The 241,815-nt window shown below is 41.7% G+C and overlaps 12 protein-coding genes, 1 non-coding gene and 4 pseudogenes across 19 annotated transcripts; 2 read left to right on the top strand and 15 right to left on the bottom strand.

Moving 5' to 3' along the window:
- Nucleotides 1–204: 204 nt before the first annotated feature.
- fastkd2 (FASTK mitochondrial RNA regulator 2) lies at nt 205–16,300 on the bottom strand. Of its 2 annotated transcripts, none has more exons than XM_088330460.1 (12): nt 16,203–16,300; nt 12,015–12,720; nt 10,854–10,957; nt 10,652–10,760; nt 7,991–8,114; nt 7,776–7,915; nt 5,365–5,537; nt 5,081–5,244; nt 4,767–5,003; nt 2,925–2,979; nt 655–769; nt 205–557 (listed from the first exon to the last, which is right to left on the bottom strand). In XM_088330460.1, the coding sequence occupies exons 2-12, from the start codon at nt 12,633–12,635 to the stop codon at nt 465–467; spliced, it is 1,935 nt and encodes a 644-aa protein (XP_088186586.1). In that variant the 5' UTR covers nt 12,636–12,720; nt 16,203–16,300; the 3' UTR covers nt 205–464. The 2 variants fall into 2 exon arrangements, with proteins under 2 accessions (XP_088186586.1, XP_088186587.1); XM_088330461.1 differs by lacking the exon at nt 16,203–16,300 and adding an exon at nt 15,994–16,192.
- Nucleotides 16,301–16,474: 174 nt separating this feature from the next.
- mdh1b (malate dehydrogenase 1B, NAD (soluble)) lies at nt 16,475–43,482 on the top strand. Of its 2 annotated transcripts, XM_088330425.1 has the most exons (10): nt 16,475–16,620; nt 20,176–20,288; nt 22,364–22,498; nt 24,960–25,102; nt 25,225–25,393; nt 27,537–27,876; nt 29,870–30,011; nt 34,994–35,169; nt 38,801–38,936; nt 42,486–43,482. In XM_088330425.1, the coding sequence occupies exons 1-10, from the start codon at nt 16,599–16,601 to the stop codon at nt 43,471–43,473; spliced, it is 2,364 nt and encodes a 787-aa protein (XP_088186551.1). In that variant the 5' UTR covers nt 16,475–16,598; the 3' UTR covers nt 43,474–43,482. The 2 variants fall into 2 exon arrangements, with proteins under 2 accessions (XP_088186551.1, XP_088186552.1); XM_088330426.1 differs by lacking the exon at nt 22,364–22,498.
- A 5,814-nt stretch (nt 43,483–49,296) lies between these two features.
- retreg2 (reticulophagy regulator family member 2) lies at nt 49,297–64,720 on the bottom strand. Its single transcript, XM_088330422.1, has 9 exons — nt 64,375–64,720; nt 61,410–61,513; nt 59,961–59,991; nt 59,726–59,855; nt 58,416–58,500; nt 55,740–55,877; nt 55,548–55,636; nt 55,025–55,160; nt 49,297–51,287 (listed from the first exon to the last, which is right to left on the bottom strand). The coding sequence occupies exons 1-9, from the start codon at nt 64,611–64,613 to the stop codon at nt 50,587–50,589; spliced, it is 1,653 nt and encodes a 550-aa protein (XP_088186548.1). The 5' UTR covers nt 64,614–64,720; the 3' UTR covers nt 49,297–50,586.
- Nucleotides 64,721–68,779: 4,059 nt separating this feature from the next.
- cnppd1 (cyclin Pas1/PHO80 domain containing 1) lies at nt 68,780–82,935 on the bottom strand. The gene is made up of 8 exons (XM_088330421.1): nt 82,744–82,935; nt 78,146–78,248; nt 74,829–74,910; nt 74,595–74,715; nt 72,891–73,019; nt 72,756–72,817; nt 72,557–72,674; nt 68,780–71,411 (listed from the first exon to the last, which is right to left on the bottom strand). The coding sequence occupies exons 1-8, from the start codon at nt 82,804–82,806 to the stop codon at nt 70,860–70,862; spliced, it is 1,230 nt and encodes a 409-aa protein (XP_088186547.1). The 5' UTR covers nt 82,807–82,935; the 3' UTR covers nt 68,780–70,859.
- A 4,010-nt stretch (nt 82,936–86,945) lies between these two features.
- On the bottom strand, nt 86,946–125,819 carry abcb6a (ATP binding cassette subfamily B member 6 (LAN blood group) a). Its single transcript, XM_088330420.1, has 19 exons — nt 125,595–125,819; nt 122,187–122,707; nt 117,913–118,053; nt 116,732–116,921; nt 116,556–116,648; nt 112,145–112,337; nt 107,282–107,403; nt 107,021–107,196; nt 99,581–99,706; nt 98,668–98,744; nt 98,518–98,581; nt 98,351–98,436; nt 98,229–98,286; nt 98,059–98,163; nt 95,851–96,025; nt 93,354–93,466; nt 93,189–93,283; nt 93,058–93,126; nt 86,946–88,997 (listed from the first exon to the last, which is right to left on the bottom strand). The coding sequence occupies exons 2-19, from the start codon at nt 122,697–122,699 to the stop codon at nt 88,844–88,846; spliced, it is 2,550 nt and encodes an 849-aa protein (XP_088186546.1). The 5' UTR covers nt 122,700–122,707; nt 125,595–125,819; the 3' UTR covers nt 86,946–88,843.
- A 6,638-nt stretch (nt 125,820–132,457) lies between these two features.
- Nucleotides 132,458–132,623, top strand: LOC148368445 (U2 spliceosomal RNA; annotated as a pseudogene).
- A 340-nt stretch (nt 132,624–132,963) lies between these two features.
- Nucleotides 132,964–133,097, bottom strand: LOC148368444 (U2 spliceosomal RNA; annotated as a pseudogene).
- Nucleotides 133,098–133,680: 583 nt separating this feature from the next.
- Nucleotides 133,681–143,941, bottom strand: LOC148368443 (uncharacterized). The gene is made up of 2 exons (XM_088330419.1): nt 143,661–143,941; nt 133,681–136,475 (listed from the first exon to the last, which is right to left on the bottom strand). Exons 1-2 carry the CDS (start codon nt 143,767–143,769, stop codon nt 135,331–135,333), a joined length of 1,254 nt encoding a protein of 417 aa, XP_088186545.1. The 5' UTR covers nt 143,770–143,941; the 3' UTR covers nt 133,681–135,330.
- Nucleotides 143,942–150,134: 6,193 nt separating this feature from the next.
- On the bottom strand, nt 150,135–159,776 carry LOC148368442 (uncharacterized). Its single transcript, XM_088329703.1, has 3 exons — nt 159,636–159,776; nt 158,391–158,508; nt 150,135–152,754 (listed from the first exon to the last, which is right to left on the bottom strand). Exons 1-3 carry the CDS (start codon nt 159,774–159,776, stop codon nt 151,007–151,009), a joined length of 2,007 nt encoding a protein of 668 aa, XP_088185829.1. The 3' UTR covers nt 150,135–151,006.
- Nucleotides 159,096–163,277, bottom strand: LOC148368441 (uncharacterized). The gene has a single exon (XM_088330418.1). The coding sequence runs from the start codon at nt 163,042–163,044 to the stop codon at nt 161,362–161,364; it is 1,683 nt and encodes a 560-aa protein (XP_088186544.1). The 5' UTR covers nt 163,045–163,277; the 3' UTR covers nt 159,096–161,361.
- Nucleotides 163,278–169,987: 6,710 nt separating this feature from the next.
- Nucleotides 169,988–179,832, bottom strand: LOC148368440 (uncharacterized; annotated as a pseudogene).
- Nucleotides 179,833–180,204: 372 nt separating this feature from the next.
- Nucleotides 180,205–184,385, bottom strand: LOC148368439 (uncharacterized). The gene has a single exon (XM_088330417.1). It carries the CDS (start codon nt 184,150–184,152, stop codon nt 182,470–182,472), a length of 1,683 nt encoding a protein of 560 aa, XP_088186543.1. The 5' UTR covers nt 184,153–184,385; the 3' UTR covers nt 180,205–182,469.
- Nucleotides 184,386–191,095: 6,710 nt separating this feature from the next.
- On the bottom strand, nt 191,096–200,693 carry LOC148368438 (uncharacterized; annotated as a pseudogene).
- Nucleotides 200,694–203,827: 3,134 nt separating this feature from the next.
- Nucleotides 203,828–203,933, bottom strand: LOC148368437 (U6 spliceosomal RNA). The gene has a single exon (XR_015850174.1). It is a non-coding gene; the product is annotated as a U6 spliceosomal RNA (small nuclear RNA).
- A 1,515-nt stretch (nt 203,934–205,448) lies between these two features.
- LOC148368436 (uncharacterized) lies at nt 205,449–215,054 on the bottom strand. The gene is made up of 2 exons (XM_088329702.1): nt 214,946–215,054; nt 205,449–207,876 (listed from the first exon to the last, which is right to left on the bottom strand). Exons 1-2 carry the CDS (start codon nt 215,052–215,054, stop codon nt 205,787–205,789), a joined length of 2,199 nt encoding a protein of 732 aa, XP_088185828.1. The 3' UTR covers nt 205,449–205,786.
- Nucleotides 215,055–217,424: 2,370 nt separating this feature from the next.
- LOC148368435 (uncharacterized) lies at nt 217,425–220,220 on the bottom strand. Its single transcript, XM_088330446.1, has one exon. It carries the CDS (start codon nt 220,132–220,134, stop codon nt 218,503–218,505), a length of 1,632 nt encoding a protein of 543 aa, XP_088186572.1. The 5' UTR covers nt 220,135–220,220; the 3' UTR covers nt 217,425–218,502.
- A 10,005-nt stretch (nt 220,221–230,225) lies between these two features.
- LOC148368434 (uncharacterized) lies at nt 230,226–241,544 on the bottom strand. 5 transcript variants are annotated; one of them, XM_088330442.1, is made up of 4 exons: nt 238,618–238,840; nt 234,139–234,315; nt 231,596–231,698; nt 230,226–230,368 (listed from the first exon to the last, which is right to left on the bottom strand). In XM_088330442.1, exons 1-3 carry the CDS (start codon nt 238,733–238,735, stop codon nt 231,604–231,606), a joined length of 390 nt encoding a protein of 129 aa, XP_088186568.1. In that variant the 5' UTR covers nt 238,736–238,840; the 3' UTR covers nt 230,226–230,368; nt 231,596–231,603. The 5 variants fall into 5 exon arrangements, 4 of the variants coding, with proteins under 4 accessions (XP_088186568.1, XP_088186566.1, XP_088186567.1 ...); XR_015849932.1 differs by having other exon boundaries at nt 231,596–234,315; XM_088330440.1 differs by lacking the exon at nt 230,226–230,368 and adding an exon at nt 241,351–241,544 and having other exon boundaries at nt 231,427–234,315; nt 238,618–238,710.
- Nucleotides 241,545–241,815: the final 271 nt, after the last annotated feature.

Here is a 241,815-nt window from a genome sequence, read left to right as displayed (position 1 = left end):
AAAAGTAGCTCTCAGCTTCAAAGTGGTTGGCCACCCCTGCTGTAAATTGTAGTTGAGACTGTGCTCCATATACACACTGGACTGAACCAATTCAGTGTCCTTCAGGCTTTGCGCGTGCTAAAGTCGCTTTCACATTTCACAATGCAGACAATAATTGCACCTGTCCAATTTTATTTCCGAGCCATAGTTCCCGACCTCGACTAGTTCAATAGGATGAGTTTTATTGTTGCAAATATACACAAATTCTGAATAATGCCTGTAAAATCCCGGTCATAGGCGCGTGTTTACAACATCATTTTTGTTTTAAATATTGGTAGGTGGAATTATTTCCCATGCTTGCTCAACAGACTTCAGTTGTGCAATCATCCGGGGTTTTCATCGTCATATTCAGTGAGCGTCCCAACCTAAAATCCACAGGTCATCTGGTTCGTGGCATCAAAACTTCAGCTTTTGAGTTGATGGCATTAGTCATCAGACACTGATTGACTTGTGGGAAAGATCCGCGCAGTGAGAAGTTTCGCTGCCTTTCGTTTGGACATCAATTCCTGCTTTGTTATCTAAAGGAATGAAGAATGATGGTGAAGGAACATCTCATCGAGAACTTTATTGAGCCTGAATGTGACTACTGACTCAGAAATAGGGAAAGAATCTTACCAAAATCGGATGATACCCCAAAATCTTGAGGTGGCGAAGCTTGACAGCCAGTGGACCCCGGGGTTGAGATGTCGTGTAGCAGAAGGCAGAAGGAGCCGGAGAGAGAACTGCCATTCTAGAAGAGAACGCTAAGGTTACACTAGTTGGCTTACTGGAGTTACTTTTAAAGAAGGCTAGTCATGTTTATTTTGGAGAGGACGTCGTTTTGGCGTCACCCCAAAATATAGGCAGAGTCGAAATATGGCAGAGAGGGAACGCTCTTTGTTCAGCTACATTCATCCACATTCAAGCCACGTTGGGCGCCACTTATTTCGGAGAGGACATCGTTGGGCGTTGCCCCAAAACTCATACAGCAGTCGGGTGACTAATGACTTAATAAGCCCTTTAAAAACAGTAAGATCATTCTGAACATCTAGAATTGTAGCAGCCGATAAAAAATGTAGCAGGAACACGTCAGGTACTTGTTGGGTGGTAAGAACCTAACCCAGGGGTGTCATGATTACTGATATGCATCACCTGTGCCCGCTCCTTTGGCACCAACTGCCTCGGACTCTGATTGGCTATCTGTCCCTATTTAAACCCACTCCTGTGCCCTGTTGTCAGTCCGTTTGCGAACGTCAGTTACCACTAGGCAAGCCTTTTTCGACCCTGACTCCCACCTGTTTTTTGCTCCCGTCTGTTCCCAGCTTCGACCAGTTTTTGATCCTGACCACGTCTACTCTCCCGTCCCGGCTTTCGACCCGTTTTTGATCCTGACCACGTCTACTCTCCCGTCCTGGCTTTCGACCTCTTTCTCTAAAAGGCTGTCGTAAATTCTTACAGATGTCACTGCGGAGTTTTGGATTTATGTTGTGGAAAAGAACAGTTCGCTGTTCTACTCATTGCTGCCAAAGAATAGGCAAAAATTTGTCTTTTAGTCCAGAATTTACTACACTTGAAATTATGTACGTTCAAAACTTTTGGGATAAAGCAGCATCTGAAATAACGCCTGTCCGTACATCTTTTACATCGGGCGTTCAACTTATAAAACGTCTCCGCCCGGGTGGCCGACAACTTTTTCAAAGAAAAAAAAACCCTGAAAGATTTATTTTCGAATCAAACGTTTGCTTTATTCCGATTTCGAAATGTTCGTTCGGTTTGGAAATTTCGGTTCGTTAGGCAATTTGCATTCTCCGCAGCCAATCAGAAGCCTGCATTGAATACCTTTGTGCTTTCAGACTTTCCCGAGCGTTACAAGGTTGTGCATTTGCGTATCATTTTCCAAAGTAGACAAACAGGGAAAAAAGAAAAATGGAGAAGTGGTTAGGAATCAAGCCAAAACCTCAGCTCCAGAAGATTCAAAAGAAGCTAACAAAATTGATGACGCTACAAAACGTAAAGGTACAATAAAAGCATTGCGGAAAGAGGAGTTTGCGTGGCTTGTAGCAGACGACAAAACGCAAACATTGCATGAATGAAGATGAGTCAATACAGGTACATACTGATGGCAGATGGAAAACAGCCATGTCATATACATGCAATGAATGTTCAAAGTAGATTTATAATAAACTTCATTTTAAAGTGTTGTTCAGTTATATATTCTGAAGTATCAATCCTTAAAACTTCGCAACAATGATTATTTTTTACGATGAGTCGTCTCATTTATACCAGCTCAGTAGCCTAGATGGTAAAGCGCCCGCTTTGAGACTGGGAGGTCGGTGGTTCGCGCCCCGGCCGAGTCATTCCTAAGACTTAAAAAGTGGTCGGCGGCGCCCTCTGTTGGCTGCGGCTGCATCGGCTCGCTACAACGGGTCAGGTGCAATCGACATTTATTTACAGTGTTAATGTTACTGTGTACCTGACTTGTTAACCTGACTGCCCATTTTGCACATCTGGTTAGCTACTCTTCTTGCACTATCGGCACTATGGTAAAATACTATACGTAGCCAATTACAATACGACTTTATTTATATCTGTACATTCAAGGAAACTGTGGGGGTCAGATGCATCGACATTTCGTTCTGTATACACGTGTACTAGAATGACAATAAAGTAGATCTGAATCTGAATCTGAATCTGAATCATTGTGTTTCAAGTTGTGAAAAACGGGGCAGGCAACTTTTCAGAGTTGTCACGAGTTTCAGACACTGGATCAAGTCGGACAAAGAACAGAACAACGCCATGAAAACCAATGAGCCAGTGAAGAATGAACCTATACAATAAAAATAAAGCCATAACACACAAAAAAAACCAAATAATCAGGGTAATTATACATATTGGTTTAGTCTTACCTTTGCGTTCCGTTACTGGATGCATGGTTCGCCACACGTTTTGTAATCACAGCATCTACAATCAAGAGAAAAATAGTCATGTGATTTTGATTTCATCATTTTCTAAACGTGTCCCAAAAAATGTACGTCTTAGCAGCTGAAATCTCAATTATTTATTCTATTTCCGAGACTACAGCAGGGGTCTCCAACCCTTTTCAAGCCGAGAGCGACTTTTTGTTACCTTTTGGCGCAAAAGGCAAGTCGTTTGATATGAATTTTGAAATAATGACTCAGCCAAATGGCTTGCTAAATAGCTAAAAAGGTAGCTTCACGGTTAGCTGAAAAGGTAAGTCGGTAAAATATGAAAAGGGAGCTACATAGCTAGCTTTAAGAGTAAAAAGCCAACTTAATAGCTAAAAAGGAAGCTAGAGAGCTAACTAGAAATGAGGCCAAAATCTAGCTTGAGAACTAGCAAAAGAGGTAAAATTCTAGCTTGATAGCATGCGAAAAAATGTAAAAAGCTAGCTAGATAGCTTACTGAATAGCTAAAAGGTGGGAAGATAGCTAGCTACAAGTTTAAAAAAAAAAGTAGATAACTAGCTAAAAGACTTCATATTATTTGCTTGATAAAACCCATACATTGGAATTTAGTGTCTTATATTTCCTGTAAAATAAATTAAAATACAAATAAATAAAATTGTTTAATACATGAATAGATTTTAATTCCCTTTTTATTGATTAAAAATAATTATCAATACTTGGATATGTTTTTGTCCATGAAACCCAGAAGCTGGAATTTATTGATTTGAAAGAAATTGAATTTAATGAATAAAATAGATATTATATAAATAATAAAGTCACTATCTTGCTGCTAATACATACCTTTGACATGTTCCTATTTATGATCTACGATCTTTTTTTTGTCAATGGATTGCTCTAAACTGACATGAATTCTGCCATTCTGCTTCAACAATTCTCGTGCAGCTTGGCTACGTCGCACTTGTTTACAAACACGGAAAGGGCTCCATCGGTCTTTGTTTGTAATTGAGTTCATTACGGAAGACAAAAAAGAGAGTACTTTATCCATAAAAATCAGGAAAATACGCCAAATGTGGACTAATTTGAATGATATTGATTGCTCGAAAGAATACTACATTTAAACTTTCAATCTTAGAGAATGCAGCTTATTTTAATTTCTATTTCTTATGTGTTTTTCAGAGGATCCGTATCTAAATTGGTTATAATGGATTGTAAAAAGTTTTTTTTTTTGCATTTTATCGTTTATTTATAACAGTAGTTTTTTTTTTATTTTATTGTTCTGCATCAGGGATATTGTTGTTTCAACTTCAAATCTGTTCAATGTGTAAAAAGCTAAAATTCTTTTTTATTGTAGAATCTTTTAATTTATATTTCATATTATTTTAAAAGATCCCCTGCAAAACATATGAAAGTACTAGTTACTATATATGGTGCATAATGTTGTATTATTATTGATAATATATCATCAAAAAAGAACAAATCTGAGGAGCTGTTCGGGAGCCAAAGCGAGCAGAGCCAAAATAGCCGGTTTTCTAAATAGAGCTGTCCTCTTGGGTGCAACCAGTAGGGGGAGAAAGCACTTAACACAACAACGCCATAATGAATGAGCGCAGGCATATCGGCGATATTTTCGCGCACTTTTCAAAACATTTTCTTCATTTATTGCGTGGTCTATAGAGTCAGACTGCCAAGAAACAGCAATAGCAACAATTTCAAGCATTTTCAAGCACTCCGCGCAAAGAAATTCAAGCATTTTCAGAGATTTCATTCACTCTTACGAACCCTGTATATATAATAAAAGAACATTGATGCATTTTCAATCACCTATGAAGTGGAAGTTCTCCACCACCACCATTTCCCGTAGTTTAACATCTGCCCGGTCGGAGAACAACCTTTGGAGGATCTGTGAGAGAAGCGGATCGACTGGCGGCCAGGAAGATGTCGCTTCCCCCAGCAAAGTTGCGGGGACACTCAGCCTCTTATGAAGGACAGGCTGGTCAATACTGAGACACAGGTGCACTGTCTGAAACATCAACTCCTGTCTCTGGAGATAATTTGATGCTGTACAGGAAATTCAGATGAATGATGATTAGTCTTTTATTAAACACCACGGTTGTCATGACAACTGTTGCCCAGACCTCTGTTCGTCAGAGCCTCCAATGTTGTACCCTGGAGGAGTTTTTCAAAAGGCTCTGATGGAAAGTAGCCAAGAAGACAAAGATAATAACACACTTTTAACAGTTGATAGCTCTTCATCTCGGGCAGGTAAAAGTCCATCGTCTTGCTGAGACTTTGGAGAAACCTGCAGTGACACAAGGGCGGACATTCTAACATGAGTGTTGACATTCCAGACTTGTAATCCCGTTCTGTCAGGTAAACCTGGAGTACTGACTAATAATTGAGAAGGCTAAGAAGAACATACTGCTTTTGGTCATGCTGCAAACAATAGTTGAGGGATGAGTACACCTTCAGGACACAGAGAAGGTCTTTCAACGTCAGAGTGTTTGAGTTTGCAATGACTCTTTTGGCAAATAATTCCAACAAACCAGGAGGATTGAAGGCAAAACTCTCAAACACGGACAGAAAGATGACGATCTGGCGAGACAGAAATAAGGGAAAACTTAGATGTTTTTAAAAAAAAACACAAGAACAGACATCACCAGTGTTCCCTCTAAGCTGCGTGCGTGCGCAATTGCGCACTGCTCTCACATTCTCTGCGCACAAGAAAATCGAGCCGGTGCACAAAAATCAGGGCTCAAAATTACTAATTAAGAAGCGACTTGAGTCAAAGTTACAGTGCATGAAGGTCAAAATACACGGGTTCCCCTGACGTTGTGTCCTAAATGCGGTATTTTGAAGTCGAACGAAGTTGAGTAAAGTTAGTAGAGTATGCCGAGAACCGGCTTCTTCGGCTCGGCTCACTAAAAGGAACCGGCTCTTTCGGGTCCTAAACGGCTCCTCGGGTTGTTTTTGCTTCTTTAATCCCAACATGACCAAATATTAAGTAAAATTATGCACAAATTGACTTAAAAGAAGGGGGGAATAGAACAAAACAAAAAAAATACCAAAATGAAAAAGTCGTGAAAAGCTGAGAAAAAAAAGTAACAAAAGGAAGAGGAAAAAAAGAAGGAAACATTTAGAAAAAAGCCAGAGAAAAAAAAAAAAGAAAGAAATGTAGGAAAAAAGTAAATAGAGAACAAAAAGGAAGAAGTAACAGCTTGGAAAAAATAAACACAATGAGATTTTTTTCAAAGGAATTAAAAAAAAAGTAGAAAAAAAACACCGAAAAAAAGAAGAAAAAGTTTGTGTTGCATTCAAATAATTTCCAATTATCAAGTGAATCTTGTTGCCAACATTGTACTTCCACTAAAAAAATGTGATTAAATACAGTCGTGTATCGTGCAACCGACTAAATAAGCCCCCAAAAATGTTAATATTATGCGACAAAACATATCAGTAAATAAAAAGAAATGCATATCTTGTGAAAGAATTGTAAGAACAAACGACGTTTGTAGGCCGTACAACCTTTGCAATCGTACATGAGTCAATTCATCCAAAAGAGAAAAATAATTTTGCATTGCCGGAAACTCAGCAAAATGTAACTTGATGTCAAGTTTTGGACATGTTTGATAATTAATTATCTTGCCACACTTGGGATTATGGTGGCTCACTGTTGTTTCAAGCGTTGCTCACCGACTTTGTGTGAACGCTCAGACCTGTGGAAAATTAGAGGGAACATTGGACATCACCACTGTTGTGAAATAATGAATCCAACCCTACAAATGAGTATGTTTATCTCAAGAGTATCAATTGAAGCATAAAGAATCATAGTAAGCTATTCTCAACTGACTTACTAACAAGTCCACCTACCGTAAATTCCGGACTACAGAGCGCACCTTATCAAAACCTGGATGCTTAAATTTAAGGACGTCAATTTTGTCATTACGCAAGCCCCACCAGATCCGAAGCGTCGGGCTTCAACAGCCATAAAAATGAACTATTTAACGTCCGTTTTTTACATTTTAAGCCCAGCGCACATCTGGCGCCAACCGTGTATGGAATAGGTGTCCAAACTTCTGAAAGTGTTGTGGAATGTGGATAATAACTAATGATAAGTATGTAGGCATCTGGTGAAGGTCGTGGTATGACGTTTTTGCAAGAGGTCACGAGCTGATATGATGAGGGAGCTGGGGCGACGACCTTCACGAGATAGCTTAACTTTATTTGAGAACACTATAAAATCCAATGTTGAACGTCTGGAACATCGAATGCAATAAAACGCGTTCCCTTTCTGCCATATCTACTCTCTGCGTATATTTTGGGGCAACGCCCAACGACGATCGCTCCAAAATAAACTGTGGGCCAGATTTGGTAAGCTGAAAATGTGTAAGCTAAAATAGCATTCTTTGAACAGTTGAATAAGGTTTGCAGTGTTTGGCGATCAGCGTCGACGACCTCATAGCTCGCCTTTGTAACATTTTCATTTGACTCTTGTGAAAATGCGCTGCTGTGCCTTTAAAGCAGCTTTCAGTTGCTTTCCCTTTTCACAGCGTTCGTTTCCATTTAGCCTTTTGTAGTCAGTATGCTTTGTCTGGCAGTGCCTCATGATAATTTATTCTCTAAAAAGAGGCACAGTCTCTTGGCAAATTAGGCAGACACAAGTTGTTTTGGATTTACGTTAAAGAAAAAAGTAGCGGCCTGTAGTCCAGAATTCACAGTATATATTGAAAAAATATAAATGATTTTGGTATGAAATTCCACCTATTCTTGTTTTCTTAATCTCATACCTAAATAATACAAACTTGTCACAAAGCCATTTAGAAGGGGCCTTACCTCCTTTTGGGACCAAATGTCAAGTGTGGAGACAATGTGCTCAGCAAGGCTACTGAGCAGATTAGCATCTCTGTAGTTCAGTTTTTGACAAGACAGCAGTACTTTTACGAGTAAAGTAAACGGCATTCCATGAAGATTTTCTGCACGGATGAAAAGACATTTTTATTCCATATATCTTAGGGTGAGATGCAGTTGCAGTAACATTTTTTTGATACCTGTAATCCTCTGTATGCAGATATCCAGCAGTGGTTTGGAAACGAATCCCGCCATGGCCATAGTGTGGATCATATGTTGCGTGTTGGGAAAAGTGAACTGGTCGGTCATGGATAAAGCCTTTTGCTGAAAGTTTCAATGATTTGTATTAATGCGTTTATTCGAGGAATCAACTCCTTGCCCTGAGGAATTGTCGTGCCGGCGTGATGAGGGGGTCCTATCGTGGCAGCAGAGCCGGAGCTAAGGAGAAAGCTAAGCGGCTAACGGCGATATAAGCCTTCGGTACCGTCCATAATCACGGGAAATGTGAACTCTCTACCCAATAAGACCGACAAACTGGCTGTGCTGGTGAAAAATATGAAAGCATACAGGGAGTGCAGTTTCCTGTGTTTTACGAGAACGTGGCTCACGTCTAGCATACTGGACGCTAACGTGGAGCTACCCGGCTTCAGCGCTGTTAGGGCAGACAGAGACACAAAAGCCTGCGGGAAGCGGAGAGGAGGTGGACTCGCTATCTACGTGAACACGAGGTGGTGTAACCCTGGGCACAAAGATTTCCATCTGCTGCAGGGACGTCAAACTTTTGGCCTAGCGTGTGACGTCATCCACTACGCTGTTGCTAAACTACAAATACAGCACGTCAGGTCATGTTTATTTGTGACACCCTTAATCACAAAGAGTCTCAAAGGGCTGCACAGATCAAAGAATTTTGTAAACTATTATTACAGACTATTTAGACACCATCCCCTGATATTATCAACATGAAATATAGGTTATTCATATGCTATAGAATAGAAGTTTGTTTTAAGCTTAGATTTAAACATTTCCACCGAGGTTGCAGATCGAATCGCAGGGAGAAGAGGACCGGGGCCCGAATGGAGAACGCTCTCGAACCTGCGGATCTCTTCTTGGCTCTTGGGATCACGAGTAGACCAGCATTTTCAGAGCAAAGGCTCCGGACCGGAACATTGGGCAAAATTAAATCTTAAAGATATGAGGGAGCAAGTCCATGCATGATTTTGTATAACACTAACAGAACCTTTAAATCACATCTTAAGCTAGCAGGGAGCCAGTGAAGGTTCGCTAAAATCGGGGTCATGTGATCAAGCTTTCTTGTCTTAGTTAAAAGCCTCGCTGCAGCATTTTGTACCAGCTTCAGACTCTTGATTTTGGATTTTGGGAGACCCGGAGAGTAGTGCATTAGTCATCGAGACGGGAGGTAAGAAACGCGTGAATTACAATCCACGCATCCGACTGAGACCGCATAAAGCGAATTTTAGCAATGTTGTGCAGGTGGAAAAAAGCTGTTCTTAAATATGACCCCTACACTTTTGACTGAGTCACTCTGGGTGATATTACATTTGTCAATGTTCAGAGCAGTTTTTGAGAACGCGGGGAGGAAAGTTACTGCATTTAGGTGGACCAATAAAGAACATTTCGGTCTTTTCAGAGTTAAGGCGCAAGAAGTTGAGTGACATCCATTCTTTGATCTCAGTGAGGCATGCCTTCAAATTTCCACAGTTTAGTGTGGAAGATTCCTCCATCGGGAGATATAGTTGAGTGTCATCTGCGTAGCAATGAAAACTGATATTATACTAGCGAATAATATCCCCTCATGGAAGCATTTAAATGCTGAAAAGAAGGGGGCCAAGTACTGAACCTTGCGGAACACCACAGGTGGCTGGACAGAAAAAGTTGCCCTCTTTCGAAATTTCCAGTACTTTTTTTCAGCTGTACCACTTTCACGTTTAAGATTAACCAGAGTGTGATATATCTGTTTAAGTTTAATTGAGGGACACCGTGTAATATTGGATCACTAGATGGAGCTGTATTGTGTAGTGCAACCGAATAAGTGTTGCTAAGCGACCAAAATGCACAATTTTGCTTTCCTTTTTTTTTTGCCCAACCTTTCTCAGGGTTTTTGTTTTTTGGGGTACCCTTAGTATCAAGTTTTGGGACAACCATGACAGCTTCCTCTAGGTGGGACCCTTGTTATTCAACATAGATATAAAATTTGTTGCGCAACTGGTATTTAAAATGTGCATGTTTGTATGATACTGTAGTTCAGGTATCCATCCATCCATTATCTGCACCGCTTATCCTCAGTAGGGTCACGGGGGTGCTGGAGCCCATCCCAGCCATCCTTGGGCATTGGGCAGGGGACACCCTGAACTGGTTGCCAGCCAGTCGCAGGGCACACAGGGACAGACAACTCGCTCGCTCATTCACACCTAGGGACAATTTGGAACGGCCAATTAACCTGAAACACATGCTTTTGGAATGTGGGAGACCGGAGTGCCCGGAGGAAACCCACGCAAGCACGGGGAGAACATGCAAACTCCGCACAGGAGGTTTTATCTCATGACCTCAGAACTGTGCCGCACACGCGCTAACCACTGCTCCACCGTGCTGCCTGTAGTTCAGGTATATTTTCTTCAAATACCCAAGTTTTTATAGGTTGCGCTAAATAGTATACCATGTCCCTTCAAACAAAAGAACTCTGGCCTTTGCCCCCCTGAACCGCCACCAAAAATGCCAAATAAAAAATAGAAATTATCGTTTTTTTAAAAAAGGAACAAAACGATGTTTGTTTTACAAGACCGAAAGACAAAATATCTATCTAAATTCAACTTTCAATCTCAAGATCGCATAGGGAAACATACCTCAAGTTTCCGTTGGAAATCAGGTGGGATATCTGGACCCAAGAGACACATCAAATTCTGGAGTGTCAAGACGTTCTTTATCCTGGAAAGATTCGACTCCAATCCGAGCCTGAAGAAGCGAAGGAAAACATTTGAAAATGTCCGACAAAAACTTGAAATTCAGACGTCGAACCGCACACGCGCACTGCTTCGAAAAACTGACCTTAAACCCTGTTTCAGAGCATCAACATTAGGGTCACTCTCCATGTTTACCAGACAAGAGGCCAAAACGGACATACACTTCTCATCAAAGTCATTCACTTTTTCCTGTCCAAGAGCAACAAAAACACGATTAAGGAACAAAATAAGGCGTACCGTATTTTCCGCACTATAAGGCGCACCAGGTTATAGGGCGCACCCCGAAAAAATAGTTTTTGGTCCTATATTTGACATACATAAGACGCTCCGGATTATAAGGCGCTACAATGGGAACGTGGACAAAACTGTCAGATAGTTCAGTCCAACTGATTACCCACTTAACATTCCCAAAGCTTGCAAAGAAGCAAATACGTGTCGTAGACACGTGCGGATGCGGTGTCCGTACGATGTCACTCAAATGCATCGTTCCAAATATCATTCGGAAGGTTAAAGTCTTGGGATTCAAGAAATGCCAACCATTCCTTAGTTTCCATTTTCTTTTCACTCGCAACTTTACTGTGCATATGACACTTGGAATTGAGTTAAATTAAAAAATAGACACTCCATTCCATCCATTATCTGCACCGCTTATCACAGAAACATCGAGTTCAGTCTGAAACAAGATACAGGGAAAATATATAGCCGGAGTAGCTCACCGAAGTCGTTGTGTTCAATAATAATGTGCAACCATGGTCCTCTTATATCCGTGAGTGTAGTAAATCCAGGAGAGTAAAATATTTACAAATACAGAATAGTAAAAAATGCTTTCTATATGCCGTCAACCCAACGTGTGATTTGCATTCATCTTTTTCGGCCAATTGCAGGCTTTGTTTTGCCGCTTTAGCCTATCCCAGCCTGTAAATGATAAAAAGGATCCGCCCCCTTTACCTCCGAATAACTTTAGCCAATAGTGATCGATTCAATGATGATTGACACATTGGTTAGCCAATGAAACGCCGGTAAATAAATCCCAGCATACACCGCGGACTACTTGGCGTTCGGGGGAAAATCGAGTCGGCGGCTGCTGCATTAGTTGCAAGACTTTGCGACTTAATATTGATCCATATATAAGGCGCACTGTATTATAAGGCGCATGGTCAGCTTTTGAAAAAAATAAAGGCTTTTAAGTGCGCCTTATAGTGCGGAAAATACGGTAATAACAGACATTTGAATGAGGTTCATCTACCTGGCAGGCACGGAGATAGATCTGGATCACACGGCTCTTTTGAGGAACCCCAAGATTCACCAAAGCCAGCAGTGAATAAGCAATACTTTCATCTGGTATGTTCCCAACATTGATCATCGCAGTTTGCATTAACTCTTCAAACGCAGGATGCTGGAACATCAATTCCAGCTCACACCACTGCTTCCCTCTAGACATCTTCTTGACGCTGGTCCACATGTGTGTTAGGCAGTTGCTAATTTGCCGACCTCTGGGCAAAAGCTTCTGGCACAGGTCGAGCACATCTGAGGGAGAGCCACAATGTTGAAGGAGCTCATTGAAAGGAGACTTGCTCTGTCTGGACTCTGAGGGGATCTCATCTGGATTTAAAGACCCTGTCGTCGAGGTGTTGACAATCTTCTCCGGTCCCAAACTGGCATCCTGCCTGTAGAACCTCTCAGAAGGTTTTAAACTTGAAAACCAACGGGGATGGATCTGCTTTGTGCTAAGAATGGCGGTCAACTGGTGTTTGGTGGGAAATGAGCTCCTGCCTGAAACTGCGGCTATGGAACTGCAATAGTTCAGTGTATGGATGCAAGAGTGTAGAGAACGCCCCGCCGCCCGGCATGTTGTCCAAAGTGACATTCTCAACCAATGCCAGCGGGACTAATCGGGTAGACTGGGCGATATCCCGAAGAGCCAGTTCATGTCAGGGTCGAGTTTGGGCTGGCTGGAAGAAAAAACATTTTTTTAACATGTATTTATCACTTGCACTATCTGATCTTACTCGTGCATTCATTCTATAGTCAATCAAGATTTCGAAGTAAAAATGGATGGTGCTGCAATAGACACTGTACCAGAAATTAAGTTTTTAGTGTTCATAATAGACAATAAAGCTGGAAAACACACATCAGACACATACAAACTAAAGTATCTCATTTCAATAATGAATAAAGCCAAATTCATTTTAACCTATAATGCATTGTGTTTACTATATTGCTCTCTAGTACTGCCATACTTAACATATTGTGCAGAAGTCTGGGGCAATCATTACAAAAGTTCACTCTAGCCCCTTTTTAACCAGCTCAGTAGCCTAGATGGTAAGGCGCCCGCTTTGAGACTGGGAGGTCGGTGGTTCGCGCCCCGGCCGAGTCATTCCTAAGACTTAAAAAGTGGTCGGCGGCGCCCTCTGTTGGCTGCGGCTGCATCGGCTCGCTACAACGGGTCAGGTGCAATCGACATTTCGTTCTGTGTACATTGTTACACAGAATGACAATACAAGGAAATTATTATTATTATTATTATTATTTTTATCCTCCAAAAACATGCCATTAGAACCATACACAGGGTAGGATATCAGGATCATACTCATATTTTATTCCTGCAGTCCAAATTATTAAAATTGGATGATTTAGTCAAATGTTTCACTTCACAACGGCTATTTAAGGTCAACAAAAACATGGTGCCAGAAAACATCCCAAAATTATTCATTCGGAAAGAGGGAAATTATATCTTGAGGGGCTGTAATAAATTTAAAATCTCAAAGGTGAGAACCACCAGGAAAAGTATGTGTGTGTCTGTGTGTGGAGTCAACCTTTGGAACAATTTACAAGACGAGATCAAACAATGTCCAACGATTCACCTATTCAAATTTAAACAGAAAAAAACATTACTGGTGGAATAGAGATGAAGAAAATGGGGTATGAGTGATATTAGAGATTGGAAATACTGCGTTTAAAACTATGGTTAACTTTGTTGTTATTGTTTCTATTATTATAACTATTATTATTAATATTAGTGCTATTGTTGTTATTATCATTGGTGTCACAATTATATTTAGTGAGTAGTAGCATTATAATGTTAATAGATGGGTACTATGATGATTAGTGTATAAAATATGTGACTATTGTTATTATTATAATTATTGATATCTGACCGATGTAATAGATAGATAGATACTTTGTTCATCCCCGAAGGGAAATTCACATTTCCAGCAGCATCCCTGAGCTGAGAACAATCGAGAACAATCGAAAATAACACGGGAGCTGCTGGAGTGGCTGCCATTCGTGACGGCGCCGGAAGAAAAGATTCAATTTGAATCATGTACAAACAAACAAACAAACAAAATAGTAGATATCTGCGTATTCATTCAGTTTTGATCATCGAATTATTAATTTATTTTCTGCATTTGTTGATGGTAATTGCGAATAACAGGCTTGTCTTTTTCCATTTTTCTACTTACTGTACTTTTCTTTAACATCTTAGTACAACATAATTCGTGATATCAATCATCAAAACAAATGAGCCGTTTGAAAGCAAGCTCTCTTTGATGAATTGAACAAGGAAAAAAGCCGTTTGTCTAATAAAAAGACTGACCTTCGCTCGACAAGAATTACCAACAACAATGACGTAATCTCGAAGCGACGAGATCTCATTAGTGAAGATCGGCGTGCAGGAAAATAAAAAAACTCGTACAGCAAATTCAAAATAACGACAAAGCTTGTAATGCGTTAAATCTTTGTTAAAGAGTAAACTAAATGATAATGAAAATTTAAAGGAAAAAAAAAGTTGCGTCCCCAGCATTAATGATGCGTCTTGGACAGGTAAGCGGGAAAATGAAAACACTGAGTGTATAATACAAGATAATTATACAGAATAGTTTAAAAATAAAGGATATTTGAGTAAACAACTAATCATTTTTCGTTGAAAATGCGAATAGCAAAGGGTAATAACTTTAAGACGTGTAGTTTTGCTCCTAATAAAGCAAGGACGATTGAAGCAATGAAGATGACTAAAAACGGTCCATAATTTTAGTGTCAATCTTCTCGTTCGTAAATGGACAAATTCAGAGGCGTAATACGTAAAAAGATTATTTCCTTAGTTGTTCTATGTGTGTATCCTTGAGATTGTGTTGTTTTTAGACACAAAAGAGGATCTATCTATAGAATGTCATTAATAGGGAAGATGAAAGGGTAGGGAAAATGAGCGGCCGCTTCATACTACCCCTTTTCAAACATGGTATGTTAACATTATTTTGTTGTTGAGTCATTGTTTTTGTCCTGTTCTTATATAAAGTTTTAATTCATTCATTTTCATTCACAGTCAGCTATTTGGCCATATTCAACGCATCCCAACATCGTAGCACATGAGGGGACTTTTACCATATGGAGAAATCTCCCCTACCTAATTTTAAGTTGATTAGGCCCACCACGACACCCTTCTTTTCTGTAGCGGTAAAATAAACACACAAAAGCGCGAATGATATAAGTCAGGTACGATGGAGGGCCAAAAAATACAGAAAAGAAAAAGAACGGCAATAAAAGACGTCGCAGCCATATGCGCAAAATTCAGACATGATGCATATTTTGCATAAATTGTTTGGTTTCCTGCGCAGCACAGTGGTTAGCGCATGTGCAGCACAGTTCTGAGGTCATGAGATCGAACTTCCTGTGTGGAGTTTGCATGTTCTCCCTGTGCTTGCGAGGGTTTCCTCCCGGGCACTCCGGTTTCTTCCCACATTCCAAAAACATGAATTTCAGGTTAATTTTCTTGTCCAAATTGTCTCTAGAGTGAGTTGTCTGTCCCTGTGTGCCCTGCGACTGGCTGGCAACCGGTTGAGGGTGTCCCCTTCCCACTGCCCCAAGATAGCTGGGATGGGCTCCAGCACCCCCGCGACCCTACTGAGGATAAGCGGTGCAAATAATGGATGGATGGATGGATTAACCGCCATGTGGCATTATTCAAAATGGATGGGGATGTTGCTAGTATGAAGTATAAAGCGTCACAGCTTTAGATGACCCCTAACGCCCTCCGTTAAGCAGGTTGCTGTTGCCGCTGTCGGTGTGTGTGTGAATGGGTAAGTGTGAAGCACAGGGAGAACATGCAAACTCCACACAGGGAGACTGCGGTAGCCGGACTTGAACCCTGAACCTCCGCACCGTGGGGATGCGCACTAATCACCCAATATGGTATATGAATTCGGATGTAACTTATGACCACTTACATATTTTGCCTTTATTCCGTGTTCCGGAGAAGCGGTTAATATAAAAACGATGGCAAGGTCAACAACAAATGAATCTCTAAATTACGTCATGTTGTTTTGTAAACGACAATTATTTATTAGATGACTATAACTAGGAGTTTTGTTTCTAGTTAAAAGGATAAAACACTGTACAGTAAACGTTTAATGATTGTATTTTAATAGTAACTTACGTTCTCGTGTGCGGAACAAACAGAGGTGCAGTCGTTAAATAATGCCCCTGGAAACACGATGTCTTGGTGAGGGAAACTATAAAACCGCATAAGTAAAAAAAAAAACGATTTGATCATCAAAACGTCATTTAATTATATTATTATAAGCGCTTGTACTTATTTTATATTTTCAAAAGACGATCTCACCCACGTGCCGTAAATGTATTTTTCTCCGACTACAATATGTTGTTTCTACCGAACTCATAAGGTGTTGAACACTTGTTACCTAGCAACTGGCAGCAAATTCGAAAACAAATCAAAGACACAAAAAACTCTTAGGTTATTTAGATAGAAGACGGATTTTGTTGGTTTTCTGCGTTGCACCGCAATCTCGACGTGGAAGAGTCTCCTCACACAATGGCAAAGTTTGTACTCGCTGGTACGTTTTGTAGTGGTCTGGTTTTTAAACCCTACTCAAAAAGTGGAAACTCACAATATAGCCTGACCCAATTTACGTAGGAATGTCATATGTTGTAATATTATTTGCCACTGTGAATCCATAATATATAACATTTGTATTTAACTGCATTGCAGAAAATAAAGAACATTCTAATTTTCTGCGACACTCATGTATAATGTGAAGGAGTCCCTTTACCAAAAAGTGGCTAGTTTAAAAAGGAAGTCCACTGTTATCAAATATTTTTACAGGAATTATTAAGATCTAAAAAAAAAATGATAGAAGAGACCAAGTATGGCTATTATAGTAAAAGGTTAGAAGTAAAACAAGTCAAACTATATTAAAATGATCATTAAAGGCCATATTAAAAAAGTGGGTCTCGAAGTTATACACTATTTTATACACTGTTTTATCTTACGTAAAGTCAAATATACTTGTTCTAAAATCTGACTTCAGTGTTTGAGGGCAAACTATGATAGAAGGTTTGTCATGAACCGCACTTTGCCTTGGAATGTTTTTTGTTTTCAGTCTGTGCAGATAACAATGATTTAATCACCTCGCCTGGGGGCAAGGGCGATGACCTATCACCCTTCTCCCACAACTTAAAATTGCATCAACACGGCGCGGACCAATCAGCCGGAGGCTTGATCATGGGGTGTGGACAGTCCATCCCATGTGACATAAAAGGGGCAACCTGGAAGCCCCTCTTGTCTCCTGCACACAATTGTAATTGGCACAGACAGAGACCTGATTTCTTCAACTACGTGATTCGGATAAATAAATTGATATGTGGAATATATGCGGCACTCGGCTCAATAATTTCCCTGACTTTAGAACATGCTCCAACTGTAAGGAATTAGACAAGACACATGAAGTGTCTTGGGATTCAGATTGCAGTTAAGTAAATGTTAAAACCTTACAGTCTTTAACATTCTTTTAAATATATCAAGGTTCCCCGGCAGACCGTTTCCTAGACCAAAGTAGCCATAGGTTTTGGTCCTCATCCAAGGTACAGTTAACAAGCTGCTGGGACCACAAGGGTGTCATGAATACTGATGTGACTCAGCTGTACCCGCTCCTTTGCGCCAACTGCCGAAGGTTCTGATTGGCTCCCGATCAGTATTTGAACCCAGTCCTGTCTGTCCCCTTTTGTGAGTCTGTCAGCGAACCTCAATGAACACTAGGCAAGCCTTTTTCATCCCTGACTCCCACCTGTCCTGTTTTTTGCTCCCGTCTGTCACCGGCTTTGACCCATTTTTGATCCTGACCACATCTGCTTTCCCGTCCCGTGACCTCTTTTTGTCCCCGACTATGTCTTCTCTCCTATTCTGGCTTACGACTCGCTTTCGACCCCGACCACGTTTTCGCTATCCTGTCCCGGCTTTTTCGACCCTGACTCACGCCTGTCCCGTTTTTTGCTCCTGTTTGTCTCCCCCTACGACCTGTTTTGATCTCGACCACGTCTGCTCTCCCGTCCCGAATTACGATCTGTTTTGGATCCGGACCACGTCTACTCTCCCGTCCCGGCTTACGACTCGTTTCCGACCCGACCACGTTTTTGCCCTCCTGTCCCGGCTTTAGACCTCTTTTTGTCCCTGACCACATCTTGCCCTCCCAGTCCCGGCTGCCGACCAGTTTTTCGTCTTTGACACCGTCATCGCTCGCCACGGAAGGCTGACTTGCGTGTTCGGAGCACAATCCGAGTACCAGAGCGACTTGCTTCCCGCGTCCAGCGAACACTGGATCGTGGGCGCAGCCCTTTCCCTTTCTTCCCATTTCTTCAAGATGGCGGCGCCCCCGTGCGCAGCGGCTTCACGTGTCTCTCCAGGAAATCTTTTTACTTTTAGTGTTCTTTTATCTCTCATCTTTTCCTTGATAAATACTTGCTCGGCAACTATCACCTTAAGTCTTATGATGACTTTTGCACCAAATGCAAAATTGCACAACCCTTACGATACCGCCTGTATGTAACATCCTACATGCCGACATTTCTTGTGTAAATATCATGTGAATTATAAATATAGCCTTATCCTCCTTGTTTTATAACCTTATCTTCTCTGTTCCTTTATCTTCTTGGCTTTTTACCTCACTGTGAATGTGTGAAACTGGAGTGTCATGCCCAATTTCGTTGTCACAATATGTTAACCCATTTTGTAACAATGACAATAAAGGTATATTCTATTCTATTCTATTGTATTCTATAAAACTTGTGAGAAACGTAACGCAAGTGGGTCCTGTCTCCGTCCTGGTCTCTGACAGAGGGTTGATTTAATAAAAGGAAATCAGACCTAGAAACCAAGAAAACTAGGAAAGGCACCCTAGAATCTATCATGAAACGCACAGGGAAGCGATTGTAAAACCGGTGTAATGTGATCCCGCCCTCCAGCCCCCGTGCTGCTAAATTTTGTAGTAGCTACAAGCTGGCAATATCATTTTGGGGAAGACCAGAGAGTAGAGCATTACAATAATTCAAATATACCGTATTTTCCGCACTATAAGGCGCACCTAAAAGCCTTTATTTTTTCAAAAGCTGACCATGCGCCTTATAATACAGTGCGCCATATTTATGGATCAATATTAAGTCGCAAAGTCTTGCAACTAATGCAGCAGCCGCCGACTCGATTTTCCCCCAAACGCAAAGTAGTCCGCGGTGTATGCTGGGATTTATTTACCGGCGTTTTATTTCCTAACTAATGTGTCAATCATCATTGAATCGGTCACTATTGGCTAAAGTTATTTGGAGGTAAAGGGGGCGGATCCTTTTTATCATTTACAGGCTGGCATAGGCTAAAGGGGCAAAACAAAGCCTGCAATTGGCCGAAAACGATGAATGTGAATAGCAAGTTGGGTTGACGGCATAGAGAAAACAGTATTTTACTATTCTGTACTGTATTTGTAAATATTTTACTCTCCTGGATTTACTACACTCACGGATATAAGAGGACCATGGTTGCACATTATTATTGAACACAACGACTTCGGTGAGCTACGCCGGCTATATATTTTCCCTGTATCTTGTTTAAGACTGAACTCGATGTTTCTGTGATAAGCGGTGCAGATAATGGATGGAATGGAGTGTCTATTTTTAAATTAAACTCAATTCCAAGTGTTTGTCATATGCACAGTAAAGTTGCGAGCGAAAAAGAAAATAGAAACTAAGGAATGGTTGGCATTTCTTGAATCCCAAGACTTTAACCTTGCGAATGATATTTGGAACGATGCATTTGAGTGACATCGTACGGACACCGCATCCGCACGTGTCTACGACACGTATTTGCTTCTTTGCAAGCTTTGGGAATATTAAGGGGGTAATAAGTTGGACTGAACTCTCTGACTGTTTTGTGGACGTTCCCATTGTAGCGCCTTATAATCCGGTGCGCCTTATGTATGTCAAATATAGGACCAAAAACTATTTTTTCCGGGTGCGCCCTATTACCCGGTGCGCCTTATAGTGCGGAAAATACGGTACTTCAAGTAGACTGAAACGAGTGTCATCCAATGTCCACATTGTTAAACTTGCTTTTGTAATTTCCACAGGTAAAACAGATTGTCCATATTACGCCAAAGCAGAACTTTTGGCGGACAGACTGCAGCGTTCTTTGCCACATTTCCGCATTCACAAAATCTCAATCCTCCCGGATGAATGGCAGGTATGTGTATTTCTTTTCTTTTCTTCCTAGTTCCTTTCATATGTTGTACGTTCATAGTGTAGTAGACACTCAAAACGAGGAGAGAAGACATCAATGGATTTTGAACCTGCAAGGAGAACCAGAGAGGACTGTACAAAAAAAAACCTATTAGAGCCAAATTCCAACCTGTTCTAAAGCTCTTCCCTGAGACCCTTTTTCAAAGAACAGCAACATTATTGGCCGATAGTGAGTATGATGTTCACAGAGCATTATAGTCAAAATGACTATTATGACACCATCCCCTGATCTAAAACCTACATGAGGGCAAGGATAAATCAAAAACCTTGTCATGTTTCTTTGCGACGCCCTTAATCACAAGGAGTCTCAAAGGGCTGCACAGACCACAGATAATTGCGAACCACAGACTATTATGACACCATCCCCTGATCTAAAACCTACATGAGGGCAAGGAAAAACTCAAAAACCTCAACATGAGGAAAATGAAACCTTGAGAAGGGACCGCACATGACGTCATCCCCCTTCCAGGATGACCAGGCCAAAATGGAGTATTGTAGATTTAAACATTTCCACAGCATTGGGGCCCGGATGGAGAACGCTCTCGAACCTGTGGATTTCTTCTTGGCTCTAGGGATCACAAGTAGACCAGCGTTTTCAGAGCGAAGGCTCCGGACCGGAACATAGGGGGAAATTAAATCTGAAAAATATGAGGGAGCAAGTCCATGCATGATTTGGTATAATACAAAGAGAACCTTAAAATCACATCTTAAGTTAACAGGGAGCCAATGCAGGTTAGCTAAAATCGGGGTCATGTGCTCAAACTTTCTTGTCTTAGTTAAAAGCATTTTGTACCAGCTGAAGGCTCTTGATTTTGGACTTCGGGAAACCGGAGAGTAGTGCATTACAGTAATCGAAACAGGAAGTAACAAATGAATTATATGAATTATAATGTCCGCATATGACTGAGACAGCATAGGAGGAATTTTAGCAATGTTGCGAAGATGGAAGAAAGCTGTTCTAGTAATATTCTTCACGTGTATTTGAAAGGACAGATCGGGGTCAAATATGACACCTAAATTCCCTCTGGGTGATATTACCGTAAATTCCGGACTATATAGCGCACCTGATTATAAGCCGCACCCCCCACATTTTAAGAAGAGAACCGATTTTGTACTTACACAAACCGCACCTGTATATAAGCCGCATGCACCCACATTAAAACATGTAACACAAATACAAAATTAACCCAAACCCGACTTTGTATCCCGCATTTGTAACTAAATATAAAGTACACAGTCCAAAAACCACAGCCGGCAAATTAAACAGAAAATGATACCGGTACTTAACGTTTGATGCAGACCTGCAGAGTCCGGGTCCCGTTGAAAATAATCCAAGGGAAAAAAATGTATATTTCCAAAGGTAAAAGTGGGAAAAATAGATATCCACTATTGTCCGCTGCGTCCACAAACACGTCGCACCTTTACTCCACTTCCAATCAGCCCCCGTGGAAAACATATCAGAATAAGTCTCTAAAATAAATACATTACAAAAATATACAGTTGCAAATACATATTATACATGGTTACACATATTTACAAAGAAAGACGGTACACCGAGAGAGTTTTCAAAGCTTTAATAATAATATTATAACTTTCATCCTAAACCGTGCCTGTGAATGGTAGCAAAACGCTACTAGCAACACGCTCGCGACACAGTAAACGGGTCTGTTAAAAAAACATACCGTACTTGTAGAAATCACGGTTTACCGTCCTCATCTTCCTCATAAAGATGTCTTCAAAGTCGTCTTCCCCAGTAGGGGAAAGAGACTTCGTCAAATAGACGTCGTCCCACGCTCCCTTATTCAAAAACACGCTAACAACACGCTAGCAAAGTAAAATTTACGTGCAGTAACTCTGTTTCCTTCTTTATCGGACCGCTCGATTGCTTTTAGCTTTAAAGCTGCATCATGTGCCTTTCTTTTTGCAATTTGCATGATGAGGGTATGTTGTTGCAGTCTTCCTCTGCGCATTTATTCCACCGGTCTAAATTAACGTCATTGACATTTTGTCCTACTCCAGGAGTGGCTTCAAGACACATGCAAGAAAAATAACTGGAACCATGAAGAATCCCCCCTGGTGTGGAGAGAACTGGTCCACCAAGGAGGCAAAGGGGTATACTTAGGGGGTTTCGAGGATTTCTTAGAGCACTGTCAGGTTGGCCTCCTATTCTTCACTAAGGATCGACCGATATGGGGTTTTCGGGGCCGGAATCGATTATTAGTATTAAGAGGAGGCCGATAACCGGTATTTGGAGACGATATTCATTTGCTTTAAAAGTTTAATATCGCTCTGAGGAATTTCCTGATTGGTTACACGTCCTACTTAAGCTCAGTCTTTTCACTCGCCTGTTGTCAGTCCGTCAGCGAACCTCTTTTTCTACAAGGCGAACATTTTGACTCCGACTCCCGTCGGTCCCGCTTTTTGAACCCGTTTTCCACCCGTCCGTTCCTGATTTCCCCGTTTGTCTCCGGCTACGACCCGTCTTTTGACCCCGACCTCGTTTTGCTCTCCTGTCCCGGCTATCGACCTACAACACCAAGATCTCCCGCTCTGAAAGATCCACTTCTGTATTTGGAACACGTTCCGATTCTGTGATCGGTTTACTTCCCGCGTCCAGCGAGCACCGGATCGCGGCGCTGCCTTTCCTCTTTATCTCAATAAACTTGTGGTGAACGTTACGCATCTGGGTCCTAATTTCGTTCTGGTCGTGACAAACAGTGCAGGAAATAAAATTAAACTTAGCAGTGTTGGGAATTAAATATTAAAATGTATCGTTTACTAAATTGTTCGAATTAGTTATCTAAAAAAGTATCTATCTATCTATCTATCTATCTGACTCCATTAACCAAAACACAACCTAACTAAGTGAACTCCATCGAATACGGCCGAATTAGTCGAATGAGTGTCGCTCGAGTCTCTGTCAAGCCTCCTCTGAAGTCCTCTAGCTTTCTCCTCTCAGCCCACGTCTCCCCGCAAGATGGCGTCTCGACTCCTCCCATGGGCGTGCCAAGGAAGCCCCCCCTGGGCATCGCGATGTCTGGAAAACTCAAAACTATTGAACATAGCCTGCTCGGTGAAAATCTTCATTGCACTCAATAAATGTAACTTGTATTCAATCGTATAAAATCTTTTATAGTCAAATGTATAAAAAATTTCAGCAGTAACTCGTATAAAGGTACATAAAAAATACTCCCTGATTATTATTTTTTTTTACAATTAATAAATGAAAATGTCTATTCAGCCAACATGACTTCAATTAACTGAAGTGTTTCGAAATTATAACAATGCTCGCTATTTGATAAGTGTGGGCACTCCTGTTTTAGAGCCGTACTGGCGAATCATTGTTATGATAAGAGCTAATATATCAGTCATATCATGAACTTGCTTCCTCTTTTTACGCTAGCTCTTAGAAATTCATATAAAACTTTATTAATTCTCTGAAACGTTTTACAGTAAAAAAATGTGAATTCCAACACAACTAACATGACTAATCTTTTAAACCGAAAGCTAACAGTGCAGGAAATGAAATTAGGCTTAGCAGCCACTCGTATAAAGGTACATAAAAAAATTACACGGCTTCCCATATTTTTTTTTTTTTTACAAAATAATAAATATAAATGTCAATACAACCAACATGACTTAAAAACAAAAAGTGCATCAAAATTTCAACAGGGCTCGAGAATCGAAACGTGTGAGCACTCCTGTTTAAGAGCCAGATTGACAAACTCATGTTACGGTAACAGCTAATCACTTGGACTTTAGTGTGCTTTTATGCTCGCTCTCAATCACAAACGCACACGCCTGATTGACGAACTAATGCTATGATATTATATCCGTCTCCAACTCAATGTGCTTCCCTAAAACAAGTGAACTACACTTTTTACGCTATTTCCTAATTACGTGCGCACTTTTCTACCAGGGACTTTTAAAAATCTCAATATCATCAGCGCTGTTGATTTACAGGCGTGTCGGGATTTAGGAGTTCGCAGAGCTTTCCTCCGCTCTAATGTTATCCTTCCTGCTTCAGTGGCTCCGCCCCCAGTCGCTTATCCAATCAGAAGGCGCAGGGTGGGTAGCGTGTAAGACGGGTGTCAAACTCATTTTACCTCGGGGGCCACATGATAGAACAAACATTCTTTCGGGGGCCGTACTAGTATATTAGAGAGAAAGGAAAAGAGAGAAAGAAATAAGTCAAAGTAAAGGAGAGAAAAAGAGAGAGGGCGGGACAATGAAAGAGAGAAAGGGAGAAAGAGAGAGAGAGAGAAGAGAGAGGGAGAGAGAACATGAGAAACAAAGATAAAGACAAATAGTGAGAGAGGGGGAAAGAAAGAGGGAGAAAGAATGATATCCAAAGATAAACAGAAAGAGAGAAAGAGGGAAGGAGAGAAAAGAGAAGGGGAGCCGCATGTTTGACACCCCTGGTGTAAGACAAAAGACAGGAGGGGAGAGAAGAAAGGCTGGGCTGCATCTGAGCCTGAATAATCAAATAAATAAAAATACTGATATGGTTATCCGTCAAATTCCCAAATATTGGTTCCGATTATCGGTCGACCCCTACTCATTACCTATTTACCAAGCACGTTTTTAACAGTTACGCCCTATACCCCAACACCAGAACTTTTACAACATCACATCCGACATGTCTGAAGAACTGATGAAGCTTATCGCAGAAGAAAACCTGGAGACCAAGATCGATCTCATGATGGAGGAGAAGCATCGAGCCAGTCTGATCCAACCCTTGCACATATGGATCAGCAGGTGAAACGGACGAGAAAACAAAGTAGAAAACCGTGTTGGACACTAAAGTCCAAGTGATTAGCTGTTACCGTAACACGAGTTTGTGTAAATCAAGCGAATTGGTGTTTTTTTTGTACTTGCAGCGCTCTAAATCCAACATGCAACATGTTGATCCCCAGTCTGCTCTCCGCTGAGGTGTTGCCCCAGGCCTCTGCCATCAGCCTCCATCTCCTGGATCTAGAAGGGAATGAGGAGGAACTGGAATCGCTGAAGATGGAGACTCAAGATCTGGCTATGCCTCTACTTCATCAGGTAGATGGTTCGTTTTTCTTTCCTATCGGGTCGTTTCAGTCGTCTGCGCCATTTAAACATTATCACATATTTTTCAAACTATCATTAGAAGGAAAATTGACCCCTTGTAGCTTGTGAAGGATTTTATACAGTTGACTATAAAGGATTTTATATGATTGAATACAAGTTACATTTATTGAATTTAATGCAGGATATTCGCTGACGGGGCTGGAGTTCAATGACAGGTCACGCTGTTCCAAATGCAGAATATTTTGACTAGGGAATTTTGACAACAGGACTCTGACGGAGGACGGCAGGCGATGTTTTGAGAACAAGGCCCTGATGATGTAGAAACGCTCGGTGTTGTTTTGAGTTTTCCAGACATCGCGGCGCTCTTCTCCGAGATGGTGGAGCCCAGGGGGATTCGTTGGCGCCCCCATGGGAGGAGCCGGCACACCATCTTGCGGGAAGACGTGGGCTGAAAGGAGAAGCGAAAGGACTTGAGAAAAAGGGCTTCCCAGAGACTCCAAGGACACTAATTCGGCCGTTTTCGATGGAGTACACTCAGTTAAATTGTTAATGAAATTTAATCTGCCCCCGTGTGAAAATGTCAGCTCTCTTGTTCATTTTTTCCATCAAGAAAGGAGCGCGCATTGTTGGGTGAATGTAGGTTGTGTTTGGTTAATGGAGTCAGATAACTAATTCGAACAATTTGGTAAACGGTACATTTTGATAGTTAATTCCTAACAATTCGAAGGTTAAGTCTTCCAGTGTTATGCTCTAGTGCAGGGGTCAGGAACCTATTAGAGCCAAAAAGCCATAATTGTCAGGACCAGAACGTAAAGCGGACCCACTTGCGTAACGTTTACCTCGCGCTCATACTCGGCTTGTGATCCGAACACAGAAGTGGATCTTCCGTAGGGGCTGAAAACTGCTCGGTATCTGGGACTGGGGGAACAAGACGTGGTCGGGGACAAAAAGAGGTCTAAAGCCGGGACAGGAGAGCAAAAACGTGGTTGGGATCAAAAACGGATCGTAATTTGGGACGGGAGAGCAGACGTGGTAGAGATCAAAACAGGTCGTAGCGGGAGACAAACGGGAGCAAAAAACGGGACAGGGGGTGAGTCAGGGTCGAAAAAGGGCGTGTAAAAACAGAGATTCGCAGACGGACCGACAAAAGGGTGAGAGTGGGTTTAGATAGTGGCAGGGAGCCAATCGGTGTCCGAGGTAGTTGGCGCCGAATAAGCGGGCACAGGTGATTGGCATCAGTAATATAAACAATAATAGCAAAAAAGTTTTGTTTTTGATTATTTCCGAGAGCCATAGCATATATTTTAAGACACATTATAGCAAAACTGCCAAACCCACTCTCCAGAAAAAAGTACATTTTCAGTGCATTTTGTTTCACTGTGTGACCTTAGAAGATTTGACAAAAATTATGAAATAATAATAACTGAGCCTGTCGTATAAACAAATATACACCTTCAAACTTGTCCCCCTCCCACAATTACTTAAGATCGTCGAGGTTCATTTTGACCTTCATTCTTCCATAATGATTTCAAAACCAGGTGCAAGCAGAGTTCTTTTGTAAAAATGTCACAAAATACTGCAAACGGAAAGTTTACAGTTTTATTTCCCTTCAGCGCAGTGGGGGCATGTGAGAGAGAGAGAAGCTTGTGCTATGCGTGCAAAGATCATTTAATGTCTGCAGCAATAATATTATTTCACTTTTAGCTAATAAACATTTTTTAATCAGGGGCTGGGAACATTTTTGACCTAAAAAAAAACACAATCCCATTCCATACGCCCATTCCCACTGCTCACCCAATGAAATTGCTCTGTGTGCTTGGTTGGCATTTTTGGGTGTTTACAGTTGGTTCTGTGAGTTTTTATCCTAAAGTGTCTCGACAGTGAACATAGATTACCCATCGAGCTACTATTTAAATATACCAATATACCGATGGCTCGCGAATTCTAATTTAGGGAGGGACTGTGTATTTTTTCTTTTTTTACTACAAAAAAAAACTCGTTCAAGAAATGTGTTTCATTGAGTTCTATCGCAGCGAAAACCAACTCCGATTTGTAAAACACTAAATACAAACTACTCTTCACTCTATAGTAACGCCAGCATTAAAACCAGCCATCTTCATTCATGTAACGTCAGGTGACCATTCACACAGATCTCAAGGAAGCGTTCCACAAAGCCGAGATCGTCCTCCTGCTGGACGGCAACTGGTCGGAAGATGCAGAAGACCCGCAGCAGCAGCAGCAGCAGAAGATACGAGAACTTGAGGAACTGTACACGGAATACGGGCGCTTGATGGAAACCAGGGCCGACGGGGACGTGAAGGTCATCGTATCGGGCGGCCGGCTGGTCAACCTCAGATGTTCCGTTCTCCTGAAAGCTTGCTCCATCGACAGCCGTCGTTTCGTCGCCGTCGCCACTCAACTGGAAAATGAAGCTAAGGCTGCCATCGCCGACAGGCTCAAAGTCAGAACTTCAGGTAAATGCGCCAGACCCGGGACCTTGCAAAAGGATTGGCCCCTCTTGAGAACTTTTCGACATACTGTATTGCCATATTCCAGGTTTCAAACTTCTAGTGTTCAAAATTCCAAATATTTTCAAAGAATCATCAACATCCATCCATCCATTATCTGCACCACTTATCCTCAGTAGGGTCGCGGGGGTGCTGGAGCCCATCCCAGCTATCTTCAGGCAGTGGGCAGGGGACACCCTGAACTGGTTGCCAGCCAGTCGCAGGGCACACAGGGACAGACAATCATCAACATGCAAGAGAAAATTGTGAAAAGTAATAGTTTATCTGCGATTGGCTTGCAACCAGTTCAGAGTGTCCCCTGCCCACTGCCTGGAGATGGCTGGGATGGGCTCCAGCCCCCCCGCGACCCTAATAAGGATAAGTGGTACAGCTAATGAGATGAGAGATGAGAAATAGTTTATATTGTGCAGCTGAGTGGTTTACAAGTTCAGCTGCCGGCCTCCATGTGCAGAGTTTGCATGTTCTCCCTGGGCCTTAGAGGTAGGATCCAGCTTAGAAAAAATCCAACCCGACCTGGCCAGCAGGTATTAAGGCCCGACAATGTAACTGGATTTAAGGGACCCCCAAAACATTTGTGGACTATTGCTTATATGAGGAGATCATTTCTTCCTCATGTCATGAGGCTCTTTAACTCCACCCGGGGGAGTGAAAGCCCACTCTATATCAACATGTTATATTGGGTATTTCTGTATTCTATTTTCTTTTATTTTATTATTTTGTTTTTCAACACAAGGATACTGCTGGAAGTGTGAATTTCCCTACGGGGATGAATAAAGTATCTATCTATCTACAGTTTCTACACTATCTATACATCTCTCTCTCTATATATATATATATATAGAGGCGGCAGTCGCTCAGGAGGTAGAGCGATTGTTTTAGGATTAAGGGATCCCAGTTTGAATCCCGGTTTGTCCGTGTTACATGCCGAAGTGTCCTTGGGTAAGACACTGAACCCCTAATACCCCCAATAAGCAGGTTAGCGTCTTACATGGCTGCAATACAAGGCCGCTATTGGGAAATGTGAAGCACACTGTAAAGCGCTTTGGGAAGTCATTGACTTGAAAAGCGCTATATAAATGCAGATCATTTCATTTCATCTCTCTTTCAGATAGATAGATAGATAGATAGATACATAGAGTCCAGCTCCAGGAAGGGAAGGAGCAGTACAGGAGGAAGTTGGAGAAAAAGCTGCAGAACAACAGCATGAAGGAGGTGTGGGAAGGGATGAAAACCATTACTGGCTGCAGCACCAAGCAGGGTGTTGCTGTGGACGTAGATGTGGGGAGGGTCAACCAGTTGAACAACTTTTTCAACAGGTTTGACCACCCCAACTCATCCTCACCCTATCTCTATCTCTATCTATCCCTGCAAACACTTGGCCGCTCTACAGATTAGCATGGTGCGGTGTATTATCTTCCAGAAGTACCAACCGTAGCCCGGTGAGTCAGTCCACTATTATGTCACAGATCTCCTAGGCATAGCCACTTCTGCGGGTTCGTAGATTTAAGTCAAGTCAAGTTTATTTGTAGAGCCCTTAATCACAAGGAGTCTCAACGGGCTGCACGGACCAAAGACTATTGCAAAATACAGACTATGACACCATTCCCTGATCTAAAACCTACACGAGGGCAAGGGAAAACTCCAAAACCTCAGGTCAAGTCCTGTTTATTTGTGACACCCTTAATCACAAGTAGTCTAGAAGGGCTGCACAGACTACAGACTATTATGACACCATCCCCTGATCTAGAACGTACATGAAGGCAAGGAAAAACTCAAATATATTTGCAACACCTACTTTTTAGTTTTTTTTGTCGCGCATACAGCATAAAATGTTGACATAAGTTGGTTCCAGTTCCCTATTGTGTCATACATGTTTCCGAATCTCAGGAAATCTGACATTTAGTGTGCCGACACTCCGAGCATCCCATTTCTGTTTCAGAGGTGACGGACGTCATCGTGTGGGGAGACGTCGGAGACGCTTTCTACGTAGATCTACAGAAGGCGCACGTTTTTAATTATGACGGACCCATCAAAGGCCCACCCTTCTTCTCACAGCCGGTGCTTGAGATTATCTACGACAGGTCAGTTAGCAAACTCACAGAACGCAGAAATTCATTTATTGCTCAAGACCAATGTTCCCTGTCATTTTCCTTACGGGTCTGAGCATTCACACAAATTCGGTGAGCAACGCTTGAAACAACCGTGAGCAACGGCAATCCCAAGTGTGGCAACTAAATCATTCTCAAACATGTCCAAAACTTGACATCAAGTTACATTTTGCTGAGTTTCCGGCAATGCAAAATTTGAATTGACTCATGTACTATTGCCTACCAACATCATTTGTTTTTACAATTCTTTTACAAGATATCCATTTCTTTTTATTTCCTGACATATTTTGTCGCATAATATTAACATTTTTGGGGGCTTATTTAGTCGGTTGTAAGATACAGAACTCTACTTCATCACATTTTTGAGTGGAAGTACAATGTTAGCAACAAGATCCACTTGATATAATTGGAAATTATTTGAATGCAACACAAACTTTTTCTTATTTTTTCGGTGTTTTTTTTAAAAAATTCCTTTAAAAAAAATCTCATTGTGTTTATTTTTTCCGAGCTGTTACTTTTTTCTTTTTGTTCTCTATTTACTTTTTTCCTACATTTCTTTCTTTCATTTTTTTCTAGTTTTTTTCTAAATTTTTCCTTCTTTTTTCTCTTCCTTTTGTTTCTTTTTTTCTCAGCTTTTCACTACTTTTTCATTTTGGTATTTTTTTCTTTTTTGTTCTATTCCACCCTTCTTTTAAGTCATTTTGTGCATAGTTTTACATAATATTTGGTCATGTTGAGATTAAAGAAGCAAAAACTACCCGAAGAGCCGTTTAGGACCCAAAAGAGCCGGTTCCTTTTAGTGAGCCGAGCCGAAGAAGCCGGGTCTCGACAAACTCTACTAACTTTACTCAACTTCGTTCTCCTTCGACTCGACTTCAAAATACCGCATTTAGAACACAGCATTAGGGGAACCCGTGTATTTTTACCTTCATGCACTGTAACTTTGACTTAATTCGCTTCTTAATTAGCAATTTTGAGCCCTCATTTTCGTGTGCTAGCTAGATTTACTTGTGCGCTAAGAATGTGCGAGCAGTGCGCAATTGCGCACGCGCGCAGCTTAGAGGGAACACTGTCCAAGACGCGACGGAACTGGAGGAAATGTTGTCGTTTACACAAACGAAACTTATCGTTTTATGCGAAGGTTTGCTGTGTTGGCCACGTCCTTTCTGTATTTAGATCTTTGAAGCACCTGAAATACAATTTGGATGATTGCATAGTAAATCACTTACATCCCTACATAGTATTTTTTGATCAGCTTCATCGGGTTTGATTTTAGTTTTTGCTTTTTGGAGCAAAATGAATATTTTTAGAACATTACAGTGGAACCTCGGTTCTCGACCATAATCCGATCCAGAACCCTGTTCGAAAACCGATTCGTTCGATCACCGAAATCATTTTTCCCATTCAAAATAATGTAAATCGTTTTAATCCGTTCCAACACCCTGAATGTTTACCTTAAATGTTTAACAGAAACAAGAAGCTAACCCAGGCTAATCGTACGTCCGCGTTATCACAGACCTCCTTCATATTTTGCTATTATTTCTTTCTTAAATGCAATAGTTGTACGCACTACTTTTCTTTTTTCACCTGTAGCAACTTTGCCGCTTGCACTGACTTTCTTCGGAGGCATAATAAGGGGCTAAAACACCTGTACGCCGCTCAGCATTGCACCCTAGCATACGCACTCACGCATTCTCGGCGATTGAACTGCGATTTTTTTGACCAAACAGCGAAGCAAGAATTTCTCGAAATTTTTGGTCGGACTCCGATTTGTTCGAACTGAGAGGCGTTCGAAAACCCAGGTTCCACTGTACTTACCTGTGTGACTTTTAACATTCTTACTTAACCTACATACGTTTTTAAAATTATTATTATTTAAGAGGAAAGTAAAAATCGGATTATGGTAGTGCAATTACGTTTTCTTATTCTTTCTTTTTTGATCTTGATAAATCAATTACAAGCAGGTCTCAAACTTGAGTGTTGCTGGAGCTGACCTGAAATTGCTGATCCGAACAACTAATGATTAGTAAAGGGTAGGGTTACTTTAACTGGATTACTTTCAATGACTTTTGGATGACTCCAATACCAAATATGCTAATAAAAGACCAAAGAAACTAAATATGAATAAAATGATGAATCACAGCACGTGGTAAGCTTTCTCTCCTGGCTTTGATCTCTTTGATCTCCGGCAAAACTAACATAAAATGCGACAGAAACAAAATGAAAATAAATCCAAACAGCATGCCAACATCATTTTTGCCGTTCCGTGTATTCCGTTACTCCCAAGCCTGCACAAAATGTTGTCATTTTATTCATATTTAGTTTCTTTTGTCTTTTATTAGCATATTTGGTATTGGAGTCATCCAAGAGTAATTGAAAGTAATCCAGTTAAAGTAACCCTACCCAACCCTGTACATGCGTTACAGTGTAGAGCAAATAAGCCCAGCACAAAAATGACTTCCACATTCTTTGTTTCAAATAACTCAGAACTTTGGAATGGATGGAAAGACAGTGTCCTCTATTGGAGAGTTCCCGGACGTACCAATTCACCATGTACCATAATGAAATCTGATAATATGAAGTATTGAATGTAATTAAAACATCCAAGCAATGTATTGATAAAATAATGTTCTCACCGTACATAATTATGTCGATTGGAGGAATATTCTCAAGTACAGAACATTACACAAATTTCTCACTTCTTTGGCTTTCTGACAAGTTTACCAGTTTCGAACACCGTCACCTGATACTGAGAGTATCAGATATAAGATCACGCCCATAGAGGCACTATCTGGTCCAGCGTCACTGGTCTATATAAAAATTGGCTGAGCGATAGCTGCTCTCTTTTTTTCCTGCCTGCCTAATAGCCTTGTTCGTCTCGCACGACGGCTGCGCCAAGGAGTTCAGCACGTTGCCCATACGTTGCGACCATCCGGAGCGCGACACCAAATCTCTCCGCAACGCAAGTAGGTTGACGGCTATAGATTTAACCCCATGTTTGGTGGTCCTTGGGAATAAGCGTTTTTTCTGTACAAGGGAATCTTCCCAAATCCACTATCATTATAGCGGAAACTTTGTGCTAGTAACTTCAAGACTTTCAGTGGTCAAAAACTCCGGTGAATTTCACCACTTCCCCTTTTTTGTTATTGATTTTCTGTCTTAGTAAATTGTGTGTGCTAATTCAATCGGCCTGGTTCATTGATTCCATTTTCTTGGGATTGGTAATTCATATCAGAACTCAAAGAAATAATGTAAATTTGTTTTTTTTCCAGAGAAAACAATTTTTATAGTGGAGCAAAAGCAACACCTAGAGGCAAATTTGTTAACTGACAGCAGTAAAGAATATTTGTTTCAATCCTAACAATTTTCAACATTAAAGCTAGAAAAATCCCTGCATCAGGATAAACAGAAAAAGGAATTGGTATCCTTTACAGTTACAGAAAAAAAGACGTAATCAAATTACAGGTATATTTTGTAAAAATAAGGATTACTTTGCACTATTAACATTTTATTCAAAAGGATTTTTATGTTGCACACTACAGGAGACAATATTGAAGTGCAGTGCGTTGGTTTTACCTCTTTTTATTCTTTTCCCCGTTCGCATTAGCTTTCTTAACTCTCACTCTCTCGCTTTTCCACCCTGTTTCTCTCCCACTATCTGTCTGTCTCTCTCTCTCTCGTTCTCCCTTTTTCTCTATCTCGCTCTCACTTTACTCTCTCTCTCATTCTCCCTTTTTCTCTGTCTCGCTCTCTCTCTTGTTCTCCCTTTTTCTCTATCTCACTCTCACTTTACTCTCTCTCTCTCTCTCTCTCACTTTACGCTCTCTCTCTCTCTCTCGTTCTCCCTTTTTCTCTATCTCGCTCTCACTTTACTCTCTCTCTCTCATTCTCCCTTTTTCTCTATCTCGCTCTCTCTCTTGTTCTCCCTTTTTCTCTATCTCACTCTCACTTTACTCTCTCTCTCTCTCACTTTACACTCTCTCTCTCTCTCGTTCTCCCTTTTTCTCTATCTCGCTCTCACTTTACTCTCTCTCTCTCATTCTCCCTTTTTCTCTATCTCGCTCTCTCTCTTGTTCTCCCTTTTTCTCTATCTCACTCTCACTTTACTCTCTCTCTCTCTCTCTCACTTTACACTCTCTCTCTCTCTCGTTCTCCCTTTTTCTCTATCTCGCTCTCACTTTACTCTCTCTCTCTCATTCTCCCTTTTTCTCTATCTCGCTCTCTCTTGTTCTCCCTTTTTCTCTATCTCACTCTCACTTTACTCTCTCTCTCTCTCTCACTTTACGCTCTCTCTCTCTCTCGTTCTCCCTTTTTCTCTATCTCGCTCTCACTTTACTCTCTCTCTCATTCTCCCTTTTTCTCTATCTCACTTTCTCTCTTGTTCTCCCTTTTTCTCTATCTCACTCTCACTTTACTCTCTCTCTCTCTCACTTTACGCTCTCTCTCTCTCGTTCTCCCTTTTTCTCTATCTCGCTCTCACTTTACTCTCTCTCTCTCTCTCGTTCTCCTTTTTTCCTCTATCTCGCTCTCTCTCTCATTCTCCCTTTTTCTCTATCTCGCTCTCTCTCTCGTTCTCCCTTTTTCTCTCTCGCTCTCACTTTACTCCCTCTCTCACTTTTCTCTCTCTCTCTCTCTCTCTCTCTCTCTAAGATGTTGGAGACGCTTTCTACGTAGATCTACAGAAGGCGCACGTTTTTAATTATGACGAACCCATCAAAGGCCAACCCCTGCCCCCCTCCCCTGGTAACGGCCCTGGATCCAAGTCATTTGAATCACCTTACCGGTGCACACCTCAAGGACCAGGGTTTCCTCCCCCTGCGCGACACAGTCAATATTTCCAAACTGTATTCATTACAAACTCACCCAAAACGTGTCTACACATCTCAAAAACAGCCTCGGGATTCGAACCCGCGTTCTCCGTTCCAAAGTCCACTAATAAGCGCTTTTGTGTTTAGGGAATGGCTTGAAAAGGACTTCCAAGATACTGTGCGTGGTCAGCAGGGAGCGGTCATCTCAAAGACCGGTCGGGGAACACACATGTCAACTGCCAACGGAATCCTCACTCTCTTAAAAGCATGGAATGGGACCTCCACTCCCAGCCAGATGTTCTCTGTGGGGGTCTTATGCACAGGTGACACATTAAATAGAGGGGAATGGAGATAGATAGATGTCTAGATAGATGCCTAGATAGATAGAAAGATGTCTAGATAAATAGATATATGTCTAGATAGATAGATGTCTAGATAGATAGATGTCTAGATAGATAAATGTCTGGATAGATAGGTAAATGTCTAGATAGATAGGTAAATGTCTAGATAGATAGGTAGATGTCTAGATAGATAGGTAGATGTCTAGATAGTTAGATGTCTAGATAGATAGATGTCTAGATAGATGTCTAGTTAGATAGATGTCTAGATAGATGTCTAGTTAGATAGATAGATGTCTAGTTAGATAAATAGATGTCTAGATAGATGTCTAGATAGAATGATAGATGTCTAGATAGATAGTTGTCTAGTTAGATAGATGTCTAGATAGATAAATGTCTAGATAGATAAATGTCTAGATAGATAGATGTCTAGATAGATAGGTAAATGTCTAGATAGATAGGTAAATGTCTAGATAGATAGGTAAATGTCTAGATAGATAGGTAGATGTCTAGATAGATAGATGTCTAGATAGATGTCTAGTTAGATAGATGTCTAGATAGATAGATAGATGTCTAGATAGCTGTCTAGATAGAATGATAGATGTCTAGATAAATAGATGTCTAGATAGATAGTTGTCTAGTTAGATAGATGTCTAGATAGATAAATGTCTAGATAGATGTCTAGATAGATAGATGTCTAGATAGAAAGGTAGATGTCTAGATAGATAGGTAAATGTCTAGATAGATAGGTAAATGTCTAGATAGATAGGTAAATGTCTAGATAGATAGGTAGATGTCTAGATAGGTAGATGTCTAGATAGATAGATGTCTAGATAGATGCCTAGTTAGATAGATGTCTAGATAGATAGATAGATGTCTAGTTAGATAAATAGATGTCTAGATAGATGTCTAGATAGAATGATAGATGTCTAGATAAATAGTTGTCTAGTTAGATAGATGTCTAGATAGATAAATGTCTAGATAGATAGATGTCTAGATAGATGTCTAGATAGATAGGTAAATGTCTAGGTAGATAGGTAAATCTCTAGATAGATAGGTAGATGTCTAGATAGATAGATGTCTAGATAGATGTCTAGTTAGATAGATGTCTAGATAGATAGATAGATGTCTAGATAGCTGTCTAGATAGAATGATAGATGTCTAGATAAATAGATGTCTAGATAGATAGTTGTCTAGTTAGATAGATGTCTAGATAGATAAATGTCTAGATAGATAGATGTCTAGATAGATGTCTAGATAGATAGATGTCTAGATAGAAAGGTAGATGTCTAGATAGAAAGGTAGATGTCTAGATAGGTAAACGTCTAGATAGATAGATGTCTAGATAGATAGTTGTCTAGTTAGATAGATGTCTAGATAGATAAATGTCTAGATAGATAGATGTCTAGATAGAAAGGTAGATGTCTAGATAGAAAGGTAGATGTCTAGATAGATAGGTAAATGTCTAGATAGATAGGTAAATGTCTAGGTAGATAGGTAGATGTCTAGATAAATAGGTAGATGTCTAGATAGATAGAAGTCTAGATAGATGTCTAGATAGATGTCTAGTTAGATGTCTAGTTAGATAAATAGATGTCTAGATAGATGTCTAGATAGAATGATAGATGTCTAGATAAATAGATGTCTAGATAGATAGATTCTAGATAGATAGATGTCTGGATAGATGTCTAGATGTTTGTATAGATAGATGTCTAAATAGATAGATGTCTGGATAGATGTCTAGATGTTTGTATAGATAGATGTCTTGATGTCTGTATAGGTAGATGTCTGGATAGAGATCTCTGTATCCATCTATCTCTCTACTTTATTCATCCCCATAGGGAAATTCACACTTTCAACAGTATCCTTGCGTTGAAAATGAAATAATAATAAAATAAATAGAATACAGAAATACCCGATATAACGTGTTGATATAGAGTATTTGAATAGTGCTACATAAAATACACACCTTCATAAAAATAGGGTAATATGCATATGTGGGGTTGGGGTTTCATGTTCATACATGCAGTGTTTGCGTTGCGTCGTCTGCTACAAGCCACGTGAACTCTTCTTTCCACCATGCTTTTCATGAACTTTTACGTTTTGTAGCGCCATCAATTTTGTTAGCTTCTTTTGAATCTTTCTTCTGGGGCTGAGGTTTTGGCTTGATTCCTAACCACTTCTCAATTTTTTTGCGTTGTCTGTGCATCTACTTTGGAAAATGATATGCTAATGCACGATCTCATAACGCTCGGAAAAGTCAGGAAGCCGGAAGTTATTCGATGCAGGCTTCTGATTGGCTGCCGAGTATGCAAATTGCCAAACGAACCAAAATTCCAAAATTTCCAAACCGAACAAAGATTTCGAAATCTGAATAAAGCAAACGTTTGATTTGAAAAATAATAATAATATTAAAAACGAAATATTTTTTTTTCTTAAAAAAGCTGTCGGCCACCCGGGCATAGACGTTGCGTAAGTTGTACGCCTGACGTAAAAGATGACGCCCTTGGCGTCCGGGCAGGCGTTATTTCAGACACTGCCTTATGCCTGGAAAATTCCAGCTTTGTTAAGTTTCCTTTTTCGTTTAGCTAATCCACGCCCCTTTTCCTATAAGACATTTTTTGATGCTTGTTTTATTCTATCCTAATCACAGGCCCACGGTATACTCTGTTTGATTTCTATTTTGTAACTTTGTGATGAAAGTCCTCAACTGAACTGCTCTCTACAGCTTTTTCTTTTCTTTGTCCAGATGCTCTGTCCGAATTCTGTAAGTTGACATTGGCGCCAACTGCCTCGGACTCTGATTGGCTCCCGGTCCCTATTCAAACCAACTCCTATCCGTCCCCTGTTGTCGGTCCGTCTGCGAACCTCAGTGCATAATAGGCAAGCCTTTTTCGACCTTGACTCCCACCTGTCCCGTTTTGGCTCCCATCTGTCTTCGGTTACGACCCGTTTTTTTTATCTCGACCACGTCTGCTCTCCTGTTCCGGCTTACGACCCGTTTCTGACCCCGACCACGTTATTGCTCTCCTGTCCCGGCTATCAACCCGTTTTTCCGCCCTTGACACCGCCATCGCTCACTACGGAAGATCTACTTCCGTGTTCAGATCACAATCACAGTACAAGAGCGACTTGCTTTCCACGCCTAGCGAACGCCGGATCGTGGGCGCAGCCCTTCTTCTTTCCTTTGATAAAACGTAACGCAATTGGGTCCTGTTTCTGTTCTGGTCCTGACAGACATGGATCGTCTGCACCAGCGGTTCTCAAACAGTGGGGCAGGCCCCCTTGGGGACGCGTGGCTCCGTTAAAAGGGGCGCATGATCTAAAACGATCTGCATTTAAATAGCGCTTTTCAAGTCACTGACTTCCCAAAGCGCTTTATAGTGTGCTTCACATTTCCCAATAGCGGCCGTGCAGCCATGTAAGGCGCTAACCTGCTTATTGGGGGCATTAGGGGTTCAGTGTCTTACCCAAGGACACTTCGACATGTAACACGGACGAGCCAGGATTCGAACTGGGATCTCTTGATCCAAAGACGAGCGCTCTACCTCCTGAGCTACTGCCGCCCCATGTTTTGATGTCTTCTCGCTCTGTTGTTAATATACATTTCCTATAGGGCCTTACGACCTCCCCGGTGATGTGGTCCTTTCGGTACCTGTGACCTTCAAAGAGGGCCAGTGGTCCGTTATGTCCAATATGACTGTTGGAGAAGAATTAAAGCAGAAGCTTCAACACTTTGCAAGTGAACTCAGGCAAGTTACCTCGCCACAATAGATTTTTGTGTTTCTTTAACCCCTTAACGTTCCTGTAAAATTGGCCTGAAATCCCAATCCAAAACGCAGGGTTGGGTAGGGTTACTTTAACTTGAATACTTTCAATTACTTTTGGATTACTCCAATACCAAATATGCTAAGAAAAGACAAAAACTAAATATGAATAAAATGATGACTCACAACACGTGGTAAGCTTTCTCTCCTGGCTTTGATCTCCGGCAAAACGAACCTAAAATGCGACAGAAATAAAATTAAAATAAATCCAAACAGCTTGCCAACAACATTTTTGCCGTTCCATGTATTCCGTTACTCCCCAAGTCATTTTATTCATATTTACCGTAAAATCCGGACTATAGAGCGCACCTGATTATAAGCCGCACTCACCACCTTTTATGTGATTTGCCACACCTCTGTTTAATCCAGATCAGACGGTAAGTTCCACGATTGTAACAAAATAAATAGTATACAATCTTAGAAACCCAGTCGGCTCATGAAATGGAAAATTATAACCGTAATTAACGTATGATGCAGACTTGTAAAGTCCGGGTCCCGTTGAAAGTAATCCAAGGAAACAAAATGTATGTTTCCAAAGTTAAGGGTGGGAAAAATATATATCCACTATTGTCCGCTGCGACAATAGACAGATCTACCGGTAACTCAGCTTTACCCCACTTCCCATCAGCCAGCGTTTGCTCCGCCCCTTTTTTTTGATTCGCTCGTAGAACACATAACAGAATAAATCTCTAAAATGAATACATTACAAAAATATACAGTTGCAAATACATATTATACATGGTTACACATATTTACGAAGAAAGACGGTACACCGAGAGAGTTTTAAAAGATTTAATAATAATAATATAACTTTCATCCCAAACCGTTCCTTTGAAAGGTACCAACACACTAGTAGGATCACGCTCGCAATACATCAAACGTGTCTGTCAAAAGAAAGCATCCCTTTATTGTGAAATTCACGGTAGGTCGTCCTCAACTTCCTCCTCATAATTATCACCATCAAGGGCGCCTCCCTCATTATCGGAACGTACCTTTCCTTTACAGACAATGTATGCATAAACTTAGAGGTTGCAGTCTTTCTTGGCGCACATATTCTACTGGTCTTAATCTTACCTTTAATACTCTAGCGCCGCTGGTGGCCGTTAGAAAAATTACATAAATTGGCCGCTTCACTGAATAAGCCGCAGGGCTGAACATTTGGGAAAAAAGTAGCGGCTTATAGTCCGGAATTTACGCTAGTTTCTTTTGTCTTTTATTAGCATTTTTGGTATTGGAGTAATCCAAAAGTAATTGAAAGTAATCCAGTTAAAGTAACCCTACCCAACCCTGCAAAGACGTACGCACAGTGAATTGAAGGCTGTTCTTGAACCGTTTGGAGAATTTAAATGGTTTTTGGTCTCTTTAGAAAGGTCGCCTGAATTTTTCATAGCAATCAGATGCTTGAGGATGCTACTAACAAGTGCTACTAGCATTGAGTGTCTCATCTCATCAGCTGCACCGCTTATCCTCAGTAGGGTCGCGGGGGTGCTGGAGCCCATCCCAGCAATCACCGGGCAGTGGGCAGGGGACACCCTGAACTGGTTGCCAGCCAATCGCAGGGCACACGGGGACAGACAACTCACTCGCTCATTCACACCTAGGGACAATTTGGACCGGCCAATTCACCTGAAATGCATGTCTTTGGAATGTGGGAGGAAACCGGAGTGCCCGGAGGGAACCCACGCAAGCACGGGGAGAACATACAAACTCCGCAGTTAGGCCGGGATCTGGATTTGAACCCACGCAGGAGGTTCCCACAACCTCAGAACTGTGCCGCACACGTGCTAACCATTAAACATTGTATTTTACACCTTTTTTCAAAGGCAGTTTACAGCACTAAAACCTTCGCAACTCTGTATTTTACTTAGGCCAATTTTTTAGATATATTGAAAGAGGTGTAAATGTTTGACTTGACAATGATGGTGCACACCTGCGCGTAATTATGGTGAGTAAAAATGAATCAGAGTGGTGTTACACACGTTTCTTTTTTAAAAGTTCAAATCCAGCTACCGGAATTCCTGTGCGGAGTTTGTATGTTCTCCCCGTGCTTGCGTGGGTTTCCTCCGGGCACTCCGGTTTCCTCCCACATTCCAAAGACATGCATTTCAGGTGGATTGGCCGGTCCAAATTGTCCCTAGGTGTGAATGCGCGAGCGAGTTGTCTGTCCCTGTGTGCCCTGCGATTGGCTGGCAACCAGTTCAGGGTGTCCCCTGCCCATTGCCCCATGATTGCTGGGATGGGCTCCAGCACCCCCGCGACCCTACTGAGGATAAGCGGTGCAGCTAATGAGATGAAATGAGATGAGACTACACGGTAAATATCTGCGTATTATTTTTTGGGCAAACCAATGTGTCAATAATCATTTGAATGAGTTCTTACTGGCTAAATATATTCCGTGCTAAAGAAGGCAATTGCTGTTTTACAATACAGGCCCTTATAGGGTAATGCCGACTGAGGACTCTGACAAGAAGCCCGTTATTGGCCAAAAGTGGAATCAATTAAAAGGTCGGAGGCTAACAGATATATAGGAAATAATTTTATGAGTCTGTATATTTGTAAACGGAAATTATGTGGCGAAACAGACAAGGAATGTCGAATGATGCAGAAATGCTTTTAGGTGGATTTTTATTTTTATTTTTTTTAATCTGTCATCATTATCGTGTGTAAATATTTTACACGGTTGAATTCAATGGATTGTCCTTGATGTAACCAGACCATATTTGCCTGGAATCGTATCATAAGCTGACTCCCAGGAGACGTTGTAGGTGAGCTATGCCAGTTTATCGTTTTCGGGTATCTTGTTTTAGACTGATGGTGATGTTTCTGTGATGAGTCCATTTTGAAATGGCCACACGATAGAACAAACATTCTGTCGGGGGCCGGACTAGTAGATTAAAGAGTAAGAGATAAAGAAATAGGAGAAAGAGGGAGGGAAAAGGAGAGAGGGCGGGACAAAGAAAGAAAAAGAGAAAGGGAGAGAGCATAAGAAACAAAAGATTAAAAGTCGTGTGAGAGGGGGAAAAGAAAGGGAGAGGGGAAAAAATCCAAAGAGAATTAGAAAGAAAGGAGAGAAAAGAGAAAAGAAAGCGCGAAGGGTATGAAGAGAGAAAGAGAAAAGAGAGAAAAGGAAAAAAGGAAGTTAGAGCAAAAGAGGTTCAAAGACAGAGAGAGAGAAAGAGACAAAGAGCAACAAGGAAGAGAAAAGAGTGAAAGAGACAGAGACAGAGTGAGAGAAAAGGGGTGGAAAGGAAAGAGAGAGAGAGAGAGAAATAAATATGAGTACAGTGTCTTTGTGTGAGGCACGTGGATTTGGCAACATCAAGTTGACATATTTCAACCTGCAGCTTGTTTTTCTCTTGCGCTTCTCTGAGTGTTGTCTCGCGGGCCGGATTCAATCCCTTAGCGGGCCTGATCTGGCCCGCGGGCCGCCTCTTTGACACCTGTGCCTTAATGAGTGATGGATTCCCTTCACAGGAGAAAGATAGCCAACGAGATCATCTCGCACCCAAATGACACAGCAGAAGCATCGAATGAAAAGGCCTCGTCTGATGAGAGCATCACTGTTTCGAATGAGAACACCGAAGCATCAAATGAGAAAGACGGAGCCTTAAATGACAATGTCACCGTTTTAATTGAGAAGGCCGAAGCAGCAAATGAGAATGTCGCAGTTACAAACGAGAAGGCCGAAGCCCCAAATGAGAATGGCGCAGATTTGAAGGGGAATATTGAAGCATCGAATGAGAACGTCATAGATTCATATGAGAATGCTGAAGCATTGAATGAGAAAGTCACAGGTTTGAATGAGAAGGCCGAAGCACCAAATGACAATGTTGCAGATTTGAAGAACATTGAAGCACCAAGTGATAACATCGAAGATACGAATGAGAATGCTGAAGCATCAAATGAGAATGTCGATGATTTGAATGAACACACAGAAGTTTCAAATGAGAAAGATGAAGATTTCAGTGAAAACGACAAAGCTTCAAATGAAAGCGTCAAAGATTTGACTGAGAATGCCGAAGCTCCAAATGAAAATTTGGAAGATTTGAATGAGAACGCCGATGCTTCAAATGAAAATCTCGAAGATTTGAATGCCAAAGGCGAAGCTTCAAATGAAAATCTGGAAGATTTGAATGAGAATGCCGAAGCTTCGAATGAAAATTTGGAAGATTTGAATGAGAATGCCGAAGCTTCAGATGAAAACCTCGAAGATTTGAATGCCAACGGCGAAGCTCCAAATGAAAATCTCGAAGATTTGAATGCCAACGGCGAAGCTCCAAATGAAAATCTCGAAGATTTGAATGACAACGGCGAAGCTTCAAATGAAAATTTCGAAGATTCGAATGAGAATGCCGACGCTCCAAATGAAAATTTCGAAGATTTAAACGAAACTGCCCAAGAGCTAAATGAGATTGAAGACTTAACCCAGACCACAGAGAATGAGAACACAGCAGATCAGTAAAATGCCCCATGAAATATGAAGATTTTCTACTTTCTGACGCCATCGTCTGGCTGAAACCATCATTGCGGCTTCTGTCAAGTTGCTCGTGTTGCAAGTGCATTTCTTTAACGCGCTTGAATAAACTTCTTCAAATTTTTGTGGCTTTTGGACTGTATTTAACTTTCCTTTCCCTACTTTCACCATTTCCATGCTACATTAACAGAAAACTGCGAGCACGAGCATGAAATCTGTCCATCTCCTGCCCACCTCCCCTGCTTCCTTATGTGTTGCGATCAATGTTCCCTCTAATTTTCCACGGGTCTGAGCGTTCACACAAAGTCGGTGAGCACCGCTTGAAACAACAGTGAGCAACCATAATCCCAAGTGTGGCAAGATAATTCATTATCAAACATGTCCTTTTTCTTCTTTTTTCTGTGTTTTTCCTTTAAAAAAAGTCTCATTGTGTATTTTTTCCCAGCTGTTACTTTTTTCTTTTTGTTCTCTATTTACTTTTTTCCTACGTTTCTTTCTTTTCTTTTTTTCTGGCTTTTTTCTAAATTTTTCCTTCTTTTTTTCTCTTCCTTTTGTTTCTTTTTTTCTCAGCTTTTCACTACTTTTTCATTTTGTTATTTTTTTTCTTTTTTGTTCTGTTCTCCCCTTCTTTTAAGTCATTTTGTGATTATTTTTACATAATATTTGGTCATGTTGGGATGAAAGAAGCAAAAACAACCAGAAGAGCCGTTTAGGATCCGAAAGAGCTGGTTCCTTTTAGTGAGCCGAGCCGAAGAAGCCGGTTCTCGACAAACTCTACTGACTTTACTTTTTGACTTCGTTCGACATTTACTTCAAAATACAGTGGAACCTCGGTTCTCGACCATAATCCGTTCCAGAACCCTGTTCGAAAACCGATTTGGTGGATCACTGAAAATCGTTTTTCCCATTAAAAGTAATGTAAAATCGTTTTAATGCGTTCCAACACCCTGAATGTTTACCAAGAACGTAAACATGAAGCTAACCCAGGCTAATCGTACGTTCGCGTTAGCGTAATCTTCCGTACGAAAGATTACGCTAACATGAACGTGTAAAGATTTAAAAAAAAGGATTATGAATAGGATTTCTTACCTTTGTGGTGGACGGTGGCGAGAGAAAAATCCTCAAAAGTTTTTCAACCTCTTCCAAAACTTGCGGCAGTTGCTTGCTTATAGCGCTAACTTCCTTAGCCGCATCACTCGATTTCACAGCCTCCTTATTCTTTACTATCGTACCGATAGTAGATTTAGCCATGCTTCATTCACTAGCAAGATCGGAAATTCGTACACCTCTTTCATATTTATCTATTATGTCTTTCTTAAAGGCAATAGTTGTACGAACAACTTGTCTTTTTTTCACCTGTCCTGCTTGCACCGACCTTCTTCGGAGGCATAATTAGGGGCTAAAACACCCGTACGCCGCTCAGCATCGCACCCTAGCGTACGGGCGTTTGAACTCCGATTTTTTGACCTAACAACGAAGCAAGAATTTCTCTAAATTTTTGGTCGAACACCGATTTGTCCGAACTGAGAGGCGTTCGAAAACCGAGGTTCCACTGTACCGCATTTAGGACACAACGTCAGGGGAACCCGTGTATTTTTACCTTCATGCACTGTAACTTTGACTCAAGTCGCTTGTTAATTAGTAATTTTGAGCCCTGATTTTTGTGCACTGGCTAGATTTTCTTGTGCGCTGAGAGCACGTGCGCAGCTTAGAGGGAACACTGGTTGCGAGTCTGATGGATGTAAGATAAAAGCAGATAGGCGCAGTGGGGGAAAAAAAAAAATCAATTTGAACTCAGTTGGGCATTAAAAACACATACTTAAAACGGCGTTCATACCCCTTTTATGGCCTAATTCAAGCACTTTTTAAAGCAACATTTGACCACTAGATGGCACCGTACTGTCCGACGCGAACAAAAACCAGTGCCAAGAGCACAGCGCAAGGCGCTTACCTGCTTATCGGGGGCACAAGGGATTTAGTGTCTTGCCCAAGGGCACTTCGACATATAACACGACGGAGCCGGGAATCGAACCTGCGACCTCTTGATCCCAAGACGAGCGCTCTACCTCCTGAGCGCATTTACAGCATTTCACCTGAAATTCAAGCACTTTTTAAACCTTGAAAAAGCAACCATGAAATTCAAGCATTTTCAAAGATTTCAAGCACCCGTACGAACCTTGTTATTGGAGAAAATGTTCTAGAAAAATACCCACAATCGGAATATAGTAAATCTTAAACAGTTTATGTCAGGGTCAGAACGGAAACAGGACCCACTTGCGTGACGTTTACCACAAGTTATCAGAGAAAATGTTCTAGAAAAATACCAACAATCGGAATATAGTAAATCTTAAAAAACAGTTTATGTCAGGACCAGAACGGAAACAGGACCCACTTGCGTGACGTTTACCACAAGTTATCAGAGAAAATGTTCTAGAAAAATACCCACAATCGGAATATAGTAAATCTTAAAAAACAGTTTAAGTCAGGACCGGAACGGAAACAGAACCCACTTGCGTGACGTTTACCACAAGTTTTATTGAAAGAGAGAGGATCCGATGTTCGCTGGGCGCGGGAAGCAAGTCGCTCTCATACTCGAACGACATACCTTTGAAATGACAGGAAAAAAAACAGAAGGATTGATCCATTTGAGTGAAAGGCTTTTTCGTTTTTATTCTCTCACTTTCGGATGTGGAGTTGAATACAGTTCATGACTTTGCCTGGCCAAATCTGTTTGTCGAGATGTAGAAGACCCAAAAAAACACAGATTTTAACTTTACAATCGGCCTTTTTTTCTTAGTTTTAGAAACAAATTTGAAAGCTTACTACAACCTAACACAAATGAGACCGTTAACCTCGGAATATATTAACGTTTTTTTTTTACAATTGTATTAAAAACAAGGATGTACGAAATACGTATCCCTCTCACCCGAAAGCAAGAAACGGACATTTACCAGAAAGATCCCACCATTTTGTCCCCGCCCACACACAATTTACATGCAGAATATTCTGTCAATTTCCTTTTTCTCTCCATTATTTCTACAATAAACACAGGGAGTCTTGGTCAACCGAGAGCTAGTACAAATACAGTTTACCGAGACACGTCGGGGTCGTTGGAACACCGATTCTTACGCACTGCCCCTTGAGATTTCGGAGCAGTTAAACCCAAAGCCAGACAATGGAACACGGTTAGTAGATGTGTTAGTCGAGGTTAGTTGTTAATATGAATTACCGTATTTTCCGCATTATAAGGCGCACCTAAAAGCCTTTATTTTTTTCAAAAGATGACCATGCGCCTTATAATACAGTGCGCCTTATCTATGGATCAATATTAAGTCGCAAAGTCTTGCAACTAAAGCAAGCAGCCGCCGACTAGATTTTTCCTCCGAAGGTGAAGTCGTCCGCGGTGTATGCTGGGATTTATATACCGGCGTTTCATTTCCTAACCAATGTGTCAATCATTATTTGAATCAGTCACTATTGGCTTAAGTTATTCAGAGGTAAAGGGGGCGGATCCTTTTTAATCATTTACAGGCTCGCATTGGCTAAAGGGGCGAAACAAAGCCTGCAATTGGCCGAAAAAGATGAATGTGAATCACACGTTGGGTTGCACTACGGCATAGAGAAAACATGTTTTACTATTCTGTATTTGTAAATATTTTACTCACGGTTGTAAGAAGACCATGGTTACGTATCATTAATGAACGTGATGGCTGCAAGAGAACTTAGGTGAGCTATGCGGCTTTATATTTTCCCGGTATCTTGTTTTTGAACGATCTTGATGTTTCTGTGATGAGTTTATTTATAAACTAAATTCAATTTAAAGTGTTTATTGTCATATGCACAGTAAAAAAAAACGTTTCCCTGCACAATAAAATTCTTACTTTGCTGTCCACACAGTTGCCAGCAAAAAATAAAATGGAAACTAAGAAATGTTTGTTTGGTGACATCGTATGGACACCGCATCCGCACGTGTCTATGACACGTATTTGCTTTTTTGCAAGCTTTCGGAATGTTAAGGGGGTAATAAATTTGACTGAACTATCTGACTGTTTTGTCGACGTTCCCATTGTAGCGCCTTATAATCCGGTGCGCCTTATGTATGGAAAATATAGGACCAAAAACTTTTTTTGAGGGTGCGCCCTATAACCCGGTGCGCCTTATAGTGCGGAAAATACGGTACTCGGGAAACTCAATCTTAACGTGTGGCAGTGAAATGTGATATAAAATTAAACTTCACGCGCAAATATTGGTCAAGACGAAGCGCACCAACCACCGATGAGTTCACTTTATTTGTTTGTGCGGAATCAGATGCAGGGTTGGAACATCTTTTTCAAGGCCAAATTCAAGCACTTTTAAGGACTTTCAATGCAGTGTGAATCCTTTTGTAGCTCCACAAATATACATGGATTTTTTTTTAGTCTTGTGTGTAGTTATTAAGATAAAGTATAGTATTATTAGATATATATATATATATATATATATATTTGTGGATCTGAACAATACGCGAGTAAATATGATAAAACACATCTCCCCCTATAGGTTTTGGGTAGAATGACAGTAATATGTAACTTCATTTTTCAGTTAGAAGTATTTCCCATTATAATTTACCACTAGGCAGGGTTGGGTAGGGTTACTTTAACTTGATTACTTTCAATGACTTTTGGATTACTCCAATACCAAATATGCTAATAAAAGACAAAAGAAACTCAATATGAATCAAATGATGACTCACAAAACGTGGTAAGCTTTCTCTCCTGGCTTTGATCTCTTGGCAAAACTAACATAAAATACGACAGAAACAAAATGAAAAGAAATCCAAACAGCTTGCCAACATCATTTTTGCCGTTCCATGTATTCCGTTACTCCCCAAGCCTGCACAAAATTGAGTCATTTTATTCATATTTAGTTTCTTTTGTCTTTTATTAGCATATTTGGTATTGGAGTAATCCAAAAGTAATTGAAAGTAATCAGGGTAAAGTAACCCTACCCAACCCTGCCACTAGGAAACGCTACCTTTGTTTTTTGCATGGTCCGTTATAAATTGATACGTAATGCTTTCCTAGTGCTATTTAGGTGTAGCATGCACCTGTCGTATAGAACCTTTCATAGCCTACGTCAGTCGAAGCTGGATGCAAAAAAAATACTTGCGCTGGTGAGAAGCCAGAGGAAAGGAAAGCTGATGTACCGACTAGCTTGTCGTCTTGGAGGAAAAAAAAGTTAAGTGATGGAGTTTTTACAAGATCCCAGCAGACAGTTGTGGATAAACCCATTAAAGCGAAGAGATTGGACCGAGGCACTCATCAAAAAAGCTCAGGTCTGTAGCATACATTTCAGATCAGGTAAGAGAAATTAAACGTTTATGGTTGTTGCTATCGAGTCTTTATTACTTTCGACATCGGCAAAATATTTTATTTTCTTAGCTTCGGCTAACTGTTAGCATGTAACCTAAATGCCATCGAGAGATGATATACATGAAAAATTAAATGCAACTAATTAATTACTCGGACTGCGTTGGCCTATTTTATTTTCTACGATGGGCATTCGGGCTACATGCTAACGGTTAGCTGAGCTAAGAAAATAAGCTATTTGCCGATATAACGAGTGATATGGACCCGATAGCAACGATCATAAACGTTTAATTTTTCTTACCTGATATGAATTGTGCGCTAAAAACCCAAGCATGTTTGATGAGTGCCTCGGTCCAATCTTTTCACTTAAATGCGTTTACCTTAAATCTCTTCTTTTTCTTTAAGAATGTAAGCTTTGATCGATAAAACTTTTTTTTACAATCGCCAACATTTTTTCTCCGGTTCTAGCACACAAAAACACAACATGAGGACAACTAGTACCATCGACAGCTTTCTTTTCCTTTGACTTCTGACCAGCGCAAGTATTCTTTTGCCTTCAGGCTAAAGCCCGCCAACGGGATACGTCACAATTCCATACAAACCAATGCCAACTGCTTTTAATCACAAGGGAAAAATAACAATAATAATTCAATTCATTTGGTCCCCTTTTGGAAATGTCAGTGCTGTTGCAGCAGAGCGTGTGCCAAATGACTAATTTATTCCCAGGCGGTCTCCTATCCAAGTACAAACGGGGCCTGACCTGATTTATCTTCCCGAAATAGAGTTCTCTCAGGGTGAGAAGAACCAGAGAGCAATGTCTGCGTCATTTATAAGCAAACATGGCACCATTCTCTGGCATTTCACCCAAAATTCAAACACTTTTCAATCCTTGAAAAACATTACAATTCAAGGATTTCAAGCAACTGTACGAACCCTGACGATCTTTTCAACGACCCAACAGTGTTTGTTATCATTTCCAGGTAACAAGTAAAAGCGCAACAGTTGACTGAGCATATATTTTCTTGAGTTTGGTGCAATGCTACCAAGATAATGAAATATGTGCGCGTTAAAATTTCATTCTTAGCTAATAAACCATCTTTGATAACAGGGGTTGGGAACATTTTTAAGTTAAAAAAAAGCCGTAATTCCGTTCCAAAAGCCAATTTCTACTGCTCACCAAATCAAATTGCTCTGGGTGCTTTGCTAGAGTTTTTGGGTGTTTGTAGTTTGTTCGGAGGATTTTTTATAGATTGATTAGTGAGTTAAAGCCCCAAAAAGTTCTGAATATGTGACACCTTGATTCTAAACTGTAGTAGGGACTTTACCCTAAATAAACTGGACCGAACCAATCCTACTACTAGCGTTACGTCGACTATTCACGCACCAGTCTCAACATTTCTAGAATTTTTGTCTCAGAGCCATAAAGACTCATGAAAAGAGCCTTACCTGCCCGTTTTAAATGAAATAATTGAGTGCACAAATTCACCGCATTGCAATCCTAATCTCTGTAACAACATTCGGACAAGCTACCACTAGCATCAGGTTTGCTCAGGATAAAGAATTTGCCTTAAAAGCAAATGTCAACGCTCAAAGAGGCGAGATTAGATTTGCTGAGAGCTCAAATTGCTGTCAGGCCACGAGAGCATCTGATGGGCTTTCATAAACCTTTTGGTGGTGGTGGTGTATCATGCCATTGGAACGGGCAAATTAATAACAAAACACATGGAATTGTGGGGAAGGACCAAAGGGAAAGCTAAGACTTATTTTGTTGCCGAGGATCTCCCGAAGTTCCACCCCCCAGCAGTTTTTCTGGGCTGAGGTCCAACTCCTCATCCGCTTGGTCTAGTTCACTTTGGTCCAGAAGCTCAAAATCTTCTTCCTCGGTATAAACGAGCGTATCGTCGCGCGCGTCACCTCCGACGTGGCTCTCGGTTGACGTCGGGTCCTCGTAGGGCCCTGGCGCGGATTCAGAGGCGGATCGGGTGAAGGACTCTGCGATACCTGGGGGGGATTCGTGAGGGAGGAACTCCGCCAGGACGGGCTCCTCGCTGGCTTCGCTGGAGCGTAAAAGCGCAGACAAAGTGTTTTGTACCACGGTAGAGATGGCCGTGCTCACGATCTCATGACTTAAAGCCTCGAGTGACCGCTGAGCACCTGGGGTGACGGGACTCCCTTCCTCTCCTTCCTGACCCGAAGACGCGCCCGTCTGGCCTTCAGAAGGTCTCCCGTGGCCGTTGAAGTGTGTGTTGACAAAGTGTAGCGGAGATGCGAGGTGTTGGATGAGGAGGCTCGCGGGGCTCAAAGGTTCGGCCCCCGCCTGGGATCTGTCGCCTTGCGAAGGAAACCGGAGGAGGTTTTGCTCCAGAGATGGAAACTCTTCAACAGACGGGAACTCTGGTAGATCTCGCAGATAGGGTTCCTCTGGGTCACTGTGTAAGTGCTGCTGATCCAGGTCTGAACAGAGATGATGAACACCATGTAATGAATTTTTAAAGATATTAGTAACGTCAAACAGCTAACCCGTTGTATTTTTTACACTATAAGGTGCAACCCCCCACCCCATAAAAAGTATTTTGTCCTCTATTTTTCATACATAAGGCGGACTGGACTACAAGGAGCTTGAAATTGAGACTACAGTAAGAGCTACCACATATAGCCTGTACTTCCCAAATTCATTCAACACATCGACTGAGCAATTGGGGAAAAAACACTGGACCGTGTGTACAGTAAGATCAAACATCTAGTTGGATCCGCCCATCTCTGTCTGTCCCTCACCCCCTCATACCGCCTTTGCTTTGAAATGTGTCTTTGGTTTCAGTCTGTGCATATAACAATGACTTATCACCTCGCCTGGGGTGTTAGAATGTGTATGTCGTGCCCCATTCTGTCCGGAGGGCAATGACCTATCACCCTTCTCCCATTCTTTAAAGGACTGGGAAATCTGCATCGGCAACAGCATGGACCAATCGGCAGCAGCTTGGTCATGGGGCGTGAACATTTCATCGCCATGTGTTATAAAAGTGGGCAACCCTGGAGCCCCCATCGCTCTTTCTCCACACGATAGTAATTGGCAAGGAAGAAAGATCCATTCTTTGATTAGGCTAAATAAATTCATATGTGCACTATCTTCGTCGCCTGGTTAATCACATTTCTCCGGCTTCTGAATATGCTCCTACTGTAAGTGTTTAGATAAGACACATGAAGTTTCTTCAGAGTCAAGATTTCAGTGTAATCAATGTTGAAACCTGACAAGCCGTACACTTGAACCATATAAAAATGCAATGATGAAATAATCGCTATGTATCGCCGGTTAAAAATCGGTGTGGTGGGGGCGCATACACTTTACCACTAGCGGTACGGGTGGCACACAAAAACACATTAGAGCTTACTTTGTTATTACACTAATTTTACTCAAGGTGCCAGAAACACTGATTTGCATAGTACATTCTGATAGGTTGAGAAGTTTCTCCACCTGTGCATCAATAACCTCTCAGTTTAATAGATAGATACTTTATTCATCCCCGAAGGGAAATTCACATTTCCAGCAGCATCCCTTCGCTCAGAACAATACAATAATAAAACAAAAAGAATACAATATACAAATACCCAGTGTGACGTAATATGTATGTATAATCCATCCATCCAATATCTGGACCGCTTATCTTCAGTAGGATCGCGGGAGTGCTGGAGCCAATTCCAGCTATCTTCGGGCAGTGAGCAGGGGACACCCTGAACTGGTTGCCACCTAGGGACAATTTGGACCGGCCAATTAAGCTGACACGCATGTTTTTGGAATGTGGGAGGAAACCGGAGTGCCCAGAGGAAACCCACGCAAGCACAGGGAGAACATGCAAACTCCACACAGGAGGGTTCAATCTCATGACCTAAGAACTGTGCCGCACACGCGCTAACCACTGCTCCGCTGTGCTGCTGTATGTATAGTATTTTGTTGAAATACCTTTTGCTTCCATCTTTTGCAAGGTTAGTGTAATAATGAGATATGCTCTAATGCCTTTTTGTATGTCATCTGTACCTCTGGGGTCTAGTGAAAGTGTTGGCACCTCACCACCACATTGCGGGTCCGAATCCCGTTGCATACGACGTGTTGCGATTTTGGCCAGCAATGATTATCAGTTTATCCAATCGTTGCTTGAATACACAAGTCGACGTTAAAACCTCGTGTAGTAACATACACCTATGAATACTGTATGTGTTTCAGATTCAGAATATTTTCAAGACCAACGAAACTGCAATTGGAGCGTCTATTCATCCAATAGTTATAGGAAAAAAACAAAATAGACGGAATAAATAGCCATAAATAATCCAAAACCCATATATAACCTTATCAGTGTCTGAAAGTCATGAGAAAAAGTTAGCGGACGCTAGGGCAGACAATTCTGAAAAGTTAGCCTGCCCAGCCATAGGGTTGCCTTCCCCATTTTTCACAACTTGAAACACAGTAAGATGACTCATCGCAAAACAAAAATAAAATATTGTTGCAAAGTATTAATATATTAAAAACCCACAGAACAAATATATATTATAATATATAAAACAGAACAACACTTTAAAATGTAGTTTATTATAAATCTACTTATAACATTCATTGCATGGATATGGCATCATCGCTGTTTTCTATCTGCCATGAGTACCTGTATTGACTCATCTTCATTCATGCAATGTTTGCGTTCTGTCGTCTGCTACAAGCCACGTGAACTCCTCTTTCCATAATGCTTTTAATGTACGTTTACGTTTTGTAGCGTCATCAATTTTGTTCGCTTCTTTTGAATCTTCTGGGGCTGAGGATTTGGCTTGATTCCTAACCACTTCTCCATTTTTCTTGTGTTCTCTGTGCGTCTACTTTGGAAATTGATATGCTAATGCACGACCTCATAACGCTCGGGAAAGTCCGGAAGCAGGAAGTTATTCGATGCAGGGTTCTGATTGGCTGCCAAGTATGCAAATTGCAAACCGAACGGAAATTCCGAAATTTCCAAACCGAATAAAGATTTTAAAATCGGAATAAAGCAAACGTTTGATTTGGAAAAATAAATAAATAAATAAAAACGAAAGATTTTTTTCTTTCTTTATTGAAAAAGTTGTCGGCCACCCGGGCGGAGACGTTGTGTAAGTTGTACGCCCGACGTAAAAGATGGCACTAACCTAATGTCAACATTAAAAGTGCATGGTCTCTATGTTAAAGTGCAATTGTGTCAATCATTTCCCCCATATTCTGTGGTATATAAGGCGCACCGGGTTATAGGGTGCACTTTCAAATTTCTGGCCAATTTGGAGTTTTTCTGTACGACGGAAATACAACATTTCGGGTTTCCTCTCACACTGACGAAACGAGATGTTTTCTTTTAAAAATTTTGGCGGCCTGGGCATTGAAACGAACTCAGGCCTCGGGTTTAGGGCTATTTCTATACAGCTAGAATTCAGGGCGCAGTACCGTGTCGCAGTGGTTAGCGCGTGTGCGCAGGGTTGGGTAGGGTTACTTTAAGTGGACTACTTTCAATTACTTTTGGATTACTCCAATACCAAATATGCTAATAAAAGACAAAAGAAACTAAATATGAATAAAATGACTCAATTTTGTGCAGGCTTGGGTAGTAACGGAACACAACGGCAAAAATGATGTTGGCAAGCTGTTTGGATTAATTTTCATTTTGTTTCTGTCGCATTTTATGTTAGTTTTGCCGGAGATCAAAGAGATCAAAGCCAGGAGAGAAAGCTTACCACGTGTTGTGAGTCATCATTATATTCATATTTAGTTTCTTTTGTCTTTTATAAGCATATTTGGTATTGGAGTAATCCAAAAGTCATTGAAAGTAATCCAGTTAAAGTAAGCCTACCCAACCCTGCGTGTGTGGCACAGTTCTGAGGTCATGAGATCGAACCTCCTGTGTGGAGTTTGCATGTTATCCCCGTGCTGGCGTGGGTTTCCTCCCACATTCCCAAAAACATACATGTCAGGTTAATTGGCTGGTCCAAATTGTCCCTAGGTGTGACTGAGCGAGCGAATTGTCTGTCCCTGTGTGCCCTGCGACCGGTTAAGGTGTCCCCTGCCCACTGCCTGAAGAGAGCTGGGATGGGTTCCAGCACCCCCGCGACCCTTCTGAGGATAAGCATGCAGATAATGGATGGATGGATAGAATTCAGGACATGACGTTGACAAGGGCAATATTTACCTTCAGAGACATCAGTCAGTTGTGGGGTTGTGGCTCTGGAAACCGAGAAGCCGCCGCTCTCCAATATAGAAGCTTCCTCGTCGGACAACTCAGAGTCTGTGATGGCCATTGCGAGGGCTGTGGTTTTAACATCCACCTGAAAAAGAAACACGGAGTCTCATCACACAACTCAATGATCGTCTCGAGATAAGTTTGCCCCTGGGGGCTTTTATATAGACGCCACTTTGCGGGTTTTCAATGTGTGGACACAGATCTGATCAGAGCCACTCCTGCCATCTAATGGTGATTTATCATACTGAAATATTTCCCAGAGGCCTGATACTTACGGATGAGCTGCACCAAACACTTTTTTTTTTTTAAATAAAACAAAATAGATTTTTACATTTTGGCACTGAGGGACAATGCTTCTGGAAACATATTCATATATCATGGCACTGAATGATTTAACAGCGCACTAAAACATGAACAAACCAGTGTGGAGGGATCATAGACATGATTTTGTACAGTTTATGGAAGGCCTTACCGTTGGTGCAAAAAAGGAGAGCTCTTCCTCACTTTCACTCTCCGTTTCAGCTCTCGGCTCATCCCCTTCCTCCAGCTCCTTCTTCACTTCTGGGTAGACAAACACACACTTTCTAGACTTCAATCTTGGGACAACAAAAAGTCACAAAAAAGGGCTGTGCTGAAGCTTCTCTCAGCCTATGAAGATGCTCACTCCTCTTGTCATGCTTGTGACGCTCTGTCTCTCCTTTCATGCTGTAGTCCAGTTTCATCAGGATGGGCTCCAGACCGGTGTACATCCTTTGGATGAGTTCGTGGTACACCACCAACGGCCAGAGAATGACGCTAAGACCTGAAAGAATTCAGAGCAAGGCACGTGAGCGTATTGGGCCAACTAACTCATTCAGCGTTACAAAATTTCTCTCAAAGTGGGAAATTTTGTCCTGTAGCTATATATATCAGTGTCTGAAACTGATGAGAAAAAGTTAGCGGACACCAGGGCAGACAACTCTGAAAAATTGCCCAACAATAAAGTTTTTCAGAAACACAATAAGACAACTCATCGCAAAAAAACACCCATTGTTGCAAAGTATTAAGGATTGCTAATAAGAATATAACAGAACAACACTTTAAGTTTGTTATAAAGCTACTTCTAACATTCATTGCACGTATATGACATCGCTATTTTCTATCTGCCATCTGTATCTACCTGTATTGACTCATCTTCATTCATGCAATGTTTACTACAAGCCACGTGAACTCATCTTCCAACGATGTTTTCAATGTGCGTTTACGTTTTGTAGCGCCACAACTTTTGTTATCTTCTTTTGAATCTTTCTTCTTGGGCTGAGGTTTTGGCTTGATTCCTAACCACTTATCCATTTTTCTTGTGTTCTCTGTGGACCTACTTTGGAAAATGATATGCAAACGCACGACCTTACAAGGCTCGGGAAAGTCCGGGAGCACAAAGTTATTCGACGCAGGCTTCTGATTGGCTGCAGAGTAAGCAAATTACCAAACTAACCGAAATTGAAATTCAGAAATATCCGAAACAAAGATTTTGAAATTGGAATAAAGCAAACGTTTGATTTGAAAAAAAAAAATAAAATAAAATAAAAAAATATATATATATATATATATATATATATATATATTTCGTTCGTTTTTTTGTTGTTTTATTTTGTTTTTTTGGAAAAAGGTGTCAACCTCCGGGCGGAGACGTTTTCTAAGTTGTACATCCATGTTGTTTATGTTAATGTTTAAATCTAAGCTTAAAACTCACTTCTACTCTATAGCATACGAATAACCTAAACTTCTTATATGTAATAACTTGTGAAGCCCTTTGAGACTATTTGTGATTAAGGGCTATACAAATAAAAATAACTTGACTTGACATCCGACGTAAAAGATGCACGCCCAGGGTGTCCGGGCAGACGTTATTTCAGACACTGTATATATATCATTGAACCCATTGAACCCTCATCTTCCATTGTAAAAAATAAGTTTCTAGCTTCTACCATTGTTTAGTAGACACCTGTAGAACATTGCTTAGTTTCTTGAAAATACTCGATTCCAAGAAAACTTCTGAGAAAAAACGTCTTTTGGCGAAAGGATGTATTTCGAGCAGAACTTTTATTTTGGTGCTTTTTCTTTTGCATTTGCGAGACCGCCGAAATCTAAAGATTGCATTCTAAAAACACAAGGGCTTTCAAAATTAAAGTCAAGTCACATTTATTTATATAGCCCTTAATCACAAAAAAATCTCAAAGGACTACACAGGGTTACAATTACAAAATTACACAATTACCCGATCTTAAACCAGCAAAAAATAACATTTTATTGCAAAAACACTAAACTGATGCATGAATAATGCCTGAACTTTCCGTCACCATGGCGATCACGATCCATCTGACTAGATGTTGCGAATGGGACTTTGTGATCTTTTTTTTTTTAAATGATAAGCTCTTTTTACCAAAAAACATATCAAGGTGTTAGAATGGCCAAGTCAAAGTCCAGACCTCAATCCAATTGAGAATCTGTGGAAAGAACTGAAAACTGCTGTTCACAAACGCTTCCGTCCAACCTCACTGAGCCCGAGCTGTTTTGCAAGGAAGAATGGGCCAAAATATCAGTTTCTCTATGTCTTTTGCCTTTTACTATTCATCTATATCTTTGATATTCTCACCGCTAAGTGGGGCCGCCAACACCCTTTCATTCGCAGGAAAAAGGAAGCAGCACAAGCAAGTGGGGGCTTCTTCAATGTGTGAACAAAGCTCTGATCAAAGCCACTCCAGCAGTTTAATTTGTGACCTAACAAACTAAAATAATCCATAATTGCTAGATAGATTAGCTAGATTAAGATGGATTAAGATAGATAGATACTTTATTCATCCAGTAGGGAAATTCACACTTCCAGCAGTATCCTTGTGTTGAAAAATAAAATCACAAAATAAAAGATATAGAATACAATAATACCCAATATGACCTGTTGCTATAGAGTATTTAAATAGTGCGACGGAAAATACACAATGTAATAAAAATAGGGTAATATGCAGATGTGGGGGTGGGGTTTAATGTGGGCTTTTACTCTCCCGGGTGGAGTTAAAGAGCCTCATGGCATGATGAATCCAAAGTTTAGTTGTCAAATGGGACGAAAACACCGAAAATTGACGCAAACAATAAATCACAAAAAGAGCGAAGCAGCACCAAACCCTGTATAATATTCTTTTTTAATAAACCAAGGATAACATTTTTTTCCATTTTGTTACTCGATGTTTCTGAAAACGTATTTAGATGTTTCGGCATTGAATGAGTTCATCAAACTATCAGCAATGTCACAGAAAGATTAAAGGACTAAAACAAATGCTGAAGGTGACAAAGCAGGACTCACCTATGATATAGGAGATCATAATTCCTGGAACGTAATGTCCGACAAGTGCAAGTACAAAACAGCCGCTGCACATCATAGCACAGAACTAAGGAAGTAAAAAACACATTGAGCAATGACAGTAACAGCTTTTTCAAGATGGAAAATAGTAAATCAGAAGTGGAACAGTTCTGGAGGTGCACATGCAACCAATGTTCCCTCGAATTTTCCTTACGGGTCTGAGCGTTCACACAAAGTCGGTGAGCAGCGCTTGAAACAACAGTGAGCAACCATAATCCCAAGTGTGGCAACTAAGTCATTATCAAACATGTCCAAAACTTGACATCATGTTACATTTTGCTGAGTTTCCGGGAATGCAAAATTATTTTTCTCTTTTGAATGAATTGACTCATGTATTATTGCAAAAGTTGGACGGCCTACAAACGTCGTTTGTTTTTACAATTCTTTCACAAGATTTCCATTTCTTTTTTTCCTGATATATTTTGTCGCAAAATACTAACATTTTGGGGTTTTATTGAGTCGGTTGTAAAATACAGAACTGTACTTAATCACATCTTTTAGTGGAAGTACAATGTTGGCAAAAAGATTCACTTGATATAATTGGAAATTATTTGAATGCAACACAAACTTTTTCTTCTTTTTTTCCGTGTTTTTTTCTACCTTTTTTTTAATCCTTAAAAAAAAATCTCATTGTGTTTATTTTTTCCGAGTTGTTACTTTTTTCTTTTTGTTTTCTATTTACTTTTGTCCTACATTTCTTTCTGTTCTTTTTTTCTGGCTTTTTTCTAAAATTCTCATTCTTTTTTCTCTTCCTTTTGTTTCCTTTTTTCTCAGCTTTTCACTACTTTTTCATTTTGGTATTTTTTCTTTTTTGTTCTATTCCCCCATTCCTTTAAGTCATTTTGTGCATCATTTTACATAATATTTGGTCATGTTGGGATTTAAGAAGCAAAAACAACCTGAAGAGCCGTTTTGGACCCGAAAGAGCCGGTTCATTTTAGTGAGCCGAGCCGAAGAAGCCGGTTCTCGACAAACTCTACTAACTTTACTCCACTTCGTTCTACTTCAAAATACCGCATTTAGGACACAACGTCAGGGGAACCCGTGTATTTTGACCTTCATGCACTGTAACTTTGACTTAAGTCGCTTCTTAATTAGTAATTTTGAGCCCTGATTTTTGTGCGCTGGCTAGATTTTCTTGTGTGCTGAGAATGTGAGAGCAGTGCGCAATTGCGCACGCGCGCAGCTTAGAGGGAACACTGCATGCAACCATCATTTTGACTTCGTAAAACCGATACTCAAAACGGTTTTACCTTGCCGTGATGGAGTTGTTTGTACTGGAGCGTTTCGTTCAGGAACAGACAGCATGTCAGGTAACTTTCTGCCAAATGGTGACTGAGCTCGGGAACACTGAGCAGACGCTGCTTGGTGCTCATTGATTCGCTGCAGATAAACAATAACATTGAAGGGAGACATTTGTGTTCAAGAAATATACAGGCACAAGTCATCCGTGGCACAGAAATCATCTCCGCTCCACAATAGGCTTACCTTTGAATGGGCATGACCTCAACACGAGGAACTACAATAGGCAGAAAAAAATATAGGTTTAGTTTTATACATATTTCAATTGGAAACACGTTGTACAGAGACCCCCTAGCTACTTTGCGCTTCAGTTATTGCCGATTCACTCCAATCAATGGCGTGCCTAGGGCTAGCATAGATCCAACAGCGATCGTTTTCAGACGATCGGAACTCGAGGCGGAAGACAGCTTGGGCTGCCGATTTAGGTCGGCCATCTTTCTATCACAGTCAAGTCAAGTCCTGTTTATTCGTGACGCCCTTAATCAAAGGGCTGCACAGACCACAGACTATTATGACACCATCACCTGATCTAAAACCGACATGAGGGCAAGGAAAAACTCAAAAACCTCAACATGAGGAAAATAAAGAAACCTTGATAAAGGACAGTCTCAAAGGGCCGCACAGACCACAGGTTATTGCAAACCACAGAATATTATGACACCATCCCCTGATCTAAAAGCGACATGAGGGCAAGGAAAAACCTCAACATTAGGAAAATAAAGAAACCTTGATAAAGAACAGTCTCAAAGGGCTGCACAGACCACAGACTATTATGACACCATCCCCTGATCTACAACCTACATGAGGGCAAGGAAAAACCTCAACATTAGGAAAGTAAAGAAACCTTGATAAAGAACAGCCTCAAAGGGCTGCACAGACCGCAGATTATTGTAAACTACTGACTATTATGACACCATCCCCTGATCTAAAACTGACATGAGGGCAAGGAAAAACTCAAAAACCTCAAGTCAAGTCATGTTTATTTGTATAGCCCTTAATCACAAGGAGTCTCAAAGGGCTTCACAGACCACAGATTATTGCAAACCACAGACTATTATGACACCATCCCCTGATCTAAAACCTATATGAGGGCTAGGAAAAACTCAAAAACGTCAACACTAGGAAAATAAAGAAACCTTGAGAAGGGACCGCACATGAGGTCATCCCCTTTCCAGGATGACCATGCTGCAATGGATGTTGCAATAACAAATATTTATCTTGTCAACGTAAATATATAGGTCATTCGTAAGCTAGAAAATACAAGTGTGTTTTAAGCTTAGATTTAAACAGTTCCACTGAGGTTGCAGATCGAATCTCAAGGGGAAGAGAATTCCACAGGACCGGGGAGAATGCTCTCGAACCTGAGGATTTCTTCTTGGCTCTTGGGCCATGCCCATGTGATTCATACGCTCGGACAGTGTTTTGTATCAAAACCCTGAATACAGTGGCCCAAACCCTTTACCATACCAGTGATGCTTTGCCTTCGCATAGTTTACAGTCGTCGTTTCTCAGTTGAGATTCGTAAATTAGCAAATTTTTGTTTTATCTTTGAGACTGATGTCCTCAACTGGAGAAGCAACAGTGCATACAATGGACAGTTTTGACCATGAAATAGGTTTCCTTGATTTTTCTTACCAGTAACGGTGAGAACCTTGGGCTTCCATCTCTCCAGCAGCATCAGCCCCAGAAGAGACACACTCAACAGGAAAAGCGGACGAAGGGAAGTGGAAGACAAAAGCCTGCGTGAAGTAAACGATGAACACAATTGGCGTTTGATTCAAAACAGAGCGGTTCTTCCAAGAGATAACCACCCTATCCTGTCCCATTACACAGTGCTCCTACTGTCAGGCACATTTAATAAATATTAAAGGACAACATTTGGAACTTTTTTACTCGCGGACACCACCTCCTGGCTTGTGTCATTATTGCAGCCTCTGTCAGCTCGTTCATGATCAGGGTTCCTCAGAATTTTTCCATTCGAATGGACGACTTTTTAAGACCTTTTCAAGACCACACCAAGAAAAATTCTGGCATACAGATGCACCAAGGAGTGACAAACCCCAGTTACGGCTCCTGATCAAATAATAATTATATTTGGCTTACCAGTAATGTTGACCATAGTTTCAAATAAATTTGTACAAAAAAAAAATCACAATTTCACTAAATGATGACAGTAGCCTTTTGGCCACGTCGCCCTTGGCTTTCAGTGATAACTTTAGTCCACTCTATTTTCGGCATGGTGACTGTAACTAAGAAAAGGAAAGTTGACTGCGAGGGCTGCCGCTTCCAGGACAATTGGAAATTCAATTGCTTATTTATCAAAATCCCAAACAACAGTTTGTTGTTGATAGGAAGGAGTGGAGAGGTGTTGTGAAAGGGTAGTGGGATTGTGGACGTGTTCTAAAGGATGGGCAGGGCACCCGTATGATGCGGCAGGGGTAAACCAGTGAAAGCTGTCGGGCCCTGCTGTTGAAAAGAAGAGTGTGTTGTGTCACCCTGACCTAAATGATGTGGCCGCTTTCTCGTGTCCCCTTTCATCTGGAGGGACGAAAGTATGACCAACTTAGGTGCCGAGGGGCCTAACTTGTTTAGGTTGGCCATGGTCCAAAAATGTTTGTGTGTGTTTTGTTTTTTTTGCTATTTTTTCCCTTTTATTTTCCTTGTTTTTGTATGTTTGTCTTGCTGTCGGTCACCCCTCTTGAGGGATATGACCAAGGTAGATAGATAGACAAACAACCGTCTCTGCCTGATTTGCCAAGATACTGTGGCTGTTTTCAAAGAAAATATTATCAAGAGGCACTGCCAGACCAAACATGCCGACTACCAAAACCTAACTGTGTAAAGGTGAAGCAACTGGAAGCTTTTCTCACGGCACAGTTGTGCTTTTTCACGAGACCCCGAGAGTCAAATGAAATGCTACTATGGCGAGTTATGAGGCCGCAGCGCTGATTGCCAAGCCCTGCAAATTTTTCTCAGAGGTAAAGACTGTTCAAAGAATGCTAGGCTGAATAGGCGGCCCTCACACATGTTCAGCTGACCAAATTTGGCCCCTAAAGCCCGTGCCTGCTCCAGGTCCTCTTAGGCCCTGTGCAACAGGCGAGCGGGCGCAAATTTAGGTGACTGTGTGGGGGCGAACAGAAACCGTTTAGGTTTGCGTTTACTCAACTTCACTCAGTTCTCTTCTTACTTTCACCATTTTCATGCTACACACAAATGAAAACAAAAAACTGCAGGGACGAACATGACGTCACTCTCCAGCACTCCCTCAACCCTTACTACTTAATGTGTTCCGACCCAAACAGCTTTGCTAAAAGATCAAAGTTCATAGGAGTGGTGGAGGTCTTTGAGCTCAGTTTAGCATTGTTAACACATGTTTAATAGGGCTGCTACAATTAGTCGATAAAAATTGATATTAGGAATAGTCTACAATAATTTTAATTGTCGCCAGATATGTTTTTCATAACAAAATGAGGACATCTTACAAGACTATAATCTCTGCTGAGAGTCGCTCATGTGCAATAGTGGTTCTGGCCAAAGCGCACATAACGCTGCAGGAAGGGAATGGTAAATGGTGTGCATTTATACAGCGCTTTTCAGGTCAATGAAGACCTCCCAAAGTGCTTTTACAATGTGCTTCACAATTGCCCATTCACACACACACTCACACATCAATAGCGGCCATGCAGCCATGCAAGGCGCCTACCTGCTTATTGGGGGCATTAGGGATTCAGTGTCTTGCCCAAGGACACTTTGACATATGACAGCCAGGAATCGAACCAAAGGCACATTATATTATATTTCTTCTTGACTACTGTTTCAGGTTGTGAGAGTTTATTTATTTTACACTGCAGTGTTACCCACACTTTATATTGTGTTCATTGTAAAAATACTTGAAGTACAGTGGCATATGTCTACTTGAGTAATTGTCTGGCTAGAGATTGTGATTTATTCCATAGAGTGAAACTCACGTTATACCGTTTAAAAGCAATACTTGAAGTACAGTAGCATGTGTCTACTTGACCTCATGTTGTGAGAGTTCGGTTACATTTATTAAACTCAATTTATATTGTTTACTGTTTATTTTTGTTGCAATTCAAGTGCAGGATGAATCGGTTGCTATGATTCTAGGATGAAAATGGTGAAAGTAAGAGATGGACAGCTTCAAATTCAGTCCAAACAACAACCCAAACCCCCAAAAAGATAAAAAAGGAAGCGTATTCGAGGACGCACATACTCGCACGCGCAACCAAATGAGCTCGACAGCGGCTGCAATGATGATTTCAGCCAGGAGATGGCGTCAGCAAGTAGAACATTTTGAAGTGGGACTCCTTTGACAGCGAAAACAAAACTGAGTTAGCTATTACGGTAATTGTTTGGCCGAATCAATCAACCCACTCGGTGTCAATGCAGTTTGAGAAATATGGCGGCTGTGTCGATACCTTATAAACACCGTGCTAGCTAGCATTCGGCTAAACATGGGATTAGCCATGCTATCCCGACATGCATATTCCTAATTTATATCGTGTAGTTTCACATTTCTTCAATATTTACAAGCTTCTATTTAACACAGCGAGTCGCTTCGTTTTGGGAAAAGTCTCACCAGAATAACGTGTTTAGCGTAAGCGCCACCGTGACGCTATAGAGCGGCCTCTCCCACACCAAGAGCCGCTGAAGCCACAGCAGAGCGGGTTCGTACGGACACAGCCAGCCTTGAAGGCGCTCACGCAGTCGCTCGAGCTCTGGGTTCCCCTCCGAAGCCCCGGCGGGGAAAAAGGCCTCCAGGCCTACCGAAGAGGAGGTGACGGAGGGGCGTCTTGGTGACTCCTCGCCACTCGCCATGTTTCTTTGCGCCACTTTGTTGTGTTGTTTTGGAGATCACGGGGCGTCAAGTTAGATTGCAGAGACCAGCAATACTCCGGAGATAAATAACATCCGGTTGGGTTTTCAAAATAAAAGAAAGTTGTGTTGGCCCCGGTCACTATTATCATTCATTCATTATCTGCACAGCTTATCCTCAGTAGGGTCGCGGGGCCGGTAACTATTAGTTAATAAATGCTGAGCTCTACTAAATAATTCGGTGATTATTAGTACTAAAAAACGAGGGGGAAAAAAAGAATCACCTTTTCCTAAAAAATTTTTAGTTCGGTGGATCCGTTTTGGATTTTAACCCCCGTGTTGTTTGACCTCTTTTTTTAATACGGACTATCACACCAATGTTAATTTTTATTTAAAAAAAATCAGTCAACACATTGACAACCAGCTCCGTTTAATATTTTTATTGAAGTTGTAAAAGTATTTTTTGTTGTTTTTCCCAGTACTACGCTTTATTACAAGGATAGAGTAGATTTAATCCACATAGTTTACTGTAAGATGGAGGGACTAAAAGGGGATGGGTAGTTTGAGGTGTCTTTAAAAATGTTCAAATTAAATACTTTCTCTATTAAGTATGTGTTAACAGTACCCAAGAGCCTCTCTCTGTGTCTCTCTCTTTCTCTGTCTCTGTCTCTTTCTCTGTCTCTCTCTCTGTCTGTCTCTCTCTCTGTGTATTTCTTTCTGTCTCTCCCTCGCTCTCTCTTTCTGTTCACTCTCGCTCTCTCTCTGTGTGTCTGTCTCTCTCTCTGTGTCTCTCCCTCTCTCTCTATGTGTCTTTCTCTCTGTCTCTCCCTCTGTTCACTCACTCTGTCTCTCTCCCTCTGTATCTCTATCTCTGTGTCTCTCTCTATCTCTGTCTCTCGCTCCATGTCTCTCTCTCTCCCTCTCTCTCTGTGTCTTACTCTCTCTCTCCCTCTCTGTTCACTCTCTCTCTCTGTCTCTCTCCCTCTGTATCTCTATCTCTGTGTCTCTCTCTATCTCTGTCTCTCGCTCCATGTCTCTCTCTCTCTCTCTCTCTCTCCCTCTCTGTGTCTTTCTCTCTGTCTCTCCCCCTCTCTCTGTTCACTCTCTCTCTCTGTCTCTCTCGCTGTCTCTCTCCCTCTGTATCTGTGTCTCTCTCTATATATATCTCTGTCTCTCGCTCTGTCTCTCTCTCTCTCTGGCTCGCCCCCTGTCTCTCTCCCTCTCTCTGTCCCTGTCTGTTGATTTGTCTCTCTCTCTCTCTCTCTCTCTCTCCTTTTTCACCAAAATGTGAAACTATTTCTCGCGACCATTTTGGTTTTTTTCTCTCGCTTTTTGTTGTTGCCGAATGAAACTGTGGAAAAAATATATATACTATTGCACGAAACTGTAAAAACATGTATACCTTGTGAATTATATTTAAAACATTTATTTATTGCACTACTGTTACAATGAAGAGCATTATTATTATTATTATTTAGGACAGTCTTTCTAATTACTACATTGTAATTATTTTTTTCGCCCATTCATTCTGATAGTGTTTTATCATTTTTGTCTTAAGTCTTTATATTCAATGTTTTACCCTGGAGCGCCACGTCTAATCTCATACCATATTTCACTACGTTGATACCAACAATAAAGATAATGGAATCAAGCCTCGTGATAATAAGGTTACAATAGCGATGATATCTTTGGTTTTAGGTAGTTTTAATGTAGTTAGAAAAACAAAAACAAATCGGTTATTTCTCTCTTGATATCAGTCGTCTTGTTGCTATGGCTACAGTTGTCCACTAGATGCCACCGTCACTCTTGAAGCTTTTGAATCCTTTTTATTTAGCGTCCCCTAGTGGTAAAACGCCTCATTGTATTAGGAAAAACAAGAATGATTTTAAACAAAAATACATGGACTATCGTATAATCATGCATTTTTTAAAATACTTGTAGGTAGAGAAATGTGTGTTTTTTATTGAACATAGTATAAGGCTCACTTAGAGGGAGCTGACATGACCATCTGCCATCTTGCTGCTACAGGTACCCTCAAAAACGTCGTGAAAGGCTGTGTAAAAATAGAGAAGTGGAACGGTGTGGTTTGGTTCACTTTGAATTATTATATTCTTGTTTGAGCTTTTCGGTTGCACAATACAGCGACATCTTGTGGTCAAATATTACTCATTGTTCCATTAAGAATGCCATATCCATTGTAACCTGATCCCTTTGATTGTATTTTTATTTTATATTATACATGAATTCTTTCATCATGAGCTCAGGAGGTAGAGCGCTCGTCTTGGGATCAAGAGGTCACAGGTTCGATTCCCGGCTCCCCTGTGTTGTATATGGAAGTGTCCTTGGGCAAGACACTGAATTCCTAATGCCCCCAATAAGCAGGTCGGCGCCTTGCATGGCTGCATGGCCAATAATTGGTGTGTGAGTGTGTGTGATTGGGTGAGTGTGAAGCACATTGTAAAGCGCTTTGGGAGATCTTCATTGACTTGAAAAGCGCTATATAAATGCAGACCATTTATTTTTCATTTGTTTGTTAATGCAACATCCATTTCTGTCTGGTCACCTCATGAGCAGTCCCCTCTCAAGGTTTCTTCATTTTCCTCATGTTGAGGTTTTTGAGTTTTTCCTTCCCCTCATGTAGGTTTTAGATCAGGTGATGGTGTCATAATAGTCTGTTGTTTGCATTAGTCTGTGGTCTGTGCAGCCCTTTGATACGCTTGTGATTAAGGCCAAACAGATAAATATAACTTGACTTAAGGTTTTTGAGTTTTTCCTTGCCCTCGTGTAGGTTTTAAATCAGGGGATGGTGTCATAATAGTCTGAAGTTTGCAATCATGATCATCATAATGATATGGGGCTGCGTGTCAGGCAATGGCACTGGAAGATGGCTGTGGTCAAATCTGCAGTTGACATTGTCGACAGCTTTCTTCTTCTTTCAATTGAAAATTGTTTGGGGGATGATGAACTCATTTTCCAAGAATACAATGTATCATGCCATAGAGCAAAAAGTGTGAAAGCATTCCTTGGAGAAAGACACATCCAGTCAATGCTATGCCCTGCAAATAGCCCAGATCTCAACCCAATTGAAAACCTGTGGTGGAAATTGAAGAGAATTGTCCAAAGCAAAGCTCCGACCTGCAAATATGATCTGGCAACTGCAATAAAAGAGATTGATGAAAAATAGTCACTCATTAAGTCGATGACTCGGAGACTGCAAGCAGTCATAAAAGCCAAAGGTGGTGCAACTCAATACTAGTGATATGTTTTTACTTTTATTATTTTTCTGTTTTTCATGATTCCATACTTTTTCCCCTGCGCTTGGTCTAGGAAAGTAGCATTTACTGACCACTGCTAACTTTTTTTTCTTCATTGCTATTTAGTTTTTCTGAATACCTAGGAGTTGCACTTTGGAATGACCTTAAGGTTGTTTCATGTTTGTTCTACAGAATGAAATGTCTGAGTGAGGGCTTGTCCAAGACTAGAGATTCCATACTTTTGTGCTAGGGGTTTTATAAAAGACATAATAAAAAAATCTGGCCAAGTTTCTGACTTTTGACAAATTGGTTTACAAATTCTGATGGAAAATAGAATTGCTGGGATTCAAAATGTATTTAAAGTCATGTTTTTGATGGAAAAGGTATGTACTATGTACTTTAGAGGTGAGTTCTGGAAAAAAAAGAATCCAGCCAGAGCACGACCAATTAACTCGATTTAAGGGACCGAGTCTGAAGCAAACCCAAAATTTCACATTTTCTTTGTGAGGACTCGGGATGAGAAAGATTTGCCTACTCTGCCACCCCACTTTCCTGTGTTTGACAGTGCCAACAAGCATAATTACTGATCTGATCCTCTAAGAAAAATAGATCATTTAACTAATTAAAAAAAAAGTCAGCGAGAGAGAAGCATAGCCCAACGTAATGATTGATTTCATAGGACCGACCTGAATTTCAGACCGAAGATCTTGCCTCGAACGTAGATATTAATCATTTTGTGGTACAAGTATTGATTATTACACTATTTTGGGCACTAATCCGGAATAAGTGGAATCCCATTTCCCCAATTTATGAGACACGTGATATACACTTGATAGAACATTTAGATGCTTTGAATGAGTTCAGATCTCTGCAAGTATCACTCATTCTTCCGTGAGCAGAGTGACAATAACAAACTTTAAAGAGACATTCTTTATTAGATAACTTGCTTTACAATATTTGCATTTTGTGGGCATTTACAAAACCAAAGTCATTGCGCTTTCAAATATAGTCTATAAAAATATCAAAATAAAATGCTCAATTATACATTTTTAGGAACTACATTAACAAGAGTCAGAACTGCAATGATAGAAAACTGCATGCCAAAACCAAACTGCCCAAAGATCACAATTGCAGTAACACGTGAGTGTGGAGTGAAAGGTAATGTTGTAACAAAAAATGGCGGTGACTGGGCAACTTCCAGGGCACATCAGCAGATACTTTGCAGCTTGTGTGCTACCATGCCGTACCAGCCACCGCATGCCAGAAGGTTGACTGATTATCAGGCGGGCCGACTATTGACCGGCCGATTATATAGGCTCAGGTGCAGTTAAGCCTCTCCCTACCCTTCTGTCTCGGAGACTACCCTCACCGCGCCCTCTGATAGGCTGTGCCACTGAAGGTAGAAAAGCGCTAGAGTGGATCAAGACCTCTGATAATATTGAGTTTTTCAAAAGTATGTGGTAGAAAAGTGCGCACGTAATTAGGAAATAGCGCAAGAAGTGTAGTTAACATGTTTAAGGGAAGCACGTTGAGTTGGAGACGGATATATTAGCTCTTATCATAACAATAGTTTTGTATGTGTTTGTGATTGAGGGCGAGCATAAAAGGTACACTGAAGTCCGAGTGATTAGCTGTTACCGTAACATGAGTTAGTCAATCTGGCTCTTAAACAGGAGTGTCCGCACATTTTGATTAGCGAGCCCTGTTGAAATTTTGATGCACTTTTTGTTTATTAAAAAATAATAATATGGGAAGCCGTGTAATTTGTTTAATGTACCTTTATATGAGTGGCTGCTAAGCCTAATTTATTTTCCTGCACTGTTAGTGTTTGGTTTAAAAGAGTCATGTTAGTTGTGTTGAAAATTCTCATTTTTGTTACTGTAAAAGGTTTCAAAGAATAGTTTTATATACATTTCTGTTGAACACTCTTTGTTCCTTTTCAAATTTTCTCAGGCCAATCTTTAAGCGTTTAAAGAGAATGAATATCAGCTTGATTTATCAGCTATTGGCCTTCTCTTAACACTAATCATATCATTAGTGGCCCTTTAAAACTCTTTTCAGTCATACCTTACCGCATGACTTAACGAAAATGGCAAACCCCCGGTGGGAGGAATTTCTCATTTTACCCTGTTGCAATAAAACAGCTTCCAAAAGTGTAGAAATATGAACCCGTTTCCATTATAATGTTGTAACATTGTATACGAACAGGAATCTGACCTTGAAACAAAGTTTCTTAAATCTTGGAATATCATCAATACGTCATTAGAGCGGAATCCTATTTTTCACCAAGCAGCATTGTTTAAATGCAATATACTTAAACCCTTTCCAACTGAGAATGGATTATTCAGAACACACAGTATCATGGCCTCACACCTTCGGACTCCCCGAAAAAAGATTACATACCACCTTAACAATCCTAAACAAAACATATATCTTACCAACTTTCTCAAAATAAATGATTCCCATGGTTGGGTAGGGTTACTTTAGCTGGACTACTTTCAATTACTTTTGGATTACTCCAATACCAAATATACTAATAAAAGACAAAAGAAACTAAATATGAATAAAATGATGACTCACAACATGTGGTAAGCCTTCTCTCCTGGCTTTGATCCCTTTGATCTCCGGCAAAACTAACATAAAATGCGACAGAAACAAAATGAAAATAAATCCAAACAGCTTGCCGACATCATTTTTGCCGTTCCATGTATTCCGTTACTCACCAAGCCTGCACAAAATAGTCATTTTATTCATATTTAGTTTCTTTTGTCTTTTATTAGCATATTTAGTATTGGAGTAATCCAAAAGTAATTGAAAGTAATCCAGTTAAAGTAACCCTACCCAACCCTGATGATTCCTGCAACTTTTTAAATAGTCAAAGATTCCTTTTGGAGCATCAGTGTGTTTTGGATCTAGAAAACAAACACGGGGTGGTGTTAAAAAGCAGTGCCAGGTTCTTACCCGATTATGAGACCGTCAAAAATGGAGTTAGCCGCTAGCCAGTCATGAGCAAAGCTTGCGTCTTATCGATGGGTAACATAGACTTAGGGTGGCAAGATCCCAGCTGGCCATACGGAAGGACGTTGAAGTGAGAAATGGGACTTTCTGCGAGGTTTCCAAACAAAATGGAGGCCAACCATGACGCGTGACCACCGAATGTCGTCGAAGTGTTTCCCAGCATGCATTCGGATAGCAAGTAACTGCTTTGACGGCGCGGACTAAAGGCAAGGGAGGAGCCCGAGGTTTCAGGGGACTGTGGTTCCAACTTTATAGGGCCCATAGAGGTGAGCAGTGGGCCCCACAGACACAAGGATGATAGTCCAAGGACATCTGTGGGTCTGATGAGACACTGGTTGGTTAAAGTGGCACAAGGTAGCCGTTGGAGCTGAGTGGTGGCGTTGGGGTTTGAAATTGCCGGGGCAACTTCTCCCGCGGGTGCGAATGGCCTCGGGCCCCTCGCATAGAGACTGAGCTGTTGGAGCGTTGTGCTGGTTGCAATGAGACCGGCCACACTAGTCAGATATAGAAATCCGATCATACAGGAGACCTGGGAGGGCAAAACAAAACATTAGGGAAAGATTCGAGCTGGATTTAAAAGTAGTTCAGATTCAAACACAATAATCGTATGCTACGGAGTATAAATCACACCAGCCCCCAAAAAATGCATAATTAAAACATATGTCCGACCAGGGTACAAGACCCATCTTAATTGATAAAACCCAACACCAAAAACATACATGTCATCTTAAAAGGTACTTTAAAACAATATGATATCGCTGTTTTCCATCTGCCATCAGTATGTACCTGTATTTACTCTTCTTCATTCATGCAACGTTTGCGTTGCGTCGTCTGCTACAAGCCACGAAGCTTTTAATGTACGTTTACGTTTTGTAGCGTCATACATTTTGTTAGCTTCTTTTGAATCTTCTGGGGCTGAGGTTTTGGCTCGATTCCTAACCACTTATCCATTTTTCTTGTGTTCTCTGTGCGTCTACTTTGGAAAATGATATGCAAATGCACAACCTTATAAGGCTCAGGAAAGTCCGGAAGCATGAAGTGATTCGATGCAGGCTTCCGATTGGCTTTCGAGTATGCAAGTTGCCAAACGAATAGAAATTTCCAAACCGAACGAACATTTCGAAATCAGAATAAAGCTAAGGTTTGAAACAAGCTACCATTTCATCCCGTCTAAAAAAACAAAAACAAAAAAACAAAAACACCGAAAGTTTTTTTTCCTTGAAATACATGTCGCCCACCCGGGCGGAGACGTTTTATGTGTACGCCCGAAGTAAAAGATGCAGGCCTCGGGCATCCGGTATTTCAGACACTGCTCTGTCACTTTTACTGGTAAACATTTCATCTCCTCAAATATGTGAAACTTGATATAATAATGTGTTAATAATTTCACATAAGTCTTACTGTTCTCTGTGCTTCGCACACTTAATTTGGCAACAGGGCGGTAAATTAACAAACATGTTTGATAGGTTTTCCTCCCAAAAGTGTCCCCGCACCCCTGACACCAAGAGCAAAATGCCGATCGCCAGGGGCGTTGCACGCGGTAGGCGCCAAATGTCCAGACTGCTTGAGCAGTATTACTTAATACAACAACACGCCATGTTTCTCTGCGGCATGTCAGTCGGGCCAAAATCAGGATTTTTACGTGTTTGGGCGTTAATAAGACTCATTGCTCACCTTGATAAAGTGCTGGTAGACAGCCCCAAGTCTTTGGCTCCAAGCCGATTGCTCGAGCAGAACACAGAGGTCGGTGTAGGTAAACCACCCTCGGGTTATGCCCTGACGTTTAGCAACACTGAGAACACAAAATCAATTGCTTTATAAGGCACACCTCATTTGCCAATGGAGCGCTTGATTGTGGAGAAAGCACACTGACCTGCTCTCCAATTGGCTCAGTGCATCTAAGAAATCCTTTGACCCCGTGAACAGACTCCAGTCCTGCGAGAATTGAATTGAAAAAAAGATTGGAACAAACAAGGAGCAAGTACAGACGACATGCGCTACAACTTACAATAGCATCCAGGAAGTTCATTTCCAGCTTATTGACAGTTTCAACGTCGAGTTTTCCAGCTGCTCCCCATTCATCATTAAATACCTCCTCTTCCTCTCCTTCGTCGTACAAGTACTTGCTGGCAACCATCTAAAAATGAGTGAGAGTAAATGCAGCGAGACTTTTGAATAGGACAAGAACGTTTGACCATATCACTCCAATTTTAACTAACATGCACAGGGCCCCCTGTGTGTTTAAGATGAAATGAAATGATCTGTATTTATATAGCGCTTTTCAAGTCAATGACTTCCCAAAGCGCTTTACAATGTGCTTCACATTTCCCAATAGCAGCCTTGCAGCCATGTAAGGCGCTAACCTGCTTATTGGAGGTATTAGGGGTTCAGTGTCTTACCCAAGGACACTTCGACATGTAACACGGACGAGCCGGGATTCGAACTGGGATCCTGTTTATTTGTCACGCCCTTAATCACAAAGAGTCTCAAAGGGCAGCACAGATCAAAGACTATTGCAAACTACAGAGTATTATGAAACCATCCCCTGATCTAAAACCCACATGAGGGCAAGGAAAAACTCCAAAACCTCAAGTCATGTTTATTTGTGACACCCTTAATCACAAAGAGTCTCAAAGGGTTTCACAGACCACAGACTATTGCAAACTACAGACTATTAGATGAGACTTTAAGGTTCTGTTACTAACAGAAAAAAAGTTTGCATGGACTATCTGTTATCTCTGAATTGATTTCCCTCTATGTTCCTGCTAGGAGCCTTGGAAAATGTCAAGTCATGTTTATTTGTGACGCCCTTAATCACAAAGAGTCTCAAAGGGCTGCACAGACCACAGATTATTGCAAACTACTGACTATTATGACACCATCCCCTGATCTAAAACCTACACGAGGACAAATAAAAACTCAAAAACCTCAACATGAGGAAAGTGAAGAAACCTTGAGGAGGTAATCCCCCTTCCAGGATGACCAGGCTGCAATGGGTGTTGCAATAACAAATAATACACAGATATTGCCAACAGGAAATATACTTGGGACTCCAAGGGCCAAGAAGAAATCTGTAGGCTCAAAAGTGCTCTCAAATCAGGCCCCGGTGCTGTCGTAGGTTTTGCCCCCTGAAATAAGATCTGCTAACTCAGTGGAAGTGTTTAAATCTAGACACAAGACAAACTTGTTGGCATCGTTTATGATTGATGCCGACCTCATACTTTCGTTTCCCTGTTCTTTCCGGCAGCCTTGCTAGTGACAAAATCGGGGAGGAAAAACCGGGACCAAACCTAGAGCATTTCCTCGTCTGCATTGACCAGTTGCCTGAGATGGTAAGCTGCATTGGACTTCTTAAAAGATTTTACATTTTTATTGTTGATGTTGACTACATATTGTGTATTATTACGCAATTACACATGCACCCTGGCCATCCTGAAAGGGAATACTACCACTGTGTGGCCTCTTCTCGAGGTTTCTCTTTTTCCTCATGCTGAGGCTTTTGAGTTTTCCCTTGCCTGCATACTGGTTTCAGATTAGGAGGTGGTGTAATTGTTGACTCTTCAGTCCTATTAAACATTGAGTGATTAAGGGCTATACAAATAAATGCGACTTGACTTGAATTATTTTTCTATTACCAGGGGACAGGAATGTGCCTTGTATTTATTTTTGCAATCGAATGTGGTCACAATGACCTTTGAATTCTAATACGTACCATGGAGATCAGGAAGAGGTCAGAAGAGGAGATTTTCTGTAAGTATTCAGGGTTTCTATTTCGGAGCCGTTCAACGTAAACAAGTGCCAGCATCATGACACACGGTGAGATACAAGCTTCCCTGGGAAAAAAAAGGATTTATATGAATAACAGAAAATGTATATTAACATAAATATTTATTGAATTTGATATTTGTAAAAAATGCTTTGAAATGATGGAATATAAATTTCACACCTGGAGACTTGAACTGCATATTTCTTGTGGAGCTTCCTTATTGGACTCGGCGCTGATTTTTGGAAGATTTCGACGGCGATATCTATTGGAAGTGAAAATGTGTGAAATTCTTTAAGCCCAACAAAAGTATTGTGTTTATCCACTTGTTTTGCACAAGTTATTGGTATTTCATGGGGAATTAAAAATAAATGGTAAACGTCAAGTGTTCTGCATTTATATAGCGCTTTTCAAGTCAATGAGCTTCCAAAGCGCTTTACAATGTACTTCACACTTACCCATTCACACACACTCACACACCAATAGGGAGTCAGCCATGCAGGGCGCATACCTGCTTATTGGGGATTCAGTGTCTTGCCCAAGAACACTTCGACATATAACATGGAGGAGCCGGGAATCGAATTTTAAGATCTTTTTTTGTATTTTGCAGTACATTGTCGTTCAAAATCCACCATTTGATCAGTTTATTGTTATGTTTTGAGAATAATTGACTTGGCCTAGTAAATCAGAATTCTTTAAAGAGGTTTGGCATCCTCACTTGAAACAAGTAAAATAGTTTGTTGGAAATTTAGAAAGTGAACAATTGGTGTTTTATTAACGATATTGGGTTCTTACTGCCCTCTTAATGTGAACTAAAACTGGGCATTTCTTGTCTGCCATGTGAAAGAGAAAATTCTATTTTTGATTGATATATATTCTATGTGGTTTAAATTTAAGCACTCTTCTGTAGGATTACAAGCAACTACCTAACCTTGGTTTCCTCCAATTATTTTTCAAGGTAAATCAACAATAAATACACACTTTTACATATTAATTTGATGTCCTTTGAGCTTTTAAAGATCCTCAATCGAATGCTTATCATTTTTGCAAACTACCATTTTTTTTTACCATGGAGTTGCTTATTAATTATTGTATCAAAAAAAATCTACAAAAAAGATTGTGTGAGGTGACTAAAACCTGCGGCGTGATTGGGATCAAGTGCCCACCATTCTTGCTTGGCGTCCACTCTGGATGGAATTTCTTTCACAAGGGAATGAGAGCACCGTCAAAATTACAGCTCTATCAAACTTCTATGCGTGAGCATTTGTGTGTTTGATTTTACAAAAAAAAAAGGAATATCTACAGAGCCCATATTTTAAATTGGATACAATATGTGTCACATTGGCAGCACGGCGATGTGGTTAGCACGTGTGCGGCACAGATCTGAGGTCATGAGATCAAACCTCCTGTGTGGAGTTTGCATGTTCTCCCCGTGCTTGCGTGGGTTTCCTCCGGGCACCCCGGTTTCCTCCCACATTTAAAAAAACATGCATGTCAGGTTAATTGGCCGGTCCAAATTGGCCCTAGGTGAAAATGAGTAAGTGAGTTGTCTGTCTTTGTGTTCCCTGCAAATGGCTGGCAACCAGTTCAGGATGTCCCCTGCCCACTGCCCGAAGATAGCTGGGATAGGGTCCAGCACCCCCCGCGTCCCTACTGAGGATAAGCGGTGCAGATAATGGATGGATGGATGTGTCTAAATCAGATTAATAGTTATTTAGTATGTTATGATGACATTTATGTAAAATGGAAAGAGTTTACCATAAATCATCTAACTTAATTGGTGATCTTGAAATTCACGCAATATATTTCTTTATCCAAATGACAAGAGGTTAAATAAAATGGGTGGATACATCCTTATTTGTATCACTTTCAATTTGAAGCTAAAACATTCCACAAAATAAAAGTATGTCGCCGAACTATGTCTGTTTAACCCATCCCGCAAGAAAAATCGAACATGTGATCTTGAGTTTTATCCGCAAATAGTGTTCAAATCTTGAGTTTTGTCTTAGCTTTGTTTCAGAAAACAAATTTAATGATTCCCACATTTTGCCAAAGATATTACATAATCGTCGCTGAAATGTCCTGATTCGTAGCAACACCGCCTGAGGGAAATTGGAGCATTTTTCCGGCATGAAAAAGGGCCCAGGACTTAGAAGGGTGTGGAGGGAATTTCATATACATTTTGAGTATAACTTGCACCCCTAATTTCCGATTGTTTGGATTTTCTTAGCTCAAACTAAGCATTAAAAGTGAGAAACATTGTCAAATATATGTGGCCATGATTCAAATCATTTATTGAAATCTATGAACACAATATAAACATACATCCATCCATTATCTGCACCGCTCATCCTCAGTAGGGTTGCGGGGGCGCTGGAGTCCATCCCAGCTGTCTTCGGGCAGTGGGCAGGAGAAACCTTGAACCGGTTGCCAGTCAGTCGCAGGGCACACAGGGACAGACAATTCACTCGCTCATTCACACCTAGGGACAATTTGGACCGGCCAATTCACCTGAAATGCATGTTTTTGGAATGTGGGAGGAAACCGGAGTGCCCGGAGGAAACCCACGCAAGCACGGGGAGAACATGCAAACTCCACGCAGGAGGTTCATCCTCAGAACTGTGCCACACACGCGCTAACCACTGCGCCGCCGTGCTGCCCACATTATAAACATAAAATTTACAATTTATTTATTTAATGTCATTCGAAGTTTGATTTATCTTTAGAAAATAAAAAATTGTCTCCCTTTGCGTGTTTTTCTTGTGTTTCTTTCTTTCATTAGTCTCTGGGCACATGAAAAAAAGTCGTGTAAGAAAAAATCTCACACGTGAATGAATTCAGTAGCCCTACTCGCACCAACGACATTGATTTTAATTCAAACGCACCAACTCAAATGCCCGTTTCACTCTGGAAATTCTTCCTACGCCAGCTTTCCCAGCTCAAAACATCATCTCCTTGGATTGATGAAATCCACTTTTGATTTAAAAACGGTGATCAGGTATGCGTGACTCCCGTGGCAAGTGAATGCCAACATCTGCGCTACAGTATTACTGTAACTTAAATCTAGTCAAGTCAAGTCAAGTCAAATTTATTTATATAGCCCTTAATCACAAAAATGTCTCAAAGGACTGCACAGGATTACAGTTACAAAATTACACAATTACCTGATCTTAAACTAGCAAACCAGCATGCGGGCAAGGAAAAACTCAAAAACCTCAGTGTGAGGAGAAAAGAGAAACCTTGAGAAAGGACCTCACATGTGGTAATCCCCCTTCCAGGATTGAAAAAAAAAAAAAAAAAAAAAAAAAAAATCTAGTCTGCAATGCAGGTGACCATTATTAGATCCTCATTCCAACCAGTTCTTTACTACAGGTCCTTATTTCTTATGTTTCTTTTCAATCTTTACCATTCTGTCCAATAAAGACCTAAAATTCTATCCAGAAATATTTTAATAAAGACTAAGCAAGAAAAACAATTGGATTTATAAGAAAGTCATTTACCTGTGACAGGGGAGGAAAGTACTTCAAGTGACACGTCATTATCTAATCCGTAATATAATCGCTTTCTCACTCGTTCAGACAATCTTTGATGTCCAGGAAGAAACTGCAAAACAAAACACAGAAGGCTGATTAGTAGTACATAATATCAATATGTCCCTGACATATAAAAGGTAATAAGTTTCATATTTTAGCAGGGAGAAAAGTACTCTCATATCATATGCCATCTTTTCCACAATACCGGTTTAGCGCCACACCTTTTGAGACCCATAGGCTGGCGATAGGGCCAGACAGCATATTTTGTTTTCCCAGGACGCAACACACAAAAAAAAAACAGTACGTGGGCGGGTTTATTTTACCGTTTGTGATTAAGGGCTATACAAATAAACATGACTAGACTCTCATCAAATTAGTGTAAACATGAGCCATGTCTGACACATTTTGGTTGCCAAATATGTAGGCTGGCTTGTATACCGAAAACATGGAGATTCATTTATTTACTCCATTTCGATGGGACCGTGATAAGAGAGTAAAATGCACTACTCTCCGGTCTCCCGAAGTCCAAAATCAATAGCCTTCTGCTGGTACAAAATCCTGCAGTAATTCTTTTAACAAAGTCACGAAAGTTTTATCACATTACCCCAATTTTAGCTAAACTTCACTGGCTCCTTGTTAGCTTAAGATGTGATTTTAAGGTTCTGATGGTAGTATACAACATCATGCATGAACGTCCTCATATCTTTCAGATTTAGTTTCCCCCTATGTCCCGGTCTGGATCTTTCGCTCTGAAAATGCTGGTCTCCTAGTGATCCCAAGAGCAAAGAAGAGATCTGCAGGTTCGAGAGCGTTCTCCATTCGGGCCCCGGTGCTGTGGAATGCTCTTTCCCCTGAGATTCGATCTGCAACCTCAGTGGAAATGTTTAAATCTAAACTTAGAACACACTTCTATTGTGTAGCATATGAATAACCTACATTTTATGTTGACAATGTCCGTGTATTATTTGCCCTTGTGTAGGTTTTAGATCAGGGGATGGTGTAATAATAGTCTGTAGTTTGCAATAATCTGTGGTCTGTGTAGCTCTTTGAGACTCCTTGTGATTAAGCGCGTCACAAATAAACATGACTTTCCTTGTCATAGAAAGTTGTATTGAAGTGAGCACTTCTGCATGTAGGAAAGGAGCTGTAAACGTTACTTCTTTTTGCCACTGACTCCTTCAAGCTGCTGATGGATTTCGTCCTTTCACAGAAAGTTTAAAATGGCCAAAGAATTTTTATTTGACCAAGGAATTACTGACTGCAGATTAATATACGATCGCAGTTTTTTTTGCTGGATATGCGATCATCCAGACATCAAGCGCTCGGTACTACGACCACTCGGGAGTGTTTATTAGCCACGGACTGCTATGTCAACAAGACCCAGCGGCCTACAAAGCAGCGAAGCAGAGTGGCAAGAGAGTGGCGTGACCGGACGAGGAAGCGAGGTTGTCGGGCCGGGCTAACCGCTAGGCTAAAGGCTAAACCCTTCAAAACGCCTCTCCCATCCATTTTCCTCTCCAACGTTCGCTCTCTGGACAATAAACTGGACCATTTAACAACTGGAAGTGGCATCGAACCGCGAGATGACGAACTGCTGCGCTAAAACTCTGACGAAGACATGGTTAATCTTATCTATCCGGGCTGACGCTCAAGGAAACTGTGCGGGTCAGATGTATCGACATTTCGATCTGTATACATGTGTACACGAATGACAATAAAGTAAATCTGAAGCTGAATCTGAATGATAGCTGAGTCTGCCGCTGCGCCTAAATCGACAAATACAAACTCAATCTCCCGCTTCTTGCAACTAAACTAAACCAATGAAATGGCAGGGAGTTTGTTGAGATGAATACAACATTCACTTTGGCGGCGAACCACACACCCTTGCTGTGGTAAAACCTCTTCACAGGTGGTTTGATGTAAGAGGTCCTTAAGAGCCTTTGGACCCATAAAAGGGATTGGAAAATACATACTGTTCACCGGTCTAAGGATGGGCATCGGAATATGGAACCGGTACTGTGGTAAACGAGCCATAACCTTCCTTGACAGATGACTTATCGTCAATTACATAACCATTGTCATCTACACATGAAGAATGTGCGATAGTAGGAGTTAGTCGTCCAAGATGCCTGACCTGCGCATGCGACAGTGACTTCCATCATCCTTTTAAAGATTCTTGGTCGGCAATTATAACGTGGTTCTTTAAGCTCTGTTCTCGTCTGCCCGCGTCCCTGCGTCCTAGACGCATCATTTTTGCTGGGGACACATTGGGTCAAATCAACGTGCGTCCCCGGGACGCAACCTTTTTGACACCAAATTGTCAATATTACCCGATTACTTTTTTTTTTTTACAAAGATTTGCCGCACTCCAAACTTTTTGTCAGGCAGATCCGCCATCCTCCATTGTTGTTTTGGTCTCGCGCCGATCTCGGCAAACGAGATCTCGTTGCTTCGAGATGACGACATTGTTGTGGCGGTTGTCGAGTGAAAGAGAAGTATGCCTCCGAAAAAAACAGTTGGTACTAGGTGCAAATCAACAAAAAATTGGTAATTTCTTCAGTGTCGGTAATAAGCCGAAACATAACACAGAAAGTGGTAACAACGGCAATAATTCCCGCACGAAAAAACGGCTGAGAAATTCTTCAGAAGACCGCGAAGGCAAGGAAAACACGTCTTTTGAAGCGAACGTTTTGACGAAAGAAAATAAACAAAAGAATACTAGCAAGAAAAGGACTTTTCTGCCCAAATGGACTAAATTATATTCCTGGTTACGCTATGAGGAGGATGATAATGGATTGGACCTTGAGAAGGCATTACAACTATGGCGGGACAGCAAACCACGAAGAATATATGAAGTGAAAATTTTGAAGTGATAACTGCTTTGTATTACCAATTAAAACTGCATGAATATATAAATATTTCAGCAATATCATTTTGTATAGTGTACAATTTTGTGAACTGAAAAATCTGAAGTGATAACTGCTTTGTATTACCAATTAACTGTGATGATTAAAACTGAATGAAAATATAGATATTTAAGCAAAAATATTTTGTATAATGTACAATATTTTTGTGAACTGAAAAGTCTGAAGTGATAACTGCTTTGTATTACCAATAAACTGTGATGATTAAAACTGAATGAATATATAGATTTACATTATAAATTTGTTACCGATTTACAATTTCAACCGCGATAACACTAAATTTTGGGGACCCATAGATCTCTGTTGGGACCCACAGATTTTTGAGCATGCGAGTCCCTGGGACCCATCACTTTACAGAGGTAAAATGAACACTGTTTAAGTCAAGTTTATTTGTGACACCCTTAATCACAAGGAGTCTCAAAAGGCTGCACAGACTACAGACTATTATGACAGCATCCCCTGATCTAAAACCTACACGAGGGCAAGGAAAAACTCAAAACCTCAACATGAGAAAAATGAAGAAACCTTGAGAAGGGACCACACATTTATTGATTAAAAATGCCTTTGTAAATTGTTTTTCCCCTAAGTATTTCTGGCCCATTTTAGATATATTGACAGGCTGTTACTTCATGAACTTTATTTACAAAAGAAATTGAACGGCATTTGCGATTTTATCTAATGTAATAACTTGACTTTCTTTGGTACTAATGCAACTCTTTTTAAGGGAGAATTAAGTGTTACTGATCTTTTTTAAATTTGTATAGTCGTACATGTAAATTTGAAAACCCCAGTTTTCATTAATTTTAGGAATAGGGCGATAACGTAATTTCCATATTTACTTTTATGAAAGCTTATGGTCTCTTATCGACGTTTTTATCCATTGCTTATCCCCACAAGTCCTAGCAATCTTGTGCATAATTAATTTTTCTTCTTTAAATCATAATTCCATGTTTCTTTATAACTTGCTGCCCTTCTCGATTTGTATGTGGATACTTGTTCATAAACAGGGTTGGGTAGGGTTACTTTAACTGGATTACTTTCAATTACTTTTGGAGTACTTCAATACCAAATGTGCTAATAAAAGACAAAATAAACTATGAATAAAATCACTCATTTTTGTGCAGGCTTGGGGAGTAACGGAATACATGGAACGGGAAAAATGATGTTGGCAAGCTGTTAGGATTGATTTTCATTTTGTTTCTGTCGCATTTTATGTTCGTTTTGCCGGAGATCAAAGCCAGGAGAGAAAGCTTACCACGTGTTGTGAGTCATCATTTGATTCATATTTAGTTTATTTTTCTTGTATTAGCATATTTGGTATTGGAGTAATCCAAAAGTAATTGAAAGTAATCCAGTTAAAGTAACCCTACCCAACCCTGTTCATAAAGCATAGATTAAAACCCGCGAAACTTCTACAGTCAAATTGGTTGGCCTTAAGAGTTCCTTCATGAAACTTTAAACAAGACATTTTTAGCTAACGCTAAACACTTCTGGGGTTGAAATAACCTATTTACTCATAAAAAATGAGAGCAATATTAAACAAAAAGGAAACAAACTAATACAGTAGCGTACACCGAGCTAGCAAGTTAGCACCTCGAGTCGAGTTAGCTTCGGTAGTTTAGGGGAATTGTGACAACCCACCGTGAACTCGCGGAAGTCCGAAAATTGGATGGAAGAATCGTTAAATAAAAAGCCGAAATCCATTGCTGCGTTTAGTAAAGACTGAACATTTATCCAGGTTATCGCGGAGAAGCCGAAGATTTGGCCTTGCGAGCACCGCAAGAAACAAACACCCAGTGACGTCACAGATACCTCCCTCTGTCACTGACCAAAGATGGCGCGTGACACTGAGCATCCAGCAGATGGCATTCACTGACGTCACGTACTCGGCACTAACCCGGATGCGCGTTATATAACTTTTATTTTTACTATAAAGTAATCCCTCGGTTGTCGCAGTTAATGGGGGCCAAAGCCACACGCGAAAAGTGAAAATCCGCGAAGTAGCGACACCCCTTCAAAAATGCTTAAAAAAATATATAATTTTTTATTTGTTTTATTATTTTATTTTATTATTATTATTTTTTAGACCAGCGAAGCTCTGAACCCGCGAGCGTGGAACCACGAAGTAGCGACGCCCCGTCAAGTCAAGTCATTTTTATTTGTATAGCCTTATCAGTAGGTGGCAGTAGATTGCACACTAGATAGTTAGATGGATACCTTATTCATTCACACTTTTTAAAAAAAAAAACATTTTATTTTGTTATTATTTTTTAGACCCGCGAAGCTCTGTACCCGCGAACATGGAACCGCGAAGTAGCGAGGTCCCAATGTACTTTATTTTCGTTTTTCCCTGGTTTTCTACAGCAGTGTTTTTCAACCCTTTTTGAACCAAGGTACACTTTTATTTATAAAAAAATTCCGAGGAACACCGTCCGTCGAAAATGTTTGAAAATGAAGGGATGTCAAATATTTCACCGTACTACCACATCATTCTATTTATTTTATGTTTTTATTTTTTACAGTGCAATCTTAAACTGGTTTGCTAAACAAATTAAGTTATCAAATGTACTGTGCTACCTCATGAGCAGATAATTACTGTATAAAAAATATATAAAAATCTACTGCCACCTACTGATATGGATGACTATTACAGGACAGTCTGATGATAGCAAAAATACTGACTAATGGCCTGATTTTTTGGAAAGATAAAATTGGGATAATGCCAGCGGCACACTAGATATATAGAGATAGATAGTTAGATAGATACCTTATTCATTTACACTTCCAGCAGTATCCTTGTGTTGAAAAATAAAATAATAAAATAAAAGAAATAGAATACAAAAATACCCAATATAACGTGTTGATATAGAGTATTTAAATAGCGCTACATAAAATACACACTGTAATAAAAATAGGGTAATATGCAAATGTAGGGGTGGGGTTTAATGTGGGCTTTTACTCCCGCGGGTAGAGTTAAAGAGCCTCATGGCACGAGGAAGAAATGATCTCCTCAGTCTGTCTGTGGAACAAGACTGTGACAGCAGTCTGTCACTGAAGCTGCTCTTCTGTCATGTCAAATATTTCACTGTACTACCTCATAGTAGGTAATTAGTATATAAAAAGAAGAAAAAAAAATACATAAAATAAAAAAAAGTGATCACTGGCCATAACTCACACCCCGGGCCAGACGTTTGACATGCCTGCCATATGGCAACTAGAAATCGTGCCGTTTCTACCAATGGAATACTGATGGCAAAATGAAGCCCCATAAAGCAGTGAAGCTCTGAAGAAAAATGCTCCATGCACACGTTGGGGCTTCAAGATACTTTATTTCCTCGACGACACTATCATGTGGACAGGGTTGGGTAGGGTTACTTTAACTTGATTACTTTCAATTACTTTTGGATTACTCCAATACCAAATATGCTAATAAAAGACAAAATAAACTAAATATGAATCAAATGATGACTCACAACACGTGGTAAGCTTTCTCTCCTGGCTTTGATCTCTTTGATGTCCGGTAAAACTAAAATAAAATGCCACAGAAACAAAATGAAAATAAATCCAAACAGCTTGCCAACATCATTTTTGCCGTTCCATGTAATCCATTACTCCCCAAGCCTGCACAAAATTTTGTCATTTTATTCATATTGAGTTTCTTTTGTCTTTTATTAGCATATTTGGTATTGGAGTCATCCAAAAGTAATTGAAAGTAATCCAATTAAAGTAACCCTACCCAACCCTGGTCAAAAATATAGAAGACTGCACACATTGCAATCAATCATAAGACAAGTAATCTATAAGATACATTTAATTAGTAATGTACCGTAGTTTTTTTTTTTTTTAACAGAAACATCTGTTGATTGCATTTTAGCTACACGCAGTTAGCTGACGCTAAGAAAACAAGATATTTTGCCGATATAAGAAATATGAACTTGCTAGCAACAACCATTAACTTTTAATTTCTCTTACCTGATATGAAATGTGCGCTGGAGACCCGAGCATTTTTGGTGAGTACCTCGGTCCAATCTTCTCCCTTTAATTCATTTAACCATAACTCTCTTCTATTTTTTTTATGTAAAGTGTCTGCTGGAACGCTGTAAATATTCACGTTAATTTTCGACTCTGGCACACTGACAGACAACATGACATTTTAGCACCAAACTAACAAAAACCAAAAGCTGTTTTTTGTCAGTGTTTTGTCCAGCACGAAGACCTATTTCTCAAGGCAAAAGCTCGCCAGACACAATGATTAAAAATCAACAAAGACGAATCAGGTTAGTTTTGTGAGTTAGCAGTATTCGTGCATCGATCACCTATGTATTAAATATGCAGAATTAATCCAAAACTGAAAGAACTAGCCATTTATTAGACCCCCCCCCCCCCAAAACCATGTTGAGAACAGGAAAAAAAATAAGCCTTATAAGGAAGCACATACTGTATATATGTAACGGGTGTATCAATAACTTTTGTTTTATTGAAATTCCTGCTGAAATATGTGTATAGTTTTTGGTAAGTGTCCTGCAATGATGAGTCCAACAGTGCCACCTGCTGGTATGGGGTGGGGTTTGGTTTTGGCTTTGGACATGTGACCGGAAAGCGGGGTTTGTTGGCAGTCTACAGAGAGAGCTGCTAACGGTAAGACACATCTTTTGGTGCTCCACAAAAGTTAATTTTAAACATTATAACCCCAGCTGACAAATCTCTCAACATGCACAGTAATGTGATTGATGTTGTCAAGCTGTTTGGATTTATTTTCGTTTTGTTTCTGTTGTGCTAAAATGTTAATTCCCCTTGTATAGATCAAAGCCAGCAGAAAAGCTAATGTTGTGACTCATTTCATCAGCAGGTAAATTGTATCCGTTTTTATACTCATTATTGTTCTTATTTCTATTTTCTCATATATATTAAAAAGGATGATGTTGGTTAAAATTCAGACTAAAGAAAATATGTTGAATTCATTGTAAACGTTAAAAATCCACTATACAATCTCTTGTTAAAAGTATCTTCTTGAAATGGATGTAAAAATGTATTGTGATATTCTAAAATATAGTTTATGTAAATTGAAAAGAAAGGTCTTTGATATGCTTTTGGGCAGTCCACAGAGAGCTGCTAACGAGATCAAAGAGATCAAAGCCAGCAGAAAAGCTAATGTTGTGACTCATTTCATCTGCAGTTACTAATAAAAACCTCATCATCCAGTCCAGTGTGAATGTGGATCTTTGGTGGGACAGGTACACCGCGGTTACATATATGTATGTAAATAATATGCGAGTGGAGGTCCGTGCATTTAGTCACTTCAAAGTTGTCCAACCTTTCACTATTGAATCAACACTATATAATTTTCCTGTGTAGCTTGATCTCTTCAAGTTTAATATTAGCTTAAGATGTGATTTTAAGGTTCTGATGGTAGTATACAAAATCATGCATGGACTTGCTCACTCATATCTTTCAGATTGAATTTCCCCCTATGTTCCGGTCCGGAGCCTTCGCTCTGAAAATACTGGTCTACTCGTGATCCCAAGAGCCAAGAAGAAATCCGCAGGTTCGAGAGCTCTTCCCCCCTAGATTCGATCTGCAACCTCAGTGGAAATGTTTAAATCTAAGCTTAAAACACACTTCTATTCTATAGCATATGAATAACCTATATTTTATGTTGACAATATATGTGTATTATTTGCCCTCATGTAGGTTTTAGATCAGGTGATGGTGTCATAATAGTCTGTAGTTTGCAATAGTCTGATCCGTGCAGTCCTTTGAGACTCTTTGTGATTAAGGGTGTCACAAATAAACATGACTTGACTTCATGAAAACATTGTGATCGATTAATTGTGAAGCAGCTGGACTGGAAAAGTGTCATGTTTATTTTAGACCAAAAAAACAACATGCATGACACATATTACAAAGCTTTAAACTCAGTAGAACATTGTATGGCTTGTTGATCACCCCCATAAAAATAGTTTCACTTCAGCAAATATACAGGGCCACTATTCACATATTTCTCCACGTATTCACCGATAAGGAGATAGTCAAACTCACACTCACTATCTAAGCAACTAAAACAGCGATAGTGGTTTATCATTGTTATTAGGCTGGGCCCACACTTACCGCCTTATCCCATGCATTGTGGGGGTCCCTGTGTGCTTTGATAAAACCTGGATTACCGGTACTTTTGGATTACTCCAATACCAAATATGCCAATAAAAGACAAAAGAAACTACCGTATTTTCCGCACTATAAGGCGCACCTAAAAGCCTTTATTTTTTTCAAAAGCTGACCATGCGCCTTATAATACAATGCGCCTTATTTATGGACCAACATTAAGTTTTCCAACTAACTTGCAGCCGCCGACTCGATTTTCCCCCGAACGCCAAGTAGTACGCGGTGGATGGTGGGATTTATTTACCGGCGTTTCATTGGCTAACCAATGTGTCAATCATCAGTTGAATCGATCACTATTGGCTAAAGTTATTCGGAGGTCAAGAGGCGGATCCTTCTTATCATTTACAGACTGCCATTGGCTCAAACGGCAAACAAAGCCTGCAATTGGCCGAAAAAGATGTGTCAATCATCAGTTGAATCGATCACTATTGGCTAAAGTTATTCGGAGGTCAAGAGGCGGATCCTTTTTATAATGTACAGGCTGCCATTGGCTTAAACAGCGAAACAAAGCCTGCAATTGGCCGAAAAAGATGAATGCGTATAGCATGTGGCCGATGGCATAGAGAAAGCATTTTTTTCTATTCTGTATTTGTAAATATTGTATTCCCCTGGATTTACTACCCTCACGGATATAAGAGGACATTGCCTGCACATTATTATGAACACAATGACTTCGGTGAGCTATTCCCGGTTTATATTGTCTTGTTTCAGACTGAACTCGATGTTTCTGTGATAAGCGGTGCAGATAATGGATGGAATGGAGTTTTTAAATTAAACTCAATTCCAAGTGTTTATTGTCATATGCACAGTAAAGTTGCGAGCGAAAAAGAAAATAGATACGAAGGAATGGTTATCATTTCTTGAATCCCAAGACTTTAACCTTCCGAATGATGGAACGATGCATTTGAGTGACATCGTCCGGACACCGCATCCGCACGTGTTCTCGACACGTATTTGCGTCTTTGCAAGCTTTGGGAATGTTAAGGGGGTAATAAGTTGGACTGAACTATCTGACTGTTTTGTCCACGTTCCCATTGTAGCGCCTTATAATCCGGTGCGTCTTATATATGTCAAAAATAGGACCAAAAACTATTTTTTCGGGGTGCGCCCTATAACCCGGTGCGCCTTATAGTGCGGAAAATACGGTAAATATGAATAAAATGACTCAATTTTGTGCAGGCTTGGGGAGTAGCGGAATACATGGAACGGCAAAAATAATGTTGGCAAGCTGTTTGGATTTATTTTCTTTGGTTTCTGTCGCATTTTATGTTCGTTTTGCCGGAGATCAAAGAGATCAAATCCAGGAGAGAAAGCTTACCATGTGTTGTGCGTCATAATTTTATTCATATCTAGTTTCTTTTGTCTTTTATTAGCATATTTGGTATTGGAGTCATCCAAAAGTCATTGAAAGTAATCCAGTTAAAGTAACCCTACCCAACCCTGATCATCAACATACCTGGTTGGATCGCATTCAGGAATGCAAACACACCATTTAAAAAAATATAAAAAATAAATAAACATGATAAATTCGAACAAGTTCAAATATCCAAACCCAAGACCGTCACACCACGAGTAAAACTCAATGGTGGCTTTCGGGAACGGGCGGTGGCTGCAGTTTTTCAGAACTGCCGTCTTTGGCTTCGGTGTCCGATGAGGAGTCGGCGTCCTGGGCCTGCTGTTGATTTGTCCACATGTCGGCGTACAGGCCTTGCTTTTGGAGCAGCTCTTCGTGCCTTCAACAGAAAAGTGGAAACTTGACTACCCTATTTTCAGGCGCACATAAAAGACTCAGATTTTCTTTAAATTGTGCGCCGCACCCTGTAAGTCATGTAAAGCGGTGGACGTTGACCAGCTCCTGGCCTTAGGGTTGGGTACCTGCTCCCGAGACTGGGAGGTCTCAGGTTCAAGCCTTGGCTTAGTCATAGACCAGGGTCCGAAACAACGTCTAGCCGGACGCCCGGGGCGTGCAACCAGGGTAGGGTTACTTTAACTTGATTACTTTCAATGACTTTTGGATTACTCCAATACCAAATATGCCAATAAAAGACAAAAGAAACTAAATATGAATCAAATGATGACTCACAACACGTGGTAAGCTTTCTCTCCTGGCTTTGATCTCCGGCAAAACTAACATAAAATGCCACAGAAACATAATGAAAATAAATCCAAACAGCTTGCCGACATCATTTTTGCCGGTCCATGTGTTTCGTTACTCCCCAAGCCTGCACAAATTTTCGTCATTTTATTCATATTTAGTTTCTTTTGTCTTTTATTAGCATATTTGGTATTGGAGTCCTCCAAAAGTCATTGAAAGTAATCCAGTTAAAGTAACCCTACCCAACCCTGCGTACAACTTACACACCGCTCTGCCCGGGTGGCCGACAACTTTTTCAAGAAAAAAAAAATCTTTCGTTTAAATTTTGTATATTTTTCAAATCAACAATTGCTTTATTCCGATTTTGAAATCTTCGTTCGGTTTGGAAATTTCAGAATTTCGGTTCGTTAGGCAATTTGCCAATCAGAAGCCTGCATCGAATAACTTCCTGCTTCCGGACTTTCCCGAGCGTTATAAAGTCGTGCCTTCTTATATCATTTTCCAAAGTAGACGCACAGAAAACACAAGAAAAATGGAAAAGTGGTTAGGAATCCAGGCAAAACCTCAGCCCCAGAAGAAAGATTCAAAAGAAGCTAACAAAATTGATGACGCTACAAATCGTAAACGTACATTAAAAGCATCGCGGAAAGAGGAGTTCACGTGGCTTGTAGCAGACGCGCAACGCAAACATTGCATGAATGACGATGAGGAAATACACGTACATACTGATGGCAGATGGAAAACAGCGATGTCATATCCATGCAATGAATGTTGTAAGTAGATTTGTAATAAACCAATTTAAAGTGTTGTTCTGATAATAAATCCTTAATACTTTGCAACGCTTTTTTTTGCAATGAGTCGTCTTATTGTGTGTCAAGTTGTGAAAAATGGGCAGGCAACTTTTCAGAGTTGCCTGCCCTGCTGTCTGGTAACTTTTCGTCTTGAGTTTCGGACTTACAACATTTTTGGGTCCAATTCAAAGTTTTTGTGAGATTTATATAGAAGTGAAATTATGGTCCAAGTGTGCCTTTTATACTATATTACAATACTTTTATACATTTATATTTACCCAATAATTGTGCAGTTGCGTTTTGGAGTTGTTTTCCGGCGCGAGGGCCTCCAGGGTCGGGAGCGTGGGTTTCCCAGGCCCAAAAAACGTTGTTTCTACAGAGCTAGAAGCTCCCTATCCGTTATCAAACAGGTGCACTGAACGTATTTTGGCAAAACCGTACAACCCAAGGACAGGAGCATAACTTTCCCAAAGTGGATTGAACTCTGTCTCCACAACTTGGAGGTCACTGGTAATTTTCCGAAGACTCTTATCTAATTCCCTATTGCCCCCAATAAGCAGGTAGGCGCCTTGCATGGCTGCATGGCCACTATTGGTGTGTGAGTGAATGGGTAAGTGTGAAGCACATTGTAAAGCGCTTTGGGCGGTCTTGATTGACTTGAAAAGCGCTATATAAATGCAGACCATTTACCATTTATCTATGTGCAAACAATAAACTGCTGTGATGTATCATTTACTATGGGCTCACGCCATCTAGCGACCAACATTATACCCTGCAATTGAATATGTAATTCCTGCCTAAACCAATCAGAATGCACTTGTGTGCCCGTGTTTTACTCTATCCACCAATCAGAAATCTATGAAACAGTATCAAAAGGAGGCTCACGCTTCAGTCTGTGGGAATTATTTCAACGCAATTCAAGAACGCAATTTTGCCTTGTCTCAATGTGCTTGCCTTGCTTTAATAAACGAGTTTGATTGTAAGTCAAAAGTTTCTTATTTCATCCGGACACCGTTTTGAACCTGACAGTTCAAATTTCCGATTAAATGCGATTTGTATACGATCTCCTTTGACCTCTATGCCTCTCCAGTAAGAACGCCCAGAAGAGCACACGTGATGCCACACGCAATGCGTCCAATGTTTGTGGAAGTACTCATGGATGCTAACGCAGTATCATATCTAGCAATTTGAAAGTTATTATTATCGTCTTGGTGCTTTCGTTTCATGAAACAGTGATATTTTTCCATCCGGACCAGGACTATGGTGGCGCAGAAATTTCCAGCGGATTACACTGAAAACAATGGATTGTTGACGTTTGGGGCAATATGTCTACCCGAACTGTTTGACTTTTTGCATTTTTGAGGAGCCGCACGGCACGGAAAGTGACTACGAGAATGAACCTTTTAATAGATTTGGCGAAGCTGTTCTGGTCAAAAACAGAGGATGAGGACTTGGACAGTTTTGTTTGATATACTGTAGATAGTCTAAAAAAATATGCGTAGCAAACTCTGTTTTGCACAAGCTCTCTTTTATATGAAGTTTTATCCATGTGTTTTACTTTGTAATCTATACTTAAACCGCAACCACACTTAATTTAGTTTCTGTTGTATTTTTAAAGATAGACACTTGTTTGCTTGTCTGTATTGTTGCAATGCGGCCGGAACAGAGGTCGGTGTAGTGATAAATACAGAAAAAGAACCATTCATGGTGAAATTACATCTGAGCCCTTTAGTGTTACCCTTGGTGTTCCGCAGGGTTCAGTACTTGCCCCCCTTCTTTTTAGCATTGACATGCTTCCATGAGGTGATATTATTCGCAAGTACAATATCAGTTTCCATTGCCACGCAGATGACACTCAACTATATCTCCCTTTGGAGGAATCTGCCACACTAAACCGTGCAAATTTGGAGGCCTGCCTCACCGAGATAAGAGAATGGATTTCACTCAACTTCTTGCGCCTTAACTCTAAAAAGACCGAAATGTTAGTTATTGGTCATCTAAATGCCGTGACTTGTTCTCAAAAACTGCTCTGAACATTGACAAAAGTAATATCACCCAGAGTGACTCAGTCAAAAATTTAGGTGTCATATTTGAAGCCTATCTGTCATTCTAAACACATGACAAGAATATGACCAGAACAGCTTGTTTCCATCTACGTAACATTGCTAAATTACGCCCCATGCTGTCCCAGTCGGATGCAGATTATAATTCATGCATCTCAATTACTGTAATGCCCTACTCTCTGGTCCTCCCCTAAGTCCAAAATCAAGATCCTTCAGCTGGTACAAAATGCTGCAAGCGAGGCTTTTAACTAAGAAAGTTTGATCACATGACCCCGATTTTAGCTAACCTGCACTAGCTCCCTGTTAGCTTAAGATGTGATTTTAAGGTTCTGTTGGTAGTATACAAAATCATGCATGGACTTACTCCCTCATATCTTTCAGATATAATTTCGCCCTATGTTCTGGTCCGGAGCCCTCACTCTGAAAATGCTGGTCTACGAATGATCCCAAGAACCAAGAAGAGATCCGCAGGTTCGAGAGCGTTCTCCATCCGGGCCCCAGTGCTCTGGAATGCTCTTCCCCCTGAGATTTGATCTGCAACCTCAGTGGAAATGTTTCAATCTAAACCTAAAACACACTTCTACTCTATAGCATATGAATAACCTAAATTTTATGTTGATAACATGTGTATTATTTGCCCGCATGTAGGTTTTAGATCAGGAGATAGTGTCCTAATAGTCTGTGCTTTTCAATAATCTGTGGTCTGTGCAGCCCTTAGAGACTGTTTGTGATTAAGGGCGTTACAAATAAACATGACTTGACTTGACAAAGACTGCAACTTTTAACACGGTGCACCCAACGCTTGTGAAAAATTGAGATCCTATCATCAGAAAACAGCACTTACCGTCCTTGCTCAGCGATACGGCCCTCACTGACGACAAGAATCTGATCCGCGCCGATGATTGTAGACAACCTATGAACACAGCTTATCAGCCACAGTGAAAGCAAACTGAAGGGCCGTAAAGCGATCTCTACCTGTGAGCTACAACAATTGTTGTACGACCAGCACAGACTTTGGCAAGAGAGGCTTGGATGTTGCGTTCTGTTTGGGTATCGAGCGCCGATGTGGCCTGAAAAGATACCATAGCGCGTCTGATCATATTGTAAATACTTACTGCCATACTACGACCGAGTCTTTACCTCATCCAGAAGGATAATTTGTGGTGCCTTGAGGATGGTCCTGGCGATTGCCACTCGCTGCTTCTCTCCTCCGCTCAGCTTTAACCCTCTTTCCCCCACTTGCGTAGCATAACCTAACGATGAAAAATGGTTTACCACAAATGTACGGGATTCATTTTGGTCAACGCAAAAAAACACAGAACAGGGTTCGTACACCTTTTTCATGGCCAAATTTGGACTAATTTTAATGATATCGATTGCTCCGAAGCAGAGTGCATTCAATCTTTCGATTTTAGAAACTGCTGATCTTTTGCTTTTTGTTTTACTTACAGTGGAACCTCGGTTCGCGACCATAATCCGTTCCAGAACCCTGTTCGAAAACCGATTTGTTCGATCACCGAAATCATTTTTACCATTAAAAATAATGTAAATCGTTTTAATCCGATCCAACACCCTGAATGTTTACCTTGAATGTTTCACGTAAACATAAAGCTAACAACGGGATAATCGTACGTCCACGTTATCGTAATCTTCCGTACAAAAGATTACGCTAACATGAACGCGTAAAAATAAAAAAATCAGGTCGTTTAAAAGTCATTTAGCACCCGGGTCTCCACAACAAGTGGTGAGCGGTTCATTGGAAAGGGGGCTCCGTTCCAACACCCTGAATGTTGGGCTCCGTTCCAACACCCTGAATGTTTACCTTGAATGTTTAACGTAAACACAAAGCTAACCCAGGCTAATCGTACGTTTGCGTTATCGTAATCTTCCGTACGAAAGATTACGCGAACATGTACGTGTAAAAATAAAAAAAAAGGATAAAGAAAAGAATTATGAATAGGATTTCTTACCTTTGAAGTGGTCAGCAGAAAGCGCTCGCACACCTCCTTCATATTTTGCTATTATTTCTTTCTTAAATGCAATAGTTGTACGCACTACTTTTCTTTTTTCACCTGTAGCAACTTTGCTGCTTGCACTGACTTTCTTCGGAGGCATAATTAGGGGCTAAAGCAAAACGAAGCACGTCCGCACGCGATAACAGTTGGTCAAGAAAAGAGCGATCTACACCCGTACGCCGCTCAGCATCGCACCCTAGCGTACCGGCGTTCGAACCCTGATTATTTGACTGAACAGCGAAGCAAGAATTTCTCGAAATTTTTGGTCGGACTCCGATTTGTTCGAACTGAGAGGCGTTCGAAAAGCGAGGTTCCACTGTATTTCAATGTATTTTTATTTATTTTAATTTATTTGTAATTTGATGCGGCAGGGGTAAACCAGTTAAAGCTGTCGGGCCCTGCTGTTGAACAAAAGAGTATGTTGTGCCACCCTGACACGAGTGACATGGCCGCTTTCTTGTGTCCCGTTTCATCTGGAGGGACGAAAGCATGACTGACTTGGGTGCCGAGGTGCTTAACTTATTTGGGTGTTTGGTCATTTGGGTTGGCCATGGTCCAAAATGTTTGTGTGTGTTTTTTTGCTATCTTTTCCCTTTTTTATTTTCTTTGTTTTTGTATGTGTTTGTCTTGCAGTCGGTCACCCCTTTTGAGGGATATGACCAAGGTAGATAGATAGATAGAGATGTTTTTCCAGAGGATCCATGTCTAAATTGGTTGAAATAGAATTTTTTGCTTTTCATTATTTATTTATAGCAGTGAAGAGTTAATAGTTCATTTTTATTTCATTGTTTGGCATTTTAGGGATAATGTGTTGTTGTTCGACTTTAGACCTGTTCAGTGTATGAAAAGCTGAAGTTGTTTTGTATTTTACAATTTTTTGTTGTAGGTCTGGGAATATTTTAATTTATATTTCATGTGTTTTTCATGAATCCCCTGCAAAACATATAAAATGATTGAATAATTTGGTACATTGTTTTATTATGGGCAGCACGGCGGCGCAGTGGTTCGCGCGTGGGCGGCACAGTTCTGAGGTCATGAGATCGAACCTCCTATGTGGAGTTTGCTTGTTCTCCCCGTGCTTGCGTGGGTATACTCCGGGCACTCCAGTTTCCTCCCACATTCCAAAAACATGCATGTCAGGTTAATTACCCGGTCCGAATTGTCCCTGCGACTGGCTGGCAACCAGTTCAGTGTGTCCCCTGCCCACTGCCCAAGATAGCTGGGATGGGCTCCAGCACCCCCGCGACCCTACTGCGGATAAGCGGTGCAGAAAATGGATGGATGTTACGTTGTTAAAGACAACCCTGTCTTAAGTTATGCCCGTAGAGTACGTGTAATGTTAGTATTCAGTGTTCTTTTAAAAAAAAAAATTATGTAAATTTCCTTTCACGATGACATGTATGTTTTAGGTGGTGGATTTTAATAAAATTGTAATAAATTTCCCCCCAAACCGCGACTTTTACACAGAGTGCAACTTCCTTATTTTTTTTCCTTTTTAATAATGCATTTTTTAGCTGGTGCGACCTTTACTCCAGAGAGACTTATAGTCCGGAAAACATGGTTCTATTTTCTCACATTTTGTATATTTCAGAATTTGGGAATACCTTTAATGAACACATTACCTTCCGGGAATGCTGCGATTCGATCATGGATGTCACTAGCAATGGCAGCCTCCTCTACCTCCTGGTCGCTTGCAGAGACGCGTCCGTAGCGGATATTCTCCAGGATGTTGTCGTTGAACAGAACCGTGTCCTGGGGGACTACTCCAATGTTCGCTCGCAGAGATTTCTGCTTGACCTGAGCACAAGTGAAACATGATGTCATTTTTTTCTTCTTCCAATAATAGTTTGCAACAGTCTTTGATCCGTGCAGCCCTTTGAGACTCTTTGTAATTAAGAGCTATACAGATAAACATGACTTGACTTCTCCTAGCTTAGGATCCAAGTACAACAACATGATTAAGGTGAGGGGGCGGGATTTGAAAACGTATAGCTGCAATAAGGACTTTAAGCCAGGAGATGGCGGCAGATTTGCACGCATTTCTTAGACATGCTCAAATGAACTCTTCCTTTTTTCTCTTTTTAGGGGGTTTGTTCCATCCCAGACAGATAAAAGATAAAAGCAGATAGGTGCAATAGAAAATGAAGCATAAGGTCTCTTCTCTTTGGACTCAGTTGTGCATTGTTAACACATGTTTAATATAGAAAATATGTAAATTTCATTTTCAATGCACGTCACCATTCAACAGTGCTGTAAATAACGCCGTTCCGTAACAGCTTTATTTTGTTCAGTAATGGGGTAATCATAGAGAGAGAGAGATAGAGGGATAGAGATAGATAGATACTTTATTCATGCCCGTAGGGAAGTTCACACTTCCAGCAGTATCCTTGTGTTAAAAAATAAATAAAATAAAGATATAGAATACAAAAATACCCAATATAACGTTTTGCTATAGAGTATTTAAATAGTGCTATGGAAAATACACACTGTAATAAAAATAGGGTAATATGCAAATGTGGGGTTGGGGTTTAATGTGGGCTTTTACTCCCCCGGGTGGAGTTAAAGAGCCTCATGGCATGAGGAAGAAATGATCTCTTCAGTCTGTCCCTGGAACAAATTAATGAGTTTTCCCGCTATTACAATGCCGTTAAAGTTAATGGCGGCCCAAGCGGTGCAATAGGTATGTTTGTGTGCGTGTATACGCAAGTTTTTGTGCGCGTGTGTCCATACAATTTTACCAACAGTAACCAGGTAATATAACTATTTTTTTTTTTTCACGGTTACAAAGTAGTTGACGTAACTGACGAGCAAAAGCGGTGAGTTGCATACGTTTTGGTGCATGTTTGCATCATTTTTGTGCGTGGTTATGCATATTTATGTACATGCAGATTGTTATTTTATAATATTGTTTACGGTTTATTTTTGTTGCACTTCAAGTGTAGGATGAAACTGTTGCTGGTAAGGTGTAATAAATATTACAAGGTTCTATTTCACATCTACTGTTGTGGATTAACTGTAAGTCAGAAGCCTTCGAGCTGACAATAGACATCTGGCAGGATGTTACGAGACAATGTTGATACAAGAAATCACAAGTTGTTGAGGAAGCGAGCCGAGGCCGGAAAAAAACACATTTCGATTCCGAGAAAAAACCCTTTCGATTCAGAGAAAAACATCACGTGATGTTTTTGAACACAGTATAAAAGCCAGCGGCTCTCGGACGAATTTTGAACATGGCTTGAACGTTGCTGAACGAATGCAATAAAGTATGTTCCCTTTCCGCCATATTTCTGTCTCTGTGTATATTTTGGAGCGACGCCCAACGACGTCCTCTCAAACTACTAGTTTTTTTCGACTCATACTGCTCGGAAAATAATTTTTATTTAAAGAAGCGAAATAGTTACTTTCTCCGGTAACTATTGACTTTTACTATTGAGTATTTTAGTTACTAATTCAGTTACTTTTTAGAAGAAGTATTGAGTAACTAGAACTGATTACTTTTTTAAAGTAACATGCCCAAGACTGCCTTTGAATCATTGCAGCTCAGGAGTTAGAGCGCTCGTCTTGGGATCAAAAGATCGCAGGTTCGATTCCCGGCTCCTCCGTGTTATATGTCGAAGTGTCCTTGGGCAAGACACTGAATTCTAATGCCCCCAATAAGCAGGTCGGCGCCTTGCATGGCCGCTATTGGTGTGTGAGTGTGTGTGTGAATGGGTAAGTGTGAAGCACATTGTAAAGCACTTTGGGAGGTCTTCATTGACTTGAAAAGCGCTCTATAAATAAATGCAGAGCATTTACCATTTGCAGAATGAAACACTATTCGACATCCTTACTTTGGATATGTCCTGACCATCGATGCGAATGCAGCCCCCCTGAATATCATAGAAGCGGAAGAGGAGACGGATGATGGTGCTCTTCCCAGATCCCGACGGTCCAACCTGTAGAAGCTTTTGTAAACAAATCACCTTTCATTTTTCAGAGTTTCACACAGGTTTAGACCTACCAGGGCTACAGTCTGTCCAGGTAGAACTGTAAACGAGACATCCTTGAGAACCTCCTTGCTGTAAAATGAGAACCAACAGTTAAGAACATTTCCCCCATTCATTATCTTCCAATGACACCCACCTATTTGTGTAACTGAACCAAACATGGTCAAACTCCACTTTTCCTAGCTTGTAGTGAAAGTTCACAGCATTTAGAGCATCCGTCACCTGCGGATAATGAAAAGAAATGTTTTAACAAAGCGTAAAGTCAATGACAGATTCAGGAGCACCAGAGAGAATCAAATGTACCTCCTCGTCCTCCTCAAATAGCTTGATCATGCTCTCCATGTCGATGAATGAATTTTGGATCATTCTGAAAATATAACCAAGTTTTTACTCCAAATAGCAGCTAATTATTACATAACCAATCAAGTAACGTAAAGATTTGCTGGTTCCTACCTGTAATAAGTACCAAACCAGTTTAGAGGGGTATAGAGTTGGATTATGTAAGTTCCAAACAGAACAAAATCACCAACCTGGGATAACACATGCAACAATTCAAATTTAACATTTACTTGATCTAGAAAATGATATACAGTGGAACCTCGGTTTTCGAACGCCTCTCAGTTCGAACAAATCGGTTCTCGACCAAAAATTGAGAAATTCTTGCTTCGCTTTTCGTTCAAAAAAAACGGAGTTCGAACGCCAGTACGCTAGGGTGCGACGCTGAGCGGCGTACGAGTGTAGATTGCCCCCACCCCTTGTGAAGAACTGTTGTCACGGCAACGCGCACTCCTTTTCCGTTTTCGTTTTTCAAAAGCGGTGAAGGGAGTGTTTTAACCCCTAATTATGCCTCGGAAGAAGGTTAGTGCAAGCAGCAAAGTTGCTACAGGTGAAAAAAGAGGAGTAGTGCGTACAACTATTGCATTTAAGAAAGAAATAATAGCAAAATATGAAGAAGGTGTGCGAGTTTCCCTTCTTTCAGGAATACAGCATGGCTTCTGCCGACCGGTAAGAAATCCTATTCATAATTCTTTTCTTTATCCTTTAACCGCTCACCACTTGTTGTGGAGACCCGGGTGCTGAATGACGTGTAAACGACCCGATTTTTTAATTTTTACACGTTCATGTTAGCGTAATCTTTCGTACGGAAGATTACGCTAACGCGAACGTACGATTAGCCTGGGTTAGCTTTACGTTAAATATTCAAGATAAACATTCAGGGTGTTGGAACGGATTAAAACAATTTTACATGACTTTTAATGGGAAAAAACGGCTTCGGTGATCGTAAAAATCGGTTTTCGTACTAAGAAATGGAACGGATTTTGGTCGAGAACCGAGGTTCCACTGTATTTCTTGTAAATGGCATCACCTTGAACTTTCCTTCTGTCACAAAATAGGCGCAGAGCAGGGAGCCAGCTAGCAGACCTGCTCCAATGATCAGGTTCTGGGTCTGGTTCAGAAGGGCCAGGGAAGCCTGTGTCTTCCACTCTGAGGACTGGAGTGGGAAGATACCACACCTATTAGACACCCTAAATACAATATTTACTTTAACTACAAAGCAAACGGGCAAATGATGGATTAGTGGTGTACTGAAATATATAAAATACATTTTTTTACATTTTCCATGCAATTACATGTTAAGTCAATTATAGCCTCTAATATGACAGGCTAGTGAAATAGCAAGAGTGCAAGATAACAACTAGCGACAGAATGGAGACAAACTTAAAGTGGTTGTTGAGCTTCTGTCCCCTAGTACATTATCCCTAAAAGGTACCCTTGAGGAAATTGTGTTTTCAAATTGTTTTACAGGGTTCAATAATGACAGTCATTTAGAAAAGTTGTAACATTAAAACGTGTGCATATTTAAATAATTACCGTATTTTCCGCACTATAAGGCGCACCTAAAAGCCTTTATTTTTTTTTAAAAGCTGACCATGCGCCTTATAAAACAGTGTGCCTTATTTATGGATCAATATTAAATCGCAAAGTCTTCCAACTAACTTGCAGCCGCCGACTAGATTTTCCCCCGAACGCCAAGTAGTACGCGGTGTATGCTGGGATTTATTTACCGCCGTTTCATTGGCTAACCAATGTGTCAATCATCATTTGAATCGATCACTATTGGCTAAAGTTATTCGGAGGTCAAGGGGCGGATCCTTTTTATCATTTACAGGCTGGCATTGGCTTAAACGGCAAAACAAAGGCTGCAATTGGCCAAAAAAGATGTGTCAATCATCATTTGAATCGATCACTATTGGCTAAAGTTATTCGGAGGTCAAGAGGTGGATCCTTTTTATCATTTACAGGCTGGCATTGGCTTAAACGGCAAAACAAAGCCTGCAATTGGCCGAAAAAGATGAATGCGTATAGCACGTGGCTGACGGCACACAGAAAGCATTTTTTTCTATTTTGTATTCGTAAATATTTTATTCTCCTGGATTTACTGCACTCACGGATATAAGAGGACATTGGCTGCACATTATTATGAACACAACGACTTCGGTAGCTACTCCGGGTTTTATATTGTCCCTGTATCTTGTTTCAGACTGAACTCGATGTTTCTGTGATAAGCGGTGCAGATAATGGATGGAATGGAGTGTCTATTTTTAAATTCAACTCAATTCCAAGTGTTTATTGTCATATGCACAGTAAAGTTGCGAGCGAAAAAGAAAATAGAAACTAAGGCATGTGTGGCATTTCTTGAATCCCAAGACTTTAACCTTCCGAATGATGGAACGATGCATTTGAGTGACATCGTACGGACACCGCATCCGCACGTGTTCTCGACACGTATTTGCGTCTTTGCAAGCTTTGGGAATGTTAAGGGGGTAATAAGTTTGACTGAACTATCCGACTGTTTTGTCCACGTTCCCATTGTAGCGCCTTATAATCCGGTGCGTTCCTATGTATGTCAAAAATAGGACCAAAAACGATTTTTTCGGGGTGCGCCCTATAACCCGGTGCGCCTTATAGTGCGGAAAATACGGTAATTAAAATTACACTTAGATAGGAAAATGCACATGAGCATCCTGTTTAATCCTCTTAGCACTGGTGGGATAATTTACATGAGGTAATGTAGAGCAAATAAGCCCAGCACAAAAATGACTTCCCCATTCATTGTTTCAAGTAACTCAGAACTTTGAAATGGATGGAACGACTGCGTCCCCCCCAGTCGTACTAATTCACCATGTACCATAATGAAATCTGATATCATGAAGTTTTGAATGTAATTAAAACATTCGAGGCTATGTATTGATAAAATAATGTTCTAACCATATGCAAATATGTCGATTGAAAGGACATTCTCAAGTACAGAACATTACGCAAATTTCTCATTTTCTTGGCTTTCTAACAAGTTAAGCAATTTCAAACACCGTCACCCGATACGGAGAGTATCAGATATCTGATCAGATTTCTTCTGCCTGGCAAGTTCGTCTCACACGACAGCCGCGCCTGATCAGACCCGCGGGCCGCCTGTTTGACACCCCTGACCTAAAGACTCAATTTTTTTTTTTTTAACATACTCAGAAAATTATGACAGGTCATTCAATGGGCCAGCCCACGCACCATAAATTTGACATGAGTATACAATATCTAGATCAGGGATCACCAACCTTTTCGAAACGGACAGCTACTTTTTTGTTTCTCATTGGCACGAAGGGCTACCAGTTTGATATGCATTTCTAAAATGACATGTTATTATTATGTTGTTACTATGATTGTGCCCCGACGGATCACCACCTTATCGTGGTGGGGCACTTTGTGCGTCTCAATGACCCCTAGAGCTATGTCGGCGGGAGTCTCGTACTCCTGGCAGGGTTACCCAAGCCGAACAGGTCGAAGGGTAGAGTCCAGACTAAGAGTGATCCCAAAAGCTGGTGGCGGCACGCTTTGAGGCGGTTTCCCACAGACCTGGATTCCGGCAGCCGCCTGCAGTTGTGGGAAGATGCCGGTCGTCTAGGGTCTCCCTTGCCACTGGATCCATCTTCTCTACAATCAAGATAGTGGCGTTGGGGAAAGCGCACCCCTTACGCCACTTTAAAAACCATCATTGCGCAGGTATCTTCTTTTACCTGAGTCCCCGACCACAAAAGTCTGGCGGCGATGGAGTAACCAGTGACGGGAGCAGGTTTGAATGAGCTGGAAGCTCTTAGCTGGACCTCTGCACGTCAGCGGCACAGGGCAAGGGTCGTTAGCAGCTGGGATTGAGTGGCAGCTGTTTCCGGCAGACCCCTGTGCGTCTGAGCAGCACTATTTAGTGGCCGCACTGCTCACCCCAATTGGGGAAAGGCCTAGAAAAGGTGGCCTAAAGATTGCCCACTCAGCACAGTACCCGGACAGGAAACCGCGCCTGTCGGGACATTCCACTATGCGGTCGAAAAACAATAGCATTTAGAATTGCAGCATGGAACATAAGGACACTCCTGGATACCAGTCTGGACAGACCACAGCGCAGAACAGCACTCATTGCCAACGAGCTGAAGCGATATAATGTGGATGTGGCAGCGCTCAGCGAGACCAGACTCCTTGAGGAAGGCTCACTCAATGAAGAGGGGGAGGGTTATACATTCTTTTGGAAGGGATACCCCATGGGCGGACACCATCTTCACGGAGTTGGTTTTGCAATTAAGAACACTCTACTGCTGAAGCTCACAGAGTCACCAGTGGGTGTCAGTGAAAGACTAATGACTCTTCGCATCCCACTTGCAAAATGCAGACATGTCACATTAGTTAGTGCCTATGCACCAACACTGCCATCGAATGATGAAGAGAAGGATCGCTTCTACCAGGCACTCGATGACATACTCAGTCACATCCCGAGGAATGACAAAATCATGCTGCTTGGTGATTTCAATGCAAGAGTCGGAAAGAACTTGCAAAACTGGGATGGTGTGATTGGTGCCCATGGCATTGGAAAAGTTAATTCCAATGGCATGAGACTTCTTAGTCTGTGCGCGGAACATAACCTTACCATCACAAACACCATCTTCCAACAAAAGAATAAATATAAGGCATCCTGGATGCATCCCAGGTCCAAACACTGGCATCTGATTGACTACGCGATCGTGAGGAGGGCTGACCTGAAGGACGTGCTCATTACAAGAGCTATGCGTGGGGCAGACTGTTGGACCGACCACCGCATGATTCTGACAAAGGTCAGAATGCATGTCCGGCCCCTAGCACGTCATGGTGGTTCAAAGAGGAAGACACTCAACTGTGCCAAACTCTCCAGTAGCGACACCCTTGACAACTTCCGTTGCTCTCTAGCTGAGAGGCTGGCAAACATTGAGCAGCTGGTCATGTCAGAGGCTGGGATGGATGAGAAGTGGACCTATATATCTACCACCCTCTTTGACACTGCAGCCCAAACCGTTGGTTTTAAAACTAAAAAACACCAGGACTGGTTTGACCAGAATGCCGGAGAGATCTCAACCCTCCTGGACAGAATGCACAAGGCACACAGAGCCACCCTGAACAACCCACAATCTCAATTCCATAAAAAGCTATGGCAAGCCCTTCGTTCCGAGGCCCAGAGAACTCTCAGAAAACTGCAAAATGAGTGGTGGATCTCAAAAGCCAATGAAATCCAGTCTCACGCTGATAGAAGCGATATGCACAGTTTCTATGATGCAGTAAAAACCATCTATGGCCCCAGACACTGCTCACTGGCACCTGTTAGATCTGCTGATGGAACATCTCTAATCAAGGATCAGGCTATGATAGTGGAGCGGTGGGCTGAGCATTTCAACACCCTGCTCAACCAGCCCACCCCAGTGGACCCAACTGTCCTTTCAGAGCTCCCTGAACATCCTACATTGCCAGACCTCGACCTCCCGCCAACTTTCAATGAAATCCTGCATGCAGTCAAAACCCTGAAAAACAATAAATCCCCTGGACCTGACAACATCCCAGCTGAACTTCTCAAGGTAGGAGGCTACCTCTGTACACGGACACTGTTTCAATATATTTCAGAGGTGTGGAGACGAGAGTGTGTCCCGCAACTGTGGAAAGATGCGAACATTGTGACCAACTTTAAGAATAAAGGAGATAAATCCATCTGCTCCAACAGTAGGGGTATCTCTTTGTTGGCCACTGCTGGAAAGGTCCTTGCCAAGGTCATGCTCCGCAGACTCATCTCCAAAATATCGGAACGCGTCATCCCAGAGTCACAGTGTGGTTTTCGAAAGGACAGGGGAACAGTCGACATGATCTTTGTGACACGTCAGCTCCAAGAGAAATGCCGGGAGCAGCACAAGGACTTGTTCATCGCCTTTGTCGATCTTTCAAAGGCATTTGACACAGTGAACAGGGACCTACTGTGGCAAGTCCTGAAGAGATTTGGGTGTCCACCCAAGTTTCTCACCATTCTTGCACAGTTCCATTCAGGGATGACGGCCAGAGTGGTAGTTGGAAGACACAGCTCAGAGCCCTTTGGCGTCGAAACTGGAGTGAGGCAAGGCTGTGTGCTGGCTCCAGTTCTCTTCAACATCTTCCTCGTCTGTGTTACAACACTGCTACGTAGAAGGATGGAGGAGCAGGCTGGAGTTACCATCAACTTCAGGGCTGATGGTAACCTGTTTAACATCAGGAGGCTACAGGCAACTACCAAACTGACTTCAGAGACCATCATTGAGCTACAGTATGCTGATGACTGTGCCCTGGTTGCCCATACACCGGAGGCTCTGCAAAACATTCTCTCGGCAGCTGTAACTGCATACACCAGAATGGGACTGACGATCAACACCCAGAAGACAGAGGTACTCTGTCAGTCCAGTGCTGACCTCTTACCAAACCCAATAACCCTCACAGCAGCAGGGCAACACCTGCTCATGGTGCCCACCTTTAAATATCTGGGGAGCATAGTGTCTAACACCTGCTCATTGGATGATGAGATCCAGAGCCGCCTCAAGCAAGCATCAGCATCTTTCGGTCGACTAAGGATAAGGGTCTTTCAAAACAACAACCTTAGACTCCACACCAAAATGCTGGTCTACAGAGCTGTATGTATCACGACATTACTGTATGGATGTGAGGCATGGACTATCTACAGCCGCCATCTGAAGAGCCTCGAGACCTTCCATGTAAGATGTCTTCAGAAGATCCTTGGCATCACATGGAGGGACAGAGTGCCGCACACAGAGGTGTTGGAGAGGGCAGGCAGCTGCAGCGTGGAATCCATTATGGCCCAACGCCAACTTAGGTGGCTGGGGCATGTTGTTCGAATGCCCAGCCACAGACTGCCACGCCGTATCCTCTATGGTCAGTTACATCTAGGCCAACGCAGTGCTGGTGGGCAGAAGAAGCGGTTCAAAGACCAAATGAAGAACATCCTGAAGAGATGTCGGATAAACCCCTCCTCACTGGAGGAACTTGCTTCCTGCCGAGACCTCTGGCGCTCCCACTGCTCACATGGAGTGGATTACATGGAGGAACAGCGCATGCAACACCGTGCAGCAAAGCGTGCAAAGAGACATGCTCGCCAGGCCACCCCTGCTCCCCCCAGCACCCCCTTCACATGCTCTGTCTGTAACCGCATCTGTGGATCCAGGATCGGACTCTTCAAACATCAGCAGACTCACAATTAAAAGAAGATGGTCATCATCGTATCGATGGACAACCCCAAGCAAGCAAGCAAGTACTATGATTTCATCAGGTTAGATTTATGAGACGTTGAGTTAAAACAGGCTCAGTCAACCACTGAAACACCAGAGCAGTTAGACATCAAATTTCCTTGAAAATCACAACGGCCCATCACTTGAGCTATTTTTAGAACCCTTCCGCAGGCTGTGGGCACAACGTTGGCAGTGTTCATTTTAGCTGTGAAAAGTGATGGCAGGGACTCGCATGCTCAAAAATCTATGGGTCCCAACAGAGATCTATGGGTCCCCAAAATTTAGTGTTATCGGCGACAAATATATAATATAAATCTATATATATATTCATTTAGTTTTAATCATCACAGTTTATTGGTAATACAAATCACTTATCACTTCAAGATTTTTCAGTTCACAACAATATAGTACATTATACAAAATATTATTGCTGAAATAATTATATTATTTATATTTTTATTCAGTTTTAATCATCACAGTTAATTGGTAATACAAAGCAGTTATCACTTCAGATTTTTCAGTTCATATATTCTTTGTGGTTTGCTGTCCCGCCATAGTTGTAATGCCTTCTCAAGGTCCAATCCATTATCATCCTCGTCATAGCGTCACCAGGAATATAATTTAGTCCATTTTGGCAGAAAAGTCCTTTTCTTGCTCGGAGTATTCTTTTGTTTATTTTCTTTCGTCAAATCGTTCGCTTCAAAACACATGTTTTCCTTGCCTTCGCGTTCTTCTGAACAATCTCTCCGCCGTTTTTTCGTGCTGGAATTATTGCCGTTGTTACCTCTTTCTGGGTTATGTTTCGACTTATTACCGACACTGAAGAAATGACCAACTTTTTGTTGATTTACACCTAATACCAACCGTTTTTTCGGAGGCATACTTCTCTTTCACTCGACAACCGTCACAATAATGACGTCATCTCGAAAGCAACGAGATCTCGTTTGCGCGAGACCAAAACAACAATGGCGGATCTGCCTGACAAAAAGTTTGGAGTGCGGTAAATCTTTGTTTTAAAAAAAAAAAAGTAATCGGGTAATAATGACTATTTGGTGTCAAAAACGTTGCGTCCCAGGGACACAGGGACGCGGGCAAACGAGAACACTGCGTTGGAGACCCCTGATCTAGATAATAGAACAGTATTGAATGAGAGTGTGCAAAACAGACACCAATAGCATATTTGGCACGTCACACACCTGGTATTTCAAGATGGCGTCTTCAAAGCGTCCGACTTCATAATTCTCTGCATTGTAATACTTCACAGTTTCAAAGTTAAGCAGGGAGTCCACCGCTTTAGATTTTGCAGCATTGTCCTGCTGATTCATGTCCCGTCTGTATTTGGTCCTCCACTCTGTGATAATGATGGTCAAAGCTAGGAGACAAAAAAATATTTTTCATTGGCGTTATAGCTGTGACAAAAAATGGGGATTCCCACACGGAAATTGTGTATTACTTACTGAGGTAGAGGGTCATGCACACAAAGATAATGAATCCGAACCATGCGTTGAAATTAGTGATGAAGAAAATAATGGCTATCACGATGTCGGCGATTGTTGGCAGGATGCTGAACACAATATAGCTGTGGGAAAAAGACAAGTTTTTGTAAATATATTTTCATTGCATTTGCACAAGACTCAAAAACCCAATCAGTGGTCACAATGATGATGTCATTTAATAGAATTATGTATAACACGTACATACAAAATGTTTTTACCCTTGACAAATGTGTCATTATTTTTTAAACAAAAACATGATTGATCCAAATAAATAATAATTCAGCAAACCACACAAGGAAAAAAGAAGTATAAATGCCCCCTTGAAGCTCCTGGGTTTTAAGCAATTTACTTGTCCAAAACCATGTTTAAATTAATCATTTAAGTAACATCTTTAGGAGATTTAAATAACAAAATAATTTGCCCGCACAACTGATTATTTTTGAAAATACTGCAAGGTCGGTTCAAATGCAGTTCAGACCCTGCAGCTTGTGCAACGATGCATCCAATTTATCTAAAGGCCGCCAGGGTGCGCCAGAGCAACAAAGGTAAGAGTGAGACAGTCGGATTTTTAATTTGTTTGCTACGCAAGTGAAAAAGTGAAAGTGAAAAAGTCGGAATTCCGACTATAGTCGGAAAAAAAAAGATCACATCCCTGATAGTGTCACGGTTGCCATGGCGCCCAATTGGCCCCGCCCGTGTGGCGCCAGCTGCGGCTCGTTGACAGATTGGCTTTCAGTCTATTTAAGCTCAGTGCCCTCACTCTTCCTTTGTCAGTACGTCAACGAAACTCACCCCAAAAGACGTGGGTTTTGACTCGGTCCCGTTTCCTGTTGGTATTTCTGTCCGGTATGGTTCCCGTTTATTTTGTCCTATTTAATATCGGTTTCCAGTTTCGTTCCCGTCTAGTTTGTCCTGTTTATTTTTGTTATCCTGTTTTGATATCTATCCTGTCCGGTATCGACCCCATCTGTCCGATATCTGCTCGTGCAATTGGTATCGATCTCGTCGGCCTCTGGCTTCCTATCATTTCACGCCAGACTGCTGCCTAACGTGCATGACTCCCCATTTCCCGTAAAATAAAACGTCGTGTGAGAAACGTCACACTTTTGGGTCCTGATCCGGTTCTTGACATATATATCAGTTTGTTTGTCTGTTTTTGTGTGTGTCCACGTAAGAAAAGGGGGAAGGAGTTTAGATATGACCACCATCTTTCACAGGCGGTTAGGTAAGTTACCCTAGATCACAGGTGTCAAACAGGCGGCCGGCTAAGGGATTGAATCCGGCCCGCGAGACAACACTCAGAGAAGCACAAGAGAAAAATAAGCTGAGGTTGAAATATGTCCACTTGATGTTGCCAAAGCCAGGTGCCTCTCACAAAGACACTGTATTTGTATTCTCTCTCTCTCTCTCTCTCTCTCTCTCTCTCTCACTTATTTTGCTCTAACTTCTTTTTTGCCTTTGTCTCCCTTTCTCTCTTCCTACCCTTCGCGCTTTCTTTTCTCCCCTTCTGTATTTCTATTTTTCTTTGGATTTCTTTCATACTCTCCCTTTCTTTCCCCCTCTCTCACGACTTCTCTTGTTTCTCACGCTCTCTCCCTTTTTTTCTTTCTTTGTCCCACCCTCTCTCCTTTTTCCTCCCTCTTTCTCTCATTTCTTTATCTCTCTTTTTCTTTCTCATTAATCTACTAGTCCGGCCCCCGACAGAATGTTTGTTTTATTGTGTGGCCCCCCAGAGTTAAAATGAGTTTGACCCCTCTGCCCTAGATGTAAAAAATGTCCCCAAAAAGCTGACCCAGCATATTCGGTTTTGTTGGCTCAGCATTTATCCCGCAAAGATATTTCCCTCTCCCAGGCCAAGACGACATCGAATATCAACACCATTTCAGGATTTTGGTCTTCATCTAGACTCTTATATTGCGTTCCAGAAAAGTGGAAGATGGAGGTCTAGGTTGCAAAGCCAGGGTACAAATCTTTCTCCGACTTTGCAACAAGGACTTTTTCTGGTCGGGGGTTGGACAACTACGACTTCCCACTTAACTTGGAATGCTTTGAGTTTGTTATCTGGTACCATCCAAATAAGATAAAGCAGACTTCCCAATTTTCTGGAATGCAGCATTAACCTTTGGGTTTTCCATGCTCACAAATGACCCGGCCAAAAAGGGGAAATGCCACCCAGAAATGGTTTCGCGCCTCAACAGGGGTGCACAACCCTTTTACCGCTAATTAAAGTTTGTGAAACAATAACAGCACTTTTAGGTCAGAGACTGAACAGTGCAGTGCCATATGCTGTCTGTCGGATTAATTTGGGATATTAATCTCTGGCTGATATGAGAGTCAAGGAAGATGCAGATTTGATATCAACAGGAGGCCCCCAGTTACCGCGGGGAGAAAAACGGACCCACTCCTCTGAATGACTCCTCTTTCTCACCGTGGCCCGGTGACGCGATTCTTTTTATTAGAAGAAGTCAAGCAGTTGTAAAAACATACCATGATGAGTTTCCTGTACCCTTCAAAATAAAGACTGAAAGTATGCGTGTTTTAAAACAGAATTATTTAAAAGAGTAGAAAAATAGAGAACAGAGAATAAACAACAGTATGAAAGCAAGTATATTCCATCAGAGCCATTTGTAACGTGAGTAACTGAGAAAATTACAAATAACTCAATGTAATATACCTTACACTGTCCCAGTCAGATGCGGAGATTATAATTCACGCGTTTCTTACTTCCCGTGTCGATTACTGTAACGCACTACTCTCCGGATTCCCGAAGTCCAAAATCAAGAGCCTTCAGCTGGTACAAAATGCTGCAGTGAGGCTTTTAACTGAGACAAAAAAGTTTGATCACGTGACCCCGATTTTAGCGAAGCTGCATTGGCTCCCTATTAACTTAAGATATGATTTTAAGGTTCAGTTGGTAGTATGCATGGACTTGTTCCCTCATGTCTTTCAGATTTAATTTCCCCCTATGTTCCGGTTCGGAGCCTTCGCTCTGAAAACGCTGGTCTATTAGTGATCCCAAGAGCCAAGAAGAAATCGGCAGGTTCGAGAGCGTTCTCCATTCGGGACCCTGTGCTGTGGAATGCTCTCCCACCTGAGATTCGATCTGCAACCTCAGTGGAAATGTTTAAATCCAAGCTTAAAACACACTTCTATTCTATAGCATATGAATAACCTATATTTTATGTTGACAATATCTGTGTAGGCAGCACGGCGGCGCAGTGGTTAGCGCTTGTGCGGCACAGTTCATGTCATGGGAACCTCCTGCGTGGGTTCAAATCCAGCTCCAGACTTCCTGTGCAGAGTTTGTATGTTCTCCCCGTGCTTGCGTGGGTTTCCTCCGGGCACTCCGGTTTCCTCCCACATTCCCAAAACATGCATTTCAGGTGAATTGGCTGGTCCAAATTGTCCCTAGGTGTGAATGAGCGAATGAGTTGTCTGTCCCTGTGTGCCCTGCGATTGGCTGGCAACCAGTCGAGGGTGTCCCCTGCCCACTGCCCGGAGATGGCTGGGATGGGCTCCAGCCCCCCCGCGACCCTAATGAGGATAAGCGATACGGCTAATGAGATGAGATGAGAATATCTGTGTATCATTTGCCCTCATGTAGGTTTTAGATGATGGGATGGTGTCATAACAGTGTATGGTTTGCAATAGTCTTTGATCTGTGCAGCCCTTTGAGACTCTTTGTAATTAAGGGCTATACAACATGACTTTACTTGCCGTGTAAGTTGCATAGCACCAAAGCAGGATCTAAAAGGAATGACTTTTGTATATTATTATTGCTATTATTATCCTTTAAATATGTTTGAAGCATTTTTTTAATATAAAGAATAATGCATGAATGCATTTATGCCCAATGCATTCATGCCCCATGCTACTCCTATTTATACATTGCATTTACTTATTCAAATCTTTTATGATTAAAAATGTTTAAAATTAATCACACCGCACTGTATCATATTTATTTTTGCTCTTATTATTGAAAGATAACCATACTCACCAACATTACCGCTTTACGCGCATTTCTCCCCTAAAAACGGCTCACAATTTTATTTTTACCGCTTTTTCAAATTCAAACTACAAAAAATGATCGACTTGAGAATAGTAAGATTGTCAACAGCTGCTTTATTTTGAAGCAAGACTGTGCGTCAATACACCGCTCCAATAATCCATTAGAGTTACTTTTTGGTAAAACAGGCACGTTTTTTTATTTTATTTTTTAAAATATTTTTATTCCTCAATATCATGAAGCCTGACAACAGATTTTAGGGTGCACTTTCAAATTTGAGGCCAATTTGGGGTTTTTAGGGAATATCACTTTGCAATTGACCCCGATTTTGGCTATCCTGCATTGGCTCCCTGTAAGCTTAAGATGTGATTGTAAGGTTCTGTTGGTAGTATACAAAATCATGCATGGACTTGCTCCCTCATATCTTTCAGATTGAATTTCCCCCTATGTTCCGGTCTTCACTCTGCCTTCAGCCTTCACTCTGAAAATGCTTGTTTACCAGTGATCCCAAGAGCCAAGAAGAAATTCGCAGGTACGAGAGTGTTCCCAGTGCTGTGGAATGCTCAGCCCCTGAGATTCGATCTGCAATCTCAGTGGAAATGTTTAAATCTAAGCTTAAAACATACTTATATTCTATAGCATATGAATAACCTAGATTTTATGTTGACAATATCTGTGTATTATTTTCCCTCATGTAGGTTTTAAATCAGGGGATGGCGTCATAATAGTCTGTAGTTTGCCATAATCTGTGCAGCCCTTTGAGACTCTTTGTGATCAAGGGCGTCACAAATAAACATGACTTGACTTAAAACAAATACCTGAGCAAGTTGTTGATGGACGAGGTGCCACGGTCAATGCTTCTCAGCACGTCACCCGTTTTACGGCTCACGTGCCAGCGGAGCGAGAGGGCGTGCAGGTGGGCAAACAGTTGCACTTGCACCACTCTGTTGGTGAACTGCTGCACTCGAATCCACAGGAATGAGCGCAGGTTGCTGACGAAACCAGAAGCTCCTGCAAGAGAATACTGGAGTAACTTGGGATAATACAGCCTTCTCTGAGATGGATGGCAACGAATGTTCTGTAAGCAAATTTACATAAGCTGAACTTTATCACTTTTTGCGCAAATGATATCGAACAAGGGTTGGGAACCTTCGGCCCGCAAGCCACACATGGCTTTTTAACGAGTCCATCTACCTTGGAGACGAAATTGAAGCGATGCAAATTTTGAATGTGTTCTTCCATTTGAAGCTTGAGCGAAGCCAATTGTATTACACCATTAGCCCGATACAACGTCATGACCATTGAAGGCTTATTAAACAATATATGTTCACTGTCGAGGTACTTAACGATGACACAGAACAAACTGTAAACAACCAAAAATGCCAGCAAAGCACTCGGAGCAGTTCGATTGGGTGAGTGGTGGGGACGGCCAGAGCTTTGCACACTTCCTTCTGTCTCTCACCCAGCGCCGTCTGCCATACTTGTTTGCATTATTTTGAGTTACCTTCACCAAAGAACCTTGAAACCATTATTTGGGGCAAAAAGACTCAACACTTAACTAACTGTGGGAGGGAGACATATTTTTTGTGGTATATTTACTATATTGATACGGTGTTGTAGAAAATAAACTAGCATTTGTAGAATAGATTTGCATACATTTAGAAAGAAATGTAGAAAGACTTGCTTACAGTTGGGAGAAATGTTGTTTACATCTCGCGAAGGTCTCGGCGGACGAATTAGTATAAACAATCCTCCTCAAGGGAGGACAAGAGATAACGGCAAAGGGCAAGGTGACATAAACTGGCATAAACTTAAAAAGACTTCCAAATAAGGACGGAACCCTGGGCATGTACGCCTTCAGGCGTGAAAAGGGACGGGGCCAAACCGGATACACGAGCTATGTTGAAAACTATAAAGACACACGCATATCTTTGATTCGCTGAGTCTCTTGTTGAAATTGTGTATCAATAACAAGAACTCCCTCTTACGTCATTTTGAGTCCTGCATTTCTTTGAACACGTATGAGACGATTCAACAATTTGGTCTTATCTTCAACAACGGGACACAGGCTATGGCATTATTATTATTTCATAAATTTGATCAAATCATCAAACATCAAGTGAAATAAAATGCGCTGAAAAATTTGCTTTTGTCTAGAGAGTGAGTTTAGCTGTGTACATATATAAATGTTTTTGAGATGAAGTGTTTGAGGAGTATGTTAGGAGTGACAGAATTGGATAGATTGAGAAATGAAATTGTGAGAGCCAGAACTGGAGTAGTAGTGGAACTGAGCATGTGTGTGGATAAGAGAGTACTCGGTTGGTTTGGACACATCGAGAGAATGGATGAGGGGTGAATGTTGAAAAGGATCTGCGGAGCAGAAGTAAATGGAAGGAGACCAAGAGGAAGGCCGCGATTGACGTGGATGGATGGTGTTATGAGTCCACTGCAGGAAAGAGGTCTTTATAGTGGAAGCTAGAGCTCTTGTTGGTGATAGGAATGAGTGGACAGGTATTAAAAAGTGTTCTAAGGGACGGGCAGGGCACCCGTATGACGCGGCAAGGGTAAACCAGCGAAAGCTGTCTGTCCCTGCTGTTGAACAGAAGAGTGTGTTGTGTCACCCTGACCAGAGTGACACGGGCGCTTTCTTGTGTCCTGTTTCATCTGGAGGGACGAAAGCATGACCGACTTGGGTGCAGAGGTGCTTAACTTGTTTGGGTGTTTACGCATTCGGGTTTGGCCATGGTCCAAAAATGTGTGTTTTTGCTCCTTTTTCCCCTTTTTTATTTTCTTTATTTTTGTGACTGTGTTTTTTTGCTTTCGAGGGATATGACCAGGGAAGATAGATATATATACGTATGCATATACACACACACACACACACCGCTAAGACAGTTTCTTCCCCAGAGCCATTACCACCCTAAACACACACCGCACAAAAAACTGAAAAACTCTTGCAAAAACACTACCTCATACGAACGTAAATGGTACTCATGTCTATGTTTCTTGCACAATGTTGTTAGGATTGTATAATTATATTTATCCTACAGTTGACATTTAATATGTTATATGTGTTCTCAGCCATTTTGAAGAGTTCTCAGCCTGTAAACTACTTTCCAAGGCCATGAGTTGTGTTTTGATATACAGACTGTGTTTTGTTCTCACATACCAACGGATGTACCCTGACCTAGAATGACCTCTTCATGCCATAACTCAAGATTGTTTTTCACCAAAGAGCCGTGAGAAGAAGGAAATGAAGTCTTACCCAGGACAAAAGGAAACCTTCCATCATCGGCCGGAAACCAGGCTTTCCAAAGAAGACTGATTAATTCTACGTAGCAAAAGTTAGAATACAGTCTCCTTTGTTAGATAGAATCCCCGCCCCTCAGTAAAGAGGCATGTATTACAGGGCAAAAAACATAATAAAAAGAAGGAGATTCGGAGATTTTTTCAGAGCCCAGCTAGCGAGCAAGCGAGGAGATTCCTAACAGCTCGATCTCCGGGGCTCTCAATATGATGATTAATAAAGTAACTAATTATAAAGAACCGATTCTCTTTGTCCTATATTGCAGAGCGTTTTATTAAAAATGTTGGGGACATGAACCTAACAAATGTTGAATGCACTATGTTTACTGCTCACCTTGCACAATGTTGACTATTTTTTTGCACTATGATTACTATTTTTTGCACCAAATGCATATTGCACAAACCCTTACAATACCAAACTGTATGTAACATCCTACATGCAGACATTTCTTGTGTAAATTATAACTATAACCTTATCCTCCTTGTTTTATAACCTTATGTTTCTCTGTTCCTTTACCTTCTTGGATTTTTTACCTCACTGTGAATGTGTGAAACTGGAGTGTCATGCCCAATTTCGTTGTCACAATATGTTAACCCATTTTGTAACAATGACAATAAAGGTATATTCTATTCTAAATATATATTTATATACACAGCTTTCATGGCTCGTTGAGTGAAAAAAGGTTCCTGGTCCCTGATCTAGAATATGTGAATACAGCCAGTCAGTTAGGGAATTGCTAATTAGCTGTGGAAGGGATGCTAGCCTGCATTAAGCAGAGCCTTAAGCTTTCAAAACAGGCTCTCAGGGTGTAAGACTATTTCATACATCAATTTATCCTGCAAGCTTGTGTGATCTTGTTATTTACACACTATAAAGCACACCCCAAAAAAAGTGTTTTGGATATTGCTTTCATAAATAAAAGGTGTACTGGACAAAGGGGTACATGGAATTAAAAATACATTACGGGCCAGAATGGCACAAAAATGTAAAAAGTAATGACGTGACTGATCACAATTGCATAACATTTGATGCAACGGGAATTGAACCTGGAATGCGGCGGAGGGCTAAACTGTGGCGCTCACTAGTTGCTCCATGGCGCTTTTTCAAAAATGTTTGATAATGGAAAAATATATGGTTTTTGTAAGAACACAAACTGGACATGGTTTTTTTTTTTATGTTTTTCAAGGATAATATACACATTTCCTCCTTATGAAGGCTTTTATTTTTTTGCTGCTCCAGCCTTTTTTTGGGGGGGTCCAATGTCTTTTTCCCATTTTTTAGGTTGCCGCCCCCAGGACAGTCAATGTAGTTTTCCATAACGTCCACATGATGGTGAAAAAGTTTCGTGAGAGGTAAAAAAAAAAAACGTGGTACAGCAGTCACCTTGGGACCAAAGTGGTCGCAGGTTCGATTCCCAGTTCCTTAGAGTTAAATGTTATAGTCGTTGGGCAAGAATGTGAACCCCCGATATGTAGGTCGGCGCCTTGCATGGCTGACCGCTATCGGTGTGTGAGTGAATGGGTATTGTGTGAAGTGCATCAAAGGTCCTCAGTGACTGGTTAAAGCGCTATATAAATGCAGTCGATTTACCAGTTATTGTACTTTTATTTCTTAAATGTTTGAGCTATGAATTGGGTTTGCTCTTGGTTTAAATCCATAATAGAGCATTAAACATATAAATAATTAAAGATTTATACTTCGCGAGACCTTTTTAGAACGCAACAACCATGAAAAATGAGGGCCACCTTGTATTTTTGGTTTTTGCTTTGCTAATGTGACTCACAGTCAAAAACAATGATCCAGTCGGCTCAAAGATCATCCCACCCCTCATTTATTATAGGTGTGTCAATGCAGAGCCTCGTACTCATTGCCCCATTTCCCTTGATGGGCGTGTGCATTAAATAAACTTAAAGGTAACATACCTGCCCCTCCACCTTGCAAGAACTTAAGCAAGACATACGAGCACACGGTTTTGGTGAGAGTACTCCAGCTGCTGCCATCGGTCAGTTCATTCACTGTAAAAGTGAAAAAAGAAATGCAATTATTAAAAACATGAAGACATCGAGTAAAGATGTTGCGCTTCCGTTACAAAACTTGCCTATATTTTTATAGAAAATGGGTACAAAGACATTGACTGCCCTTTCCACCCCCAGCAACCCCAAACAGAAAAGGACAAGCAGCTGGAGGAAGACGCTGCCCCGAGGCCACATATAAGGTAACAGCAGCCTGACCTTCTTCGAGAACCCCTGCCAAGTCGATTGGTTCTCTTCTTCTCTGCCCAGGAGCCTCTGAAACCAGAAAACCGAATCATTTCCGATTAAAAAGACAATGTTGTTAAGTGTTCCCGCTAAGCTGCCCGCACATTCTCAGCGCAAGTCAAAGTTACAGTGCATGAAGGTAAAAATACACGGGTTCCCCTGACGTTGTGTCCTAAATGCGGTATTTTGAAGTCGAGTCGAAGTAGGACTATGTTGAGTAAAGTTAGAAGAGAACCGGCTTCTTCGGCTCGGCTCACTAAAAGGAACCGGCTCTTTTGGGTCCTAAACGGCTCTTCGGGTTGTTTTTGCTTCTTTAATCCCAACATGACCAAATATTATGTAAAATTATGCACACGATGACATAAAGGAAGGGGGGAATAGAACAAAAAAGAAAAAATACCAAAATGAAAAAGTAGTGAAAAGCTGAGAAAAAAAGAAACAAAGGGAAGAGAAAAAAAAGGAAAAATTTAGAAAAAAACACGGAAAAAAGAAAAGAAAGAAATGTAGTAAAAAGTAAATGGAGAACAAAAAGAAAATAGTAACAAAAAAGTAGAAAAAAACACGGAAAAAAGAAGAAAAAGTTTGTGTTGCATTCAAATAATTTCCAATTATATCAAGTCAATCTTGTTGCCAACATTGTACTTCCACTAAAAAATGAGATTAAGTAGAGTTCTGTATCTTACAACCGACTAAATAAGCCCCCAAAAATGTTAATATTATGCGACAAAATATACCAGGAAATAAAAAATGGATATCTTGTGAAAGAATTGTAAGAACAAACGACGTTTGTAGGCCGTACAACCTATGCAATAGTACATGAGTCAATTCATTCAAAAGAGGAATAATTTTGCAAAATGTAACTTGATGTCAAGTTTTGGACATGTTTGATAATTAATTATCTTGCCACACTTGGGATTATGGTTGCTCACTGTTGTTTCAAGCGTTGCTCACAGACTTTGTGTGAATGCTCAGACCCCTGGAAAATTACAGGGAGCATTGATGTTGTTGTATTTCTCCTCACCTGTCCGCTCTGCTCTACATCGCGCTCATCTTCATTTATAAGCAGCATATACGGTTTCTTGGGCAACCCTGGGGCTTTAAGGCCAAGAAAGAAGAGCAGTCCTGTGCCCACATAGCGCAGCAGCCACAAGCCGAACTGCACCTAAGACAGGGATGTCAAAGTCAATTGCACAAGGGGCCAAACTTAAAAAAACACATAAGGTCGCGGGCCAACCGGGATAAACATTTATTGAACACACTTAAACTGAATATTTTTGGAACATAAATATGAATAAAAACAGACAAGAATATTAAATTTAAACCTTAAATCACTTATACAGTACCGTATTTTCCGCACTATAAAGCGCACCTAAAAGCCTTTATTTTTTTCAAAAGCTGACCATGCGCCTTATAATACAGTGCGCCTTATATATGGTTCAATATTAAGTTGCAAAGTCTTGCAACTAATCCAAGCAGCCGCCGACTAGATTTTCCCCCGAACGCGAGTAGTTCGCGGTGTATGCTGGGATTTATATACCGGCGTTTCATTGGCTAACCAATGTGTCAATCATCATTTGAATCGATCACTATTGGCTAAAGTTATTCGGAGGTCAAGGGGGCAAATCCTTTTTATCATTTACAGGCTGGCATAGGCTAAAGGGGCAAAACAAAGCCTGCAATTGGCCGAAGAAGATGAACATGAATCACACGTTGGGTTGCACTACGGCATAGAGAAAACATTTTTTACTATTCTGTATTTGTAAATATTTGACTCTCCTGGATTTAATACACTCACGGTTGTAAGTAGACCGTGGTTACGTATCATTATTGAACGTGATGGCTGCAAGAAAACTTAGGTGAGCTATGCGGCTTTATATTTTCCCTGTATCTTGTTTTAGAACGATCTTGATGTTTCAGGGATGAGACCATTTTTAAACTAAATTCAATTCAAAGTGTTTATTGTCATATGCACAGTAAAGAACCCAGTTTCCCTGCACAATAAAATTCTGACTTTGCTGTCCACACAGTTGCCAGCAAAAAATAAAATGGAAACAAAGAAATGTTTGGCATTTCTTGAATCCCAAGACTTTAACCTTCCGAATGATATTTGGAATGATGCATTTGAGTGATTGGTGACATCGTACAGAGACTGTTTCCGTACATGTCTGAGACACGTATTTGCTTCTTTGCAAGCTTTCGGAATGTTAAGGGGGTAATAAGTTTGACTGGACTATCTGACTGTTTTGTCAACGTTCCCATTGTAGCGCCTTATAATCCGGTGTGCCTTATGTATGGAAAATGAGGGACCAAAAACTATTTTTTGGGGGTGCGCCCTATAACCCGGTGCGCCTTATAGTGCGTAAAATACGGAATTTATTATTTTGCTCTAAATAAAAATATCTTGTTAAATTATACAACTTAAAACTTAACTTAAACAACTCAACATTAAAATAGCATTCAAATTCCTTTGCTCCTATGTCAATGTATATATAAAAAAAAAACTTAAATATCGCAAAAGATTTTGCTCTCCTTAATTTATCTCCTGTCAAAAGTAGAAATATGAAAATGCTACACAAATTATTTTGTAAAAACGTCAACATTCTGAGAACAGAGAGGCTGGTGTGCTTACCTTTGGGAGGGAGTGCTTGCACTTTTTGCATAGCTCCACCCATCACTCCCACTCAGCCTATCAAATAACTAAGTTCTCTTCCGGTGTTTTGGCGTATTTACAATTTGTTCCGTAGATTCATGAAAAAGTATCTGAACACTCAACACAGATTATATAGTGAGCTTTTATATAAAGGATTCTTTAGCGTTGTACAGCCAAAACGAGGTTTTTTTTTATGTGTGACACCTTGACTGTAAATTGTAGTGAAAACGTTCACTATATATTCTGAAAAGTACTGCTTTGAATACAGTCTTGGTTTGACCCTGCGTGTATCTGAACAGGATCAATGGCTCAAGTTTTGAACGAGATGGAGAAAATTTGCATGCAATTAAATTAGTCTCTAGAAATGGCCATATCTGGCTCGCGAGCCATACGTTCCCGACCCCTGGTATATACAGTGGGACCTCGGTTACCGCGGTTAATGGGGACCAAAACCGCCCGCGAAAAGTGAAAATCTGCGAAGTAGCGACGCCCCTCCAAAAATGCTTAAAAAAATAAAACTTTTTTTTTTCTTTTTTAAAATTATTTTATTCTATTATTATTATTTAGACCTGCGAAGCTCTGAACCCGCAAATGTGGAACCACGGAGTAGCGACACCCCTTCAAAAATGCTTAAAAATATATATTTTTTAATTTTTAAAAATTATTTTATTATTATTTTTTAGACCTGCGAAGCTCTGAACCCGCGAACATGGAACCACGAAGTAGCGACTCCCCTTCAAAAATGCTTAAAAAAAATATACATATTTTTTATTTATTGATTTTTTTTCAATTATATTATTTTATTATTATTATTTTTTAGACTTGCGAAGCTATGAACCCGCGAACATGGAACCACGAAGTAGCGACGGCCCTTCAAAAATGCTTAAAAAATATATATATTTTTTTAATTAATTAATTTATTTTCAATTATTTTATTATTTATTTTTTATCTTTATTATTTTATTTTATTATTATTATTTTTTAGACCTGCAAAGCTATGAACCCGCGAACATGGAACCACGAAGTAGCGACGGCCCTTCAAAAATGCTTAAAAAATATATATATATATTTTATTTTTATTATTTTATTTTGTTATTATTATTTTTTAGACCTGCGAAGCTCGGAACTAGAAGTAGCGACGGCCCTTCCAAAATGCTTTAAAAAAAAAAAAAAAAAAAAAAAAAAAAAAAAAAAAAAAAAAAAAATAAAAAAAAAAAAAAATTATATATATATATATATATATATATATATATTTTATTATTTATTTTTATCATTTTATTATTTATTTTTATTATTTTATTTTAATTTTTTTTAGGCCCGCGAAGCTCTGAATCCGCGAACGTCGAAGCGCGAAGTCCCACTGTAGTATGGTATACGTCATAAATGAAGGAATAGGTACATTTACTAAAACGTCAGAATATGATGTCCAAGAATGAGACGGCGTTGTTCATATTGACGGGCCATTAATAACAATAATGTAAAATGGTCTTGCGGGCCGGATATGATTACACGGCGGGCCGGACGTGGCCCGGGGGCCGGGAGTTTGACAGGTGTGACCTAAGAGATGACATGGACAAATACAGATAAACACCCAATGAAAAAGGCAACTGATGTAAACCTGTTTGTAAACTGTGTGTCGCATTCAGATGTTGAAGTGGGAGGGGATAAATGTGGCCTTGTGCGCCGGGCTAGCTTAACTGTAGATAAAATGACTCAGCAGATAAGGAGGAGCCGCTCGCGAGGCAAACAAACGAGAAACAAGACTGACAGCATAAACGCGAGGAAGTGGTGTTCCCTCTAAGAAAATCTAGCCAGCGCACAAAAATCAGGGATCAAAATGACTAATTAAGAAGCGACTTAAGTCAAAGTTACAGTGCATGGAGGGAAAAATACACGGGTTCCCCGAACGCTGTGTTCTAAATGCGGTATTTTTAAGTCAATGTCGAAGTAGAACAAAGTTGAGTAAAGTTAGTAGAGTTTGTCGAGAACCGGCTTCTTCGGCTCACCAAAAGGAACCGGCTCTTTCGGGTCCTAAACGGCTCTTCAGGTTGTTTTTGCTTCTTAAATCTCAACATGGGGGCAGCACAGTGGCGCAGTGGTTAGCGCATGTGCGGCACAGTTCATGTCTTGGGAACCTCCTGCGTGGGTTCAAATCCAGCTCCAGACTTCCTGTGCGGAGTTTGTATGTTCTCCCCGTGCTTGCGTGGGTTTCTTCCGGGCACTCCGGTTTCCTCCCACATTCCAAAAACATGCATGTAAGGTGAATTGGCCGGTCCCAATTGTCCCTAGGTATGAATGAGTGAGTTGTCTGTCCCCGTGTGCTCTGCGATTGGCTAGCAACCAGTTCAGGGTGTCCCCTGCCCACTGCCCGATGATTGCTGGGATGGGCTCCAGCACCCCCGCGACCCTACTGAGGATAAGCGGTGTAGAAATCTCAACATGACCAAATATTATGTAAAACTATGCACAAAATGACTTAAAAGACAGTGTTCTGTATACATGTGTACAAGAATGACAATAAAGTATATCTGAATCTGACTCACAATTTTATACTACTGCAAACTTCATTTAGAGTAAATTAAGACATCACATTTTTGGAGCATCCTTGGCATCGAGTCCAGTACTATAAATAACATGTCTCTCACCTGTTGCGGGGTGTCCTCCAGACCCCACCACCAGTGCGGACTGAACCACGAGACGAATGCCAGGTTCTCAGCTGCGAACGCTGTAGCCCAGAACAGCAACAACGCCGCACTGTGGCCCCGGGTTCGATCCATGACAAGAGCCCTGCGCCTCTCCACACTCAGTAAGGCGATTCCCCAAACCCAGGCCAGGGTAGAGAAGGAGCCATAGAGGAACACATATCCAGGCAGCTCGCCTCCTTGTGCGGCCCGCCACACCATCCCACCGAGAAACTGAAGCAACACCAAGCCGGAAGTGGCGAGTTGGAGTGCGTAGAGACGGGAGCGGGGGATGAACTTGGGTTCCATGGCTGTTCCATACTTTTTGTAGAAGATGGAATGGATGGTGCCGAGGAAGAATGAAACGGTGAGCAGGACGGACGGCGTCAGCGTGAAATAAAAGCAGGGGGCGATTCCTTCGTCCACCCACGTGTGGGAGATCGGAAGGCCGGCTTCACAATAGCTGTGCACGAACATCTTGATGCCTGTCGAGTCGTAACAGAAAACAGGAGAGACAGCTTGAGAACAGAGGCAAGATCGGGCCTCCCCAAGAAAAACAGTCCGACCCGAACCAGGCCCGGTAGTACCAAAGCCCGAACGATTACCGTAAATTCCGGACTGTGCTGCGAGCGTGTTGCCAGTAGCGTTTTGCTACCCTTCACAGGCACGGTTTGGGATGAAAGTTATAATATTATTATTAAAGCTTTGAAAACTCTCTCGGTGTACCGTCTTTCTTTGTAAATATGTGTAACCATGTATAATATGTATTTGCAACTGTATATTTTTGTAATGTATTTATTTTGGACACTTATTCTGATAAGTCTTGCACTGACCAATTAAAAAGAAGGGGCGTAACAGACGCGGGGGATGACGGGAAGTGGGTACCGGTATATGTGAGTGTTTGTGGACACGGCAGACAATAGTGGATATATATTTTTCCCACCCTTACCTTTGGAAATATACACTTTTTTTCCTTGGATTACCTTTAACGGGACCCGGACTCTGCAGGTCTGCAACCAATGTTAACTACTGGTATCATTTTCCGTAATTTTGCCGGCTGCGGGTTTTGAACTGCGTACCTTATGTTCAGTTAAAATCGCGGGACTCAAAGTAGGGTTTGGGTTGATTTTGTGATTATGTTACATGTTATAATGTGGGCGCATGCGGCTTATATGCAGGTGCGGCTTGTGTAAGTACAAAAGCGGCTATCCTCTTAAAATGTGGTGGGTGCGGCTTATAATCAGGTACGCTCTATAGTCCGGAATTTACGTTAACTTGATTTGCAGGACCGAGATCGAAGCAAACCTGAAATTTCATATTTTATTTACGAGAACTCTGGAGAAGAGGCGATTTGAAATAACAAATTAGAGAGCCAAATGTTCTCCTGGCCTAGTTTATTGTTATGTATGTGTGTGGCCATCTTCCCACACCAGCATTTCTTTGGCATGTGCAATACAAGCATTTCTTAGACCCACTCAAATAAATAAATGCATTTTGGCGGTTTGCGCTGGCGTTTGAACTTTATTTTTGATTTTATTTATTTATTTTATTTACTTCTATCTACCGAGAGAGCTAACTGTGGTCATTGTGCTTGCTGTTTACGTTCCACCGGATGCTAAGGTTAGCATAGCGCTAAGTCTCCTGCCCGCTGCTATCAATAAACAGCAGCTTGCACACCCCAACGGAGCTTTTATCGTCACCGGTGACTTCAATCGGGCATGTTTAAGGACTGTACTTCCCAAATCCATTCAATACGTGGACTGAGCAATTTGGGAAAAAAAAACAAAAAAACTGGACCGTGTGTACAGTAAGATCAAACATCTAGTTGGATCGGCCCATCTCTGTCTGTCCCTCACCCCCTCATACACCCCCCCCCCCCCCCCTCCGGAGGAAAACAAAGCCTATACAACAAGGACAGTACAAACATCTTCTTTGTTCCTTTATCTCTTTGTTTTCCTTGTATCCTCAATGTAAAATGTGGACCTGGAGTGCCACGTCCAATTTCGTTGTCACAATATATCCCATGTTGTAACAATGACAATAAAGGTATATTCTATTCTATTCTATTCTTCTATTTAAAACATGCCTTTTCTTAATTTTACCACTTTCATGCTACACTAACAAAAAACGCGAGGACGAGAATGAAAATCACACTCCACCCCGAATGTACATGCCCACTCTCCACGCCCACGCCCACTCCACCTTGACCCTTCCCCGCTTCCCTGTGAGTTGGCTGTCCCGGAACGGTTTTGCTAAAAGTATGATAAAAGCAAATAGCTGCTTTGGGAAAAATAAAAGGCTCTTTGAAATCAGTTCGGGCATTGTTAACACTAACTGCAGAGTTTTTAAGGAAAAAAAGCTGTACGATTATTTTGTATTTTGTTCGGGAAAATACGACAGTTTGTACGGGCATGGAGCCGTGTAGGTTGACAGGTATGGAACAGGTTCGCAGGAACTTCAGGTATCCTTGGTGCCCTGCTATAAAGGACATACACAAAATAATGTATATGCTTGACAGCGCTACCCACTGGATCAGTTTGAAGTCTAATATGTGCACAAATTGGAAGTGACAGTGTGTTAACAGTGTTCTTAATCAGGGTTGGGTAGGGTTACTTTAACTTGATTACTTTCAATAACTTTTGGATTACTCCAATACAAAATATGCTAATAAAAGACCAAAGAAACTAAATATGAATAAAAGTACTAGATTTTGTGCAGGCTTGGGGAGTAACGGAATACATGGAACGGCAAAAATGATGTTGGCAAGCTGTTTGGATTTATTTTCATTTTGTTTCTGTCGCATTTAATGTTCGTTTTGCCGGAGAACAAAGAGATCAAAGCCAGGAGAGAAAGCTTACCACGTGTTGTGAGTCATCATTTTATTTATATTTAGTTTATTTTGTCTTTTATTAGCATAATTGGTATTGGAGTCATCCAAAAGTAATTGAAAGTAATCAAGTCAGAGTAACCCTACCCAACCCTGTTCTTAATGATCAGGTATGGAACAGGTTCGCGCGAACTTCAGGCCTCCTTGGTGCCCTGCTATAATGACATAAACAAAATAATGTATACGCTTGTCAGCGCTACCCACCGGATCAGTTTGAAGTCTAATATGTTCACAAATTGAAAGTGACACTCCTAAACAGTCTTCTTCATGATCATAGATTACTTTCAGTGAAATAAAATATAAAAATAACCATTCAGACATGAAAGCCGTTAACCTAAAATCGCCCCTGTTGAGAACCCAGTTTTGCTGCTACGTTGACTTAGAAATAACACAACTTCGCTCAATTCTAAGCGGTCATACAGAAACTACTAGTAACCCTACCCACTTTTAACCGTCAAGTGCAATTTTACCTGGTTAGTTCTCACCTCAAACGACGCTCCAGCTGTCTGTTCTCTATCAAGACTTAAACACGATGAACCGGATTACGAATTTCTTCAAGCGTCATCGGTTTAGTTTTGCTTCTGGCCGTTGGGTGACGTCGTGCGCGTTAGACAACATCTTCTCCAACCTTGGCAGAAATGATCAGTTACGAAAAAGAAGAACGTCATGGAGACGCGCTTGTTCCAGACTTCAGCGCCCCCTAAATGTCACCGGCTTTCATAAGACTGAACACTCTTCTTCTACGAAGGTTATTGGTAGATGTCTCAACTCAATGTGATGACTCGATAGCGCCTTTGACAGGATTGGAGTGTGAACTGAGAGCTTGCAGGGAAAAATTCACGGTTAAATTCATGGGCGAAACCAAGTAGTGTTTGGGGGTTCAACTTAAGCAGCTCCAGGAAGGATCGCATGCAATGTTCCCTAGCAACGCTTGAAACAACAGTGAGCAACCATAATCCCAAGTGTGGCAAGATAATTAATTCCAAAATTTGACATCAAGTGACATTTTGCTGAGTTTCCGGCAATGCAAAATTATTTTTCTCTTTTGAATGAATCGACTCATGTACTATTGCAAAGGTTCTTTCACAAGATATCCATTTCTTTTTTTTTCCTGATATATTTTGTCGCATAATATTAACATTTTTGGGGGTTTATTTAGTCGGTTGCAAGATACAGAACTGTACTTAGTCATATTTTTTAGTCGAAGTACAATGTTGGCAACAAGATTCACTTGATACAATTGGAAATTATTTGAATGCAACACAAACTTTTTCTTCTTTTTCCCGTGTTTTTTCTCTACTTTTTTTTAAATTCCTTTAAAAAAAGTCTCATTGTGTTTATTTTTTCCGAGCTGTTACTTTTTTCTTTTTGTTCTCCATTTACTTTTTTCCTACGTTTCTTTCTTTTCTTTTTTTTCTGGCTTTTTTTCTAAATTTTTCCTTCTTTTTTCTCTTCCTTTTGTTTCTTTTTTCCCAGCTTTTCACTCCTTTTTCATTTTGGTATTTTTTTCTTTTTTGTTCTGTTCTCCCCTTCTTTTAAGTCATTTTGTGATTAGTTTTACATAATATTTGGTCATGTTGGGATGAAAGAAGCAAAAACAACCAGAAGAGCCGTTTAGGATCCGAAAGAGCCGGTTCCTTTTAGTGAGCCGAGCCGAAGAAGCCGGTTCTCGACAAACTCTACTAACTTTACTCCACTTCATTCTACTTCAACTCGACTTAAAAATACCGCGTTTAGGACACAACGTCAGGGGAACCCGTGTATTTTGACCTTCTTGCACTGTCACTTTGACTTAAGTCGCTTCTTAATAATAGTAATTTTGAGCCCTCATTTTTGTGCGCTGGCTAGATTTTCTTGTGCGCTGAGAATGTGCAAGCAGTGCGCAATTGTGCACGCGCGCAGTTTAGAGGGAACACTGATCGCATGTTTGAGAGATTCCTTATCCTAAACGCTGGATACAAAATGAGAAAATAAAACAAAACCAAAAACGAGAACGCAGCGTCGGAAATAGTCCACTGCCTTGAAATGGTTCAGCCCATTTAATTCCTAGCATCCTTCCTCTTAAATAATTACAAAGTGTTGAATAGAATGCGCAATTGTCTACTTGGTATCATGCTTCTTTTATTGTATGTGGGAGACCGGAGAGTAGTGCGTTACAGTCATCGAGACGGGAGGGAACAAACGCGTGAATTATAATCCATACCTGTCACGCTCCAGGGCTCCATGCCCTTACAAACTGTCGTATTTTCTTTTGCAAAATACAAAATAATCTTACACCATATTTTTTTCTTCAAATGTGTTTATTTATGTCGTTTAACATGTTATATTGTACATGTGTTTCCTTATGTCATATATATTGTGAATTCACATTTTGTTGTGAGAGTTGCTCGACATGAATGAGGTTTATTATCAAAAAAGTTCAAAAATTAAGTAGCTTGGACGTTCACTGTAGAAGGAAAAAATAGAATTAAGTGGTTAGCGGCGCGGTGGTTAGCGCTTGTGCGGCACAGTTCATGTCATGGGAACCTGTCGTGGGTTCAAATCCAGCTCCAGACTTCCTGTGCGGAGTTTGTATGTTCTCCCCGTGCTTGCGTGGGTTTCCTCCGGGCACTCCGGTTTCCTCCCACGTTCCAAAAACATGCATTTCAGGTGAATTGGCCGGTCCAAGATTGTCCCTAGGTGTGAATGAGCGAATGAGTTGTCTGTCCCTGTGTGCCCTGCGATTGGCTGGCAACCAGTTCAGGGTGTCCCATGCCCACTGCCCGGAGATGACTGGGATGGGCTCCAGCCCCCCCGCGACCCTAATGAGGATAAGCGGTACGGCTGATGAGATGAGATGATGAATATATTTTCTAATTATTAATTCATTTTCTACATTAAATTAATGTTGGTAATATATTGATTAAAGGGATAACCACAAACCTGTCCTTTTTTCTTAACATCTTTATGTAACCGCGGTGCACCTGTCCCACCAAAGATCCACATTCACGCTGGACTGAATGATGAGGTTTTTATTACAGTTTCTGCAAATGAAATGAGTCACAACACGTGGTTAGCTTCACTGCTGGCTTTGATCTCTTTGATCTCGTTGGCAGCTTGCTCTGTAGACTGCCCAAAGCATATCAAAGAGCTTTCTTTTCAATTTACATGAAATACATTTTTACATCCATTTTAACAAGATACTTTTAACAAGAGACCTTATAGTGTTTTTTTAACGTTTACAATGAATTCAACAAATTTTTCTTTAGTCTGAATTTTAACCAACATCATCCTTTTTATAAATATGAGAAAATAGAAATAAGAACAATGATGAGTATAAAAACGGGTACAATTTACCTGCAAATGAAATGAGTCACAACACGTGATTAGGTTCTCTGCTGGCTTTGATCTCGTTGGCAGATCGCTTTGTAGACTGCCCAAAGCATATCTTTTCATCTCTTCTCATCTCATCAGCTGCACCGCTTATCCTCAGTAGGGTCGCGGGGATGCTGGAGCCCATCCCAGCAATCATCGGGCAGTGGGCATGGGGACACCCTGGACTAGTTGCCAGCCAATCGCAGGGCACACGGGGACAGACAATTCACTCTCTCAGTCACACCTAGGGACAATTTGGACCGGCCAAATTGACATAAAATACATTTTAGAATATCACAATACATTTTTACATCTATTTTAACAAGATACTGTTAACAAGAGATCGTAAAGTGTTTTTTTTTTTTACGTTTACAATGAATTCAACATATTTTTTTGGGGTCTGAATTTTAACCAACATCATCCTTTTTATATATTTGAGAAAATAGAAATAAGAACAATAATGAGTATAAAAACGCAAATGAAATGAGTCACAACACGTGATTAGCTTCTCTGCTGGCTTTGATCTTTTTGATCTCTACAAGGGGAATTAACATTTTAGCACAACAGAAACAAAACGAGAATAAATCCAAACAGCTTGACAACATCAATCACATTACTGTGCATTTTGAGAGATTTGTCAGCTGTGGTTATAATGTTTAAAATTAACTTTTTTTGTGGAGCACCAAAAGATGTGTCTTACCGTTGGCAGCTCGCTCTGTAGACTGCCAACAAAACCCCGCCTTCCGGTCACATGTCAAAAGCCAAAACAAACCCTACCCCGTACCAGCAGGTGGCACTGTTGGACTCATCATTGCAGGACACTTACCAAAAACTATACACATATTTCAGCAGGAATTTCAATAAAACAAAAGTTATTATTACACTCGTTACATTTATACAACATAATAATTCGTAATATAATGCATCAAAGCAAGTGAGCCGTTTGAGAGCCGGCTCTCTTTAATGAGTTGAGCCGAAAAAGCCGGTTCTCTAAAAAGAGACGGACTTTCTTTCACTACACAACTACCACATGAAATCCGATGTTGAATGATGCATGATGGGAAATCCCCAGGCGGCAGACGCATGCGCACAGTAGCATCAAACCGCTCCCTTCGTTTGCAACGAAAAAACGATACCGAGATAGAGGCTACCGCGGCGAACTCGTTAGACTTGATTGATTTGCCGTTTCTTGATAGTCGATGTTTACCGGATGGTACCCATCATTGACAAATTTGCATTTTTCCCTACAGATTTTCTTGTACGTCGTACACGTCTTAAAATGCATAATAAACCTACTTTGTACAGCAAAAACATACAGGTTGACAGGTATGGAAATGTATATTAAATTTGGACTTATCATACAAAACAAAAAAGAAAAAGCAATACATTTCAATTTGTGTAGAAAAAAATACAGTAGTCAAAACTTGTCAACAAACTTGTTTTGGGGGGTTAAGTTTTGGAATATGACCAAAATTACCAACATGAAAATAATATATGCTCAAGAATTTGCCTCTTAGGTAGAGTTAAACATGTCACTATTATTTTCTTTTTACTTTATTTTGGTTACTTTTTTTCTGCTTGCTTTTCTCTGTATTTCTGTCTGTTCGCTTGGAAAATGTAAATTATACAATGTTCAAAATGTAGTACTGTATATGTATAACTTTTGTTTTATTGAAATTCCTGCTGAAATATGTGTATAGTTTTTGGTAAGTGTCTCCTGCAAAGATGAATCCAACAGTGCCACCTGCTGGTATGGGGTAGGGTTTAGTTTGGCTTTTGACATGTGACCGGAAGGCGGGGTTTTGTTGGCAGGTTTTGTTGGTGCTTGACCAAAGAAGTTAATCTTAAACATTATAACCACAGTTGACAAATCTCTCAACATGCACAGTAATGTGATTGATGTCTTCAAGCTGTTTGAATTAATTTTCGTTTTGACCTGTGTCAAACCTACCTTTCCTTTCTAAAGTACTTGAAAAAGTAGTGGCACAGCAGCTGAATGATTTCATATCCGAGAATAACCTTTTTGAATCTATGCAATCGGGATTCAGGGCTAACCACTCTACTGAGACAGCTCTGATCAAGGTAACAAATGATCTCCTACTGGCAATGGATTCTGGCGCTTCATCACTTTTGCTGCTGCTGGATCTTAGTGCTGCTTTTGACACAGTGCACCACAATATCCTACTAGAACGGTTGGAAAAATGGATTGATCTCTCAGGAACCGTCCTCTCGTGGTTCAGATCCTACCTCTCAGATAAGACGCACTGTGTTAAATATGGTGAAATGACATCTGAGCACTTTAATGTTACCTGTGGTGTTCCGCAGGGTTCAATGCTTGGCCCCCTTCTTTTCAGCATTTACATGCTTCCATTAGGTGATATTATTCGCAAGTACAATATCAGCTTCCACTGCTACGCAGACGACACTCAACTATATCTTCCGTTGGAGGAATCTTCCACACTAAACTGTGGAAATTTGGAGGCCTGCCTCATTGAGATAAAAGAGTGGATGTCACTCAATTTCTTAAGTCTTAACTCTGAAAAGACCGAAATGTTAGTCATTGGTCCATCTAAATGCCGTGACCTATTCTCAAAAACTGCTGTGAACATTGACAAATGTCACATCACACAGAGTGACTCAGTTAAAAATTTAGGTGTCATATTTGAACCTGATCTATCCTTTGAAATGCATGTAAAGAAAATTACTAGAACCGCTTTCTTCCATCTTCGTAACATTGCTAAAATCCGTTCAATACGGTCTCAGTCGGATGCGGAAATTATAATTCATACGTTTGTTACCTCCCGTCTCGATTACTGTAATGCACTACTCTCTGGTCTCCCGAAGTCTGGAATCAAGTCCCTTCAGCTGGTACAAAATGCCGCAGCGAGGCTTTTAACTAGGAGAAAAAAGTCCGATCACATCACACCGATTTTGGCTAAACTGCATTGGCTCCCAGTTAGCCTTAGATGTGATTTCAAGGTTCTCTTAGTATTATACAAAATCATACATGGACTTGCTCCCTCTTATCTTTCAGATCTGATTTCCCCCTATGTCCCGGTCCGAAGCCTACGATCTGAGAGTGCCGGTCTTCTGGTGATCCCAAGAGCAAAGAAGTGTTCTGCTGGTTCGAGAGCGTTCTCCATTCGGGCACCGGTGCTGTGGAATGCTCTTCCCCCTGAGACCGGATCTGCAACCTCAGTGGAAATGTTTAAATCTAAGCTTAAAACTCACTTCTACTCCATAGCATATGAATAACCTACTCTTCTCGTCGGCTGAAAGATAGTCTGTATAATATAGTGTAATAATCTGTGAAGCCCTTTGAGACTCTTCGTGATTTAGGGCTATACAAATAAAAATGACTTGACTTGACTTAACAGTAGTTACAATAGACACATCTTCGTATCGACTTATTCCAGATTTTATTGGCCAACCAATGTGTCAATTATCATTTGACCCAGTCACGTTTGGCTAGAGTTCTTCGGAGGTAAAGGAGGCGTTGTCGTTTTTGCAATACAGACCGGGATAGGCTAATGCAGGCTGAGGACAGAGAAGCGAAGCCGCAATTGGCCGAAAAGTTGTCCATCAAAAGTTCAGAGGTTAACGGCCTCTAGAAAATTGTTTTAGAAGTCTGTTTATTAATAAACGGGATTTAGGGGGCTAAATACACAGCTCGTAACAAGGCAGAGATACTTTTCGACTGATTTCTTTTACCCATCGGTATTAAGGTGTGTTTTGAAGTAAACCTTTTTATACGCTCGGATTCACTGGACTCACGCGGATCTTACGTACTATCATGGGATTTCATGGCTGCAAGACCATGTCCTTGGTGAGCTACGTCAGATTTATAATTTCTGGGATGAGTAGATTATGAAATCTTGATATTTTGAAAGCCAAGAGTTGAAGTATCGGACTCATTCTCGGCCCCTGCAAGGCTTTGATGCTAGGTCCTTAGCTTGGCCTTGATGCTAAGTCCTTAGCTTGGCCTTGGCCTTAGGTCCTTAGCTTGGCCTTGATGCTAAGTCCTTAGCTTGGCCTTTTGTGTACTTTCTATGAAGTCACTATCTTTGATTTTTGCATTTCGGAGATGGAATATGAGCTTGCTCTGTCCACTCCACGCATCGGCCCGGTATTGCAGTACCTCCGGGAACGGTGCATTCGCAATGATCGCAGCAAGGCTTTAGGGCTAGGACCTTAGCTTGGCCTTTTGGCTGAGAGTAAGTGTCCCGGCTCCTAGGCTTTGTAGCGTATTATGAACTGACCGATAACGGATAATGAATAACGAAGATAGATCAATAACCCTTAAAAACCCCTCATTTTAACATGATTAGTTTTGATGGGGGTTTGGGGTTTTTAAGGGTTATTGTTCTATCTTCGTTATTCATTATCCATTATCCGTTATCGGTCAGTTCATAATACGCTACAAAGCCTAGGAGCCGGGACACTTACTCTCAGCCAAAAGGCCAAGCTAAGGTCCTAGTCCTAAAGCCTTGCTGCGATCATTGCGAATGCACCGTTCCCGGAGGTACTGCAATACCGGGCCGATGCGTGGAGTGGACAGAGCAAGCTCTTATTCCATCTCCGAAATGCAAAAATCAAAGATCATGGCAAGAGGTACGGCCAAAAGGCCAAGCAAGGCCAAGCTAAGAACCTAGCATCAAAGCCTTAGGCCAAGCTAAGGACCTAGCATCAAAGCCTTGCTAAATCCCGATATGGTCATAAAGTGCGCAGTTTGTTAAATGGGGAACGAATTGGGCTACTGATGGGTCACGCTTATAACATTTCATATTTCTGTTTAGTGTTGTCTTACAATGACTGTGGTCATGGTGCTTTCCAGTCTCAACTTGATTTTGGTCCAGGAAAATTCAAGTCCCTTTACTGTTTTGTCTTGACTTAACAAATAGTTAAGTTTCAGTTCTGGCAAAAGTCATCACTCATAACATGATTTCTGACTCTTTCATGGCCAAAATAACAACACATTTCCAAATGGCTTTAAATTATATTTATTTGGTTCAGAATCTAATTTGGTGGTTACCAATTCGGTCAGCAGGCGGTGTTCTCGGTTTCCAACACAAATAAATTTAAAATAGCCTGTGTCTAGATCATGAAGGATGCAACTTTAAACACAAGGTATTTTCAGCTTTAAATGATCGATTTTGTAGTTCATAGATATGGTTAATGATTGATCAGTCCGAAAGAAAAATAACATCGACCCACAAATAATGCACGCAGTTTGATTTTATTAAAATATGTTTTAATTACATGACAAAGAAAATTGAATCAAACAAAAGAATAAAGCACATTGTTGACACAAGCACTGAGTGTTAGCAAGGGGGAAGGTGGAAGAAATGATGCAACTGTACTAATCAATGAACCCGGTTTTAAGATAATAGACTCATTTAAATGATCAGGGATTGTTTTAATAGCATGCCAACATGGGATATTTGCCCAAAACACCAAATAGGTTGTTGCACTAACGCTTTTTGTGTACTTTTGAGAACAAAAAGTCCCTCAGGGGAGGGGTGTGTGAGAAGCAGCACATGGACAACCAGGAAGATGAAGAAATAAAGGTTACCATCTCTTTTGGCAGTGGACTTCACGGGGATTGTTCACATCCGGACAACAGTGACGGAGAGAACCACAGGCTCTGCAAGCTTTGTGGTTCTGGTGAGAACAGGCCCCAACCCTAGGGACCTAGGTCGGCGATCTTATCGTTTCATAATTATAACTGTTAATAACGGGCGAAATTTTATGTGGAGACACGATAAAATAGATAATCTATCAGGAAACATGACACATATGCAAATCATTAATCTTTTGAATTCATATGAAGACTTTGGGGTTTCAAATATTTATTATACAGCTGAAGAGTCTGCTCACTTCCTGTGAATGAATGTGTTTTTTTTTATGCGTTGGCAGAGTCAGTGGTTGAATTCAACATGGCGGCGCATGGATGCATGCATGCGGCTAGTTGCTCTCCAGCTAATCTTCTATTTATTGCCGTTCTCTTGTCTTTTTTGCTTTCACTTTTGGACACATGTGTGGCCAAAAATACTTACAGTAGGGGCGAACTTATTCAGTTGGGTGGGCGTTTGCTCCCTCTTATCTTTCAGATCTGATTTGCCCCTATGTCCCGGTCCGAAGCCTACGATCTGAGAGTGCCGGTCTTCTGGTGATCCCAAGAGCAAAGAAGTGTTCTGCTGGTTCGAGAGCGTTCTCCATCCGGGCACCGGTGCTGTGGAATGCTCTTCCTCCTGAGATCCGATCTGCAACCTCGGTGGAAATGTTTAAATCTAAGCTTAAAACTCACTTCTACTCCATAGCATATGAATAACCTACTCTTCTCGTCGGCTGAAAAATAGTCTGTGTAATAATCTGTGAAGCCCTTTGAGACTCTTCGTGATTTAGGGCTATACAAATAAAGATGACTTGACTTGACTTTTGTGGCAGTTATGTTACTATAGACGGCCTGTATGATACTTGGTCAATTAAGTGTTTTTAAGCCCCCACTTTCAGTGAATGTTTGACCACAAACTGAGCAGGAAAAAGGCTTCTCGCCAGTGTGGGATCTTGTGTGTAATTTCTAGTGCCGATATGGATGAATTTTTCACCACAAAGTCAACAGGTCTAAGGTTTTTCACCAGTGTGGGTTCTAATGTGTTTTTTAAGTCTCCACTCTGGGTAAATCTTTTACCGGAAATAGAATAAGAAAAAGGCTTCTCCCCAGTGTGGGTTCTGTTGTGCATTTTTAAGTCCCCACTCCGTGTGAATGTTTTACCAAAAACTGAGCAGACAAAAAGATTCTCTCCAGTGTGGTTTAGTTGGTGTGATTTCAATTGTCTATTTTGGGTGATTTTTTTTACCGCAAATTTAGCAGGCAAAAGGCTCCTCGCCAGTGTGGGTTAGTGTGTGTGTTTTTAAGTCAACAATCTGTGTGTATCGTTTTCCACAAATTGAGCAGGCGAAAGGCTTCTCGCCAGTGTGGGATCTAATGTGCCTCTTTAAGTGTTCACTCCGGGTGAATCTTTGACCACAAACTGAGCAAGAAAAAGGCTTCTCGCCAGTGTGGGTTTGTTGATGTAATTTCAAGTGTCCATTTCGGGCGAATTTTTTATTACAAACTGAGCAGAAAAAAGGCTTCTCGTCAGTGTGGGTAAGTTGGTGTGTTTTCAGGTGTGCATTTCGGTTGAATTTTTTACCGCAAACTGAGCAGGCGAAAGGCTTCTCCCCAGTGTGGGTTCTGGTGTGCATTTTTAAGCTCTCACTCCGTGTGAATGTTTGACCACAAACTGAGCAAGAAAAAGGCTTCTCGTCAGTGTGGGTTGTCATATGTCTTTTTAAGCCTGAACTCTGGGTGAATCTTTTATCACAAACTGAGCAGGAAAAAGGCAGCTCGCCAGTGTGAGTTAGTTGGTGTGATTTCAATGTTCCGCTTTCGGTGAAATTTTTACCGCAAACTGAGCAAGAAAAAGGCTTCTCGCCAGTGTGGGTTCTAGTGTGTACGTTCAAGTTTCCTTGTTTGGAGAATTGTTTTCCACAAAATGAGCAGGCAAAAGGCTTCTCGCCAGTGTGGATTAGTTGGTGTTGTTTTAAGACCCAACGCAAGGTAAATCTTTTACCACAAACTGAGCAGGCAAAAGGCTTCTCGCCAGTGTGGAATTTCATATGCAACTTCATATAAGACTTGCTTTGAAACGATTTCCCACACTGGGAACATGTGTTACCACCTTCCGCGTTTGCAGAGTGGGACGTGTCGTCGTCATCTGTTTCCACGTGTTGAAGGGAGCTGATGCTTAGAGGTTCCTGCCAAGCGTTATCTTCAGGTTGACCTTGATCTTCGACAGTCACTAGCAAGACTGGAAAAATGTCCTCCTCTTTAACGCCAACAGGCTCCCCATCCTCTGTCTCTTGCTTAACGTGATAAGGCTTCAGATCTTCTTCCTCCTCCTCCTCAATTTTAACGACAGGCAACTCTGGTTCCTGCCGCGCAGTAGGAATATATTCTTGGCTGGCCTCTGCAAGACACAAGTCACATTTATTTATATTACTCTTAACTCGTTCAGTGCTGTAACGTATTAGTACGTTTTCAAAAGCATTGTCCCCGAGTGCCAAAACGTAAATACATTCTAGAGCAGGGGTCGGGAACCTTTTTGACTCAAAGAGCCATAAAAGCAAAATATATTAATTTTATTTTGGGAAAGAGCCATATATTATGAGACAAATTTACTATAATGCTAAACACGCGCCCCAGACAAAAACTTAGTCTTCAGCACATTTATTTTTGATGATTTGATAAAAATTATGAAAAGAGAATAATGCCAGAGCCCGTGTCCCAAAATCAACAAACATACCAATTTAAACTTGTGTCTTTCTTGCAATTACTCAAGATCGGTTAAACTCACTTTGACCCTTTTTTTTCATACATATTGGTTTCAAAACCAGATGTAAGCAGTTATTTTGTAAAAACGTCACAACATTCTGCAAAAAGGGAGCCTGATGTGCTTATCTATGGTGCAGACGGCGTAGGGCGAGAGATGGGAGGGAGTGCTTGCACTTTTTGCATAGCTCCACCCATCCCTCCCACTCACCCAATCAAAAAACTTTAAGTTCTCTTCCGGTGTTTTGGCGTATTTACAGTGTGTTCTGTGGATTCATCATAAGGTATCTGAACACTGAAGACAGATAATATAGTGAGGTTTTATGTAACGGATTCTTTAGCGATGTACAGCCAGAACGAGTTTTTTTTTTTTTTCCGTGTGACACCTTGACTGTAAATTGTAGTGACAAACGTGCCCTATATATTCTGCCAAGCACTGCTGTGGAATCAGTTTTGGTATGGCTTTATGTGTACCTGAACAGGATTAGTAGCTTACGTTTTGGACGAGATGGATAAAATTAGCATGCAATCAAATTTGTCTCCGAGCCACAGGTACTCATAGAAAGAGCCATATATGGCTCGCGAGCCATAGGTTCCCGACCCCTGTTCTAAAGGCTTAGGCGCTGCTGATCAGTAAGTATTAGTCCTCTGGGAATTAAATCAGTATGATAAATCACCACTAGTAGCCAAGAGTGGCTTTGTTCAGATCGTTTGCTGTGTCCCATTCTTCTCCATTTCCCTCGCTATTTGCCCTAGTCACTTGGTTTTGCGCATCCAAGTGTAATGTGTCCCAATACTCTCAAGACCGAGGGAGAAGTGCCCCTTAACCCATAAAATAACCCCTTCAGATGGAGGGAGGTCAGGAGCTTACTTGGAACAAAGTGACTTCCCAGAAGAATTTGCGAATTCTCAATATCAACAAATATGGTTGGATAGGAACCGCAAAAATGTAAGTCCATTTTCACAACAACGCATGTATTTGCAACGAAATACAATGAGATATCTTAGTTAGACATAAATGCAATGGAAAACCTTATTTTTGCGTTATGTGAAGTTGCTTAAGAATGTTCTATACACAGTTTGTGTATTTCTCTGAACATTCTTCATTATCCACTGTCTATATATCTTTTTATGTTTTAGTCTAATGCCCACCCACCTATGACGCATCAGTCTAAATGCCCCACCCAACTACTTGTACCAAATAAAAGCTTTCTGTGGCTGGGGGGGAGGCAGAGAAAGACACTTGAGCCGAGATCCTCTGTGTTCCTCCTTTCTTTCTCCCTACTGCAGTAGCAAGAAATAGTACATTGTCTCCGCCTGAATTTCCTTTTATATCTGATGACCGGCCACACGGGGTTTACCCACATTTGGACCCTACAGTTAAAACATGAACATTGCTAAATCGCTACTTTATACAGTGCACAAATCTACCGAAAGAGCCAAAAGACTTCACGCACCAAACCGCAGAGAATGATAATCGTGCAGAAAAATCACGGTTTAGCCTATCCCTGTTTTTATCTTAAACGAGTCGTGCCTTTACATCTACATGGCCAGTCGCTAAAGCAGCATAGTCACAATGATACATGTCATTGCGCTTGTTAACTGCACACAATTCCGCGTGTACTGTTTTACTTACAATATGATGCTTTCATGTGAGATCAAATATATTATTGACACGGAGGGGAGGTAAGCAATCCGTAACTGTCAAAATGCATGAGTTCTCATCATGCATCATGAGTAATGTCTCCCATTTTTCACGTGGAAATCCAGATGAAACAAATAACTATCACATAGTCCACTGTCTTCTCTCCCATCACATATTAAATAACCTAATTACCTTCTAAAAACGTTTTCAAAATGTGGAGACAATTCTAAAGCATATGTGATGCTGGCCAATAGAAGGCTCTTACAGCCATGTCAGGTTTGTGCATCTATTCACTATTAATTAATTATCCAGAACACATCCCATCATTTCCTGTCTCGCATCAAGTTGCATCGGCCTGTTAGTGAGCAACTTGTGTCTAATGTGTTTCAGAGACTGTGGACCAAACCTAAGCCCTGATCTAATTCGGGGCAGAAAATGATGAGTAGTTCACAAAGAAAAGGTTCACCCCCAAAAAATAGTTTTTGGTCCTATATTTTCCATACATAGGGCGCACCGGATTATAAGGCGCTACAATGGGAACGTCGACAAAACAGTCAGATAGTTCAGTCCAACTTCTTACCCCCTTAGCATTCCGAAAGCTTGCAAAGAAGCAAATATGTGTCGTAGACACGTGCGGATGCGGTGTCCGTACGATGTCAAACAAACATTTCTTAGTTTCCATTTTATTTTTTGCTGGCAACTGCGTGGACACCAAAGTAAGAATTTTATTGTGCAGGGAAACGGGGTTCTTTACTGTGCATATGACAATAAACACTTTGAATTGAATTTAGTTTAAAAATCGACTCATCACAGAAAAATCAAGATCGTTCTAAAACAAGATACCGGGAAAATATAAAGCCGCATAGCTCACCCAAGTTCTCTTGCAGCCATCACGTTCAATAATGATACGTAACCATGGTCTTCTTACAACCGTGAGTGTAGTAAATCCAGGAGACTAAAATATTTACAAATACAGAATAGTAAAAAATGTTTTCTGTATGCCGTAGTGCAACCCAACCAACGTGTGATTCACATTAATCTTTTTCGGCCAATTGCAGGCTTTGTTTCGCCTCCTTAGCCTATGCGAGCCTGTAAATGATCAAAAGGATCCGCCCCTTTTATGGACTGAGGCATGTAATTGAATCTTTTGTGGAAAGTGTAGGACAATTGGACATTCTTTTGAGGAGTGTACCAATGGCAGAAAGTGCAATCTTTGTGGAGAAACGAACCACCTCTACAGGAACTGCCCGAAATCGTTTGCTAACAAGTTGAAAACTGGGAAAGAAGGTAACAAAGACAATGAAATGAATAAAGATGTGGAAATGCCCAAATAAAATGGACAAGAAATGCCCTGAGAAAATGGACAAGACAAACAAATTGAAAATGTGAATGTCCCTCCTAAAACCCTTTAGTCAGGAAGGACCTGGAGGAGATGCCAAAAAATGTATCTTATATTTTCCCCCACGACCTGAATTTGAACAAGACAAATTGAACAAGACTAACAAATCAAAAAGGCGAATGTCCCTCCTGAGGCCAGAAAATCCAACTTGGGAAAGAGGGGTAAAAATAGGACCAAATTGGGGGTGGTGACCACACCGGAAACAAAGATAAGGGATTTAGAGGAAAACCGATTGCCGATGAAAACGCCCACAAGGGAATTGTATGCAGTTGAGCCGGAGGAACCGGGGGAAGAAAAAAAATCGGATTCCTTCTTCTTGTGGGAAGGGAAACAAGAGACTTGCCCTCGACAGGTCCTCTGCCCAGCCCCCTAACCCAGAAAAAAGGGGAAGGCCTGGAACCACAGACAGAGAGTCAGAGGACTCCAGAGTTTTCCCCAGTGGGTCTCCAAATGAGATACCGGAGTCAGACACAGGTAACACTCTCAATGACCCCCAGAGAAGGGACTCGGACCCCCTGGTTTTGATTAAATAATTTGTATACTTCAACAACACCTATGAACTTTACCGTCTCGACTATCAATGTGAGATGTGTGAGATCAAAGGTTAAAGCCCACAGCGTTTTATCGTTTTTAAAAACCATCAGAACGGATGTGTTTCTGCTACAGCAATGCTGCATCCCTTTTTGAAAGGTCAGTGTTCTCGTTTGCCCGCGTCCCCAACGCATCATTTTTGCTGGGGACGCATTGTGTCAAATCAACGTGCGTCCCCGGGATACAACTTTTTTGACACCAAATTGTCTCATCTCATCAGCCGTACCGCTTATCCTCAGTAGGGTCGCGGGGGGCTGGAGCCCATCCCAGCCATCTCCGGGCAGTGGGCAGGGGACACCCTGAACTGGTTGCCAGCCAATCGCAGGGCACACAGGGACAGACAACTCGCTCATTCACACCTAGGGACAATTTGGACCGGCCAATTCACCTGAAATGCATGTTTTTGGAACGTGGGAGGAAACTGGATTGCCCGGAGGAAACCCACGCAAGCACAGAGAGAACATACAAACTCCACACAGGAAGTCTGGAGCTGGATTTGAACCCACGACAGGTTCCCATGACATGAACTGTGCCGCACAAGCGCTAACCACTGCGCCGCCGTGCTGCCCCCACCAGATTGTCATTTTTATTATTATTTTTTTAAACAATGATTTACCGCACTCTAAACTTTTCGTCAGGCAGATCCGCCATTGTTTTGGTGGTTGTCGAGTGAAAGAGAAGTATGCTTCCGAAAAAACAGTTGGTATTAGGTGCAAATCAACCAAAAATTGGTCATTTCTTCAGTGTCGGTAATAAGTCGAAACATAATACAGAAAGTGGTAACAACGGCAATAATTCCGGCACGAAAAAACGGCAGAGAGATTCTTCAGAAGACCGCGAAGGCAAGGAAAACACGTGTGTTGAAGCGAACGATTCGACGAAAGATAATAAACAAAAGAATACTCCTAGCAAGAAAAGGACTTTTCTCTCTCTCTTTCTTTTCCATCCCTTTTCTCCCACTCTGTCTCTTTCACTCTGTGTCTCTCTTCTTTTCTTCCTTTGTTGCTCTTTGTCTCTTTCCCTCTGTGTCTTTTAACCTCTTTTTCTCTATCTTCCTTGTCTCTTTCTCTTTTCATACCTTTCACGCTATCTTTTCTCTCCTTCTGTCTTTCTATTTCTCAACGGATTTCTTTCTTCCACTCCCTTTCTTTTTCCCCTTTCCCACGACTTTTTATCTTTTGTTTCTCACGCTCTCTCCCTCTCTCTTTTTCTTTCTTCACCCCGCCCTCTCTCCTTTTCCCTCCCTCTTTCTCTTATGTCTTTATCTCTCTTTTTCTTTCTCTTTTATCTACTAGTCCGGCCCCTGACAGAATGTTTGTTCTATCGTGTGGCCCCCGAGTTAAAATGAGTTTGACACCCCTGGTCTATAGAGTCAGACTGCCAAGACAATAATTGCAACAATGGAAACTATTTCAAGCACTTCACCCAAAACTCAAGCTTTTCGCAGACCTACAAAACAGAACATTAAATTTCAAGCATTTCAAGCACTCGTACAAACCTTGCACATGGTTACATAGAAATTTCCGGTATAGTATATACGCCCAAAGAAAAGGCAAACGAGGGCCGAGTCCCCCGAAAACGTTTATTTGACCGTTCTGTTGCCATTGGTGGAAGCCACGGCAACCAACTCGTATCGTTTGTGAACAAAAGGTCTCTATGAGCCAACTCTTGGAAGTGAACGAAGGGAGCCGGCTCCCCGCCAAACAGACGCACGATTCCCTTCTTGTGATTGGCCGCTGTGCATTTTTAGGAGATCCTGTGTGGTTACTATTGTTTTATGTTTTCTCTTTTTTGTACATTTTGAAATATTTTCATTCCATTTTCTGTGTTTTCCAGTTTTGATGTGTCAAGTCCCATTTCTTTGTTTAGCCCTTAATCACAAGATGTCTTGTTGGACTGCACAGGATTACAATGACACCACCCCCTGATCTGAAACCGACATGCGGGCAAGGAAAAACAATACCTCAGCACAGGGAAAATAAATGTTGTTTATTCTTTTATTTCTTGTCCTTTATCATATTTTTCCCCTTTGTTTCTTTTTTTTTCCTGGTTGTTTTCATTTTCCTAGCACGACGTTACAAAATAACTGGTAATGTAGGGACAACGCGACAAAAACAACCTGGAGAGCCGTTCCGGTTTATTTTGTATCGTTTCTCATTCGCATTTTGCCTTCGAGTGAAATATCTTTTTGTTTCGGAAACCAGAAGCTCGATTTTGAAAGGAGATCGAAAATTCGCCAGAAAGAGATCGAACGCATGATAGTCTTGTGTCCGTGGGAGATAAAAGTAGAGGATCGTCGTTACGGATATTCGGGAATTCGACAGATACCGACAGGCCGATATATATATTTAAAACCCGGTTATGTAGGCTCAGATGCAGCGGGGCCTCTCTCTCCCTCTCTCGGACGCTACTCGCAGATAAGCGATCAGGGGCGAAGCAGGAAGAATAACGTCAGAGCGGAGTAAACGGTGGAGCCTCTGCTAACGCCCGAGTCCCCGCATGCCTGTGAATCAAGACCGCTGATAATATTGACTTCTATCAAATTCCGTGGGAGAAAAGCACGTGTGTGATTTAGAAATAGCCTTAAAATTGTAGTTAACTTGTTTGAGGGAGGGAAATTCAGGAGGAGAGCTCTTATCATAACAATAGTTTGTGTGTGTTTGCGATTGAGAGAGAGCTTAAAAAGCACGCTAAAGCGGAAACGATTAGCTGTTACCATAACATTTGTTCGTCAATCCGGCTCTGAAACGGGAGTGCCCACACTTTTCGATTCCAAAGCACTGTTGAAATTGCAATGCCCTTTTTGTTTTAAGTTAGTTTAAGTCATGTTGTTGTTTATTATTTTTCATCACAAAGAAATCAGCGAACTATTTCAGTTTACAGGCGACTTCATACGAGTTGCTGCTAAACTTAAATTTATTTCCTGCACTTTTGGTTTTTAGTTTGAGTGAACCATTTCAGGGAACCATTTAGGTTTTCATGTTACTTTATACGAGTCACTCGAGAGCATCGTTTTATTTCCTGCACTTTTAGTATTTGCTGGAGGTGAAAAATGAGTCATTTACTGTAAAAGGCTGAAAAAAATGTATTTGAATTAAAACCCACTATTCTTTCTTTTGAATATTTTTTGGCCAGCCTGCAAAAGTTTGGGAAGCATTGGCACTGATGCAGAAGAGAAAATGACGGACCTGCCCCGAGCTGCTTGGAAGCAGCATCCGGTCGTCGACGCTCTCGCTCGGTCTCCTCTTTGGCTCCCCGAAGCTTCTCTGGAAGAGGTCCTTCCCAACTGGAGCACATTTTCCTCGCTCAACAAAAAAGCGCCACGAGGTGTCGCTCCAACTCGGGAGTAAAAAGGACAAACCTTCGAAAAAGACCGCAAAGTGATACTACTGTCGAGTTTACGTCGTTTTAAGACGACTACAGGACTTTCTGGACATTTTCTTGTTCGGCAGCCATGACAGCTTCTCCTTCCAAACACCGCCGCAATGGATTGTGGGACACAGATACAAACAGAGGACTGGATTGTCGGTATGCTGCAGCAGCCCGCTAACTAGCGTGCCTACGTGGCGGCCATTTTGGTAGGGGCAACTTCGCGCAATGGATGTACCATGTAAATAAATCACAACCTGCAAATAAATGCTTCTTAAAAAACAGCAAATTAGAAACCTTTATAGAAGTTAAAATTAAACACTGTATATAAAACTCTGAGAAAAACCTATTTCAAATTCAAAATTGGCGTTGGGAGGATGATTTGAGACTTAAAAAAACTTTTTTTTAACAATGTTTTATTTGTTTTTTGCAAATCAAGGTAAATGAATTACCATTTATATATACACACATAACTTGCAAAAATCCCCCATGTATAGAAATATTTAAAAAAATAAAAATACAAAGTTAAAGGAAATTATTCATCTGACGTCCACTCAAGTGACCATAGATCAGGGGTGTCAAACTCATTTTAACTCGGGGGCCACACGATAGATCAAACATTCTGTTGGGGGCCGGACTAGTAGATTAAAGAGAAAGAAAAAGAGAGATAAAGAAATAAGAGAAAGAGGGAGGGAAAAGAAGAGATAGGGCGGGCGGGACAAAGAAACAGAGGGAGAGCGTGAGAAACAAAAGAGATAAAAAGAGAAGTCGTGAGAGAGGGGGAAAGAAATGGAGAGGAAGAAAGAAATTCAAAGAGAAATAGAAAGTCAAGTCAAGTCATTTTTATTTGTATAGCCCTTAATCACAATAAGTCTCTAAGAGCTTCACAGATTAGTACACTATGTTACACAGACTATTTTTCAGCTGACAAGAAGAGTAGGTTATTATTCATAAGCAATGGAGTAGAAGTGAGTTTTAAGTTTAGATTTAAACATTTCCACTGAGGTTGCAGATCGGATCTCAGGGGGAAGAGCATTCCACAGCACCGGGGCCCGGATGGAGAACGCTCTCGAACCAGCAGAACACTTCTTTGCTCTCAGGATCACCAGAAGACCGGCACTCTCAGATCGTAGGCTTCGGACCGGGACATAGAGGCAGATCAGATCTGAAAGATAAGAGGGAGCAAGTCCATGTATGATTTTGTACAATACTAAGAGAACCTTGAAGTCACATCTTTGGCTAACTGGGAGCCAGTGCAAGTTAGCCAAAATCGGTGTTATGTGATCATACTTTTTTGTCCTAGTTAAAAGCCTCGCTGCGGCATTTTGTACTAGCTGAAGAGACTTGATTCTGGACTTCAGGAGACCGGAGAGTAGTGCATTACAGTAATCGAGACGGGAGGTAACAAATGCATGAATTATAGTTTCCGCATCAGACTGAGACAGTATTGAACGGATTTTAGCAATGTTGCGAAGATGGAAGAAGGCAGTTCTAGTAATTTGCTTTACATGCATCTCAAAGGATAGATCAGGGTCAAATATGACACCTAAATTTTTAACTGAGTCACTCTGTGTGATGTGACATTTGTCAATGTTCACAGCAGTTTTTGAGAATAAGTCACGGCATTTAGATGGACCAATGACTAACATTTCGGTCTTTTCAGAGTTAAGACGCAAGAAATTGAGTGACATCCACTCTTTTATCTCAGTGAGGCAGGCCTCCAAATTTCCACAGTTTAGTGTGGAAGATTCCTCCAACGGAAGATATAGTTGAGTGTCGTCTGCGTAGCAGTGGAAGCTGATATTGTACTTGCGAATAATGTCACCTAATGGAAGCATGTAAATGTTGAAAAGAAGGGGGCCAAGCACTGAACCCTGCGGAACACCGCAGGTAACATTAAAGGGCTCAGATGTCATTTCACCATATTTAACACAGTGCGTCCTATCTGAGAGGTAGGATCTGAACCACGAGAGGACGGTTCCTGAGAGACCAATCCATTTTTCCAACCGTTCTAGTAGGATATTGTGGTGCACTGTGTCAAAAGCAGCACTAAGATCCAGCACCAGCAAAAGTGATGAAGCGCCAGAATCCATTGACATTAGGAGATCATTTGTTACCTTGATCAGAACTGTCTCAGTAGAGTGGTTAGCATCCTGATTGCATGGATTCAAAAAGGTTATTCTCGGATATGAAAGCATTCAGCTGCTGTGCCACTACTTTTTCGAGTACTTTAGAGAGGAAAGGTAGGTTTGACACAGGTCTATAATTACTTAAGATTTCTGGATCAAGGTTGGGTCTTTTCAGTGTGGGTTTAATAACGGCGGACTTAAAAGCTGCTGGAACTACACCTGAGGAGAGTGATATGTTTATAATATTTAGAACTGAAGGTCCAAGGACGCCAAAAAGACTTTTAATAAGTGAACCTGGGAGCGGGTCGAACTGGCAAGTTGTCGGTTTGGCCGCATTTACCACCTGTTTGAGATCATCAAGTGACAGTTCACTAAAACCGGCCATTTTCCCAAGGCGGCCACCCTGTCGTGCATCTGTAAATTTCAGTCCTTTAATATGTGTGGTATTAATAATTTCTTTAGCAATTTCTTCCTGTATGCATTGAATCTTCTTAGTAAAGAAGACCATTAAGTCCTGAGCAGAGTGTGTCGAACTATCTGCGATAGTCTGTTGCCTTGTAAGCGATGCTACAGTGTCAAAAAGGGCTTTGGGGTTGTTCTTTTGAGATGCAATCACCAAGAAAGACAGAAGGAGAGAAAAGAGAAAAGAAAGCGCAAAGGGTAGGAAGAGAGAAAGAGAAAAGGAAAAAGAGAGAGAGAGAGAGAGACAAAGAGAAACAAAGGAAGAGAAAAATAGAGACACAGAGAGTGAAAGAGACAGGACAGAGAGTGGGAGAAAAGATGTGGAAGAGAGAGAGAGAAATAAATACAAATACAGTGTCTTTGTGAGAGGCACCTGGCTTTGACAAACATCAAGTTGACATATTTCAACCTGCAGCTTGTTTTTCTCCTGTGCTTCTCTGAGTGTTGTCTCGCGGGCCGGATTCAATCCCTTGGCGGGCCTTATCTGGCCCGCGGGCCGCCCGTTTGACACCTGTGATATAGATTGAGATCACTTGCCACGTGAAGGGTTAAAACACAGTTCCGTAAACCATAGAGAGGACCGTTTGACAAGATTTTTTCTTGTACTTTCATTTTGTAAATCAAGGGAAGTGAATCTGGCGTTGTTACGCAGCATTATTATTTTTTTAAAACAATGTCAACTACCAAGGACGGAGCTCTCAATAATTTTGAATAATAAAAAAATCGAGGCAAAACAATTTTTTACCTATGAAAGTTCATTCCAGCTTTCTGGGGCTTTATGTTACGATGTTGAGTGTATTCATGGGCAGCGCAATCAACTAGAATTTTCTTTTGGATTTTTTGGCTCCGTCCACATGTAATGGAACTTTCTGATACAGTGGAACCTCGGTTCTCGACCATAATCCGTTCCAGAACCCTGTTCGAGAACCGATTTGTTCAATCACCGAAATCATTTTTCCCATTAAAAATAATGTAAATTGTTTTAATCCGTTCCAGCACCCTGAATGTTTACCACGAACGTAATCATGAAGCTAACCCAGGCTAATCGTACGTTCGCGTTATTGTAATCTTCCGTACGAAAGATTACGCTAACACGAACGTGTAAAAATAAAAAAATCAGGTCGTTTACAAGTCATTTAGCACCACAAGTGGCTAGCGCTTCATTGGAAGGGGGGCTCCGTTCCAACACCCTGAATTTTGGGCTCAGTTCCAACACCCTGAATGTTTACCTGAATATTCGACGTAATCATAGAGATAACCCAGGCTAATCGTACGTTCGCGTTATCGTAATCTTCCGTACGAAAGATTATGCTAACACGAATGTGTAAAAAAAAATAATAATAAAAAATAAAGAAAATAATTATGAATAGGATTTCTTGCCTTTGTGGTGGTCAGCAGAAGGCGTATGCTGTATTGCCTAGCAAGATCTGAAACTCTCACACCTCTTTCATATTTAGCTATTATGTCTTTCTTAAAGGCAACAGTTGTACCAACGACTTTTCTTTTTTCACCTGTCCTACTTGCACCGACCTTCTTCGGAGGCATAGTTAGGGGCTAAAACACTCCGTTCACTGATATTAAAAGCGAAAGCAGGAAGGGAAGTGCGCACGTGATAACAGTTGGTCACGAGGGGTGGGGGCCATCTACACCATCTACACCCATACGCCGCTCAGCATCGCACTCTAGCGTACGCACTCACGCATTACCGGCGTTCGAACTCCGAATTTTTGACCAAACAGCGAAGCAAGAATTTCCCGAAATTTTTGGTCGAACACCGATTCGTTCGAACTGAGAGGCGTTCGAAAACCGAGGTTCCACTGTACTTTGACCTGACTAGCTTCGGCTCGCAGTGGGCACGCAGCTCAAATATACTTGTAATGTTTTGGTTAGCCACTTTTGCTCCAGAATTCAATAACCAGGTTACCGATTGCCGATGACCTGGGTAGCCCGATGCAAAAAACAGGCCGGCCAAGAATTTGTGTACGATTTGTCTGGGGTTAACACGTGCCAATACCGCATATCGCGGTACAAGCTACCTTCATAGTCCTCCACTGATGAAGGTCTTGGAGTCGAATAGTGACAATAGATTGTTCGCCCCTTCTCTCCCTTGGCAGCTGGAGGGCACTCTCCCCTCTTACTTCGGTACCAAGGGGCTCGTAATCCAAACGCTCCACTGAGCAGGAAGACTCTTCATTAGTCCTTCCGTCGGTCGGCGATGGCGGTAGAATTTCGTGGACCTTCTCGCAACTGAGACTGGCGGATCCTCGTGGACCACTCGTTGATTTTCACAACCGTGTTCTTAGCCGGACGACGAATGGACCTTCCCAACGTGGAGACGTCCAGTGTTTCCTTTTTGTGGCTTGGACCAAGATCTGGTCACCAGGCTTCAACAATAACTGCGTGGGGAGAAAAAGGGCAGCTTACGAGTTCTTGGGCTATTCCCCTCTCATATTTCATAGTTCGATGAAGTCCATGTAAATGACTTCAGGATTTATTATTATTAATTTTTTTAATCCTGTATTACCCACCATCCCTCCTTTTGAGACGTTGAATGAGATTCATGGATCAATTTGAAGAAAGCCTTACTAAATAATTTTAAATTATTCCAACATACAATTACATTTCTAAACTTCATGATTTGACTCAAGATCGATTACCGTAAATTCCGGACTATAAGCCGCTACTTTTTTCCCAAACCTTCAACCCTGCGGCTTATTCAGTGATGCGGCCAATTTATGTCATTTTTCTAACGGCCGCCAGCGGCGCTCGAGTACAAAAGGTAAGATTTAGACCGGTGGAATATGTGCGCCGAGGAAAACTGCAACGTCTTAACTTGTGCACAAATTAAATTAGCGTAGACATATCCTCACCATGCAAATTGCAAAAAGAAAGGCACATGACGTAGCTTTCAAGCTAAAAGCAAACGAACAGTCTGATAAAGAAGGAAACAGAGCTACTGCACGTATACTGAACTTGGCGAGCGTGTTGCTAGCGTGATTTTGGAATAAGGGAGCGTGGGACGACGTCTATTTCTAGTGTGGTCGCATGCGGCTTATATACAGGTGCGGCTTGTGTAAGTACAAAATCGGTTTTCCTCTTAAAATGTGGTGGGTGCGGCTTATAATCAGGTGCGCTCTATAGTCCGGAATTTACGGTAATCTGCTATTTTTAAAATCATACGATCTTTCTCAGGATCGATTTATCTGTTCCTCATTGTCTTTTGAAAACTCTCTTCCCATAGGATAGGCAAAATGTTTTTTTAATTTAACCAAGCTATAAATCAACATTTGTTACGTATTTGTTAAGACTTGTCAATCATAACACGATCATACTTAAAAATTAACGGTATGATTCATCTCACGCTCTCTGGCAGATCCTCTCCCGCATGAGGAGACGAACAAGCTTATCACTACTGCTCCTCTTTTCACTTGAATGTCCAAACCACGCAGCTGTTCCTGAACCCATGACCTCTGAACTTTGCCACAGACGCGCTGACCACTTATCCACCGTCTCGCCTGCAAACGTTCAACCAAGTGAAAACTAAACTATCACGCTGGCCAAATGTCAGGTTCAAAATGATGTCCGGATGAAATAAGAAACTTTTGAGTTACAATCAAACTCGTTTAATAAAGAAAAGCAAGTACATGAAACAAGGCAAAATTGCGTTCTTGGATTGCTATGAAATAAATCCACCGACTGAAATCAAGTCAATTCATTTTTATTTGTATAGCCCTTAAACACAATTAGTCTCTAAGGGCTTCACAAGTTATTACATATAAGAAGTTTAGGTTATTCGTATGCTATAGCGTGAGTCTCTTTACTTACCGTTTCATAGATTTCTGATTGGATGATAGAATAAAACACGTGCACATAAAGACAGGAATCACAAATTTAAATGCAGTGTAATATGTTGGTCGCCTGATGGCATGCGAGTATAATAAATGATACATCACAGCAGCTTATTGTTTGAAAATAGAGTCTTAAAAATTGTTCTCATCCGGACGACAGGGACGGAGAACACTACAGGCTCGCCAAGCTTTGGGACTCTGGTGAGAACAGGCCCCAACCCCTGGGGAACTAGGTCAGCAATCTTTTTTGATGTGTTGGCAGTCAGTGGTTGGAAAAAGGTGAGTGGAAATGGTTCAGTGGAAATTATGTTCCTATAGACAGCCTGTATTTGGTCAATGAAGTGTTTTTAAGCTCCCACTTTCAGTTAATGTTTGACCACAAATCGAGCAGGCAAAAGTCTTTTCGCCAGTGTGGGTTTTTGTGTGCAATTTCGAGTCTAATATGGATGATTTTTCACCACAAAGTCAACAGGTCAAAGGTTTCTCACCAGTGTGGGTTAGTTGGTGTAATTTCAAGTGTAAATTTCGGGTGAATTTTTTACCACAAAAAGACCAGGCAAAAGGCTTCTCGCCAGTGTGGGTTCTTGTGTGTAATTTGTAGTGTACGATATGGATGAGTTTTTCACCACAAAGTCGACAAGTTCAAGGCTTCTCGCCAGTGTGCGTTAGTGTGTGTTTTTTTAAGCTCCCACTTTCAGTGAATCTTTGACCACAAACTGAGCAAGTTTAAGGGTTCTCACCAGTGTGGGTTTTCATGTGTTTCTTTAAGCTCCAACTTGTAGTGAATCTTTGATCGCAAACTGAGCAGGCAAAAGGCTTCTCCCCAGTATGAATTCGTGTGTGTATTTTTAAGCTCCCACTTTCGGTAAATCTTCGACCACAAACTGAGCAGGAAAAAGGCTTCTCGCCAGTGTGGGTTCTAATGTGAATCTTTAAGCTCCCACTCTGGGTAAATTTTTGATCGCAAACTGAACAAGAAAAAGGCTTCTCACCAGTGTGGGATAGTTGATGTAATTTCAAGTGTCTATTTAGGGTGAATCTTTTACCACAAACTGAGCAAGAAAAAGGCTTCTCGCCAGTGTGGGTTCGTTGGTGTGTTTTCAAGTTTCCATTTCGGCTAAATTTTTTACCGCAAACCGAGCAGGCAAAAGGTTTCTCGTCCGTGTGGGTTTTAGTGTGTATTTTTAAGCCCCCACTTTCGGTGAATCTTTTATCGCAAACTGAGCAGGAAAAAGGCTTCTCGCCAGTGTGAATTAGTGTGTGTCTTTTTAAGCTCCCATTCGCTGTGAATCTTTTACCACAAATTGAGCAGGGGAAAGGCTTCTCGCCAGCATGGAATTTCATATGCAACTTCATAGAAGACTTAGTTAGAAACCTTTTCCCACATTGAGAACATGTGTTACCACCTTCCGACTGCGAGTCGCTTTCAATGTGGGTTAGTCTGTGTTGTTTTACTCTCCAACCGTCAATGAATCTTTGACCGCAAACTGAGCAGGAAAAACGCTTCTCGCCAGTGTGGGTTCTAATGTGTACATTCAAGTTTCCTTGTTGGGAGAATAGTTTTCCACAAATTGAGCAGGAGAAAGGCTTCTCCCCAGTGTGGGTTCGTGTGTGTAGTTTTAAGACCCCACTGATGGTGAATCGTTTTCCACAAACTAAACAGACAAAAGGCTTCTCCCCAGTATGAATTCGTGTGTGCCTTTTTAAGCTCCCATTTTCAGTGAATCTTTGACCGCAGACTGAGCAAGAAAAAAGCTTCTCGCCAGTGTGGGTTCTCATGTGTAATTTTAAGCGCCAACTTAGAGTGAATCCTTGACCGCAAACTGAGCAAGAAAAAGGGTTCTCGCCAGTGTGGGTTTGTTGATGTAATTTCAAGTCTCCATTACTGGTGAACTTTTTACCACAAACTGAGCAGCCGAAGGGCTTCATGCCAGTGTGGGTTAGTTGGTGTAATTTCAATTTTCCATTTTGGATGAAATTTTTACCGCAAACTGAGCAAGAAAAAGGCTTCTCGCCAGTGTGGCTTCTAGTGTGTACAGTCAAGTTTCCCTGTTTGGAGAATCGTTTTCCACAAATTGAGCAGGCATAAGGCTTCTCGCCAGCGTGGAATTTCATATGCAACTTCACATAAGATTTGCTTCGAAACGTTTTCCCACACTGAGAACATGTGTTACCACCTTCCGACTGCGAGTCGCTTTCAGCGTTTGCGGAGTGGGACTTGTCGTCGTCATCCGTTTCCACGTGTTGACGGGAGCTGATGCTTAGAGGCTCCTGCCAACCGTTATCTTCAGGTTGACCTTGATCTTTGACGGTCACTAGCAAGGCTGGAAAATCGTCCTCTTTAACGCGAACAGGCTCCCCATCCTCTGTCTCTTCCTTAGCGTGATAAGGCTTCAGATCCTCCTCCTCCTCAATTTTAACGGCAGGCAACTCTGGTTCCTGCCGCGCAGTAGGAAGATATTTTGGGCTGACGTCTGCAAGACACAAGTCACATTAATTTATATTGCCCTTAACACGTTCAGTGCCGTAAAGAATTAGTACGTTTTCAGACGCTTGTCACCGAGTGCCAAAACGTAAAAAAATTCGAAAGGCTTAGGCGCCGCTGAAAGGTAAGTATTAGACTTCTGGGAATTAAATCACCACTAGATGGTAGGAGTGGCTTTGATCAGATTCCTTTGTCAACACTTAGTGCCGCGTTTTGTTCCTGTATTCGCCGTATTACTCTGCGAGAAGGCGCCAGCGTATATGCCAAGTAAGTGCAGTGTGACGAGAAAAGCAAAGATATAAGTAGCAACTGTTAACGCTTCAAATCTTTATTCGTTCTAAAAAAAATGACCAAGTCCGTTTGTTGGATTTTTGGAGAAAACATAGTTGGGTGTCGCCTGAAAAAAATATGCAGAGAGGAGATACGGCAAAAAGGGAACCCTCTTTATGCATTGCTCAAAACAACTCGTGATAACTCGTGATGGTCGCCTGCCCCGACTCACTCGGCAAACAGCTTCCCGCAACATCATCATCCCATGACTCCCGCCAGATATCTACACACAAAAGGCTCTTGTCAGCTCCAAGACTGTTTGCTTCAAGTTCATTTCAGGTTCAACTTTCCTTATCCTTACCTATTATCTACTTTCTACAACAACATCTCACTATTTCGTTCATTTATTAGCAAGAACCCTTATTTTATTTACTTGAAAGCAAAATTTGGAGACTGAATAGAACGCCATTCTTGTCATTACACAGCGTCATGAAATTCAAATCCGCCTCATTTCGTGCACCTATACACATAGAATTTGGAATAAAACAGAATTTTAAAGTAACATTGAATTCAAAAAATGACATTAGGTTTAAAAGTAGGGCAATTACCAATGTGCAACCAAATATTTTTTAATTTACACAATATAAAACGTAGGTAGGCAGAAACTGTGACAGGAGCGAGGGGGGGTGTTTTTAAAGGTTTGGGGCGACATTTTGAAACTTAAGCCTGTAATCATGACTCAGCCAGTAGATGGCAGCACAGTGACACACATTTTGCATTTATTTCTTAGACACGCTCTAATGAACTCTTTTTTTTCATATTTTTGTTTTTTTCCCTGCCCTGAACAGGTCTAACAAAAGTAACATACCAGCAGATAGGCGCAATGGAAACAGAATTAGGGCTATTTGAACTCAGTTGAGCATTGCTCACACATCCTTAACAGAGAAAGTCTAGAATCAAACACATGGTCGTGTAAAATCCGCACACACGCGAATAAAGCAAAATCATCACTACAATAACTTTCATCATTTATTACGTGTAAAAATATACGAGAAGCCCCGGGTCTTATACTACTCGACAGCGGAACTTTAGATGTCAAGTAGTAATGTGCCTGTCAGTTCGAATCCTTGAAGCGTGTACCGAGCATTTCAGATGAGTGGTTCGTGTAGCGCGAGCCAATGTGTGTGTTGATGACGTAAGCGGAGTCATTTGAAGCCCCGCGAAACGCGCGTGCCATGTCATTGGTTCAGAGAATGATTTGCTAGCAAAGAGTGTTGTTTGAAGTAAAAGCGCCAAAGTAACGCTGTACTTGCGAAACAAAGGGGTGCTTTTGGGGTGTTTTTTCTGCACATGGGACAGGACAAGTGCACTGCGTAAAGAGAGGATGACTGGGGCAGTGTATTGCGAGATTTTGGGGAACAACCTCCTCTCTTTAGTCAGATCATTGAAGACGGGTCGTGGCGGGTCTTCCAACACTGAAACCACCCAAAGCACGCAGCTAGGAAAAACAGGGAGTGCTTCCGTAAGAAACAAATCAAGCTTCTAACATGGCCGAGACAGTCTCCCGACCTGATCCCAATCGAAAATCTTTTGAGGGAGCTCCAACTCAGAGTTTCTCAGCGACAGCCCAGAAACGTGACTGATCTAGAGAAGATCTGTGAGGAGGAGTGGGCCAAGAAATCTCCTGCGGTGTGTGCAAAGCTGGTGAAAGACTACAGGAAACGTTTGACCTCTAATAGCAGACAAAGGCTACTGTACCAAATATTAACATTCATTTTCTCAGGTGTTCAAATACTTATTTGCAACTATATCACACAAAGAAATCGTTAGAATATCATGCATTGTGATTTTTGGATTTTTCTTATTAGTTTAACTCTCTCACAGTGGACATGCATCTATGATGAAAATTTCAGACTTCTCAATGATTTCTAAGTGGGATATGTAGCAAAATAGCAGGGTGTTCAAATACTCTTTTTCTTCACTGTATGTATTGTGAAAGAATGAGCAAGACAGAAGCCCGGACCGTATTCGAAAGAAAAGTGCGGTGGACGTCGACGGCCAAATAGGAGATGTCGAGGACGTTGCAGAAAGTAAAACCACCAACCTGCTCTGTTCAACACAACTCTAAGTATCTTGTAAACAGCTCCTGGCAACTCTGGTTCCTGCCACGCAGTAGGAAGCAATTTTTCACCGATGTCTGCAACACACAAGTGAGATCGCATTAATTTGCGACGCCTTTATTCACAGAAACTCGCAAAGGGACGCACAAAACACAGCAGGGTTCCTACAGCTTAAAGCAAGTTAAATTCAAGACTTTTTGAATGCCTTTGGATGTCAAATTTAAGACAAAGTTGACAAAAAAAAAACACACAATTGAAACAAACAAAAAAACACTACATGAATAAGAGGCATTTGTAAACAAATGCTTGTTGTATTTTATTTATTTAAATTACATTTTGGTCCAGTTAAAAACATTTGAACTGAAAAACATAGCACCCTCCAGAGTTATAGACATTAAGGAAGGTTGCAATGGGTGTTGCAAGGACCTCATACACAGTCAGTCTCAACAATAAATATAGAGTAAGTTATAGAGAAATCAAGCTTCCTGTCTCAAAATTTCAAAAGATGCAGCAGGTTCTACAGTAGAATGCATCTGGTCCAGGTGCCAATCTGAGTACTCAGAAGGCCTAAACCTTGCAAACTTCTACGCTCGTTCTACTCCCTCAAGAACGAGGAAACCAAAGAATCAGGTTACTTTTAAGCTATTAAATATCGATGAGTCTTAAGTCGAGATTCGAAAATTTCCTGTCACAAGATGCCTCCATCTTGTGAATCCCAAAACTCCCAAACTCCCAAACGCAGGGCACAAAAAAAAAACAAAAAACGGGTGGCACAATGGATGTGGTGTAACCTGACTTGAGAGACGTTTATTTAAACAGCAACAACAAAAGACTCTATCGACGAGAAGGGGGTGTGGGACTTGGGTAGTGGAGGAGGAGATCTTGAGAGGGAAACTTGAGAGTTCATCTTTGGGTGGCGAGAATCTTGAAAATAGGTTACTTGGTAATACCCTTAAGAAGACTGTTGAAGTTGCAGGTCTTGGGACAAAGAAGGAAAACTTGACAGGGAGACTGGGGAAGTTCTTGGGGAGGAGAGAATCTAGAAAAGGAGACTTTGAAATACCCTTAAGAGGAGGGTTGGAGTGAGTAGCAAGTCTTGGAGTGGAGAAACTGGAACGTGGAAGGGATTGACGGAGGTCGCCTAGCTTGTTTTTTTTGGTGAGTGAAAAGTCTACAGTAATCGAAACGTTCAGCAATATGAGGTGGGACCCTGGGGTATTCATGGGAGAGGTGGCTGATTGTCTAATTGCAAACACATGAGGAGAGGAAAAGTGGAGGGGGCCTGAAAATGGGGTGAAACTGCCATGGTTTGCAGATTAGAAGGACTGAAGGCACAAAACCATGACATATCCACATGGTCGTGTAAAATCCGCACACAGAAAAATACGACAAAGAGGATCACTACAACCACTTTTAGCAGTTTTCCTGTATACAGTACAAATATGTTCATACAGAGGAGACCGGGTACATTTGTAATACTTTGCTTTCTCCCCCCATTTATGTAGTTGTTAACTAGTATGAAACGGATGCCAAAAATATGGACATAAGAGCCTCTTGCCAGAAATGTGACAATCTTCAGCAGGTTTGACATGAAATACAAAAAAACGGGGGGGAAAGAAAAAGGTGGACATTTTACCGGCAATTGCGTTTTTGGACCATACAATTGAGAGACCTGGGCTCCCGGGTGGCCTGCTTTGGCAGGCGAGGGGACCGAGGTGGAAAAGAACCATATGATGCGGTGGGGGTAAACCTGTGTATGCTGATGAAGGGTTTCGTGTTATATTACCTCAGCCCTTGTTGTGCAGTGGGCTTAATGTTCGGTGTCTGGTTGGGAAGAACCGAGTGTAATGGATTTTTTGGGTGAATGCGAGCGTGTTCTTGACTGTGGCCACCTCCCACTAGGGGATATAAAGATAGAAAATTGAGACGCTGTCACTCAAGAGTATTCAAATGTCTTGTGTGAGGTCAAAATGGAAAGGAGAGTATCTTTTATCAACGGCATCCAAATAAATCTCTTCCGATGGGTCAAACTTTGAGTGTAGAATGGTCACCGTGCTGCTGGTGTCCCCATGATACAAATGTACACAGTCTCTCCTATATGTTTCAAAGAATTAGTGCGAAGAGCCTGGGACTTCTCCGGACCAAACTACAAGGTCCGTGCAGCTTTTTCATGGCCAAACTCAAGCACTTTTTAAGGACATTTAAAGCCAATTTTCTAATTTCTCCAGGACCATTGAATGAAGAAGTTACGCGCCAATCAAAAGAACGGGAGCCTAAACCTTAGTGTCAAACCCTAACCTTGTTTCGGCACCCTAAAAACTTTGAAAATTCTAAATTGCAGTCAAAACCCTAACAAATAACCCTTGACCTAACTTTAGACCTAACCCCGTTTTAAACTGTGTCCCTAGCCTTACATTTTAGGCTAGCTGTAACCCCAGCCCTAAACCTTTAGCTATTTTTGGGAAACCTACATTCAGTTGAGAACCCCAATTTGGGGCTCAAACCCTAGTTCATAACCCACAATTTATCCCAAGAGCCAAGAAGAGCTCCGCAGGTTCGAGAGCGTTCTCCATTCGGGCCCCGGTGCTGTGGAATGCTCTTCCCCCTGAGATTCGATCTGCAACCTCAGTGGAATAGTTTAAATCTAGGCTTAAAACAAACTTCTACTCTATAGCATATGAATAGCCTACATTTTATGTTGGCAATATCTGTGTATTATTTGTCCTCATGTAGGTTTTGGAACAGGGGATGGTGTCTCTTTTTCCATTTTCTCTATTTTGTGTTTTTTTGCTGAATTGTTCCCCTTTTTAGCCATGATGTGCATACTGTTACATAACAATTAGTCATACATGCACTAAATCAACAAAAACAATCTAAAGAGACGCTTCTGAGACGAAAAGAGACATCTAATTTTGGTCAGTCAAGCTGAAAGAGTCGCTTCTCTATAAAAAGACAGAATTGCTGTCACTACTACGAAGCAATATGCAGGGAGGGGCTGCTCCCTCCGTGGGGACTGATATGCACCCTGTGTGCTGAGGGGGCAGGAGAGTCAAAGCTAGTGTCCGATGACATACACAATTATATACGAGATGACATATGTGCTGCCCCGACTGCCCTCATTACTACATCCACTTTTCTTTGGATGGGCAGAGCGTGCCCGTGGGTGAGGGACAGGCCACCCCCCACTGGTAACGCCCCTGATGTCAAGGACGTAGAAAAAGCAAAAATGACCAACCTGCCCCCAGCTGCTTGGAAACAGCATCCAGTCGTCGATGTTCTCGCTCGGTCTCCTCTTTGACTTCCCGAAGCTTCTCTTTAATACGTCCTTCCTCACTGGAGCACATTTTGTCCGCCTTTGAAGCTCAACGCTTGATTTGGACCGAATGAAATGGGAAAAAACGCCACGAGGTGTCGTTCCAACTCGGGAGTAAAAACGACAAACTTTCGAAAGGGACCGCAAGGTAATACTTCTGTCGAGTTTACGTCGTTTTAAGTCGACTACAGGACGTTTGGTAGTTTTCTCGACATTTTCTTGTTTGGCGGTAGTGCGGCAGCCATGACAGCTTCTCCTTCCAAACACCGCCGCAAAGGATTGTGGGACACAGATATAAACAGAGGACTAGATAGGTCCGCATGCTGTGGCAGCCCGCTAACTAGCGTGCCTACGTGGCGGCCATTTTGGTCGGGCCAACTTCGCGCAATGAATGTACATTGAAAAGAAATCACAACCTGCAAAACATCCTTCTTAAAAAACAGCTAATTATAAACCTTTATAGAAGTTAAATTTTAACACTGTAAATAAAACTCTGAGAAAAACTTATTTCAAATACAAAATCGGTGTTGGGAAGATATTTTGAGACTAAAAAAAAAACTTGCGTAAGCTTCTTTTTAACAATGTTTTATTTGTTTTTTGCAAATCACGGTAAATAAATTAATAAACATGTAGTTCACAGAATCGCACACCGAGCTCCGCCTTTAGCATTTCCAATGCACACATTTCAGCTGGAAACAGGACCGGGATGGGTTCTCTGCAGAGAGGTTTTGTGTAGCAATTTTCACTTGTCCTGAAAGCAGCTGTAGTTTCACCTCAAATGCTTTTATGTGGGAAATGAGTTTCCCCTGGCCTTGTAGTTGCAAGTTAAAGCTGTTCAGCATTTCTGTCATGTCTGTTCAAAATGCCAGTTGCCATTTCCATTCTGGGTCCGTCAGCTCTGGCACCGTTTTGTTTTGTGAATGAAGAAATGCGTTCATTTCAGGTAGCAGCTCGTAAAAACGCCTGAAAACTCTGCCCCGGATCAACCACTGGACCTCTCTCTGTCTAGTACAACACATCTCCAGTTCAGACAGGAATTCTTGGAACTGCCTGTGTTTAAGTCCCTTTGCTCTGATGAAGTTTATGCATGACACCACAACTTTCATGACAGAATCCCACGTCAACACTTTGCACCACAATGCTTTTTTTGTGAATTAGACAGTGGACTTGTAGCAGGGCGGTGAGACCCCGTTCTTCCATCTCCTGGTTCATGTGTCCTATTAGACCCCGAGACATGCCCACCATACTAGGAGCTCCATCAGTTGTGATGCTGGCCAGCTTTGACCAGTCCAGGTCCAACTCTTCCATGGTTTGGTACACTTTGCCGAAAATATCCTCCCCCCTCGTAGTCCCTTTCAGACTTTGGAGTGCTGCCAGCTCCTCTCACATCTCAAAGTTTGCACTAACTCCCACGAATAAAAATGAGCAGCTGCGCGGTGTCCTGCACGTCTGTGCTCTCATTCAGTGCTAATGAAAAAAAATTCAAATTCTCTTGTCTTCTGCTGTAGCTGGGCATATACCGTAAATTCCGGACTATAAGCCGCTACTTTTTTCCCAAACGTTCAACCCTGCGGCTTATTCAGTGATGCGGCCAATTTATGTCATTTTTCTAAAGTACGCCAACGGCGCTCGAGTTAGACTGCTGGAATATATGCGCTGAGGAAGACTGCAACTTCTTAGCTTGTGCACATATTAAATTAGTGTAGATATATCCTCACCATGCAAATTGTAAAAAGAAAGGCACATGACGCAGCTTTCAAGCTAAAAGTAATCGAGCGATCCGATAAAGAAGGAAACAGAGCTACTGCACGTAAACTTTACTTTGCTAGCGTGTTTTGGAATAAGGGAGCGTGGGACGACGTCTATATGACAAATTTTCTTTCCGATACTAAGGAAGATGACTTTGATGGCGTCAGTTGTAAGGAGGAAGATGAGGACGGTTTATCGTGATTTCTAAATGTACTGTATAGTTTTTTTAAAAGACCCGCTTACTGTGACGCGAGCGTGTTGCTAGTAGCGTTTTGCTATCCTTCACAGGCACGGTTTGGGATGAGAGTTATATTATTATTAAAGCTTTGAAAACTCTCTCGGTGTACCGTCTTTCTTTGTAAATATGTGTAACCATGTATAATATGTATTAGCAACTCTATATTTTTGTAATGTATTTATTTTAGAGACTTATTCTGATAGGTTTTCCATGGGCGAATCAAAAAGAAGGGGCGAAAACAACGCGGGCTGACAAGAAGTGGAGTAAAGGTGAGACGTGTTTGTGGACGCAGCGGACAATAGTGGATATATATTTTTCCCACCCTGACCTTTGGAAATATAGACTTTTTTTCCTTGGATTACTTTCAACGGGACCCGGACTCTGCAGGTCTGCATCAAATCTTAAGTATCGGTATCATTTTCCGTTCAACAAGCCGGCTGCGGTTTTTGGACTTTGTACTTTATATTCAGATACAATCGCGTTTATTTGCTGTAAATAGTGTCAATAAAATTGTTCAAACCAAAAGTCGCAGGACATAAAGTCGGGTTTGGGTTACTTTTGTGATTGTGTTACATGTTTTAATGTGGGCGCATGCGGCTTACATACAGGTGCGGCTTGTGGAAGTACAAAAGCAGTTTTCCTCTTAAAATGTGATGGGTGCGGCTTATAATCAGGTGCGCTCTATAGTCTGGAATTTATGGTACATTATCCCCGATTTCTTCAATGCGTCTGGTGATTGTAGACAGCATGTATGATATTTGGTCAATTAAAAGTTTTTAAGTTCCCACTTTCAGTGAATGTTTGACCACAAACCGAGCAGAAAAAATTCTCTTCGCCAGTGTGGGTTCTTGTGTGTAATTTCTAGTGAGGGGTATGGATGAATTTTTCACCACAAAGTCGACAAGTTCAAGGCTTCTCGCCAGTGTGGGTTAGTGTATGTATTTTTAAGGTCCCACCTGTAGTGAATCTTTGACTGCAAAAAGAACAAGAAAAAGGCTTCTCACCAGTGTGGGTTCTCATGTGTTTCTTTAAGCTCCCACTCTGGGTGAATCTTTGACCGCAAACTGAACAAGAAAAAGGCTTCTCACCAGTGTGGGATAGTTGATGTAATTTCAAGTGTCTATTTAGGGTGAATCTTTTACCACAAACTGAGCAAGAAAAAGGCTTCTCGCCAGTGTGGGTTAGTTGGTGTGTTTTCAAGTTTCCATTTCGGCTGAATTTTTTACCGCAAACTGAGCAGGCAAAAGGTTTCTCACCCGTGTGGGTTCTAGTGTGTAATTTTAAGCTCCCACTTTCGGTGAATCTTTTATCGCAAATTGAGCAGGAAAAACGCTTCTCGCCAGTGTGGGTTAGTGTGTGTCTTTTTAAGCTCCCATTCTCTGTGAATCTTTTACCACAAATTGAGCAGGGGAAAGGCTTCTCGCCAGCATGGAATTTCATATGCAACTTCATAGAAGACTTGCGTAGAAACCTTTTCCCACATTGAGAACATGAGTTACCAGCTTCCGACTGCGAGTCGCTTTCAGTGTGGGTTAGTCTGTGTTTTTTTACGCTCCAACCGTCAATGAATCTTTGACCGCAAACTGAGCAGGAAAAAGGCTTCTCGCCAGTGTGGGTTCTAATGTGTACATTCAAGTTTCCTTGTTGGGAGAATAGTTTTCCACAAATTGAGCAGGAGAAAGGCTTCTCCCCAGTGTGGGTTCGTGTGTGTAGTTTTAAGACCCCACTGAGGGTGAAACATTTTCCACAAACTGAACAGACAAAAGGCTTCTCCCCAGTATGAATTCGTGTGTGCATTTTTAAGCTCCCGCTTTTAGTGAATCTTTGACCGCAGACTGAGCAAGAAAAAGGCTTCTCGCCAGTGTGGGTTCTCATGTGTATTTTTAAGCTCCCACTTGCAGTGAATCCTTGACCGCAAACTGAGCAAGAAAAAGGGTTCTCGCCAGTGTGTGTTAGTTGATGTGATTTCAAGTCTCCATTACTGGTGAATTTTTTACCACAGACTGAGCAGCCGAAGGGCTTCATGCCAGTGTGGGTTAGTTGGTGTGATTTCAAGTATCCATTTCTGGTGAATTTTTTACCACAAACTGAGCAACAAAAAGGCTTCTCGCCAGTGTGGGTTCTGGTGTGCATTTTTAAGCTCCCACTCTCAGTGAATCTTTTACCGCAAACTGAGCAGGCAAAAGGCTTCTCCCCAGTGTGGGTTAGTTGGTGTATTTTCAATTTTCCATTTTGGATGAAATTTTTACCGCAAACTGAGCAAGAAAAAGGCTTCTCGCCAGTGTGACTTCTAGTGTGTACAGTCAAGTTTCCTTGTTTGGAGAATTGTTTTCCACAAAATGAGCAGGCAAAAGGCTTCTCACCAGTGTGGGTTCTAATGTGATTCTTTAAACTTGTACTCACGGTAAAACTCTGACCACAAATTGAGCAGGCATAAGGCTTCTCGCCAGCGTGGAATTTCATATGCAACTTCATATAAGACTTGCTTCGAAACGTTTTCCCACACTGAGAACATGTGTTACCACCTTCCGACTGCGAGTCGCTTTCAGCGTTTGCGGAGTGGGACTTGTCGTCGTCATCCGTTTCCATGTGTTGACGGGAGCTGATGCTTAGAGGCTCCTGCCAACCGTTGTCTTCAGGTTGACCTTGATCTTTGACGGTCACTAGCAAGACTGGAAAATCGTCCTCCTCTTTAACGCGAACAGGCTCCCCATCCTCTGTCTCTTGCTTGACGTGATAGGGCTTAAGATCCTCTTCCTCCTCAATTTTAACGGCAGGCAACTCTGGTTCCTGCCGCGCAGTAGGAAGATATTTTTGGCTGACGTCTGAAAGACACAAGTCACATTAATTTATATTGCCCTTAACACGTTCAGTGCCACAAGAATTAGTACGTTTTCAGACGCTTGTCCCCGAGTGCCAAAATGTAAAAAAATTCTAATGGTTTAGGCGCCGCTGAAAGGTAAGTATTAGACTTCTGGGAATTAAATCACCACTAGATGGTAGGAGTGGCTTTGATCAGATTCCTTTGTCAACACTTAGTGCCGCGTTTTGTTCCTGTATTCGCCATATTACTCTGTGAGAAGGCGCCAGCGTATATGCCAAGTAAGTGCAGTGTGACGAGAAAAGCAGAGATATAAGTAGCGACTGTTAACGCTTCAAATCTTTATTCGTTCTAAAAAAAATCACCAAGTCCCATTGTTGGATTTTTGGAGAAAACATAGTTGGGTGTCGCCCGAAAAAATACGCAGAGAGGAGATACGGCAAAAAGGGAACACTCTTTATTGCATTGCTCAAAACAACTCGTGATAACTCGTGATGGTCGCCTGCCCCGGCTCACTTGGCAAACAGCTTGTGACTTCCTGCAACATCATCATCAAAATGACTTCCACTAGATGTCTACACACAAAAGGCTCCTGTCAACTTCAAGACTGTTTGCTTCAAATTCATTTCAGGTTCAACTTTCCTTATCCTTACTTACTATCTACTTTCTACAACAATATCTCACTATTCCGTTCATCTATTAGCTAGAACCCTTATTTTATTTACTTGAAAGCAAAATTTGGAGACTGAATAGAACGCCATTCTTGTCATTACACAGCATCATGTAATTCAAATCCGCCCCATTTCGTGCACCTATACACATAGAATTTAGAGTAAAACAGAATTTAAAAGTAACATCGATTAAAAAAAAAAATGACATTAGGTTTAAAAGCAGGGCAATTACCAACACGCTACCAAAAATTTTTGAATTTACACAATATAAAACGTAGGTAGGCAGAAACTGTGACAGGAGCGAGGGGGGGTGTTTTTAAAGGTTGGGGGCGACATTTTAAAGCTTAAGCCTGTAATCATGACTGAGCCAGGAGATGGCAGCACAGTGACACACATTTTGCATTTATTTCTTAGACACGCTCTAATGAACTCTTTTTTTTCATATTTGTTTTTTTTTTTCCCCGCCCTGAACAGGCCTAATAAAAGTAACATACCAGCAGATAGGCGCAATGGAAACAGAATTAGGGCTCATTGAACTCAGTTGAGCATTGCTCACACATCCTTAATAGAGAAAGTCTAGAATCAAACACATGGTCGTGTAAAATCCGAACACACACGAATAAAGCAAAACCATCACAACAATAATTTTCATCATTTATTACGTGTAAAAATATACGTTTTTGAAAAGAATCAGCGAGAGGGAAGCCCCGGGTCTTATACTACTCCACAGCGGAACGTTAGATGTCAAGTAGTAATATGCCTGTCAGTTCGAATCCCTGAAGCGTCTGCCGGGCATTTCAGATGAGTGGTTCGTGTAGCGCGAGCCAATGTGTGTGTTGATGACGTAAGCGGAGTCATTTGAAGCCCCGCACAACCCGTGTGCCATGTCAACGGTTCAGAGAATGATTCACTGGCAAAGAGTGTCGTTTGAAGTAAAAGCGCCAAAGTAACGCTGTACTTGCGAAGCAAGGGGGTGCTTTTGGGCTGTTTTTCTGCACATGGGACAGGACAAGTGCACTGCGTAAAGAGAGGATGACTGGGGCCGTGTATTGCGAGATTTTGGGGAACAACCTCCTCTCCTTAGTCAGATCATTGAAGACGGGTAGTGGCGGGTCTTCCAACACCGAAACGACCCGAAACACGCAGCCAGGAAAACCAGGGAGTGGCTCCGTAAGAACCATATAAATGTTCTAACATGGCCGAGACAGTCTCCGGACCTGAACCCAATCGAAAATCATTTGAGGGAGCTCAATCTCAGAGTTTCTCAGCGACAGCCCAGAAACGTGACTGATCTAGAGAAGATCTGTGAGGAGGAGTGGGCCAAGAAATCTCCTGCGGTGTGTGCAAAGCTGGTGAAAGACTACAGGAAACGTTTGACCTCTAATAGCAGACAAAGGCTACTGTACCAAATATTAACATTCATTTTCTCAGGTTTTCAAATACTTATTTGCAACTATATCACACAAAGAAATCGTTAGAATATCATGCATTGTGATTTCTGGATTTTTCTTATTAGTTTAACTCTATCACAGTGGACATGCATATACGATGAAAATTTCAGACTTCTCAATGATTTCTAAGTGGGAGATGTAGCAAAATAGCAGGGCGTCCGAATACTTACATTCTTCACTGTATGTATTTTGAAAGAATGAGCGAGACAGAAGCCCGGACCGTATTCGAAAGAAAAGTACGGAGGACGTCGACGGCCAAATACGAGATGTCGGGGACGTTGCAGAAATTAAAACCACCAACCTGCTCTGTTCAACACAACTCGGAGTATCTTGTAAACAGCTCCTGGGAACTCTGGTTCCTGACACGCAGTAGGAAGATATTCTTCACCGATGTCTGCAACACACAAGTCAAATCGCATTTATTTGTGACGCCTTTATTCACAGAAACTCACGAAGGGACGCACAAAACACAAAAGGGTTCCTACAACTTAAGGCAAGTTAAATTCAAAACTTTTTTAAATACCTTTGGATGTCATATTTAAGACAAAGTTGACAAAAAAAACACACAATTGAAACAAACAAAAAACATGACATGAATAAGGCAATTTTAAACAAATGTTTGTTTTATTTTATTTATTTTAATTACATTTTGGTCCAGTTATAAACGTTTGAACTGAAAAACATAGCACCCTCCAGAGTTATAGACATTTAGGAAGGTTGCAATAGGTGTTGCAAGGACCTCATACACAGTCAGTCTCAACAATAAATATAGAGTAAGTTATAGGGAAATCAAGCTTCCTGTCTGAAAATTTCAAAAGATGCAGCAGGTTCTACAGTAGAATGCATCTGCTCCAGGTGCCAATCTGAATACTCAGAACGCCTGAACCCTGCAAACTTCTAAGCTCGTCCTTCTCCCTCAAGGACGAGGAAACAAAAGAATGAGGTTACTTTTAAGCTAATAAATATTGGTGTGTCTTAAGCTGAGATTGGAACATTTCCAGTCACTTGGTGTCGGACAGTCGCAAACTCAGGGAACAAGGGATGTGGTGTAACCTGACTTGAAAGACGTTTATGTAAACAGCAACAATAACAGACTGTACCAGCAAGAAGAGGGTGTGGGATTTGGGTAGTAGAGGAGGAGATCTTGAGAGGGAAACTTGAGAGGAGATCTTTGGGTGGCGAGAATCTTGAAAATAGGTTATTTGGTAATACCCTTGAGAAGACTGTTGAAGTTGCAGGTCTTGGGACAACGAAGCAAAACTTGACAGGGAGACTTAAGGAAGTTCTTGGGGAGGAGAGAATCTTGAAAAGGACACTTTGGAATACCCTTAAGAGGAGGGTTGGAGTGAGTGGCAAGTCTTGGAGTGGAGAAACTGGAACGTGGAAGGGATTGACGGAGGTCACCTAGCTTGTTTTTTTGGTGAGTGAAAAGTCTACAGTAATCGAAACGTTCAGCAATATGAGGTGGGAGCCTGGGGTATTCATAGGAGAGGTGGCTGATTGTCTAATTGCAAACACCTGAGGAGAGGAAAAATGGAGGGAGCCTGAAAATGGGGTGAAGCTGCCATGGTTTGGAGACTAAACCATGACATTTCCACATGGTGGTGTAAAATCCGCGCACACAAAAATACGGCAAAAAGGATCACTACAACCACTTTCAGCAGTTTTCCTGTATTCAGTACAAATATGTTCATATAGAGGAGACCGGGTACATTTGTAATATTTTGCTTTCCCCCCCATTTATGTAGTTGTTAACTAGCATGAAACTGAAGCCAAAAATGTGGATATAAGAGCCTCTTGACAGAAAAGTGACAATCTTCATCAGGTTTGACTTGAAATACAAAAAACGGGGGGAAAGAAGAAAAAGGTGGAAATTTTATCAGCAATTGCGTTTTTAGACGATACAATTGAGAGACCTGGGCTCCCGAGTGGCCTGCTTTGGCAGGCGAGGGGACCGAGGTGGAAAGGAACCTTATGATGCGGTACGGGTAAACCTGTGTATGCTGATGAAGGGTTGCATGTTTTATTACCTCAGCACTTTTTAAGGACATTTAAAGCCAATTTTCAAATTTCTCCAGAACGGGAGCCTAAACCTTTGTGTCAAACCCTGACCTTGTTTCAGAACTCTAAAATCGTTGAAAATTCTAAATTGGAGTCAAAACCCTAACAAATAACCATTGACCTAACTTTAGACCTAATCCCGTTTCAAACTGTAACCCGAGCCTTACATTTTAGGCTAGCTGTAACCCCAGCCCTTAACCTTTAGCTATTTTTGGGAAACCTACATTCAGTTGAGAACCCCAACATGGGGCTCAAATACTAGTTCATAACCCAAAACTTATCCCAAGGGCCAAGAAGAGATCCGCAGGTTCGAGACCGTTCTCCAATCAGGCCCCAGTGCTGTGGAATGCTCTTCCCCCTGAGATTCGATCTGCAACCTCAGTGGAACAGTTTTAATCTCGGCTTAAAAAACACTTCCACTCTATAACATATGAATAACCTACGTTTCATGTTGACAATATCTGTTTATTATTTGTCCCCATGTAAGTTTTAGAACAGGGGATGGTGTCTCTTCTTCCATTTTGTGTTTTTTTGCGCCTCCCTTTTAGTCATTTTGTGCATACTGTTACATAACAAATAGTCATACATGCATTAAATCAAGTCAAGTCATTTTTATTTGTATAGCTAAATCACGAGGAGTCTCAAAGGGCTTCACAGATTATTACACTATATTACACAGACTATTTTTCAGCCGACAAGAAGAGTTGGTTATTCATATGCTATGAAGTAGAAGTGAATTTTAAGTTTAGATTTTAACATTTCCACAGAGGTTGCAGATCGGATCTCAGGGGGAAGAGCATTCCACAGCACCGGTGCCCGGATGGAGAACGCTCTCGAACCAGCAGAACACTTCTTTGCTCTCGGGATCACCAGAAGACCGGCACTCTCAGATCGTAGGCTTCGGACCGGGACATAGTGGCAGATCAGATCTGAAAGATAAGAGGGAGCAAGTCCATGTATGATTTTGTACAATACTAAGAGAACCTTGAAGTCACATCTATGGCTAACTGGGAGCCAATGCAGGTTAGCCAAAATCGGTGTTATGTGATCGTACTTTTTTGTCCTAATTAAAAGCCTCGCTGCGGCATTTTGTACTAGCTGAAGAGACTTGATTCTAGACTTCGGGAGACCCGAGAGTAGTGCATTACAGTAATCGAGACGGGAGGTAACAAATGCATGAATTATTGTTTCTGCATCAGACTGAGACAGTATTGAACGGATTTTAGCAATGTTACGAAGATGGAAGAAAGTGGTTCTAGTAATTTTCTTTACATGTATTTCAAAGGATAGATCAGGGTCAAATATGACACCTAAATTTTTAACTGAGTCACTCTGTGTGATGTGATATTTGTCAATGTTCACAGCAGTTTTTGAGAATAAGTCACGGCATTTAGATGGACCAATGACTAACATTTCGGTCTTTTCAGAGTTAAGTCGCAAGAAATTGAGTTGACATCCACTCTTTTTATCTCAATGAGGCAGGCCTCAACAAAAACAATCGAAAGAGCCGCTTCTGAGACGAAAAGTGACGTCTAATTTTGGTCAGTCAAGCCGAAAGAGTCGCTTCTTTATAAAAAGACATAATTGCTGTCACTACTAAGAAGCAATATGCAGGGAGGGGCTGCTCCCTCCGTGGGGACAGATGGGCACACTGTGTGCTGAGGGGGCAGGAGAGTCCAAGCTAGTGTCCGGTGACATACACAATTATATACGAATTGACATATGTGCTGCCCCGACTGCCCTCATTACCACATCCACTTTTCTTCGGGTGGGCAGAGCGTACCCGTGGGTGAGGGACAGGCCACCCCCCACTGGTAACGCCCCTGATGTCAAGGACGTAGCAAAAGCGAAAAGGACCAACCTGCCCCCAGCTGCTTGGAAACAGCGTCCAGTCGTCGACGTTCTCGCTCGGTCTCCTCTTTGGCTTCCCTAAGCTTCTCTTTAATAGGTAATTCCTCACTGGAGCACATTTTGTCCGCCTTTGAAGCTCAACGCTTGATTTGGACCGAATGAAATGGAAAAACGCTAGAAGGTGTCGCTCCAACTCGGGAGTAAAAAGGACAAACCTTCGAAAAGGACCAAAAGGTGATACTTCTGTCGAGCTTACGTCGATTTAAGTCGACTACAGGACGTTTGGTAGTTTTATCGACATTCTCTTGTTTGGCGGTGGTGCGGCAGCCATGACAGCTTCTCCTTCCAAACACCGCCGCAAAGGATTGTGGGACACAGATATAAACGGAGGACTGGATAGGTCTGCGTGCTGTAGCAGCCCGCTAACTAGCGTGCCTACATGGCGGCCATTTTGGTCGGGCCAACTTCGCGCAATGAATGTACATTGAAAATAAATCACACCCTGCAAAAAATGCTTCTTAAAAAACAGCAAATTATAAACCTTTATAGAAGTTCAATTTTAACACTGTATATAAAACTTATTTCAAATACAAAATCGGTGTTAGGAAGATATTTTGAGACTAAAAAAAACTTGCGTAAGCTTCTTTTTAACAATGTTTTATTTGTTTTTTGCAAATCACGGTAGATAAATTAATAAACATGTAGTTCACAGAATCGCACACCGAGCTCCGCCTTCAGCATTTCCAATGCTTCCACGCACTTTTCAGCTGGAAACAGGACCGGGCTGGGTTCTCTGCAGAGAGGTTTTGTGTAGCTGGGAGATGGACTGTGCTTTTTCACTTGTCCTAAAAGCAGCTGTAGTTTCACCTCAAATGCTTTTATGTGGGAAATGAGTTTCCCCTGGCCTTGTAGTTGCAAGTTAAAGCTGTTCAGCATTTCTGTCATGTCTGTTCAAAATGCCAGGTGCCATTTCCATTCTGGGTCCGTCAGCTCTGGCACCGTTTTGTTTTGTGAATGAAGAAATGCGTTCATTTCAGGTAGCAGCTCGTAAAAACGCCTGAAAACTCTGCCCCGGCTCAACCATTGGACCTCTGTGTAGTACAGCACATCTCCGTGCGCAGATTCCAGTTCAGACAGGAAGTCTTGGAACTGCCTGTGTTTAAGTCCCTTTGTTCTGATGAAGTTTATGCATGACACTACAATCTTCATGACAGAATCCCACATCAACACTTTGCAGCACAGTGCTTGCCGGTGAATTAGGCAGTGGACTTGTAGCAGGGCGGTGAGACCCCGTTCTTCCATCTCCTGGTTCATGCGTCCTATTAGACCCCGAGACATGCCCACCATACTAGGAACCCCATCAGTGGTGATGCTGGCCAGCTTTGACCAGTCCAGGTCCAACTCTTCCATGGTTTGGTACACTTTTCCGAAAATATCCTCCCCCCTCGTAGTCCCTTTCAGACTTTGGAGTGCTACCAGCTCCTCGCACATCTCAAAGTTTGCACTAACTCCACGAATAAAAATGAGCAGCTGCGCGGTGTCCTGCATGTCTGTGCTCTCATTCAGTGCTTATGAAAAAAGTTCAAATTCTTTTGTCTTCTGCTGCAGCTGGACATATACCGTAAATTCCGGACTATAAGCCGCTACTTTTTCCCCAAACGTTCAACCCTGCGGCTTATTCAGTGATGCGGCCAATTTATGTCATTTTTCTAACAGCCGCCAGCGGCGCTCGAGTTAGACCGCTGGAATATATGCGCCGAGGAAGACTGCAACTTCTTAGCTTGTGCACAAATTAAATTAGCGTAGACATATCCTCACCAAGCAAATTGTAAAAAGAAAGGCACATGACGCAGCTTTCAAGCTAAACGCAATCGAGCAGTCCGATAATGAAGGAACATGGGCTACTGCACGTAACCTTTACTTTGCTAGCGTGTTTTGGAATAAGGGAGCGTGGGACGACGTCTATATGACAAATTTTCTTTCAGATACTGAGGAAGACGACTTTGATGGCGTGAGTTGTAAGGATGAAGATGAGGACGGTTTATCGTGATTTCTACAGGTACTGTATAGTTTTTTTAAAAGACCCGCTTACTGTGACGCGAGCGTGTTGCTAGTAGCGTTTTGCTACCCTTCACAGGCACGGTTTGGGATGAGTTATAATATTATTATTAAAGCTTTGAAAACTCTCTCGGTGTACCGTCTTTCTTTGTAAATATGTGTAACCATGTATAAAATGTATTAGCAACTCTATATTTTTGTAATGTATTTATTTTAGAGACTTATTCTGATGTTTTCCACGGGCGAATCAAAAAGAAGGGGCGAAAACAACGTGGGCTGAAAAGAAGTAGAGTAAAGGTGAGACGTGTTTGTGGACGCAGCGGACAATAGTGGATATATATTTTTCCCACCCTGACCTTTGGAAATATACTTTTTTTCCTTGGATTACTTTCAACGGGACCCGGACTCTGCAGGTCTGCATCAAATCTTAAGCATCGGTATCATTTTCCGTTCAACAAGCCGGCTGCGGTTTTTGGACTTTGTACTTTATATTCAGTTACAATCGCTTTTATTTGCTGTAAATAGTGTCAATAAAATTGTTCAAACCAAAAATCGCAGGACATAAAGTCGGGTTTGGTTTACTTTTGTGATTGTGTTACATGTTTTAATGTGGGCGCATGCGGCTTATATACAGGTGCGGCTTGTGTAAGTACAAAAGCAGTTTTCCTCTTAAAATGTGGTGGGTGCGGCTTATAATCAAGTGCGCTCTATAGTCTGGAATTTACGGTACATTACCCCCGATTTCTTCAATGCTTCTGGTGATTGTAGACAGCATGTGTGATATTTGGTCAATTAAAAGTTTTTAAGCTCCCACTTTCAGTGAATGTTTGACCACAAACGGAACAGAAAAAAATTCTCTTCGCCAGTGTGGGTTCTTGTGTGTAATTTCGAGAGCGGATATGGATGATTTTTCACCACAAAGTCAACAAGTCAAAGGTTTCTCACAGGTGTGGGTTAGTTGGTGTAATTTCATGTGTCCTTTTCGGGTGATTTTTTTACCACAATCAGACCAGGCAAAAGGCTTCTCGCCAGTGTGAGTTCTTGTATGTAATTTCTAGTGAGGGGTATGGATGAATTTTTCACCACAAAGTCGACAAGTTCAAGGCTTCTCGCCAGTGTGGGTTAGTGTGTGTATTTTTAAGGTCCCACCTGTAGTGAATCTTTGACCGCAAACTGAGCAGGCAAAAGGATTCTCCCCAGTATGAATTTGTGTGTGTATTTTTAAGCTCCGACTTGTAGTGAATCTTTGAGCGCAAACTGAACAAGAAAAGGGCTTCTCACCAGTGTGGGATAGTTGATGTAATTTCAAGTGTCTATTTAGGGTGAATCTTTGACCGCAAACTGAGCAGGAAAAACGCTTCTCGCCAGTGTGGGTTCTAATGTGTACATTCAAGTTTCCTTGTTGGGAGAATAGTTTTCCACAAATTGAACAGACAAAAGGCTTCTCCCCAGTATGAATTCGTGTGTGCATTTTTAAGCTCCCGCTTTTAGTGAATCTTTGACCGCAGACTGAGCAAGAAAAAGGCTTCTCGCCAGTGTGGGTTCTCATGTGTATTTTTGAGCTCCCACTTGTAGTGAATCCTTGACCGCAAACTGAGCAAGAAAAAGGGTTCTCGCCAGTGTGTGTTAGTTGATGTGATTTCAAGTGTCCATTACTGATGAATTTTTTACCACAAACTGAGCAGCCGAAGGGCTTCATGCCAGTGTGGGTTAGTAGGTGTAATTTCAAGTATCCATTTCTGGTGAATTTTTTACCACAAACTGAGCAACAAAAAGGCTTCTCGCCAGTGTGGGTTCTGGTGTGTATTTTTAAGCTCCCACTCTCGGTGAATCTTTTACCACAAACTGAGCAGGCAAAAGGCTTCTCCCCAGTATGAATTCGTGTGTGTATTTTTAAGCTCCCTTTTCTAGTGAATCTTTGACCGCAAACTGAGCAAGAAAAAGGCTTCTTGCCATTGTGACTTCTAGTGTGTACAGTCAAGTTTCCTTGTTTGGAGAATTGTTTTCCACAAAATGAGCAGGCAAAAGGCTTCTCACCAGTGTGGGTTCTAATGTGACCCTTTAAACTTGTACTGACGGTAAAACTCTGACCACAAATTGAGCAGGCATAAGGCTTCTCGCCAGCGTGGAATTTCATATGCAACTTCACATAAGACTTGCTTCGAAACGTTTTCCCACACTGAGAACATGTGTTACCACCTTCCGACTGTGAGTTGCTTTCAGCGTTTGCGGAGTGGGACTTGTCGTCGTCATCCGTTTCCACGTGTTGACGGGAGCTGATGCTTAGAGGTTCCTGCCAACCGTTGTCTTCAGGTTGACCTTGATCTTTGACGGTCACTAGCAAGGCTGGAAAATCGTCCTCTTTAACGCGAACAGGCTCCCCATCCTCTGTCTCTTCCTTAGCGTGATAAGGCTTCAGATCCTCCTCCTCCTCAATTTTAACGGCAGGCAACTCTGGTTCCTGCCGCGCAGTAGGAAGATATTTTGGGCTGACGTCTGCAAGACACAAGTCACATTAATTTATATTGCCCTTAACACGTTCAGTGCCGTAAAGAATTAGTACGTTTTCAGACGCTTGTCACCGAGTGCCAAAACGTAAAAAAATTCGAAAGGCTTAGGCGCCGCTGAAAGGTAAGTATTAGACTTCTGGGAATTAAATCACCGCTAGATGGTAGGAGTGGCTTTGATCAGATTCCTTTGTCAACACTTAGTGCCGCGTTTTGTTCCTGTATTCGCCGTATTACTCTGCGAGAAGGCGCCAGCGTATATGCCAAGTAAGTGCAGTGTGACGAGAAAAGCAAAGATATAAGTAGCAACTGTTAACGCTTCAAATCTTTATTCGTTCTAAAAAAAATGACCAAGTCCGTTTGTTGGATTTTTGGAGAAAACATAGTTGGGTGTCGCCTGAAAAAAATATGCAGAGAGGAGATACGGCAAAAAGGGAACCCTCTTTATGCATTGCTCAAAACAACTCGTGATAACTCGTGATGGTCGCCTGCCCCGACTCACTCGGCAAACAGCTTCCCGCAACATCATCATCCCATGACTCCCGCCAGATATCTACACACAAAAGGCTCTTGTCAGCTCCAAGACTGTTTGCTTCAAGTTCATTTCAGGTTCAACTTTCCTTATCCTTACCTATTATCTACTTTCTACAACAACATCTCACTATTTCGTTCATTTATTAGCAAGAACCCTTATTTTATTTACTTGAAAGCAAAATTTGGAGACTGAATAGAACGCCATTCTTGTCATTACACAGCGTCATGAAATTCAAATCCGCCTCATTTCGTGCACCTATACACATAGAATTTGGAATAAAACAGAATTTTAAAGTAACATTGAATTCAAAAAATGACATTAGGTTTAAAAGTAGGGCAATTACCAATGTGCAACCAAATATTTTTTAATTTACACAATATAAAACTTAGGTAGGCAGAAACTGTGACAGGAGCGTGGGGGGGTGTTTTTAAAGGTTTGGGGCGACATTTTGAAACTTAAGCCTGTAATCATGACTCAGCCAGTAGATGTCACTGTGCTGCCACACATTTTGCATTTATTTCTTAGACACGCTCTAATGAACTCTTTTTTTTCATATTTTTGTTTTTTTCCCTGCCCTGAACAGGTCTAATAAAAGTAACATACCAGCAGATAGGCGCAATGGAAACAGAATTAGGGCTCTTTGAACTCAGTTGAGCATTGCTCACACATCCTTAACAGAGTAAGTCTAGAATCAAACACATGGTCGTGTAAAATCCGCACACACGCGAATAAAGCAAAATCATCACTACAATAACTTTCATCATTTCTTACGTGTAAAAATATACGAGAAGCCGCGGGTCTTATACTACTCGACAGCGGAACTTTAGATGTCAAGTAGTAATGTGCCTGTCAGTTCGAATCCTTGAAGCGTGTACCAAGCATTTCAGATGAGTGGTTCGTGTAGCGCGAGCCAATGTGTGTGTTGATGACGTAAGCGGAGTCATTTGAAGCCCCGCGAAACGCGCGTGCCATGTCATTGGTTCAGAGAATGATTTGCTAGCAAAGAGTGTTGTTTGAAGTAAAAGCGCCAAAGTAACGCTGTACTTGCGAAACAAAGGGGTGCTTTTGGGGTGTTTTTTCTGCACATGGGACAGGACAAGTGCACTGCGTAAAGAGAGGATGACTGGGGCAGTGTATTGGGAGATTTTGGGGAACAACCTCCTCTCTTTAGTCAGATCATTGAAGACGGGTCGTGGCGGGTCTTCCAACACTGAAACCACCCAAAGCACGCAGCTAGGAAAAACAGGGAGTGCTTCCGTAAGAAACAAATCAAGCTTCTAACATGGCCGAGACAGTCTCCCGACCTGATCCCAATCGAAAATCTTTTGAGGGAGCTCCAACTCAGAGTTTCTCAGCGACAGCCCAGAAACGTGACTGATCTAGAGAAGATCTGTGAGGAGGAGTGGGCCAAGAAATCTCCTGCGGTGTGTGCAAAGCTGGTGAAAGACTACAGGAAACGTTTGACCTCTAATAGCAGACAAAGGCTACTGTACCAAATATTAACATTCATTTTCTCAGGTGTTCAAATACTTATTTGCAACTATATCACACAAAGAAATCGTTAGAATATCATGCATTGTGATTTTTGGATTTTTCTTATTAGTTTAACTCTCTCACAGTGGACATGCATCTATGATGAAAATTTCAGACTTCTCAATGATTTCTAAGTGGGATATGTAGCAAAATAGCAGGGTGTTCAAATACTCTTTTTCTTCACTGTATGTATTGTGAAAGAATGAGCAAGACAGAAGCCCGGACCGTATTCGAAAGAAAAGTGCGGTGGACGTCGACGGCCAAATAGGAGATGTCGAGGACGTTGCAGAAAGTAAAACCACCAACCTGCTCTGTTCAACACAACTCTAAGTATCTTGTAAACAGCTCCTGGCAACTCTGGTTCCTGCCACGCAGTAGGAAGCAATTTTTCACCGATGTCTGCAACACACAAGTGAGATCGCATTAATTTGCGACGCCTTTATTCACAGAAACTCGCAAAGGGACGCACAAAACACAGCAGGGTTCCTACAGCTTAAAGCAAGTTAAATTCAAGACTTTTTGAATGCCTTTGGATGTCAAATTTAAGACAAAGTTGACAAAAAAAAACACACAATTGAAACAAACAAAAAAACACTACATGAATAAGAGGCATTTGTAAACAAATGCTTGTTGTATTTTATTTATTTAAATTACATTTTGGTCCAGTTAAAAACATTTGAACTGAAAAACATAGCACCCTCCAGAGTTATAGACATTAAGGAAGGTTGCAATGGGTGTTGCAAGGACCTCATACACAGTCAGTCTCAACAATAAATATAGAGTAAGTTATAGAGAAATCAAGCTTCCTGTCTCAAAATTTCAAAAGATGCAGCAGGTTCTACAGTAGAATGCATCTGGTCCAGGTGCCAATCTGAGTACTCAGAAGGCCTAAACCTTGCAAACTTCTACGCTCGTTCTACTCCCTCAAGAACGAGGAAACCAAAGAATCAGGTTACTTTTAAGCTATTAAATATCGATGAGTCTTAAGTCGAGATTCGAAAATTTCCTGTCACAAGATGCCTCCATCTTGTGAATCCCAAAACTCCCAAACTCCCAAACGCAGGGCACAAAAAAAAAACAAAAAACGGGTGGCACAATGGATGTGGTGTAACCTGACTTGAGAGACGTTTATTTAAACAGCAACAACAAAAGACTCTATCGACGAGAAGGGGGTGTGGGACTTGGGTAGTGGAGGAGGAGATCTTGAGAGGGAAACTTGAGAGTTCATCTTTGGGTGGCGAGAATCTTGAAAATAGGTTACTTGGTAATACCCTTAAGAAGACTGTTGAAGTTGCAGGTCTTGGGACAAAGAAGGAAAACTTGACAGGGAGACTGGGGAAGTTCTTGGGGAGGAGAGAATCTAGAAAAGGAGACTTTGAAATACCCTTAAGAGGAGGGTTGGAGTGAGTAGCAAGTCTTGGAGTGGAGAAACTGGAACGTGGAAGGGATTGACGGAGGTCGCCTAGCTTGTTTTTTTTGGTGAGTGAAAAGTCTACAGTAATCGAAACGTTCAGCAATATGAGGTGGGACCCTGGGGTATTCATGGGAGAGGTGGCTGATTGTCTAATTGCAAACACATGAGGAGAGGAAAAGTGGAGGGGGCCTGAAAATGGGGTGAAACTGCCATGGTTTGCAGATTAGAAGGACTGAAGGCACAAAACCATGACATATCCACATGGTCGTGTAAAATCCGCACACAGAAAAATACGACAAAGAGGATCACTACAACCACTTTTAGCAGTTTTCCTGTATACAGTACAAATATGTTCATACAGAGGAGACCGGGTACATTTGTAATACTTTGCTTTCTCCCCCCATTTATGTAGTTGTTAACTAGTATGAAACGGATGCCAAAAATATGGACATAAGAGCCTCTTGCCAGAAATGTGACAATCTTCAGCAGGTTTGACATGAAATACAAAAAAACGGGGGGGAAAGAAAAAGGTGGACATTTTACCGGCAATTGCGTTTTTGGACCATACAATTGAGAGACCTGGGCTCCCGGGTGGCCTGCTTTGGCAGGCGAGGGGACCGAGGTGGAAAAGAACCATATGATGCGGTGGGGGTAAACCTGTGTATGCTGATGAAGGGTTTCGTGTTATATTACCTCAGCCCTTGTTGTGCAGTGGGCTTAATGTTCGGTGTCTGGTTGGGAAGAACCGAGTGTAATGGATTTTTTGGGTGAATGCGAGCGTGTTCTTGACTGTGGCCACCTCCCACTAGGGGATATAAAGATAGAAAATTGAGACGCTGTCACTCAAGAGTATTCAAATGTCTTGTGTGAGGTCAAAATGGAAAGGAGAGTATCTTTTATCAACGGCATCCAAATAAATCTCTTCCGATGGGTCAAACTTTGAGTGTAGAATGGTCACCGTGCTGCTGGTGTCCCCATGATACAAATGTACACAGTCTCTCCTATATGTTTCAAAGAATTAGTGCGAAGAGCCTGGGACTTCTCCGGACCAAACTACAAGGTCCGTGCAGCTTTTTCATGGCCAAACTCAAGCACTTTTTAAGGACATTTAAAGCCAATTTTCTAATTTCTCCAGGACCATTGAATGAAGAAGTTACGCGCCAATCAAAAGAACGGGAGCCTAAACCTTAGTGTCAAACCCTAACCTTGTTTCGGCACCCTAAAAACTTTGAAAATTCTAAATTGCAGTCAAAACCCTAACAAATAACCCTTGACCTAACTTTAGACCTAACCCCGTTTTAAACTGTGTCCCTAGCCTTACATTTTAGGCTAGCTGTAACCCCAGCCCTAAACCTTTAGCTATTTTTGGGAAACCTACATTCAGTTGAGAACCCCAATTTGGGGCTCAAACCCTAGTTCATAACCCACAATTTATCCCAAGAGCCAAGAAGAGCTCCGCAGGTTCGAGAGCGTTCTCCATTCGGGCCCCGGTGCTGTGGAATGCTCTTCCCCCTGAGATTCGATCTGCAACCTCAGTGGAATAGTTTAAATCTAGGCTTAAAACAAACTTCTACTCTATAGCATATGAATAGCCTACATTTTATGTTGGCAATATCTGTGTATTATTTGTCCTCATGTAGGTTTTGGAACAGGGGATGGTGTCTCTTTTTCCATTTTCTCTATTTTGTGTTTTTTTGCTGAATTGTTCCCCTTTTTAGCCATGATGTGCATACTGTTACATAACAATTAGTCATACATGCACTAAATCAACAAAAACAATCTAAAGAGACGCTTCTGAGACGAAAAGAGACATCTAATTTTGGTCAGTCAAGCTGAAAGAGTCGCTTCTCTATAAAAAGACAGAATTGCTGTCACTACTACGAAGCAATATGCAGGGAGGGGCTGCTCCCTCCGTGGGGACTGATATGCACCCTGTGTGCTGAGGGGGCAGGAGAGTCAAAGCTAGTGTCCGATGACATACACAATTATATACGAGATGACATATGTGCTGCCCCGACTGCCCTCATTACTACATCCACTTTTCTTTGGATGGGCAGAGCGTGCCCGTGGGTGAGGGACAGGCCACCCCCCACTGGTAACGCCCCTGATGTCAAGGACGTAGAAAAAGCAAAAATGACCAACCTGCCCCCAGCTGCTTGGAAACAGCATCCAGTCGTCGATGTTCTCGCTCGGTCTCCTCTTTGACTTCCCGAAGCTTCTCTTTAATACGTCCTTCCTCACTGGAGCACATTTTGTCCGCCTTTGAAGCTCAACGCTTGATTTGGACCGAATGAAATGGGAAAAAACGCCACGAGGTGTCGTTCCAACTCGGGAGTAAAAACGACAAACTTTCGAAAGGGACCGCAAGGTAATACTTCTGTCGAGTTTACGTCGTTTTAAGTCGACTACAGGACGTTTGGTAGTTTTCTCGACATTTTCTTGTTTGGCGGTAGTGCGGCAGCCATGACAGCTTCTCCTTCCAAACACCGCCGCAAAGGATTGTGGGACACAGATATAAACAGAGGACTAGATAGGTCCGCATGCTGTGGCAGCCCGCTAACTAGCGTGCCTACGTGGCGGCCATTTTGGTCGGGCCAACTTCGCGCAATGAATGTACATTGAAAAGAAATCACAACCTGCAAAACATCCTTCTTAAAAAACAGCTAATTATAAACCTTTATAGAAGTTAAATTTTAACACTGTAAATAAAACTCTGAGAAAAACTTATTTCAAATACAAAATCGGTGTTGGGAAGATATTTTGAGACTAAAAAAAAACTTGCGTAAGCTTCTTTTTAACAATGTTTTATTTGTTTTTTGCAAATCACGGTAAATAAATTAATAAACATGTAGTTCACAGAATCGCACACCGAGCTCCGCCTTTAGCATTTCCAATGCACACATTTCAGCTGGAAACAGGACCGGGATGGGTTCTCTGCAGAGAGGTTTTGTGTAGCAATTTTCACTTGTCCTGAAAGCAGCTGTAGTTTCACCTCAAATGCTTTTATGTGGGAAATGAGTTTCCCCTGGCCTTGTAGTTGCAAGTTAAAGCTGTTCAGCATTTCTGTCATGTCTGTTCAAAATGCCAGTTGCCATTTCCATTCTGGGTCCGTCAGCTCTGGCACCGTTTTGTTTTGTGAATGAAGAAATGCGTTCATTTCAGGCAGCAGCTCGTAAAAACGCCTTAAAACTCTGCCCCGGATCAACCACTGGACCTCTCTCTGTCTAGTACAACACATCTCCAGTTCAGACAGGAATTCTTGGAACTGCCTGTGTTTAAGTCCCTTTGCTCTGATGAAGTTTATGCATGACACCACAACTTTCATGACAGAATCCCACGTCAACACTTTGCACCACAATGCTTTTTTTGTGAATTAGACAGTGGACTTGTAGCAGGGCGGTGAGACCCCGTTCTTCCATCTCCTGGTTCATGTGTCCTATTAGACCCCGAGACATGCCCACCATACTAGGAGCTCCATCAGTTGTGATGCTGGCCAGCTTTGACCAGTCCAGGTCCAACTCTTCCATGGTTTGGTACACTTTGCCGAAAATATCCTCCCCCCTCGTAGTCCCTTTCAGACTTTGGAGTGCTGCCAGCTCCTCTCACATCTCAAAGTTTGCACTAACTCCCACGAATAAAAATGAGCAGCTGCGCGGTGTCCTGCACGTCTGTGCTCTCATTCAGTGCTAATGAAAAAAAATTCAAATTCTCTTGTCTTCTGCTGTAGCTGGGCATATACCGTAAATTCCGGACTATAAGCCGCTACTTTTTTCCCAAACGTTCAACCCTGCGGCTTATTCAGTGATGCGGCCAATTTATGTCATTTTTCTAAAGTACGCCAACGGCGCTCGAGTTAGACTGCTGGAATATATGCGCTGAGGAAGACTGCAACTTCTTAGCTTGTGCACATATTAAATTAGTGTAGATATATCCTCACCATGCAAATTGTAAAAAGAAAGGCACATGACGCAGCTTTCAAGCTAAAAGTAATCGAGCGATCCGATAAAGAAGGAAACAGAGCTACTGCACGTAAACTTTACTTTGCTAGCGTGTTTTGGAATAAGGGAGCGTGGGACGACGTCTATATGACAAATTTTCTTTCCGATACTAAGGAAGATGACTTTGATGGCGTCAGTTGTAAGGAGGAAGATGAGGACGGTTTATCGTGATTTCTAAATGTACTGTATAGTTTTTTTAAAAGACCCGCTTACTGTGACGCGAGCGTGTTGCTAGTAGCGTTTTGCTATCCTTCACAGGCACGGTTTGGGATGAGAGTTATATTATTATTAAAGCTTTGAAAACTCTCTCGGTGTACCGTCTTTCTTTGTAAATATGTGTAACCATGTATAATATGTATTAGCAACTCTATATTTTTGTAATGTATTTATTTTAGAGACTTATTCTGATAGGTTTTCCATGGGCGAATCAAAAAGAAGGGGCGAAAACAACGCGGGCTGACAAGAAGTGGAGTAAAGGTGAGACGTGTTTGTGGACGCAGCGGACAATAGTGGATATATATTTTTCCCACCCTGACCTTTGGAAATATAGACTTTTTTTCCTTGGATTACTTTCAACGGGACCCGGACTCTGCAGGTCTGCATCAAATCTTAAGTATCGGTATCATTTTCCGTTCAACAAGCCGGCTGCGGTTTTTGGACTTTGTACTTTATATTCAGATACAATCGCGTTTATTTGCTGTAAATAGTGTCAATAAAATTGTTCAAACCAAAAGTCGCAGGACATAAAGTCGGGTTTGGGTTACTTTTGTGATTGTGTTACATGTTTTAATGTGGGCGCATGCGGCTTACATACAGGTGCGGCTTGTGGAAGTACAAAAGCAGTTTTCCTCTTAAAATGTGATGGGTGCGGCTTATAATCAGGTGCGCTCTATAGTCTGGAATTTATGGTACATTATCCCCGATTTCTTCAATGCGTCTGGTGATTGTAGACAGCATGTATGATATTTGGTCAATTAAAAGTTTTTAAGTTCCCACTTTCAGTGAATGTTTGACCACAAACCGAGCAGAAAAAATTCTCTTCGCCAGTGTGGGTTCTTGTGTGTAATTTCTAGTGAGGGGTATGGATGAATTTTTCACCACAAAGTCGACAAGTTCAAGGCTTCTCGCCAGTGTGGGTTAGTGTATGTATTTTTAAGGTCCCACCTGTAGTGAATCTTTGACTGCAAAAAGAACAAGAAAAAGGCTTCTCACCAGTGTGGGTTCTCATGTGTTTCTTTAAGCTCCCACTCTGGGTGAATCTTTGACCGCAAACTGAACAAGAAAAAGGCTTCTCACCAGTGTGGGATAGTTGATGTAATTTCAAGTGTCTATTTAGGGTGAATCTTTTACCACAAACTGAGCAAGAAAAAGGCTTCTCGCCAGTGTGGGTTAGTTGGTGTGTTTTCAAGTTTCCATTTCGGCTGAATTTTTTACCGCAAACTGAGCAGGCAAAAGGTTTCTCACCCGTGTGGGTTCTAGTGTGTAATTTTAAGCTCCCACTTTCGGTGAATCTTTTATCGCAAATTGAGCAGGAAAAACGCTTCTCGCCAGTGTGGGTTAGTGTGTGTCTTTTTAAGCTCCCATTCTCTGTGAATCTTTTACCACAAATTGAGCAGGGGAAAGGCTTCTCGCCAGCATGGAATTTCATATGCAACTTCATAGAAGACTTGCGTAGAAACCTTTTCCCACATTGAGAACATGAGTTACCAGCTTCCGACTGCGAGTCGCTTTCAGTGTGGGTTAGTCTGTGTTTTTTTACGCTCCAACCGTCAATGAATCTTTGACCGCAAACTGAGCAGGAAAAAGGCTTCTCGCCAGTGTGGGTTCTAATGTGTACATTCAAGTTTCCTTGTTGGGAGAATAGTTTTCCACAAATTGAGCAGGAGAAAGGCTTCTCCCCAGTGTGGGTTCGTGTGTGTAGTTTTAAGACCCCACTGAGGGTGAAACATTTTCCACAAACTGAACAGACAAAAGGCTTCTCCCCAGTATGAATTCGTGTGTGCATTTTTAAGCTCCCGCTTTTAGTGAATCTTTGACCGCAGACTGAGCAAGAAAAAGGCTTCTCGCCAGTGTGGGTTCTCATGTGTATTTTTAAGCTCCCACTTGCAGTGAATCCTTGACCGCAAACTGAGCAAGAAAAAGGGTTCTCGCCAGTGTGTGTTAGTTGATGTGATTTCAAGTCTCCATTACTGGTGAATTTTTTACCACAGACTGAGCAGCCGAAGGGCTTCATGCCAGTGTGGGTTAGTTGGTGTGATTTCAAGTATCCATTTCTGGTGAATTTTTTACCACAAACTGAGCAACAAAAAGGCTTCTCGCCAGTGTGGGTTCTGGTGTGCATTTTTAAGCTCCCACTCTCAGTGAATCTTTTACCGCAAACTGAGCAGGCAAAAGGCTTCTCCCCAGTGTGGGTTAGTTGGTGTATTTTCAATTTTCCATTTTGGATGAAATTTTTACCGCAAACTGAGCAAGAAAAAGGCTTCTCGCCAGTGTGACTTCTAGTGTGTACAGTCAAGTTTCCTTGTTTGGAGAATTGTTTTCCACAAAATGAGCAGGCAAAAGGCTTCTCACCAGTGTGGGTTCTAATGTGATTCTTTAAACTTGTACTCACGGTAAAACTCTGACCACAAATTGAGCAGGCATAAGGCTTCTCGCCAGCGTGGAATTTCATATGCAACTTCATATAAGACTTGCTTCGAAACGTTTTCCCACACTGAGAACATGTGTTACCACCTTCCGACTGCGAGTCGCTTTCAGCGTTTGCGGAGTGGGACTTGTCGTCGTCATCCGTTTCCATGTGTTGACGGGAGCTGATGCTTAGAGGCTCCTGCCAACCGTTGTCTTCAGGTTGACCTTGATCTTTGACGGTCACTAGCAAGACTGGAAAATCGTCCTCCTCTTTAACGCGAACAGGCTCCCCATCCTCTGTCTCTTGCTTGACGTGATAGGGCTTAAGATCCTCTTCCTCCTCAATTTTAACGGCAGGCAACTCTGGTTCCTGCCGCGCAGTAGGAAGATATTTTTGGCTGACGTCTGAAAGACACAAGTCACATTAATTTATATTGCCCTTAACACGTTCAGTGCCACAAGAATTAGTACGTTTTCAGACGCTTGTCCCCGAGTGCCAAAATGTAAAAAAATTCTAATGGTTTAGGCGCCGCTGAAAGGTAAGTATTAGACTTCTGGGAATTAAATCACCACTAGATGGTAGGAGTGGCTTTGATCAGATTCCTTTGTCAACACTTAGTGCCGCGTTTTGTTCCTGTATTCGCCATATTACTCTGTGAGAAGGCGCCAGCGTATATGCCAAGTAAGTGCAGTGTGACGAGAAAAGCAGAGATATAAGTAGCGACTGTTAACGCTTCAAATCTTTATTCGTTCTAAAAAAAATCACCAAGTCCCATTGTTGGATTTTTGGAGAAAACATAGTTGGGTGTCGCCCGAAAAAATACGCAGAGAGGAGATACGGCAAAAAGGGAACACTCTTTATTGCATTGCTCAAAACAACTCGTGATAACTCGTGATGGTCGCCTGCCCCGGCTCACTTGGCAAACAGCTTGTGACTTCCTGCAACATCATCATCAAAATGACTTCCACTAGATGTCTACACACAAAAGGCTCCTGTCAACTTCAAGACTGTTTGCTTCAAATTCATTTCAGGTTCAACTTTCCTTATCCTTACTTACTATCTACTTTCTACAACAATATCTCACTATTCCGTTCATCTATTAGCTAGAACCCTTATTTTATTTACTTGAAAGCAAAATTTGGAGACTGAATAGAACGCCATTCTTGTCATTACACAGCATCATGTAATTCAAATCCGCCCCATTTCGTGCACCTATACACATAGAATTTAGAGTAAAACAGAATTTAAAAGTAACATCGATTAAAAAAAAAAATGACATTAGGTTTAAAAGCAGGGCAATTACCAACACGCTACCAAAAATTTTTGAATTTACACAATATAAAACGTAGGTAGGCAGAAACTGTGACAGGAGCGAGGGGGGGTGTTTTTAAAGGTTGGGGGCGACATTTTAAAGCTTAAGCCTGTAATCATGACTGAGCCAGGAGATGGCAGCACAGTGACACACATTTTGCATTTATTTCTTAGACACGCTCTAATGAACTCTTTTTTTTCATATTTGTTTTTTTTTTTCCCCGCCCTGAACAGGCCTAATAAAAGTAACATACCAGCAGATAGGCGCAATGGAAACAGAATTAGGGCTCATTGAACTCAGTTGAGCATTGCTCACACATCCTTAATAGAGAAAGTCTAGAATCAAACACATGGTCGTGTAAAATCCGAACACACACGAATAAAGCAAAACCATCACAACAATAATTTTCATCATTTATTACGTGTAAAAATATACGTTTTTGAAAAGAATCAGCGAGAGGGAAGCCCCGGGTCTTATACTACTCCACAGCGGAACGTTAGATGTCAAGTAGTAATATGCCTGTCAGTTCGAATCCCTGAAGCGTCTGCCGGGCATTTCAGATGAGTGGTTCGTGTAGCGCGAGCCAATGTGTGTGTTGATGACGTAAGCGGAGTCATTTGAAGCCCCGCACAACCCGTGTGCCATGTCAACGGTTCAGAGAATGATTCACTGGCAAAGAGTGTCGTTTGAAGTAAAAGCGCCAAAGTAACGCTGTACTTGCGAAGCAAGGGGGTGCTTTTGGGCTGTTTTTCTGCACATGGGACAGGACAAGTGCACTGCGTAAAGAGAGGATGACTGGGGCCGTGTATTGCGAGATTTTGGGGAACAACCTCCTCTCCTTAGTCAGATCATTGAAGACGGGTAGTGGCGGGTCTTCCAACACCGAAACGACCCGAAACACGCAGCCAGGAAAACCAGGGAGTGGCTCCGTAAGAACCATATAAATGTTCTAACATGGCCGAGACAGTCTCCGGACCTGAACCCAATCGAAAATCATTTGAGGGAGCTCAATCTCAGAGTTTCTCAGCGACAGCCCAGAAACGTGACTGATCTAGAGAAGATCTGTGAGGAGGAGTGGGCCAAGAAATCTCCTGCGGTGTGTGCAAAGCTGGTGAAAGACTACAGGAAACGTTTGACCTCTAATAGCAGACAAAGGCTACTGTACCAAATATTAACATTCATTTTCTCAGGTTTTCAAATACTTATTTGCAACTATATCACACAAAGAAATCGTTAGAATATCATGCATTGTGATTTCTGGATTTTTCTTATTAGTTTAACTCTATCACAGTGGACATGCATATACGATGAAAATTTCAGACTTCTCAATGATTTCTAAGTGGGAGATGTAGCAAAATAGCAGGGCGTCCGAATACTTACATTCTTCACTGTATGTATTTTGAAAGAATGAGCGAGACAGAAGCCCGGACCGTATTCGAAAGAAAAGTACGGAGGACGTCGACGGCCAAATACGAGATGTCGGGGACGTTGCAGAAATTAAAACCACCAACCTGCTCTGTTCAACACAACTCGGAGTATCTTGTAAACAGCTCCTGGGAACTCTGGTTCCTGACACGCAGTAGGAAGATATTCTTCACCGATGTCTGCAACACACAAGTCAAATCGCATTTATTTGTGACGCCTTTATTCACAGAAACTCACGAAGGGACGCACAAAACACAAAAGGGTTCCTACAACTTAAGGCAAGTTAAATTCAAAACTTTTTTAAATACCTTTGGATGTCATATTTAAGACAAAGTTGACAAAAAAAACACACAATTGAAACAAACAAAAAACATGACATGAATAAGGCAATTTTAAACAAATGTTTGTTTTATTTTATTTATTTTAATTACATTTTGGTCCAGTTATAAACGTTTGAACTGAAAAACATAGCACCCTCCAGAGTTATAGACATTTAGGAAGGTTGCAATAGGTGTTGCAAGGACCTCATACACAGTCAGTCTCAACAATAAATATAGAGTAAGTTATAGGGAAATCAAGCTTCCTGTCTGAAAATTTCAAAAGATGCAGCAGGTTCTACAGTAGAATGCATCTGCTCCAGGTGCCAATCTGAATACTCAGAACGCCTGAACCCTGCAAACTTCTAAGCTCGTCCTTCTCCCTCAAGGACGAGGAAACAAAAGAATGAGGTTACTTTTAAGCTAATAAATATTGGTGTGTCTTAAGCTGAGATTGGAACATTTCCAGTCACTTGGTGTCGGACAGTCGCAAACTCAGGGAACAAGGGATGTGGTGTAACCTGACTTGAAAGACGTTTATGTAAACAGCAACAATAACAGACTGTACCAGCAAGAAGAGGGTGTGGGATTTGGGTAGTAGAGGAGGAGATCTTGAGAGGGAAACTTGAGAGGAGATCTTTGGGTGGCGAGAATCTTGAAAATAGGTTATTTGGTAATACCCTTGAGAAGACTGTTGAAGTTGCAGGTCTTGGGACAACGAAGCAAAACTTGACAGGGAGACTTAAGGAAGTTCTTGGGGAGGAGAGAATCTTGAAAAGGACACTTTGGAATACCCTTAAGAGGAGGGTTGGAGTGAGTGGCAAGTCTTGGAGTGGAGAAACTGGAACGTGGAAGGGATTGACGGAGGTCACCTAGCTTGTTTTTTTGGTGAGTGAAAAGTCTACAGTAATCGAAACGTTCAGCAATATGAGGTGGGAGCCTGGGGTATTCATAGGAGAGGTGGCTGATTGTCTAATTGCAAACACCTGAGGAGAGGAAAAATGGAGGGAGCCTGAAAATGGGGTGAAGCTGCCATGGTTTGGAGACTAAACCATGACATTTCCACATGGTGGTGTAAAATCCGCGCACACAAAAATACGGCAAAAAGGATCACTACAACCACTTTCAGCAGTTTTCCTGTATTCAGTACAAATATGTTCATATAGAGGAGACCGGGTACATTTGTAATATTTTGCTTTCCCCCCCATTTATGTAGTTGTTAACTAGCATGAAACTGAAGCCAAAAATGTGGATATAAGAGCCTCTTGACAGAAAAGTGACAATCTTCATCAGGTTTGACTTGAAATACAAAAAACGGGGGGAAAGAAGAAAAAGGTGGAAATTTTATCAGCAATTGCGTTTTTAGACGATACAATTGAGAGACCTGGGCTCCCGAGTGGCCTGCTTTGGCAGGCGAGGGGACCGAGGTGGAAAGGAACCTTATGATGCGGTACGGGTAAACCTGTGTATGCTGATGAAGGGTTGCATGTTTTATTACCTCAGCACTTTTTAAGGACATTTAAAGCCAATTTTCAAATTTCTCCAGAACGGGAGCCTAAACCTTTGTGTCAAACCCTGACCTTGTTTCAGAACTCTAAAATCGTTGAAAATTCTAAATTGGAGTCAAAACCCTAACAAATAACCATTGACCTAACTTTAGACCTAATCCCGTTTCAAACTGTAACCCGAGCCTTACATTTTAGGCTAGCTGTAACCCCAGCCCTTAACCTTTAGCTATTTTTGGGAAACCTACATTCAGTTGAGAACCCCAACATGGGGCTCAAATACTAGTTCATAACCCAAAACTTATCCCAAGGGCCAAGAAGAGATCCGCAGGTTCGAGACCGTTCTCCAATCAGGCCCCAGTGCTGTGAAATGCTCTTCCCCCTGAGATTCGATCTGCAACCTCAGTGGAACAGTTTTAATCTCGGCTTAAAAAACACTTCCACTCTATAACATATGAATAACCTACGTTTCATGTTGACAATATCTGTTTATTATTTGTCCCCATGTAAGTTTTAGAACAGGGGATGGTGTCTCTTCTTCCATTTTGTGTTTTTTTGCGCCTCCCTTTTAGTCATTTTGTGCATACTGTTACATAACAAATAGTCATACATGCATTAAATCAAGTCAAGTCATTTTTATTTGTATAGCTAAATCACGAGGAGTCTCAAAGGGCTTCACAGATTATTACACTATATTACACAGACTATTTTTCAGCCGACAAGAAGAGTTGGTTATTCATATGCTATGAAGTAGAAGTGAATTTTAAGTTTAGATTTTAACATTTCCACAGAGGTTGCAGATCGGATCTCAGGGGGAAGAGCATTCCACAGCACCGGTGCCCGGATGGAGAACGCTCTCGAACCAGCAGAACACTTCTTTGCTCTCGGGATCACCAGAAGACCGGCACTCTCAGATCGTAGGCTTCGGACCGGGACATAGTGGCAGATCAGATCTGAAAGATAAGAGGGAGCAAGTCCATGTATGATTTTGTACAATACTAAGAGAACCTTGAAGTCACATCTATGGCTAACTGGGAGCCAATGCAGGTTAGCCAAAATCGGTGTTATGTGATCGTACTTTTTTGTCCTAATTAAAAGCCTCGCTGCGGCATTTTGTACTAGCTGAAGAGACTTGATTCTAGACTTCGGGAGACCCGAGAGTAGTGCATTACAGTAATCGAGACGGGAGGTAACAAATGCATGAATTATTGTTTCTGCATCAGACTGAGACAGTATTGAACGGATTTTAGCAATGTTACGAAGATGGAAGAAAGTGGTTCTAGTAATTTTCTTTACATGTATTTCAAAGGATAGATCAGGGTCAAATATGACACCTAAATTTTTAACTGAGTCACTCTGTGTGATGTGATATTTGTCAATGTTCACAGCAGTTTTTGAGAATAAGTCACGGCATTTAGATGGACCAATGACTAACATTTCGGTCTTTTCAGAGTTAAGTCGCAAGAAATTGAGTTGACATCCACTCTTTTTATCTCAATGAGGCAGGCCTCAACAAAAACAATCGAAAGAGCCGCTTCTGAGACGAAAAGTGACGTCTAATTTTGGTCAGTCAAGCCGAAAGAGTCGCTTCTTTATAAAAAGACATAATTGCTGTCACTACTAAGAAGCAATATGCAGGGAGGGGCTGCTCCCTCCGTGGGGACAGATGGGCACACTGTGTGCTGAGGGGGCAGGAGAGTCCAAGCTAGTGTCCGGTGACATACACAATTATATACGAATTGACATATGTGCTGCCCCGACTGCCCTCATTACCACATCCACTTTTCTTCGGGTGGGCAGAGCGTACCCGTGGGTGAGGGACAGGCCACCCCCCACTGGTAACGCCCCTGATGTCAAGGACGTAGCAAAAGCGAAAAGGACCAACCTGCCCCCAGCTGCTTGGAAACAGCGTCCAGTCGTCGACGTTCTCGCTCGGTCTCCTCTTTGGCTTCCCTAAGCTTCTCTTTAATAGGTAATTCCTCACTGGAGCACATTTTGTCCGCCTTTGAAGCTCAACGCTTGATTTGGACCGAATGAAATGGAAAAACGCTAGAAGGTGTCGCTCCAACTCGGGAGTAAAAAGGACAAACCTTCGAAAAGGACCAAAAGGTGATACTTCTGTCGAGCTTACGTCGATTTAAGTCGACTACAGGACGTTTGGTAGTTTTATCGACATTCTCTTGTTTGGCGGTGGTGCGGCAGCCATGACAGCTTCTCCTTCCAAACACCGCCGCAAAGGATTGTGGGACACAGATATAAACGGAGGACTGGATAGGTCTGCGTGCTGTAGCAGCCCGCTAACTAGCGTGCCTACATGGCGGCCATTTTGGTCGGGCCAACTTCGCGCAATGAATGTACATTGAAAATAAATCACACCCTGCAAAAAATGCTTCTTAAAAAACAGCAAATTATAAACCTTTATAGAAGTTCAATTTTAACACTGTATATAAAACTTATTTCAAATACAAAATCGGTGTTAGGAAGATATTTTGAGACTAAAAAAAACTTGCGTAAGCTTCTTTTTAACAATGTTTTATTTGTTTTTTGCAAATCACGGTAGATAAATTAATAAACATGTAGTTCACAGAATCGCACACCGAGCTCCGCCTTCAGCATTTCCAATGCTTCCACGCACTTTTCAGCTGGAAACAGGACCGGGCTGGGTTCTCTGCAGAGAGGTTTTGTGTAGCTGGGAGATGGACTGTGCTTTTTCACTTGTCCTAAAAGCAGCTGTAGTTTCACCTCAAATGCTTTTATGTGGGAAATGAGTTTCCCCTGGCCTTGTAGTTGCAAGTTAAAGCTGTTCAGCATTTCTGTCATGTCTGTTCAAAATGCCAGGTGCCATTTCCATTCTGGGTCCGTCAGCTCTGGCACCGTTTTGTTTTGTGAATGAAGAAATGCGTTCATTTCAGGTAGCAGCTCGTAAAAACGCCTGAAAACTCTGCCCCGGCTCAACCATTGGACCTCTGTGTAGTACAGCACATCTCCGTGCGCAGATTCCAGTTCAGACAGGAAGTCTTGGAACTGCCTGTGTTTAAGTCCCTTTGTTCTGATGAAGTTTATGCATGACACTACAATCTTCATGACAGAATCCCACATCAACACTTTGCAGCACAGTGCTTGCCGGTGAATTAGGCAGTGGACTTGTAGCAGGGCGGTGAGACCCCGTTCTTCCATCTCCTGGTTCATGCGTCCTATTAGACCCCGAGACATGCCCACCATACTAGGAACCCCATCAGTGGTGATGCTGGCCAGCTTTGACCAGTCCAGGTCCAACTCTTCCATGGTTTGGTACACTTTTCCGAAAATATCCTCCCCCCTCGTAGTCCCTTTCAGACTTTGGAGTGCTACCAGCTCCTCGCACATCTCAAAGTTTGCACTAACTCCACGAATAAAAATGAGCAGCTGCGCGGTGTCCTGCATGTCTGTGCTCTCATTCAGTGCTTATGAAAAAAGTTCAAATTCTTTTGTCTTCTGCTGCAGCTGGACATATACCGTAAATTCCGGACTATAAGCCGCTACTTTTTCCCCAAACGTTCAACCCTGCGGCTTATTCAGTGATGCGGCCAATTTATGTCATTTTTCTAACAGCCGCCAGCGGCGCTCGAGTTAGACCGCTGGAATATATGCGCCGAGGAAGACTGCAACTTCTTAGCTTGTGCACAAATTAAATTAGCGTAGACATATCCTCACCAAGCAAATTGTAAAAAGAAAGGCACATGACGCAGCTTTCAAGCTAAACGCAATCGAGCAGTCCGATAATGAAGGAACATGGGCTACTGCACGTAACCTTTACTTTGCTAGCGTGTTTTGGAATAAGGGAGCGTGGGACGACGTCTATATGACAAATTTTCTTTCAGATACTGAGGAAGACGACTTTGATGGCGTGAGTTGTAAGGATGAAGATGAGGACGGTTTATCGTGATTTCTACAGGTACTGTATAGTTTTTTTAAAAGACCCGCTTACTGTGACGCGAGCGTGTTGCTAGTAGCGTTTTGCTACCCTTCACAGGCACGGTTTGGGATGAGTTATAATATTATTATTAAAGCTTTGAAAACTCTCTCGGTGTACCGTCTTTCTTTGTAAATATGTGTAACCATGTATAAAATGTATTAGCAACTCTATATTTTTGTAATGTATTTATTTTAGAGACTTATTCTGATGTTTTCCACGGGCGAATCAAAAAGAAGGGGCGAAAACAACGTGGGCTGAAAAGAAGTAGAGTAAAGGTGAGACGTGTTTGTGGACGCAGCGGACAATAGTGGATATATATTTTTCCCACCCTGACCTTTGGAAATATACTTTTTTTCCTTGGATTACTTTCAACGGGACCCGGACTCTGCAGGTCTGCATCAAATCTTAAGCATCGGTATCATTTTCCGTTCAACAAGCCGGCTGCGGTTTTTGGACTTTGTACTTTATATTCAGTTACAATCGCTTTTATTTGCTGTAAATAGTGTCAATAAAATTGTTCAAACCAAAAATCGCAGGACATAAAGTCGGGTTTGGTTTACTTTTGTGATTGTGTTACATGTTTTAATGTGGGCGCATGCGGCTTATATACAGGTGCGGCTTGTGTAAGTACAAAAGCAGTTTTCCTCTTAAAATGTGGTGGGTGCGGCTTATAATCAAGTGCGCTCTATAGTCTGGAATTTACGGTACATTACCCCCGATTTCTTCAATGCTTCTGGTGATTGTAGACAGCATGTGTGATATTTGGTCAATTAAAAGTTTTTAAGCTCCCACTTTCAGTGAATGTTTGACCACAAACGGAACAGAAAAAAATTCTCTTCGCCAGTGTGGGTTCTTGTGTGTAATTTCGAGAGCGGATATGGATGATTTTTCACCACAAAGTCAACAAGTCAAAGGTTTCTCACAGGTGTGGGTTAGTTGGTGTAATTTCATGTGTCCTTTTCGGGTGATTTTTTTACCACAATCAGACCAGGCAAAAGGCTTCTCGCCAGTGTGAGTTCTTGTATGTAATTTCTAGTGAGGGGTATGGATGAATTTTTCACCACAAAGTCGACAAGTTCAAGGCTTCTCGCCAGTGTGGGTTAGTGTGTGTATTTTTAAGGTCCCACCTGTAGTGAATCTTTGACCGCAAACTGAGCAGGCAAAAGGATTCTCCCCAGTATGAATTTGTGTGTGTATTTTTAAGCTCCGACTTGTAGTGAATCTTTGAGCGCAAACTGAACAAGAAAAGGGCTTCTCACCAGTGTGGGATAGTTGATGTAATTTCAAGTGTCTATTTAGGGTGAATCTTTGACCGCAAACTGAGCAGGAAAAACGCTTCTCGCCAGTGTGGGTTCTAATGTGTACATTCAAGTTTCCTTGTTGGGAGAATAGTTTTCCACAAATTGAACAGACAAAAGGCTTCTCCCCAGTATGAATTCGTGTGTGCATTTTTAAGCTCCCGCTTTTAGTGAATCTTTGACCGCAGACTGAGCAAGAAAAAGGCTTCTCGCCAGTGTGGGTTCTCATGTGTATTTTTGAGCTCCCACTTGTAGTGAATCCTTGACCGCAAACTGAGCAAGAAAAAGGGTTCTCGCCAGTGTGTGTTAGTTGATGTGATTTCAAGTGTCCATTACTGATGAATTTTTTACCACAAACTGAGCAGCCGAAGGGCTTCATGCCAGTGTGGGTTAGTAGGTGTAATTTCAAGTATCCATTTCTGGTGAATTTTTTACCACAAACTGAGCAACAAAAAGGCTTCTCGCCAGTGTGGGTTCTGGTGTGTATTTTTAAGCTCCCACTCTCGGTGAATCTTTTACCACAAACTGAGCAGGCAAAAGGCTTCTCCCCAGTATGAATTCGTGTGTGTATTTTTAAGCTCCCTTTTCTAGTGAATCTTTGACCGCAAACTGAGCAAGAAAAAGGCTTCTTGCCATTGTGACTTCTAGTGTGTACAGTCAAGTTTCCTTGTTTGGAGAATTGTTTTCCACAAAATGAGCAGGCAAAAGGCTTCTCACCAGTGTGGGTTCTAATGTGACCCTTTAAACTTGTACTGACGGTAAAACTCTGACCACAAATTGAGCAGGCATAAGGCTTCTCGCCAGCGTGGAATTTCATATGCAACTTCACATAAGACTTGCTTCGAAACGTTTTCCCACACTGAGAACATGTGTTACCACCTTCCGACTGTGAGTTGCTTTCAGCGTTTGCGGAGTGGGACTTGTCGTCGTCATCCGTTTCCACGTGTTGACGGGAGCTGATGCTTAGAGGTTCCTGCCAACCGTTGTCTTCAGGTTGACCTTGATCTTTGACGGTCACTAGCAAGGCTGGAAAATCGTCCTCTTTAACGCGAACAGGCTCCCCATCCTCTGTCTCTTCCTTAGCGTGATAAGGCTTCAGATCCTCCTCCTCCTCAATTTTAACGGCAGGCAACTCTGGTTCCTGCCGCGCAGTAGGAAGATATTTTGGGCTGACGTCTGCAAGACACAAGTCACATTAATTTATATTGCCCTTAACACGTTCAGTGCCGTAAAGAATTAGTACGTTTTCAGACGCTTGTCACCGAGTGCCAAAACGTAAAAAAATTCGAAAGGCTTAGGCGCCGCTGAAAGGTAAGTATTAGACTTCTGGGAATTAAATCACCGCTAGATGGTAGGAGTGGCTTTGATCAGATTCCTTTGTCAACACTTAGTGCCGCGTTTTGTTCCTGTATTCGCCGTATTACTCTGCGAGAAGGCGCCAGCGTATATGCCAAGTAAGTGCAGTGTGACGAGAAAAGCAAAGATATAAGTAGCAACTGTTAACGCTTCAAATCTTTATTCGTTCTAAAAAAAATGACCAAGTCCGTTTGTTGGATTTTTGGAGAAAACATAGTTGGGTGTCGCCTGAAAAAAATATGCAGAGAGGAGATACGGCAAAAAGGGAACCCTCTTTATGCATTGCTCAAAACAACTCGTGATAACTCGTGATGGTCGCCTGCCCCGACTCACTCGGCAAACAGCTTCCCGCAACATCATCATCCCATGACTCCCGCCAGATATCTACACACAAAAGGCTCTTGTCAGCTCCAAGACTGTTTGCTTCAAGTTCATTTCAGGTTCAACTTTCCTTATCCTTACCTATTATCTACTTTCTACAACAACATCTCACTATTTCGTTCATTTATTAGCAAGAACCCTTATTTTATTTACTTGAAAGCAAAATTTGGAGACTGAATAGAACGCCATTCTTGTCATTACACAGCGTCATGAAATTCAAATCCGCCTCATTTCGTGCACCTATACACATAGAATTTGGAATAAAACAGAATTTTAAAGTAACATTGAATTCAAAAAATGACATTAGGTTTAAAAGTAGGGCAATTACCAATGTGCAACCAAATATTTTTTAATTTACACAATATAAAACTTAGGTAGGCAGAAACTGTGACAGGAGCGTGGGGGGGTGTTTTTAAAGGTTTGGGGCGACATTTTGAAACTTAAGCCTGTAATCATGACTCAGCCAGTAGATGTCACTGTGCTGCCACACATTTTGCATTTATTTCTTAGACACGCTCTAATGAACTCTTTTTTTTCATATTTTTGTTTTTTTCCCTGCCCTGAACAGGTCTAATAAAAGTAACATACCAGCAGATAGGCGCAATGGAAACAGAATTAGGGCTCTTTGAACTCAGTTGAGCATTGCTCACACATCCTTAACAGAGTAAGTCTAGAATCAAACACATGGTCGTGTAAAATCCGCACACACGCGAATAAAGCAAAATCATCACTACAATAACTTTCATCATTTCTTACGTGTAAAAATATACGAGAAGCCGCGGGTCTTATACTACTCGACAGCGGAACTTTAGATGTCAAGTAGTAATGTGCCTGTCAGTTCGAATCCTTGAAGCGTGTACCAAGCATTTCAGATGAGTGGTTCGTGTAGCGCGAGCCAATGTGTGTGTTGATGACGTAAGCGGAGTCATTTGAAGCCCCGCGAAACGCGCGTGCCATGTCATTGGTTCAGAGAATGATTTGCTAGCAAAGAGTGTTGTTTGAAGTAAAAGCGCCAAAGTAACGCTGTACTTGCGAAACAAAGGGGTGCTTTTGGGGTGTTTTTTCTGCACATGGGACAGGACAAGTGCACTGCGTAAAGAGAGGATGACTGGGGCAGTGTATTGGGAGATTTTGGGGAACAACCTCCTCTCTTTAGTCAGATCATTGAAGACGGGTCGTGGCGGGTCTTCCAACACTGAAACCACCCAAAGCACGCAGCTAGGAAAAACAGGGAGTGCTTCCGTAAGAAACAAATCAAGCTTCTAACATGGCCGAGACAGTCTCCCGACCTGATCCCAATCGAAAATCTTTTGAGGGAGCTCCAACTCAGAGTTTCTCAGCGACAGCCCAGAAACGTGACTGATCTAGAGAAGATCTGTGAGGAGGAGTGGGCCAAGAAATCTCCTGCGGTGTGTGCAAAGCTGGTGAAAGACTACAGGAAACGTTTGACCTCTAATAGCAGACAAAGGCTACTGTACCAAATATTAACATTCATTTTCTCAGGTGTTCAAATACTTATTTGCAACTATATCACAGAAAAAAATCGTTAGAAAATCATGCATTGTGATTTCTGGATTTTTCTTATTAGTTTAACTTTCTCACAGTGGACATGCATCTACGATGAAAATTTCAGACTTCTCAATGATTTCTAAGTGGGAACTGTAGCAAAATAGCAGGGTGTTCAAATACTTACATTCTTCACTGTATGTATTTTGAAAGAATGAGCGAGACAGAAGCCCGGACCGTATTCGAAAGAAAAGTACGGAGGACGTCGACGGCCAAATACGAGATGTCGAGGACGTTGCAGAAATTAAAACCACCAACCTGCTCTGTTCAACACAACTCGGAGTATCTTGTAAACAGCTCCTGGGAACTCTGGTTCCTGCCACGCAGTAGGAAGATATTTTTCACCCATGTCTGCAACACACAAGTGAGATTGCATTAATTTGTGACGCCTTTATTCACAGAAACTCACGAAGGGACGCACAAAACACAAAAGGGTTCCTACAGCTTAAGGCAAGTTAAATTCAAAACTTTTTTAAATACCTTTGGATGTCATATTTAAGACAAAGTTGACAAAAAAACCACACAATTGAAACAAACAAAAAACATGACATGAATAAGGCAATTTTAAACAAATGTTTGTTTTATTTTATTTATTTTAATTACATTTTGGTCCAGTTAAAAACGTTTGAACTGAAAAACATAGCACCCTCCAGAGTTATAGATATTTAGGAAGGTTGCAGTGGGTGTTGCAAGGACCTCATACACAGTCAGTCTCAACAATAAATATAGAGTAAGTTATAGAGAAATCAAGCTTCCTGTCTCAAAATTTCAAAAGATGCAGCAGGTTCTACAGTAGAATGCATCTGGTCCAGGTGCCAATCTGAGTACTCAGAAGGCCTGAACCTTGCAAACTTCTATGCTCGTTCTACTCCCTCAAGAACGAGGAAACCAAAGAATCAGGTTACTTTTAAGCTATTAAATATCGATGAGTCTTAAGTCGAGATTCGAAAATTTCCTGTCACAAGATGCCTCCATCTTGTGACTCCCAAAACTCCCAAACGCAGGGCACAAAAAAAAAACAAAACGGGTGGCACAATGGATGTGGTGTAACCTGACTTGAGAGACGTTTATTTAAACAGCAACAACAAAAGACTCTATCGACGAGAAGGGGGTGTGGGACTTGGGTAGTGGAGGAGGAGATCTTGAGAGGGAAACTTGAGAGGACATCTTTGGGTGGCGAGAATCTTGAAAATAGGTTACTTGGTAATACCCTTAAGAAGACTGTTGAAGTTGCAGGTCTTGGGACAAAGAAGGAAAACTTGACAGGGAGACTGGGGAAGTTCTTGGGGAGGAGAGAATCTAGAAAAGGAGACTTTGAAATACCCTTAAGAGGAGGGTTGGAGTGAGTAGCAAGTCTTGGAGTGGAGAAACTGGAACGTGGAAGGGATTGACGGAGGTCGCCTAGCTTGTTTTTTTTGGTGAGTGAAAAGTCTACAGTAATCGAAACGTTCAGCAATATGAGATGGGAGCCTGGGGTATTCATGGGAGAGGTGGCTGATTGTCTAATTGCAAACACATGAGGAGAGGAAAAGTGGAGGGGGCCTGAAAATGGGGTGAAACTGCCATGGTTTGCAGATTAGAAGGACTGAAGGCACAAAACCATGACATATCCACATGGTCGTGTAAAATCCGCACACAGAAAAATACGACAAAGAGGATCACTACAACCACTTTTAGCAGTTTTCCTGTATACAGTACAAATATGTTCATACAGAGGAGACGGGGTACATTTGTAATACTTTGCTTTCTCCCCCCATTTATGTAGTTGTTAACTAGCATGAAACGGATGCCAAAAATATGGACATAAGAGCCTCTTGCCAGAAATGTGACAATCTTCAGCAGGTTTGACATGAAATACAAAAAAACGGGGGGGAAAGAAAAAGGTGGACATTTTACCGGCAATTGCGTTTTTGGACCATACAATTGAGAGACCTGGGCTCCCGGGTGGCCTGCTTTGGCAGGCGAGGGGACCGAGGTGGAAAAGAACCATATGATGCGGTGGGGGTAAACCTGTGTATGCTGATGAAGGGTTTCGTGTTATATTACCTCAGCCCTTGTTGTGCAGTGGGCTTAATGTTCGGTGTCTGGTTGGGAAGAATCGAGTGGAATGGATTTTTTGGGTGAATGCGAGCGTGTTCTTGACTGTGGCCACCTCCCACTAGGGGATATAAAGATAGAAAATTGAGACGCTGTCACTCAAGAGTATTCAAATGTCTTGTGTGAGGTCAAAATCGAAAGGAGAGTATCTTTTATCAACGGCATCCAAATAAATCTCTTCCGATGGGTCAAACTTTGAGTGTAGAATGGTCACCGTGCTGCTGGTGTCCCCATGATACAAATGTACACAGTCTCTCCTATATGTTTTAAATAATTAGTGCGAAAAGCCTGGGACTTCTCCGGACCAAACTACAAGGTCCGTGCAGCTTTTTCATGGCCAAATTCAAGCACTTTTAAGGACATTTAAAGCCAATTTTCTAATTTTTCCATGACCAATGAAGGAAGAAACTACGCGCCAATCAAAAGAATGGGAGCCTAAACCTTAGTGTCAAACCCTAACCTTGTTTCGGAACCCTAAAATCTTTGAAAATTCTAAATTGCAGTCAAAACCCAAACAAATAACCCTTGACCTAACTTTAGACCTAACCCCGTTTCAAACTGTAACCCTAGCCTTACATTTTAGGCTAGCTGTAACCCCAGCCCTAAACCTTTAGCTATTTTTGGGAAACCTACATTCAGTTGAGAACCCCATTATGGGGCTCAAACCCTAGTTCATAACCCTCAACTTATACCAAGAGCCAAGATGAGATCCGCAGGTTCAAGAGCGTTCTCCTTTCAGGCCTTGGTCCTGTAGAATGCTCTTAACCCTGAGATTCGATCTGCAACCTCAGTGGAACAGTTTAAATCTAAGCTTAAAACACACTTCTACTCTATAGCATATGAATCACCTACGTTTTATGTTGACAATATCTGTTTATTATTTGTCCTCATGTAAGTTTTAGAACAGGGGATGGTGTCTCTTTTTCCAGTTTGTGTTTTTTTGCTGAATTGTTCCTCCCCTTTAGTCATTTTGTGCATACTGTTACATAACAATTAGTCATACATGCATTAAATCAACAAAAACAATCTAAAGAGCCGCTTCTGAGACGAAAAGAGACACCTAATTTTGGTCAGTCAAGCCGAAAGAGTTGCTTCTATATAAAAAGACAGAATTGCTGTCACTACTAGGAAGCAATATGCAGGGGGGGCTGCTCCCTCCGTGGGGACAGATGGGCACAATGTGTGCTAAGGGGGCAGGAGAGTCCAAGCTAGTGTTCGATGACATACACAATTATATACGAGATTACCTATGTGCTGCCCCGACTGCCCTCATTACTACATCCACTTTTCTTTGGATGGGCAGAGCGTGCCCGTGGGTGAGGGACAGGCCATCCCCCACTGGTAACGCCCCTGATGTCAAGGACGTAGCAAAAGCGAAAATGACCAACCTGCCCCCAGCTGCTTGGAAACAGCGTCCAGTCGTCGACGTTCTTGCTCGGTCTCCTCTTTGACTTCCCGAAGCTTCTCTTTAATAGGTCCTTCCTCACTGGAGCACATTTTGTCCGCCTTTGAAGCTCAACGCTTGATTTGGACCGAATGAAATGGGAAAAAACGCCACAAGGTGTCGTTCCAACTCGGGAGTAAAAAGGACAAAACCTTCGAAAAGGACCGCAAAGTGATATTTCTGTCGTTTTAAGTCGACTACAGGACGTTTGGTAGTTTTCTCGACATTTTCTTGTTTTGTGGTGGTGCGGCAGCCATGACAGCTTCTCCTTCCAAACACCGCCGCAAAGGATTGTGGGACACAGATATAAACAGAGGACTGGATAGGTCTACGTGCTGTAGCAGCCCGCTAACTAGCATGCCTACGTGGCGGCCATTTTGGTCGGGCCAACTTCGCGCAATGGCCGTACATTGAAAAGAAATCACACCCTGCAAAAAAATCCTTCTTAAAAAACAGCTAATTATAAACCTTTATAGAAGTTCAATTTTAACACTGTATATAAAACTCTGAGAAAAACTTATTTCAAATACAAAATCGGTGTTAGGAAGATATTTTGAGACTAAAAAAAAACTTGCGTAAGCTTCTTTTTAACAATGTTTTATTTGTTGTTTGCAAATCACGGTAAATAAATAAATAAACATGTAGTTCACAGAATCGCAGTGCTAATGAAAAAAGTTCAAATTCTTTTGTTTTCTGCTGCAGCTGGGCATATACATTACCCCCGATTTCTTCAATGCGTCAGGTGATTGGACTCGCTGATACTCACGGCATTAAAGACATCTTTCTTCTCGGGACACACCTCCTCCACCACAGCGTTCATGCATTTCTTGACCTTGATACTAAGAGAACCTTGAAATCACATCTTAGGCTAGCAGGGAGCCAATGCAGGTTAGCCAAAATCGGCGTGATGTGATCGGACTTTTTTGTCCTAGTTAAAAGCCTCGCTGCGGCATTTTGTACCAGCTGAAGACTCTTGATTCTGGACTTCGGGAGACCGGAGAGTAGTGCGATACAGTAATCGAGACGGGAGGTAACAAACGCGTGAATTATAATCTCCGCATCCGACTGAGACAGTATAGGACGAATTTTAGCAATGTTACGAAGATGTCACCTGTGGTGTTAAGCAGGGTTCAGTGCTTGGCCCCCTTCTTTTCAGCATTTACATGCTTCCATTTGGTTATATTATTCGCAAGTATAATATCAGTTTCCATTGCTAAGCAGATGACACTCAACTATATCTTCTATCTTCCGTTGGAGGAATCTGCCTCACTGAGATAAAAGAGTGGATGTCACTCAATTTCTTGTGTCTTAACTCTGAAAAGACCGAAATGTTAGTTATTGGTCCATCTAAATGCCGCGAATTATTCTCAAAAACTGCTGTGAACATTGACAAATGTCACATCACACAGAGTGACTCAGTTAAAAATGTAGGTGTCATATTTGACCCCGATCTGTCCTTTCAAACACATGTGAAGAAAATTACTAAAACCGCTTTCTTCCATCTTCGTAACATTGTTAAAATCCGTCCTATACTGTCTCAGTCGGATGCGGAGGTTATAATTCACGCGTTTGTTACCTCCTGTCTCGATAACAGTAATGCACTACTCTCTGGTCTCCCGAAGTCAATCAAGAGTCTTCAGCTGGTACAAAATGCCACAGCGAGGCTTTCAACTAGGACAAAAAAGTCCGATCACATCACACCGATTTTGGCTAACCTGCATTGGCTCCCTGTTAGCCTAAGATGTGATTTCAAAGTTCTTTTAGTATTATACAAAATCATACATGGACTTGCTCCCTCATACCTTTCAGATCTGATTTCCCCCTATGTTCCGGTCTGAAATGAAATGAAAATGAAATTAAATGCCTTCGTTCTGAGAGCGCCGGTCTTCTGGTGATCCCAAGAGCCAAGAAGTGTTCCGCTGGTTCAAGAGCGTTCTCCATCCGGGCACCGGTGCTGTGGAAAGCTCTTCCTCCTGAGATCCGATCTGCAACCTCAGTGGAAATGTTTAAATCTAAGCTTAAGACTCACTACTACGCTATAACATATGTATAACCTATACTTTTTGTGGACAATATCTCTGTATTATTTGTGATTGCAACATCCTTTGCTGTCTGGTAATCCTGCAAGGGGGATACCACATGTGCGCTCCCTTCTCAAGGTTTCTTCATTTTCCTCATGTTGAGGTTTTTTGATTTTTTCCTTGCCCTCATGTTGGTTCCAGATCAGGGGATGGTGTAATAATAGTCTGAGTAATAACCTGTGAAGCCCTTTGAGACTCTTTGTGATTAAGGCCTATACAAATAAAAATTACTTGACAAACTCCATCAGTGAAAGGTTTACCACTGCTTGCTATCAGTTGAGCAACCCGAAAGCTGGCCCGAACAGATGACTGGTTCAGCTGAACTTGGCGTACACATGTATTCTGCTGAGCTAACAGTCCACTTTTTAGCTTTTAGAGTTTGTCTGCTCGGATTTGGCCTTGCAAGCTATCATACTTGTCTTTGTGACGGGATTCATAGTGTTGCCGCAGTTTGTATTCTTTGAATACCGCCTCAGATGAGACGGACAGCCTTTTCTTTGCATTGAACAAAAAAATAATCGGTTGTCCACTGCAGGTTAAATAACCTGCATTCTGAATCCATTTTTCTCTTACCTAATCTTTTCGCCATCATTCCGCTCTCTCTTTGAGAGGGGCGGGTTTAGGATTTTTTTTCTGGGGGTTGCCAGATAGGGGCACAGACTGCAGAAGGTTGAAACAGAATGTCACGTTATATGCATGTGTAATGGGACACAGGTGGATGGTCAAGCTCCAGCTGGTGCTACACATTTGTTTTCTCATCTCATCTCATTAGCTGCACCACTTATCCTCAGTAGGGTCACAGGGGTGCTGGAGCCCATCCCAGCAATCATCGGGCAGTGGGCAGGGGACACCCTGAACTGGTTGCCAGCCAATTGCAGGGCACACAGGGACAGACAACTCGCTCACTCATTCACACCTAGGGACAATTTGGACCGGCCAATCCTCCTGAAATGCATGTCTTTGCAATGTGGGAGGAAACCAGAGTGCCCAGAGGAAACCCACGCAAGCACGGGGAAGAACATAAAAACTCCGCACAGTAAGTCCGGTAGCTGGATTTGAACCCACACAGGAGGTTCCCAAGACCTAACCACTGCGCCGCCGTGCTGCCAAATGAGGAACGCTTCACGAATTTGCGTGTCATCCTTGCGTAGGGGCCATGCTAATCTTCTCTGTATCGTTCCAATTTTAGTACAGTGGAACCTCGGTTTTCGAACGCCTCTCAGTTCGAACAAATCGGTGTTCGACCAAAAATTTGGAGAAATTCTTGCTTCGCTGTTCGGTCAAAAATTCGTTGTTCGAACGCCGGTAATACGCGAGTGCGTACGCTAGGGTGCCATGCTGAGCGGTGTACGGGTGTTTTAGCCCCTTAATATGCCTCCGAAGAAAGTCAGTGCAAGCAGCAAAGTTGCTACAGGTGAAAAAAGAAAAGTAGTGCGTACAACTATTGCATTTAAGAAAGAAATAATAGCAAAATATGAAGGAGGTGTGCGAGCGCCTTCTGCTGACCACCACAAAGGTAAGAAATCCTATTCACAAGATTTCGATAACGCGAACGTACGATTAGCCTGGGTTAGCTTTAAGTTTACGTTAAACATTCAGAGTGTTGGAACGGAGCCCCCTTTCCAATGAACCGCTCACCACTTGTTGTGGAGACCCGGGTGCTAAATGACTTGTAAACAACCTGATTTTTTTATTTTTACACGTTCATGTTAGCGTAATCTTTCGTACGGAAGATACTATAACGCGGACGTACGATTAGCCTGGGTTAGCTTTATGTTTACGTTAAACATTCAAGCTAAACATTCAGGGTGTTGGAACGGATTAAAACGATTTACATTATTTTTAATGGTAAAAATGATTTCGTTGATCGAACAAAACGCTTTTCGAACAGGGTTTTGGAACGGATTATGGTCGAGAACCGAGGTTCCACTGTATATGCGAAGCCGAAACGACGCCACATATATCTTTTTTTTTTTTGGTTCTTGTAGTTTTACCTGCAAAATATATGGTAAATGTCAGTCTCACACGACACCATTGCACTTGTTGACATTAAGAATGATTTATTGAACAAGTCTCATTTTATCACTTGAGGTCCCCTTTAACATATAAATACAAAATAACAATGCCATCAATTGGTACTTTTCAAGAATCCTTTAACAAAAACACCATAATTGTACCTTCCAAAACAACTCACTTTGTATTATATGGTAACCAAATATACATATTAATATCACAGTACACTCTTAACCCAGTCCCGCATAACGTAGCATACCTCACTCTGTTGCTTATGCTAACGGACGACTCACTCGTACTGTTTCACTTTTTGTAAACTTTACAGACATCACAAACAACCTTTACAAACATATTTTCACATATTATCCTCCTCACAGTAAGTGTGTTACCAGGATAAACATCTCACCTGCAAAATAGATGGTAAATGTCAGTCTCACACGACACCATTCACTTGACATTAAGAGTGATTTATTGAACAAGTCTCATTAAATCACATGAGGTCCCGTGAGACTTGCCCCAAATACCCTTTTGTAAAGCAGAAAAAGTGAAGTACCAGTACATCACCACTAGATGAGATAGTCTCACAGGTCAGAGAAGGGGTTTCAAATCTTTATTATACAGCTGGAGAGTCTGCTCACTTCCAGTGAATGAATGTGGGTTTTTTTATGTATTGGCAGTCAGTGGTTGGAAAAAGGTGAGTGGAAATGGTTCTGTTCCTATAGACAGCCTGTATGATATTTGGTCAATTAAGTGTTTTTAAGCTCCCACTTTCATTGAATGTTTGACCACAAACCGAGCAGGCAAAAATCTTCCTGCCAGTGTGGGTTCTTGGGTGTAATTTCGAGTGCAGATATGGATGACTTTTCAACACAAAGTCAACAAGTCAAAGGTTTCTCACAGGTGTGGGTTAGTTGGTGTAATTTCAAGTGTCCTTTTCGGGTGATTTTTTTACCACAATCAGACCAGGCAAAAGGCTTCTCGCCAGTGTGGATTCTTGTGTGTAATTTCTAGTGAGGAGTATGGATGAATTTTTCACCAAAAAGTCGACAAGTTCAAGGTTTCTCGCCAGTGTGGGTTAGTGTGTGTTTTTTTAAGCTCCCACTTGTAGTGAATTTTTGACTGCAAACTGAGCAGGCAAAAGGCTTCTCACCAGTATGAATTCGTGTGTGTATTTTTAAGGTCCCACTTGTAGTGAATCTTTGACCGCAAAATGAACAAGAAAAAGGCTTCTCACCAGTGTGGGTTCTCATGTGTTTCTTTAAGCTCCCACTCTCGGTGAATCTTTGACCGCAAACTGAGCAGGCAAAAGGCTTCTCCCCAGTATGAATTCGTGTGTGTATTTTTAAGCTCCCACTTGTAGTGAATCTTTGACCGCAAACTGAACAAGAAAAAGGCTTCTCACCAGTGTGGGTTAGTTGATGTAATTTCAAGTGTCTATTTAGGGTGAATCTTTTACCACAAACTGAGCAAGAAAAAGGCTTCTCGCCAGTGTGGGTTAGTTGGTGTGATTTCAAGTTTCCATTTCGGCTGAATTTTTTACCACAAACTGAGCAGGCAAAATTCTTCTCGCCAGTGTGGATTCTAGTGTGTATTTTTAAGCTCCCACTTTCGGTGAATTTCTTATCGCAAACTGAGCAGGAAAAACGCTTCTCACCAGTATGGGTTAGTGTGTGTCTTTTTAAGATCCAATTCTCTGTGAATCTTTTACCACAAATTGAGCAGGGGAAAGGCTTCTCCCCAGTGTGGGTTAGTTTGTGTTTTTTAACGCTCCAACAGTCAATGAATCTTTGACCGCAAACAGAGCAGGAAAAAGGCTTCTCGCCAGTGTGGGTTCTAATGTGTACATTCAAGTTTCCTTGACGGGAGAATCGTTTTCCACAAATTGAGCAGGAGAAAGGCTTCTCCCCAGTGTGGGTTTGTGTGTGTAGTTTTAAGACCCCACTGAGGGTGAATCGTTTTCCACAAACTGAACACACAAAAGGCTTCTCCCCAGTATGAATTCGTGTGTGCATTTTTAAGCTCCCACTTATAGTGAATCTTTGACGGCAGATTGAGCAAGAAAAAGGCTTCTCGCCAGTGTGGGTTCTCATGTGTATTTTTAAGCTCCCACTTGTAGTGAATCTTTGACCGCAGACTGAGCAAGAAAAAGGCTTCTCGCCAGTGTGGGTTCTCATGTGTATTTTTAAGCTCCCATTTGTAGTGAATCCTTGACCGCAAACTGAGCAAGAAAAAAGGTTCTCGCCAGTGTGGGTTAGTTGATGTAATTTCAAGTCTCGATTTCTGGTGAATTTTTTACCACAAACTGTGCAGGTGAAGGGCTTCTTGCCAGAGTGGGTTCTGGTGTGCATTTTTAAGCTCCCACTCTCGGTGAATCTTTTACCGCAAACTGAGCAGGCAAAAGGCTTCTCCCCAGTGTGGGTTAGTTGGTGTAATTTCAATTTTCCATTTTGGATGAAATTTTTACCGCAAACTGAGCAAGAATAAGGCTTTTCGCCAGTGTGGGTTCTAGTGTGTACATTCAAGTTTCCTTGTTTGGAGAATTGTTTTCCACAAAATGAGCAGACAAAAGGCTTCTCGCCAGTGTGGGTTCTAATGTGATCCTTTAAACTTCCACTCACGGTAAAACTCTGACCACAAATTGAGCAGGAGAAAGGCTTCTCGCCAGTGTGGGTTCTAATGTGTTTTGTTAAGCCCCCACGATGTGTGAATGTTTTACCGCAAACTGAGCAGGCAACAAGTTTCTCACGAGCATGGAATTTCATATGCAATTTAAATGAAGACTTGCGTGGAAACGTTTTCCCACACTGAGAACATGTGTTACCACCTTCCGACTCCGAGTCGCTTTCAGCGTTTGCAGAGTGGGACGTGTCATCGTCATCCGTTTTCACGTGTTCACGGGAGCTGATGTTTAGAGGTTCCTGCCAACCGTTATCTTCAGGTTGACCTTGATCTTCGACGGTAGAACGGACCCCGGCCACTAGCAAGACTGGAAAATCGTCCTCCTCTTTAACGCGAACAGGCTCCCCGTCCTCTGTCTCTTGCTTAATGTGATAAGGCTTCAGATCTTCCTCCTCCTCCTCAATTTTAACGGCAGGCAACTCTGGTTCCTGCCGCGCAGTAGGAAAATATTTTTGGGTGACGTCTGCAAGACACAAGTCACATTTATTTGTATGGTCCTTATTTCGTTGAGTGCCGTAACATACGTCTTCAAAAGCATTGTCCCCTAGTGCCAAAACGAAAAAAAATTCTAAAGGCTTAGGCGCTGCTGATCAGTAAGTATTAAACTTCTGGGAATTAAATCACGACTAGATGGTAGGAGTGGCTTTGATCAGATTCCTTTATCAACACTTAGTGCCACGTTTTGTTCTTGTATACGCCGTATTACTCAGTATGGCAGAGTGTAGGCGCCGGCGTATATGCCAAATAAGAGCAGTGTGACGAGAAAAGCAAAGATAAGTACCGACTGATAACGGTTCAAATCTTTAATCTTTCTAAAAAAATGACCAAGGGCCTTAGTTGGGATAACGTATCGTAGGACCCTGCGATCACCATGACGACCTGAATCATGTGATCACGTCACCCGAGACATCAGGGGCTGAGAATTCTTGCAAAGTTCATGCATAGGTTTAGTGTTCTTGCAATCAAATGTTATTTTTCAAGCAAAGTGCCCTCGTATTTATGGAAAGTATTGTTTAGATGTTGTAGGTGTCGAAAATATAGATATTAAAAAAAAGCACCGAAGCGAAACTTCTGCTGGAAATGCATCATTTTGCAAGGAGCGATTTTTCTCAGAAGTTTTCCGGGAAACAAGTATTTTCAAAAAAAATTGGCAATGTCATCAAATCAATTAAATCAACTGTTGTCTCATGAAAGATGACTTTTAAAGCTTCTTTTTGGTGTGCCGTATGCCTGTATAGCCACAGAGCTAGATTTTCTATAGGCCTTCAAAAATGAGTCAATATGGCCAACATCGGCTGGCATCGGCACTTCCCATTTGAGAGAAACGTCTGGCACTAATCAGAAACAGTCACAGAGGGCTGCAAAGACCACCACGACAACATCCCATGATCTGAAACCTACGCGAGGGCAAGGAAAAACTAAAAAAAATCCCAGCAAGAGGAAAATGAAGAAACCTTGAGAAGGAGCCACACGATGGAATTGCAAGATTGCAACATCCTTTGCTGTCTGGTAATCCTCAAAGCGGGATGCCACATATGCGGTTCTCAAGGTTTCTTCATTTTCCTCATGTTGAGGTTTTTCAGTTTTTCCTTGCCCTCATGTTGGTTCCAGATCAGGGGTTGGTGTAGTAATAGTCTGAAAAAATAGTCTGTGTAATAACCTGTGAAGCCCTTTAAGACTCTGTATGATTAAGGGCTATACAAATAAAAATGACTTGACTTGACATGAGGTCATCCCCTTGACCAGGCCAAAATGGATGATGCAAGGGCATCAACAGAAAACACTCAGTCAACATCAGTGATTCCCATACCATAGGAAGAGTCTGGCTGGCTGCTGGGGTTTAATTGGTTCCTCCTGGGTTTATAAAAACGTGTATTATTAAAAAAGTAGGATTTGAAATCTCCCATTTTTGGAGGAAACGTCGTTGGGCGTCGCCCCAAAAAATACGCAGAGAGGAGATACGGCAAAAAGGGAACACTCTTTATTGCATTGCTCAAAACAACTCGTGATAACTCGTGATGGTACAAAAGTAACATTCCAGCAGATAGGCGCAATGGAAAACAGCATTAGGTCTCTTTGAACTCGGTTTAGCATTGCTCACACATCCTTAATAGAGAAAGTATTTAAATTTTAAGAAAAACTCACCCCACCTTCAAGTCTAGAATCAAACACATGGTCGTGTAAAATCCGCACACACACGAATAAAGCAAAATCATCACTACAATAACTTTCATCATTTCTTACGTGTAAAAGTATACGTCTTTGAAAAGAATCAGCGTGACAGAAGCCCGGGTCTTATACTACTCGACAGCCGAACGTTAGATGTCAAGTAGTAATATGCCTGTCAGTTCGAATCCCTGAAGCGTGTGCCAAGTATTTTAGAGGAGTGGTTCGTGTAGCGCAAGCCAATGTGTGTGATGATGACATGAGCGGAGTCATTTGAAGCCCCGCAAAACGCGCGTGAAGAGAATGATTTGCTAGCAAAGAGTGTCATTTTGAAATAAAACCGCCAAAGTAACGCTGTACTTTGGAAAATAACGTCTGGAATAAGCACTTTGTTTTACCTTATTTGGCACTTTCACTTGTGACATGAGCACAAACATAAACCGAGTGACACACAGAATAATTCATGCTAAAGCACTCTTTCAGAGAATGATTTACACCCCAATATTTTATTGCATGCACCAAGCACGTTATAAATTATTCTGTCCACGAGATGGCGTCATCGAGGACATGATTCATCTTTAAGCCCCTACATGTGTGTGTGAAAAATTTGCCTGCAGGGCTTCACTGCTTTATAGGGCTTCATTTTGCCATTACTTAACTATCAAGGATGTTGCGGAAACTACAGTGAAAAACCTTGTCTGTTAGCCAAGAAAATAAGGTCCAGTAAAGGAAATAAGTATTTGAACACCCTGCTGTTTTGTTATTTCTCCCGCTTACAAATCATGGAGGGGTCTGAATTTGTCATTGTAGGTGCATGTCCACTGTGAGAGAGATAAACTTAAAAGAAAATTCCAGAAATCACAATGCATGATTTTAGAACAATTTATTTGTTTGAACAGCTGCAAATACGTATCTGAACACCTGTGTGTCATCTAGAATTCTGATTCTGAAAGTCCTGTAGGCCACCCATTAGAAGTCCACCTGCACTCCATGTATCATCCTGAATCAAATGAACCTGTTTGAGTTCGTCAGCTGCATAAAGACACTTGTCCACCCCACACAATCAGTAAGACTTGAACTTGTAACATGGCGAAGACCAAAGGCTGGAAAGGGCTACGGAGCAATTGCCAAGCAACTTGGTGAAAAAAGGTCCACTGTTAGAGCAATCGTTAGAAAATAGGAGAAGCTAAACATGACAGTCAGTCTCAATCGGAGTGAAGCCCCATGCAAGATACCACGTCGTGGGGTCTCGATGATTCTAAGAAAGGTGAGAAATCCGCCCGAAACTACACGACAGGAGATGGTCAATGACCTGAAAAGAGCTGCGACCACCGTTTCCAAGATTACTGTAGGTAATACACTAAGACATCATGATTTGAAATCACGCATGGCAAGAAAGGTCCCCTTGCTTAAACCAGCACATGTCAAGGCCCGTCTTCAGATGGCATATGACCATTTGGGTGATACAGAGGAGTTGTGGGAGAAGGTTTTGTGGTCAGATGAGACCAAAATATAACTTTTTGGTCAGAATTCCACAAATCGTGTTTGGAGAAAGAAGAATGAAGAGAGCAATCCTCAGAACACCATCCCTACTAAGATGCATGGGGGTGGTAGCATCATGCTTTAGGTGTGTTTTTCTGCACATGGGACTGGACGTGTACATTGCATAAAAGAGAGGATGACTGGGGCCATGTATTGTGAGATTTTGGGTATCAACCTCCTCTCCTGAGTCAGAGCATTGAAGATGGGTCGTGGCTGGGTCTTCAAACACGACAATGAAACACTCAGCCAGGAAAACCAAGGAGTGGCTCCGTAAGAAGCATATCAAGGCCCAAAGAGTCTCCAGACCTGAACACAATTGAAAATCTTTTGAGAGAGCTCAATCTCAGAGTTTCTCAGCGACAGCCCAGAAATGTGACTGATCTAGAGAAGATCTGTGAGGATTAGTGGGCCAAGAAATCTCCTGCAGTGTGTGCAAAGCTGGTGAAAGACTACAGGAAACGTTTGACCTCTGTAATAGCAGACACAGGCTACTGCACCAAATATCAGCATTCATTTTCTCAGTTGTTCAAATACTTTTTGCTGCTATATCACACAAATAATTTGTTCAAAAATCATGGATTTTTCTTCTTAGTTTATCTCTCTCACATTGGACATGCACCTACGATGAAAATTTCAGACCCCTCCATGATTTCTAAGTGGGAGATGAAGCAAAATAGCAGGGTGTTCAAATACTTATATTCGTCACTGTATATATTTTGAAAGAATGAGCGAGACAGACGGACCTTACTCGAAGGGAAAGTCCGGTGGACGACGACGGCCAAATACGAGATGTCGAGGACGTTGCAGAAAGTAAAATGACCAACCTGCTCTGTTCAACATAACTCGGAGTATTTTGTAAACAGCTCCTGGTAACTCTGGTTCCTGCCACGCAGTAGGAAGATAATCTTCACCAATGTCTGCAACACACAAGTCAAATCACATTTATTTGTGATGCCTTTATTCAGAGAAACTCACGAAGGGACGCACAGAACACAGCAGGGTTCCTACAGCTTAATGCAATTTAAATTCAAGACTTTTTTAATGCCTTTGAGTGTCAAATTTAAGACAAAGTTGACCAAAAAAAAAAAACCCCACACAATTGAAACAAACAAAAACCACGATATGAATAAGAGGCAATTTTAAACAAATGTTTGTTTGATTTCATTTTTTTAATATGACATTTGGTCCAGTTGAAAACGTTTGATCTGAAAAACAGCACTTACCAGAGTTTAAGACATTTAAGCAGGTTGCAATGGGTGTTGCAAGGGCCTCAGTGCATAATACACAGTCAACCTCAACATTAAATATAGAGTAAGTTATGGAGAGCTCATGCTTCCTGTCTCAAAATTTCAGAAGATGCAGCAGTTTCTACAGTAGCATGCATCTGCTCCAGGTGCCAATCTGAATACTAAGAATGCCCGAACCTTGCAAACTTCTAAGCTCGTCCTTCTCCCTCAAGGACGAGGAAACCAAAGAATGAGGTTACTTTTAAGCTAATAAATATCAGTGTGCCTGAAGTCGAGATTCGAACATTTCCCGTCACGAGGTGTCGGACAGTTCCAAACGCAGGGAACAAGGGATGTGGTGTAAAGAGACGTTTATGTAAACAGCAACAATAAAAGACTCTACCGGCAAGAAGGGGGTGTGGGACTTTGGTAGTAGAGGAGGAGATCTTGAGAGGGAAACTTGAGAGGAGATGTTTGGGTGGCTAGAATCTTGAAAATAAGTTACCTGGTCATACCTTTATAAAAATGCTAGAACTTGCAGGGACAAGGAGGGAAAACTTGGGGAAGTTCTTGGGGAGGAGAGAATCTTGAAAAAGGAAACTTTGGAATACCATTACGAGGACGTTTGAGATTCGTGGCAAGTCTTGAAGTGGAGAAACTAGAACAGTGGGCTTAATGTTCGGTGTCTGGTTGGGAAGAGCCAAGTGGAATGGATTTTTTGGGTGAATACGAGTGGCTTTCATATATAAAGATAGAAAAACGAAACGCTGTCACTCAGAGTCTTCAAACGTCTTGTGTGAGGTCAAAATGGAAAGGAGAGTATCTTTTATCAAGGCGTCCCAAAAAATGTTTTCCGATTGGTCAAACTTTGAGTGTACAATGGTCACCGTGCTGCTGGTGTCCCCATGATACAAGTGTATACGGTCTCTCCTATATGTTTTAAAGAATCAGTGCGAAGAGCCTGGGACTTCTCCGGACCAACCTACAGGGTTAATGCCGCTTTTTCGTGGCCAAATTCAACCACTTTTTAAAGACTTTTAAAGCCAAATTTCAAATTTCTCCAGCACCTGAAGGGGGAAATTACGTGCCGATCAAAAGAACGGAACCTTAGTGTCAGACCCCTTATTTCGCAAACCTAGTCGTTGAAAATTCTAACTTGCAGCCAAAACCCTAGCAAATAACCCTTCACCCCTAACTTCAGACCGAACCCCGTTTCAAACTGTAACCTTAGCCTTACACCTTATGCTAGCTGTAACCCCAGCAGTAACCCTGGTTTTATTTTTTGGAAACCTACATTCAGTTGAGAACCCTAATATGGGGCTCAAACCCTAGTTCATAACCCTCAACTTATACCAAGAGCCAAGAAGATATCCGCATCTACTGTTGCTGAATTGTTTCCCCTTTTAAGTCATTTTGTGCATACTGTTGGATAATAATTAGCCATGTATGCATTAAAGCAACAAAAGCAATCTAAAGAACCGCTTCTGAGACGAAAGGAGCTGTCTAATTTCGGCCAGTCAAGCTGAAAGAGTCGCTTCTCTAAAAAAAGACAGACTTCCTGTCAGCACTACAAAGCAATAAGCTGGGAGGGGCTGCTCCCTCCGTGGGGACTGATGCGCACCCTGTGTGCTGAGGGGGCAGGAGAGACCAAGCTAGTGTCCGATGACATACAGTGGAACCTCGGTTTTCAAACGCCTCTCAGTTCGAACAAATCGGTTCTCGACCAAAAATTTCGAGAAATTCTTGCTTCGCTTTTCGATCAAAAAAATCGAAACTTGAACGCCGGTACGCTAGGGGCGATGCTGAGCGGCGTACGGGTGTAGATTTCCCCCACCCCTCGTGAAGAACTGTTGTCACGTGAGCACGCACTCCTTTTTGCTTTCGTTATTAATATCGGTGAACAGAGTGTTTTAACCCCTAATTATGCCTCGGAAGAAGGTCGGTGCAAGCGGCAAAGTTGCTACAGGTGAAAAAAGAAGAGTAGTGCGTACAACTATTGCATTTGAGAAAGAAATAATAGCAAAATATGAAGAAGATGTGTGAGTTTCCCTTCTTTCGAGGGAATAGAGCATGGCTTCTGCAGACCACCACAAAGGTAAGAAATCCTTTTCATAAATCTATTCTTTATCCTTTATCCGCTCACCACTTGTTGTGGAGATCCGGGTGCTAAATGACGTGTAAACGACCTGATTTTTTTATTTTTACACGTTCATGTTAGCGTAATCTTTCGTACGGAAGATTACGATAACATGAACGTACGATTAGCCTGGGTTAGCTTCATGTTTACGTTCTCGGTAAACATTTAGGGTGTTGGAGACGGATTAAAACGATTTTACATTACTTTTAATGGGAAAAACGATTTTCCGTGATCGACCAAATCGGTTTTCGAACAGGGTTCTGGAACGGATTATGGTCGAGAACTGAGGTTCCACTGTACACAATTATATACGAGATGACGTATACGCTGCCCAGACTGCCCTCATTACTACATCCACTTTTCTTTGGATGGGCAGAGCGTGTCCATGGGTGAGGGACCGGCCACCCTCCACTGGTAACGCCCCTGATGTCAAGGATGTAGCAAAAGCGAAAATGACGGACCTGCCCCGAGCTGCTTGGAAACAGCGTCCGGTCGTCGACGTTCTCGCTCGATCTCCTCCTTGGCTCCCCGAAGCTTCTCTGGAAGAGATCCTTCCTCACTGGAGCACATTTTCTTCGCGTTTGAAGCTCAACCAAAAAACGCCACGAGGTGTCGCTCCAACTCGGGAGTAAAAAGGACAAACCTTCGAAAAGGACCGCAAAGTGATACTTCTGTCAAGCTTATGTAGTTTTAAGTTGACTACAGGATTTTTGGTAGTTTTCTCGACATTTTCTTGTTCGGCGGTGGTGCGGCAGCCATGACAGCTTCTCCTTCCAAACCCAGCCGCAATGAATTGTGGGACACAGATAAAAACAGATGACTGGATAGTTCGGCGTGCTGTAGCAGCCCGCTAACAAGCGTCCCTACGTGGCGGCCATTTTGGTCGGGGCAACTTTGCGCAATGGATGTACATTGAAAAGAAATCACAACCTGCTCATTGTAAAACTGATTTTAATGCGGGTAACATTTTGTTATCAACGTCAACACTTGTTCTTTTTACAGAAAATTAACTTAAAAAATATTTAAAAACTAAAAAAATGCTTCTGAAAAAAAACAATTTAAAAACCATCATAGAAGTTAAAATTTAACACTGTGTTACAGGTGTCATAATAACTTTACTTTTGTTGAAATTTCTGCTGAAATATGTTTTTATAGTTTGTGTTTAAGTGTTCTGCAATGACAAGTCCAACAGCGCCACCTGCTGGTATGGGGTAAGGTTTAGTTTAGCCTTCGGTTTTATGACCGAAATGCGGATATTGTTAGCAGTCTCCAGCGTGCTGCTAACGGTAAGCCACAATCTTTTGGTGCTCTGCAAAAAATGAACCGACAACATTAAAACCACAACTGACAAATCTCGCAACATACACAATACTGTAATTGATATTGTCAAGCTGTTTGGATTTATTTTCATTTTGTTTCTGTCTCCATTACATTAGTTTTGCGGTACGTTGTACTAAAATGCTAATTCCCCTTATAGATGTTGAAAGCCAGCGGAGGTGTTAACCACATGGTGTATGTTGTCGCTCATTGCAGGGAAATTGTTTCCGTTTTTACACTCGTTATTTTGTATTTTCCCAAAGATATAAAAAGGATGATGTTGGTTAAAATTCAGATTAAAAAATATGTTGAATTCATTGCAAACGTTAAAACCACTATACGATCACTTGTTAAAAGTATCTTGTTAAAATGTATGCAAAAATTATTGTAATGGCTGATTTTGTGAACTGTATTGTATTTCAACTCAATAGAAAACTGATATGTTTAGAGCAGTCTCCAGCGCGCTGCTAACGATGTTGAAAGCCAGCGGAGGTGCTAACTGTTAAGGATATGACAGAGTGTGCAGTTTCCTCATGCGTGAGAAGATAAGCAGGACATTGTGGTTCAGCCTTTAAGAATATTTATTCTTAACAGCAAGCAAACAAGAACACGGCTTCATTCAATCCACATGGCAACCAACAATCGGCAAAAATATGGTGCGTGCGTAACGTCACATAATGTAAAACTTGTTAACGCAATATCACGAGTAAGAGCGCCATGAAATTGCCAATCTTAACACTAACCGCATGGTGTGTGTATGTTGTGTCGCTCATTGCAGCAACTGTAATAAAAGCCTCATCATCCAGTCCAGCCTGAATTTGGATCCTTGGTGGGACAGGTACACCGTGGTTATTTATATATATATATATATATATATATATATATATATATTCTAACTATAAAAATGTACCAAACATTTACCAAAATGTTCGAATTAGTCATCTGACTCTATTAACAAAACACGACCTACATTTACCGAACAATCATGCGTGCTCTTTTGTAGAGAGAATAAAATAAAATAATCAAACAGTCTGCAATTCCGCACGGGGGCGGGTTTGTTCACAACAGCAGATGTAAGTGTGCCCTCCGGAGATAACTCTCCCACCCCGATTTTTCCAGGATCATTTATAAATTTCAACAAACATATCAAAAGACATCCCAACCTTCTCCAATTTGCTATATGTGTCTGCAACTAGCTTTACCTTTCCTCTCATTGGCCATCTTCTCCCCTCACAATGGCGCGCCGGCTCCTTCCAAGGGCGTGCCAGAGAATCCCCACGTGGGCTCCACCTCCTCGCCTCGATGTCTGGACCCCTTTCAAGTGTTAATCCCCCTTCCAAGATGACCAGGGTGGAATAGATTTTGCATTGACTTACAATACACAAAAGACTGTCGAGCATTGATCATGAAGGATAAAACACAATATATTTTCAGCTTTAAATGATCGATTACGTAGTTTATTGATATAGATAATGATTGATCATTCCAGAAGAAAAATAACATCGACCCACAAACAATGCACGCAGTTTGATTTTTTTAAACTATGATTTATTCAAATGACAAAGAAAATTGAATCAAACGAAAGAATAAAGCACATTGTTGACACAAGCACTCGGTCTTAGCAAGGGGAAAGGTGGAAGAAATGATGCAACAGGTTAACAGTACTGGTCAATGAACCCGGTTTCGAAATAAGACTCATTTAAATGATCAGGGATTGCTTTCATAGCGTTCCAAAATGGGATATTTGCCCAAAACACCCAAGAGGTTGTTGCACTCATCCTTTTCGTGTACTTTGAAGAACAAAAAGTCCCTCAGGGGAGGGGTGTGTGAGAAGCAGCGCATGGCCAACCATGGAGATGAAGAAATAAAGGTTCCTATCTCTTTTGGCGGTGGACTTCACAGGGATTGTTCTCATCCGGACGACAGGGACGGAGAGAACCACAGGCTCTCCAAGCTTTGTGGCTCTGGTGAGAACAGGCCCCAACCATGAGGACCAAGGTCGGCGATCTTATTGTTATAATTATTATAATTGTTGATAACAGGCACCTTTTAATGCAGACACACGATGAAATAAATCATCTATCAAGAAACATGACATATATGCAAATCATTAATCTTTTGAATTAATATGAAGACTTCAAATCTTTATTGTACAGCAGGAGAGTCTTCTCACTTCCTAAGAATGAATGTGGGTTTTTTGATGTGTTGGCATGGTCAGTGGTTGGAAAAAGGTGAGGGGAAATGGTTTTGTGGCGGTTATAGAATAGAATAGAATATACCTTTATTGTCATTGTTACAAATGGGCTAACATATTGTGACAACGAAATAGGGCATGACACTCCAGTTTTACACATTCAGTGAGGTATGAGCAAGAAGATAAAGGAACAGAGAAGATAATGTTTTAAGACAAGGGGGATAAGGCTATAGTTATAATTTACATGGTATTTACACAAGAAATGTCGGCATGTGGGATGTTACATACAGGGTTGTCGTGATAACGTTGGTATCGTAACGGTTGTGCAATATATGTTCCTAGAGACAGCCTTTGGGATACTTGGTCAAATAAGTGTTTTCAAGCCCCCACTTACAGTGAATGTTTGACCACAAACCGAGCAGGCAAAAGTGTTCTCGCCAGTGTGAGTTCTTGTGTGTAATTTCTAGCGCCGATATGGAAGATTTTTTCACCACATAGTCAACAGGTTCAAGGCTTCTCGTCAGTGTGGGTTCGAATGTGTGCCTTTAGGCTTTCAGTTCTAGTGAATCTTTGATAGCAAAATGAGCAAGAAAAAGGCTTCTCGCCAGTGTGGGTTTTTAGGTGTAATTTCAATAGTGAATTTCGGGTGAATCTTTTATCACAAACTGAGCAAGAAAAAGGCTTCTCGCCAGTGTGGGTTAATTGGTGTAATTTCACGTGTCCATGTTGGGTGAATTTTTGACCGCAAACTGAGCAAGAAAAAGGCTTCTCGCCAGTGTGGGTTAGTTGGTGTGATTTTAAGTTGCAATTATTTGTGAATCGTTTTCCACAAACTGAACAGGCGAAAGGCCTCTCGCCACTGTGGGTTCTGGAGTGCCTTTTTAAGCTCCCACTCCCTGTGAATGTTTTACCACAAACTGAGCAAGAAAAAGGCTTCTCGCCAGTGTGGATTACTTGATGTAATTTCAATACTTGATTTTGGATGAATTTTTTCCCGCAAATTGAGCAGGCGAAAGGCTTCTCACCAGTGTGAGTTCTAGTGTGTTTTTTTAAACTCCCACTGTCAAAGAATCTTCTATCACAAACTGAGCAAGAAAAAGGCCTCTCGCCAGTGTGGGTTAGTTGGTGTGATTTCAAGCTTCCATTTTGGGTGAATTTTTGACCACAAACTGAGCAGGCAAAAGGCTTCTCGCCAGTGTGGGTTAGTTGGTGTGATTTCAAGTGTCCATTTTTGGTGAATTTTTTATCGCAGACTGAGCAGGCGAAAGGCTTCTCGCCAGTATGGGTTCTGGTGTGCATTTTTAAGCTCCCATTTGTAGTGAATCCTTGACCGCAAACTGAGCAAGAAAAAGGCCTCTCGCCAGTGTGGGTTAGTTGGTGCGATTTTAAGTTGCAATTATTTGTGAATCGTTTTCCACAAACTGAGCAGGCGAAAGGCTTCTCGCCAGTATGGGTTCTGGTGTGCATTTTTAAGCTCCCATTTGTAGTGAATCCTTGACCGCAAACTGAGCAAGAAAAAGGCTTCTCGCCAGTGTGGGTTACGTGATGTAATTTTAATAGTCGATTTTGGGTGAATTTCTTCCCGCAAACTGAGCAAGAAAAAGGCTTCTCGCCAGTGTGGGTTACGTGATGTAATTTTAATAGTCGATTTTGGGTGAATTTCTTCCCGCAAACTGAGCAAGAAAAAGGCTTCTCGCCAGTGTGGGTTCTGGAGTGCATTTTTAAGCTCCCACTCCGTGTGAATGTTTGACCACAAACTGAGCAGGCAAAAGGCTTCTCGCCAGTGTGGGTTAGTTGGTGTGATTTCAAGTATCCATTTTGGGTGAATTTTTGACCGCAAACTGAGCAGGCGAAAAGCTTCTCGCCAGTATGGTTTCTGGTGTGCATTTTTAAGCTCCCATTTGTAGTGAATCCTTGACCGCAAACTGAGCAAGAGAAAGGCCTCTCGCCAGTGTGGGTTCTGGAGTGCATTTTTAAGCTCCCACTCTGTGTGAATGTTTGACCACAAACTGAGCAGGCAAAAGGCTTCTCGCCAGTGTGGGTTAGTTGGTGTGATTTCAAGTGTCCATTTTTGGTGAATTTTTTATCGCAGACTGAGCAGGCGAAAGGCTTCTCGCCAGTATGGGTTCTGGTGTGCATTTTTAAGCTCCCATTTGTAGTGAATCCTTGACCGCAAACTGAGCAAGGAAAAGGCCTCTCGCCAGTGTGGGTTAGTTGGTGCGATTTTAAGTTGAGATTATTTGTGAATCGTTTTCCACAAACTGAGCAGGCGAAAGGCTTCTCGCCAGTGTGGATTAGTTGGTGTGATTTCAAGTGTCCATTTTTGGTGAATTTTTTATCGCAGACTGAGCAGGCGAAAAGCTTCTCGCCAGTATGGGTTCTGGTGTGCACTTTTAAGCTCCCATTTGTAGTGAATCTTTGACCGCAAACTGAGCAAGAAAAAGGCTTCTCGCCAGTGTGGGTTACGTGATGTAATTTTAATAGTCGATTTTGGGTGAATTTCTTCCCGCAAACTGAGCAAGAAAAAGGCTCCTCGCCAGCGTGGGTCAGTTCGTGTAATTTCAATTGTCCATTTTGGGTGAATTTTCTACCGCAAACTGAGCAAGAAAAAGGCTTCTCGTCTGTGTGGGTTAGTGTGTGTGTTTTTAAGTCCTTATTCTGAGAAAATCGTTTTCCACAAATTGAGCAGGCAAAAGGCTTCTCTCCAGCGTGGAATTTCATATGCAATTTCATAGAAGACTTGCGTCGAAACGTTTTCCCACACTGAGAAAATGTGTTACCACCTTCCGACTGCGAGTCACTTTCAGCGTTTGCAGAGTGAGACGTGTCGTCGTCATCCGTTTCCACGTGTTGACGGGAGCTGATGCTTCGAGGCTCCCGCCAACCGTTATCTTCAGGTTGACCTTGATCTTCAAACTCTAGTTCCTGCCGTGCAGTAGGAAGATATTCTTGGCTGACGTCTGCAAGACACAAGTCACATTTATTTATATTGCCTTTCACTCGGTCAGTGCTGTAATGTACGTTTTCAAAAGCATTGTCCCCGAGTGCCAAAACGTAAACAAATTCTGCAGGCTTAGGCACTGCTAATCAGTAAGTATTAGTCCTCTGGGAATTAAATCAGTATGATAAATAACCACTACATGCCAAGAGTGGCTTTGATCAGTGCTGCGTCCCATTCTTGTAATGAAATGATCTGCATTTATATAGCGCTTTTCAAGTCAAGACTTCCCAAAGCGCTTTACAGTGTGCTTCACATTTCCCAACAGCAACCGTGCAGCTGTAAGGCGCTACCCTGCATATTGGGGGTATTAGGGGTTCAGTGTCTTACCCAAGGACACTTCGACATGTAACACGGAGGAGCCGGGATTCGAACTGGGATCTATTGATCCCAAGACGAGCGCTCTACCTCCTGAGCCACTGCTCACTTTCCCTCGCTATTCGCCCTAGTCACTTGGTTTTGTGCGTCCAAGTGTAATGTGTCCCAATACTCTCAAGACCGAGGGAGAAGTCCCCTTCAACCCACAAAATAACCCCTTCAGATGGAGGGAGGTCAGGAGCTGACTTGGAACAAAGTGACTTCCCAGAAGACTTTGCGAATTCTAAATATCAACGTTTGAAAGGGTAGTGGGATTGTGGACGCGTTCTTAAGGATGGGCTGGGCACCCGTATGATGCGGCAGGGGTAAACCATTGAAAGCTGTCGGGCCCTGCCGTTGAACAGAAGAGTGTGTTGTGTCACCCTGACCCGAGTGACATGGCCGCTTTCTGGTGTCCCGTTTCATCTGGAGGGACGAACGCATGAGCAACTTGGGTGCCGAGGTGCCCAACTTGTTTGGGTATTTGGGCAATTGGGTTGGCCATGGTCCCAAAAATTTTGTGTGCGGTTTTTTTTTTCCTTTTTATTTTCTTTTTATTTCATATGTTTGTCTCGCTGTCGGTCACCCCTCTTGAGGGATATGACCAAGGTAGGTAGATAGATAGATAGAAATATCAACAAACAAGGCTGGAAAGGAACCGCGCAAAAGTCTATTTTCACAACTAGGAATGTATTTGCGACAAATTATATTAAGAATTCTTAGTTAGACATAAATGCAATGGATACCTTATTTTTGCATTGAAACAGGAACATTGCAAAATCGCTACTTTACACAGTGCACAAATCTACCGAAAGAGCCACAAAACTCTTCGCACTCCAAACCGTAGAGTGTAATAATTGTGGAGAAAATCACGGTTTAGCCTTTCCCTGTTTTTATCTTCAACGAGTCGTGCCTTTACATCTACATGGCCAGTCGCTGAAGCAGAATAGTCACAGTGATACAGTCGTATGCAAAAGTTTGGGCACCCCTGACTATTTTCAAGATTTTCCTTTATAAATCATTGGTTGTTCGGATCAGCAATTTCAGTTAAATATAACAAATAGCAGACAAACACAGTGACATCTGAGAAGTGAAATGAAGTTCATAGAATTTACAGAAAATGTGCAATAATTGCTTGAACAAAAGTAGGCAGGTGCATAAATGCGGGCACCCCAACAGAAGAATTACATCAATATTTAGTAGATCCTCCTTTAACAACGTTTTCTACAGCTTCCAATGAGGACTGAATTCTTGTGGAAGGTGTTTTGACCATTCTTCTTTACAAAACATCTCCATTTCAGGTCAGGTTTGATGGTTTCCGAGCATGGAAAGTCCGCTTTAAATCACACCAAAGTTTTTCAATAATATTGAGGTCTGGGGACTGAGATGGCCATTCCAGACATTGTATTTGTTCCTCTGTATGAATTCCATAGAATAATTTGAGCATTGTTTGGGGTTGTTGTCTTGTTGAAGTGTCCAGGCCTGGCGCAACTTCAGCTTTGTCACTGATTCTAGAACTTTGTTGGCAAGAATCTGCTGATACTGACTGGAATCTATTCGACCTCCAACTTTAACAAGATTGTCAGTACCTGCACTGGCCACACAGCCCCACAGCATGATGAAACCACCACCAAATTTTACTGTGGGTAGCAAGTGTTTGTCTTGGAATGCTGTGTTCTTCTTCCTCCATGCATACCGCTCCTTGTTATGTCCAGATAACTCAATTTTAGTTTCATCAGTCCACAGCACCATATTCCAAAATATAGCTGGCTTGTCCAAATGTGCTTTAGTATACCTCAAGCGACTCTGTTTGTGGCATGTTCGCAGAAAAGGCTCTTGCCGCATTACTCTCCCATACAGCATCTCTTTGTGCAAAGTGCGCTAAATAGTTGAACGATGCCCCGGAACCCATCACTTTTCACAGGTAAAATGAACACTGTTAACTCAAGACTCTGTCCCTTTTATGAAAACAAATGCAACAGTGCAGGTTTTCAGCCTGTTAAGTTCAAACCTTTTGTGGAACGATGCACAAGTGAGGTAACGGGACTTAAGGTCTTTGACTCAACATTTCAGGAATAAAGTGCAAAAATGAGATGCACAGATGAGAAAAATTGGCTTAGAGTGGATACAGCAACAGACCAGCTTAATATATCTTTTGAAGAATTTGGGACTTGTCACTAGGGCTACACGATTTTAGAAAAAAAAAAACAACGTTATTGCATTTTCGATGCGATTTTCGATTTGAAAAGAAAAGTGCATTTTCTGTGCTAAGTGCATTTTTCAGGGAAAACAAACATTGTGACGTGCAAATATGACTCGAGATGACATACTTGGAGACCAACTTGGGAGACTGCGCCCCTCGGGTGTGAAAATACACGTCAAAATACTGAAGCTGTGCCTGGTTTTGAAACCAAATGTTGCGCCACCATGATGACCACATAACAGAATGCAAATGTTGTCTGCTTCACTTTGTGCGTCGCTACGCGTCGACGTCAATTTCTCGACAATTCGGTCAAGGGGAAAGAAAATAGACGGTGATCGCTGAAGTGAAAAAGATTTGCGACTATGAACAATATTCACCGTTAGGCAAATATGTCGTATTCGTAACAGCTCTAGCGCACGTGACTGGTTTAGAAATAAGGTACGTAGTTTGAAAGAATGAGCGAGACAGAAGCCCGGACCTTTTTTTAAAAGGAAAGTATGGTGGACGTCGACGGACAAATTCGAGATGTGAAGTGTTGTGGAGAGTAGATAATAACTAAGTTTAAGGAAAGTTGAACCTGAAATGAACTTGAAGCAAACAGTCTTGGATATGACAATATCCTATTGTGTGTAGACATCTGGCGGAGGTCATTAGCCGGGGGCGGGCAACCATCACGAGTTATTTTGAGCAATACAATAAGGAGCGTTCCCTTTTTGCCATATCTCCTCTCTGCGTATTTTTTGGGGCGACGCCCCACGACATTCCCGCCAAAATAAGGACGTTGCAGAAAGTAACACGACCAACCTGCTCTGTTCAACACAACTTGGAGTATCTTGTAAACAGGTCCTGGCAACTCTGGTTCCTGCCGCGTAGTAGGAAGATATTCTTCACCGATGTCTGCAACACACAAGTCAAATCGCATTTATTTGTGACGCCTTTAATCACAGAAACTCACAAAAGGGACGCGCAGAACACCATTGCAACATCAACCTGATCTGAAAGCTACATGATGCAAGATATCACGTCGTGGGGTCTCGATGATTCTAAGAAAGGTGAGAAATCCGCCCGAAACTACACGACAGGAGATGGTCAATGACCTGAAAAGAGCTGCGACCACCGTTTCCAAGATTACTGTAGGTAATACACTAAGACATCATGATTTGAAATCACGCATGGCTAGAAAGGTCCCCTTGCTTAAACCAGCACATGTCAAGGCCCGTCTTCAGTTTGCATATGACCATTTGGATGATACAGAGGAGTTGTGGGAGAAGGTTTTGTGGTCAGATGAGACCAAAATATAACTTTTTGGTCAGAATTCCACAAATCGTGTTTGGAGAAAGAAGAATGAAGAGAGCAATCCTCAGAACACCATCCCTACTAAGATGCATGGGGGTGGTAGCATCATGCCTTAGGTGTGTTTTTCTGCACATGGGACTGGACGTGTACATTGCATAAAAGAGAGGATGACTGGGGCCATGTATTGTGAGATTTTGGGTATCAACCTCCTCTCCTGAGTCAGAGCATTGAAGATGGGTCGTGGCTGGGTCTTCAAACACGACAACGAAACACTCAGCCAGGAAAACCAAGGAGTGGCTCCGTAAGAAGCATATCAAGGTTCTAGCATGGCCCAAACAGTCTCCAGACCTGAACACAATCAAAAATCTTTTGAGGGAGCTCAATCTCAGAGTTTCTCAGCGACAGCCCAGAAACGTGACTGATCTAGAGAAGATCTGTGAGGAGGAGTGGGCCAAGAAATCTCCTGCAGTGTGTGCAAAGCTGGTGAAAGACTACAGGAAACAATTGACCTCTGTAATAGCAGACACAGGCTACTGCACCAAATATCAGCATTCATTTTCTCAGTTGTTCAAATACTTTTTGCTGCTATATCACACAAATAAATTGTTCAAAAATCATGGATTTTTCTTCTTAGTTTATCTCTCTCACATTGGACATGCACCTACGATGAAAATTTCAGACCCCTCCATGATTTCTAAGTGGGAGATGAAGCAAAATAGCAGGGTGTTCAAATACTTATATTCGTCACTGTATATATTTTGAAAGAATGAGCGAGACAGAAGCCCGGACCGTATTCGAAAGAAAAGTACGGTGGACGTCGACGGCCAAATAGGAGATGTTGAGGACGTTGCAGAAAGTAAAACCACCAACCTGCTCTGTTCAACACAACTCGGAGTATCTTGTAAACAGCTCCTGGCAACTCTGGTTCCTGCCACGCAGTAGGAAGATATTCTTCACCGATGTCTGCAACACACAAGTCAAATCACATTTATTTGTGATGCCTTTATTCAGAGAAACTCACGAAGGGACGCACAGAACACAGCAGGGTTCCTACAGCTTAATGCAATTTAAATTCAAGACTTTTTTAATGCCTTTGGATGTCAAATTTAAGACAAAGTTGACAAAAAAAACACACACAATTGAAACAAACAAAAACCACGATATGAATAAGAGGCAATTTTAAACAAATGTTTGTTTGATTTCATTTTTTTAATATGACATTTGGTCCAGTTGAAAACGTTTGATCTGAAAAACAGCACTTACCAGAGTTTAAGACATTTAAGCAGGTTGCAATGGGTGTTGCAAGGGCCTCAGTGCATAATACACAGTCAACCTCAACATTAAATATAGAGTAAGTTATGGAGAGCTCATGCTTCCTGTCTCAAAATTTCAGAAGATGCAGCAGTTTCTACAGTAGCATGCATCTGCTCCAGGTGCCAATCTGAATACTAAGAATGCCCGAACCTTGCAAACTTCTAAGCTCGTCCTTCTCCCTCAAGGACGAGGAAACCAAAGAATGAGGTTACTTTGAAGCTAATAAATATCAGTGTGTCTGAGGTCGAGATTCGAACATTTCCTGTCACGAGGTGTCGGACAGTTCCAAACGCAGGGAACAAGGGATGTGGTGTAACCTGACTTGAGAGATGTTTATGTAAACAGCTACAATAAAAGACTCTACCGGCAAGAAGGGGGTGTGGGACTTGGGTAGTAGAGGTCTTGATCTTGATCTTGATCTTGATCTTGATCTTGAGAGGGATCTTGAGAGGGAAACTTGAGAGGAGATGTTTGGGTGGCTAGAATCTTGAAAATAAGTTACCTGGTCATACCTTTATAAAAACGCTAGAACTTGCAGGGACAAGGAGGGAAAACTTGGGGAAGTTCTTGGGGAGGAGAGAATCTTGAAAAAGGAAACTTTGGAATACCATTACGAGGACGTTTGAGATTCGTGGCAAGTCTTGAAGTGGAGAAACTAGAACAGTGGGCTTAATGTTCGGTGTCTGGTTGGGAAGAGCCAAGTGGAATGGATTTTTTGGGTGAATACGAGTGGCTTTCATATATAAAGATAGAAAAACGAAACGCTGTCACTCAGAGTCTTCAAACGTCTTGTGTGAGGTCAAAATGGAAAGGAGAGTATCTTTTATCAAGGCGTCCCAAAAAATGTTTTCCGATTGGTCAAACTTTGAGTGTACAATGGTCACCGTGCTGCTGGTGTCCCCATGATCCAAGTGTACACGGTCTCTCCTATATGTTTTAAAGAATCAGTGCGAAGAGCCTGGGACTTCTCCGGACCAAACTACAGGGTTAATGCCGCTTTTTCTTGGCCAAATTCAAGCACTTTTTAAAGACTTTTAAAGCCAAATTTCAAATTTCTCCAGCACCTGAAGGGGGAAATTACGCGCCGATCAAAAGAACAGAACCTTACTGTCAGACCCCTTATTTCGCAAACCTAGTCGTTGGAAATTCTAACTTGCAGCCAAAACCCTAGCAAATAACCCTTCACCCCTAACTTCAGACCTAACCCCGTTTCAAACTGTAACCTTAGCCTTACACCTTACGCTAGCTGTAACCCCAGCAGTAAACCTGGTTTTATTTTTTGGAAACCTACATTCAGTTGAGAACCCTAATATGGGGCTCAAACCCTAGTTTATAACCCTCAACTCATACCAAGAGCCAAGAAGAGATCCGCATCTAACGTTGCTGAATTGTTTCCCCTTTTAAGTCATTTTGTGCATACTGTTGGATAATAATTAGCCATGTATGCATTAAAGCAGGGGTCGGGAACCTATGGCTCGCGAGCCATATATGGCTCTTTCTATGAGTATCTGTGGCTCAGAGACCAATTTGATTGCATGCAAAATTTCTCCATCTTGTTCAAAACCGGGATTGTCTATCCTATTCAGGTACACGTAAAGCCAAACCAAAACTAAATGCAATGGAAACACTTCGCAGTATATATAGGGCACGTTTTTCACTACAATTTACAGTCAAGGTGTCACACAAAAAAAGGGGGGAAAAAAAACTCGTTTTGGCTGTACAACGCTAAAGAATCCTTTCTTTAAAAGTTCACTATATAATCTGTGTTCAGTGTTCAGATACTTTATGATGAATCCACAGAACTGTAAATACGCCAAAACACCGGAAGAGAACTTAGTCATTTGATTGGGTGAGTGGGAGGGATGGGTGGAGCTATGCAAAAAGTACAAGCATTCCCTCCCATCTCTCGCCAAAGGTAAGCACATAAGGCTCCCTATTCTCAGAATGTTGTGACGTTTTTACAAAATAAATGCTTGCATCTGGTTTTGAAACCAATATGTATGAAAAAAAGGGTCAAAAGGAGTTTAACCGATCTTGAGTCATTGCAAGAAAGAGACAAGTTTAAAGTGGTCTGTTTGTTGAATTTGGGACAGGGGCTCTGGCATTATTCTCTTTTCATAATTTTGATCAAATCATCAAAAATAAATGTGCTGAAGACTAAGCTTTTGTCTGGGGCGCGGGTTTAGCAATTTAGTAAATTTGTCTCATAATATATGGTGTGGCTCTTTCCCAAAATAAAATTAATATTTTTTGCTTTTATGGCTCTTTGAGTCAAAAAGGTTCCCGACCCCTGCATTAAAGCAACAAAAGCAATCTAAAGAACCGCTTCTGAGACGAAAGGAGCTGTCTAATTTCGGCCAGTCAAGCTGAAAGAGTCGCTTCTCTAAAAAAAGACAGACTTCCTGTCAGCACTACAAAGCAATAAGCTGGGAGGGGCTGCTCCCTCCGTGGGGACTGACGCACACCCTGTGTGCTGAGGGGGCAGGAGAGTCCAAGCTAGTGTCCGATGACATACAGTGGAACCTCGGTTTTCAAACGCCTCTCAGTTCGAACAAATCGGTTCTCGACCAAAAATTTCGAGAAATTCTTGCTTCGCTTTTCGATCAAAAAAATCGAAACTTGAACGCCGGTACGCTAGGGGTGATGATGAGCGGCGTACGGGTGTAGATTTCCCCCACCCCTCGTGAAGAACTGTTGTCACGTGAGCGCGCACTCCTTTTTGCTTTCGTTATTAATATCGGTGAACAGAGTGTTTTAACCCCTAATTATGCCTCGGAAGAAGGTCCGTGCAAGCGGCAAAGTTGCTACAGGTGAAAAAAGAAGAGTAGTGCGTACAACTATTGCATTTGAGAAAGAAATAATAGCAAAATATGAAGAAGATGTGTGAGTTTCCCTTCTTTCGAGGGAATAGAGCATGGCTTCTGCAGACCACCACAAAGGTAAGAAATCCTTTTCATAAATCTATTCTTTATCCTTTATCCGCTCACCACTTGTTGTGGAGATCCGGGTGCTAAATGACGTGTAAACGACCTGATTTTTTTATTTTTACACGTTCATGTTAGCGTAATCTTTCGTACGGAAGATTACGCTAACATGAACGTACGATTAGCCTGGGTTAGCTTCATGTTTACGTTCTCGGTAAACATTTAGGGTGTTGGAGACGGATTAAAACGATTTTACATTACTTTTAATGGGAAAAACGATTTTCCGTGATCGACCAAATCGGTTTTCGAACAGGGTTCTGGAACGGATTATGGTCGAGAACCGAGGTTCCACTGTACACAATTATATACGAGATGACGTATGCGCTGCCCAGACTGCCCTCATTACTACATCCACTTTTCTTTGGATGGGCAGAGCGTGTCCGTGGGTGAGGGACCGGCCACCCTCCACTGGTAGCGCCCCTGATGTCAAGGATGTAGCAAAAGCGAAAATGACGGACCTGCCCCGAGCTGCTTGGAAACAGCGTCCGGTCGTCGACGTTCTCGCTCGATCTCATCTTTGGCTCCCCGAAGCTTCTCTTTAATAGGTGCTTCCTCACTGGAGCACATTTTGTCCGCCTTTGAAGCTCAACGCTTGATTTGGACCGAGTGAAATGGAAAAAACGCCACGAGGTGTCGCTCCAACGCGGGAGTAAAAAGGACAAACCTTCGAAAAGGACCGCAAAGTGATACTTCTGTCGAGCTTACGTAGTTTTAAGTTGACTACAGGATTTTTGGTAGTTTTCTCGACATTTTCTTGTTCGGCGGTGGTGTGGCAGCCATGACAGCTTCTCCTTCCAAACCCAGCCGCAATGGATTGTGGGATACAGATACAAACAGAGGACTGGATAGGTCAGCGTGCTGTAGAAGCCCGCTAACAAGCGTGCCTACGTGGCGGCCATTTTGGTCGGGGCAACTTCGCGCAATGGATGTACATTGAAAAGAAATCACAACCTGCTCATTGTGAAACTGATTTTAATGCGGGTAACATTTTGTTATCAACGTCAACACTTGTTCTTTTTACAGTAAAATACTTTTGTTGAAATTTCTGCTGAAATATGTTTTTATAGTTTGTGTTTAAGTGTTCCGCAATGACAAGTCCAACAGCGCCACCTGCTGGTATGGGGTAAGGTTTAGTTTAGCCTTCGGTTTTATGACCGGAATGCGGATATTGTTAGCAGTCTCCAGCGTGCTGCTAACGGTAAGCCACAATCTTTTGGTGCTCTGCAAAAAATGAACCGACAACATTAAAACCACAACTGACAAATCTCGCAACATACACAATACTGTAATTGATATAGTCAAGCTGTTTGGATTTATTTTCGTTTTGTTTCTGTCTCCATTATATTAGTTTTGCGGTACGTTGTACTAAAATGCTAATTCCCCTTATAGATGTTGAAAGCCAGCGGAGGTGCTAACCACATGGTGTATGTTGTGGCTCATTGCAGGGAAATTTTTTCCGTTTTTACACTCGTTATTTTGATTATTTGTATTTTCCCAAAGATATAAAAAGGATGATGTTGGTTAAAATTCAGAATAAAAAATATGTTGAATTCATTGCAAACGTTAAAACCACTATACGATCACTTGTTAAAAGTATCTTGTTAAAATGTATGTAAAAATTATTGTAATGGCTGATTTTGTGAACTGTATTGTATTTCAACTCAATAGAAAACTGATATGTTTAGAGCAGTCTCCAGCACGCTGCTAACGATGTTGAAATCCAGGGGAGGTGCTGACTGTTAAGGATATGACAGAGTGTGCAGTTTCCTCATGCGTGAGAAGATAAGCAGGACATTGTGGTTCAGCCTTCAAGAATATTTATTCTTAACAGCAAGCAAACAAGAACACGGCTTCATCCAACATGGCAATCAACAATCAGCAAAACAAAAATATGGTGCGTGCGTAACGTCACATAATGTGAAACAACTTAACGCAATATCACGAGTAAGAGCGCCATGAAATTGACAAATCTTAACACTAACCGCATGGTGTGTGTATGTTGTGTCGCTCATTGCAGCAACTGTAATAAAAGCCTCATCATCCAGTCCAGCCTGAATTTGGATCCTTGGTGGGACAGGTACACCGTGGTTATATATATATATATATATATATATATATATATATATATATATATATATTCTAACTATAAAAATGTACCAAACATTTACCAAAATGTTCGAATTAGTCATCTGACTCTATTAACAAAACACGACCTACATTTACCGAACAATCATGCGTGCTCTTTTGTAGAGAGAATAAAATAAAATAATCAAACAGTCTGCAATTCCGCACGGGGGCGGGTTTATTCACAACAGCAGATGTAAGTGTGCCCTCCGGAGATAACTCTCCCACTTGATTTTTCCAGGATCATTTATAAATCTCAACAAACATATCAAAAGACATCCCAACCTTCTCCAATTTGCTATATGTGTCTGCAACTAGCTTTACCTTTCTTCTCATTGGCCATCTTCTCCCCTCACAATGGCGCGCCGGCTCCTTCCAAGGGCGTGCCAGAGAATCCCCACGTGGGCATTGATCATTAAGGATAAAACTTTAAACACAATATATTTTCAGCTTTAAATGATCGTTTACGTAGTTTATTGATATAGATAATGATTGATCATTCCAGAAGAAAAATAACACCGACCCACAAATAATGCACGCAGTTTGATTTTTTTAAACTATGATTCATTCAAATGACAAAGAAAATTGAATCAAACGAAAGAATAAAGCACTCGGTCTTAGCAAGGGGAAAGGTGGAAGAAATGATGCAACAGGTTAACAGTACTGGTCAATGAACCCGGTTTCGAAATAAGACTCATTTAAATGATCAGGGATTGCTTTCATAGCGTTCCAAAATGGGATATTTGCCCAAAACACCCAAGAGGTTGTTGCACTCATCCTTTTTGTGTACTTTGAGGAACAAAAAGTCCCTCAGGGGAGGGGTGTGTGAGAAGCAGCACATGGCCAACCATGGAGATGAAGAAATAAAGGTTCCTATCTCTTTTGGCGGTGGACTTCACAGGGATTGTTCTCATCCGGACGACAGGGACGGAGAGAACCACAGGCTCTCCAGCTTTGTGGCTCTGGTGAGAACAGGCCCCAACCATGAGGACCAAGGTCGGCGATCTTATTGTTATAATTATTATAATTGTTGATAACAGGCACCTTTTAATGCAGACACACGATGAAATAGATCATCTATCAAGAAACATGACACATATGCAAATCATTAATCTTTTGAATTAATATGAAGACTTCAAATCTTTATTGTACAGCAGGAGAGTCTTCTCACTTCCTAGGAATGAATGTGGGTTTTTTGATGTGTTGGCATGGTCAGTGGTTGGAAAAAGGTGAGGGGAAATGGTTTTGTGGCGGTTATGTTTCTAGAGACAGCCTTTGGGATACTTTGTCAAATAAGTGTTTTCAAGCCCCCACTTACAGTGAATGTTTGACCACAAACCGAGCAGGCAAAAGTGTTCTCGCCAGTGTGAGTTCTTGTGTGTAATTTCTAGCGCCGATATGGAAGATTTTTTCACCACATAGTCAACAGGTTCAAGGCTTCTCGTCAGTGTGGGTTCGAATGTGTGCCTTTAAGCTTTCAGTTCTAGTGAATCTTTGATAGCAAAATGAGCAAGAAAAAGGCTTCTCGCCAGTGTGGGTTTTTAGGTGTAATTTCAATAGTGAATTTCGGGTGAATTTTTTATCACAAACTGAGCAAGAAAAAGGCTTCTCGCCAGTGTGGGTTAATTGGTGTAATTTCACGTGTCCATGTTGGGTGAATTTTTGACCGCAAACTGAGCAAGAAAAAGGCTTCTCGCCGGTGTGGGTTAGTTGGTGTGATTTTAAGTTGCAATTATTTGTGAATCGTTTTCCACAAACTGAACAGGCGAAAGGCCTCTCGCCACTGTGGGTTCTGGAGTGCCTTTTTAAGCTCCCACTCCCTGTGAATGTTTTACCACAAACTGAGCAAGAAAAAGGCTTCTCGCCAGTGTGGATTACTTGATGTAATTTCAATACTTGATTTTGGATGAATTTTTTCCCGCAAATTGAGCAGGCGAAAGGCTTCTCGCCAGTGTGAGTTCTAGTGTGTTTTTTTAAACTCCCACTGTCAAAGAATCTTCTATCACAAACTGAGCAAGAAAAAGGCCTCTCGCCAGTGTGGGTTAGTTGGTGTGATTTCAAGCTTCCATTTTGGGTGAATTTTTGACCACAAACTGAGCAGGCAAAAGGCTTCTCGCCAGTGTGGGTTAGTTGGTGTGATTTCAAGTGTCCATTTTTGGTGAATTTTTTATCGCAGACTGAGCAGGCGAAAGGCTTCTCGCCAGTATGGATCCTGGTGTGCATTTTTAAGCTCCCATTTGTAGTGAATCCTTGACCGCAAACTGAGCAAGAAAAAGGCCTCTCGCCAGTGTGGGTTAGTTGGTGCGCTTTTAAGTTGCAATTATTCGTGAATCGTTTTCCACAAACTGAGCAGGCGAAAGGCTTCTCGCCAGTATGGGTTCTGGTGTGCATTTTTAAGCTCCCATTTGTAGTGAATCCTTGACCGCAAACTGAGCAAGAAAAAGGCTTCTCGCCAGTGTGGGTTACGTGATGTAATTTTAATAGTCGATTTTGGGTGAATTTCTTCCCGCAAACTGAGCAAGAAAAAGGCTTCTCGCCAGTGTGGGTTACGTGATGTAATTTTAATAGTCGATTTTGGGTGAATTTCTTCCCGCAAACTGAGCAAGAAAAAGGCTTCTCGCCAGTGTGGGCTCTGGTGTGCATCTTTAAGTTCCTACTCTGTGTGAAAGTTTTACCACATACTAAGCAAGAAAAAGGCTTCTCACATGTGTGGGTTAGTGTGTGTGTTTTTAAGTCCTTATTCTGAGAAAATCGTTTTCCACAAATTGAGCAGGCAAAAGGCTTCTCTCCAGCGTGGAATTTCATATGCAATTTCATAGAAGACTTGCGTCGAAACGTTTTCCCACACTGAGAAAATGTGTTACCACCTTCCGACTGCGAGTCACTTTCAGCGTTTGCAGAGTGAGACGTGTCGTCGTCATCCGTTTCCACGTGTTGACGGGAGCTGATGCTTCGAGGCTCCCGCCAACCGTTATCTTCAGGTTGACCTTGATCTTCAAACTCTAGTTCCTGCCGTGCAGTAGGAAGATATTCTTGGCTGACGTCTGCAAGACACAAGTCACATTTATTTATATTGCCTTTCACTCGTTCAGTGCTGTAATGTACGGTTTCAAAAGCATTGTCCCCGAGTGCCAAAACGTAAACAAATTCTGCAGGCTTAGGCACTGCTAATCAGTAAGTATTAGTCCTCTGGGAATTAAATCAGTATGATAAATAACCACTAGATGCCAAGAGTGGCTTTGATCAGTGCTGCGTCCCATTCTTGTAATGAAATGATCTGCATTTATATAGCGCTTTTCAAGTCAAGACTTCCCAAAGCGCTTTACAGTGTGCTTCACATTTCCCAACAGCAACCGTGCAGCTGTAAGGCGCTACCCTGCATATTGGGGGTATTAGGGGTTCAGTGTCTTACCCAAGGACACTTCGACATGTAACACGGAGGAGCCGGGATTCGAACTGGGATCTATTGATCCCAAGACGAGCGCTCTACCTCCTGAGCCACTGCTCACTTTCCCTCGCTATTCGCCCTAGTCACTTGGTTTTGCGCGTCCAAGTGTAATGTGTCCCAATACTCTCAAGACCGAGGGAGAAGTCCCCTTCAACCCACAAAATAACCCCTTCAGATGGAGGGAGGTCAGGAGCTGACTTGGAACAAAGTGACTTCCCAGAAGACTTTGCGAATTCTAAATATCAACGTTTGAAAGGGTAATGGGATTGTGGACGCGTTCTTAAGGATGGGCTGGGCACCCGTATGATGCGGCAGGGGTAAACCATTGAAAGCTGTCGGGCCCTGCCGTTGAACAGAAGAGTGTGTTGTGTCACCCTGACCCGAGTGACATGGCCGCTTTCTGGTGTCCCGTTTCATCTGGAGGGACGAACGCATGAGCAACTTGGGTGCCGAGGTGCCCAACTTGTTTGGGTATTTGGGCAATTGGGTTGGCCATGGTCCCAAAAATTTTGTGTGCGTTTCTTTTTTTTCCTTTTTATTTTCTTTTTATTTCATGTTTGTCTCGCTGTCGGTCACCCTTCTTGAGGGATATGACCAAGGTAGGTAGATAGATAGATAGAAATATCAACGAACAAGGCTGGAAAGGAACCGCGCAAAAGTCTATTTTCACAACTACGAATGTATTTGCGACAAATTATATTAAGAATTCTTAGTTAGACATAAATGCAATGGATACCTTATTTTTGCATTGAAACATGAACATTGCAAAATCGCTACTTTACACAGTGCACAAATCTACCGAAAGAGCCACAAAACTCTTCGCACTCCAAACCGTAGAGTATAATAATTGTGGAGAAAATCACGGTTTAGCCTTTCCCTGTTTTTATCTTCAACGAGTCGTGCCTTTACATCTACATGGCCAGTCGCTGAAGCAGAATAGTCACAGTGATACAGTCAATGAAATGAAATGAAATGATTTTGCATTTATATAGCGCTTTTCAAGTCAATGACTTCCCAAAGCGCTTTACAATGTGCTCCACATTTCCCAATAGCGGCCTTGCAGCCATGTAAGGCGCTAACCTGCTTATTGGGGGTATTAGGGGTTCAGTGTCTTACCCAAGGACACTTCGACATGTAACAGGGACGAGCCGGGATTCGAACTGGGATCCCTTGATCCCAAGACGAGCGCTCTACCTCAAAAGTTTGGGCACCCCTGACTATTTTCAAGATTTTCCTTTATAAATCATTGGTTGTTCGGATCAGCAATTTCAGTTAAATATAACAAATAGCAGACAAACACAGTGACATCTGAGAAGTGAAATGAAGTTCAAAGGATTTACAGAAAATGTGCAATAATTGCTTGAACAAAAGTAGGCAGGTACATAAATGTGGGCACCCCAACAGAAGAATTCAGATTCAGATTTACTTTATTGTCATTCGTGTACACATGTATACAGAACGAAATGTCGATACATCTGACCCGCACGGTTTCCTTGAGCGTCAGCCGGGATAGATAAGATTAACCATGTCTTCGTCAGAATTTTAGCGCAGCAGTTCGTCATCTCGCGGTTCGATGCCACTTCCAGTTGTTAAATGGTCCAGTTTATTGTCCAGGGAGCGAATGTTGGAGGGGTTAGCCTTTAGCCTAGCTGTTAGCCCGGCCCGCTTCCTCGTCACGCCGCTGTCTTGCCACTCTGCTTCGCTGCTTTGTAGGCCGCTGGGTCTTGTTGACATAGCAGTCCGTGGCTAATAAACACTCCCGAGTGGTCGTAGCACCGAGCGCTTGATGTCCTCGTTTGGCGGTCACGCCGCTGTCTTGCCACTCTGCTTCGCTGCTTTGTAGGCCGCTGGGTCTTGTTGACATAGCAGTCCGTAGCTAATAAACATCGAGCGCTTGATGTCTGGATGATCGCATATCCAGCAAAAAATAACTACGATCGTATCTTATTCTGCAGTTCGAGCCGACTTTGTGCGCCATCAAAACTGAGTCGAAGACTGGATCTTATGGCCGACGCGCAAAAAAAACGTTGCAAGTCGATGCAGCCGCAGCCGAACAGGGCGCCGCCATCTTGACTTGTTACATCAATATTTAGTAGATCCTCCTTTAACAACGTTTTCTACAGCTTCCAATGAGGACTGAATTCTTGTTGGAAGGTGTTTTGACCATTCTTCTTAACAAAACATCTCCATTTCAGGTCAGGTTTGATGGTTTCCGAGCATGGAAAGTCCGCTTTAAATCACACCAAAGATTTTGAATAATATTGAGGTCTGGGGACTGAGATGGCCATTCCAGACATTGTATTTGTTCCTCTGTATGAATTCCATAGAATAATTTGAGCATTGTTTGGGGTTGTTGTCTAGTTGAAGTGTCCAGGCCTGGCGCAACTTCAGCTTTGTCACTGATTCTAGAACTTTGTTGGCAAGAATCTGCTGATACTGACTGGAATCTATTCGACCTCCAACTTTAACAAGATTGTCAGTACCTGCACTGGCCACACAGCCCCACAGCATGATGAAACCACCACCAAATTTGACTGTGGGTAGCAAGTGTTTGTCTTGGAATGCTGTGTTCTTCTTCCTCCATGCATACCGCTCCTTGTTATGTCCAGATAACTCAATTTTAGTTTCATCAGTCCACAGCACCATATTCCAAAATATAGCTGGCTTGTCCAAATGTGCTTTAGTATACCTCAAGCGACTCTGTTTGTGGCATGTTCGCAGAAAAGGCTCTTGCCGCATTACTCTCCCATACACCATCTCTTTGTGCAAAGTGCGCTAAATAGTTGAACGATGCCCCGGAACCCATCACTTTTCACAGGTAAAATGAACACTGTTAACTCAAGACTCTGTCCCTTTTATGAAAACAAATGCAACAGTGCAGGTTTTCAGCCTGTTAAGTTCAAACCTTTTGTGGAACGATGCACAAGTGAGGTAACGGGACTTAAGGTCTTTGACTCAACATTTCAGGAATAAAGTGCAAAAATGAGATGCACAGATGAGAAAAATTGGCTTAGAGTGGATACAGCAACAGACCAGCTTAATATATCTTTTGAAGAATTTGGGACTTGTCACTAGGGCTGCATGATTTTAGAAAAAAAAAAAACGTAATTGCAATTTCGATGCGATTTTCGATTTGAAAAGAAAAGTGCATTGTCTGTGCTAGGTGCATTTTTCAGGGAAAACAAACATTGTGACGTGCAAATATGACTCGAGATGACGTACTTGGAGACCAACTTGGGAGACTGCGCCCCTCGGGTGTGAAAATACACGTCAAAATACTGAAGCTGTGCCTGGTTTTGAAACCAAATGTTGCGCCGCCATGATGACCACATAACAGAATGCAAATGTTGTCTGCTTCACTTTGTGCGTCGCTACGCGTCGACGTCAATTTCTCGACAATTCGGTCAAGGGGAAAGAAAATAGACGGTGATCGCTGAAGTGAAAAAGATTTGCGACTATGAACAATATTCACCGTTAGGCAAATATGTCGTATTCGTAACAGCTCTAGCGCACGTGACTGATTTAGAAATAAGGTACGTAATTTGAAAGAATGAGCGAGACAGAAGCCCGGACCTTTTTTGAAAGGAAAGTATGGTGGACGTCGACGGACAAATTCGAGATGTGAAGTGTTGTGGAGAGCAGATAATAACTAAGTTTAAGGAAAGTTGAACCTGAAATGAACTTGAAGCAAACGGTCTTGGAGCTGACAATATCCTATTGTGTGTAGACATCTGGCGGAGGTCAGTAGCCGGGGGCGGGCAACCATCACGAGTTCTTTTGAGCAATACAATAAGGAGCGTTCCCTTTTTGCCATATCTCCTCTCTGCGTATTTTTTGGGGCGACGCCCCACGACGTTCCCGCCAAAATAAGGACGTTGCAGAAAGTAACACGACCAACCTGCTCTGTTCAACACAACTTGGAGTATCTTGTAAACAGGTCCTGGCAACTCTGGTTCCTGCCGCGTAGTAGGAAGATATTCTTCACCGATGTCTGCAACACACAAGTCAAATCGCATTTATTTGTGACGCCTTTAATCACAGAAACTCACAAAAGGGACGCGCAGAACACCATTGCAACATCAACCTGATCTGAAAGCTACATGAGGGCAAGGAAAAACTCAAGAAAGGTCAGCATGTGGAAAATGAAAAAACCTTGGAAAGGTACCGCACATGGGGTAATCCCCCTTCCAGGATGACCGGGCGGAAATGGATGTTGCAAGGGCCTTGGCGCGTAATTCACAGTCAACTTCAACATTAAATATACAGGAAGTAATGGAAACAGGGTTCAAACATCTTTTTTATGGCCAAATTCGAGCACTTTTCAAGCACATCACACGCCATTTTTTTCTTTTTCTCCAGTACCTCCAAAGGAGAAAAAAAAATCCAGCGGCCATCAGGAGAAGTTTTTTTGTTGTTGTTGTCTTTGATGACTAAAATAAAGTCGCTATCTTGCTTCTAGCACATACTTTGTGCTACTTCCTATCCATGACCTACGATCTTTGTGTGTGAAAGGGCTTCTATAAACTGACATAAATTCTGCCATTGTGCTTCAACAATGCCCACACAGCTTGGCAACATCACACTGGTTTACAAACACAGAAAGGGCTCTGACGGTGTTGCATAATCATAGAGTTCAATACGAAAGGGAAAAAAGGAAGAATGTAATTGTGGATAAAAAAGCAGAAAAATGAGCCAAATTCGGACTCACTTTATGATACGGATTGCTCCGAAGCAGAGAGCATTCAATCTTTCAATCGACTGCTGATCTTTTGCTTTTGTTTTAACTTATTTGAATTCATATTTTTTGTGTGCTTTTCATACGTTTCCAAATCGGTCAAGATAGAATTGCAAATAGTTTTTTTTTTTTGCATTTTATCATTTATTTGTGAATATTTTGAATTGATATGTTCATGTTCTGCATTTTCAGGGATTTTGTGTTCAGCGTGTAAAAAGCTTAAATTGTTTTGTATTGTACAATTTGTTTTTGTGGATCTGTGAATATGTGTCCTTTGGGGATCCCCTGCAAACATAAATGACTGTTGAATAATTTAGTGGATAATGTTATATTATCATTGATAATATATCATTTGGAAAAAAAACTCTGTGGAGCTGTTTGGGAGCCAAGAGAACCTCAGTAAACCGAGCCAGAAGTGCCAGTTTACTAAATAGAGTTGTCCTCTTGAGCCGCCTCTTCATTTATTGCACATGTGTCATACTCACGGCCCGCGGGGCACGTCTGGCCCGTCGTGTAATCATGTCCGGCCCGCAAAACCATTTTACATTCTTGTTATTAATGGCCCGTCAATATGAACAACGCCGTCTCATCCCTGGACATTATATTCTGACGTTTTAGTCACTGTACCTATTCCTTCATATATGACATTGAGGGTATACCTTTTTCGCTGCGCTGAAAACACAATACTGCACAGAACTACACATCCCACAATACAACGCTTCGGCTGCCTTGCGGCGCATCTCCCGCGTCTATTCAGTCTTGCGATTACAAGCAGGGTTGGGTAGGGTTACTTTAACTTGATTACTTTCAATTACTTTTGGATTACTCCAATACCAAATATGCTAATAAAAGACAAAAGAAACTAAATATGAATAAAATGATGACTCACAACACGTGGTAAGCTTTCTCTCCTGGCTTTGATCTCTTTGATCTCCGGCAAAACTAACATAAAATGCGAGAGAAAGAAAATGAAAATAAATCCAAACAGCTTGCCAACATCCATTTTGCAGTTCCATGTATTCCGTTACTCCCCAAGCCTGCACAAAATTTAGTCATTTTATTCATATTTAGTTTCTTTTGTCTTTTATTAGCATATTTGGTATTGGAGTAATCCAAAAGTAATTGAAAATAATCAAGTTCAAGTAACCCTACCCAACCCTGGTAACAAGATAGCCGGTAGCCGAACATACCCCTCACAATGGCGAAGAGAAAAGTTGATTCTGAAAACAGAGCCTTTAATAACCGATGGGAGGCTGAGTATATGTTTAATCACATTGCCGGAAGACCCGTGTGTCTCATTTGTGGCGCTAAGGTTGTTGTAATTAAAGATTTTAATCTAAGACAGAACTTTGAGACAAAACATAAGGATAACCTGAAAGACCTGGATGCAGAGCAGAAGTAACAGAAAGCAGAAGAGTTAAAGAAGAATCTGACACTCCAGCAGACGTTTTTTACCCGTGCAAAATGAAAGTGAAGATCGCCAAATCAGCCCGACCATTTACGGAGGGAGGATTTCTGAAGGGCTGCATGATCAAGGTGTTCGACGTCTTATGTTCAGACAAACAACAGATGCTGGCAAATATAAGCCGGAGTAGAAGTACGGTTACTGATCGAATTTGTGAGATGGCAACTGATTTGAGAGCACAGTTGAAAATTGGGTTAGTGTGTGTGTTTTTAATTCCCTATTCTGAGAAAATCGTTTTCCACAAATTGAGCGGGCGAAAGGCTTCTCCCCAGTGTGGATTAGTGTGTGTTGTTTTGAGTGTCCATTTCGGGTAAATCTTTTATTGCAAACTGAGCAGGCAAAGGGCTTCTCACCAGCGTGGAATTTCATATGCAACTTCATGTAAGACTTGCGTCGAAACGTTTCCCCACCCTGAGAACATGTGTTACCACCTTCCGACTGCGAGTCGCTTTCAGCGTTTGCAGAGTGGGACGTGTCGTCGTCATCCGTTTTCACGTGTTGACGGGAGCTGATGCTTCGAGGTTCCCGCCAACCGTTATCTTCAGGTTGACTTTGATCTTCGACAGTTGAACGGACCCCGGTCACTAGCAAGACTGGAAAGTTGTCCTCTTCTTTAACATCAACAGGCTCCTGATCCTCTGTCTCTTGCTTAACGTGATAAGGCTTCAGATCCTCCTCAATTTTAACGGCAGGCAACTCTGGTTCCTGCCGCGCAGTAGGAAGATATTTTTGGCTGACGTCTGCAAGACACAAGTCACATTTATTTGTATTGCCCTTAACTCGTACAGTGCCATAACGTATTAGTACGTTTTCAGAAGCATTGTCCCAACCTGCTCTGTTCAACACAACTCGGAGAATCTTGTAAACTGCTCGTGGCAACTCTGGTTCCTGCCACG

This window comes from Urocampus carinirostris, chromosome 3 (assembly GCF_059441175.1).
Source record: "Urocampus carinirostris isolate Australia breed hairy pipefish chromosome 3, RoL_Ucar_1.0, whole genome shotgun sequence".
Classification (NCBI taxonomy): domain Eukaryota; kingdom Metazoa; phylum Chordata; class Actinopteri; order Syngnathiformes; family Syngnathidae; genus Urocampus; species Urocampus carinirostris.
Note: the sequence above shows the minus strand (reverse complement) of the source record. Positions and strands in the feature narration are given on the sequence as shown.

Bases quoted from the DNA above. Each gene is read 5' to 3' on its own strand.
- fastkd2 (XM_088330460.1), bottom strand. From the start codon at position 12,635: ATGTCACTTTGGACAACATGCCGGGCGGCGGGGCGTTCTCTACACTCT. The intron at 7,916-7,990 runs GTATCAAAAAAA...TCATCCGTGCAG, and splicing joins CTGCATACAGAGGATTACAG to AAAATCTTCATGGAATGCCG. The intron at 770-2,924 runs GTAAGACTAAAC...GTTCTCTTCTAG, and splicing joins TCCAGTAACGGAACGCAAAG to AATGGCAGTTCTCTCTCCGG.
- mdh1b (XM_088330425.1), top strand. From the start codon at position 16,599: ATGGCAAAGTTTGTACTCGCTG. The intron at 25,394-27,536 runs GTAGATGGTTCG...ATGTAACGTCAG, and splicing joins CTATGCCTCTACTTCATCAG to GTGACCATTCACACAGATCT. The intron at 27,877-29,869 runs GTAAATGCGCCA...TTTCTGTTTCAG, and splicing joins GCTCAAAGTCAGAACTTCAG to AGGTGACGGACGTCATCGTG.
- retreg2 (XM_088330422.1), bottom strand. From the start codon at position 64,613: ATGGCGAGTGGCGAGGAGTCACCAAGACGCCCCTCCGTCACCTCCTCT. The intron at 58,501-59,725 runs GTAAAACCGTTT...TTACTTCCTTAG, and splicing joins AACAACTCCATCACGGCAAG to TTCTGTGCTATGATGTGCAG. The intron at 55,161-55,547 runs GTAAGGCCTTCC...TTTCTTTTTCAG, and splicing joins TCTCCTTTTTTGCACCAACG to GTGGATGTTAAAACCACAGC.
- cnppd1 (XM_088330421.1), bottom strand. From the start codon at position 82,806: ATGGATTTCGGCTTTTTATTTAACGATTCTTCCATCCAATTTTCGGAC. The intron at 73,020-74,594 runs GTACGTATTAGA...ACTCATTTTTAG, and splicing joins ACCTCTTCCTGATCTCCATG to ATGGTTGCCAGCAAGTACTT. The intron at 72,675-72,755 runs GTCAGTGTGCTT...TTGTGTTCTCAG, and splicing joins CTGAGCCAATTGGAGAGCAG to TGTTGCTAAACGTCAGGGCA.
- abcb6a (XM_088330420.1), bottom strand. From the start codon at position 122,699: ATGTTCGTGCACAGCTATTGTGAAGCCGGCCTTCCGATCTCCCACACG. The intron at 116,922-117,912 runs GTGAGGAGAAAT...TTCTGGTTTCAG, and splicing joins ATGTAGAGCAGAGCGGACAG to AGGCTCCTGGGCAGAGAAGA. The intron at 93,467-95,850 runs GTAATGTGTTCA...TTTCATCGTTAG, and splicing joins AATCGCAGCATTCCCGGAAG to GTTATGCTACGCAAGTGGGG.
- LOC148368443 (XM_088330419.1), bottom strand. From the start codon at position 143,769: ATGTGCTCCAGTTGGGAAGGACCTCTTCCAGAGAAGCTTCGGGGAGCC. The intron at 136,476-143,660 runs GTCCGTCATTTT...TGTGTCTTGCAG, and splicing joins TTCCAAGCAGCTCGGGGCAG to AGGCCAGCCAAGAATATATT.
- LOC148368442 (XM_088329703.1), bottom strand. From the start codon at position 159,776: ATGGAAGAGTTGGACCTGGACTGGTCAAAGCTGGCCAGCATCACAACT. The intron at 158,509-159,635 runs GTCCACTGTCTA...TGAGCTTCAAAG, and splicing joins GTCTCACCGCCCTGCTACAA to GCGGACAAAATGTGCTCCAG. The intron at 152,755-158,390 runs GTTGGTCATTTT...TGTGTCTTGCAG, and splicing joins TTCCAAGCAGCTGGGGGCAG to ACGTCAGCCCAAAATATCTT.
- LOC148368441 (XM_088330418.1), bottom strand. From the start codon at position 163,044: ATGGAAACGGATGACGACGACAAGTCCCACTCCGCAAACGCTGAAAGC.
- LOC148368439 (XM_088330417.1), bottom strand. From the start codon at position 184,152: ATGGAAACGGATGACGACGACAAGTCCCACTCCGCAAACGCTGAAAGC.
- LOC148368436 (XM_088329702.1), bottom strand. From the start codon at position 215,054: ATGTGCTCCAGTGAGGAAGGATCTCTTCCAGAGAAGCTTCGGGGAGCC. The intron at 207,877-214,945 runs GTCCGTCATTTT...TGTGTCTTGCAG, and splicing joins TTCCAAGCAGCTCGGGGCAG to ACGTCACCCAAAAATATTTT.
- LOC148368435 (XM_088330446.1), bottom strand. From the start codon at position 220,134: ATGCACACCAGAACCCATACTGGCGAGAAGCCTTTCGCCTGCTCAGTC.
- LOC148368434 (XM_088330439.1), bottom strand. From the start codon at position 238,735: ATGCGATTTGACTTGTGTGTTGCAGACATCGGTGAAGAATATCTTCCT. The intron at 234,316-238,617 runs GTTGGTCGTGTT...TGTGTCTTGCAG, and splicing joins AGTTGTGTTGAACAGAGCAG to ACGTCAGCCAAGAATATCTT.